This window comes from Leptidea sinapis, chromosome 29 (genome assembly GCF_905404315.1).
Source record: "Leptidea sinapis chromosome 29, ilLepSina1.1, whole genome shotgun sequence".
Taxonomy (NCBI): Eukaryota; Metazoa; Arthropoda; class Insecta; order Lepidoptera; family Pieridae; genus Leptidea; species Leptidea sinapis.
The window spans coordinates 7889587-8133367 of NC_066293.1; the positions used below are offsets into that span (position 1 = coordinate 7889587).

The following is a 243781-nucleotide window of genomic DNA, read 5'->3' on the forward strand; positions in this document are numbered from 1 at the left end:
TTATGAAAATCATATATGTTATAGTATTGTTATTCCAACCACACAAACGTTTTTGAAAAAATCTTTTGAATTTCGTAACACACAAACTTCTGAATAAAATTAATTTTCGTGTCCTTAGTAGGTATCCCCGGAAGCAAATTGTTCCGCTAGTTCCACCGGTTCGAAGATGTATGTTTGGAGCGAACTCTGCTATTCCTAGGCTGTGCAAGATGGTAAACATATATATAGTGATTACATCGATATTAATTTCACATCTTCTGTCCATTGTGAATAAAATGTAGTCATGATAATTATATTTCTTATTCTTTTATGATAATAATTTAACACCAAATCATTTAACCACTATTAATTGTTAGCATAAAAGTTTTTTTTTCTCATAAACTAATATTTACTTTGTGAAAATTATTAAAGCATGTGGTTGATACCTGCAATTGTTCGTTACATTATGTACAATACATTTAGTCTGTATTATAAATATATAATGCATCAATGTAAACAAATGTCGGTATTTCTAAATAAAAAAATAAAAAAAATAAACACATTTGGTTAGTACATTTTCTGGAATCTTGTTGTAAAAGCATATACATCGTCCCAAAAAACAGTTACTAACTTGATTTTGAATGTTTTTATGTATATTGTATTAGATATATCATTGTCGTGTACCCATAGTACAGGCTATGCTTAGTTTGGGACAAGATAATTTGTGTAAAAGTGTGTCAATATTATTATTATTATATTTATCCTGTAGTAGGTATAACAATTTTATGTTTCTTTATAGTGTTACCCTTGTGATTATCATAGTTTCTAGTAAATTTACTAATGTGCTTATGAACATAAGATTATTAAGAACGTATTGAGGTGCTACCGAAATACCACAGTGCTTCTAGACAGAAAATGGTGCCGCTGTGGTATACAAATCACCCGTTTTTGTTATTTCCAAAGAAGCCTGGTCAGTTAGGTAAAGTATTGGTATTGGTAAAGGGGTTCCTGTTTCGGAATTTAACTAAGCCAAAGTCAAATAAACTTTATCCAATTAGACTTAAGCCACTCTTTTCAATCAACAGAGTATTTTGCAATGGCTGTAAAATACATAACAAATTAGTTTGTAATGTGCTACATCCAATATATGGATTGTTTGTGATTAAAAGCATTTTAAATATCAAATTTTCATAAAAAGCACTAAATATTTTATGTATAAGTATATAAATTATCGTATATCGGATACATCAACATTTACAGTTTGAATTGATTGTTTTTATTCACCTCTGGGGTATTCGCATACTGCTCGGAGCAATTTTTAGACCGATGGTTGCCCATTCCTGCACATTCCAAGATAAAATGAGTGAGAGGCTGCCTAGCCGAAAACGAAACGGTCTTTCATATTCGGCTAAACAGCCTCTGTACTTAGGACTGTCCGTTACGCCGATTGTCAAAAGATGCTTTTTTAGTGATGTGTGACACGTAAGGCATAGTATTAACATCTAGTATTTTAAATCAAAGAAATCAAGAAATATATTCTGGACAACCTTTTAAAGTGTGTGCAGGTTAAAACATAAAATTTACGACATTCCAAATGTATAAGTAGTTTGATTTAATAACATCCAGTATCCATAAGTAATCCAATTCTGAACAAGAAAATAGTCATCCAAGAATCGGCCCATATCTTATCATTACGTTGGATCATCACAGGAAGTAATAATATTACTACGAATTCAATGTTGAAATTCTGTTTGATTACTACAAAATTTGTAAGGAAGTATATTGAGTCACGGATATAATATCCGATATCGTACGTCATTGATTCATTAGATCACTGATTCAGTTCCGTGGTCACTTGGAAGATAAGGCCAAATTGGCCTCAAAAAAGCTTGGTGTACTCAGTAAGGCGAGACAGTATGCGTCCACCTTAATAAGGCGCAAATTCGGCCTCACATGGAGTACTGTTCTCACCTCTGGGCGGGTGCTCCCCAGTACCAGCTTCTTCCATTTGACCGCATACAACGATAGCGGCTCGAATCATCGACGATCAAGTCGATGTATTAAGTAATAATTATTATTTGCCCCTGGAAGTTACGGTTGCAACCGCTATGTGCCTGCATTTTAAATCTGTAACATATTCGAATATATTATTTCCTTTTTTAGCTGTCAGGAGCCAATTGATCATATATTAAATGCACAATGTACCTAGGTAACACTGAAAATGTTGCTGCCAATACTTTTATTGTTTTCCGAAGTAATCTTCCTTACTCTCTCTCTATACATCGTCGCATTCAATGGAACCACTGAGAAAAGCAGTGGGCCCATTATTCCTTAGAGGTCTCTTCTATGACATTTTCGTACGCTTTCACCGCATCTTCAGGGCTCGTAAAGCGAATAACTCGAATTTTATATTTAGTTCTTGGTAATAAATAAAAGTAGCAGGGCGCCAGGCCAGGACTATATGGTGGATGACTCATTATCTCGAAACATTTTCAGTGTTACCCATGTATCAATACCTAAGTTCTAAAAGTTTAAAATTCAGAAAAGGATTTCAAAAGAAAACAACTTGAGTTGTTACTTCTTGAAACGAAAATATTCTAAGCTTAAATTGGAAGTAACAACCAAACTCTATTCTTACTTATCGACTTGTTTATCTTTAATAATGGTTGGTTATCGTTTAAGGAACAATTTCTCATACTTATATCAAGCTTACTGAATTTCAGACTTGTTACATATTGAAACTGAGATATCAATGTGGTCATGATTATTTATAGTAATAATTGTGAACATAAAATCTATGGTTAGTATGTTAAGCGTTGGGGCTGTTATCATATTATCAGCCGCTATCGTTGATAAGATGACCGTTGCTCGAAGTCATATTCATAGTATTGGAAGTTTTATTTGATATCAAAAATTATATTCATTTCATGGCAACAAATTTATGGTTAGTTAAATTTATTTACTAAGTACGACAGAAAATTTAAAATCATAGCGTTCAATATAAACGAACATACATTTTTAGGCGAAGTCTTAGAAAAATAAGCTAAAATTTATAATAAAAGATTTGTTACAAGTAACAATAAGCCTGATTATGAATATATTATAAAATGCACTCAATCAAGTCTAATGAAATCAAAATTCATGTATTAATTTATTCAAAAAATTACTCTTATGAATGTAAAAAGTTGCAACTTCGGAAAAGTTGAGCTTTAACCAAAACTGAATACTTCGGTAATTTAGAACAAAGCGGAAATAAATCATTATAAAATATCAAGAGATATTACATATATTATTACATAGATAAATTATTATAACCATATTGTACGTTAGTAAATAAATGTAATTATTTAATTTTTCACTGTCAAAATATTTTCAAGAAAAGTTTAAACTTATTAACACAAGCAGATTTCACCATGACAAAAACTGGATGCAAAAGGCAGGTAAGAATGACGCTCACTCTAATGATATCGTTTCCGTTTCATAGTAACCGTCATAAACATTTATCATGATCGCATAATGTATAAAGTATATAATAGAAGACCCAATATTGACCCTTGCAGGACACCAAGCGCTAAACATAATCAGAATCGCTCTTATCATCTTATCAGTGCGTATTATCACCTACCTTTACAGTGAATTTCGAAACGCTGATAGCATTAGCATGACAAGACTTGTAGCCAGCCCACTTTATATATTATAAGTAGTTGTTAAAGTATTTGCGAAGGTGTCAAACGCTTGTGTAAATACGAGCGTGATTGAAGACTGACTTAATTTAGTTTTTGTTGTGTTGTGAAAATGGAGTTTAAATTATTATTTTTTGTTTCTGTGATTGCTGCTGTGTCGGCGCAAAGTACATGTAAGTTATATAATCAAATTATTATAGCATTATCTGTTTATATCCAGCTTAAGATTCCATAGAAATAAAAATAGTTGTATGGAAATGGGAAACCTACTAAATTTTTTACATTTTTTATCATTGTCTATATTTTAAGACAAACCCTTTTGGATGGATTATGAAGACACCTCAAAGTTTAATGCTTATCCACTTAATCCACTTATTACATTAGATTTGAGTAAATAAAATTCAAAAAGTAACTGCAATAAAATGATAACAAGATTTCTTATCTTAAAGTCACCTATTGAAGTAGAATGATAAATCGATATCGGACCAGCCCAATCCATGTCGACCAACATTAGTAGACACTTTAAAAATTACTTCAAATACAGAGAAGACGTGGGATGGGGATCTAAGGCAAATACTAAATATACAGCATAGTCATTATGATATCTTATTTATGTCACTATAATTTGGTATTTAGTATTAGGGAGATGAATATATTACATCTTTATAAATAAATTATTTTAGTAGAATATTATCACAATTAACATAAATTTTAATTTTTTTTGTTTCTTATTTCTTTAGTTCCACGAACGCTAAACAGTATAGTTCATAATTGTATATTATTACAATTGTTTATTTGAAATGTAATTCTAAAGAATTATTCTATGACTATTGCTAACTTAGCCTAGAAGTTTCTTGGGACATTTCTCTGAAAGGGGTTACAAACACATTTATTCGTATGACAACGAATGCACTGCAAGCCGCTTATGGCTAAAAAGTGGCCACGCCCAAAGATTGGCATACACCCGCAAAATAATATACCTGTAACGGTTATTTATTTTAAGCCTGTACATTCACCATACAAATAATGCAAAAAACTTTATGGATACCTAAGAGGAAAGAAGAATAAGGAAGCATAAACATATCTATGAAAAATTGTGTAATCTAAGTTTGAATGAATTCTTTATGTTTAAAGAAAACAGTTAATACGTTACAATTAAGTACAGATTAAATCTTTTTACTCAATTACTTCAGAACACTTTATGATTTCAAATATAAAGTGTTTTATTTGCTTTTATTTCAGTTTGTCGATTTTCCGTTACTATATATGGCATTCGATACAAATCCTCGTGACTTGATAAGAATACTTTAATATTATCAGTCTATTACTATCTAACCATTTAAAGGACTGCATTGGCTACCGATTACAGCAAGCGCCTTTTGTGCCGTTTGTTGTCGAGACACTTGGCCCGTGAGACCCAGAGTCATGTAGAAAGTACCTACTATATAAATATCTGGCGGTGTGCTGTCAAAACTTGAATCGCTCATTTTTTGTAAACAAAACAGTAAAAATATCGAAGAAACAAAAAGAAATGAGTGTTGTTTCTGAAATTCGGTACAACATTACAACACTCGTTTGGATGATGTAATGGTTATAAGGACATTGGGTGTTTTAATGTTGGCAATAAGCTAACTGTTTCAGAATCATTAATAGAGGACTTAAAGCATGGGTGTAGATAAATAATGTTATAAGATTTGTGTTGTTTGAATAAATTATTACCTATATAAAGGATTATAAACTTAAATTGATTTGTAACTAAAAATATTTAATCTTTAAACACTAACCTAATCTTTAGCAAGTTTGTAAGATTCTATTTCATTAATACAAATGAACAAGACTGTAAAAATGTTATCTTTTCTATCGCTTTGTGATTTTTTTACAAACACGCTGATCTATCATACATTTTACTATGTCTTTTTATAAAAATATCTATAAGTTGTGATAAATATTCACACTGCCGCTCCCTTACCCAGAAATCATATAATCAATGCGTCATTCGCTATCAATATTGATAATGTTGTTGGAATACTTACAGTACGTCTATTATAAGTCCGTGAGTTAAAAACATAGCATGGTTATAGTACATAGAGAACACACCCTACTATTTTTTCGGTATGTTTCACAGACCTGTATAAATACCGCTGTTCCATATTATGTTTGACAGCAATTTTTTTGTGCCTATTTGAAGCGCCACTCGCGAGCGTCCAGAGAACTAATTTTGACGTATAAATATAATAGAAATGACTGCGAAGGAACGTACAATACTGCAAAGTATTTTTAAATTTTGAATTAATTTCGTTCGCTTTCCGTTTTATTTATACTTCAAAAAATAAAGGTTCAAGATGTGATCCCTGAGGAACTCCAGTGGTAACTTTTATTGTCTCCGATTTCAAACCTTGGTTGAAACTAGTTGACTAGATATGTAGAGATAAACCTAAGCAAATTGCCATGAACTCCGAGGTATTCTAAGCTTCAGTAACAATAATTCATGGACAAACTGTCGAAGGCCTTAGAAAAATCCTATGGAAAAAAATGTATATGGAGTCAACTTGTCCTCCATATGAAATAAGAAACGTAACAATATTTACTACTCAAATACAATATAAAATTGAAAAAATAATGAGTAAAGTGATGCCTAGGAATGTTGTTGTTTCTAGTACATCAGGCGTATTATTATTATAGGTGTTAGTTGGTTCTTTATATTTGCAAGTGTAAACCAAATAAATTTTGTTTTCCCTTTGTGAATATTTTAATCTAAATTTTTATATAAGAAGAGGCAAACGCACAAGAGACTAACACGACAAGAAGTGGTAAGGCATAATGGCGAATATCAAACAGGCACAAAAGCACTTTGCCAGCCGCTAGTCCAGGGGTTTAAAGTACCTATAGTTCAGTGGTGTGTTCACATCTGTCACAGTACTTATTCAGATCAAAAAATGTCGGAGTTATAGAGTTGATACAATTTATCTTTTCTATTTTGACGAGGCCTAAAAATTGTATTTATGGAGGGTAGAGGCAAGGAGAATCATCTGTGTATATGAAAAAGTGTCTGTCAAAATGCATTAAATTAAGATGGCACCACAGTAGCGTAGAGGTAATTCTTAAAAGAAGTGCCAAATTTAAATTAATACTAATCACACTTATTGAAATTTTCACTATTTACCTACTTTAGCGACAATAATATATATCTCGGTATACTTCAATTCGTTTACAATTACTTACTTAATTATTAATTCACCGTACTTCATACCATACCCTTTGCCTACACCAGCGACATTGTGGAAGATTTTTGAACTGTTATTTACTACATAAGGTGGACACTTTTTCAAGTTTTCTCCCTTAAAAGATTATAGTCCTTGCCTCCACCCTCCATAATTATTGTATTTTGTTAATTTCACCTCCGGACATTACGGCAAAATGCGAAATTCAAACTCGCATACGAACTTAATTGAACTTTTAGTTCCCTCTTTAGGCTTTATAAAGCCAATTTATATTTTGCAATATGAGTGATAATTCTGATGTATGACATATCCAATTAAATAATATTCCACCCGCATCATGTTGACTTCTGGCATACTATAACCGCGGGTTTTGCGAGAAACTTCTGCCTCGCACAGATACTTTGTGGAAACAATTACCGAATGCAGTTTTCCTGAACCGATACGAGGTCCGTAAGACCTTCAAGATAAGAGCGTACTCGCATCTCTTGACCTCTGGCGGATGGGCGGTTGTCTCTTCACTTCATCACGTGAGCTTGCACATGTTATTCAAGAATAAATATTAATTTATTTCCCTTGCAGATAAAGTATGTTTCCTGACATCGAATCAAGCAGCCTGCCAGAGTTTGGACAGAGGCGACAGCCAAGTTATATGCGAATTGGTGGAATCCAGGTGAGTCCAATTCACACAAATCTATAAATATATTTATTAAAAGAAAGAGAGGGTTATCACTTTAAAAACATAACAAATTGTGTAGATTTACAAGAGCGACATCTCAAGTCGATTTCCTAATATGCAAATATTGGGGTTGAGCAGGTTATCAACTGTAAAGTTGATTCCTGTAGATGAAGCCACAACCTGAGAGTTGAACAAAGCATACAAGATTTTGTAACGATGCGTCACTCGAACGGTTATCTCAGTTGGTTAGAGCACCGGCACGGAACGCCGCAGGTCGTGGGTTCGAGTCCCATTCCCCATTCTATTTGAGTATTAGAAACATTATAAGTGCTATGTGTCTAAGACCAAGGTTTTCAATCAGTGTAAATGATGACGGTACGCACACGTGGTCGCTTACTATGGGCCTGATGCGAAAGCTCATGGTGGCTCAGAGGACAATGGAGAGGGCCATGCTCGGAATCTAAAATGAAGAGAACCAAAGTCACTGACTAAGCGCAAATGATTGCGAACCGAAAGTGGCAGTAGGCAGGGCACATAGTTTTTTTTTTTCTATATGAGAGGGGGCAAACGGGCAAGAGGCTCACGGGATGGGGAGAGGTGAGGCAACCGCCCATGGACATCCGCAACAACAGGTGTGTCATGAAATGCGTTGCCGGCCTTTAAGGTGGGAGTATACTTTTTTCTTGAAGGTCCCTGAGTCGTATCTGTTCGGGAAGACCGCTGCCGGTAGTTGATTCCACAAAGTGGCTGTGCGAGGCAAGAAATTTCGAACAAAACGCGCGGTTGTGGAATGCCAGACGTCTACGTGATGCGGATGGTACTTTGCACGTAATGTCCGATGGTGGAATTCGGCCGCTGGAATCAACCCGAACAGCTCCTCTGAGCACTCCCCATGATAAATGCGGTAGAAGATGCAGAGAGAACCCACATCTCTACGCAATGCTAGAGAATCAAGCCGATCGGAGATGACTTGATCGTCGATGATTCGAGCCGCTCTTCGTTGTATGCGGTCAAATGGAAGAAGCTGGTACTGGGGAGCACCCGCCCAGAGGTGAGAACAGTACTCCATGTGAGGCCGAATTTGCGCCTTATAAAGTTGCAGGCGGTGGCTTTTAGTGAAGTACTGTCGCGCCTTACTGAGTACACCAAGCTTTTTAGAGGCCAGTTTGGCCTTCTCTTCCAAGTGACCACGGAACTGAACGTCGCTCGATATATCGACGCCAAGTATGCCAATACAGGCTGTGGTAGTTAGAGGAGTGATCTCGAATCGAGGGGATACGACAAAAGGAGACTTTTTAGTGGTGAACGCACAAACTTGTGTCTTCTTGGGGTTGAATTGGACTAAATTATGTCGGCCCCATTCCGAGACTTTGCAAAGCATAGTCTCGATTTCAGACACAAGTTTGTTCCGGTTCTTGTCGACGCTATCCCGGGACATGTTGGCACGGCCGGTGTAGGAAGCATACCCTGTGCTGTCGTCTGCATAGCAATGAATATTGCTGATTTACAGCATATCATTGATATGCAGAAGAAACAGCGTAGGGGATAGCACGCAGCCTTGCGGGACACCAGCGTTTATGGGTTTTAAGTCGGAGCATGCACCGTTGATAACAACCTTGATGCTCTGATCAGCCAAAAAACTAGTGACCCATTTGCACAGCTTCTCGGGAAGCCCATAGGATGGCAGTTTCGCTATAAGCGCTTTATGCCACACCCGATCGAAGGCCTTCGCTATGTCTATACTCACCGCCTCGACTCAACCGCTTGCGCCCATTTATGGGTGAGGTATGCAAGAAGATCACCAGCTGAGCGACCCTGACGGAAATCATACTGGCAGTCACTGATCAGCTGGTGCTCCTCTAGGTATCCCAAGAGCTGGCGGTTGATGATCGACTCCATTACTTTGGAGAAAATGGAGGTAATGGCAATAGGGCGGTAGTTGGACGGATCTGAGCGTACACCTTTCATAGGGATCGGCTGCACTAAAGCCGCCTTCCATAATTTCGGGACTGATGAAGTAGGAGAGCCGGAAAAGACGGGTAAGGACCGGCGCCAGTTCCGGAGCACATGTCCGCAGCACTATCGGGGGAATGCCATCGGGGCCGCTCGATTTGTGAATGTCCAAGGTGAGAAGCGCCTTAAGCACGGCACTATGCCGGATTTTTACCTCCGGCATATATGAATCGCACCGCGGAATATGCGGTGGTGGTGCACCTTGGTCATCCAGAGTCAAGTTGGACGCGAAGAGGGAGCCCAGGAGATCAGCTTTCTCTTTCGCGTCATGGGCCAGCGAGTCATCATCCCTGTGCAGTGGCGGAATGGCTGGCTGGCAGAAGTTTCCTTGGACAGCCTTGGCGAGCGACCAGAACGCACGAGTTCCCGAGGGAAGGCGTGCAAGTCTCTCGCCAATTCTGCCAATGTGCTTCGACTTCGCGTCAGCAATAACTCTTTTCAAGGACCTGGAGGCATGATTGAAGTGTTTTTTAAGTTCGCTGGAATTCACATCCTTAGATACCACCGCATTGACCCAAGCCTGATAGTGAAGGTGTATGATCTTGCACATCTGGGATTCGCGTTGGCGCAATAACCAGTTGCGTCAGACCATATGCTAAGGCGAAGTCGTGAACAGATCTCCCTGCATGATCGGTGGTACGTGAGCCTAGCCATTCAGCGTGGTGGGCGTTAAAATCGCCAAGAAACACGATCTCTGCAGTGGGGATCTGCTCCAACACGGAATCTGTAGCCATTTGGATGTATTCGAGGAGCCGGTCAGTCTCTGCGTTACCGCTATGGGACCTATACAGGCATGCGTAGATTCGCGGATGGTCATCGCAGTCTACACGCAGCCAGATGATGGATAGGTCCTGTCCTTCAAGAAAACTCAGGCGTCAAGAACAGACATCCTCCCTGACGTAAACGCACACGCCAGCCCGTGGTATAAAGGAGTGTTCCAAATTATACCCCGGATAGGAAAGGTAAGATGAATCAGCCAGGGAGGATATCTGTGTCTCGGTTAAAAAGAGCAGGGCCGGCTTCGCCGTCTCCAGGTGAAAGTGGACGGCATTTAAATTTGATCGAAGCCCCCTGATGTTGCAAAAGCCCACAGCGAGTGTGGAGGAGGGTGGTTTGAGCCTCCTGCTCTGCTTGCCCCGAGTCAGCGCAGATTTGCCCCCTCCAGAATACGCGGGGCAGCCTGGGCAACCACTGTTAGGTACAGGCCCTAATTGTGGACGCCCAGGGACGGCTTCTCCAGGGCTGCATAGCCTGGTACCGTCCTGGAGTAGTCTCGTTTTAGTCTGTGCTGCCATTTGTATTTGGGAGGGGTGGTGTAGGCCTCCGGATACCCCACTCACCGGACGAAACACAGCGGCATAGCCGCTATTTCACGCCGGTTTCGAGTGGGGGAGTGGTATTTCTCCGGGCGTGCCAGCCCAATTCGCTTGTGTCCGTGAGGACCCAACATGGCACTTCCACTCCTAACTCGTTCGACGGACAATGGCCAATGGGAGAGTAAAGTTTCTGTGATTATTTTTACTACATTATCTCTTAACATTTCATTAATTATTGTAATTGTATATTGTAGGGTATATTGTATTGTACAGCTTTACGTTGGTCAAATTAAATGTAGCAGTAATAATTGATTGTGTTAGTTTATAACATATATAAAACGAAACTACTGAAATATTTGCAAGTCTGGCAAGACGAAACATGTGCCTAGTCCTAAATTTATAACAACATTACTTGTGAATATTTCTGGCAAATAAAGTACTTTGACTTTTACGTACTGGAAAAAGAATGTGTGTCACCACTACTCGTAGTATAGTCAACAATAAGGAATTTAATTTAATAACCTGCTTTCGAGACTCGAAATGGTCTTACCGAATGCCTACAGGTAAGGTAACAGGTAAAATTCCTAACTCGCTATTATAATGATTATTTTGCCCTGTGCCTTCCCAGGGCATATAAAGAATAGGGAAGTCCCAGGCCTAAGGTGAAAGGTGACTAAAGGCCAGCAGGAGGCTTCTTTACACAGAATGCCACATAGATTATGGGTACCACAACGGCGCCTACTTGTGCGGTGAAGCAGTAATGTGTAAGCATTATTGTGTTTCGATCTGAAGGGCGCCGTAGCTAGTGAAATTACTGGGCAAATGAGACTTAACATCTTATGTCTCAAGGTGACAAGGCAGGGCGTATCGATTACCATCAGCTGAATGTGCTACTGGTCTCGTCCGTTATTGTCATAAAAAATATAATATTTCCTATTGTGTACTTCCAGAATTGACTGCGCTTTGAAGCTAGCGCGAGGTGAGGTTGACTTCGGTACATTCACCGAAGAAGAAATGCTTCTTCTCTCGCAGCAGCAGCCCGAAGCCACTAGAGTAGTAGCTTCCATCAGGGATGTCACAAGAACTGGTAGGATACTCTGATTTCTATTCGATGGGGGTACCCCTAAGGATTCTTGAAAAACCCAAAACTTCTGAGCGGCACTATATGCTCATCCTCATTAGGGTTTCTTCCCTCCAAAGGAAAAAACGTAACCTGTGAAAAAATCTTCTTAGTTGACCGAAAAAAATTAAGAAAAGGGCGTTTATGCCTCAAGAAACGTATACCTACTTCGACACTTTCAAGGGAAACAAAATTGCTAGGGTTCTTCTTTGTTGACCTAGGCTTTAAAAATTTTCAAATAATACCGTCTTATACTACAAGTAAAAAATTACATGTAAAACCACACACTGTAGTTAAATCATAAATAAATTGTACCGAACTCTCGGTGACTGAGTCCGACTCGCATTTATCCTCTTTAATTTCTCTAAATGCTACCGCCAAAACATTATCTTTTTAAATCTGAAATCTGGAGGATACCTAGAGGATTCTTCGCATTCGTAGATATGTCGTCGTACCTAAGTCGCAAAGTGACACAAACCTGCCTAAACTATCGATTCATATCTACGCTCTTGGTATCGTTTTAAAATTCGCACTATTTAAAGTGAAACTTCTTTATCGACGTATGAGAGAAATTTTTTAGAAATGTCGTCACGATTTGGTATAGTAACGTAAAGAATAATAAGTGAGTTTGAAAGTGAAGAAATAAAAAGACTCATTTGCAACCATGTCTATAAATAATAATGAAAAAGCTTTAATTTAACACGTTTTTTTTTTCTTTCTGCCCAATTTCTGCGAAGTTGTAAATATGTAGTAGAAAAATTATATGTCATAAAGAATTTTCACTTTTTACCTGTGTACTCTGGTACACACACATATCTCTTTATTTATGGTTAATTTTCAGAACCGTTCGCGTTTGAAGCAGTAGCAGTAGTACCTTCCAACCACACTGGTGGACTTGAAGGTCTTCGTGGTGGGAGTTACTGCCATCCTGGTCTAGATGAGCCGGATCTACGATGGTCCCCACGAGTTTTGAAAACTTTTGAAAAACTTGTAAGTGTGTTATCAATATTTCCTCAAACAGGATTGATAGATCAAGAATATTAAAGTGAAACTTTTATAACATCGCCACAAATCTTTTCGCCCATCTATCGTGTACCGCATTATTAGGGCTGATGTTGTATAATTAATTTCAACTACTGCTTTCAAGTCAGTGTGGCCGCGTGGTCTAAGGAGCCAGATTTAAGCTCTGTTTCCCAAGCGGGAGAGTAGGTTCAAGCCCCACACCCCTGACCAAGTTTTTTTTTATTATAAACGAGCCTACTCCCATTAATAAGTGATCACTATACGCCACCGCCCATACTCGTTTGCAACATCAGAGGAATCACAGAGGCGTTGCCGGCCGTATACCCATGGCGTACTTATCATCATTCGGTTGCTTTGATTTACGTGGAAGAAAGTACCTAATGAAACATTTCAATTACAAATTCAAATAATTTTATTCAAAATAGGATATGATATCACTTATTGACAATCACAAACTACCCACCCATTCGAAACAGTAAGCCTCAGACCGACCTCCGACCGAGAAGAACGGGCGCAATATAGGTACTAAGAGGGTTTTTTTTTTCATATAAATATGGTCGCGATGTATAAACAGCTATCGTACTATAAAATTTATTACTTAATAGCCTGACGGCGGTCGCTCCATTCCTAATCTGTAGTATCATTAAAAAAGAACCTACATCGCCCCACAAAACTTACTACAACTTATTACTTCACAATTTTATGTTTGTTACCGGTGTCAATATTATGATTATCATTAACAAGAATATATTGAGAGGCGACAGTTAAAATGTTTAATTCTTAAAATTTTGCTCTCAATGATTCCTATTACAGGCTGCTCGTACTGATCGCTGCCCAGACGCTGACACCAACGGCAGAACTGCTGACGAGCTGGAAGTCATGACCCTGAACGACTTCTTCAGCAGCGCCTGCAGACCTGGTCCCTGGAGTTCCAATGCTACAGTTGATCAAAACTTGAGTATGTGTACTTGTATATATGTCGTATGTTGGATATTTACGAATTAAAAAAATTTAACTGGTATGCTATGAATGATGCTGTACTCAAAACCGCGCCTCTCGAGTTCCGTCCGAGCGCTCTTACCACCTGAGTCAACCGTTCCAGTGACGCATCGACTTTAAACATTTCCCAGGACAGCAGAAATCACAAATATTTTGAGCTTAGTCATTAAAGTACAATAAACAACAAGACTCACAATCTCGCTCAAAAATTGTCTAAAGCAAAATTCTGCCTTGGCGTCTATTACACTGAATTTTCGTTCAGAACAGAATTTCGACCGCGCTTTGAATACAGTGCCACGCAATGACGAATTGCGCAGTGAAAAACCAATAACAGCATACCAAAACTTGAAAAGGATTTAGTGTCGTATTTCAGGTAAGTGTCCCTTTAAATAAACAAAATTAAGTAACTAACTTAACGTATTTAATCATGTAGCTAAATAATTACATTCCAATCACTAAAACAAGATAGGTACATCGCCAACGAAATGTGTCGAGAAACTTTGAAAGAAAGAAAGAAAAAACATTAATTTCAACACACACAAATAATAAAATGAAGCAACTTAAAAATATACAAATATAAAAACGTGTGATGTTTCAAAAAGGAGCCACTCAGCATGTGTTTCAACACAAGTGTGTTGCAACGCGGGCGACTCCTCGCCTGAATTAAATATTTACTATACTAACTACACCAGTGGGAGGCCCCTTTGCACAGGATGCGTGAACCTCAAGGGCGACACTTCGCCTGAATTAAAGAGTTAAGCTCGTCTCATGTTTAGAAAAACCTAATAAAAATATTTGTTTTTTTTTTCAGAACGTCAGTTTCCTTCTCTCTGCTCTCTGTGCGGTGGAGAGAATTCTGATTGCTCCCGTTATAACATTGACATGGGAGTGAGTATTTCTGGCGTCAGCAACGACAACAGACACATCCAGGCTCTGGAGTGTCTCCGGCGGGGTAACGGCTCCAGGGTAGCATACGTCGCGTGGCAACATGTTCGAGAGTTCTTTAATGTAAGTATTGTAACGAACAGACACATGACGCTATATTAAGCGATCCTATTCTAGTTATAAAACGAGAATATGATTGAAGCGACCTAATGTCCAATGTATTCCGGTGATCTTGACTTCGGCGTCTTCCGGTACGTGGTAGCCATTCGATGACTTTACTTATCTGTCCGGTCAACTATGTGCCCTGCCCACTGCCACTTCAGTTTCGCAATCATTTGGGCTATATTGTTGACTTTAGTCTCCTCATCTTCTTATGAAGGCAGTGCAATCAATCGTCGTCCAAATCTTTGGGGAGGCCCTTGTCCAGCAGCGGGCGTATTCCGGCTGATGATGAGGATGATGACCTAATGTCATAAAGTTAAATTTCGTATTCTTGTAACACAAACTGAATGTTCATTTCCGATTGTGATGAAATTACGTTCCGATTTAGGGAAATCTTACTTAAAACTTGAAACTTAATAATGCTTACACATCAATGCTTCACGGCAGAGAAAGGCGCCAATGAAAGATTATTTAATATAGATTATATATGCCACTAACATAATTACTATTTACAACTATAATCAATTATGGATATTTATTCAAACAAAACAAATATTATAACTTTATATTTTACAACACTATGATAACATTCAAGTAAAACTATCATTACGTGGAAGCGTACCAAGAATACTGGCAGTATTTCCGCGTTGGATAGCAAGGCTGATCCGTTGATCGAAATCTCTGGAAGCGCTTTGATTGCCCTATTGCCTATTAGCCCTATTGAGGCGAGAGGATAGTACTTTGTACATCCTCAGCGCCTCTGGGCCCCCCGGGCCAAGTGGCCAAATATGCCACGCCACTATAATTGGTACGCTATTATAGATATAACGATAATATTATTTACAAAACAAACTTGAACGTCATAGCTATGAGACATAAAAAAAATCCATTAATTTGTGTTCACTTTTAGAATGTAAAGGCTTGCAATAGGGCGCCGTTGGTGCCTAAGTGTAAGTGCCTAAGTAAACAATTTAATTGAGCTCATAGTTGATAGAAGACTATCAACAGTACAATTGGAAATTGCAACTGTAAGAAATAATTTGTTTTGTTTTTAAAGTGATAACCCTCACTTCTGGGATTAATTACACAAATAAAACTGATAAAATTTCTCCATTATATTGACTCGAACTCACGACCTCTCGCGTTTCGTGCATCCACTTTCCAATTGAGCCAACCGTTCGAGTGACGTATCTTTTATTGAAAATTGTTCAGATTTGCAAGAACGACATCTCAAGTCAAATTCCTAATACGCAAATATTGGGGTTGAGCAGGTTATCAACTGTAAAGTAGATCCTGTAGATGAAGCCACAACCTGAGAGTTGAACAAAGCATACAAGATTTTATAAACGATTCGTCACTCGAATGGTTAGCTCAGTTGGAAAGAGCGCTCGCACGGAACGCGGGTTTGAGTCATGCATCGTTCATAAAATTTTGTTTTCAGTTTTATTTGTGTAGGTAGGAAATATCAGCAGCTTAACTTTTTAGTTGCAAGCGCAATAAAAATTTATAATCTTTATTGCCCTTGCAACTCGTTGTCTTTTAGACTGAGATCTATAAAGAGTACTAAGACTTTGCTGAGATTTTACTTACGTAAAACTTAGCTGAGTGTAAGTTTACCATAATCTTGTATTTCGTTTTTATAGTCAGCTACAATTATTCTGAGCTTAAGCTTAACACAGCCCAGCGAAGCGAAGTTCGCGTTTTATCTCGCTCAACTAAATTTTACATAAGTAAAGTCTGCGCAAAGTCTAAGTAGGCTAAACCTAGTGTGGGGTAAGATAAAGTTAGAAAAAAAACTTCTTGAAAGTTCTGTTTTTTGTATAGATTCGCGCCCCCCAAGATGCGACGTCCTACGCCCTGATGTGTGAGGATGGAACTATTCAGGTTCTGACCAATGAGGTGCTGGCACAGACCACCGCCCCCTGCTCCCTCGTGAAACAACCTTGGAGTGCCATTGTGGCCACACCGTAAGTTGAAATTCTGATTATGTCCAACGTTAAGCCCCGTTTTCACCAATCACACTTCAAACTGAGTCTAATAAAACTGTTTACGTAAACGAGTGCAAATGCTAGTCTAGATCTCGATTAAACACAAAGCTATTTCATCTATACCTTTAGAGCTTGTTGTCGTAAACTGAGTTTACATGTCATAAACAATAGAATGTATCAAATACCTGTCAAAACTGCCATCGATAAGTATGAACAAAATCAAAATTGTTTTATGTCAAACTTTCTATTACAATAACGACAGTGACAGCTTAGAACGCGATCAAACATGTTGAACGTCCCAAATTCGGTGGTCAACATTTAAACGCGTTTAGGTTAAAACTACGTTTAGTTTGTGTTGGTGCAATCCGAATTGAATCTGAAATAGTTATTTATGCAACTGTTGTGTAATAGGGGGTATAAAAACACGAATGTGGCTTTAACACACGAGTCGAAGCCGAGTGTGATAATAGTATCACGTGGCTATTTTAAAACCTAATTATCAACAGTTGCATACAAGACTTTATCTACACCCATAATGTGAATCCTTTAAAGATTCTAAACCACTTAGCTTACTGCTGAAAAAGCCAGTCCTAGTACGTCGTCAAAATCGACGAGCAGCTTTCCAGTTACCCGACCGGAACACGCAAGTTCTGGTCGTTGTCGAAAGCTGCTCTGGGTAACTTCAGCCAGCCGTGCATACCGCCGTTGCACATGGGGAATGACACCCTGGCCCATACGGCAAAAGAGAAAGCCGATCTTTTCGCCTCCAACTCGACTCTTGACGACAACGGAAAAACACCGCCGACCATCCCGCGGTGTCAGAGCTCTATGCCTGAAGTACAGTTCAGACAGAAAACTGTTAGGCGAGCTCTGTTTTCGTTGGACGTCAGGAAGTCGAGCGGGCCGGATGGCATTTCTCCAATCGTGCTTAGAACGTGTGCCCCTGAGTTGACACCGGTGCTAACGCGTTTATTCCGGCACTCTTATTCCAAAGGCGTAGTCCCTGACTCATGGAAGTCAGCCCTTGTCCATTCGATCCAAAAAAAAGGAGACAGTTCGGATCCGGCAAACTACAGGCCTATTGCTATTACCTCCCTGCTCTCCAAAATCATGGAGAGCATAATTAGCCGTCAGCTCTTGGTATACCTAGAGCGTCACCAGTTTATCAACGACCGACAATACGGGTTTCGCCATGGTCGGTCGGCAGGTGATCTTCTGGTATACCTAACACATAGATGGGCTGCGGCTATTGAAAGCAAGGGGGAAGGCCTGGCAGTTAGCCTGGATATAGCGAAGGCCTTTGATCGTGTATGGCACAAGGCGCTCCTCTCAAAACTTCCATCATTTGGGCTTCCCGAGAGCTTGTGCAAGTGGACCTCCAGCTTCTTCACTGGGCGCAGCATACAGGTCGTTGTCGACGGACATTGCTCGAACCCGAAGCCCGTGAATGCTGGAGTGCCCCAAGGCTGTGTGCTATCTCCTACGCTGTTTCTTCTGCATATCAATGATATGTTGGACACCTCCAACATTCATTGCTATGCAGACGACAGCACCGGTGATGCCGTATACACGGGCCATGCAGGTCTCTCTCGGGAAATCGTCGACCAGTGCCGGGAGAAACTTGTGCCTTCTATCGAGTCCTCTCTTGAGAAGGTCGCGGAATGGGGTAAATTGAACCTTGTCCAATTTAACCCCCAGAAGACTCAAGTTTGCGCGTTTACCACTAAAAAAACCCCATTTGTCGTATCACCGCTCTTTGACAACACCTCCCTAAAAGCCTCGCCTAGTATCGGAATACTGGGTCTCGAAATCTCGAGCGATTGCCAATTTCGTGGCCATCTGGAGGGCAAAGCCAAATTGGCTTCAAAGAAACTGGGCGTCATTAATAGAGCACGGCAATACTTCAAGCCGGCCCACATTCTAGCGCTGTACAAAGCGCAGGTCCGGCCACACATGGAGTATTGCTGTCATCTCTGGTCTGGCGCACCCCAGTATCAGCTCGATCCATTTGACCGCGTGCAACGCAGAGCAGCTCGAATTGTCGCGGACCCAGTGCTCTGTAAATGGCTGAATAACTTGGCGTTGCGTAGAGACGTCGCTTCATTGAGTGTCTTCTACCGCATTTATCACGGGGAGTGTTCCGAAGAGCTGTTTAACCTGATTCCTGCCGCCGAATTCCACCTTCGCACGACACGCCACAAGTTAGGATATCATCCCCACCATCTGGATGTGTGGCGGTCCTCCACAGTGCGGTTTACAAGGAGCTTTCTTCCACGTAATACAAAGCTGTGGAATGAACTTCCTTGTGCGGTGTTTCCGGGACGATACGACATGGGTACCTTCAAAAAAAGCGCGTACACCTTCCTTAAAGGCCGGCAACGCTCGTGTGTTTCCTCTGGTGTTGCAAGAGATTGTGGGCGGCGGTGATCACTTAACAACAGGTCCTCCTATTCCATAAAAAAAATAGTAACCATTACATCATCCAAACGAGTGTTGTAATGTTGTACCAAATTTCATTACAACACTCGTTTGGATGATGTAATGGTTATCAGGACATTGGGTGTTTTAATGTTGACAATAAGCTAAATCTGAAAAAACTGTCTTAGAATCTTTAATAGAGGATTTAAAGCATGGATGTAGATAAACTTGTTTACAGGTGTAAGCAAGTGTTCAAAGGCTTTTATCCTCATATCATCATTATGTGTCTCATTGTATTTCTTTTTGTGATATATGAGGACATAACATTTGCATTCTGATAGCGGAACGGCAAAAGTGTACTAAAGACAATTTCAGCACACTTTCCTCCTTAGTCGTGTGTCAACTGTCACTGTCACAGAAGTGAATTCTCCAGAAACTGTGATAATCATGCCTAATGTTGACACCAGGAACAAACATAAACTTATTATACCTACTAATCGGCCAAGTCGAGTTAGTAAGTCTTTTGTAGTGCGATGTATAATATGATCCCAGAAAATATTCAAAACGAATGTGTTAAGATATACAAAAGAATTGTTCAAAAACGTTTGTGTGGTAAATTAAATTTCGGTAGCATCTCAATTCGTTCATAATAATCTTATGTTCATAAGCACATTAGCAAAAATAGAGACTATGATAATCACAAGGTTAACATTATAAACAAACGTAAAATTGTAATGTCTACTACACGGCTAAATCGAGTTAGTAACTCTTTTTTGGGACGATGTAATGATATATATGCTTTTACAACTAGAATCCAGAAAATGTACAAAATAAATGTGTAACGAAATTCAAGAGAATTGTTACAAAACGTATGTATAGTAAAGGTTACTATAACATTATGACTTTCTTAAAAGTACTACAGATTGGGAATGGAGCGACCGCCGTCAAGCTATTCACAGATATCGGGCGAGTTGAATGCAGAGTTAAGGAATGCGATAGTGCTGTGATTATAATTTAATTATAATTTTAACCAAAGTTTAAAGTTAACCATTTTACCAACTAATAATTAAATCTCCAATTTTTGTTCTGCCTTTCCTATACAAATGTCTAATACACTTTTCCGCCATTTCTGAAGCATGATGATGAATAAAAACCTTTTTTTTTTTATATAGAGGACCCTCCTCTAGATATAGAAAATCTAATATATAAAATTCTCGTGTCATGGTGTTAAAATTTGAACTCCTTCGGCGGCGGACCGCGGCTTGACCGATTCTCATGAAATTTTGAGTTTGGTAGGTTGATATTGGGTAGGTCTGAGAATCGGACAACATCTATTTTTCATCCCCCTAAATGTTAAGGGTGGTCCACACGATTTTTTTTTAATTTTTTTGACATTTTTTTTAAATTTGTTTGATTATGAGTCAGCATTAAAAAATACATACAACTTCAAATTTTCACCCATCTACGATCAACAGTTACTTTTGTATCGCGATTTTAATATCGGCAATACAACGTTTGCTGGGTCAGCTAGTACTATATAAAATACATGTTTCTATACGCTAATAGTTGTAATGAATGTTTATATTTTTGAACAGATCAAAGGCAGAAGAGCTCCAGTTAAGTCTTCGTACTTGGTGGCCGAACGGCGCTAACCCCGGAGGCAACACATGGCAAGCCGTGCTCTTCCAGAACGCTGCTGGCGGTAGTAACGCTCGGGTCGCCTTTGAGGAGAACATATCCACGCCTCTTGCATATTTGGCCAACAGTACGTATCAAATTTATTCAATCAAGTAAAATATCAATAGTTAAACATTGTACCAGTTGAACAATTTATTGTAACACATATCAGACACGTTAGTCGTTACTAGTTAAGATTATCTGTAGTCGTTACCCTTTGAATATATAAAACCAGTTTGTAAGGATTATTTTATGAAGCCAGCTACGCTCCTGTAATTCCTCTGGTGTTAAACAATGCAAAAAAACCTTGATAATGTTATGCATATACAAACATAAACTTATAATACCTACTACTCGGCTAAGTTGAGTTAGTAAGTCTTTTGTGGGGCGATGTATATGCTTTTACGAGATCCTAGAAAATGTTCAAAACAAATGTGTTTCGAAATTCAAAAGAATTGTTAAAAAACGTTTGTATGGTAAAGGTTACTATAACATAAATGACTTTCTACCGCCGGCCGTCAGGCTATTTAATAACAAATTTTACTGTACGATACGAGGGTAACACTGAAAATGTTTAGAACTGGCCAGTTAGAAACATTGCTAATGAAAACTTTTTTTGAATTTCAATTTTAGAACTCTTTGGTAACCTAATTTAGTATATTGCATTCATTTGTCATTTGTTTTTGTGAATTGGCGTCAAATCTTAAACTCTTGCTACAAGTGAAAATGAACCTAACGCGAGAAAATTTTCGGTCAATGATTTACTATGACTTTCGTTGCGGGCTTACTCAACAACAAAGCTATGATAGGCTGCGATGAGCGTGGACGTAGCAACCTCAATGATGATCCACGTGAGGGACGTCCTTTAACAGCGACTACTGAAGATAACATCATTGCTATGCGACGCATGATAGAGGAAGATAAGAGAGTGACCTATCAGCAGATACGGGCAAGCCTAGGCATTGGTATAAGTCAAGTTCAAAAAATATTACACGAACATTTAGGCGTCAGGAAGTTTTGTACCAGATGGATTCCCCATACTTTAACCGACGACCAGAAACACCTTCGCATGGTTTCGCCAAATTTTAGATATGTTCAACCGCGGTGACTCAAATGCTGTATTTGACATCGTCACAGGTGATGAAAGTTGGATATATTGCTGCGAACAATCAGCTCAGTAGGTGTTTCCTTTCGAGGATCGGCCAACTAAGGTAAAGGAAGGACGAAGTCAAGGAAAAAAGATGATTGCCTCATTCTTTGGTCGGAAAGGTCATTTCGCGACAGTTGTGCTAGAACATGGAAGGACAGTTACTGGTATGTCAATCGCTGTTTGCCTGTTGTCTTGGAAAAAATTCGACAGTAGCGCCCTCGAAGCAGGGTCCTCCTTCACCACGACAATGCTTCAGCGCACTCCACAAAACGGACTGTTGAATATTTGACTATAGCAGGTGTCGAGATAATGAGTCATCCGCCATACAGTCCTGACCTGGCGCCCTGCGACTTTTATCTATTCCCAAGAACTAAAGATAAAATTCGAGGTATTCGCTTTACGAGCCCTGAAGATGCGGTGAAAGCGTACCAAAAAGCCATAGAAGTAGGAATGGGCCCACTGCTTTTCTCAGTGGTTCCATTGAATGCGACGATGTGTAGAGAGGAACGGAGATTACATCGAAAAACAATAAAAGTATTGGCAACTTTCTACATTAAGCCGTTTTTCATTTTCTAATAATTCTCAGTATTACCTAGGTATTACATTACAACCATATTTTATGAAAAAAAAAACTAACCCGCTGAGTTTGATGCGCCGTTTCTTCTCAGATATAAGTACTTTTTCGAATGGGTGGTGAGAGTCTTTGATGTTCAATTAGTGATATCATATACCATTTTGAATTAAAATGTTTGAATTTGAATTAATAATTAGCAAACTGATTTTTAATTTGTTTGGTTTTCAGTACGGAACATAACATCTATCGACGCCGCACCTTCATGTATACCCGCCAGACGTTGGTGCACCATTTCGTCTCAAGAGCATACCAAGTGCACGTGGGTGCGAACGGCTGCGTACTCACTGGGCATCGAACCGGCGATATCTTGCCAGCAACGCAGCAATATCTTCGAGTGTCTGAGGGATATCAGAGACAATAATGCTGACTTCATAGCAGCACCATCTAACTACGGTTATATTGCAAGACAGTAAGCTTCTTAAAAATATTTCATTTGTTTAAGAATTGTTGAATCCTTGACATGGCAATACAAAATGCAATTTCGTTTCATATAGATGAGAGCAATAAGTTATATTGTGAATTTTGAACAATATAACAAAATATAAAAATTAATTAGTTAAGTCACTTGACTCCAACTTAGTAGATGTAACAAAAGTGTTAATATTGCAGATAGCTAAAAAGCATATAAGATTTTTCATTTATTTTACCTATTGTTGTCTTAATATATATAAATTACGTGACACGTTGTTTGTCGCGATGAACTCCTAAACTAATGAACGGATTTAAATGGGGATTACTTCATGGAGTGCAGTTTGGTCCAACTTGAGAGATAGGATAGTTTTTATTTTGATTTGGCACCCATAATTATTTTTATTTCCAATATTTGTTTTGTATGGATATATTTTCTATGAGAGAATTTAGTGACGCACGGTTTGACAGTTCCGCTGTGAAACAATTTCATAATCTTCAAATTAGGATATCAGCCCCATCATCTGGATGTGTGGGGTTCCTCTACATTGCGGCTTTCAAGGAACTTTCTTCCACGTAGGGCAAATCTGTGGAATGAGCTTTCTTGTGCGGTGTTTCCACGACGATACGATATGGGTACCTTCAAAATAAAGGGCTTACTCTTTTTTATAGGGCATCCACGCTTTTGTGATTCCTCTGGAGTTGCAAGAGAATATGAGCGGCGGTGATCACTTAACATCAGGTGACCCGTACGCTCGTGTGTCTTCTCTTCTATAGATAAAAATGGCAGTTGTAGAGACTGCCGATAGAAGTGAAAAATTATAACTTTTACTGTTAAATTTTGTAATTTCATAATGTTTAAAAACAATTAAATTATTAAATTCAATTAATTTTTAAAACTTATTTTCAATAATATATTAAAACACTATTTCAACAATGCACAGTATATACACATTGAACTTTTCACTAAATCCATTCAGTTTCAGTTATAAGACATACACAGCAGTAATGTTGCATAATACGTCAGCTGTATAGCTACAGATAAAAAGGCATAAAAGGCATTTATTTTCTCAAAATTTATTCCTCTAGAATTCTTTTTGATGTCATTTCTAATATACTACATACTACTACCGCTTCGGAAACAAATTGCGCTCTTTTCAATAAAAATATACAATATTGTACAGTCATTTCTATGGCTATTAAATAATCATAATCTAGTAACGGACTGTCCAATCACTTAGATATTCAGCAGTGGAGTAATAGGATTTACGACAGAGCCATTTTTTTTATAAAACATTTAAATTTATTTATAGATAATGCCTGAACAGTGGCTGGGACTTTATTATAAAAGTGTATACATTTACCCTTAAAGCTATTATGTATCTTATGAAGCCTACTAGAATAAGTTACAAGCAATCCCTTATTTCTAGTTTTATAATAATGAAAATCACTATTAAGAGCAAAAAGGTGACGATTTTTATGAACGTATATTAAATTTTCATAAACGTAGTGACAAAGAACAGTCATAATATTTATTTATTTAAATTTTTCTTTGAGAGACTGTCTATAACCAAGCTGATGTAAAGCACGAACAGCTCTCTTTTGCAGTGCAAACACTATATCAATGTCAGCAGCATGACCCCACAGTAAAATACCGTACGTCAATGCTATAAGCATTTCAGTGACGTGAATTCACGAGATTTCACGCATCCAAAAAGTCATGCGCATGTCCGAGACGCGAACCCATAATATTGTCCCCTACCAAAAAGTGCCCAACGTGGCTACAGACGTTTTCACTTCAAAAATGCACAACAGGAGTCAGTGGGAATGTTTTTGTCAGGCACTATAAGCTAACATCAGTGAAGCTGGTCCAAAACTCCGCCCGCAACCCAGCAGCTTTCTCCCGAGTGGCCGCTGTGCTGAAGACCAGTACAGCTGCTAGCGAAATCACCAGGTTCGAGAACCTTCGCGGCAAGAAGGCTTGCTTCCCAGAATTCAGTGGTATTGGTAAGTGTATCTTCAGGAACAAACATAAAATTGGTATGCCTACTACTCGGTTAAGTCTGTTGAGTGTAAAATGCTTTTACAACAAGATCCCATAATATATCCGAAACAATTGTTTTGCGAAATTTAAAAGAAACGGAAGTTACCATAACATAAATGACTTTCTTAATGATACCGCAGATTGAGAATGGAGCGACCGCCCTCGGGCTAATTTAATTAACCTTAATTCGATCTCCGCACTCCTAGATTTTTTGAAAGTATATTCATAATGATACTTTCTCCTCACAATTTTTCCAAACTCATCTATGACTCAAAATTGATTCTTAATATCTCCTTACTAATGGCAATTTCTCGATACAAACGGTCTTGACTCTTTTCTTCGTGGTTTTGCAAACCTAGATCAACATTATTTTCAAATAAGATCATTGTAATCATTATCTGTGTTTATTTATTTTGCGGTTGTTTCTGTAAGTGCAAGAGTACTTCAAAAAGTGCTTAAAACTGCTTAATCATATGGCCACAAACCGAAGCCTTGTACACAAATCTGACAAGTGTAAAATCCAACGAAAAATATTTCTTTCCCATTAAGTTTTTGTCGTTACAAATATATTCTAACTGGGCCTTAACAGGATAAGAACAGGAAACTTTAGTGTGGTCCAAATGAAAAACGAAAAATATGCAGATTATGCCTGGAGTCCGATGAAACGCCTATTCATTTCTGTGATTACGGCCCACAAGTGTATAAGCGTAACACCGTCCTTGGTGACTACACCCTGCTCCCATTTGATGTTTGTAACACTCGCGTTAACAAAATACTGATGCGGAAGGGCTTGTAGACCAGGTATAGGTATGAGTGGCTAGCACAATAATTCAATTCTGGACTTAGTAGTTTTAGGAATAATGAGAACTAGATAAATAGCCACCCTCTCCAATTAAATAAATAAATAAATGCATATACGGAGTCAATCTATTTTGATTGTATGCCTGTAAAAATGATGTAAAATTTTCAGCATACGTGGCGTTTGTAAGTGCTGCACATGAACGGGATGTTATCAGCTCTACGGAGTGTGACTATATGAAGTCTGTCGGGGAGTTCTTCGATGGAGCCTGCGCCCCAGGGGCAGTTGATGCCTCCCACGCCTTGTCTGAATCTGTGAGTAACTTTCAGAACCTGGTATTATTAAACAGACGTAAGGCGTTCCTCTACAGTGCGGTTTTCAAGGTACTTTTTTCCACATACGACCAAGCTGTGGAATGAGCTTCATTGTGCAGTATTTGAAGGACGATACAACATGGGTACCTTCAAAAAAAGCACATACACCTTCCCTAAAGGCCGGCAATGCTCCGGTGATTCCTCAGGTGTTGCAAGAGAATGTAGACGGCGATGATCACCTAACATAAGGTGACCCGCACGCTCGTTAGTCCTCATTTTCCATAAAAAAAATAAGTAAAATGCACCGTCAACACAACCCTAGCACCCTCTAGAAGTGTCGCGGTGATCTGGCGCGTAACGGGTTCTGATTGGACGGCAGCAGCCCCCTTTATATCATAACCAATCATATATCATTCCAAATGGACATTCAACGGGAAAAGCTAAGCTTAAATGTAGCTATTTTCAGATTCAAATTATTTTCAGTTAAAGATTTTTATGGTAAGACGCTGGGCTATACGGCTTCCTGGTGTTAGGTAAGTGATAATCATAGAAAATTTAAAATACGACATTAGAAATGTTTTTTTTTATAAAAATAAGGGACGTTCAGCTGATGGCAATTGTTACCCCCTGCCCATTTCAATGCAGTGCCGCTCAGGGTTCAATGAAAAACCCAAAAATTCTGAGCGGAACAACAACTGCGCTCGTCACCTTGTGAGACAATATGTTTAGTTTTTTGCCCAGTAATTTCACTAGCTACGGCGCCCTTCGAAACAGAGTAATGCTTACAAATTACTGCTTCACGGCAGAAACAGGCAATGTTGTGGGACCCATCTTCTAGCCGGCCTCCGGAGCAAAGGAGTCTCCCACTGGTTAGTGATAATTTCTTGCGGGATCACCTGTCACCTACATCATTAGCAGTCCCTTCGGCAAATCATAATCGTTCATTCTATGAGACCTGTTATTTATTTCCCCCATCCAGAAAGTCTTCCTCCTTTGAACTTACTAGTTTTACTCATGTAACAAAATTATTGTATTTCTAATCAAAATTTTATTTTCAGAGCTTCAATGCATCGGTATTGTGCTCACACTGTCAGCCATCTTCGATCATTATGGGCAACTATTCACAAAACGGTAAACAATTTAAATTACAAAAAACCTTAGGCTTATCTTAGTTATAGTATTACGTTTGAACAATTTAAAAAACCAGATTGGGCATCCCGAATTGTTAAAATTGTTTCAATCAAAGAGTAGGGATGGATGGGAAACAATAAAAGTACCAAAATATTTTGATCCAAATGACTTCTAGATAGTTAATTCTGCTAAGACTTCTCTTTAACCAATCCGACACGTGTTTCGACAACTATACGAGGCAGTAGATGTTGACTCGCAGAATTGAGACTAGTAGAGAGGAGTCCATTGCAGAACTAATTAAGCGGTATTAACACTCAAGAAGTCCCATAACATTTGGATAAAAAAATCTACAATACATTTAGGTGTGGTTGAAACTTGATCAGTAAATCTTGCTTTTTCTGAATCTTAATAATAATTTGTAATTAATATTATTTATAAAAACAGAAGAACCTTATTGAGTATTCTATTCGGTTTAGATTTCACCTGTGCATACGACTACAGTAACTTGTACTACGGAAACAATGGAACCGCTGCCTGCCTAGCCAACCCCAACATGGATGTGGCCTTTGTGGAATTGCAAAACTTTTCCAGTAAGTTGCGTAAATCATTATTAATAATATTGCTTTCCATTTAAAATTGTATTGGGACACCTCAAGGTTTTGTTTTGGGTTCTATATTATTTATTATGCACATTGTCGTTATGAATTATTAAGTTTTTATTTGTTTGTGTGATTGTTTGTTTAATTAATGCTTTGAAGTTGGTTAGTAAAAGTAACACAAAGTTTACTATACATCAAATTAATAATAGTGTTGAACTTAATAAAAAAATTAACTCAGATCAAATTAAAATCCTATTCACATTCACATAGCTATCATAGATAACATAGCTTACCAAGTAAGAAAAAGTAGAAATTAAATTTTATTCGAAAAAGATTGAGGTTGACATTGTTGATAACCTCTATTTTGAGCAATGCACACACACTAACATCAAGTGACATACAAATCGTGAATATAAGACGCAGATTGTCACGCACACTAAAGTAATTAACCTGGCCTGTTTTCATCGATTGTCTAGCAGCAAGAGGCTCTATCTAGACGTATAAATTATATTATATATATGTCGGAGAATAAGAATATAAAACTAAATGGCCTGTATGATTATATTCTAATCTGTGTATTGGGCTGAACTGATGGCGAACGTCATCTTTCAAAGTGTGTTTGAAGTTGTCACTGTGTACGACACTGTCGGTGACGTGATTGAAGTTAGTATTGTCCATCAGTAGAGCGCTCATTGAGAAGTGGCATTCGTCTTCAAGCTAGCGCCCGCACCGGTTGTGCGCACTGATCGACTTAAAACAACATGGAGGATACCGACACCGTGACGCCCGATTTTAAATCCAAATAAATCTCCGAGATATATATATATATAAGTAATTGTATAAGTTTTAATAAAATGTCTAATTAAATATCTAAGAACTTTGATTAGATTTTTAGACCACTCGATGCAAGTTCTGTCTCAACCATAAAATTAATACCCTAAGGGCATTTTCTTAGCGCTTTGACTTCAAAGATAAATATGTCTTATCTGTTTACAGCGCACTTGAGGGCAGCGGGTCTGAATGACTCTACGGATGTAAGAATCCTCTGCAGGAACAATACTCTGGCTGCCTACACCGGTTTGGATGTAGACCACGCCTGCTTGCTAGCTTACGTTGTTGATTCCGAAGTGCTGGCCAGAAGGTAAAGTACCTCGTCAACTGAAAACATCTTTAACACCGTTGTCCACCACCACCACTGCACCATTACTGCTTCACGGCAGAAATAGGTGCCGTTGTTGTACCCATAATCTAGCCGGCATCCGGTGCGAAGGAGCCTACTACTGGTAGATGACCCAATCCCATAGTAACTGTAAATCTAATGGATTCTGTTTCAAAATCTAATATTGTATTAAATTGTTCCAGAGATGACCCTCTTCTAAACAGCCTCAATGTTCTCCTCGACGCATTGGATGAGCATTTCGGCTACAACGCTGCCATTTCTGCCCAACTCGTAAACCTGGAGATCTACTCACCCTTCGACAGTGTTAACGACCTGCTCTTCAAAGATACAGTGGTCGGCCTGGCTGAACCCTCTAGCGACTCCCCTAGCGCGCCAGCTAACAATTACAACAACCTGTTCAGACATCTGGACTCTTGCACTTCGTCAGCTTCTAGAACCTTCTTTTCCTTTGTCACGTTCGCCGTAATGGCGGTTATTACGCGTTTCGTAGTTTACTAGTGTAGTTTTTTGTATTAACATAATTTTATATTGAAATGTGTTTAATAAATATGATAATAAGCGAGAGTTTTATTTTTAAACTAGCTGTGGAAATTAGGAGGCGTTTAATGCTTATTTTTAATATAACCCATACAAAAAAAAATGTTTTTTTCTCCGTGCACCAAATTTGATCCGATACAGCTCCAACTTACGCTGAACGCATTCGTGGAAGTTTCATGAAAGTCTGTTCAGAACTTCCAGAGATTAACGTGTACAAAAAAACGGACAGACATTTGTTACGCCAAAGAAGTAGAACTTCTTGCGTACACAAACTTTTAGTCTTTCGCATAAGAAATTGTATGCGGTGAAATTAAGACTTATATCGTTATTGGATGCAACTTAGTTTGGCAATAACAGTCTTACTACTGACAAGCAACAAAGCGCGTTTCGACCGCGCTTTGAATACAACGCCACGCAATGACAAAGACGTATTCAGTGAATAACTGTTCAAATAACAGCATATGCAAACTTAAAAAGGATGGAGTATTTATTAGGTAATTAAAGGGACACTCCCTTTAATTTGCAAAATTGTGTCACTAAATTGACGTTTTTTATTCATTTCGCTAAATAATTACATTTCAATCGCTAAAACAAAATACATCGCCGACGAAATGCGCGAAAGAGATGTACGTCTCTCTCGCATCACAATCAATGAGCTTCTTATGAGCGTATAGGAGTACAATAGACTTCAAACATTACTGCCACCACATAAGGTCTATTATCTAATTTGAATGTTTTAATGTCATCTGTGTATTTGTTAATGTTAATACGTATATACAACGCCACTGAAAAATTTTTGACGACCGTTTAATAGGCGATTTCGAGTCTAGTTGTTCCCAGCCACTGTTCAGGCATTAATCATTATCTATAAATAAATTTAAATGTTTTATTAAAAAATGGCTCTGTCGTAAATTCTATTACTCCACTGCTGAATATCTAAATGATCGGACAGCCTGGGACTAGATTGTGATTATTTTATAGCGATAGAAATGACTGTAACATATTGTATATTTTTATTGAAAAGAGCGCAAAAAAACAATGCTGGGAGAGTTTCTTACGCCGCTTCTACTCTGTCAGAGCGCCATTTGTTTCCGAAGCGGTAGTAGTATCTAGTAGTTATTAGAAATGACATCAAACCTGTCCGGAACCTCCCACTTCTAAAATTGGTGGTAAAATCCAACAACAAGAGAATGTGGGCGGTGGTGACTTAACGGTGGCACTTAACATCGGGTGAGCCGTAAGTTCGCTTATTTATTTATTTCATAAAATAAATCTATATATATAAAAGAAAATGTATGTTTGTACGTTCCCTAATAACTCCTAAACTATTCGACCGATCTCAATGAAATCTTTTGTAATAGATTCGTTGAAGCTCAAGGAAGGTTTAGATATATAATTTATATGGCAAAACAACGTTTGCCAGGTCAGCTAGTTAATAATAATTACAGAAAATTTATTTTAAGTAAAACAACAAAATACTGTACACAAAAATGTATTAATACATTTTATACATATAAAATAGGAGTTACATGTCACAATAATTTATGAACAATATATAAGTATATATAATACAGGTTTGTTTTAAGGTGCCAGTCCACTACTCCTTCTAAATCGAACCGTTAGACAACAAAAAAATATGGTATTTATCAATCATATAAGAAAAAAAGTAACATAGAAAATAAATAATAATCGACTACTTAGTCAACTTCACCGAAAGTAATTAATTAGATGATCACAGCGTTCTGTCACGGACCTGCTGACGCTTGCGCTTAACTGACGAAAGAGTCGCGCACTCGGCGTCGCAGACTTCATTTATTTGTAGGGATTTTTTTTTCAATTAACAACAAATAACAGCTATTAACAGACGAAAACAACGAAAGGACTTTTTTTTTTCAATAAAACTGATTATTTTAATTTTAATGGAGGTTTGTAATTTGACTATTCATATTCAATCTTCCTTTTATATATGTCACGAAATGTTATGCTTATATAATAAAAAATTACGGTCCCAACTAGGACTTTCGAGTTATGCTGGGCAAGAGCTAGTATCTCCTCCTTTTTATTATACAGAATGATTTTTATATACGCAATCGGAGTAGAAAACTGTGGTGTAACCGTTTCTTATAATATTGTAATAACTAATTTGCATACTAGCAAATACCATTTATTTTAAGTTTACTAAACATTAATAATGAAGTACTGAGACATTGGACAAGAATTTAGAAACAGTTTAAGGTATCATAATTATTATCCAAGACAGCTAAAATGCCACTTATCGATTTAACTTTTTGGTATAAGTAGAAATGAATCTACTGATCTTATAAATCGAAAAGACTCTTACGTAGTTTAGCAGATTGTACTCATTAAATTTGTAAGGCTACCTGAACAAATATATATAAAAAATGGCTATATGGTCAATATTCACGTCACATAGTCGACGTAGGAATCCATATTATCAGATAATTACCGAACTTGAACTATAAAAAAATATAATAAAATGATTATTAGTTGTCCGATTCCGAAACAGTGAACGCGCACCTTAAACTCACATCCGAAAAGTATAACAAAATTACCTACTCAAAATTGTAATTTTACTAAAAAATCTAGGGTTTGGCCGATGCACAAACTACAGTGTAACATTGTTATTCACAGTAGAGAAAGTTAGCAATCCACAAGAGGGCGTACTATGTAGGCACAAGACCAAGCCGAGTGCCTCGATACACACGATTTGTGGAATTGCCCTTTCCCCCGATTGATACATATTTATTTATACTACACCTACGAGAAAAAAAAAGAAAATGTTATAATTTTAAGAAAACAATTCAAGTTTCAAGTATGTACTAAGATCATTTATACGTCTACATAGACTGCGACAGCTGTGAAAATGTCGAAACAAATTAAGGTTAGCAGTTAACCTCTATTTTGAAAATATTTACTCACACTAACACAAAGTGACATTCAAATCGCGTGAAATAAACCTGGCCTGTTTTCATTGGTTGTCTAGCAGCAAGAGGCTTATATCTAGACGTTTAAATGATCAAAGAGTATCTCATATAATATTAATATAACTGTCCACTATCGATTTCCGAAAATATAATCAAATTAACTTTCGAATCACTGATGAATAAGATTATGTGTAACATATTTTAACGAAATAAATGACGTCGTTTCGTCCCAGCTGTCACATCTACACTAAAGTTCTTTCCGGGAAGGTGTAGTATTAAATATTATTACTAAGCTCTCACTATAGCTTTGAGTATATAACCAAAAGGAGACGCAATCAACGAAAACAAAGAGTAATTAACTAAATGTAAGTAAAGTGCAGAATGCACATTTTAGTTTCAGTTGTAAAAAAAAACATTTTCAGAGTATCCGCATGGCAATTTTCGATCAAAGCCATTTCCATTGGTTAAATACTAACCCCCTTATTCATAACGGTCCGCTAACTTTAAACAGCCGCTTAAGAGTGTTTTTTCTCGTTCTGACTTAGGTCAATGGAAGAAGACAGAGTGAGAATTAGCAATGCTTTAAGTTAGCAGACTATTATGAATAAGGGGGTATAAAGTCACATCATTCTGTACAAAATACAACAACAGCACAAATATTTACATAAATAAAACTAATTAACATAATATTCGTTTAACTAATAATTGCTAATAGTTTCAAGTTATTACGACAAAACTAAAATATACATAGTTTCTACTTAAAATCAAACTGTATCACTATTAATAATAGGTGGCGAAAAACAACCGAGTCTCAATAAAATATTTTACCTAAATTTATAAAATTGTCATTTTTTTACGAAGAGATAAGTCATATACAGCGTGGCGCTAAAATTGCGATATTAAATAAACACACGTGGATCCGCCGCAATTATTTCTTTAGTTGTTATTGCTTATGGCAAATTAAAATATATTCAATAATAAAATACATAATTCACCTATATAAATAAATTTTCCAGAATATAATTTCGGAACACCCTGTAAGTAATCTAGTAGCCGCGCGCTTGCGTAGGCATTGACACCTACTTCGTGCCGTCTTACGCGAGCACGAAAGGGTGAAGAGATTTTTTTTCCAAAACATTTAATTTGTTTGTTTGAAAATTTCAATTATTAACCTTAAATTTTGGAATTATTTTTTAACAATGAAGGTTAGATAGCTCTACTTGTGCGTTCATTTAATAGATTGTTTATAATTAGGATGTGTTATCTCAAGGTGTACTATACACGATTTTCTTAATGACACCACAGACTGAGAATTAATCGAACACCCTCAGGCTCTTTTATTATAAATGTTTATTGTACGATATTACATTGTAATCCATATTTTATTTAAAAAAAACCCGCTGAGTTTCTTGCGCCCGTTCTTCTCAGGTGTGAGGCAGTCTCTTTTGAATGGGTGGTAGTTTTTGACGTTCAACAAGTGATTTTGAATCCTATTTTGAATATGAGAGAGTATATATTATCAAAGCTATTGAAATAAGCTATTAGACCATGCAAAATAAACTATCTTATAAACAATATGAGGGTGACAACTTGATTAGGGCGTAGTATGCCGTACGGCACTTTCGAATTTTGTGTATATGAAAAATCTAGTGCCAAAGGGTTTTTCCGGATTTTGGAATGTCGCCATTATAACCCCACACTGAATATCAAATTTATTTTTGAACATCATAGTTTTGTGTCGTAGGGATAGTTTATTAAGACAGATATTAAGATTTGTTCGTACACGCGTCTCGGGCTAAGCCTGTAACGACGAAGTTCTACTTACTGGCGCTGCAAGTAATCTGCATTTAGCTTGCCAGCAAGCAATTCGTAAAGCTGCAAGTAATTCGTAATACCTCCACAGTCCTCGACTAACGAAATCATAAAGTGATTGAATATATAAGTTAATTTAAAGAAAAAGTTAGTTGTAGAAGTTACTTGGTGCAACCCAAGCTAAGTTTTATAAAATTAACTTTTGTGATGAAAAACTTGCAAATCGTATTTTTTGCGATACTTAAAAATTCGCAACTTGTTGCGTTTCCGATGCAGTGTACACGCACCCTAATACATGAATTGAATACGTTTTCAAAATCACTATTTATTGATAATTTCGTCCCTGCCTAAGATCCTAATACTGTTTTTAATCAAAATCTAATCTATACAGATTTTATAAATATATATCGACACGCAATATAAGTTCCTTTTGAATTTATCACATAATATAGCATCAGCTATATTCTGACAAGCGAATATAGATATTTTTTTTTATGGAAAGAGATCACAAACGAGCGAACCTGGTGTTAAGAGATAACCGCCGCTCACATTCTCTTGCAACACCAGAGGAATCACATGAGCGGTGCCGGCCTTTAAGGAAGGTGTACGTGCTATAAACTTGCGATAATGTGGAATTTTTCACAAGTGCTCCCCTTAAATATATGCCTCGAAGGCTCACTGCTTGAGTGTGATCTTTATCTTGAATGATCTTCTGAGGTTTCAACAGGTGACCAGAAAAAAAAATTTAAGAGTGTCACGCTGTCGTGGAATTGATCCATCATTTTAAGTGATCACCTAAAATAATCCGACATCTATTCGTCTATTGAAACTAGTATATGTCACACGGTCACGGCAGCTTTGCTCGTTTCGAAGGTGATAACCTAAACTAACCCGACAATTATTTGTGTGCTGTAACTAGTATATTACTTTCACGCAGTCTCGGTAGCTGAGCTCGTTCCGCAGGTGATCACCTAAAACATCGCGATGTGTCGTAAGTCTTCTGAAGTGATCCCCTACTGGTGTATCGCGTGGTGCGGCGTGAGCACGGCGCCGCCGGGAGGAAGCACCGACGTGATGACGGGCGCTCCGCCCCCCACAGTACCGACACTACCCGGCGCACCGCAGAATATCACCTGCAATCATACAGGTGATAACTGTAAAGTGGAACCTGTAGATGGCGCCACAACCTGAGAGTTGAACATACCAATCCATTATTATTATCAAAATGTTTTAAGTTTTATTAAGAGTTAATTCCGCCAATATTTGTCTTTAAACAATTCGACACGTGTTTCGCCTGTACACCAGGCAACCCCAAGACATGTTGACTCGCCAAAATCTGGCACGAGACTGCAAGAAAACACGTGTCGAATTGTTTAAAGACAAATATTGGCGTAATTAACACATAAGAAAACTTAAAACATTTGGATAATTATGGATTTCCGCAAAGTAATGCCTACTTCAATAAAAAAGACATACCAAGATTAACGATCCATGCGACATTCTAACGGTTGGCTCGGTTGGTAAGAGCGCTCAGACGGAACCCAATAGGTCACGGGTTCGAGTCTCGCCTCGTTCATATATAGTAATAATTAGAATCCTCGATAGTTACCTGAGATACAGGCGTTCCAGTTTGTCCAGGTGTCGCCAACACATACTGCTGCTGTCTTACACCGCCCACCTGAGAATATCATCACAACAGTTATAAAACAAATAAATAAATTATTTATTGGCATACAGAACATTACAGAAATAAAATACAAATTAGGCGATGAAACAGTAGGCAAAAGGAGATGGCTCAGCTTCACCTGACATGGGATCATGGATTTAAGTTTACATGCAGCACTGATTTCCAGCTATCACCTCCTTCCTAAGATGTTGAATGGGAGTGGATGTATTATGGCTCCCCGATTACCTACTTAGGATATCTTTTAAATAAAATTGTTGTTATTACCCTTGCAAGTGTGTGTATTTTTTGTATGGAATAGGAGGACAAACAAGCGTACGGGTCACCTGGTGTTAAGTGATCACCGCCGCCCACATTCTCTTGCAACACCAGAGGAATCACAAGAGCGTTGCCGGCCGTTAAGGAAGGTGCACGCGCTTTATGTTTACGCGAGTATGTTTGAATGTGTGTGTGTGTGTGTGTGTGTGTGTCTGTGTGTGTGTGTGTGTGTGTGTGTGTCTGTGTGTGTATGTGTGTGTGTTTGTGTTATATTGTAACGAATTTTTATTAAAAAGAAGAAGCCCGCTGAATTTCTTCCGCCAGTTCATCTCAGGTCTGAGGCACACTATTTCGAATGAGTAGTTTTATTTACGTTTAATATAGTACATTTTATATTTATACAGGTTATTCTGTATTATATTCATGAAATATTTGATATTTAAAACGCTTTTAAATTTGAACACGATCTATATATTGGTTGCAACACCTTACAAACTAATTTGTTATGTATATTACAGCAATTGTAAGATACTTTATTGTTTGAAAGGAGTGTCGGTTGAGTTTCTTATATGTTCTTCTCACGAGCTCTAGTTTTACCGAACCTGTGGTTAATTCAGTAATTTAAAAGAAATAATATATATAATGATGTTTCAAAAGACTTTGAACAATTTATTTTTGAATAAAAATATTTAATTTTGATGACATCATAATACCTGATGTATCTGTTGAGGCTGTTGTATCGTCTGTCTGTCCGACTCCACCACAACCTGCTCCATATAGCTGCCACTGTTCGCTGCAACAAAATGAAGAAACATTTTAATGACGTTCTATACAATATATATAGATAACTCATGTTTTTTTATATAAGAAGAGGGCAAACAGGCAAGAGGCTCACGAGATAAGGAGTAATGAGGCAACCACAACATAAGCTGGTGTCCAGAGATGCGTTGCCGGCCTTAATGGTGGGATGTTCTTTTCTTGAAGGTCCCAAAGTCGTATCGGTTCCGAAAAACAGCAGCCGGTAATTGATTCCACAAAGTGGCTGTGCGTGGCAAGAAATTTATTGCAAAACACGCGGTTGTGGAAAGCCAGACTTCAACGTGATGCGGGTAGATTTAAAATAATTCTCTATTAAAAAAAAATTAAAAACGCCAAACAAGACGGTTACTATAAACGCCTGCCGTTTAGTATGCACGTACTACATCGTCATAGTTCATTACAACAATAAAACGTTTCGTTGTCGTTTTTACACTGACGTACAGTAAACAACTAGACTCACAAATCACGCTGCAAAATTGTCTGAAGCCAAACTCTGCCTACGCTTCTATTACGCAGAGTTTTCCTTCAGTTGTGTTTCGACCACGCTTTGAATACAACGCCACGCAATAAGAGAGTGTTCAGTGAAAAACTGTCCAAATGGCATAATCCAAACTTAGAATGGAGTGTCGTATGTCGTATTTCAGGTTATCAAATTTATCAAAATTATGTAACTAACTTTTTAATCATTTTGATAAATAATTAAATTTCAACTTCAACATACTCGCACATTTCGCACCACGATCGATGAGCTTCTAATAAGCGTATACAATAGACTTTGAACATTACTGTAGCGAATTAAGGTGTTAATTTATGTGAATGTTTTAATGTTATTTGTATAAGTTAACTAGCTGACCCAGCAAACGTTGTAATGCCATATGAAGTAATAATAAAAAAATTTGGGATATAAAAAATTATTGACGACCGATTCTCAGACCTACCAAATATATGGTACAAAAAATTTATCGTACTACAATAATCATTATATTTGATTACCATCTTGCAACTCTATTGCGTAGGTATTACTGGATTGAATAGAATAATATTAAAATCGCGATACAAACATAAGTGTTGATCGTAGACGGGTGAAAATTTGAAGTTGTGTGTATTTTTTAATGCTAAATCATAATAAAAATAAAAAATAAAATGTAAAAAAAAAAAAATAGGGGCGGGTGGTCCTTATCATTTAGGGGTATTAAAATTAGATGTTGGCCGATTCTCAGACCTAGATATACACACAAATTATCAAAAAACAATGCCTTTTCGGAGGAGTTTGGTAATAAACGCCGGGACAAGAGGTTTTATATATAAGAGATTGGTCATCTTATACGGCCGTTCCCGATATTCTATTCTAGTCTATCTTTTACTTGAGATAAAAATCGTAACTACCGTTGACTTTTCTGTCCCAATAAACTTATCGACGGTAACTGACCTTATCGGTGCACGCCGTCTGTCAATGGGACGACGTTTAGCTTAACAGCGATAGAAGTTTGTATGGAAATTGCAATTCACGCGGCCCATTATAAGGCGATAAAAAGTACTTATTATTGACAGCTAATTACTAACGGTAGAAGGTAGTAATTTATCTCTATCTGTAGATATTATATTGGGAGCGAGCGTTAGTGGGCGATGGTGAGTCTTAGTTGTGTATTACTTAAATGGTGTCAGCTCAGTATCAGCATTAATAATCGAGTCATACTTGTCGCCGTGGTAGTGGTAGTCGCGTTGGTTGTACTCTCGCAGCCGAAGAGACAGTGCTGCACGGTCCATCGAGGCTCGAAAGGAATGTGTGTCTTCACCTGAAAAAAATAGAATCAATTGTACATTGTTCACAAGGGCAGTTTGTGTGATAGATTTGTTTAAAATTGCACCAGAAAGCAAACGGTGCCACAGTGTTCATAAGTCTCTCTAGAATTGTACTTCAATCCGTTATTAGTTATTAATGCAACTGTTGTGTAATAAGGGGTATTAAAACACGAATGTGAATTTATAGTGATAATAGTATCACATGAGTGTTTTAATACCTTATTATCAACAGTTGCATACAAGACTTTATCTACACCCAGAATATGAATCCTCTAAAAGATTCTGGAACAGTTAGCTTACTGCTAACATTAAAACACAAGCCCTAGTAGTAACCTAATATCATTCATTACTGATTATATACAAATAAACTAAGTATTAATGTAACAATTTTAGTAGTAATTTACATTTTGTATTGTGCAATAATTAAAATTCACTCGATTATTCAGCGTTTAAAATGAATCGCTCATTTTTTGTAAATAAAACAATAAAAATATCGAAGAAAAATGGCGGAGATTCGAATAACCTACTTTTTTTTACGGCGCGCGACGTTCTGGTAGTGTGGAACGCGCATAAACGAAAATGTTATTTTTTTGAAATTAATACAGATACCACGCATCGAGCAATAAGAATGTGGCTGTCTGTTGAAACTCTTTGCGCATGAAGGGATCGAAAAAAAAACATAGGAGTGTTGTTATGAAATTCAGTACAACATTACAACACTCGTTTGGATGATGTAATGGTTATTAGAAAATTGGGTGTTTTAATGTTGGCAATAAGCTAACTGTTTCAGAATCTTTAATAGAGGATTTAAAGCATTGGTGTAGATAATATTATTAAAGGCATAAAAGGCATTTATTTTCTCAAAGTTGATTTAGAATTCTTTTTGGTGTAATTTCTAATATACTCGACACTACTACCGCTTCGGAAACAAATGGCGCTTTGAGAGAGAAGAAGAGGCGCAAGAAACTCTCCCAGCATTTTTTTTTGCGCTATATAGATTATAACCATTGCGAGCAAAATTTAAAGAAATAATCATATTAACTCTTGCCTCTCAATGTATTCTTGATAGTGATTTGTAGCACAAAAGTGAATTTGCTAGAAACTGTCATAATCATAATGTTAACACCAGGAACTGGGATAACTAATGCCTACTACTCGGCTAAGTCGAGTTAGGAAGTCTTTGTGGGGCGATGTTTATGCTTTTACAACAAGATCCCAGACACATTAGTTTTTTAAAGTAATCTGCAAGCCAAGTTTCGTAACCATTTTTGTTTTAAAGGCATTACTGAAAAAAAACATTTAGATAATAATATCGCTTCTCGTCTCGTATTTTTAGATTTATAAATCAGAAGAGAAAATGACATTTAAATTGATACTTTTTTTAGTAAATATTTGATGTTGCATTTTGCGTTTCGGTCCAGTCTTGTTTTAAAACATGTGTTTTCGTTTTCGAATGAGCTCATCATGATCTTCAGTTTAAAGCCAAATTTAAGCAAAATTGACTAGCAATTTCTCTGGGCAGTCGTGTCAGTATTCAAGTGATCACCTTGAGCTCCGTGGTCAGCATCAGGATATGCCTGCAGGGCAGCCGGAACACCTTGCTGAAGAGGCAGGAACACTCTTGTGTAGATGTACCGTACTTGATGATGCCGGAGATGTTATGTTTCCTGCAAATTATTTTCTTTTACTTTAATTATTATCAATTTTTTTATTATTGCCGTGACAAAACAGGATGGTTTTTTGAAAAGGGCGGTGATAGCCAATTCGGAAACTACGAGACTTAGAGGAAAGTCCTGAAAAGAGTCATGCCCTCGATTTATAAGAAACACATAACTCCATATTTAATTTCTCTAAATTTCGTGAAGTTTTGGCGGCAATCGACCCGAATAATTTTTCAAAATAATTACAACCTGTATTATTGAACCAATGGACTATGTTGCTGATAAGGATCAAACTTTGCAAAATAATACAGGGTGTAACTTTTTTGGCAAAATCATTCAATTCGAGTTTCCAAAGTTTCAAAAGTTCAAGAATTTTTAAAAACTTGATATGCTTATACATTAGTTTGGTTTCTTATAAGTCGAGGGCTTAACTCCTTTCACGACTTTTCTCTAATTCTCGTAGTTACCGAATTGGATATCACCGCCCTTCTCAAAAAACCACCCTGTAAACAATCCGTCTAAGTGAGAACGAGGCCTTAGTAACGTCATGTATAGACGGCATCCTGCGCTACACCTACCTACCAGTACCGAAGGCCTAAAATCAACTTTTAATTAGCGATTCAATTCCGATGCAGTTCAGTTTAGGTACCTAAACTAAGCTTCGTCTAAGGTACCTAATTGCTAAGATTCGTACCATGAATTGCCTATAACTGAAAGGTGTTTGAATCCCTTATGGAAGAATGAACGAAAGAAATTTGTCTATGGTCCGTGGTGTGACATAGAGATAGATAAATAATTGGATAACTCTAATGACGTCATGGTATGAAATAGCAAAGCATTTCATGTCGTCAATTGAACCGCAATAACAGTTCATCTGCGAATATACCAGTGGGAGGTTCCTTCAGAATGCCGGCTAGAATATGGGTACCACAGCGGCACCTTTTTCTGCCGTGAAGCAGTAATGTGTAAGTATTATTGAGTTTCGGTCTGAAGGTCGCCGTAGCTAGTGAATGTACTGGGCAACGAACCGAGAACAAAAGGCATAAAAAGCATTTATTTTCTAAAAATTGATTCCTTTAGAATTTTTTTGATGTCATTTCTAATGTACTAGATACTACTACCGCTTCGGAAACAAATGACGCTCTGAGAGAGAAGAAGGGACGCAATAAACTCTTCCAGCATTCATTTTAGGCACTCTTTTTAATAAAATATACAATATTTTAGTGCTATTGCTATAAAATAATCATAATCTATATATATCTATATGTCCCAAACTGCCCGATCTCTTAGATATTCAGCTGTAGAGTAATAGGATTTACGACGGAGCCATTTTTTAATAAAACATTTAAATTTATTTATAGATAATGCCTGAACAGTGGCTGGGACTTTATTATAAAAGTGCACACATTTACCCTTAAAGCTATTATGTATCTTATGAAGCCCTTAAAGCTATTATGTATCTCATGAAGAGCAATAAGGTGACGATTTTTCAGAACGTATATTAAATAGGTGGTTAGTTTCGGGCGATGTTGGAGCATTGTCAAGTCATGTTAATGGGTTTTATCAACAACATACCTCCCCGCCCGGTCGTCCAAGCATTTCTGCGCCAGTTTCGTCTGGTGGCTCATCAGGTTGTACGCGTACTGTGTGATGGTGTCTGTGGGCGACTGCTTAAGAGATTCCGTGTCCTAAAAATAACAGTAGTGTTCAACAACGGAAGATGATCGTAGAAAATTTAGGTACAAAACAAATGTATTACGAAATTCAAAAAATTGTAAAAAAATAATGTGGTAAAATATACTATAACATAAATGACTTTCTTAATGATTTGTTATGTCTCAAAGAGATAACCCTCACTTCTGGGATTTATACACAAATAAATTTGAAAAAAAAATTTATGAACGATGCGGCCTACAATAAACGATAAGCCACAACCTGAGAGTTGAACAAAGCCCACAAGATTTTATGACGATACGTCACTCGAACGGTTAGCTCAGTTGGAAGAGCACTCGCACGGAACGCGAGAGGTCATGGGTTCGAGTCTCGCATCGTTCATAAAATTTGGTTTTCAAAATTTTATTTGTTTCTTAATGATACCACAGATTGAGAATGGAGTGACCACCCTCAGGCTATTAAATAATAAGTTTTATTGTACGAACATATATCTGTGGTCTGGTGCTAAAAGGGTAAATACCAAATTTTGAAGCCTCCCCCCACTGGTAAATGTCCTTAGCTGTTACAAAACCCTTGGGCCTGGGACTTTCCTTTTCTTTCTTATCTTCTTCATAAATTCCCCCGGGAAGCATAGGCAAAATTTGTGTTTTGAACTTGAAAAATATGAACATTCCCCATGACATCATTATAACCAGTTCGTTACCACACCCAGCATATTTCTGGCAGAAGTTAAAGCATTGGGAACTTTTTATGAGGCTATTGCATAAAAAATTGTCATGATATAGGATATAGGATTAATATTACACTTTTAACATTACCTGTTTTCCATTACACATAGAAAAGATCATGGGTTCAGACTTTTTTTTATGAAAATACGTGACGAGACGAGAAGGACGTACAGCTGATGGTGATTGATACGTCCTGCCTATTAAATGCAGTACCGCTCAAGATGCTTAAAAAAGCCCAAAATTTTGAGCGACACTACAATTACGCTCGTCACCTTGAGACACAAGATGTCAAGTCTCATTTGCCCAGTAATTTCACTAGCTACGGCGCCCTTCAGACCGAAACACAGTAATATTTACAAATAAATGCTTCACGGCAAAAATAGGCGCCGTCTTAGATTACATTTTACGTTATAGACCTGTGACAGTTGTGGAAACGTCGAAAAGAACTGAGGTTGACTGTTAACCTCTATTTTGAACATACAAATCGCGAGTGTAAGTTGAGATCTTTAGAGCGAACTCAGAATTTACTCAGACTTTACTCACGTAAAACTTTGCCGAGTGTGATAAAACGCGAACTTGGCTTTTGTATTGGGCTGTCTTAGCTTAAGCACAGTATATTTCAGATGTCAATCCTACTAATATTATAAATGTGAAAGTTCGTATGTCTGGATGTATGTTTGAACTTCTTTAACGCAAAATCTACTCAATAGATTTTGATGAAACTTTACAATAATATAGGTTACACACCAGAATAACAAATAGGCTATAATTTATAAAACTATAGTGTGAATTATACAAAATATAAAAGAAGTGTGATTGTTACTAATGAATACAACTAGCGCCATCTCTTATCAACTAGCAAGCACAAGATCAATACAATTTATATGGCAAAACAACGTTTGCCGGGTCAGCTAGTTGTCTATAAAAACGAAATTAAAAGATTACGCTAAGCTTACACTCAGCTAAGATATACGTGAGTAAAGTATATGTACGCTCTATACACCTCAACCTAACATTTGTTACACACACGGACCAGTAAAAAAAGAAGGACTCCGCGCCGTGATATTAGCAAGTGAAGCACCGTTATGCTAGTGTGTGTGCGGTTACGGGGGATACTAGTTACACAATTTTCTCTCCCATAAATAATCATATATGGCCACAAATACTTATATAGTATCGTTTTTACACTTTTTCACAACGCACGACGGCATTTTTAAAATATTTACATTGAGACGCAAACTAACCTGTCAGACGATGAAAATTCTCATAATGGCCGCCTATCGGCCTGTAGTAGTGTAAGTGTGTGCGTAGGGCTATGTATTTACACGTTAATCGGCTTATTTTGGTGACACGGAGCCCTAATTTTTTTACTAGTCCGTGGTAACACACTGTAAAGTATATATCTAGTCGTATAAATTATGTAAGGGTTCAGCCAATCAGACAAAACTCACCCGAAGCTTGCTTAGAGCGAACATTCTCCTCTCCTCTTCAAGCTGGTTCGCCACATTGAAGAAGAGCGACACAAAGTCGTCCGGCTGAGTGTAATTTCTAATTAAGACCTTCAACTTTCCCACCAACCTCTCAAGACCCTGTAACATTAATTTCACACTATTAAAAAATAATAAATATTAAATAAGCCTTTATTACACGGTCATCGTCCATTTCTTTTTTTCCCCTCAGAATTCCACCTTCGCACGACACGCCAAAAGTTAGGATATCATACCCACCATCTGGATGTGTGGCGGTCCTCCACAGTGCGGTTTACAAGGAACTTTCTCCCACGTACTACAAAGCTGAGCTTCCTTGTGCGGTGTTTCCGGGACGATACGACATGGGAACCTTCAAAAAAAGCGCGTACACCTTCCTTAAAGGCAAGAGATTGTGGGCGGCGGTGATCACTTAACAACAGGTGACCCGTACGCACGATTGTCCTCCTATTCCATAAAAAAAAATGTGTCTAATCCATTTCCACTTTAGGTTTTAACACATCTTGTGTGCGTTTTTAAATTTTTCTATGACTTTTAATTTTCTCTAACATTTCATTGTCTCGTCTCCTAACTCCTATTACGTTAAATATAATTGTATGTATAATTGTAAATTTAAAAAAGAACTAATAAACGAATAATTAATATCAAAACTAAAAATATCTCGATGCATTAAATCGATTGAAAGTTCTTCGTAAGTAAAATCGATTATTATTTAAAATCGAATCGGTAAGGTGTGAGGGCGTCACTAGTATCGAACTTTCTTGAACTGTCACAAATAAAATAAACGAATGGAGTTATGACACTTATATTTTTACCTTATGCAATATGTTTGTATAGTTATCAGGTTCCAGGAACGAGTCCAGCCTCGAGATCGCCTCCCCGCTCCTGTTCAGATGTTCCCACAGCCTTAAAGTCCCTGCTCCAGTACCGATGATACCACGCTTCAGAACCTAACCACGCAATCAAAATTCAAAGTCAAATAAACTTTATTCAAATAGGATTAAACTAAGCGGTTGTGAATAGTCACTATATTACGTATAAATTATTGAATCTACCATATGTTCGGAAGAAGTTGAGCTCATGAAAAGAACATACAATAAACTCAATGGCATCTCTTTTCAATCAAACAGAGTATTTTACAATTACTGAAGATTAAACAAATTAGTTTGTGAGGTGCTTGCATCCAATATATGAATCATGTTAAATAATAGAAATGATTTCATAAAAAGTATTAAAGAATAAACTGTATAAATATAAATTATCGTATATTAGATGCATCAACCTTTAGAGCTTGAACACATTGTTTGTGTTAGGATGCTTCGTGAACATGATAGTCATGATTACGCTCATAATTAGTAATCACATCCAACGAATATAACAATCAACCAGGCACCACAAGCAGCACGCGTTCACAAGACTTTAACACTACAGACGTTATTATTATTATAATTTTAAATACTTCTCCCCAAAAGATTATTATTATGCGGACATAAGCACACGCCCACATGAGTGTGTGAGCACACACTGATATGTATACACACTCACACATACGCTTAGGCTGAGATCTATAGAGAAGACTTTACGTATTTAAAACTCGACTTTTGCATTAAGCTGTCTCAGCTTAACCTCAGCATTACTTTTCTTTACGATATAAGAGAGGGAAAACGGGCAATTGGGGGAAGCCGAAAAGTTATACACGACCGCACGGGCACCTGTTACAAACATGGCTGAAGACCCAAGAGCCAAATTAACCCGACAATTTACCGAAGATATCTCAGACGTAAGCCTGTACGAGATTAGTATGGCCCTAAAACAGCTTAAATACAACAAGCCGCCGGGTGATGATGGAATAACAGCTGAGCTTCTGAGAGCTGGTGGTACCCCTGTACTTAAGACCCTCCAGAAACTAATCAATTCCGTTATCCTCGAGGGCAAAACGCCGCAAGCATGGCACAGAAGTATAATGGTGCTGTTCTTCGAAAAGGGCGCTAAAATGCTTTTGAAGAACTATAGGGACATATCAACTTCTGAGCCATGTTTATAAGCTGCTGCAGGTTATACAGAAGACAGAGGAGTATAACCAGCCACTCTGCTTGGCGTTCGTGGACTATGAGAAACCGTTTGATTCGATCGAGACCTGGGCGGTGCTTCAGTCTCTCCAGAGGTGCCACATTGATTACCGATATATCGAAGTGTTAAAGTGTTTGCATAGAAACGCCACCACGTCAGTCCGTCTCCAGGATCAGATCTCGAAGCCTATCCGACTGCAGCGGGGAGTTAGACAAGGCGATGTCATATCGCCCAAGCTATTCACCGCTGCGTTGGAAGATGTCTTCAACTGGACAGGAACGGACTGGGCATCAACATCAACGGCGAATACATCACATCACCTTCGATTCGCAGACGATATCGTAATCATAGCAGAGATCATGCAAGACTTAAGCCATATAAACTCAATGGCCTCAATACAGCTTCCCAAGGACTAGGTCTCAAAATGAACATGGACAAGTCGAAGATCATGTCTAATGTCCATGTCGCACCTACACCCATAACAATTTGGAACTGTATTCTCGAAACTGTAGACGAGTACGTCTACCTCGGACAAACAATCCAGTTAGGCAGGCAGGTCCAATTTCGCGAAAGAGGTCGAATCCAACTCGGATGGGAAGCGTTCGGGAAGATCCGCAAATTTTTCTCGTCCCAAAACCAGTGTTTGAAGGCGAAGGTTTTCAACCAGTGTGTGTTACCAGTGATGGCTTAAGGTACGCAGACGTGGTCGCTAATTATGGGCCTTATGTGAAAGTTCATGGTCGCTCAGAGGGCGACGGAGAGGGCTATACTCGGAGTTTCCCTGCGAGATCGAATCAGAAATGAGGAGATCCATAGGAGAACCAAAGTTACCGACAAAGTCCAAATGATTGCGAAACTGAAGTGGCAGTGCGCAGGGCACATAGTTCGTCGGATAGATGGCCGTTGGGTCAGTAAAGTCATCGAATGGCGACCAGTTAACGGAAGACGCAGTGTTGGTAGGCCTCCCACAAGATATCGCTGGAATAAGTTGGATGAGGGCAGCGCAGGGCCGATCGTCGTGGAAATCTTTGGGGGAGGCCTTTGTCCAGCAGTGGACGTCTTTTGGCTGGTGATGGTGATGATGAAACGGGCAACGTGATTGGGAGTAGCGAGGCAACCACCCGTAGACATTCGCATCAAGAGGTGTCAAGAGATGCGTTGCCGGCATTTAAGGAGGGAAAATGCTCATGTCTTGATAGTCCCCTAAGTCGTATCGGTATAAATGGATTAATGTGAACCTCGTACCTGCAGCTGCGCGGGCGTGTGGTCTCCCCGCAGCAGTGCGAGCGCGTACGTCTTGCAGCGAGCCGCCACGTCGCACGGCGTCACGGCCGACGCGGGGTCGAGCGCGCGGCATGAGTCGCTCACGAGCGAGCCGACCGCGCGGGCCGCCTGCCACACGGAGCACGACACGTGGGCCGTGGGGAACGCGGCGCGGACAGTCTGGGGACCGAGTACAACGTACAGTGAAAAAAAAATCAAACTTCTAAATTTGTTAATAATATATGTACATAACTAGCTGACCCGGCAAACGTTGTCTTGCCATATAAATTAAATTGTATTGATCTTTTGCTTGCTAGTTGATAAGAGATGGCGCTAGTTGTACCCATTAGTAACAATCGCACTTCTTTTATATTTTGTATAATTCACACTATAGTTTTATAAATTATAGCCTATTTATTATTCTGGTGTGTAAGCTATATTATTGTAAAGTTTCATCAAAATCTATTCAGTAGATCTCGCGTTAAAGAAGTTCAAACATACATCCAGACATACAAACTTTCGGATTTATAATATTAGAAGGATTGCTTATAATCTACTTATTAAAGCAGTTTACAATTAAGCCTTATATATGTAGGTAACAGAAAACTTATTTCTACAACCCTATCTACGTGTTGAGGGATAAAACTTTAATATGCTTAAAAAACTAATACATAAGGTTTGTGGGGGAAAATCCAGGAAACTGGTAAAATCTGGCTATTTGCTATCATCCAACGTACACTGAACAACTGGACTCACATACATACAGCAGCACGTTCAAATTAGGGCTTCCAATCCCGCGGCCTGTATTCAATCTCTGCATTTGCGAGACTACAAATTTTCAATCCCGCGGGATCTCGGTATTTGCGGGATTTGCTATAACCTGCAGCACAAAATGCCCTTTCTGCTTCCACACTTGGGGGCGGTATTCCTTTTAAGGGTTTGTACGTGAATGAAAGATTAAAAGGATGTATCAATAAACTTCACGAAAATACGAAACGGTTAATAACTTGATTATTCTTAATCCTATTTTTCATCGCATGCACGCTTTTTTTCAGTCCCGTAATTGCCGCGGATCCCGCGCCCGTAATCCTGCATCCCGCGAAATTGAAGAATGGCGCGGGATCCCGCAATACCGAAATCTCGGTATTGGAAGCCCTAATTCAAATGGTGCAGTGCCCCTGAGACATAAGATGTTATAGTTATTTATGCAACTGTTGTGTAATAAGGGGTATTAAAACACGAATGTGAATTTATGATAATAGTACCACATGAGTGTTTTAATACCTAATTATCAACAGTTGCATACGAGACTTTATCTTCACCCATAATGTGAATCCTCTAAAAGATTCTGAAACAGTTAGCTTACTGCTAACAATAAAACGCCAGTCCTAGTAGTAACCTAATATCATTCATTACTGATTACATACAAATAAACTAAGTATAAATGAAACAATTATTTATTTTAGTATTAATTTTCATTTTCTATAGTGATAATCAATTGATAAATAGTATTTTTATATATTATACTACTTTGCAATCCATACAATTGTAGTCAGTTTTGTAAGTCTAATTTGCCCAGTAATGTCACTAGCTACGGCGCCCTTCAGACCGTAACACATTACTGCTTCACGGGAGAAATATATAAACACTCATCAAAATAACGCAAATGTTATGTGTATTAAGGTCTTGAACCACCTTCCAAATATATTAGGGAGTTGCCTAAAACAATAATGCATAAAAAATAAAAATTATGACCGTTAAAACATAGTATCCCGTAGCACGAGGGAGAGTTGCCCCTTAAACCCTGATACTACTCCCATTATAAAGTAGTGCACGATTCCAGAGAAAAAAGCATTATAACCTAACCTCAAATTATGACCCCCGCCCACCTAATTTGTAAATGGGGAAGAAAGGGAAACGCCCACAATTCGGTTCTGGCACTCGCCGACTGCTCCCGCAGCACGCTACGCTAGCTTCGTGCGTTGTTTTTTTTTATGAAAATAAGGGACGAGACGAACAGGGCGTTTAGCTGCCCTACCCATTACAATGCGGTGCCGTTCAGGATTCTTGAAAAACCCAAAAATTCTGAGCGGCAATACAATTGCGCTCGTCACCTTGAGACATAAGATGTTAAGTCTCATTGCCCAGTAATTTCACTAGCTACGGCGCTCTTCAGACCGAAATACAGTAATGCTTACACATTACTTCTTCACGGCAGAAATAGGCGACGTTGTGGTACCCATAATCTAGCTGGCTTCCTGTGCAAAGGAGCCTCCCACTGGTAAACTAAACTGGTTGTGGTAACTGTTCTAACATAACCATAGCTAGTGAAATTACTGGGCAAATGAGACTTAACGTCTCATGTCTCAAGGTGACGAGCGCAATTGTAGTGCCGCTCAGAATTTTTGGGTTTTTCAAGAATCCTGAGCGACACTGCATCGATTACCATCAGCTGAACGTCCTGCTCGTCTCGTCTCTTATTTTCATTAAAAAAAAAGGTAATGCACAGTTTTCAAGAAAAAACATTCTAACCTTAAACAGGTAAATCATGTAAATTCAACACTACACGAACACTGGCATGGCTGTGGGAGGTTCCATACTGGATAATTATTTTAGATTAATTTAGATAATATTATGTAAGTAATTAAATTTTCTAGACTGTAACGCATTATTCTTTGAACAAGAATAAACAACAACAATTTCTAATAATCACCACTAATATTATAAATGTGAATGTAAGTTTGTTTGTTACGCTTTCACGCCTAAACCACCGAACCGATTTTGATAAAATTTAGTACAGAGATAGACTAGAGTTTGAAAAAGAACATAGGCTATCTAAGGAATATAAATAAATAGAGGGGTTGAAATAGGGGATGGCAGTTTGTATGGAAATTCGTCATTATCGAAGATAAAACCATGAAAAATTTTTAGGCTCTTGATAAGAAATCTATATATATAAAAATCAATTATTGCTGTTCGTTAGTCTCGCTAAAACTCAAGAACAGCTGGACCAATTTGGCTAATTTTGGTATTGAATTATTTGCTAAATTAAATAAAAACAACAAAATTGTTTTTCCTTTGATGTGTCCATACATAATTTCTATGAGAGAATTTATTGACGCACGGTTTGACAGTTCTGCTGTGAAACAATTTCATTACAACAACAGGTAGCATATTTTACGAAATAATTCTTTATGTTATGATATATTATTGACAAATTAATAAAAGACATTATTTTATTTATTATATACAGAACAACGTCTGTCGGGTCAACTAGTAATTTATAAACATTTGTTCGAGCAGTTTTAAAACTTTAACCTACATGGGGATGAAATAGGAGATTAAAGTTCACAGGGAAATACTATTAAAGAAACTGTCCACAATGATAAGGGATATACACTGTATCATAGAAGAGCACTGCTAGCACTGGAAAGAGGAATTTGTATGTGTGTATTATTTGAAAAGTATCCTAAAACATAAAAAAATGGCCATAGTAACTATTCAACGCGGACGAAGTCACGGGTAACAGCTAGTTGTTAATAAAACAAAAACTTCAAAGTTAATTATATGAACCGAATTTTTTTTATAACCATATTATGTAGAACACAAATAGAAATATATTTATTTACCATAGGGAGTGATAACATATAGGGAGGAGAACTGATAAGGAATCTTTTAAATCATATATATGTCAGCTTGATGTGTTTACAAGCGCTACCAACATCATGAACTGTCATAAGATATCCCAATTATTAATAATTACATTAATCTAACTACTGTTAATATTTAAATACTATTTAATATAATTATCACTATAATTGCAAATAACTATAATAGCAAATTATACTCTGATCTTTAGTTAATTTGATTAGTGTTAGTTAGTTGGCACTACTGTAGTGCAACAGTTGGTAGCATGATTACCGTGCCCTTTATATATAAACCAGAGCGCTCAGTTCGACGACAGATTTCATTTCATCTTCATTTTCATTCTCTCTCCTTCCCACAAGCACACAGCCGGTCTGAGGTTCGAGTCTCCTTAGGAGACGCCCCGCGACTGTTGTTGCGTAGTCTTTGAGGCCTCCACGGCCCACGTCCTACTTCGCTGTGAAAGCCAGGGCTGCTAACAGCACAGAGGAGGTTTTAGTCGGTATGGGGACACTCGAGTCCGACATATTACGCCCCGTTCCGGGACGTGAATACGTAACAGTATTTCCTCCTCTCAAAAAAAAAAAAAAAAAAAACAGTTCGACGACACATTATACAATTTGAATTGTAAGTGGAAACTGTAAAATACAGATATTCCAACTTTTAAGTGTGTTTAAATTACCAACCCCTTCTACATACATAACAACTTTTTTTTATGGAATAGTACGGGTCACCTAGTGTTAAGTAATCACCGCCGCCCACATTCTCTTGTAACACCAGAGGAATCACAAGAGCGTTGCCGGCCTTTAAGGAAGGTGTACGCGCTTTTTTTGAAGGTACCCATGTCGTATAGTCCAGGAAACACCGCACAAGAAAGCTCATTCCACAGCTTTATAGGACGTGGAAGAAATCTCCTTCAAAACCGCACTGTGGAGGACCGCCACACATCCAGATGGTGGGGATGATATCGTAACTTGTGGCGTGTCGTGTGAAGGTGGAATTCGGCGGCAGGAATCAGATTAAAAACATACTCTACTAAACTTACTTTACTAAATCAACTTACAACAACACCACATACATCATTATCCTATATATAACCTACTATACTACAGTAAGCCTTCTTCCTTCTATGAACCCTCTTAACATAGTCATGACTTTGAGATGGACCAGCCATCTTTACAATTCAACAAATATTCACCTGCTGACACTTGGTGGGGTCACACACGACGCAGCGCACTTGTCTCCAGGCCGGGTTGCAAGACTTGAAGGTTTCAAGTAGCCAGGTGAGATCATCCGTCATCAGTGTGGAGATACCTTTACAATACAAACTTTCAGTTAGTTCATAATAAGAATAATGATTTATTATTTTTTTTAAACTGTAAAAAACACAAACAGAAATATTTGAAAATATCACTAATTACAACATAATTATCTTCGACTGCTATATCTATACAATGCCGTATTTATTCAAGTTGTTTAAAATAATCTTGGTCAATAAGCAGCAATGTAAAGTATATTTATCTACACCCATTCTTTAAATCCTCTATTAAAGACTCTGAAACAGCTTATTGCCAACATTAAAACACCCAATGTTCTAATAACCATTACATCATCCAAACGAGTGTTGTAATGTTGTACTGAATTTCATAACAACACTCCTATTTTATTTTTCATTCCCTTCATGCTCAAAGAGTTTCAACAGACAGCCACATTCTTATTGCTCGATGCGTGGTATCTGTATTAATTTCAAAAAAATAACATTTTCGTTTATGCGCGTTCCACACTACCAGAACGTCGCGCGCCGTAAAAAAAAGTAGGTTATTCGAATGTCCGCCATTTTTCTTCGATATTTTTATTGTTTTATTTACAAAAAATGAGCGATTCTTTTTAAACGATGAATAATCGAGTGAATTTTAACTATTGCACAATACAAAATGTAAATTACTACTAAAATTGTTTCATTAATACTTAGTTTATTTGTATATAATCAGTAATGAATGATATTAGGTTACTACTAGGGCTTGTGTTTTAATGTTAGCAGTAAGCTAACTGTTCCAGAATCTTTTAGAGGATTCATATTCTGGGTGTAGATAAAGTCTTGTATGCAACTGTTGATAATAAGGTATTAAAACACTCACGTGATACTATTATCACTATAAATCCACATTCGTGTTTTAATACCCCTCATTACACAACAGTTGCATAAATAACTAATTTAGTTCAAATTTGATTTGGTGTGTGCTGACATTGTTTTTAATCATACTTTTACCGTTCCGCTATCAGACTGCGAATGAATGAATATGTATTAAATGTGTTTAGAACGTGATTCCCGATAGTTAGTCTTCTGTTAAGGAATTCTTAAATATTCTCACCTGCACTAACAATAACAGACTTTCCGTTCCCATCTTCGGCAAGGAACAGTGTAACATTATGTTTGATGGTGGGATGCGAGGTACCACCCAGAGTCGGTATTGTATTCGTGAACTCTATACCTGAAAACGAAACATTCAATTGTTGTTAGAAAAAAAAAATTTGACAAAAAAACAACCACCTTCAAAAACACTATTCCAAAACAATAGATAAACCCCCTTATTCGTAATGGTCCGCTAACTTTAAACAGACGCTAAGGAGTGTTTTTTCTCATTCTGACTTAGGTCAATAGAAGAAGACAGAGTGAGAATTAGGAAAGCTTTAAGTTAGCAGACTATTATGAATAAGGGGGATAATGAAGTAAAACGTATACAGGACAGTAAATAGGACAAACGAGCGTACGGGGTCACCTGTTGTTAAGTGATCACCGCCGCCCACAATCTCTTGCAACACCAGAGGAATAACAGGAGCGTTGCCGGCCTTTAAGGAAGGTGTACGCGCTTTTTTTGAAGGTACCCATGTCGTATCGTCCCGGAAACACCGCACAAGGAAGTTCATTCCACAGCTTTGTAGCATGTGGAAAAAAGCTCCTTGAAAACCGCACTGTGAAGGACCGCCACACATCCAGATGGTGGGGATGATATCCTAACTTGTGGCGTGTCGTGCGAAGGTGGAATTCGGCGGCAGGAATCAGGTTAAACAGCTCTTCGGAACACTCCCCGTGATAAATGAAGTGATGTCTTATAGTTATATTATTGGGTTGAGCAGGTTATCAACTGTAAAGTAGATCCTTCAGATGAAACCGCAACCTTGACAGTTGAACGTCACTCGAACGATTGGCTCAGTGGAAGAGCGCCCGAACGGAACGCGAGAGGTCGCGGGTTCGAGTCCCGCATCGTTCATAAATTTTGTTTTCAAATTTTATATGTGTGTATAAGTAGATATTCTCATTGGAGAATACACTTGACCTACTAACAATCATCCGTCGCATCTAAGCATCGAGGGTGGTTAAAGATAAAGAAAAAAAAAAAATCTTAAGTTTGTGTGAAAGATGTTGCACACAAGCATTGACTTGCTTTTCCTGTCACTTTTGCTCATAAAAAAGGTGGATGCTTCCATTCATATAGATTGGCTTTCTTGTTCTCTGTGTGACACACCAGGTAGATTGCCTTTGGGTTACTCCTTGCCCATCACTATTAACTTATCCAGACCAAAGTCAAAACTGTTGTTATTTAGAAAGTCTAAAGTTTTCTGTGTTATCAGCACTTCTTGCTACACAATAACGAACAATTTCGTTTGGAATTATTGTTATAATAACAGTATAACAATAATTACGAGCCTATCGTAAAAACCAAATTCAATTTAAATGTTGAAAGTGTAAATTGTTGTTAAGCTTTGATATCTTCTCAATTAAAGTATAATTAAAAACTACATATCAATCAATTTTCATTAAATTTAATACTAAAATAAATTTCTGCCACTAACAAATAGGACAATGTCTATTGCTAGTAATAATAAATTACTTAGTAAATGACATACCAGTTTCAATACATAAGAACTGTGGCACAGCATTGAACGCTAGCTGCATATTCGGTGTTGTGTAGTAAAGACACTGGAAACAGCCGGACGGGCTATGCAGTAATTTCACACCAGCATCTGTAATTCAAATAATTAGACAAACATAAATAAAATAAATGTGTAAATAAACACTTATATAACCACAAATAAACTCTCAGGTTGTGGCTTCATCTACAGAATCTACTTTACAGTTGATAACCTCCTCAACCCCAATATTTGCATATTTGCAGAGTTGAACAAAGCAAACAGAATTTTATAAAGAGGCGGTACTCGAACAGTTAGCTCAGTTGGTCAGAGCACCGGCACGGAACACCGAAAGTCGTGGGTTCGAATCCCGCATCGTTCATAAAATTTTGTTTTTCAAATTTTATTTGTGTATTAATCCTAGAAGTGAGGGTTATCACTTTAAAAACATAACATATTACTTATATAACCATACCAACATCACATAAACATTCTATGTCGGCTATTTACAGCGTTGTAAATTTACCAATTTAATAAAAGTCTCAAGAGTAGAGAGAAAATGCTGTATAACATACACAAATGTATGCTATACAGCGAAATGGTATGACCGAGGATGTCATAGGAAGGAGGAGCAAACCACATCCAGTCCAAGAGCACTTGAACGATGTTCATGTGTTCAATTGTTCGTTCAAAACAACATGCAGGTATTATTTTCTCAATTGAGTATAATTTTTCTGTATTTTAAGTGGTACTTTTTCCATCTCATCAAAAATTCTCAAGATGTAGACAACCTGATAGTAAATGTCCATTAAATTTTGAGTAAGCATGACTGTTATAACTCTTACTTCAAAGAATAGCCGTGCAACTCATGATCTCAACTATGCAATATGTCGAATGGAGATTTTCATTTCCGTCTAAGGGGGCTCCCTGCCTCTATGTCCTGTCTATATATATATATAAATGAATTGCTGTTCGTTAGTCTCGCTAAAACTCGATAACGGCTGGACCGATTTGGCTAATTTTGGTCTTGAATTATTTGTAGAAGTCCAGGGAAGGTTTAAAAGGTGAATAAATATGAAAGTGTTCGGAATTAAATAAAATCAACAATTTTGTTTTTCCTTTGATGTGTCCCCCGTCGTCCGATATTTGTTTTGCATGGACATATTTTCTGTGAGAGAATTTATTGACGCACGGTTTGACAGTCTGCTGTAAAACAATTTCATTACAACAACAGGGAGCATATTTTACGAAATAATTCTTGATGTTATGAAAATTGACAAATTCATAAAAAATAGTATTTTATTTATTATATACAGAACAACGTCTGTCGGGTCAACTAGTCATAAATAAACAACAGTAATTAATATTACCATAGTTAAGCTGCAATTTTCGAACAACGAAGTCATATTTCTGATTCAGCCAACGGACTGCACCTTGCCCTGTGGCAACCAACTGTGCTTCTGTGCTAATCAACTGCGTATCCAGTCTGAAATAATAAGATTTTTTTTAAATAAACTATTAAACTTCTTAAACCAATTACTGAAATAAAAGCTGTATTAGCCGATTCCTGCCGCCGAATTCTACCTTCGCACGACACGCCACAAATTAGGATATCATCCCCACTATCTATGAATTTTTTTCTTATTTTTATGAAAATAAGGGACGAGACGAGCAGGACGGTCAGCAATTGATGCGCCCTGCTCATGACAATGCAGTGCCGCTCAGGATTCTTGAAAAACCCCAACAGCTCTGTAGTGCTACAACTGCGCTCGTCACCTTGAGACATAAGATGTTAAGTCTCATTTGCCCAGTAATTTCTCTAGCTACGGCGCCCTTCAGACCGAAACACAGTAATGCTTGCACATTACTGTTTCACGGCAGAAATAGGCGCCGTTGTGGTACCCATAATCTAGCCGGCATCCTGTGCAAAGGAGCCTCCCACTGATGTGTGGCGGTCCTCCACAGTGCACAGTTTTCTAGGAACGATACGAATTGGGTAACTTCAAAAAAAAAAAAGCCGCGTGCGCCTTTTTATAAGGCCGGCTATGCTCCTGTCTCGTGTTGCAAGAGAATGTGGGTGACAGTGGTCACTTAACACCAGGTGAGCTGTTTTCGTTTATCCTACTTTTTCAAAAAAAAAAAAAATGATAATAACTTTAAATTTGCCCACAGAAGCAGAGTTCTCAATGTCAATTAGTTAACATACCCCAAACATTTACAAGAGGGATAGCATGAACCAGCCATTGCTTCTCTCATCATCATCACCATATCATGCAAGACATCCACTGCTGGACAAAGCCTGTCCCAGATGGGGGGTTATGCCATAATCGCCAAGCTTAGCAGGGCGGTTGGTTGATGTTAATGCTTTTCGAGAGGATTCCACTCCATCCTCCATTCTTTATATCCCTTATCCCCAAGACACGACGTCTTAGAACACCCATGAGAGAAGACGGGGTGGTGCTATTCTGATACAACACCACATGCGTGTTTGCTTCCGTATCCATATTTAATTACTGCAGTTTAGTTACTTTGACTGATAACACACCTAGCCACTTGATTGTGCCATTGCGCATATCAGTTATTTTCTACTACCAGCCCAGGCGGTCCCAAATTTGATTACTGTACTGACACAATGATAGTTTGAACGGACGGATATTAAATAAGTCAATTACCTCACATTGTTTTCAGAAGTATTATCAATAATAGCAACTTCAAATTCTTGGGTGCCATCCACTTGGGAGCTGCTGTTGATCTCGTACTGCTGATATGTAGTGCCAGATTCATCTACCTGTTGCTGCTGTAATTGAAATTATAATTAATTAAAACATTCACACCTTATACCAAATAATGTGTAATAGTACGAGTAAAGAAGGCTCACTCCACAAAATCAAAGAAATATTTACTCTTAAGGAGATACAATAAGATCCAATTCAGATTGTATAACACTATGAACCTACCTCTCTTTCTATCTCATGACGCTTGCCTCTTCGGACAACATTAGGGTTGTCTTCTTTACCTAAAACTGTTCCTACCTAGTATAAAGTCATCTTTTAAAAATAACTCTTATGTTCATACATATTCTTTGTCAAATAATAGTTTTGCAGTTGGCTCTTGGTCAATCGCTATAAATGACATTGTTTCAGCGTCTTTAGGAAGTTAAAAAAATATATTTGGACTGCAATGACCTTCATATTATTTGCTTTTTTTATGTTTCTCCATTATTAAAACATCACTCGCATGCCTCACTGTTTGATTGTAACACAGGGTGTGAGACAGGCTGTACTGTGAAAGTACCTGTATAGCTATTGAAAGCCTAAATATAGTTTCATATAAAATAGGATGTATATCCACATACACTGACAGTTTTTATCATATACTAGCTGACCCGGCAGACTTCATACTGCCTTAATTGATAAATAAAAAACCTGAACTTTTGTATAGTAAAAATTAAAACAAACTAAAGGAATCCTTTTTATTACAGCAAATATTACTTACAAAACAGAGTTAAGCTTGCTAAAATTAAGTTTATTTCTTACCTCCTGAGAAAGTCAAAAAGATATAAAAATTCTAATTAGTTATTAATTTTAAACTATTATTTTAATTTGATTTCTGCATGATGGAACCGAAACCTTCTCTGGACTTACACAATTAATTTAAGACCATAATCAGCCAAATTGGTACAGCAGTTTTGGATTTATAGTGAGACTAACGAACAGCAATTCATATTTATATATATATATATATTATACAGTCACTAGAACCAGTTTGACTAATCACATATTTATCACAAGATAGTATAACCCATAATGACACATCCCACTCTTTTTCTCGAGTGCCTACAGTATGCAATGTAGACTGTAAAGAAAGAAAAGCCATGGTTGACCCTTCAGACTAAACACCCTGAATCCAGTGTTTTCCTAAACAATAAATAGTGGGGTCCTTCTATGCAGACTCAACAACCCATAGTCTATACCAATATGTAATTCAAATGTTTATTTATTCAACATTAATAAGAACACTTACACTTACATATGTAAATACTACAGGTTCAAAAAAATAAACTATGATTAAAAAAAACGACTTCAAAAACTGAAAATTATCAAATAACTCAAAATTTAATTTAATACACCTCTTATGCAATCCTTTACCTTTAATATTAATAAAATACTTTTATTTGTATGTGCTATATTGATAGCTTTGAAGTCAGTGCCAAGCCCTAAACAAAATTAAACTTAATATTATAAACAGCTTACTTACTGTAGTTAGTAAGGTTGTCTGGCCACGCGTATCTGTCTGCTTGGGTTGTTTTGTTCTAGACGAAGCTTTCCCGCTCAAAGTCACGCGTGGCGAGTGTAGGTACTTACTATTACATTCGGCTTGGCACCAACTTCAAAGCTATCAATATGTAGCACATACAAATAATAGTATTGTGTTAATATTAAAGGTAAACAATTGCATTAGAAGTGTAATAATTTAAATTTTTAATTATTTGATACAGTTTTTGAAGTCTGTTTTTCTAAACGTAGTTTATTTATAATTTTTTACGTTTTAGTGTCGGTTAATCTATCTATATATATATAAAAGAGAATGTATGTTTGTATGTTTCCTAATAACGCCTAAACTATTCAACTGATCTCAATGAAATCTTTTGTAATAGATTCGTTGAAGCTCAAGGAAGGTTTACATATATAATTTATATGGCAAAACAATGTTTGCCAGGTCAGCTAGTAGTAATATATAATCAACCTAATGAAAACTCCGAAAAAAGCTGTACACAGAAACCAATGATGTCATCCAGGTAGATGAAAATTTTCATATAAATGATCATAAAATGAAAACTACTGGGCCAAACTGTGTAAAATTTTTATGGGACCAAATTTAAGAATTATGTAAACCTGATCATAAATCTCAGAGTAATCGGTGTACATACATACAAAAAAAATATGATCGAATTGATAACCTCCTCCTTTTTGAAGTCGGTTAAAAAGGGCCTTTTTCACTCAAAATAGGCACACTGTAGACATCACTTGATCAACAGATTAAGTTTTAATCAAGACGATTCAACTTGGTAAAGGTGATGTTAATGGTTGCTCAATTCTCAAGGGTTTTTTTCAATGTGAGACCAATAACTAGAATATGTTTTATTTATGTAATTGCAGCTAATGAACTATGGTAAACTAAGAATAATTATTATTGAATGATTGACAGTGTTTTGTAGGCCACAAGACCACGGACAATCTGGTCAAGATTGCCAGAATATGTCGGATGAGGGCAGTGCAGGACCAATAGTCATGGAGATCTTTAGGGGAGGCCTTTGTCCAGTGGAATTTCCGCTCGATGATGATGATGATCACAAGGCTCACTGGATGGTAGGATGTCACCACAGCTCATTGTGATTGTAAGAGCCCATTATATAAATCAATGCACACAACACTTCAAAATCTTAAAGGATTGTGGGGAAACTTTGTACAGAGCCAGGTGCTATTACTACCATCTCAGACATAGGTCATACTTGCGAATTTCATTACAAAACTGAGATATTCACATTTTTGTTAGTCTCTTAGAGAATATGGACAATTAATTATATGGATACCAAAATGTCTATGATTTTGCAGGAATAAAAGACGATATTATAATTAAGTATCATAATTACACAAAAAAAAATTATGAATGATGCATCATTCGGACTCGAACTTGAAAAACCAAAATCTGAGAGTTGAACAACACACACAAGATTTGATCAACAATACGTCACTCAAATGGTTAGATCAGTTGGGAGAGCACTCGCATGGAATGCAAGAGGTTGCGGGTTTGAGTACCACATCATTCAAAAAAAATTGTTTTAAAATTTTATCATGACTATGTCACATATATTGTGATATGATATTGTGATACATAGGTATATTCCAAATGAAACATGTTTTCTTTTATTTCTATTAATTCTGGGGTAAATGTAAATATCCCAGATAGTGTAGTGTTTTATACCCATAAACCAAAATGAAGTGAAATTTCACATGGTGCTCAAAGAATGAAATGACATAGATTTAAAACTCCTCTTTAAAATGTTTTTTATAAGAATTTATGTAAATATATGATAAACTATAACTTATCTTACATTGTTTACTTCAGGTGTAGCTTGCACAAAAGATGAATTACCCTCTTCCTCTGGTTCTCCTTTCACATCGTAAATTGTCTCAGCCATCACAATCCTACCAGAAGAATCCATAGTCCACATACCACCGAACGCGAAGTTCGAAGGATTCCCGCTTTGCTCATAAAGGATCACTGTGTTAGGCCCCAATTGAACTGGCTCGCCCTTCATATTTACAAACACGGGCTGCTCAAAATTCCCTTCAACCAACTGCCCTGTATGGACAATTTGCTGGCCCTGTTCCACGGGTACTTCTATAACTTGATTCACAACTTCCACTTTGTTTTTCTCATCCTCGTTTTTGACCATTTTTTTCTTTTCACTCTCAGCCTGCTCGTCACTTTTACGCTTAATCACAGTTTTTTTCTTGGATTTCTTGTCCATTTTCACACTTATACTAATTCACTAGTTTCACACGAAAATACGCTAGGCAATAAATACACATTTCAGTTTCAATGGTTTTGCCTCGCCCAGAAGTCATTGTACGCGCGGTCCACTAATTGTTTCCGACTTAAAAAGTAATAAATACAATTCAAGTTGAAAAAAAAGTAAAAGATGTTTTATATAAACAATGTTCAATTTATTTGTTGATATGATTTGATAACAATTTTACTGAAAACGGCCTGTGCGAAAAGGACAGCTCACGAAACAGAAGACGCCATTTGCAATCGTGTTTCGAAAATCGTCAACATCGTGAAATAGTCGCAAATAGGTCACGAAGTATATAATTGTCTCTTTCTAATTTATCACCAATTATTTTAGTTTGAAAATTGAAAATATATCAGAAATTATAGTAGTGTTACGACGTTTTTTCCGGCACTTATTTCAGGAATCTGCTCAGACAACCAACATTTGACATATTTGGCTGTTGTATTGTGTTGTTCCATATGAGAGCAAATGAACGTGAAAATAAATCAAATGCTTGAATTAAGTATTCTAAATGGAAATAGCAAATCAAAAATCGGTCATAAATGCAGGTTAAGCCTGGAACAGAATACCTACTATTTCTGTTTGATAATATTTTTATGCTTTCTATTGAAGCTATTTTTCTTACTATTTTTAATTGATGATATAAGTCTAATTGAGCGATAACAAAAATATGTAGTTATGCGAAAGCTGGTCATAATATGAAGCTAGAAGCTAACTAATACGTGATTACCTCCCTCGGAAAACACCAGAGTATGTCAACTATATAGTAAGAATAAGATTCAATATTTTCATCTTATTATCCATTCTGTGACCTTAACAATAGAGACATAGGTTGAATATTAGTTTCTCGCATCTATTTACATGTATAATAGATATTTAATTTGTTATTTTTAAAGTGATAACCCTCAAATAAGTGATTAATTACAGAAAATTAAATTTAAAATCAAAATTTATGAACTATGCGAGACTGAACCCACGACCTCTCCCGAACGTTCGGGCCATGCAGGTCTCGCTTGAGAAATAATCGACCAGTGCCTGTCTCTTGAGAAGGTTGCGGAATGGATTACAATGAACCTTATTCAATTTCACACCCATAAGATTTTGGGCGTTTACCACTAAAAAGCCTCATTTGTCGTATTATCGCTCTTAAAGCCTCGTCTAGAATCGGGTCTTTATATCACGAGCGATTGCAAATTCCGCGGCCATCTCGATGGCAAAGCCAAGTTGGCTTCGAAAAGTAAAGCACGAACCATTTGACCGTGTGCATCGAAGAGTTGCTTAAGATAAAGCTGCTCCGAGAGTTGCGTAGAGACGTCACTTCGTTGTATGTCTTCTACCGCTTCTACCTATCTATCACGGGAATAATTCGGAACAGCTGTTTAATCAGCCACCGAATTCCACCTTCACACGGTATTAAAATTTATGCAAGTATACTCTTTTTCATTTTGACAGTCAAAGATTGCATGTGATTTAACGAAACATTAATTTTATATTAAATGCTTTGTGCAGCTGGCGGTAAGGCAGTTAAACTGAGTGTAATAATATTTTACTCAGACAGTATCAGTTAACACAGACTAATATTCTTGGCTGAAAAGTCATAGCTATCAATCAACCAGGTCGTAATATTCCGAACAAAAGAAGGCTAATGTCAAAACTCAAAGGTGATAACAGCTGTGTTTAAATTCTCTTTGACAGCTGATACCTACCGAGGCTGATACTGAAACTGATAACGATTACTAATTTATTTTGCTAGTCAGTGTATAATAAATTCTTTAGTTTCGGGTTTTTGTTACGTGGAGGATCTTAACTTTTAAGTGCTGTATTAACTCTTTGCTAATTAGTTTACATAACAAAGAAACTATTAAAAACTAACTAGGCTTACTGTTTCGTACATAAAGCAAGGTCAGTTATTATAATAATGAAATATAATTGCTCTTGTAGAGTGTGAACTTAATGATTTCATCTACATGCTTGTGCTTAATACGCTCTCAATCCTTGTCCAAATAGTTTTCATTGTGTTTATGTCATTATTGTCCATGAACATAATTCGACATTTCAGTAGTTTTAAGAAGATGGCAATTCTCGCACCAGCAATATTTGTTAATCACGGCGGTGGACCTATGCCTCTATTAGGTGACAAAAGTCACACAGCATTGACAGAATTCCTGCGACACGAAGTAAATAAGTATGTTAATTTCAAGGAATTGAAAGCTATAATACTTGTCACTGCTCATTGGGAGGAAGATGTGGTAACAATATCTTCAAGCAAGCATCATGACTTATACTTTGATTACTATGGCTTTCCTCCAGAGTCGTATAAATATAAATATAGTGCGCCTGGTGATCCTGAATTGGCACAAGATATCCATAAAACGTTAACCGATGCTGGTATAGAGTCCAAATTAGATCCGAAAAGAGGTTGGGACCATGGTGTTTTTGTACCAATGTTGCTTATGAATCCCGGAGCTGATATTCCTATTATACAAATATCTGTGTTAACAAATCAAGATGCTAACAAGCATTACAAACTCGGTGAAGCCTTGTATAAGTACCGTAAGAGTGGAATAGCAATAGTCGGTTCCGGAATGTCATATCATAACATGCGAGAATTTAGATCTGGGGAATATGATAGAACAGTTGTAAATGAAGATTTTGACAATTTCTTAAACAATGCTTGTACTGCAAGTAATGATGAGAGAAGGGAAAAGTTTTCATCCTGGGATAAGCAATCTGGAGCAAGAGAGGCGCATCCGCCGAGAGCAGCTGAACACTTTATGCCATTAGTTGTTGTTGCTGGAGCGGGTGGCGGTGCTGGAGGGGAACGGATATTCAATTGGGACTATATGGGGATTTTTAGATTGAGTGGATTTGTATGGAAAAATGAGTGAATATAGGACATTTCTGACATTGATATTAGATAGTGTAATATTATCGTAATTCATAAAAAAAGCACTACCTAAATGAAGACTTCTCTGAAGACATGGTTTATAATAAGACACAAATTTTTTTTTTGTTAAACTTTACCAAAGGCAACTTTACCCAGAGTGTTAAATAAAGTGCTGTGTGCCTATTGAAGCTTACAAATCGACAATAATTTCCACTTTTATTATTGGAGTGAGAAAAAATTATGCCCATGTTTGTACTACATGTAATTATATTATCGATCCGTACAGATCTGAAAATATATTTTAATATTGTGTGATAAGTTTTATTACTTATTAGGTGACCTGACAGATGTTGTCATGCCGTCATGAAAACACTTACTTTTAGCATGAGCGGATGTAAGTGGCATTCTTAGATCACCTCTACTCGGGGAAATGAATATTCCTACCAAAAATCAAGTCTACACTTTATGGTTCCAGAGATATCATCATGAGTCAATATATAGGTGGAAATCTTTTCTAGATTTATACTATGCATGTCTTAAGGAAGCACAAATTGAAAAAAATGTTTTAATATAGTTAGCATTTTTGCAGAATGGTTGTATCCTTTGGTATTCTTTAATTTCATACCAAAGCCATATATATGGCAATAAGTTTGCTGGGTCAGTTACTATAGTTACAAGATTTGTTTAGTTTAAATAAATAATATATTTAAATTCCATTTAATCAGCAATAAACTTGGAAAATAGAGGATGTTATGATTGTATTGCTAAGACTCGAGAGAAAAACAATTATTTGTTTTATTATTATTAAATTGATGATTAATTTATTGGGAAGTTGGGAAAATAACAACTCGATATATTACAGATAATATGATTTTCGTAAAGAACCCGACAAATTCATTGGAAATCTACATCAAATTGTAATTTCAGTAGGAGATAATAATGTGCATGATAGATAAATTTGTGTTCATTGCTGCATAAACTTGACTTGTTAAGATGATTTATATGTCTATATAACCCTCTTGCTGCTAACAGCCAGAGAATTCTAACAGTCTAAGTAACGGATGAAATCACAAAATTGTAGGACGACACATCACTCTATTTTAAATGTCAAAATTTGATTAATTGCGACAAAATTATGTATGCGATAAAATTGTATGCAAGCAAAGTAAGCATGCAACCATGTTAGTGTCCATCGACATAATATCTAGATAAGACGAGAAAATGCGTAGAGATAATTTACTCGTGGTGCAAATGCAAGCCCGGCAGGTCAATTATTTTAGTGTGCACGACAGCCACGTCTTACACTCTCGATACGTTGGTCACTTTGTTTTACTGTTTGTGCGTTGCTGAAAATAGAGGCTAACCGTTCGCCGCTATTTTTTTTGGCGTGTTCACAGCTGTCACAGTCTATCTAGACGTATAAATTATCTAAGCGCAACTGTATTAGTAAGTAGTAGAAATATAATATATAAATAAAATTAAATGCATTAACTCTCGGAATATATTTATTGTAATACTAACATATAGATTGTAAGGTTTCGGTGCTATAGACTATAGTGTCAAAAATTATTAGATATTTATGTAGCTATACAATGGGACCAAATAAATATTTTATTCACTTGAAACTGTTTAATTATTTACTAGCCACTGCCAGTGACTTCGTCCAAAGCTAGGCTGCTGTCTTTAATGTGTAAGTTCATTTAAAAATGCATTAAAAAAATCCATAATAATTTCTGTTTAGAGGGTAGAAAAAAAATGTTTAAATTTAACTCTGCCTTGTCCTAAAATGATGTCGATAGAGTTGCGTTATGCTACAGTATGTGTCAATATAATTCTAAGATTGCCCATCACACATATTGCCCAACTAGCAGATAGACTCAGCTCTGTGGCATATGCCATTAGAAAGATTAGAGAAGTACACGAATGTTGCGACCGCTAGATTAGTGTACAAGTAAGAAATAAATATTTTGACTGTTCATTGTCAGTACATTTATGAAAATTTAATATACGTTCACAAAAATCGTCACCTTTTTGCTCTTAATGATTTTTTTTTTATGGAATAGGAGGACAAACGAGCGTACAGGTCACCTGTTGTTAAGTGATCACCGCCGCCCACAATCTCTTGTAACACCAGAGGAATCACAGGAGCGATATTCATTATTATAACACTAGAAATGAGGGATTGCTTGTAACTAATTCTAGTAGGCTTCATAAGATAGGTACATAAAATAGCTTGAAGGCGACACTAAATGCCAGCGACCCTGAGCGATATGAGTTCACGGCTGCCGGCCCGCCATCTATGTAACAAAGCCAATATTTTCAAAATTCTTGGGTGGAAAACAGTTTATATGCTTACAATCCTCGTTATTCACTACTAATCTGAATAAATGAACCTACACAAAAAAGTACAAGCTATAAGAGCTTTTCTGAGAGAAGTACCAAAATAATGCGTCACGTCATGCCAAAAAACTTGTATAACTTGAAAGAAATGTGGTAGTTCAAAAAGGCTCGGCAGTGTTAACTATAACCAACAGCAAGCATTAGCAACCTACAAATAAGACTTAAGGATATGTGTAACATGATTAAGTATTGTTCATAGCTCGAAATGCTATACTTTCACCACAAAACTTGACTAAAAACACCATGTTTGCGTGTTTTCTGCTTACTCTTCGCCTTAAGGGTAAATGTATACACATTTATAATAAAGTCCCAGGCACTGTTCAGGCATTATCTAAAAATAAATTTAAAAGTTTTATTAAAAAATGGCTCTGTCGTAAATCCTACTACTCCACATCTGAATATCTCAGTGATCCGACAGCCTGGGACTAGGTTATAATTATTTTATAGCAAAAGCAATATATATAAAATAATCATAATCTAGTCCTAGATTGCATTGCATTGACAGTACAATATTGTATATTTGATTAAAAAGAGCGCCAAAAATAATGCTGGTAGAGTTTCTTGCGCCGCTTCTCTGTCAGAGCGCCATTTGTTTTCGAAGCGGTAGTAGTGTCTAGTGTATTAGAAATGACATCAAGAAGAATTCTAAAGGAATCAATTTTGAGAAGATAAATGCCCTGTATGCCTTTTTATGAAGGAAGAATGGCTCGATCAAGACATCTCCGATCGGCTTGATTTTTTGGCGTTGCGTAGAGATATCGTGCACCTGCATCTTCTACCGCATATATCACGGGGAATATGCTCGGAGCAGTTGTTCGGTTTAAGACCATAGTCGAATTCCACAGCGGACATCACGTCAAAATGAGGAATTCCACCCGCAAATTGCTCGCGTCTGGCATTCTACAACCGAGCGTTTTGCGAGGAATTTCTTAACTCGCACAGCCACTTTATGGAACCAATAACCGGCTGCAGTTTTCCCGAACCGATACGAGTTAGGGACCTTCAAGCAAAGAGCATACTCCCAACTTAAGGCGAAGGGTAAACAGAAAACCCGCAAAACAAGGTGTTTTTAGACAAGTTTTGTGGTGAAAATATAGCATTTGGAGCTATGAGTACAACTTTATCCTGTTACACATACCCTTAAGTCTTACTTGTAGGTTGCTAATGCTTGCTGTTGGTTAAAGTTAACACTCCAGAGCTATTACGAACTACCAGTTTTCTTTGCAGGTATACAAGTTATTTCTCGGCATGATGCATTTGTTTAGTATACTACTCTCATAAAAGTTGTTCTTATAGCTTTTACTTTTTTTGTGTAGGTACATTTATTCAGATTAGTAAACAATAATGAGAATTGTAAGCAATTAAACTGTTTGGGCCTGTTAAAATGTTACATTTTCGATGCAAGAATTTTGAAAATATTGGCTTTGTTACATAGGAGCCGTGAACTCATATCGCTCTAGGTCGCCGGCATTTAGTGTCGCCTTAAGGGCTGGCAACGCATCTGTTAACCCCTGGTGTTTGCGGATGTCCATGGTCGGCTGCCTCACCCCTTCCCATCACGTGAGCCTCTTGCCCGCTTGCCCCATCTTATATTATAAAAAATAATTTACAAGATCCATAAATCTCGCGTCATCACGCGAGATTTATGGATATAGATCGACACATCTGTCGTGTTTGTTGCTGACAACTAAAACAGTTAAATATTTTTACATGCTTTTTATTAGCGTCACCTGTTTGTTTGTAACCGACTCATTTGGGCGCGATTTTGACCAACTTTAAACGGCCAGAAATCGTTCAATCTTTCGGACCGATGAACCGTTTTTCAATTTGCAAAATAAGATTTTTATTACTATATATATATTTATTTCGTTTATCGTCGATAAGGCTGATAATTGATGTTCATTTTATTATATAAAAAAAGAAAGACGGCTCAAGTATGATGTATTAAAACAACAAGTAAAAGACCACAATATATTACTATAAAACATCACAGACAATTTATATATGTAGAAAGCAGACGCACACCAAAACATCTGAAAGCAAAAAGAAGGTAAATTTTATTTGTCAAGCTACAAAAAACTGCAATACTATTCTTAAGGGCGCCCTATCTTAAATTACTTAGCAGGATATTTGACTGTACCAACAATTCTATCATCTTGACCCAAACTAGGCATAGTCGGTACTATGGGTACAAGACAATGATATATTTAATAAAATATACTAACTTAAACACAGGGTCACTAACCACTGGGCTACATGGGTCGCCCATGTGTGTGTAAGTAATGTCACCCAGTGATGTGGACGTTTAAAACGAAAAGTAATATTTATTTGGATTATTATCTAGCGCCGTATGGAAACAAAAAAGAAAAAAAAAAGTGTTAAAAGTTATAGGCGTCGAAACTTCTATATTACAACAAGAATCTTAACAACTTTGAGCGTAAATAAATAACTTATGCTGTGTTCTAAATAAAGCTCGCACCAATTGGTCCGGCGTCGTACTCGATACGGTCCAGACGTTAATAATAATAATTTCGTTTGTAGGACAATGCGAAATACCATTGAATATGGACCGGACCGCGTCTGATGGGTTGGTCCGATCAAATACAACCATCTTTTTAGGCTATAAGATAAACACATTGTTTTTTACTTAGTGTTAAGAAGAAATTTCAAGACATTATTGTCAATCGAACCTTATAGACGTTTAAAAATTGATGGCGAAATGTGAGTATCATGGCCGCCGGAAGAAATAATTTCCAGGTGGTGCAGATTTTATTTTTCTTACAATCTTCGCCGTATATGATTGTTAACAAGAAATTTTATTCGGAATCAAACATCTGTAGCCCGGTTTATTTTATGTTCGAGACATTTACAAATTTCTGATACATCTGTACAAGTCGTCACGGCCCACACCCATTTGTTCGCGACGGTCGAAAATGGTTGAAAAATTCTAAGTTGGTGGACCAGATAGCACCAGCATAAATGGGATGAACTTAACAGAGAAAGCGCAATACAGTTTCTAAGCAGTGCGAAAGAGACCGACTCTTGTCAAAGTCAATCATAGTTCATAAATGTGAAAGAGACATAGATTATAAAAAAAATGCAAAAGACATTGAAAAATTGTATGGCGATCTTTTACCTAATTTTATTTCAGAAATCACAACTTGGTTTGAAATGTGGAAATATCCACAGCCAGCGGCAAATAATATCTGTGGAGTTAATCGATATGAAAAACATGTTATAGACTACATCGACGAGGCAAAAGTTTTCTTTCCTTCGGTAGCATAAGCGATCAAGATTGTCTTAGTCTAACCGTCACAACGTGCACAGTAGAAAGATCTTTTTGCACACTGAGAAGAGTAAAAACTTGGAATAGGTCCACAACAGGCGACGAGCGACTGTCTGGATTATGCTGGTTAAGTGTCCACCGAGGCAAGATAACCAAGGACAAAAAGATAACTTTATAGAAAACGTCATTAATAAGATCGGTCAAAAACCCCGCCGGCTGCAGTTGCTTTTTAAATGACAATTGTGTAATTCTTGTCTACTAATTATTGTGAATAAAAAAATAATTTCCAACAGACGGCTTTTTATTTCAATAATTCCTCGAGATTCCCAAGTGGTGCAAGTGCACCCCCTGGCACCCAATTGCCGGCACCCATGGTGATTATGCTAAATAGTCAAAGACAAAAAACATACATAGTCATACTAACCACAATTTAGGACCCCGAACGTTTCCGTAGTTTGTACCTCCGGTCGCAGTAGCGGCATATTTTGAATTTACCGCTTCGCGAACGGCAGCGCCACGTATATTTTGGTCTAAAAAACACATCAAATATACAGTTTGAGTCACATCACTCATGTCATGATAATCTTATGTATCAGTCATGTATTGAATGATCATATATGTATTTAAAAAGGCATCAATAATACTTTATAATGTCATTTAATTAAATCCTTGTTTCGCCCGAATACAGCATACACTAGTTTATGGCCACTGTCCCAGAACTACATTATAGTTTTCAATCAAATATTTGTATTTCATTCATCTATTGCTAGAATTAAAAAACTTACCACAGAAAGTTGCCTAAATGGCTAATTGACAAAAAAAACAGTGTTCATATTTAAGTACAATAAACAAGAAGACTAATAATCACGCTCAAAAATTGTCTGAAGCAATACTCTGCCTACGCATCTATTAGGCAGAGTTTTCGTTCAGTTGTGTTTCGACCGCGCTTTGAATACAACGCCGCGCAATGACAAAGTGTTCAGTAAAAAAATTATCCAAATCTCTGTTAGAACTCTGTCGATTGCGATATATTACCTCCTTGAGCGTCTACGACGAGATCTAGACCTCCTACGGCAGGCTCGTTTACGTCGGCAGCACCGCTGTCGCACCCTGTACCTCCTGTCACCAGAGCTGCACCGCTTGAATCGTCCACTGCGGGATCTGCAGCGACTATACAAACACACAACCATGTTATATGTGACCACAGAATAAATAGTACAAGGCTTCACACAGTCAACACTAAAGAAATAAATTTAACGAAATAGCTACTTTAATGTCCTGACAATAAGATTTATTTCAAATCGTACTTAGTTTGCAGCTGCGGTGGACTCCATAATACATTGATATTTTTGCGTATACTACGACCTAATCGTACTTACTGCTCGTAACTATTGAGTTTCCTCAGGGTTGAAGCGCGCGAAAAAGACGATACGCGATATATCGTGGACGAATCGTCGATAACCCATCTGACTAGGACGATGACGGAAGAATTTCCTACTTTTTAAAGAAGGTGTACGCGCTTTTTTGAAGGTACTCACGTCGTATCGTCCCGGAAACATCGCACAAGGAGCTGATTTCACAGCTTTGTTGTACGTGGAAAGAAAGTTCCTTGAGCCTTACTGTGAAGGACCGCCACACCACACTTCCAGATGGTGGAGATCATATCCGTATTTGTGGTGTCTCGTCCTAAGGTGGAAGTCAGCGGCATAAAACAGGTGAAACAGCTCTTCGGAACGCTCTCCGAGATATTATTATATTATATGATATATTGAAGTATTTTCGTGCACTATTAATGAATAATGACGCCCAGCTTCCTCAAAGCCCATTTGATTTTTCGAGACCCAGTATTCCGATTCTAGGTGACGCTTTAAGAGAGGTGTCGAAGAGCGGTGACACAACAAGTGGAGTTTAAAGTTGTAAACGCGCAAACTTGAGTCTTGTGGGGGCTAAATTGAACAAGGTTAGTTTTTTTTCCATTCCTCGACCTTTTCGAGAGAGGACTCGATAGAAGACAAGTTTCTTCCGGCACTGGTCGACGATTTCCCGAGAGAGACGTATACGGCATCACCAGTGCAGTCGTCTGCATAGCAATATATGTAGGAGCTGTCCAACATATCTTACTGGAAGTAACCCCTTTTTAAGGAAAAGGAGGACGTGATGCGAACGTACGGATCACACACGGACCAGCAACCCGTAAGCCTTAATGGTGAGTGTACGTGCTGTTTTTAAAAGTCGCATCGATCCAGAAGCACCGCGCAAGTAAGCTCAATCCACAGATTACCATTGTCTATTCCTTAAAATAGCACTATTAAGGAACGCCTGACGCACATGCAAAAATAATTAGCAAGATATCTTAGTTTATGGCGAATAGTGCAATGGTGAAATTCGGCGACAGAAATCAGGTCCAACAGCTCTTTGTAACACTCTCCGTGATGAAATCCTAGAAGACGCACAACACAGAGTGATCTACTTGTTCACAGACTACTGGGTCCCCGTCTATTGCATCAGGTCTGCGTTCTACGCGGTCTAATGGTTCTGAGCTGAAACTGGGGTGCACCTGGCCAGAGAAGAGAATAATTAGCTGTACCTGCGCCGTATAGAGCACCAGAATATCGACTTGAAGCTATTGTCGCGCGTATTTTTGGTCCCCAATTTGGCTTTGCCTTTCAGATGATAGCGGAATCGGCAATCACCCAACATTCCGATATTAAACAAGGCATCAAGGTACATGTATAGGTAAGATATATGCAGACAACGTAATCTTTCATAATTTGACAAAGACAAAAAACCAAAATTCCTAATTCTCCACGGTTGTAAGAGACGCTGGACAGAAACAGGTGGAGACAGAATATCCGCTGCAGGTGCAGACCTAATGCTGACCACGATCCTTAGATATGAAGGACCCACCCCAGAAAGAGGGTCATAGAATCAGAAAGTTTTAGTTGTCCGTGTTGTCCAATAAAGGTGATATGAAAACTTTAATTTGTATCAAAATTCATGGACAATGCGGTACTGGCATGTCTTATTCTACACTCAGGTTTATGATTTGTTGGTTTGCAAGAACGACATCTTATGTCAATTTCCTAATATAAAATTATTGGTGTTGAAAAAGTTATCAACTGTAAAGTAATTTTAATTTTAGATTAAGATCGATGCGTTACTCGTACGATTGGGTCAGTTGGTAAGAGCGCTCGGACGGAACCCGAGAGGAGCAGGTTCTAGTGCCGCATCGTCCATGAATTTTGGTACAAATTAAAATTGTATATTTAATATCAGAAGTGAGGGATATTACTTAAAATTACAAATTTTTTTCAAATGATTTCTGAGACATCTTACACCTTAGAACAGGTGACAAGTCCAATCGAGGTATCGCTTGCAGTTTTGGATTGAAACAAACACCTTGAAAGCCTTAAGCAATGTATTGTGTACTTACGTTCTGCACATTCTGAAACAACCCAAAAACAAATCATTATAACATACAATTAGGGCTACCATTTTGATTTGATTTTTTTGATTTATTACTTGGCAAAGTAAAAGATAAAAAGTGAAATATCAAGTCAGTATCGAATATTTATTTGAAACTTTTGACAGGTCGCTATTTAACATTAACAATAGCTTTAACCGGCGAAGATTGGACGGTTACGGTTAACAGTTAAAATTATGACGGCATCTACAAATTATCAAATGGTGCAACCTTAGATTAAAGATTGGTCTCCGCTGCGCTCCAACTAGGTACCGCAGGCGTAGTCACAAAGTGCGGCATCTAATACTACGCCCAAGTGGGCGTACTCGAGCCAGTCTCGAAAGTTTGAAACTGAAATGCTGGGTTGCGTAATAAAACTTTGTAAAAATGACTTGTAGTAACAAGAAATAAGAAAGACAACACATAGACATAGGGTGCAACACATTTTCTGCTTGAACTGTACTTTAACATGTTTGTTATTGCTAAAGTTAGTTGGTGCGACCCAGCATAAGTAAGTACGCTCTAAAGATAGATCACAGCCTTAGGATACCTATAGGGTATTGCCGATCGGACAGACCGATAATATATAACCAAATCTATTATGTTGATATGTGCCTTAAGCTTGTGGTTTTCATATTCAAAATACTAAGGAACTAATGCCAAGAGTGGCTGACTGTTTACAACTTGTCAATCAAAATCAGTTACAATAACAAAAGATTCGTTTTTCTTTTTTCTTGCTGTATCTCCGATAGAGATGTTCTTCTCTTGCACGTTTTTTTTGTTTAGACAAAGGCTAAGTTTAAGATCCCAACCATCTGGATGTGTAGCATACACCCACAACCTTTCTCTGAAGAAAGCTGTAGAATGAGCTTCCTTGTACGGTGTTTCCAGGATGATACGACATGGGCACCTTGTGATTCCTCTGGTGTTGCAAGAGAACGTGGGCGGCGCTGATCACTTAACACCTGGTGACCCGTACGCTCATTAGTCCTCATCCATAACAATAAAATTAAAAACTATTGTCTACAACTACCATAACTTTGGTTTTATAGTTTTTCATTCGTTTCGTACGGAGACTTTTCTTCTACGCGTTACTACGCACACAAACTTGTTATAAATTTATGTTAAACTTACTTCCTTCTGCAACATCGGCCCATTGTTAAAAAAAATGCAAAAAATTTCCTTAGAATCTAAACGTATAAAGACATAATTTTGAATTTTATTATTGAATTCAATATAAAAAATCACATAAAAAAATAACGCATTAAAATCAATGGATCTGACATCGCGTTTTAATATCGTTCTGTGATATTTTAGAATATTATAATATTGACAATTCACTTTTTTTATTTATTTATAAGTACGAGTTTCAATGCATTCGAGGTTGTATATTTTTTCTTCTACCATCATCTAAGATTAGGCCGCACTACGGCTGAATTGATCACCAAGAAACACGATATTCTGCGGATTGGTTTTAAAATAGAATCTGTAGCCATTTGAATATGCCCAAGCAGCAATATAACATCCATGATGCTAGTAATGGTCTATTTCACAAAATGGCCAGAGGTATTTCCAATCAGGAGGCAGTTACAGTAGCTGAGGTACTTGTAAATGAAGTATTTTCTAGGGGTAACTTTAGAGATACACAGTGATCAAGGAAGAAATTTTGAGTCACTACTATTTCAAGAAATGTCCCGATTAATGGGAATCCTTACGACGCGAAGTAAACATTTTAACCCACAGTCAGACGGTATGGTGGAATAATTTAATTCAATCCAACTTTATAAAGACACTTGGCAAATCTCGTGGATAGTCATCAAAAAGATTGGGACAATAAATACCCCTATACCTTAATACTCCTATTTTAACTCTCATATCGTTCTGCAGTTCATGAAAGTTCCAATGCAACACCTATACGATAATTTGAATGGACTGTATAACTAGATAGTTAATAATAAAAAAATGGTGATTCGAGTGAGAACCTGTCGGTAAATACTAGGCACTGGTAAAATAGAATTTTTCATCCACTTGAACTCCCGCTTAATTGCTCTGCTTTCCTCGGAGGTGCACGGCACACAATTGTCACGGACAGGAGTAACACAAAGTCTTGGCGCGGATATCCAGAATGTCTGGTTAACAAGCTTCTCGAATCACGGTCTAACTTAGACTAAGTACTATGGGTGGGGCCTCGGTCGCCTTTACTAGTAAAAAAGGATGAGGGTAGTCAGAAGGATGAATTTAAAACTACCCACCAAACCTTGCTATGACCAAACACCATCTGCTCTGAACATATTCGACAGGCACTTCAGAGTACCGGCGGATGTTGTTAATGGTAGACCGTCAGTCGCCGAAATATATCACAGAATATGCTGCAGACTTGCGTAACAAACCACATGAAATCTATGATCGAGTTAGAGCCACAGGAAACAAAGTGAGATCATGAAAATTCGGTAAACAGGATGGCGCATCATTATCTATATACCTGCAATATATCTATACTAATATTATAAAGCTGCAGTGTTTGTTTGTTTGTTTGAACGCACTAATCTCTGGTACTACTGGTCCGAATTGAATGAATCTTTCAGTGTTGGGTAGTCCATTTATCGAGGAAGGCTATAGGCTATGTTTTTTTTTCAAAATTAGGGATCCGTAATAAAATTGCAATTTTGTAACACAAGGTGTAAAATCGAAAACCTATTTTTGCGTGCGCTGCAAAAACTATTGACAATAGAACAAAATGACAATTTTATTACTTATAAAACTATCGCGTGAATTATACTTTATATGGCAAAACAACGTTTGCCGGGTCAGCTAGTCATGTATATGCGCGGATAGGATCTGTCAGTCAAGGATAGGTAGGTACTAATGCGACGGAAACAGGCATCCTTCTCCATAGTATTGGATTTAAAAACAATTGATGGCAGTACAAAAGGAAAATATAATTGAAGCTCATTGTTTGACGCACTACATTTGCAATGCCACCTACGACACTACAAATTAGGATATCGTCCCCACCATCTGGATGTGTGACATGGGTTCAAAAAAATTGCGTACACCTTTAAAGGTGGGCAACGCTCCTGTGATATCTCTGGTTAATGGAGGCGGGTGTCCTCTTTTCCATAGAAAAAACGTGTAACCTTTATTACCAAAGTTTCACCAAAAACCCAAAAGGGTATTTTTCTAGTATTAATCGCTTAAATTGAATAATTAATATTATACTTGTTTGATTGTGTTTATTAGCAAAAAAGTTTTCTTCGCTTTGTTACGGTGTGAAAAACAAGCGTCACTAGGATATTATTATTAACAACGGTTTATTTAATTTGTATTACAGATTGATGTAAAGGTGTTGTGTTATGATAATAATAATAATAAGCCATTTATTCCATAACCCATAATATACAAACAAATGTTAGTAATATAAAGTTCTTAAAATCTAGTGTTAATTTTATTTATTCTATATAACTTTGGTTATGGACCCCATTTTGGGTATAGGCCTCCCCCAACTTTTTCCATTTTTCCCTATCCTTGGCCTGATCGATCCAGTTTCTCCCCACCGACTGCACGATGTCATCTGCCCATCTCTGCTTTGGTCTACCAGTGCATCTTTTACCTGGTGGTCCTTTCCATTTGGTGGTCTCTATTGTCCACCTTCTATCTGTGAAGCGTGCAATGTGGCCAGCCCATTGCCATTTCAATGTCAGCGCGTGTCTTAGTGCATCGGTAAGCTTGGTTTTCTTTCTAATGTCCTCACTACGTACTTTTTGTAGTTTTCTGATCCGCAATATGCTTCTCTCCATTGCTTTTTGTATCTTTTCTATTTTTTGTTCTATTTCTTTTCTTCGCTTTGTTACGGTGTGCAAAACTATGTCACTAGGATATTATTATCAACAAATAAACAACGGTTTATTTAATCTGTATTACAGATTGATGTAAAGGTGTTGTGTTATGATGTTAATTATTATTATTATAATGATGAAAAATCAATAAAAGAATCTGGGTTATGTATAAAAGGATTTATTTTCTGGCAGAACTATTATAGCGACACAGAACAACAGAAACTACAGAACTAACAACAAAAGTCAAAACGCAACAATAAAAAATTCAAAAACAAATGGACGCAGTGATAGCACGAAAATATCACAACATGTATCTAACGGTAATGAGATTGCAAACCGTACAGACGCAACAGGACGAGCGCGAGGGAGTGAAAGGGGAGCGGGAGGGGGCTTCACGTTCCAGCGAGGTTCAGAGATAATGTAGCCGTTTAATACTAATAATTTATATTATCATCTCAATTGCCGTGATTATATAATATACTAGCTAACCCAGCAAACGTTGTATTGCCGATATTAGAATCGCGATACAAAAGTGACTGTTGATCGTAGATGGGTGAAAATTTGAGGTTGTATGCATTTTTTAATGCTGACTCATAATCAAATTAAAAAAAAATCAAATATATTAAAAAAAAAAGTTGGCGTGGACCACCATTAACATTTAGGGGGATGAAAAATAGATGTTGTGAGATTCTCAGACCTACCCAATATGCACTCAAAATTTCATGAGAATCAGTCAAGCCGTTTCGAAGGAGTTTAAATACAAACACCGCGACATGAGAATTTTATATATTAGATTTGACTAATTTTATACACAGAAACTCGGATGTAATTGAATATAGAATTTAAGGTACAACACTTCATGAAGCTTGGAGCTTCCAAAATATACTATACAAAAATATATATTATGAAAATAGGGGACGAGACGATCAAGACGTTCAGCTGGTGGTTATTGATACGCCCTGCCCATTACAATGAAGTGCCGCTCAGGACTCTATAAAAACCCAATAATTTTGAGCGGCACCACAATTGCGTTCGTCACCTTGACACATATGATGTCTCATTTGACCAGTAATTTCACTAGCTATGGCACCCTTCAGACCGAAACAGTAATGTTAACACATTACTGCTTCACGGCAGAAATAGGCACTGTTGTGGTACCCATCATCTAGCCCACATCCTGTGCAAAGAAGCCAATTGTAAATACATACCGGTAAGTACAATAATGTATATGTAAAATCTAAAATATTATTCAAAGTTATACGACTACCCAAAGCCTATAATCACCTAGAACTTCTCAATTTATTCATAAGTCCAAAGACAATAAGAAAACAAAGAGCAAATCATATGTCTTTATTGCTTAAAATTAATTTTATAACCTTTACTATCTGGGTCTTGTTCAAGTTGAAAATTATTTGTGGACAAACCGAAAGGCTTCAAAATCATATTTCCCAAATCTTTTAATTTCCCTAACATTTCTGTTTTCAATTTCTCATTTCTCTCCTCTATCAGCGGCGGTAGTCTATGGACTGCGATGTTAGCTTCTCTGTGGCCCGGATCTAGCTCTAAAACCTTTTTATAATCTGCTAAGCTTTCGTCTAACTTCTCTGTGGCTTCATAGGAATGTGCTCTCCTGAAAATAATTAATATATACAGGATTACTATATTAGTAAGTAATCTATGAGAAACTTACATAAAGAAATCATTGACGTACAATAAACACACTCACAATCCCGCTACCCCTAGGCAAAGTTTTCGTTCAGTTGTGTTTCGACCGCGCTTTGAATACAACACCACGCAATGACAAAGTGTTCAGTGAAAAACTGTCCAAATAACAGCATATTCAAACTTAAAAAGGATGGAGTGTCGTATTTCAGGTAAGTGCCCCTTTAAGTTGTGTAACTAACTTGACATTTTTAATAATTTTGTTAAATAATTACATTTTAATTGCAAAAACAAAATGTTCTTGCCTCGTGTTCGCGTCCGCGCTTCTGATGGTCGTATACAATAGCACGAAATAAGGTGTTAATTTGAATGTATGTTTTAATGTTATCTATGTAATTAAAATAATCACTTATTCTTAAAAATTAAAAGACAATTAGGGCATAGTGCCAATTCACAATAAGAAATCCAAACCAAATATATCGTATGCATACCAAATATATCGTAGATACATAAAATTTATCGTACTACAATTATTGTATTCGATTGCCATCTTGCAACCCTATTGCGGATCTGTGGATGGAATATAACCATAACACTTAGGGGGATGAAAAATAGATGTTGTTCGATTCTCAGACCTCAGACCCACTATGCACACAAAATTTCATGAGAATCGGTCAAGCCGTTTCGGAGGAGTTTAACTACAAACACCGCGACATGAGAATTTTATATATTCGATTAGTTATTTCTAATCAGTGATAATTATGTCGATGCATAAGAAGTCGAAAATAATAGATGTTTTTCTATTATAACTGTTAATGCAGTGATAACTATTTTTACATAAGAGAGGGACAAAGGGCAAGAGGCTCACGTAATGGGAAATGGTAAAACAGCATACGGTATACTCTAACCTCCTAATAATGGTCCGCTAACATTAAACAGCCGCTTAGGAGTGTTTTTTCTCATTCTGACTTAGGTCAATAGAAGACAGAGTGAGAATTAGCAATGCTTTAAGTTAGCAGACTATTATGAATAAGGGGGTAAGCTTAATGTCAATGAACAAAAAAATGTCGCAATCCACATATTATTTCTTATGCATTACAATATAGTATTTTAAACAAAGCTTGCATTTACTAATTGAGAATCAAAAAATCATGTACCGCGACAAAAATATATTCAATTTCTCGCTTTTTACTGACTTCATAAATTTCCAAATACTGAATAAGAACTTATTTTTAAAATGGGTGTTATATTTTTCTAATGAAAAGTAATTTTATAAATACCCACCTTAAATATGCTTTAATATATTTGTCATCTAGCTCAATTGCCTTGTTACAATCTCTGATGGCGGACTTATGTTTCGCCAGCTTTATCTTAGCGGCACTTCTGTTGCAATATAAAACGGATCTCTGTTGGGTGAATTGTAACGGACATATTTTTAAACCTACAAAGAAAAAATACAGTTAATTGATAAATAATAATTTGTTACTCAAGTTACATCCCTCACTACTGGGTTGTTTATATAGACGATATGCGATCCCGTACAGCCAACGCGGGAAATACTATACTATACATTGCAGCATCAATGATATTAACAAGTTTTGTTTCTAAAGTTGACATTATAATGTTTAGTTTAATGTAATGTACCATACCGAACCTAGATTAAGTTGTCTGTGCCACCAAAAAAACATTTTTAGGCCATAGAGTATAGACTTTTTTAAAGACTCAATAAAGTATGTACTTATAATAATAATAATATTGACACACTTTTTCCACTAATTATCTTGCCTCAAATTAAGCATATATAGCCTGTGTTATGGGTTGCAAGGCAACGATATATTTAATATAATATACTTACTTAAACAGACACAAATACATATAAACATACATAAATACATTTAAACGTCCATGACTCGGAAACAAACATCCATATTCATCATTAAATGCTTGCATCTACCGGGATGCGAACCCGGGACCTCTAGCTTAGTAGACTTATATCAGTGTTTGTGGCTGAATAAATAACAGATGAAAGTAGAGGAGTAGAAAAACATAAAAATTACGTACGTAAGGTAATAAAATTCTAAGAATATAGGAATCCTATCAGAGGCGGGAAGGGTGTACGAGGGTGCGCAGGTCCAACAACGGGCAGGGGGCGCGAAGGCAAATTTGTCTTGCAATTTATTAATAAAATTGTAAATTGTATGATTGCATCACTGACCTATTTAAATACCACTGGACAGGCTATTCCATATATTTGACAGCCAATTTTTGTGCCTATTTGAAGTGCCACTAGCGAGCGTCCAGAGAACTAATTTTGACGTATAATACAAATGGCTGCGAAGGAACGTACAATACTCTGAAGTATTTTTGCATTTTGAATTAATTTCGTTCGTTTTCCATGTGATTTATACTTCAAGAATCAATGTAATAAAGTACACATTTTTTTTTTGAAAATACTTTCCCACCATCTATCGATGTTTGCTGAAATTGTCATCACTAGTTTTAGTACCGCAGACTCTCGCTACATGCCCAACAGCGCCAAAATGGCGAATATCACACAGGCACTTTGACAGCCGCAAGTCCAGTGGTATATTAGTAGAGGTCAGTGGATTGCACACAATAAATGAATGAAACATGAAATTTTCCAATAATAAAAAGAATTATACGTACAACCTCACACAAATTCAATTCGATTATTTAGTAGATCACTGATGGGTGGATAACAAACAGTGCGAATTGCGAGTACCAGAAACAAGTAAAGACTGGAGATGGCATTTTCTTCAGAGGAGCGAACTCACATACTGATTAGCTTCCGCCTGTGACTTCGTCTGCGTTTACGGTAACTTAACACAAAAAACAATACATACAACTCTTGGATAATAATAAGTATGATAGGCATAAAAATATATACACGATATTTTAGTTCATTGGTCAGAATGCAAAAATATTCTTTAGTACTACACAAAATATCTAAATCTACTTAAATAAATTGGTCCATACCCTCTGTATATTTCTCTATACTCCTCTCATATTCTGAAACTTTAAACGCATCATTCCCGGCAACTTTTAACCCCTCAGCTATTGTTCTCCTTTCTTCCTTTTCGTCATCTGTTAAATCTAACTCGGCATCTTTCAATGATACTTCGTCTATTGAATCTGTATCACTCTCATATTTTTCCTCATCATCATGTTTCTCTGTTGTCTCCTGATCATCTTCTACAGGAATGTCTGAAGTTTAAATAATCATATTATTATAATGAGAAGCAAATACTACGAATCCCTATTTAGGAAGGGGTTTACAGAAAGTATGATTTGACATGTTTATATCAATGTTTTCATTCAAAGTTGTGATTTTAAATCACTTATTGTAAGTTAGAATCTACCAAAATACCAAGTTACCAATAATTATAGAGGTTGGGCTAAAATAGAGGCGTTATCTCCAGAAACACGTAGGTAGTAGGTATTTAATCCCCTTAGTAAGGAAAATTGCTTGAAAAAACATTGACTAACAGTCATGTCATGAAATATAGCCGATTTCACAGGTTTGAGCTCCCCTTCAACATTGAGTGCAGTTTTTTTTTTATCTGACTCTAAATCTGATTCTCAAACTCTGATTCAATCCTCTCAAATTATAAAACGTAACTATCTAAATTACACTTACAGAAAGTGTTGCATGCTTATTAATAAATCAATACAAATGTACTTTAAAGTACTGTCAAGTCACAATGTAATCAAGCAACAATCACAATTCTAACGATTTGTTTTGTTTTGACTTTGAATGTCCGACCACATTTTTTCTACAATAAATGTGGTCGGACATTCCTAATTATTTGTTTAGGTTTTGTCTATCGTTTACTCACACGAGAGTATTTCTCGCGACTTTAGTAATGGATACGACACCTGAGAAAGCAGTAAGCTGTAGGACTACATAAGCAGGCGTTGCAACCTAAAGTCGTACGTAGACTCTAAATTAGCAAAATTACGATGCAACGAGTTTAGACAAGATACCTAGAGATTGGAGCACTCAATCGCCATCCAGGTACATGCAGATACACGGCTACATCACCAGGAGATGAGCGTTATACCTATCTTACTGTTATGCGAAAGTCCAACATTCAGCGTGACGAGCGTCAAGTGGTCATAAGGACGAATACCGTCAGAAGGGGACTTACTGAACGGAACCTAAGACAAAAAGGGTCTGAAAGAGGTGGACCTCTGTAGTGGTCTACCGCATTACCGTCGCACACGACTTAAATTTGTTGGAAACGATTGATGGCTGGAACAGTGGGGAACTCTTCACTTTTGAGACCCTGGTGAGTCTAAGTCGTCGAGTAAGTTCATGGAAGTGATCAGCGTCAGCGAGTTAATTTCAGTGTTGTATCTCCTTAACCGCACATACAAAGTTTGTTTCATTGAACATTGCTAAATTACTGAAATTGCCGAAGACCAGTTACGCAGTATATATCTGGCAGGATATGCAGTTGATGCATGATATGCTTATGTGGTGACCCAGTAGTTACTCGACTTGTATCCGTTAGAACATAATGGGGTAAGCTGAAACATGAAGCTCCTCCGTCAAGGCCAGTTCCAGAGATGTAGATCGTAATTGAAGAAGAATGGAATGCAATTCGTCAATGAATGCCAGGCTCTTGAGATTCATAGACTTAAAGTTACTGGCAATTTCAATAAGGAGATGGAATATTCAATATTAATAAAATCTTTTCTTTTCTTTGTTTCTGGCTTAATTTTTATTTTATTACTAGCTGACCCAGCAAACGTTTTATTACCATATGAAGTAATAAAAATAATGTTATAATTAAATTTTTGGGGTATAAGATGACGACCCATTCTCAGTCAAATTTATCGTACTACAATAATTGTATTCGATCTTGCACCCAAACACCGGGACACGAGAATTTTAAATATTATATTACAAACAATTAACACACCTAGCACGACTCTTCTTTGTGAGTTGATGTTCCCAATGAGTTTCTATTCATTTTAATCATATCTTATACACTTTCACAGAGCACTACTTCCCGAAAATTCTAGTAGCTCTGCGTTGCACGCGGTCAAATGGGTTCAGCTGATACTGGGGATGGCACACCACAGTATACACTCCATTATCCAGCCCAGAGATGACAGAAATACTAAGCACGCGGCCGGACCTGCTCTTTATAGAGCGTAAGAATGTTGGCCGGCTTGAAGTATTGCCGTGCTCTATTTATGATGCCCAGCTTCTCCGACGATAATTTGGCTTTGCTTTCCAGATGACCGCGGACTTGTCAATCGCTCGAGATTTGAAACCCAGTATTCCGATACAAAGCGAAAATTAAAAGAAGTGTTATCGAAGAGCGGTGATTCGACACATTGGGTTTTTAGTAGTAAACGCGCAAACTTGAGCCTTCTAGGGGTTAAATTGTACAAGTTTCATTTTACTCCAGTTCGCAACAATCCCAAAAGAGGACTCAAGTATTTTCCGGCACTGGTCGATGATTTCTCGAAAGAGAGAAAGAGGTGTATGGCCCGTGTATACGGCATCTCCAGTACTGTCATCCGCATAGCAATCATCATGCATGTTGGAGACTTACAACATATCTTCGATAGGAATCATTGAAACAGCATCAGGGAAGTCCAGCGTTCACCGGTTTTGTTTGAGCAATAAGCATCTAGTAAGACCTGTATGCTGCACCCGGTGAGGAAGCTGGTGGGGCACTTGCATACACTCTCGGAGAGCCCAAATTATAGAAGTTTTGAGATGTGAAGTGAAGTGCTTGTGCCATAACCACTCCAAGGCCTTTGCTATATTATATAGACTAACTGCCAGGCCCTCTCTCTTGCTTTCAATAACCGCTACCCATCTACGTTAGGCCTATCAGAAGATCTCCCATCATTGTTGTTGAGCAACTGGTGCAACTCTATGTATATGAAGAGGCGGTTAATTATTAAGTATGCCTTCCATAATTTTGAAGAGTAGGGAGGTAAGCCTTTTGAATATGAGTGCTGGAATAAATATGTTAGCACCGGTGTCAACTCAGGGGTTCACATTCGAAACATGGTGGGATAAATGCCACCTGAAAACAGAGCTTGCCACACTCTTTTATACTATTTGAGAGATAGTCAAATTAGAGTTCCAAAGTAGTATAACCCAGTGGTTACAGACCCTGCCCACTTAGCTAGAGCTGCTAGATTTTAATACCAGTAGGTGTAAATATTAATTATATGATGGTTATCTACGTTTGTTATAATATTATTAAAAAACTCATTTATTTAATTACATATTTGTTTGGAAATCATGCCTAGTTGTTTCTTGGTGTATATTGTCAATATTATTATTATAAAGTATCTGGTGTTTAGTTTTCTTGCTACTAAAAAAATATTTGCACTAAACTAGTATCTTTTCTCTTTGAATATGAATGAAGTGTCATCTGCAAAAAATAGTGCCTCAACTAAATTTTTTGAGTTTTCTTAAGTGTAAATTCTGCTAATAATTCACCTCTACACAAGGCATCCTCAGGAGATGTTTACTTGCCACTATTTTATATTGTTTTATTCTAGCATGTGACTAAATTGAATGTGCTACAGTTTGGCGAGTCAACATCACCTGAGGATGTGTTGTGTAGAGTTCAAATGTCGAATTAATTGAACATAATTATTAGTGGAATTTACACTAAAAAATGTGATTATTATGGATTTTCGCAAATTAACACCTTATTCAATTAATCAACAATTTATTACGGGTCATTAATCTATATGTATAAAAATGAATTGCTGTTCATTAGTCTCGCTAAAACTCGATAACAACTGGACCGATTTGGCTAATTTTGGTCTTGAATTATTTGTGGAAGTCCAGAGAAGGTTTAAAAGGTGAATAAATATGAAAATATTTTGAATTAAATAAAAACAATAATTTTGTTTTTTCTTTAAAGTGTCCCCTGTCATTCAGTTATCAAATTGAAAAATAGTTTAAAATTAATAACTAATTAGAATCTTTTTATCTTTATAACTTTCTCAGGAGGTAAAAAACAAACTTAATTTTAGCTACCTAGTTATTTAACTTTGTTACTTAACTAATTTACTACAATTTTTAACTATGACGGCAATACAATGTTTGCTGGGTCACCTAGTATAAAATAAGAATAGATGCTTGTATTACCCCAATACTGATTGGATCAAGGAGTCTTTTTTATGGTACAGTGGCAAAACTTCCTGACCATGTTTTACTTTGTACACAATCTAGAGCTTCATAAAAAATAAAAATAAAATAACCAACAAAACACCGAATGACCAATCAAACACAGAATAGATAGATATCTATTCTGTGATTTATCTGTTGTGTGATGTATCACACATATTTTTGAATAGCTCTTAACACATACACTTGAACATCCCTCAGTAAAGTAAAACTTAGCCTATATATATATATATAGTATGTTAAATAAATGTACGAAAGTGATGTATCTATTATTTACAAATGTTTCTAAAAGAAAAATATTCAGTAAGCAATAAAAGTAAACAGGGTTTTTCTTATCCCATATATTTTAAAAGAATAGTTGAACCATAACTTTTTTATTACCTATTGAATTAAAAATAATATAACAGACCTACAAATCACACAATTATAGCTGTATCAAAATACTGTTAAAAAAATACCTACTAAATACTCCTAATTATTTGTTCAATAACAGGTATTACTCAACTATCAGTTGCTACTAAAATACTAGCTGTTATTAAATACTTGTTCAGTAACAGTTGTTACTAAAATACTAGTTGTTATCAAATACTTGTTCAGTAACAGGTGTTACTCAAATAACAGTTGTTACTAAAATACTAGTTGTTACAAAATACTAGTTGTTACAAAATACTCCTAATACTTGTCACTGTTATTTTTGATATCCTGTCACAGTGACAATCGGTGATATTTTAATACCTGCTACAAATACCTGTGACGATAAATACGTCTCACCCCCAGTGTGTAAAATAAGTTATGAATCTCATAGTGAAATATATTTTATACCAGTTGACCCGACAGACATTGTTCTGTATATAATAAATAAAATAATGTTTTTTATTAATTTGTCATGATATAATAATATATCATAACATCAAGAATTATTTCGTAAAATATGCTACCTGTTGTTGTAATGAAATTGTTTCACAGCAGAACTGTCATTAAATTCTCTCACAGAAAATATGTCCATACAAAACAAATATCGGATGACGGGGGACACATCAAAGGAAAAACAAAATCATTGTTCAAAACCAAAATTAGCCAAATCCGTCCAGCTGTTCTCGAGTTTTAGCGAGACTAACGAACAGTGGAAGGACTTCCACAGTTAGATATTCTGACATTCATCATATTTTTGTGTTGATTCATTTCTGAAATTCTATTTAATACTAAATGACTACTTGATGACCTATAAGTTAGTCTGTGAGGCAACATGTTTAACACAGAGATGTCACTTCTAGTAGATTTGTTTGGCATAAAAAGGCATTTATTTTCTCAAAATTGATTCCTTTCGAATTCTTTTTGATGTCATTTTTTTTACTACTAGATACTACTACCGCTTCGGAAACAAATGGCGCTCTGAGAGAGAAGAAGCGGCGTAAGAAACTCTCCCAGCATTCTTTTTTTGCGCTCTTTTCAATAAAAATATACAATATTGTACAGTCACTATAAAATAATCACAATCTAGTCCCAGGCTGTCCGATCATTTAGATATTCAGCAGTGGAGTAATAGGATTAACGACAGAGCCATTTTTTTATAAAACATTTAAATTTATTTATAGATAATGCCTGAACAGTGGCTGGGACTTTATTGTAGAAGTGTATACATTTACCCTTAAAGCTATTATGTATCTTATGAAGCCTACTAGAATTAGTTACAAGCAATCCCTTATTTCTAGTGTTATAATAATGAAAATCACTATTAAGAGCAAAAAGGTGACGATTTTTGTGAACATATATTAAATTTTCATAAATGTACTGACAATAAACAGTCATAATATTTATTTCTTTAAATTTTTCTTTGAGAGACTGTCTATAACCAAGCTGATATATAGCACGAACAGCTCTCTTTTGCAGTGCAAACACTATATCAATGTCAGCAGCATGACCCCGTAGTAATATACCGTATGTCATGATGCTGTGAAAATAACTAAAGTACACTAATATAGCGGTCGCAACATTCGTGTATCTTCCATCTTTCTAACTGCATATGCCGCAGAGCTGAGTCTATCTGCTAGATGGGTAATATGTGGACCCCACTGAAGCTTTTTATCTAACGTGATACCCAAGAAGACCGTAGTGTCCACAAGTTCCAATCTCTGGTCATTTATAAGTACGTTGGTTTGTACCTCCGCTGTGTTTGGTGTAATGAACCGTAAACACTTTGTTTTTTTACTGTTTAAGTGCAGATTATTCGTCTCAAACCAACGCACTATCTTTGAGAGTGCATTGCTTACCTCGTCATCAATATCCGCACGTCGCTTCACTTTAAAAATAAGTGAAGTATCATCAGCAAACAATACAATCTCATGGCTATCATCTACCACAAACGGTAGATCGTTAATATATATAAGAAACAAGAAAGGACCGAGAATAGAACCCTGTGGAACACCTATTCCCACAGGTTTACCCGAAGACCGTTTGCCATTTACATCGACTATCTGAACTCTTTCGCTTAAATATAATTTTAACAGATTTAGGGCTCTATTTTTCACTCCATAATGCTTTAGTTTTGGGAGTAAAGTTTCATGGTGGCCGCAGTCAAATGCTTTTGACAAATCACAAAAAATGCCCAATGCATCCTGTGACTCTTCCCAGGCGTCAAAGATGTGCTCAATCAGTCTAGTACCCGCATTAATAATTAACTAAGCCCCTAGTGAAACCAAACTGATTTTTGTTCATTAATTTACAAAAATGCATTTGTAGCTGTTGAAGGAAAAGTTTTTCAAAAATTTTACTAAAACCAGGCAGCACTGAAATAGGTCTGAAATTAGCAGGGTCAAAAGAACTGCCCGATTTAAACAAAGGTATAACTTTGCTGTATTTCATGAGGTCAGGGAACACACCCTCATCTATGTATTCATTAAATATTATTGCTAATTCAGGTGCTATAATGTCAAGTATGTATTTAACAATATTAGTCGAATGGCCCCATAGGTCTTTTGTATTTTTTAGGTTAATTAATTTGAAGATTTTTATTATATTGCTACCTGTAACATACTTAAATTTCAAGTCAGTAGAAGATACTGGTACGTGTAATTTAAGCATATCATATGCTGCTTTTGGCGAAGAGTTAAGGTATTTGGTCGTGACAATCGGGATTTCGGAGAAGTATTTATCAAATTCATTTGCAATTTCTATTTCCGAATTTATAACGCGATTATTAATATTTAAACAGATAGAGGTTTCATTGTTAATTACACTCCAAGTCGCTTTTACTTTATTATTACTGTTTTTAATTTTATCTGCAATGAAATGTGTTTTTGCTTCATGACAAACTATTTTAAAGAGCTTGGAGTATTTTTTTACATATATTTTAAATTCTTCACTATTATTGTAATGTTTCTCATAATAAAGGTCATATAAGCGTTTACGACTTTTGTGGATGCCCATTGTTGCCCAATCATTAAAACAATGTTTGTTGTTTACTGTCACCGTTACTGGAGTAAAAATCCTGTCAAATTCCTCACAGAAGGAATTGAAGACTAAGTTGTAGTGAAAATTAGCAGTTTCGCCACAGTGTAAAAATGGTATTGTATTTACCAAATTATTTCGAAACCTCTCAAGACCCGTAACTGGTATAATCGTCACCTTTTTTGGTCTGACATTGTCCAATCTTGCATTTACTTTTATAAGTTGCCCACTATGGTCGGACTGAAGATTATTAATTATGAGTTTACTAGTAATAGTAACATCTGTAAAAATATTATCTAAACAGGTTGCTGTTGTAGAAGTGATTCTAGTAGGTTCCCAAAATACATTGAACAAATTAAAACTTTGAAATAAATTTTTAAGGCTTGTACAATTGGCCGAAGGTTCAAGCAAGTTTATATTAAAATCTCCACACACTATAATTGACTTGCTAGTTTTGCTAAATTTTGATAGTACCTCCTCCATTCTATGTTGGAATTGTTCATATGATGCAGTGGGGGGGCGGTATACACTTACAATAATAAATTGCTCTAGTTCTATACAATATGTTTGGATATAATATAACCATTCATTTTTGTTGTTTTTGAAAACAAAATTATTAAAACTACATGCTATAATATATATAGTAAATTTCTAATGGAAGACCCTGTCCCTGATATCATTTTTCGTAATCATATTTATTCACAGTTATATTATGCCTACGAGCAGGAAAATACGGCTCACCTCTTCGAAAGAAAAAACCTATATTGGTAATTGATAGTACCTACTGAATAATATATTTTTATGATGTTTATTTCTACTTTATTGTTGAATTATTGGTATGATAAGGGCACATTTTTATTGTGTACTAGGTAAGGATCACTATTTAAGCATAGGTAGTATTGAAACATAATGAATACGAAATTATAATGATTATTTTTATTACATCAAAACTATAAGAATAATTAATAGGTATGTACAGCTTTACCTAAACAGAACTTTTAAAATTTGAAGTTACCACAAGAGAAAGTACTATGTAATACATATAGATGGCGCTAACAAGTAACACCAAACAACGAAAAATATACGCCTCACTACAGTAGCTAGTATAATATTATCACAGATAGTATTAAAATAACAGCTAGTATTTTGTAACAGGTATTTGTCGCTGTTACTTTTGAGTCACAGTCACCGTCATACCTAGTATTGCATTTTGCCTAGTACGTCTCAACTCTATTACACACCTCTGCTGCACAAGACCCTCAATATCTGGAGTGCTGGAAGCTTACACAGAAATGCAATCAATGTATAAAAATCCTTATGTTAAGCTGACTTTGAAGATTGTAAACATAAATTTTACTTAGAATAGACTTATACTAAAACTAATTTTGTGCTTTACTTAAGTCATAAGTTAAGAACAGCGGTTATAGATAATTAACATTATCTATTGTGATTTATAATGCAACAAATATTACTACTAAAGTTGTGTGGTTCTCATACTATGGTACAGTGCCTACCTTGAAAAGTATTATCCGAAGAGTGTGAGGTGTTCGCTTTGTTGTCTGGTTCAATAACATTATCCTTGTCTTCGGTTTTTAAAGCAAACTGCAAGTCTTTAGTGAGGTCATCGATCACCTCCTCATTTGAAATGTTCGTATTCTTCAGCCTTTCCGACATATTCGTTGCTTATTTAAATTAAATGAATATGCGTAAAATACGAGATGTAGACGGTACCATAGGATATGTGGAAAGGATGATAAATCGATCTCTGCTTTTTACTTTACAAAATTAAAATATATAATTTACCTATTATTAATAAATATTGATATAATAATATTCTTTGGAAAATTTTAAATTATGTCAAAACATAGATTTCTCAATCGTTTTTTTTTTCACTGTAAGTAGTTTTTGGCTCGCACATTCCGGACATCCGCCGATTGACGTTTATCGCGGTATTTATAACCTTGGTCCTAACTACCTAGTTTTTCTGTTCCATGATCTTAGCTTTTTACTTTACAAAATTAAAATATATGATTTACCTATTATTAATAAATATTGATATAATAATATTCTTTGGAAAATTTTAAATTATGTCAAAACATAGATTTCTCACTCGTTTTTTTTTCACTTTAAGTAGTTTTTGGCTCGCACATTCCGGACATCCGCCGATTGACGTTTTTCGCGGTATTTATAACCTTGATCCTAACTCCCTAGTTTTTCTGTTCCATGTTAACTCATAAGAGCAAAATTTGGTATCAAAAAGCTCCATAGATGTGAAACTGATCCTGGCGTTGTACATAGACGATGGGATGATCGCCTCAGCGACCCAGAAAGAGGCTGAGAGTTTTTTATGTCAATTTAAACAGCGATTTAAGATAACGACAAAATCTGGCTCATATTATTCGGATAGAAATTTAAAGAAAACATGATGGATCAATAAAATTTAACAAAAGAGCTATGCGAAGCGAGACGCTAGAGAGGTTTAACAAGCAGAACTGTAAATCTGCTGTGACACCGATAGAAATCAAAGACGCTACTTTACAAAAGAATTAGAAAGAAGCAGCTCCATTCCCTTATAGAGAAGCAGTTGGGGCACTTTCTTATTTATCTGTTGGGACAAGACCAGACGTAGCTTAGTGTTTCTCAAGAAAATTAGACAATAGTAATCCCGAAGATGTAGTGAGAGTGAAGAAGATCTTTCGTTACATAAAAGGGACCATTAATTATGGTATGACATACCGATATTTCACTGCAACAAATATATAGATGCATCAAAAGCTATAGTGATGCAGACCACAGAGGAGATCTTACCACAGGGAAATCTACTTCTGAAATGGTCTGTATAAATTCAAAAGGAGCAATCGCCTGGCAAAGTGAGCGGCAAACTACAGATCCGAGGAGATAGTGGCAGCTAGCGAAACGACCTGAGATATCGTATGGCTAAAGATAATTCTGAAGTTTATCGTGACTGGGATGTTCATGCAGCGCTTCATCTAGACAGTGAGCCTGCGATATGTTTAGCTCATGACCCACCACATGAAAGGCACCAGAGGACGAAGCACATTCAGATACGACATTTCTTTGTATGCGAGTGTGTGACCACAGGAAGCCTTAAGGTCCTTAAAGTAGATGCAGCGAGATAGCTCGCCGACTTCCTAACTAAGCTTCTATTCAAGCCCTCTTATAGGCTGAGCACTCTTATAGGCTTAGTCTAGACTCTAGCCAAAAACGAGATGGGATGTTAAGAAGGAAGTAACCTTTAGCCTTCGCACCTTCTTGGTAAACGAACGATGTAATTGTCAAAATGTTTTGTGTGACATCTGTCTGAAATAATAATGATTCGATCCTGTATTTGTTTCATATTATATTTATACAATGCAATACACTAGCGCGCCGAAATTGAATCGCCTAAATGGAGACAATTGGTCCCTTTGGTCGTAGTCGCTCTGTTGATATGAAAACGGTACGCATGCGTTTGTTGTTGACAGAATTGCTTACAATTTGATATAGGTACAACCAATGGTACAACATTAAAATGCCGTCTTGTGTTATGGGAAGATGCACTTATTACGAAAGTAAAAAAAGAATCATAGAATTACGTACCACAATTAAGAAATCATTAACTATAAAATTTTATTTGATTTCATTATTTATTTAACAAAATAAATATGCATCATAAATATATGTCACCATGGCAACGAGACTCGAGTCTCGAGTGCGGACATAGATACAGAAACGACGAAATATTGATGCTGTCTGTTGAGGGTTGATGGAGGTAGTATATTTTAGTAAATGATGTAAAAAAGGCGTTGATGCAGTGAATGTAATATGAAATGTAATAATTTTGAATAAACAAGCGCGTATGTAGCTGAACTATCAAACTACAAAAACAAGTTTAAGTGTAGGTAGCGGACGCAAACAGTGAGTGCTATTTGCTTACGTAGGAGATTTTTCAGTAACACTGTCCCTCTCGGTATATCCCTTGCTAACTGCAGAAGAATCAATGGATCATTTTCTTCTTCTCCTATTGTCTTATTGTAATAAACCCTCAACAAAAAGACATCATTCAATTCATCAATAATATATGATACAAAAAATAATAATTGTAAACTTAAAACTTTTTGGTAGCCGCCGTTAGTAAAATTGGTACCCTTACTGTAAATACATTTCGGTTTTGTTTTGTTATGTCTATTTTTCATTATTTCATGTACAAATAATTGATATCATCAATATGGCTATGTACGTTACTCGTACACTGGAGTACTTATTTAAAATGAAAATACCGAATAAATTGTAGAAACGGTTTAATTACAAGTACTCATTAATAACAATCGAAGCTTGATATAAAGAATGATGCGAGCAACCTCCATTTCGTGTATATAAAATCAATGTCACAGATCCAACCACAACATTGTGGGTAAAGTTAGAAAAATATTGACGCGTTGTGAAGTACCGCCGTGCACGTTTTTATACGCCTGAACAGGCTATATACAGTATGTATTTAACATCTTTTTTTTTTTTGAGAGGAGGAAATACGGTTACGTATTTACGCCCCGGAACGGAGCGTAATATGTCGGACTCGAGTGTCCGCGTAAGCGGACACCCCATACCGACTAAAACCTCCTCTGTGCTGTTAGCAGCCCTGGCTTTCACAGCGAAGTAGGACGTGGGCCGTGGAGGCCGCAAAGACTACGCAACAACAGTCGCGGGGCGTCTCCTAAGGATACTCGAAACTCAGACCGGCTGTGTGCTTGTGGGAGGAGAGAGAATGAAAATGAAGATGAAATGAAATGAAATGAAGATGAAAGATGAAAAGGTGATAAGAACACACTCGCCGGCGAGTGTGGTGATGTTTTCTGTAATGTATGTAAGTGTGTATGTATGTGTTTATGATTGTATGTATGTGTGTTTGTATGTATGTACGTAGTGTAAATGTTTGTGTGCATGTATGTTTGTGTTTGTGTCTGTTTGTGGAGTGTGTTTGTGATTGTGTAAGTGGTGTATGTCAGTCCGTCAGTCAGTCCGTGTGTGAGTGAGTGTAGTGAAGCGATTACAGGGCGAGGACTAACGTCTCGTCGGGTATCAAAACAATGTGTGGTGTATCTAGGGTGCGGGCCGCTGGCCATCGTCAGAGCGACGAGTACCAGTGGTTTGCGGTGGTTGACCGCGCCTACGCCTGCGAAGGCGGTGTGTGCGTGTCTGTGTCGGTGTTTGTGTGGGTGTCGCGTTCGCGATGGTGATGTCGTCATCCGGGTCTACCGTTACGTGTCTGGGACGTCTTATTGGGTTGAGACTATGGTGAAGGGTGGTGTACCCGCATGCCTTCCTAACCAAGATGTTGGGATGGTTAGGCGCCTTGTCAAAGAAGCGTCGCGAGATCTCTTTAAAGTGTTGAGCTATCGTAGGAAGCTCTAGGTCGCGGTGATGGTCAACGTTTCGGATGAACCACGGGGATCCGGTTGCCATGCGCGTGAATTTATTTTGAACTACTTGCAAACGACGTAAGTAGCTTGGTCGGGTGTGCGCGAAAACGACGCTTGCGTATGACAGTATGGGCCGTACGATGGTTTTGTACAGCGTCACTTTGTGTTTGAGCGGAAGTTTGCTTCGCCCACACACAAGTGGATAAAGGCGACTGAGGACAAATCGGGCTCTATTGCATACCGTATCAATATGTTTCTTGAAGTTCATATTGCTGTTGAACGTGACTCCTAAGTATTTGTAATCCTTCACCCACGGTATGGGTGTTTCATACAATTTAATGACGTCGGTCGGTCGTTTTTAAGCGCGGATGCTATTCGCGTTACCGAAGAGTACCGCTGCACTTACCGTTCACTTCAATCCGCCATTTTCTGAACCAGTTGCTTAGTTCATCGACGGCGGCTTGAAGCACTTTAATGTTCCTGCTCAAGGTTGAGCGGTTCAATAGAGCGGAGCCAAAGTAGAGTGCCGTATCGTCAGCGTACTGAGCGAGCTGGACACTCGGAAACTTGGTAATGTCGCTCGTGAAGAGCGAGAAAAGAGTGGGAGAGAGGACTGAACCCTGTGGCACGCCAGACATGATGGGCCTGGGTGAGGATAGGGTGCCCTCTACTCGATATCGGAAGGAGCGATCAGTAAGGTAGGCTCGTATGATGCGCACGAGCCTGTCTGGCACTCCCAATTGATACAGCTTGAATACTAAGCCGTTGTGCCATACCTTCTCGAATGCCTTCGCGACATCGAAAATCACGGCTGCCGTGGTAGCGTGAAGTTGACGCCGTACGAGAATGTACTCGGTGAGTCGGTGAGCCTGCTGGGGACACGAGTGAGCGGTTCTGAATTCGAACTGTATGTCGGGTATCAGGTTGAGCTCCGCGATGTAATGATTAAGACGCGCGAGAATTAATCTTTCGTAAAGTTTCCCGATCGAGTTAATTAAGCTAATAGGCCTATAGCTACTCGGATTAGCTTTAGGTTTATTGGGTTTTGGGATACCGATAGCAATGGAATCCTTCCATTGTTCGGGGAACGCGCTGTTAGACAATAGAATATTAAAAATGGTAACCAATAAAGTAATTAGAGTCTAGGGTAGGATTTTAAGAACCCTATTGTTTATAGTGTCGGGCCCTGGGGCCTTCTTGTAGTTAAGCTCCTTAATGATTAGCTTCACCTCTTCGTAAGAGGTGGGTTTTATTACATCGCCTGAAGGGCTCAGAGCGGAGCGACGTTCAACTTCACGATCAACTTCGTCAACGTGTGTCGGGTCGGCTGCTGTATTTGGAGAGCACTGACTCTCGAGACTATCGGCGAGGCATTCAGCCTTCTCATCGTCATCGAGCGCCGGCTGCAGTCCCGGTCTGTCCAAAGGAGGCATGACAGTGGGCGGCTTCTGTTTGAACGCGCGAGGCAGCTTCCAGAAAGCCACATGTGATGGCTTAAGGTTGCCGAGCAAGCGGTCCCAACGTTCGCCGCGGAGTTCCGCGATACGTTCTCATACCACCCGCTTTAGGTAGCGGAGGTGGCGCCTATTCTCGACCGACGGATACCTATCGTAAAGTCTAGTGGCTCTGTGCTTCTGTGTGAGTAAGTTCCTGACCTCTGGAGGCAGGTTTAGGCGATGCGGTTGCATCGTCGGAACCTGCCTGGAGCAGGCCTTGATCCTATTCTGTATATGTGACGTCACATGAGAGATAGCACTGTGAGCCATGTCGACCGAGTCGATGACGTCCGGTATAAGGTCAAGGTCGTCGGACTTGATAGACTCGAGATCCTTTTCCAGCCGTTGCCAGTCGATCACTGTTTTCGTCGGTGGTTGAAAGTTAACCAGTGGGCCTAGATTTAGGACGACGGGCCGGTGGTTTGACTCTAATTCGTGAAAAACCTCGATTGAATTTACATTGAGCGTTACGTTCTTAAGTAATGCAACGTCTAGAATGTCGGGTCGGTGCGCGACGTTATCCGGATAATGTGTTGGTTCGTCGGGTGCTATTACTGAAAAGTTCAGTGTGTCTGTCAGCGAATCTAATAAGATTCCGTTTCTATTTGTAGCTCTACTCTTCCAGCTGGAGTGTTTGGCGTTAAGATCGCCGCCCACTATGACTGTGGCCCCGTGGCCGAGTAATGCTTCTATATCTGTGTATAATACTTGTTTGTTGGGCGGAAGATAAGCTGAAATAACAGTGATCGCCATACTGACCCGGATGGCAGAGGCCTCGATGTTAGTGAGGACCGGAGGATCTATAAGTCTTCATTGTAGAGACCTTTTAAAATAAATGAGGGTGCCGCCCATACGGGTGGTGCGATCATTCCTGACTAAGTTATAATTAGCGATACGCGGATCGCGTATACGTGGTTTTTAGAAATGTCTCTTGCACTAAGAATAGGTCTAATTGATGTTCGTGAGCGAACTCCTTCACCAAGTCTAGTTGAGGCTTAAGGCCTTGGGCGTTAAAATACGCTATACGGAGCGTATGTGGTTTAACCCGTCCGCTTACGTAATTAGGCATCGCGAATGTTTTTATACTTTCGCCCTATATCGGTATGGCACGGAATATTTTGCCGTTGTCTGCCATAACTTGCAGGAGCGACGGCGGGTCGTCCCGGACAGCCTCGAGCCTGCTGGCCAGGGCTATGATTTCATCTATGTCGAACAGCTCTGACAGTTCGAACATGAAGGCAAAGGTGCTGCCGCCTTGGTTACCTGTTGCCGCGGACGCGGGCGCCGGTGGCCTCGGTCGCGGGACCGACGCCGCCGGGCGGGACGCTACCGGTGGCCGGAGGGGCGCGGGGGCAGCGAAAGTGGCCTCTGTGGCAGCGTTGGCAGCCGGAGGAGACCTTGCCCAGGCGATAGCTCGCGGGGTGCCCCTTCTCCCCGCATAAGACGCAGGCCGGGGGCTCCGCGCATTGCGCTGGTCGAGGGCACTCCGGCGTGCCGTGTTTGCCGAGGCACTTCACACACCTCGGGGTGTGTTCGCAGTTGCGTGCCGAGTGCCCGTATAACTGGCATCTGTGACACTGACCAGGCCCCCCGCGGTTGCGAGGAGCTTCGGCCCGGATGCCCTGAAGGGAGCAAACCGATTTTATGTTAAAAATTTCCTTTCCCTCTTGCGTGAGGTCGAGGACGACGAGAACCATGTTAAATGGTTGTTTGTTGGTGGTTCCGCGCATACGGTGCACCTTGTGTGCAGGGTAACCCTGCTCTTTGAGGTCCGACAGAATGTCGGTCTCGTCTAACTCTCTGGGGACGTTCCTAATAACGACCCTCAGACGCTTCTCCTCAGGCAGGGCGTACGTGTGGAAACCCACACTCAGCTCTCTAAGAAGGGATGTCAAGGCGCGGTGGTCCGCTACTTCTTTGGTCTCTAATTTGATGAGAGATTGGTACGCCCTCGCCTGGGAGAAGAGCGTCTTCGGGATCCTATTTTTGATAACCAACCAGCGGCCTCGGTCTCCTATAAAAATAGGAGGCGGGCGCTTGGTCGGAGCCGGTACGCGGGCTTTAGCAGGCGCGGGCGCGGGCGCGGGAGTGGAGCCAGTCGTGGCCGCGGCTTTCTTGGCGGGTGTGCCATCAAGAGAAGGCGATTCGCGACCGCGCTTCTTCTTGCGACTGACGGTGATGAAGCCGTCAGCATCTGATGCGACACTCTCCGCTCTCGACGGTAGAGCGGTTTCCGGCTGGGCTGGTGAAGCACTGGAAGCCTGAGGGGCTTCCGTGCGGTCAGGACTGACCGCGGGGACTTTAGGGGTCGCCTGCGCATCAAAGTACGCCTGAAGGACAGGCGGACGGGCTGATCAGGTGATCACTTTCCTTGGTTTGACCGAAGCTACGGAGCTTGCGTCGGAGTCATTACCTAGTTCCATTTCGGATTCCCCGTCGGAACCCGAAACGTCAGACGATGAGCTATATTAGTTGGTTGTTACTTTCATTAGCGGAGCGATCTTCTCCGAAAATAACCTATCTAAGAGAGCGCTGAAGAAGCCCTCGTTGGGAACCATTAGTGAAGCCATGGTTGTCATATTTATTAACTAGGTTGGGCGGGCAACAACCCCCGCTGCCCGGGTCAGGCAGAGGGGGAATATAATAATTAAGTGGACAACTATAGTTAAGTTGTACACTTGCACATTAATAAATAATATTAATAATAATAAAATATGCAAAAATGCTGCTAACTAACACGATCGTAAAACCGGGTAATTAACACAGATAATAACTAAGCTACGTTCCGCGAAGGAACGTAACAGGTGCGAGACTCAAAGAGTCCCGAACAATAGCGCGCGATAACAGCCCAGGTGGCCTGAGCAGATAGTGCGATAACGCAGGTAATAAAAATATTCGATGGAGGACAGATAACGCGGCACGTGTGCTCGCGTTGCCTGCCTGAATCGAACTATTTTACATCTATGAATTAAATGTAGCCACATACTTGTTATAACTGTTATAATGTTCTAGATCGTGTGAATGTGATAAGGGACTTGGGCGTCATCTTTGACTCGGATTTATCCTTCAAAAGCCATTATGATGATATTTGTTCAAAGGAATATAGGACGTTAAGCTTTGTTATCAGAATCGCCAGAATACTCTGAGCGCTTACGTAAATTCAACTTGTATAGTCTTGATAAGCGAAGATGGGTATCTGATATGTGCGTTATACATAACATGGTAATGGCGAATGGTGTTATGGATAGTCCTCTATTAAGTTTGATAAACTTTAAAGTGCCAACACGATCTGTGCGTATTCCATGTCTATTTTCGATCAATTCTCCAAATAATAATGTATCGCATAACAACCCAATTATGAGAATTTGCAGAGAATTTAATGAGGTGTGTGCTGATTTTGATATATTCATTACAAATATAAACTTGTTTAAAAATAATCTTTATAGAACTTGCTAGTTTAAGTAAAATAATTTAATGTTTAACTTAAATTTCGTCATAATGTAATTTCTGTTGTGTCCACTTATTATTTTTTACTGTATTTGGTGAATGATGTGTACAATTTTAATTGGATCTCAGGATCATAAAAATATGCTGTAATTGTTATTAGATGATAGTTTTATCTTGTTATCTGTTATTGTACCTACTTGTAAATAAAAAATAAATAACATTTGCTGACGATATACAAAACATGAAAAAAATCGGTGCACTAGTTAGGTCAAAAAGTAGAATTTTAATTTTGAGCGAATATTAACATGCACATTGTACAATTGGGTCACGAGGTCACTGGGTCAACACTCAATGATTCAATGAACTTGAATCTTTGCACATCAAAATGCGATGTTGCCATCCCGCGTGCTACAAGTTCAAAGACGCTGGTCGTTTGTCGGATAGAACACAAGCGATGTTGCCTGTTCGCTGTTCGTGTCGGACCGTCCTAAAGTGGAAGAACGCGGACGGGCTTAGGGTAGGGCGCAACCTATCGATAAATAGCTTCTTTTAAAAGAAATAATACCCGATTCAAAAAGCTATTTAACTTTAAATACTTAGCGCACAGTGTTTCTAGAAATATCGTAAAAAACCTTAAAACACTACGCTTACTAAATTACTTAAACTTAAATACTTAGTGTATTTAATGAAAAGAAATGAAAATGAATTTACTTAAATTATTTTTTTAAGTAGTAAACAGATAATAATTATAAACAAAGGAGAAATAAACAATAACGTTTTTTAATGTCTTACATGTTATGTAATAGAAAGCAATCTAATTTTTAAAAACCGTATCAACTTACCCGTTGCTAGGTAGGTTTTATTAAACGGTCAAATGAGCGTACAGGACACCTGATGTTAATTGATCATTCTCTTACAACACCAAAGGAATCACAGGAGCATTGCCGGGCTTTTAGAAAGGTGTACAGGCTGATTTTAAAGATATCTATTTCAACGCCTGACATCCTGATGGTGGAGATGATATCGTAATTTGTGGCGAGTCATGCGAAAGTGGAATTCGGCGGCAGGAATCAGGTCAAGTAGTTGTTCGGAAACTCCCAGCGACGCAAATGATCTAGCCGTTCACAGAGCACTGGATCCCCGAAAATTCGGGCAGCTATGCGTTGCACGCGGGCAATAGGTTCTAGCTGATACTGGGGTACGTCCGACCAGAGGTGACAACAATACAGGCAGTGTCTGGTGTTCCAGTGGTTTTGGAGAGCTCTAGAATCTAGGTCAGCTTGAAGTATTACCGTGATCTATTAATGACCCCTAGCTTCATTGAAGCCAATTTGGCTTCCTTGACACCTTCCAGATGACCTGTAGACATGACTGGACGTGGTCTTCATAATCTACTCGCAGCCAGAGAGTACTCCCTACCCTTGAAATTGCCGAAACGTTGACAGCAGATATCCTCCCCAACAAACACACCTACCCATATTATTATTCTTTCATTATTCTGTGCGAGTAAGAAACTTAATCCGATCGAGTCTGGTCCGATCGTAATGTAGTCATAGGACGACAGCATGACTCTGTCACATCAAAAAACCCTTTTAGTCACCCACAACTCACAAAACAGTAGTTTCGTAAGTTAAATCGTAAAATGATGCTTGCTGGAAGTTCATTAAATTTATAATTTGTTAAGATTATAATAACATTCGAATAACACAAAAATAGTTGTATCCTATTGTATCCTATCCTTGGGTAGGTATTTCGTAATGGATGCTAAATAATGGTAAAAAAGTATCGATAAACTATAATTGTGACGTATTCCCTAATAAAGACTTATTTTTTTCGTTATTTGAATGTTCACCACTTCAATCATCACTCATCAGTGACCAGTGTATCGCGAGTCTTCTGGGCGAATAGATTATGAGTTTGCCTTTCGAAGGAATCAAGCTGAAATGGACACTTTCTACTACTGTATGTGTGTACATGTGTAAATTGTGTTTTTAAGTTTGTTAATTGTTAATGCTTTTACGGTGAATTTGACATTTATTTTTTCTTTGACGTTTGCGAATACGGGTGAGTTTTTTTGAATATAAAACAAGATGCACAATATTGAATTTACAGTTCAGTTCAGTTATACCGAAATAAAAAAGTGTTCGTAAGAATGAACATAGAGAATTTTTATTTCGTCGCAAATAATCAAACAAATCAAAGGTGAAGCCGACGATCCAGAGGTCAGTTTACGTTGTCTAAACAGTACTGCTAATTCTTAGTGTATTTATTTGAATATTTATTTTGTTTGAAATTTCACTTTTTCAATTTAAAGTTTTTAATTAAATAATTAATTTTGCGATAGTTCTGTGGACTAGTATTACTTATATTTTTATTTATTTCATAGGTATGCAGACCATACTGTATTATAATTAATATTAAATTATTTTTTTATAACATCAATGACACTTTATTTACCTAATTTCAATGCAGTTTTACTACTTTAAAACATTTACTACTTCATGAATGAATCGTATTTTAGGCATAAATCATGGTGTACGGTAAAAAATTATATCTGATGAATTATTCTATATTTTTCTGTTCAAATACGAAGCAATTAGCACATTAGATTTATCTCTTTTTCGCTTGCGATAATTGCATTTACTATCCTTCATTGACGTGTAATCGTAATGTAGTGTGCTATTGCAATGTTAAATTATTCATGTGCGAAAATGTATCATTTACAAACACCGAATGTTGTCTAGGTAACCTATCTTTACGTTTAAATATCATTGTATTTATGTTGTAAATAATAATATACTCGTTTACTTTCAATCAGTTCTTTATTCCTTTAAAATAAATATTGCTGAATTTTTGCCATCGATATTGCAGTGATGTAGATTTCACTTCACTGACACATTAACGTAGTGTCTTTGTCTCTCCTTCTTGTTTGTTCTTTGGCTCTCTAATTGTTGAAAATCGCTTATTTTCCGCTCGATTTAAACACGCGCGAGCTCGTATCTATGCGTTTTATTTTACGTGCAGCAAAAGATTTCTGAACATTTTAAATTTAGTCTCGCCGCAACATGAGTCACACGCCGTATTGTCTATCACGGTACAAATATCCCAAGAAATAGTTCAGCATGCTTTATCAATTTCCCCAAAACAAACACGATCTCATAAAGTTTCTGTCGATTTTCGGCCTCTCTCTGTTTATTAAGACTTTCTGACTCTATGGCACGTGTTGACATTTGGGACACGTAACCTTTCCTTCGAGATTTTGACAATTGACATTTGTTTTGAGTTGTGAATGTGAAGTTCTCAATAATTCTCATCTCACTTGTCAGTTGTCACTGGACAGGCTTGAGCATAAAATTTAAATTCAAAATTGAATATATATCGCTGACAAACTTGAGCTGTTTTTCCTTTTCATAGAGCTTCTTTCTGCTTGCTTTGCTCTAAATATTCAAACCTTCAAAGGTCGTCGGCCGTCGAGTTATATCAATACAGAATTGTAGATTATTGTAATTCATAAAATAATGTGCTAACGGTCTAGAGTTGAAATCGTTAATATTGACTGAATAAGTTACTATTTTGTTAGTGATTTGTTAGTTGAGTGTGTTATATTAATTTAACAATGTTTTTTAAATTAGTGAAATCTATTGTGAGACCTCAAATTTTAAGTATAAACAAAAAAGTTACTACATTTGGAAACTATAGGAGCGTCGAAAATTTAACAACTGGTCGCCTTGCTCTTGCTGAGGAGAAGTAAGTTTTTAAGTTAAGAAAATGAAGATTATCATAACTTTTCTTTTGGTAAACCAAATTATAACTATCTTATTTAGATACTTTTACTATACCCATTAAATATATATAAATGATTAGATAATAATAAGTCCACAATGCCGCCCGCGTAAACGCTATTCTAAGTTGGAAAAATTATATGTCTGCATATAGATAGATAAAATGTTTTCTATAGTCTGTCCCAATTACTTGTTAACATTCATGCTAAATTAGAATAAAATCTTTAAAGTAATTCAGTGGTTTGCCAACACAAACAAACTAAAATTCTATAAAGTACTATTTCGATTTGGCTAGGATTATTTGTAGAAATACACAGAAAGTATTCTTTTAAAAATGAACAATTTTTAATTTGTGGCCATGTCATTATATTATGTAATAGATATAAGTATATAATAATTATCATTAAATATCTTGCAAAAATTTTAAGACAATGCATTCAATTCCTTACCATGTGTATATTATTAATTTTCAATGAAATTATAACTATATAAAGTGATGAGACTCATTTATAATATATATAGTAACACAGCTATTAGCTATAGGTTATTTATTAAGTATAGTAAAATTGGTTCCTGTGAATTGGACATAGTTCCTGAAAAACGTTCCAAGCCACAAACTTCTAAAGGAATTAGTGTTTAAAGTTTTATAAATACAGTGTAAACTCTTTATAACGAAACTCAAGGGACTGAGCATTTTTTGTTGTTATAGAGAGTTGTCATTAAATGGAGTGAACAAAAAAACAACCAAATTAACAAGAATTTTTAATATGTATGTCTTAGATAATAAATGCTTATAAATTATTGTTTACACATATAGTCTGATAACTTTGTCTGACGTTTTTTGCTATGCTAGTACTTGTTTTGTATTATTTTATGTATTCTGTTCATATCTAGTTATGTGGTGGAATCGTCTTGATTAAACAACAAAAATTTTTCTACCAACTTAGCGGCATCTAGGGCTTGTTGAATTGTTGGTGGTGATTCAGCTTTGTCCACTTGATTATCTTCTTCATCTTGATTATTGGGTGATTCCTGACTTTTTGACACTACATCAACAATTTGTTCATCTATAAGTGTACCAATTGTGGCTACATCCTCATCTATATTTTCATACGATTGTAGATCTTCGTTAAAATTGTTTGGTATGTTGAACTGGCTTATCCATTCACTCAGTGGTAGATTGTATTCACTGTCAAATTGGTTTGTTTCTTGGCTACTACATAATCCAACATGTCGTAAATAATGTTAGATAGTGGCTGCTGTTACCTCTTGCCAGGCTTTTGGTAAGAAGTTCACTGCTTGCAGCATGTTGATCGAGACCTTGCCGTCAGTTTCGATCATATCCATCAACATTTTCCATCTATAGTGACACTTTAGGCTTTAAAAGGCAAAAGGCATCAATTTTTATTACACTCTGATCCATTGGTTGTAAAATACTGGTTTTATTAGTTCGGAAAAATGCTAACTCTATGTTTCGAAGATTAGATATGATTGGGTGAGCAGGACAATTGTCTACTAGAAGCAAGATTTCCCGTGATTTTAATTCAGCATCCCATTTTCTCATTTCCTCTTCAAAAATCTGCGATGTCATCCAAGCTGACCTCTTTGCTTGTGGGGGAATTTTACATATTTCACTTTTATTTCGTCTCAGAATAGGTCCGGATGTTAAATATTTGGCTCATGTGAACTCAATAAAAAATGTTTCATTAGAAGTAGTATTAGCAACTAGATTTTATAACTATTGAATCACACACTTGTTGGGTAAAATTTTCTTTTCCTAAAATTGCATTTTTAAAATAGTTAAGCATTAAAGAGAAAATTACAATTAAGTAGCTGTTTCGGGTGTTACACGAAATTGCCTCTACCTTCTGACCATCTGTCTTAAGATGCATAATTCAGCGAATTTTCCCAGTAATCTCCAGTTTAATTTATAACAAGTCAAACTATATAAATTAGCCGATCTAAACAAGCAATAAAAAGTGAGTTATCAATTTTCCATTAATAAAATTAACTGTTTTGGGTGTTACAGATGCTTCGTTTCAGGTGTTACGAGTATGAAATGAATATACATATAAGGAAATTATGGGCTTTATTAATAAAATATTATGCTTTCTTTTAAAATCATAACAATTATAAAACACTAATACAGATTAATATTTAATAATGAAAACATAAATTTTTCAAAGACATCAATTTCAATTTCTATTTGTAGTTTATACAATCACCTTTAGTTTTGAAAATAGGAGTAGGCGTATTATATTCTCGTATCACATATCACAGATATCTTCATCACGTTTGAATGTGGTTGCGTTATCTCCAACTACTTTCAAAAACGTGAAAATTTCTGGCTGAAATCTGACAAGAATGAATGTGCCAGGTTTATTTTTCTGCACTGATCCCTCTTCATGGTTCATCCTCTTCTGAATTAGTGTAAATATCACTGTATTTATGCTGTTTTTTACTGTTTGAACAGCCTGCAGTTTACCTGAGGAACTAGGTACAGCTCCCAAGTCAGGATTGAAGTCACTTCTAACTGCTTTTTAAAATGTATGAAAGCACATCAAGATCCTACGGGGAGTGAATGCAAAATACCATCCGTATTACGTTGACGTCTGTTATTCCACAACCGCGCGTTTTTCATGAAACTTCTTAAAACCTTTTGGACATTATTCCTTCTTCTTTTTCCTTCTTATAACGTCCCTATTCCCTCTGCGTAAATGTTCAGCATACTTCTTTGGATCTTTCTTCCTGATTTCTCTCAGCTTAGGTAACCATTCTTTATTTGTTGATGGCATGATAATATACCTAAAGGAAATACCAACACCAATTTAACACACCCATGCATTAATAATTAGATGCTGCGGCGAAGAGCAAGTACGTAAAAGCAGTATAAGCTTGTCTTTGAAATTGTGTAACACCCGAAACGTTTCGGGTGTTACACTATATACAGGCCTTACTAGTGCTTTTTTAAATGCTCTCGGTAAGAAAATATGAGTCATTGGAGGTACTAGAGCATCTTTGCATGTTTTAACGACTAGCGTCGGAATGTTATCAATGCCAGCGGCTGAGTCATTCTTCAAGCCCAGTATTTGACTCTCTACTTCTTCGAAGTCAGTATCAAATAGTGCCATTGATTCATTTGGTGCAAACTTAGAAGATGAGGTGGTACTGGAGTTGGAACCGTTCGAAGTGGGTATATTTTGGCACAAATAAAAACAAATACAAACCAAAAAAAACAAATCATAATGTTAATAGCAGGAACAAACAAACTTGTTATGCCTAATACTCGGAGTAGTCGAGTTTCTCGTTTAAATCTTTTGTTGGCCAATGTGTATGCTTTTACAACATGATCCCAAAAAATGTACAAAACAAATGTGTTACGAAATTTTAAAGAATTGTTACAAAACGTTTACGTTGTAGAGGTTACTATAACATGAATGACCTTCTTAATCCTCATTTGTATAATAATAAGTCTTTGTTTTCGTTATTTAATCTAAGTAGTAATGTCTAATGACTTTTAAAAGTACATCCGTGCAAAGATAAAGCAACACATTGATAAACAAAAATTGAAGATAAGTTCTTATAAATTAATTGTCATATTGTTCTGAAGTATTTTATTAATACTTCAAGTGGCTCTTCAGTCAAGAAAGTCATTCATAAATTACAGTACTTATTTTTTTTAAACTTGAATGTTGTAAACATTTGTTTTTGTTGAACTTTATCAAGTGTCATTTTTATTAATTATATTATGCTACTAACAGGTTTTTGTTATCTTTGAATTTTTTAAAGTTAATATTTACCTACCTATTAGGTTTAATACTTACTTATAATTAAATTACAGAGTGTGTAAGTACTATCTATATTTTGGATACTTCTCGTTTGATTCTTAAAAAGTTATCGATGTCATTCTACTGATTAGGTTACGTACTGTCGTTATCAGTTTAAGGCCTATCGTAGACGACGCACTTTTTGTGCTATCTAGTCTGCGGCACACAAAAAATCTGCATTGCGTGCAGATATTTCACAGACTCGACGCATACGATGGTCCTTTTGTCGGCAGAACTGTAGAGATGTACTCGCAGTGGAAGTACAGAGATTGTGGTGTATTATTTCGTACTTGAGATACAAAAAAGAAGAAGAAATAGAGAATATTGGGTCCATCCTATGCTTTCAGAAATATTATAAACGGGGCCGTTTCATAAACGTCTGATACTAAATTTAGCGAGCTGCTAATGATTATAAAGCATTGGTAAATTTAACTTTTTCGTGAAATAAATACATTATGAAAATACATATTATCGAATTATAATTGAGAGATCATTTATTACCGTATGTTTTCATAAAATGGATTTATATTTATTTACATTATAATAAATGCAAACTTGGAAATTAAATCGATTCTTTAGATGTTGATCTTTTATACATTAGATTTATTTGTGAATCGATTCATCAGCTAACTATTCGAATCGATTTAAAAATCAATCGTTTTCGGAAACAATCGCCACCCGTAATTAAGTGAGCGTCATCTCCGTTAGCGCGTGTTGACGCGAACGTTATATTTTATGTCGCACTTTTTATACGGCGCGGTTATATATATATATTTTGTGTTGCAGACTCTTTGCGCGTCGTATGCGGTACTGCTTATAATTCTATATGTTTTATTATCGCAGACTAAAAAGTGCGTTACGGATAGTCTGCCGTCTGTGATAGGCCTAAAGTTTTTTGATAATATGTTGTGTCTGTGGTGTGATAAAGTGAAGGATGTCCTGCAGAATATCAAGGTTCCCTAGAATAATTACTGCATTGTGCTAATTGGTGTTACAAGAAGACGAAAGAAATGATCTTTAAGAGTAGCCATCGCGACCAGTTACAGAATTATCGACTGGTCATACATTATTTATTATTACGTCCTGTTTATATATATATATTATATAGCACATATGAATTATTATAGTATTGTTGATAAATTAATTTTGTTTCGTAATTACTAGACGACACCTGAACAAATACAAAAGAACGTTTAAACTTATATTGTTCAGAATTTTTTTGTGGAGTATTTAAACAATTGATTTAATCATAAAAATACATTGGCCTTCTACTATCAACTAGATTTACAATCGTAGGCGATTTTAATATGTGAAAAAGTAAATGCTAAAAGTTAATACTGTACATCGCCACTTGGCCCAGCCAGGTCCCTCCGCTCATGCATAACTTTTGAACAATCGTCAAAGAATATGTAATAGTACAAGTATGAAGTTTCACTCTGCAAAATTATTTAAAGAAATAGGGACTCTTGCGGCCATACAATAAGGTGTAATTCAGATCACACTGCGCTATTACCTACATTTTTATTCACCTAGTAGTTGCTTCTCTTTCTATCGCATGACTTACCTCTTCTGACGACATTAGGGTTGTCTTCTGTACCTTAAACTGTACCTATCTAGTATAAGGTCAACTTATAAAAATAGCCCAGTTTTTTATATAATATAAATAGGTATTAAATACCTATTACGTAATTTTAAATCGAAGTTGAAGATATATATAAGCTATAGTACTGTGTGCATTGGAAAACCACGACATAGTCAAACCTACTTAGTAGGAAATAAATAGGTTTCTATCATGAATTGTAATCTTATATATAAAATTGTCGTGTCATGGTGTTAAACTTTGAACTCCTCCGAAACGGCTTGACCGATTCTCAAGAAATTTTGAGTGCATATTGGGTAGGTCTGAGAATCGGACAACATCTATTTTTCATCCCCCCTAAATATTAAGTATTAGTTTTATAGCAAACTTCCTCGAAATAAGATTCATATAATATGTTGGGAATGGGAGCGAAAACGTGAACCGGAACTAGAATAGGACATGAGATAATCTTCTGTCGATAATAGTAGATGTAGTAAAAATGGCATTTGTTAACAGAGTGAAGGTCACCTTTCTGATGTACGACGGGCGGCGGATAGAAACCGAGGGTAAAGTTGGTGACTCGCTGTTGGACGTGGTGGTAAACAACGACCTGGACATCGATGGCTACGGTGCCTGCGAGGGGACCGTCACCTGCTCCACGTGTCATGTGGTGCTCAAACAGGAAGACTTTGATCGGTTTGTGACTCGCGACTGCCATTTTCTCCATTTCTCCAGACGGAAGACGTCCACTGCTCGACTAAGGCCTCTCCCAAAGATCTCCACGACGATCTGTCCTACGCTGCCCTCATCCAACCTATTCCGGCGATCTTGACCAGATTGTCGGTCCATCTTTTGGGGCCTACCAATACTGCGTCTTCCGGTATCGATATCATTGTGATACAATTTCCAATCCAACAGATTGCCAGAACAAGCTGGTGATGAAGAGAGGGACATGTTAGACCTGGCCTATGGTCTCACGGACACTTCCCGGCTTGGCTGCCAAGTGACGCTTACCAAGGATCTGGATGGTTTGGTGGTGAAAGTGCCAGAGACTGTCAACGACGCGAGAAGCTGATGTTTGACGAAACACTTCTGGAAACTTGTCTATTTTTGTGTACAAAGCCTTGAAAATATAGTATTTTTTGTATTTGTGAAAAATCTCGGTGGTGCTATTCAATTACCCAAGAGTTCTTCTAGCTGGGCACATCATCATTCATCATCATTTCAGCTGGAAGAAGTCCACTAATGGACAAAGGCCTCCCCCAAAGATCGCCATGACGATCGATCCTGCGCTGCCCTCATCCAATCCATCCTGCCCACTACCGCTTCAGTTTCGCTATCATCTGTGCTATGTCGGTGTCATTGGTTCTCCTACGGATCTCCTTATTTTTGATTAGATCTCTCAGGGAAATTCCATTCCGAGCATAGCGCTCTCCATTGCCCTCTGAGCGACCATGATCTTCCTTATAAGGCCCATAGTTGGTGATCACGTCTGCGTTCCGTATGTCATCACTGGCAATACACACTGGTTAACAACCTTCGTCTTCAGACACTGTGGTAATTGGGCCGAGAAGATTTTACAGAGCTTTCCAAAGGTGGGCACATAGTTGCAACTTTTTGTCTCTAAGTCAATACCATGCGTGTAAATCTCCACGCTATCGGTAGTAAAACATACCTAACAGGCGCGTTGGAATCTCGAGGTAGACATCCAGTCAGTTATTTATCGCTACGCCGCTTAAATTATAATCATAGATACATATTACCTTCTCTTTTTTTATTTAATCGAATTCTTCTCAAGCCTAAAAAAGATTTATGTAGACGAAATACACGAAAACATATCTCGATACCTATTTATGCAACGTAAAAAGGGAATTCTGCAACAAGTAAATAGCTAAGTAGCGTGAAAATGCCGCCTGTTGTTTTTATCGCGCGTGTCAGCCCTGAGTAACCAATAAGTACGTGTAGATCGTAGTGTGCGTAAACTAATTTATAGATAAACAGTACGTCAAAAAATGAATGTTCTTAACTAGTTAAAACTAGACAAAAGTACTGATCTATAATTACTGTATTGTACATATTACTCTATTAACCAAACGAAAGGTAATTTTACAGACTATGAAAGTAGAAATAGTTTATATAAAACTTTATCTGTGTAAAATACGACAAGCCGTCAAAATGCGGTCAGCCGTAAAAATTGTCTATAGCAGTCGATTTAAAAATTCTTTTTAAAATGATCTATGGTGCTGTAGTAACTATTCTATTACTAATTAGTAACTTTTAAATATGTTTTAGTCATAAAAATTACTACATTAATTAGTAATTATCGAAATGTAATCTCTAGGTAAAGCTAAAAAAATCATAACAAATGTGTGACTAAATTACTTTAACTAAATACTTTAGACTAAATTAGTTAAAATTATGCAGAATCTATTGTGTATGTTATTTAACAAAGCGCTAGCTTGTTTAAAAACAAAAGCGTCGACGTACGTTTTTATAAACTTTAACACCCAAACACTTGTAGAGCAATAAATTATAATATTGTAACCCGGGCCGTTGCGTCATGCGGTGACCTTGAAGTCGCAAGGCACACGCAATGTTAAACGGCTTGCCATTATAGTCTGTGATCATACTTTTTGGTTGACAATTTGATGGGCTGCAGAGACTTAAAATATTATTATGTCTCAACGAGCGGTTTTCTGATTCTATTTTTCAGAATGGATGGCAACCCTATGTGCCTATGTTATTATTTTTATTCAATACTAGCTGGTGACCCCTTCGCTTCGCTACACCTGAACAAATACATATTATTCTACAGCATTTAGTAGAATATAGACACATTATTCATACAGAAATAAATTGTGAATGTAATGGCCACGAATCGCAAAAAGAATCTATCCTCACACTCAAGTTGGATCAAACTACACAGTGTGCAAAATTTTATTAAAATCGTTTCCGTAGTTCATAGGAGTTCAGTGGATCACCGACGCGGAGAAACAATATGACATTTATCTTTTTTTATATAAAGATTATTTCATATTTATATGTTGTACGGTTACGAAAACTGAAACGGCCACGGATCAATCGATAACATTGACATAGATGGCGGTAGCAATCGCTTTCATCGCGCTGAAAATATTTGTACGAGTTTTGTTAGATTAATTTATTGGTAAAGTTTAATATGAGTTATGATAATAACAACATTTCAATACACCGTACAAGTATTTTTGGTATGTGATTGATTACTTGATCGTAATTAGAATCACTTTTATTAAATTGTACTTTAGTTACATAAATACATTATGAACTTGATGTTTTGTATTGTATACAATAGTAGACAAGTGTTTTAATTTCATAGAAAATTGAAGACAGTTTTTATAGTAACAATGTTGCGCTAAAGATGGCGCTAAATTAATTATTTTCTAAGTGTAATAGAATGTTTATAATTTATATGAATTATCATGAGTATGTATATTTTGTTATTATGATATTATTAAAGATGTTTCCATTACATAATTATTTTTTTATTTACTTTATTCTTTTCAATCTTATTCTAAGGTAAGAATTTTATAGGGAGATAATGAGATACATGTAGGGATGTGAGATTAATGAAAAGAATCGATTAAATAAAGATCGATTTTTCTCTATTCAAAATTAATCGATTTGTCAAAAATCGATTTTAATAACAATAAATAACTTTATATATAATTTACTGTTAATAAAATGTTTCTATTCTATTCTATTCGATTTCAGCGAAAAAAATAGTTTTTGCTTGTATTATATAAAAGTATATGCTTCTCATATTCCAATCGATTATAAGAAAATAAAAATAGATTATTTTTTAGCACCCCTAGATACATGATAATGTCATTTGCTGTTTGGGAAATGTGTATGTCAGCGTACCGGTCACTTGATGGTAAGTGATCACTTGTTTTATAGGAGAAGAGGACAAACGATCGTAAGGGTCAGCTGATGTTAAGTGATCACCACATTCTCTTACAACACCAGAGGAATCACAAGAGCGTTGCCGGTCTCATAGAAGGGTGTACGCGGTTTTTCTTGAGGTACCCATGTCGTATCGTCCTGGAAACACCGCACAAGGAAGCTCATTGCATAGCTAGTATGGGGAAGAAAGTTCTTTGAAAAGCGACCTGTGGAGGAACGCCAGACAACCAGATTGTGGGAATCTCATCATCTTTATTTGTCGTGTCGTGCGAAGGGGAATCCTGCGGCAGGTACCAGATTAATAAACAGCTCTTCGAAACACACCCCGTGATAAATGCGGTAAGACGGAAGACATACAGATGAAGCGACGCCTCAACGCAACGCCAACTGATCCAGTCGTTCATAGAGAACTGGATCTCCACAATTTGAGCTGGTCTGCGTTGCACACGGTCAAATGGATCGAGCTGACACCGGGGTGCGCCAGATCAGAGATGATAGCAATTCCCCATATGTGGCCAGTCCTGCGCCTTGTAGAGCACGAGAATGTGGGCAGGCTTGAAGTTTTGCCGCGCTCTATTTATGACGCACAGACTCTTCGAAGCCAATTTGGCTTTGACCTCCAGATGGCCGCAGAATTAGCAATCGCTCGAGATTTCGAGACTCAGTATTCCGATACTAGGCGAGGCTTTAAAGGAAGTGATGTCGAAGTGCGGTAATAAGACAAATGGTTTTTTTTTAGTTGTAAACGCGCAAACTTCTCTGTCTTCTGGAGGTTAAATTGGACAAGGTTCAATTTAACCTAAAGAAGAAATGTAATCTGTTGTAAGGAGTTGCTTAGAAGATTCCGAAAAAAAAAAGTGTGTGCGTGTTATCTTTACGAGCGATTGAAGTAAAACTTAATAATAACTAACTTGAGGAATAAATAACAAATACATTATTATTATTATATACATTAGTTAAAGCCGTGTTACCAACTAAGCACTCACGTATTGCTGAAGAGCTAGGAGCATTGTTAGAAAATTTTGATATTTTTTTTCTCGGAAACGATATAACCTCATCTTTTGAGCAAAGTTGGCATTTCATTTCCTACCTCGAATAAAAAAAATCTTTATAATTATGTTATTGTTAACAAGTGAGGTTTTATTTATTTTACAAAGAATGATATAGAGTTATATTGATATTATTAATTAGAAAATAAACACACTTTTATACTTCAAGTCATTATCAGGTTCTTGATTTTGTCCGTTATTCCTATTTATTGATGAAAGAGTAAAATGTTGCTGGAATTCCGCCATTTCATTTACCTAACTGATATTATTTTCATTTTATATTCTATTTATTATCCATTAATACCATTTGACTTTTTAAAATTTTCACTCATTAAATAAAATAATTTAAAACGATGAATATGGATGTTTATATGTATTTATGTATGTTTAAGTAAGTATATTGTATTAAATATATCATTGTCTTGCAACCCATAACACAGGCTATATGCATAATTTGGGGCAAGATAATTTGTGTAAGTGTTTCAATTTTTTTATAAAAAAAAATGAAATTGAAGGTTAGATTATTAGTTACCACATATCAATATGACGTCGTTATTGAATATTAACGAAAATAGCTGTAATAGCTCGAACCTATCCTATTAAGATAGGTTCGGTAGGTTCTATGGGACGAAGAAACCGGACGGTACAGAAATATGACGCCTTCTTGCCGTAGCGGACTTCCGTTTAAAATTCTTTTTTAAAAATTCAAACTTGTTTTAAGCTTGTAGCGCTAATGAAAGAGGTAAAAAGTTAAATGTAAAAAAACTTGTTTGGTATTTTTTTTTATTATTAGAACTACGGATAATACTTGAATCCACACAGATATCACGAATTTTAATCAAAGTTCTATAATAAGAAACAATGGTTTATTCATATTAATTGGTCAGTCACGCCGTGTGAACAAGAGATAAACATAGAAATGTTGTTGAGATTATTAATTATTTGCATTGCTATATTATATGGTAAGCGTGTTTTTATATGTCTGGTTTAAATAAATTTATTTAAGGTATTTTTTTACGCGACTTCGCCAGAACGAGGGTCTAGTCAGTAGACTGCTACAATTTATCTTATGTTTAAAACTATTGTTAACAAAACTACAATGAGCTCCTGTACTATAATTTACCTACCCCTAGTCGAGTGCAAGTTTGCCGTAACTTCTTAAAGTGGCTAAATACTATAATTTATGTAAGGCTAAATTGACATGTTTTTTATGGATTTGATGTTTATAAGTAGAGACCGGATTATAGTACCTTTTCAGTAGTAGTTGCATATTTTAGAAAAAAAAAATATGCATATTTACGCTCGATCTCGCTCATCGTTCGATGCTTTTCATAGTATGCCCAAACATTGCTCTCAAATTTAAATTCTGCCCAGTAACCTCAGTAGAACACTCTTTTTCCACTTACAAAAATTTATTAAGCGATCGTAGACACAATTGTTCTACAGAACATTTGGAACAGTACTTAGTAGTACATATTTTGAAGGTAAATTTTAAATTTCATTGTTACCAAAGTAGGTATATCTTGTAATAGTGTCTATCACAATTACGTTTGACAGTACAAGCCCTTATAGAAGAAAAAAAATATTTAAAAATATGACTTTTTATTTTTTCCTGTTTAATTGTATGCATATTTTGGCCCTTTTTGTGGATTTTCGTGCATATTTTACTTGCATATTTGCATGCATATTTTGGGCATTTTTTGTAGCATATGATCCGGTCTTTACAATTATAAGTATCGTCTTAGCAACTGCGGCGATTATTATGCTAAGTGCAATCGGGTTTGAGGACTTTCTTGTTTTTGAGTTTTTTCGTTTCCAAATTAAACAGAAGTGTAGTCGTGTTAGTTTTTTAAATTTCCGTTTTTGAAGTGACAACTTCTTTAGACGCGTTGGCCACCTTTTGGTAGGAGAAATACTTTGGGTTCGCGTCACCTACGTGCTTTCATAAGCATGGCACATGAGATAAATAAATGCAAATACTTAAGACACATTTTGGATGGGTGATTTCGCGTCACCGAATTGCTTATAGCCCTAGAATAATAACGCTCAGAACGTGAGTAGGCCCAAGCGAAATGAAGCAATTTCAATGTGGTCGTTTAAGGCTACATATGTTTCCCGCCGCCTCAGTGTCAGTCTGTCAAGTTCCATGACAATCAGCGCGCGAAATTGAAAAATAACTTGCAGTGAAAGGGTGTCACAACGTATCTCATAATAATAATATCTATAACAAAATCACATTTCACACCTAAGTACTATTTCACAACTTATAATTTAAGCTAATACATTCGTCATAACACCAAAATATTTTGTAAACAAAACAAATTTAAATTTATTTTCTATTTTTTGTTCGGATTTCGATAAAAAGCGTTTTTTTTAGTATTTTTTTTAACTCTTTTTTATTTGATTAATATATTATTGATAATAAGTTTAAAAAAAAATCATCAATTAATTTCACCACTACGTTCAGCAGTCTGCCAATTTTTTAGTGTTCCTAACCACAGACCAATGCAACCTATTGCTACTATAGAGCCACCCTACTGTCGCGGACAGGTTTGGATACACGATAGTTCTAAATCCTACTCTTCACCTTCTTAATCTCAGCCAAGACATTTATGCATAACGATTTCAGTTCCAAACACAAATGGACGTAGATTGCCACACAGCTATAGAAAGAGAAGTCTAAATATGCTGAGTCGCGCGCTACAACTGCATAATCATTACTACCACGTGGATTCCTACGAGAACCATCAGGTTCGAAGGAAATATGAGCATGAAAACGAGGATTTAATCAACAATATATTCGACAATGATGGCGCTGCATACATTACCAAGCCTAAGTTGGACGCAGAAAGAGTTATTAATAATCTGTTGAACGATATCATAGAGTTAAAGGTTAATCAAATTGACAGACAAAATGGCGGCTATATAAGTGACGATTAAACAATTATTTACAATTGAATTTTAAATTACTGCACCGCCACATTATCTCTGGGCCTCGCTGGAACGTGAAACCCCATCCCTCCCTTCTCCTTTCACCCCCTCGAGCTCGTCCTGTTGCGTCAGTACGGTTTGCAGTTTCATTACCGCACAGAGTACCTTATATTAAAACTGAAACACAGAGTACCTTAAATTAAAAATTTAAGTTGACAGTTACTAAGTACCTAGTTAGGTACCTATTAAAACTTTCATGACTTGACATTACCCACAGAGTAAAAATATTGAATGTAATATAAATGAAATATTTTTTATGAGAGAACTTTCGTTGCACTAATTTAATAAATTGTTTATTTTTCAAATCAGATTTCATAAAATTGTAAATATATTTTCAAACAGAGAACGTGGCGCCATCTTACATGCCGTAGTAAAGTTACGTGGTCATCGAATGCATATTACCGCCATCTCTCGAAGGGTTTTTAAATTACGATACAGATTAATGCAACCAAAATGTAATGTTATATAAATGTATGGAACAATTGTAGAGTTGCTATCCATCTTAATTTTTTTAAATTATATTACATCCATTACTCGGTTGCCAATGACAAGATTGTCAACCCTGCATTACCGTTAGGTACATGTCGTGATATTTTCACGCTATCACTGCTTTGTATTTGGCGTAGTCATTGTTAAATTTTAACTTTTGTTGTTAATAGTTCTGTAGTTTCTGTTATTCGGACAGGACACATCCTTTACTTACTGCCAGAAAATAAATACTTTTTTACTCAACACAAATGCTTTCCTTGAATTTTCAACATTATAATAATAATAATCCTCATAACACAATATCCTTCCATCATTCTATAATACTGAAAAAATTAATCGTAGTTTATTTATTTATAATAATATTCTAGTGTTGCTTGTTTTGTCGATTTATCGCTAGATTGAGATATCTGCGTCTCCATAAGGAAACACAAGGCTTGGTGGTGGATTAAGTATCAGTATGTTTTAATTTTCCGGGATTGTTGCAGAATTCTTATAAGTACTATGTCTCTAATAACATGATCTCTGAAGGTCCCTCCCATGCTCCGTTCACCCCCTAGCGCTCGTCCTGTTGCGTCAGTACGGTTTGCAGTTTCATTACCGTTAAGTACATGTCGTGATTGAAGCACGAAATGATATCACTGCTCTGTTTTTGGAGTGATCATTGTTACGTTTTGACTTTTGGTCTGAATAAGTCTGTAGTTTCTGTTGTTATATGTTCGAACAATCAGACAACTAACTAACGAATCGACGGCTAGACTTGTGTACTTTACCTGCTTTCATAGTGTTATGACGTATGGCATTCTGCTATGGGGTAACTCAGCAATTCGTGGCATATATAATATGAAACCTCGCGACTCATTGCGTGACCGATTTAAAGATATAAATATTTTAACAGTAACTTCCCAATATATTTATGAGAATTTATTGTACCCGCTTAGAAACAAAGATAATCTGCTGAAAAGAAATGATATACATAACATTCATACAAGATAAGAGAATAAATTATTGATTCCAAGATACCGATTACAAAAACTTAACGATTCTTTAATGGGAAACTCTGTGCGTGTCTATAAGAAACTCCCATCAAAAGTGACAGAGCTATCAATTCGTCATTTCAAATCTTATATTAAAAAACAATTAATTAAGGAAGCCTATTACAGAATAGATGATATTATAAATGCCAAGATAGCCTGGCCAGATGTCGCTCCATCTCGCAATGACAGCTTGACGATACCTTAGGTTCTTGTAAACCGGTGTAGAGCTATGTCTAGTTTTTGTATAATATAGTGCCATAGTATAATAATGGATACAACTTTGATTCAATGTGATCCTCGAGATTTTATTGAATAAAGATATTCTGATTCGGTGTCCCTATAATAGTACTGCCAGTAAAATAAATACTCTATTACTTAACACAAATGCTTTCATTGAATTTTCAACATTTTAATAGTACTATAAAACTGATAAAATAAATAGTTGTTTTTTTATTAATAATAATATTCTAGTGATGCTTGTTTTGCACACCGTAACAAAGCGACGATGTGACGTCTTGGTCTAACGGCCGTTCCCAATATACTATCTACAGATAGAGATAAATTACTACCCTCTACTGTCAATAATCTGAAGCTGTCCCAATATACCCCATAAGTCATTCTTATCGCCTTATATTGGGACGCGTGAATTTCCATACAAACTTCTTTCGTTGGTAAGCTATATGTCGTCCCATTTACGATTTTATCTCAAGTAAGAGATAGACTGAATATTGGGAACGGCCGGTAGAGGCTTAAGATTCTCGCCCGATAGTAAATATCCAAGCATCTTACAACGTCATCAAATGTTTTTGTCATAAATATCTACGCATATAGAAAAAGTTTACCCGTATTACAACTACGCCGTAGTCTCGCTGACATCAGCTTTTTAATGACAATAATTGCTCAAGCATTTGTCGACAGCCCTCAATTGTTAAATTTAATTCACCTCAGAGTCCCACTCCGCACGTCTACGTCACCAAACGCAGTATCGATCAAATAGCTTCTTATCAAAGAGTATAATAATATATAGGGTAAAGAGAGCCAATGCAATACGCAATATGAGCCGTCTATTTGATAACTAGCGCCATCTGGAGATTGGCCCCGAAAATAACTATGTATATGCTCGAAATTATAAAATTCATTTTTAATGTTGTGACGCAATTAAATAACTAGCTCTACTTTTTAATGTAGGTATTGCAATTTTTTACCATGTTGAAATTGCGCGTAGAGTTAGTTATTTAATTTTGTCACAACATAGAACATAAAGGATAGATTTAGTAGTGTAAATATGCAAAATGGAACACGGGAGCTACATACATGCGCTAACGCTACAAGTAGCCGCCATTTTATGACCAGTGGGCAGTGACACAAATAAAGAAAAGTTGAAAGGTTTCAAAGCGAGTGACAGCTGACAAAGCTTTCCTTTTCGGGCCAACTAACAGATGGCACTACAGTCTTCTGAAAACGTCACTTTAAGGCGTCTGTCCCACTCCTGCTTCTTATTTAGAAGCTCCAATTAGATTAAACTTTATTGTAAATTTTAAAAAAAATCTTTACATATAATTTTGTATACTTAGTTAGAAATAATTTTTGTTTTTCTATATATAATAGCATTTAATTGGCCTTATGTTTATTCACATGTTTTAACTGTATTGTGTTTGTGCTGTAAGCTTCCCTAATAAAATAAAATATAAATCTAGATATCATTTTAGTAGGACTACTACAGAACGGTTCGTTATGGTTAACCAATGACAATATCTTAGATAATTTATACAGGTAGATAGAGCCTCTTGCTGTTAGACACCCGATGAAAACAGGCCAGGTTGATAACATCAATTCGTATTTCATAGAAAGAAATTGATACCTTATGCGTAGCTAACCGCGATACATCTTAAAAATGTCTCATGTGTCTGTAATTGTTACCTCCAAAGCTAAAATAAAACAAATTCTTGTCTTTCATGCAATATATATTACACATATGAAAATATAAAATTAACAAAAATGAATACAAAACAAACATACACGTAAATAATACACAACCATATTTTTTTGTTATTTCTTCATTTTTTTTTCATTATATATTTACAATAACAATTCATCACTTACAACACTAAAGTTGGTAGTTGCGCTTTACAACAGCTGCGTTCCAATACCAGAAAACGACGTAGCGTGCGGGGCTTATAAGTAATACAGATAGCAATAATGAATATAATGACAGAATAGAAGAATAAAGTATAAATGGTTTTAAAAAATATAATGAGGGTATTTCGAAAAAATTACCCATTTTCGATGGTGTTTCACTTGTTAAGTGGCGTTTCATGGTCAGGCGTTTTCGCTTTTCACACGAAATATTGGATATGTCACTGTTTCTCTCGTCAAAAATCATACATATTATTATAGCTTTCTTAACTAATAAGAGTCTCTCAAACATGGAAGATCATGAATAGAACAAATATAATTATCCATTTAACTCCTTACCCCCTTATTCATAATAGTCTGCTAACTTAAAGCATTGCTAATTCTCACTCTGTCTTCTTCTATTGACCTGAGTCAGAATGAGAAAAAACACTCCTTAGCGGCTGTTTAAAGTTAGCGGACCATTATCAATAAGGGGGTTAAACTCAAACCGTAATGCAAGAGTATCCATCTATTTTCATCTTTAGAATGTCTATGTTTAATTTCAAACTATTTATCAAATCTATATATATAAAGCACAGTGGTGGAATTTTTATTTCTCAGCATCCACAATAGGTATAGACCCCTCCATACCTTTACCTTTGGAATGAAAATCGTTATTTTGCGTTTTTAGGTGGTCGGGATCAAAAATAGAGTTATGTACAGTTGAAATGTGACTCTATGGTAAATTTTACCATAGAACCTCTTTGACCTGATTAGTAAAAAATAAAGCGATTGCATGAAACATGCAGTCATTGATAGATTGACAGATGACGGTTATAATCTTGTAAAAAACTGAGTTAGCCGAAATCCACTACGTTTCAAGCAACTGTTCCCTTTCAAACTTAACCGGATTATACTTATTGTAATTACTATTTCAAACTTATGTCAAATCACTGCACTGCAAATCAATTTCAATTTTCACTAAGCAGTTCCGCCTAAAATTTTCGAAATTGTCATCATGCAAAGTTGAATATGGTGTTCCCTATTTATAACATACTAGCTGACCCGACAGACGTTGTTCTGTATATAATAAATAAAAGAATGTTTTTATATGAATTTGTCAATAATATATCATAACATCAAAAATTACTTCGTAAAATATGCACCCTGCTGTCGTAATGAAATTGTTTCACAGCAGAACTGTCAAACCGTGCGTCAATAAATTCTCTGCTGGACAAAGGCCTCCTCCAAAGATCGCCGCGACGATCGGTTCTGCACTACCCTCATATCATGTATTCCGGCGATCTAGACCAGACCATCGGTCTATCTTGTGGGGGGCCTACCAACACTACGTCTTCCAGTACGTGGTCATTATACCAGGACTGTTCAGCCCCACGGGCCACCACCGGTGCTTCCAGCTATGTGCCCTGCCCACTGCCACTTCAGTTTCGCAATCATCTGTGCTATGTCGGCGACTTTGGTTCTACTACGGATCTCCTCATTTCTGATTCGATCTCGCAGAGAAACTCCGAGCATAGTACTCTCCATTACCCTCTGAGCGACCCTGAGCATCCTCAAAAGGCCCATAGTTAGCGACCACGTCTGCGTACCGTAAGTCATCATTGGAAACACACACCAATAAGGTTCCAAATAAACATTTTTTTATGACACTAAGGCACGAGACGAGCAGGACGTTCGGCTGATGGTAATTGATACGCCTTACCCATTAGAATGAAGAACCGCTCAGGTATCTTGAAAAAGCTGAAAACTCTGAGCGGCACTTCAATTACGCTCGTCACTTTGAGACATAACATGTTAAGTCTCATTTGCCCAATAATTTCACTAGCTACGGCACCTTTCAGACCGCAACACAATAATGTTTCTACATAACTGCTTCACGGTATAAATAGGCGCCGTTGTGGTACCCATACTCTAGCCGGCATCCTGTGCAAAGGAGAGGCTCCTTCAAATGTTCAAATGTTTATCATATAGCATCTCAGTTACAAGCGAGAGGTTTCTATCGCTATGTTTTCATTACAATTTATGAGAATGTTATAAACGGACAAAGTGCAGGTAAATTTGTGAAAAGCGTGTTTCGATCTGAAGGGCGCCGTAGCTAGTGAAATTATTGGGCAAATGAGACCTAACATCCTATGTCTTTAAATTTTTTTCTTAATTTTTTACTTTTTCAAAATCCTGACTGGCACCGCATTTTAATGGGCACGGCGTACCAATTACCATCACCTGACCGTCCTGCTCATTTCATCCCTTATTGTCATAAAAAAAATATTTCGCAAATTTGTAAGTTTCGTAAATTATTCAAAAACACGTATTTCCTAGAAATTGGTGCCTCCGAATGATACAGTGGAAGAAATGATGATCACGTCTTGGGCTTATGCCTACTGAAGATAATATTATAAATACCTGTGGGCTCACAATACCACTGCATAGCCCATCATGAAAGTATACGTTAAAAATCTTAACAATTTGTTATTTTTAAAGTGATAGCCCTTGTAGTGTACTGACATCTAGTCTGAACTGAGTATGTGTTAACAATCATTGTCACTTGCATGACATCGACAGTGACATTAACCGTGTGACGTTGAGCGCTATATAAGGAAAGCAAATTAAAGCGGAAGGCACTATCCCAGCGGAAACTCCACAGGGAGTGCCGCTTCCGCCTCTCTCTCCCCAAGACAAGGTCGCCTTGGATGAAGGCTTCGAGGGCACCTGCCCAAAGCCAACTGCAGGTGATCTTTAGTGGGTAGGCACCTAGGTTTTCACCTCCCTCCGTCTTTATCCCGGAGGTTAGCTCTTTCCCTTTGTTTGGGCGCAAAAAAAAAAGCGGAAGGAAAGGACATCCCCGGATGTAGTGCTACATAGTGAAGAATAGTTGTTTCACACGTCACGTTTGGTCACGACCAAATATGGGACATTACAACCCTGACATCTGGGATTAATTAAATTAAATTTGCAACCAAACTTAATGAACGATGCGGGACTCGAACCCGCGACTTCACGGACTCCGTCCGAGCGCTTGTACCCACTGAGCCAACCGTCCGAGTGACGTATGGGTCGTAAATCTTAGTATGTCTAGTTTATGGTTATATATCTTAACAATATTAAAATAACCGACGAATCGCTATTAATATTCACATAGCCTTTGAGTCTTATTCTAACTAAGACACATTTTTTTACGAATTTCACAACTTTTTCGTACAAAAATTACACAATAGGTACTATTAGTCTTATAGCAGACTTAATGAAATATTGTCCAGCGTATAGACGAGCAAAAAGTGCGAGAGAGAAGTACACCTCTAACGAAGATGATAGCAGGATAGAAAAGGTAAGCGGACATATTGTTACTGTAACCCATTTTGATTGACAAGTCGTAAAAAGTCAGCCACCTTTGGACATTAACTTAGTATTTTGAATATTATTATTCAATTATTTTTATTCAAAATAGGATAGTATATCACTTATTGAACGTCGAAGCAAGAAACTCAGCGGGCGACTTGTTTTTCATAACAATTTGGTAACAATGTAATATTGTTCAATTAAATTTACTATTTAGTAGTCCGAGGGCGGTCGCTACATTCCCAATCTGTGGTATCATTAAGAAAGAAATTTATATTATAGTAACCTTTACCGCACAAACGTTTTGAACATTTTCTAGGATCTTGTTGTAAAAGTAAATCGCCCCACAAAACACTTCCTAACTCGAGTTAGCCGAGTAGTAGGCATTAAAAGTTTATATCTGTTCCAGGCAAATTCAAGAATATATTGAGAGTTATTCCACCGTTAAGATGTTTATATATTTAACCCTCCGTGTACAAGTTGGGGTATGTCATAATACCCCAGCGATTGAAAATTTAAATTTTTATTTTAACAAAAAAGACTATCGAGTTAGTTTACTCAATAGTTGCAAATGCGACGTTGCCACTCCGATTAGTGCGAAGCATTTAATCGGGCGTCAGCTTCCAAGCGCGTAACACGAGCGTAAAGTATGCTAGGATACAGGGGCGTGCATTGGTTTTCCAGTGCGATAGGCACTTGAAGTCCAACTAGTCGTATTTGCCATTAATATCACAAGTGTATTTTTCGTAATACTTAGTCAATACCAAGAAGATATTTCAATAAATATCTCATAACTAGCTGACCCGGCAAACGTTGTTTTGCCATATAAAGTATAATTCACGCGATAGTTTTAAAAGTAATAAAATATTGCCTATATTATAGCCTGTACATCATTTTGTTCTATTGTCAATAGTTTTTGCAGCGCACGCAAAAATAGGTTTTCGATTTTACACCTTGTGTTACAAAATAGCAATTTATTACGGATCCCTAATTTTGAAAAAAAAAACATAGCCTTCCTCGATAAATGGACTACCCAACACTGATAGAATCATTCAAATCGGACCAGTAGTACCAGAGATTAGCGCGTTCAAACAAACAAACAAACAAACACTGCAGCTTTATAATATTAGTATAGATTTTACCTTTTTGTTGAGTTAAACTCATATATTTTTGCATTGGTCTATAAAGAGAAACAATTTTTATTTTATCTACGAACGAAAATTGTGCAAAAGGATACATACCTAATTTATGTAAACAAATCGTATTTTCGCCACAATCCAATATAAACACTAAATATAATTAACAATAAACAAATCAACACAAAAGAAATAACTAATGTTATTAGCTTAATTATTCACGCCCGTATAAGTACACGAATGACGAAAACACGACAAATAAAAAAATGGCGCTGTCAGTGTTGGTTAGTGAACAATATATTTTATATTTCCGGAAATGTCATATTTTATATCTCAAAATAATGAATCACGTCATGTGCGATGTCAACACTCTTATGGGAACGCAATAAGGTTGAAACTCGGACACTAAGCGAACGAGACACGCCATAATAATTACTCATAAATCTTAATGTAGGTATCATTTCTTTCGTCGGTTTAATCCGCTCGGTTGTCATTTCAAAGTGCCATAAACTTGCTTACCCCGGATGTGTTAAAGATGTCAAATTGCGTTGGTCATATATAAGAACGATATACAAAGTAATTGTATATTTTTTTGCTGTGGTCGTATTACCTTGACAAATAAATTTTGTTATAGAAATTGAACGTATTCTACTAGGCTTCAGTAAGCATTATCGGAACTGATTACTGTGAGTATTTAGTATATCGCGTAACGAAAAACTGATTGGGTGTTCAATAGAAGTTCGATTATAGAATAAAAGAACTAAATTTATCTGTATTATCTTGGAATCTAGTGTAGGTATTATAGTTAGACTCTAAATATGGTAGGTAGGCTTTGCCTATTGGCATATATGGAATGCACGCCCCTGCTTGGGTATCGCACACCCCACCTTGTATCGCGCATGGTTAAGAGGTATGTGTAACTACTTTTGTTTTTTATTTATTTATGAGTTACTTTATGATTTTTAACATGAAAAAATATTGTTAGCAGGTAATAATATTAATAAAAAATGTCTAATGTATCGGAAGACGAAATATTACGAAAATTGACCGAAGAAAACGATGATTTTGATTTGGAATATATGAATGAAGAAGAAGAGTCGCATAATGATGCAGCGGAAAACCAAAGCCCCCTTGAAAACATACAGGAACCACCGGCGAAAAGGTCCAATACAATACAAAGATATTCAATTTGTCCTAGTCTAAAGGACAGAAAGGCTAGGCACATTTATTAAAAATGTTACAGGCCTATATGTATGGAGCATGCAGATTTTTACTGTCTGAAAAATGACTGTGGTACCTTAAATGAAGATAATCTGAATTAATATTGATTGAATTAAAATTAATTGTTATTAGGTTAGAAGTATTTATAATTATTTTTTTAATTGAAAAACTGCGATTGTTAAAAAGGCATAAAAGGCATTTATTTTCTCAAAATTGTTTCCTTTAGAATTCTTTTTGATTCTAATAACTACTAGATACTAATACCGCTTCGGAAACAAATGGCGCTCCGAGAGAGAAGAAGCGGCCGCGGCGCAAGAAACTCTCCCAGCATTCTTTTTTTGCGCTCTTTTTAATAAAAATATACGATATTGTACAGTCATTTCTATCGCTATAAAAATAATCACAATCTAGTCCCTGGCCGTCCGATCATTTAGATATTCAGCAGTGGAGTAATAGGATTTACGACAGTGCCATTTTTTTTTATAAAACATTTAAATTTATTTATAGATAATGCCTGAACAGTGGCTGGGACTTTACATGTGCCATTTGAATTTAGCCATTAAGAAAAAGCTTGATTTGTTTTTTATTTGAAGAAAATGTAAGTTTTAGGGATTATTAATAAGTCTATTGTAATATATACATAAACGTGTTTTACATAAACCCAATTTTTATTAATTAATAAAATTGAATTCCTATTATTTAATTCTCAAAATATTTTTTTATCGAATTATTACGTTTTATATCTGGGGTATAACAAACCCTACCTAGTAAGGCATTTGAGTTTTAGTCACCTTGTATGCGGAGGGTTAAATATTTAACTACTTGCTAACACACAGATTGACAATTAATCATTATTGGTCATTTATTACCGGGCTGTCAATCGTCTATACGCTGCTAAATCTATGGTCTAATGACACATTCGATATAAAACTATTCCCAACATCAAGACGAAATTTAATGCGTCAGGCACAGTTTTACATCCAACGACTTCTTAACATAGTGACTAAATATATACAGAATATAAATTTTTTTTTGGATTTTTACCAAATTTTCTTTAAGCTTATCAACAAAATACATCTAGTTATAATAGAGCATTATTCGTATTCGGAAATGACGTTCTATAAACATATAAGGACATATCATTCGCAGTCTGATAGCGGAACGGCAAAAGTGTGCTTGAAGACAATATAAGCACACTTTTCTTATTAGTCATATGTCAACTGTCACTGTCCGAATCAAACTTGAACTTCATAAATATAAGACGACCTGTATAGCCGAGTGGTTAGCGATCCTACCCACTAAGCTAGAGGTCCCGGGTTCGAATCCCGGTTGGTGCAAGCATTTATATGATGAATATGGATGTTTGTTTCCGAGTCATGGATGTTTAAATGTATTTATGTATGTGCATTAAAAATATCATTGTCTTGTAACCCATAACACAGGCTATATATGCTTAACTTAACTTAATTTGTGTAAAAAGTGTGTCAACATTATTTTTATTATATATGTTTTACATTGCTGTTTATTGACCAAGAATATTTTAAACAACTGGAGTAAATGCGGCAATGTACAGACATAGCAGTCGAATATTAAAATGGTGTGATTTATGACATGTGAATTGTCTTTATGTATAGAACGTCATTGGTAAGTCCCATTATTATTACAAAAAGAATCATTTGTATATATTTACACAATATCACAATACTTTCAAAAAAAATAATATAATAATTCAATCAATTTTGAGACGACACAACAGATTTACAAAACCTATATCTATAATTAATTACTAGCTAACATATTAATAACATTAATTTCATTTTCTTCGTCGGTTTTGACTTTAATTTATTCATAAATTTGATCAATTGAGTGTCTCCGATAGTAGTTCTAACTTAATCGATCGCGAACCATAAAATTTCGGTCATTGAACTTTTCTTAGCTGTTGTCTAATAGGGAATGTAGGTACATTTTATAATTATATTCTGTAATTAAAATTATGGTTAAAACATGACACAAAATGCTTGCAATTGCAACGGGCGTTGTTATCATGTACTATGACGTCACAACTCATTGACATTTCTCGCCATTTTATGCATTACCAATTCGCTCCGACCAATAGGCCTAGTACCTTTTCCAATATTTGAATTTGTCAGAAATTATTAATATTTTAAATTAGTTTCTTGCTCAAAGAATTCTAACGTAATAGGCTATTCTTCGATTTTGTAAAATATATTCTAATATTATCGTTAAGATTCGAAAGCCAACTGGTATTTTCACAATTTCACTTTCACAAGAAAAATTGTTTAAATTTAATTGATCGACGCGCCAAAAAGGGAGTCGCCATGATCGTGACGTCATAATAACATAAACAATGAAATGTCAAATTTGCAGTTCAACCCTTGGATATTGATATTTATGAAAATAAAGGTGTTGCTAAAACCAAATTGTTTTTTCTATAGTGACGTCACAAAATGGTGGTCGGTGTTTTCGGTCACGTGACATACATATAATAAATATATGATTTTAATTTAGAAAATATAAATAATTCTCATGTTTTTATATCACAATTTAATTTTGATGGATGAAACTGACCAATGAATGTTTTATTTATTTTTATTAGGCATTATTTTGCGGGAACCCGGATAATTATCCAAATTTTTTGAGTTATCTTGAGAGTGAATTCCGCCAATATTTGTCTTCAATCAATTCGATACATGTTATGCCTCTACACGAGGCATCCTCAGGAGATATTGGCTCGCAAAATTCTGGCACGAGTTTATTTTATTTGACTTTTACATAAATCATATGCATATTCCCAATTGTAGCCTTGAGAAGAAGAAAATATTTTCAGTTTGCCTTCAAAGAAGCCCAATGACCTTCATTTGATAGATTTTGATATTAATCCTTTTCAATCCCTACGAAATATGGCAGCATGTTTATTATATACAGTTTTATATACAGGTTAGTATTATAAATTGAAACCTCTCAGATTGCTCAGTCTCCTCTGAAGATCTTCGACATGGTCTTCGACGTGGTCTTCATCTTTCGGGCGGGGGGGATGTTTCCTCTCTCCCCCTGGAGCCATTTGGAAGTTGCTGCCCAGTTTCCCTGGACTTTCCGAGCTGAAATAGCAAATTGTAAATTTTCAATGGGGATGTGTCTGTTTATGCAAGGCATTTGAAGTTACTGTCCAGTTTTACTTGACATTCCAACTGAAATAGTTATTCTAGACTTTAAAAGTCGAAAAAATGAACGTAGTTTCTTTTTTATGCAAACCATTTGGAAGTCACTGCTCAGTTTTCCAAAGTGAAATAGTTATTGCAGGTTTTTTTTATATATGAACATAGTTTTCCTACATCGAAGGTTTATAATAATAATATTGACACACTTTTTACACAAATTATCTTTCCCCAAGTGAAGCATATATAGCCTGTGTTATGGGTTACAAGACAACGATGTATTTAATACAATATACTTACTTAAACATACATAAATTCATATAAACATACATAAATACATTTAAACATCCATTACTCGGAAACAAACATCCATATTCATCATATAAATGCTTGCACCAACGGGGATTCGAACCCGGGACCTCTAGCTTAGTAGGTAGGATCGCTAACCACTCGGCTATACAGGTCGTCAGGTTTATGACACGTGGAAAATCTTAAATACTCCGTACACCATAAAAAAGAAGCGATTATTCTAAAATGTAAATAAGTTCATTGAAAAACGTTATTGTGAAAAAATTATTCGAATAGGATTTAACTAAGCGCCTTTGAATCGTCACTATTAATATTTAATTTAAATTGCTGAATATAGCATATGTTTGGGAAACAAAGAACGTATAAGAAACTCAAGGGCCACTCTTTTAAGCCATCTATTTTACAATGGCTGTAATATACAAAACAATATGTCAATATTTCAAGTTAAAAAGCATTTTAAATATCAAATATTTAATTTCAAAAATTTTATTCTTGGCATGGTTGGGTATAATAAACTAGAAACTAGGAGGGACGTACTCCTGGTTACATATTTATGGAAAATTTTGCGTGGCATGGTGAGTCATCCATCCTTACTGGAGCGAATAGGTCTGTGGGTACCGGATGGACGCGCTACAAGGCGAAGGCGACAGCAGCTGCCCGTAATTCCGCGAGCGAGAACCAATCTTATGCGAGACACGCCTTTTACAGTCGCTTTACGAAATTTAAATGAACTTTCGCATAGGATTGACTTGTTTGCTTGCTCACTGAACGAGTTTAAAATTATAGTAGTTGTTGTATGTTCTAGTAATAGTAATTAGTATAGTAATAATCTAGTATAGTAGGTATAGATTATTAGTAGTAGCTCTAAGATTTATATTTATATTAATTTAAATACTTAAATTTAAGTCAAGCCTCGATCGCAATAGGTCACTCTGTAAGCATAGGGGCTTTATTGGTTAAATAAATAAATAAAAAGTAATAAAAAATAAACTGTATAAATATATATTATCGTATATTGGATGCATCAACCTTTAGAGCTTCAATTCATTGTTTAAGTAAGGATGCTTCGTGATCATGATGGTCGTGATTACTGTCATAATTAGTAATCGCATTCAACAAATACAAAAGTTTATCATACCGCTTTTGGCGGGAATCGATGTGATTGGTTAATTTTGATAGCGTCATGCTCACCACGCCCATATCCCTCGCAAATATTAGATTCACGCATTCTTCATAGTAATAGTTTTTATTGTCGGTTTAATCTGTTCAAATGTCTTCGAAGAAAACAATCGGAGAAGAGATTATATTATATAACTCTAACTGACCCAGCAAACGTAGTATTGCCGATATTAAAATCACCATACAAAAGTAACTGTTGATCGTAGATGGGTGAAAATTGAAAAAAAAAAACAAATATCAAAAAACATTTCAAAAAAATTCAAAAAAAAATTTCTTGTGGACCACCCTTAACATTTAGGGGGATGAAAAATAGATGTTGTCCGATTCTCAGACCTACCCAATATGCACTCAAAACTTCATGAGAATCGGTCAAGCCGTTTCGGAGGAGTTCAAAGTTTAACACCATGACACGAGAATTTTATATATTAGAGATAAAAAACAATAAATAAAACAAAGTCGCTTTCTCTGTGCCTATATCCCTAAGTATGCTTAAATCTTTAAAACTAGGCAATGGATTTTGATGCCGTTTTTTTTAATAGATAGAGTGATTGAAGAGGAAGGTTTATATGTACAATAACATCCATTAAATAGTGGAGAAATACTGTTATTTATGAGGTTTCTAATGTGATGTCGTGAATAATTACATTTTTTCAAATTATCAAATTAATGTAGTAAGTATTGTACACATTGAAAAGGTCTACAGAAAACTCCGCAATGGTATATGTCTATCTCTTATGGATATCCCACAATAACATTTTTTTTATTTACTTTTCACGACAAATAATGGCTAATTTTCGAAGCGATTTTAACCAATACAGCATTAATCCTTATCTAATTAAATACCTTAAATACATTATTGATTTAATATAGATCTATATGGCCCCTAACAGCATATGATTTAAATAAATATTTTCGAAGATATTACAGATTTAAAAATTGCGAGACGTAGCATTTGCGGCGGTTCCGGCCGGCCGGGTCAGCGGGAGCGTGCCTCGGAGGCCGCGGTTCTCCCTACAGCACTTTGAATTTAGCACTACGAAGTCTGCCGGGTCAGCTTGTAATATATATAGAAGTAATATGTATATGCAACTGAATAAACCACAGACTGAAGAGGTTTATATTTTATTATTCTACAATCCCACATGTAATAGAAGGGTTCAAACATTACAAAACTTTTCCATATCGAGGCTTTCCATCAAGCGAAATTATAGACAAATGCGCTACAGTCTCATATAAAACTGTTAAATTGGATACATTGACATACAATAAACAGTGGGAGGCTCCTTTGCACAGGATGCCAGCTAGATTATGGGTACCACAACGGCGCCTGTTTCTGCCGTGAATCAGTAATGTGTAAACATTACTGTGTTTCGGTCTGAAGGGCGCCGTAGCTAGTGAAATTACTCGGCAAATGAGACTTAACATCTTATGTCTCAAGGTGACGAGCGCAATTGTGGTGCCGTTCAGAATTTTTGGGTTTTTCAAGAATTCTGAGCGGCATTGCATTGTTATGGGCAGGGCGTATCAATTACCATCAGCTGAACGTCCTGCTCGTCTCGTCCCTTGTTATCATAAAAAAAAACTAGACTCCCAATCACCTACTAAAAGGTAGTCAAAAAATCTCCAAGCGGCATTGTATATGCGAGAATAATAAAATATTCATTCAAATTAACACCTTTATTCGTGGCAGTGATGTTCAAAGTCTATTGTATACGCTCATTAGAATCTCGGACGCGAACACGAGGCAAGAACATTTTATTTTAGCAATTGAAAAATAATTATTTAGCAAAATGATTAAAAATGTCAAGTTAGTTAAACAATTTTGTTAAATGAAATACGACACTCCATCTTTTTTATGTTTGAATATGCTATAATTTGGACAGTTTTTCACTGAACACTTTATCATTGCGTGGCCTTGTATTCAAAGCGCGGTCGAAACACAACTGAACGAAAACTCTGTGTAGTAGACGCGTAGGCAGAGTGTTGCTTCAAGCAGATTTTGAGCGTGATTATGAGTCTAGTTTACATTTAATTTTTTGACTTACTCGTGTAAGGCATTGACTATTTGACGTTTGAGTATGTTTGTTGCATCACTTTACATATTGCAATTGAAATGACTTGTAAAACGATGAAAGTGTAAATCTTGATTAAAAAAAGAGTGGCAATGAGTTCCTTGCTACTTCTTCTCATTAGCTCAACCCTTTACAGAGTAGCAGTAGATTCAATAAGAAAAATTACTGGATAACCTACCTTGTATAGGCGGTACTTGCTGCAAATCTATCATCAGTATTAAACAGCCACACCCCATGGTCATCAGATTTGTGGTCTCTGACCTGGAACTCTGCGCCGTACAGCCGGGATGGTGATGAGTAATCCACCTTCAGGGTTTGACCTGAAGCAATTTATGAGTAATTTAATAATCATCGCTTCGGAAACAGACGGCGCTCTTAGAGAGAAGAAACGTCACATGAACTTGTCCACAATAAATTAAATTTCGTAATTTGGCTAATTGTTATCATCATGCCCTCTGTATGTGTGGCGTTCCTCCGCGGTTTTCCAGGAATTTTCTTCCACGTACTACAAAGCTGTGGAATGAGCTTCCTTGTGCGGTGTTTCCAGGATAATACGACACGGGTACCTTAAAAAAAAGAGCGTACAACTTTCTAAAACGCCGGAAAGGCTCCTGTGATTCCTCTGGTGTTGAAAGAGAATGTGGGCGGCGGTGATCACTTAACACAAGGTAACCCTAACGCTCATGTGTTCTCCTCTTCCATTAATAGTAGATTGTTATCCAAGGGTCGAAAGAATCAATTTCCGAGGTATTTAGACTAGTAGGAGACTCTGCTATTTCATCAGACGATGGATTCCATGGCGGATACTCCCTGGAAGTTGTCGGCTGAGGCGAATTGGGGCGTATTTTTATAGTTTCAGTTAATTTGGTTGAAATTTTAGTTTTATTTTGGACTGAATCCTCAATGTAGTCTTCTGTGACTGTGCTGGATTTCCAGCCTCCAGTTTTCTTAACATAATACTCTTCACAACTGACAGCAGTTCTATTTTTAAACTTCATTCCGGCCCTTGGGTGGCAAGTAATTTGTATGAGTTTTTCCCTCTCTACGGAGGGAAGCAGCATTTTCCACCCACTAATCAGATCAAAATAACATCGAGTATGAGAAATGAAAATGATCTTGCTTTATCAATGAAGTGTATATTATATTATAGATGTATTCTTTCGCACTGTTCTTTTGAACAACACTCGTATATTGTAAGTGTATGATATGCCCTGCCCCTGCTCATTACAATGCAGTGCCGCCCAGGAGCCTTAATTAATAATAATATTGACAAACTTTTACACATATTATCTTGCCCCAAACTAGGCATAGCCTGTACTATGGGTACAAGACAACGATATATTTAATATAATATACTTACTTAAACATACATATAAACATTCATGACTCGGAAACAAACATCCATATTCATCATATAAATGATTGCTCCTACCGGGATTCAAACCCAGGACCTCTGACCAGGGTCATTAACCATTCGGCTATATGGGTCGTCAATTGAACCCAAAGCTCGGTGCAACATCACTTTGAGACTGCAGGAGACACAATTCTCACTGGCCCAGCCCCATACTGGTGTAAAGATGAATTTTAAACAGTATTTCCTTAGATCATATTTTATATGTGTAGATAGACTGTGACAGCTGTGAAAACGTCGAAAAAAATTGAGGTTGGCAGTTTACCTCTATTTTGAAAACAGCGACACACAAATCGCGAGTGTAAGACGGAGCTTGTCACGCACACTAAAGTAATATAACTGGCCTGTTTTCATCGGTTGAATTGCCTCTATGTAGACATATATATCTCATACATATCTCACATAATGAGAGTATTTCATACCCGGATGTAGTCTTTCGTCCTGTCTCAGTTCAACGTAGTCCTTGCTGAGCGTTTCAATACTTGAGTCCAAGGTTCGAGTCCACGAGGTCGGCTTGAGACTATCGCTAGGAGGGGAATTCCATGGTTTCGAGTCGGTGTTTTTTGATTGTTTTGAAGTAAATTCTGCAAAAAAAACTACATTAACCGACTTAACACAAAATACTGGCTAAATTATGGGTGCCACAACGGCGCCTATTTCGGTCGTGACGCAGTAATGTGTACTGTGTTTCGGTCTGAAGCGGCGTAAAAAAGCGTTGTTTTCCCGATGGATACCGCATTTGCTCTGTGAAGATCAAAAAGCGGCTCGCGTTACTTGGTGCGTCAGAACTCTCGAAAGATTCCACGCAGGATCCTCAAATGCTGCATACAACATCGTATCAGGTGACGAATCCTGGATATACGTGTACGAACCCGAAACGAAGAACCAGTCACGAGTTTGGGTGTTCGAAAATGAGTTAAAGCCAAAATTGTTCGTTCACGGAGTGTTGCAAAAAAAAATGGTGGCCACGTTTGTCTCCAAAACCGGCCATGTTGCGACTATTCCTCTTGACGGACATAGAACGGTTAATGCAGAATGGTATGCTAGCATTTGTTTGCCACAGGTAGTTTCTGAACTCCGTAAAGAGAACTGCAACCGCCGCATCATCCTTCATCAGGACAATGCGAGTTCTCACACCGCGCACAGAACAAAAGAGTTTTGAGAGCAAGAAACATAGAATTATTAGACCATCCGCCGTACAGCCCCGACCTAAGCCCTAATGATTTCTATACTTTCCCTAAAATAAATAATAAATTGCGTGATCAGAGATTTTCATCACATGAAGAAGCTGTGGACACCTACAAAACGGCTATTTTGGAGACCCCAACTTCCGAATGGAATGGTTGCTTCAATGATTGGTTCCATCGTATGGAAAAATGAGTCATATTGCGCGGAGAATACTTCGAAAAGCAATAAGTACATTTTTAAATAGTAATGTTGTGCCACTTCCTTGATTCCCGAAAATTTCAGTGCCGCCCTCGTAGGAATACATCTGTTATTTTATGCTAGTATTATTACATACGTTAATAATAATAGTATTTAAGGTGTGTGTATGTGTGTGTGTGTGCTTGCTTTTGTGTGTGTGTGTAGAAGTGTACGGGAGTGAGGGTGTGGGTGATTGAGACTTATTCACTATTATATGTTATACGTTTTAAATACGTTCAAATACTCAAAGACTATTATTATACAGGGTGTAATTATTAAGTGGGACCTGACTATTATATCGTAACTATTACAGATATCAAAAAACTCTAATATCGAAAGAACGTTCCTTATCAGTAAATCAATAACTTATTAAAAATCAAACGACATATATCCACAATTTTTACACTTACAACACTCCCATACATTTAGCATGAGATTATACAATTTTTTTTAATACGAGGGGGCAAACGGGCAAGAGGCTCACGGGATGTGGTGATGTGAAGTATAAGCCATAGGCATCCGCAACAACAGATGTCAAGAGATGCGTTGTATTTATATATATATATATATATATATATATATATATATATATATATATACATACAAGAATTGCTCATTTAAAGATATAATATATATTGTAAAGACCGGCAATGCATCTCTTGACAACTGTTGTTTAATCTGAACCTCGGAAACGGCTCCAACGATTTTGTTGAAATTTGTTATGTTTAAATTAGTATAGAGAGGAATCACAGGAGTGTTGCCGTTCTTTAAGGAAGGTGTACGCGCTTTTTTGAAGGTATCCATGTCGTATCGTCCCGGAAACACTGCACAAGGAAGTTCATTCCACAGCTTTGTAGAACGTGGAAGAAAGCTCCTTGAAAACCGCACTGTGGAGGACCGCCACACAACCAGATGGTGGGGATGATATCCTAACTTGTGGCGTGTCGTGCGAAGGTGGAATTCGGCGGCAGGAATCAGGTGAAACAGCTCTTCGGAACACTCACCGGACAAACCTCTGTGGTTTTTGGCCTGTTATATAATAATAAATTGTAATTATATTTTTCATAATAAAAACAAAAAAAAAAAAAAATGCGGTAGAGGACACACAATGAAGCGATGTCTCTACGCAACGCCAAGTGATCCAGCCGTTCACAGAGCACTGGGTCCCCGACAATTCGAGCTGCTCTGCGTTGCAGTTGCCGCGCCAGACCAGAGATGATTACAGTTTGGCTTTGCCCTCCAAATGGCCACGGAATTGGCAACAGCTCGAGAATTCGAGACCCAGTATTCCGATACTAGGCGAGGCTGTAAGGGAAGTGTTGTCGAAGAGCGGTGATACGATAAATGGGATCTATCTAGGTATCAATTTTAAAAAATGTAGTTTTCTCCGTGTTTTAATGAGAAACAGCTACAATTACATTAGAATACAAAGGTGACTTTCGCCACTATATACAAGACTAACAGCTCAGATGGGACATTGGGTGATCCGGAAAGCAAAAGACCCCGGTTCGAATTCCCGGTTCCAGGTGTCCTATTACTTTTATTTTGTTCAAGTTTTGTACCTTCTTAAAAATAGATAGATAATATGTAAAATATTTTCACGGCTGTAAAATATTCTGACATTTTACAGCCGTGAGTTTATAAACAAAAAATAAGATTACCTTCGGCAGTCAGGGCCACCTTCTCCTTAGGACTTGCGTCATCAAAGCCCAGCTTGTTCAGTTCAGCTAACATTTGCTCCTCGCCATCGAACACGAATTCGCGGTCTGAGACTTTCCGTTCGGGATGCTCTTTCGGAGGTGACGGCAACATATCACCTGCAACTAAAATAGAAAACCTTAGATAATTTCTACGTGTTGTTAGAGTCTCTTCCAGGCTCCAGGCTTATTACTACCAGTGGGAGGCTCCTTTGCACAGGAAGCGAGCTAGATTATGTGTACCACAACGGCGCCTATTTCTGCCGTGAAGCAGTAATGTGTAAACATTACTGTGTTTCGGTCTGAAGGGCGCCGTAGCTAGTGCAATTACTGGGCAAATGAGACTTAACATCTTGTCTCCAGGTGACGAGCGCTATTGTAGTGCCGCTCAGAATTTTTGGATTTTTTAAGAATCCTGAGCGGCACTCCATTGCAATGGGCAGGACGTATCAATCACCATCAGCTGAGCGTCCTGCACGTCTTGTCCCTTATTTTCATGAAAAAAATGAACAAAATTGTATAACTAACTTGACTTTTATAATGATTTTACTAAATAATTACATTTCAATTGCTGTTTAGAAGCCTCGTGTTCGAGTCAGAGCTTCTAATGAGCGTATACAATAGACTTTGAACACTACTGCCACGACATAAGGTGTTAATTTGAATTAATATTTTAATGTTATCTGTATAAATTTATGTATATGTAGTACATACAACCCCGTCGGACATTTTTTGACTAACTTTTAATAGGTGGTTGGGAGTCTAATTTTTTATAGTACGTCAAAGCTTACAGTGTATTATTATTATTCAAGTGTTAAATTTTATTTCTTGCCTTTAGTTGAAAGAAAGAAAAAATTTTTTTTATTTTTCAACGTATAAGTAAGTAGTTTTGTACAAAGACATAACATAAAAAATAAATAGAAACTTAAGATTGATAAACTAGCAAAAAACAAAAAGACTGAAACATTTCTATTATATTATGATTCAAAAAAAAATGGTCCCAACTCAACATGTTGCTGGTTTGAAAACCAACGCTGGTCTTCCGTTGGGCCATTTTGTGACGTCACGAAAAATATTTTGATATAAAATAAAAGCAAAACTTTTTACTGGTAGGAAACTAAAAGTAAAGTGGTATAAAAACTAAATCTTATAAACTTACATAAGGTTACCTAATTTAAAATTAATTTCTTAAATGTTTCGATCTCAAATCTTAATTAACGATTTTTTTTTAATGGAATAGGAGGACAAACGAGCGTACGGGTCACCTGATGTTAAGTGATCACCGCCGCCCACATTCTCTTGCAACACCAGAGGAATCACAAGAGCTTTGCCGGCCTTTAAGGAAGGTGTACGCGCTTTTTTTGAAGGTACCCATGTCGTATCGTCCCGGAAACACCGCACAAGGAAGCTCATTCCACAGCTTTGTAGTACGTGGAAGAAAGCTCCTTGAAAACCGCACTGTGGAGGACCGCCACACATCCAGATGGTGGGGATGATATCCTAACTTGGGCAAAGTTAGAAAGTTCTACTTGTATACTCAGTGGCCGCATGTAAATAAATAGATAATTTCTGTTGTTGCAATAGTTCTAGTAATTTATGCCTATAAACTGACCTGTGGTGTCACTCCTGGCTGGTGTTCCACCACCCCCAGGCCCCGACATCAGTTCACTGAGCTCCTTCTCCAGATCGGCCAAGTCAAAGTCGTCGAGGTTACCTCCGAGTGCCTTCTCTACTTCATTGTAACTCTCCATAACCTGCATTGTATGATTTATAAGTATTCTCGAAAGTTCGAAATTAGTGACGCCCTCCCACCTTACCCATTCGATTTGAAATAATAAACGATTTTTTATGACAATAAGGGACGAGATGAGCGGCTTCAGCTGATGGCCCTGCCCATTACAATGCAGCGCTGCTCAGGATAATTAAAAAACCAAAAAATAATCATAAAATTGATTATATCGACATTTTATAAATTAAAAAGAAGCCCATGGTGGGCGGCGGTGATCACTTAACACCAGGTGACCCGTACACTCGTTTGTCCTCCTTTTCCATAAAAAAAGCCCGCTGAGTTCTTGCGCCTCTTCTTCTCTTTTTGTAGTTTTTTTTTTTATTATTTTGTAAAGAACTTTCAATCGATTTAATAGATCTAAATATTTTTAGTGTGAATATAAATTTTTCGTTAGTAAAGATTTTTTAATTTTTATGATGAGTTTATGTGATCGATTTATCGTAACTCAAGATCTGTTTTGTGTAGTTGTTTGTTATACACAGGGTACTTTACTAAGTGGGCGTTCAATTTCAGCCAGAAGACGTCCGCTACTTGACAAAGGCCTCCCCCAAAGATCTCCACGACTATCGGTCCTGTGTTGCCCTCATCCGACATATTCCGGCGATATTGACCAGATCATCGTACCACCCTGTAGGAGGCCTAGTAATACTGCGTTTCCGGTACGTGGTCGCCATTCGAGGACTTTACTGCCCCAACGGCCATCTAAACGTCGAGTTATGTGCCCTGTCCACTGCCACTTCAGTTTCGCAACCATCTGGCCTATATCGGTGACTTTAATTCTCCTAGGAATCTCTTATTCGATATTGCAGAGAAACTACGAGCATAGCCCTTTCCATTGCCCTCTGAGCGACCATGAGCTTCCTCAAAGTGGGCGTTACCACACAAAGCACTACATTGAAATTTTTTGACGTACACCATAACAAATGTAACAGGGGTTCGATATGGGGATTTCTTACTACATATTTGTTCCGATCCAGGAAGAAAAGCAACTTCTCCTCCATGGGACTCCGTGGGACACCTGTATATTGTGTTAGGTAAGACTAATAAATACCTCTTTCAGGTCGTCCATTGTATCATGTACCAAGTCCTCTTCCAGTCCGCCATCTTTCATTGTCTGTTTCATGGCTTGGGCGCTAGTTCTGTAGAGGTCATAAAAAAAAACCAATATTAAATTTACTAAAATATAGAATTTATAGCTACTTCATTGGCCATCAATCGGAGAGTATTAGAGATTTCTAAGTGGGTGTCACTGCTTGTGGCGGCGACGTGGGACGGCTCGTTCCCTTCCCTACAATACTTACTTGTGGTAGTAGAATGGATCGGTAATAAAATGATCGAATAATACCTTTATTTATTTGAAATGAAATGAAAATGAATTTATTTTGGAAGAAAAACTGACACATTCACACAAAAATGTTAATGAGAACAAAACATATGCTTAATCTAATACTTAACTTACTTAATACAAAAGAAATAAAGGCAAAACTTGATGTAGCACTGGTTTTCCAAAACTGGAGTCCACTCAGTTACAGTTGTGTCCATACATTATGAGCACAACACTGATTTTCAGTGACCCCATTGTGTGAAGTTTGGAGCTGAACTGACATATTTACAGTGTGTGTGGATTGATGCATCTACTGTACTCAATAACTCTAGTTTTTACATATTAATTTAGATTTACTTTTTTGATTTACTCATGTAAGACATTGACTATTTGATGTTTATGTGAGTATATCTGTTGTGTCACTTTACATAATATATTAAAATTTAAATGATTTGTAAAACGATGAAGCTGTAAATATTGATTTAAAAAAGTGGCAATGTACTTCTTGCCACTTCTTCTTATTAAAGCTTTTTAGTTATACTCTTCACCACCGATTCTGTGTAATCTTTATATTCATAAGTGTCATTGTTCTACATGAATAAAGTGATTTTGATTTGATTTGATTAGGGTGTATTTTGTAGAAACAAGGCGAAGAGAAAGATTTAAATACGCTTGATACATGAAAAAACAATAATATTCATTTGAGTAGATCAGTCGGTGAGTTCAGGGAGTGCTCAGAAAGGCTGTTCGGGTTGATTCCAGAGGCCGAAATCCCACCATCATACTTTATGTATAAAGTACCACCCGCATCACGTTGATGTCGGGCATTACACAAACGCACGTTTTGCAAGAAATTTCTTGCCTCACACAGCCACTTTGTGGAATCAATTACCGGCTGCTGTTTCCCGGAACCATTGCGACTTACGGCTGTTCCCAATATACTACCTACAGATAAAGATCCATTACTACCTTCTACTGTCAGTAATTAGCTGTCAATAATCTGAAGCTGTCCCAATATACCCGATAAGTCATTCTTATCGCCTTATATTGGGACGCGTGAATAGAAATTTCCATACAAACTTCTATCGCTGTTAAACTCCCATTGACAGACAGCGTGTACGTATAAGGTGAGTTACAGTCGATAAGTTTATTGGAACAGAAAAATCAACGATAGTTACGATTCATTCTTTCTCAAGCAAGCCACAACCGCAGATAGACTGAATATTTTTTTTTCTTTCTTTTTTTAATGGAATAGGAGGTCAAACGAGAGTACGGGTCACCTGGTGTTAAGTGATCACCGCCGCCCACATTCTCTTGCAACACCAGAGGAATCACAAGAGCGTTGCCGGCCGTTAAGGAAGGTGTACGCGCTTTTTTTGAAGGTACCCATGTCGTATCGTCCCGGAAACACCGAACAAGGAAGCTCATTCCACAGCTTTGCAGCACGTGGAAGAAAGCTACTTGAAAACCGCACTGTGGAGGACCGCCAGACATCCAGATGGTGGGGATGACATCCTAACTTGTGGCGTGTCGTGCGAAGGTGGAATTCGGCGGCAGGAACCAGGTTAAAAAAACGTTATTGGGAACGGCCGTTAGGTACCTTCAAGAAAAGAGCATACTCCCACCTTAAAGGCCGGCAACGCAGCTCTTGACACCTGTTGTTGCGGATGTCCATGGGCGGTTGCCTCACCTCTCCCCAATCCCGTGAGCCTCTTGCCCGTTTGCCTCCTCTTATAAAAAAAAAAACAACCACTGACTTGTATGAGTCAACAACAGTTGCGTTGACGTCCACATCTCTGGCCTGCTGCAGCAGGTGTCTCACATTCTCCAGAGCGGATTCACATCTCTCAACTCTTGTCTGAGCCTTGTGCTTCCTACGGAGATGGTTCTTGGCCTGAAAATTACAATGTCTCTATTACTATTTCCTGTTAGTCGTTTGCGTTTCAATCCTCTCATACATACACCATTAGTTAAATCCAAATACAGCCAAAATTCCTACTTGTGGCGAGTGAGCAGTATATACATACATATAATCACGCCTCTTTCCCATAGGGGTAGGCAGAGACCACTTCTTTCCACTTGCTACGATCCTTACATACTTGTTTCGCTTCGTCCACTTTCATACATGCTCTCCGGTTTAGGGTACTCTTGACCTGGCCTTTTTTCAAGACGTCCCTGATTTGTTCTCGAAACGTCCGCCTAGGTCTACCCCTTCCAACACTTTCATTCACACTGGCCTTATACACTTTCTTCGTCAATCGTTCTTCATTGATTCTCTCGATATGTCCAAACCAGCTCAGCATACCTTTCTAAATTTTTTGTCACAACATATTCTTTCAGACCACAACGTTTCACGTTGTCAGACACAACCGAGTAGGCTTAGATCTATTCAGCACAAGGGTAGCATCGGCCAGGCACATGTTGAGTAACGAATTCTTTCATTTAATTGTTAGAGCATAAGCATAAGTATGTAATTACTAGCTGACACAGCAAACGTTGTATTGCCGATATTAAAATCGCGATACAAAAGTAACTGTTGATCGTAGATGGGTGAAAATTTGAAGTTGTATGTATTTTTTAATGCTGACTCATAATCAAACAAATTTAAAAAAAAAAATCGTGTGGACCACCCTTAACATTTAGGGGGATGAAAAAAAAATGTTGTCCGATTCTCAGACCTACCCAATATGCACTCAAAATTTCATGAGAATCGGTCAAGCCGTTTCGGAAGAGTTCAATGTTTAACACTATGACACGAGATATTTATATATTAGATATATCTATCACTATCGTTGACAGTATTAACTTAAGTGTTCGTAACTATTCTAAACTAATATGTATCCGTGAGGATCTTTAATTGGCTTTTTGTCACCATTAGATTTTATTTAAAACTATTGTACGCTGTTGGTCTTCCAATATGATATAAATAAAATATAAAAATAAATGAATTACCAGGCCTGTCTCACTCCCTGTGCAGGTATCGAAATCGTAAGTATGGACAGCGTCCACATAAATGAGGCTATCCAGTAGGGAGTCACGAGCGAGCCACAGCGCTCTCACATTTTTTTTATGGACCTACATCACCAGAGAAATCGCAGGAAAGTTGCCAGCCTTTAAGGAAGGTGTACGCGCTTATTTTGAAGGTACCCATGTAGTATCCTCCCGGCAACACCGCACAAGGAAGCTGTATAATGACACAGCATTGTTGTACGTGGAAGAAAGCTCCTTGAAAAGCGCACTGTGGAGGACTGCCATACATCCAGATCGTGGGGATGATATCCTAATTTGTGGCGTGCCGTGCGAAGGTGGAATTCGGCGGGAATCTAACCAATTGTTATTTGTATAGGATTAATTAATGACACTAATAATGTATATACCATATATTCCACCTTCGCACGACACACCACAAGTTAGGATATCATTCCCACCATCTGGATGTGTGGCGGTCCTCCACAGTGCTGTTTTCAAGGAGCTTTCTTCCACGTACTACAAAGCTGAGCTTCCTTGTGCGGTGTTTCCGGGACGACACGACATGGGTACCTTCAAAAAAAGCGCGTACACCTTCCTTAAAGGCCGGCAACGCTCTTGTGATTCCTCTGGTGTTGCAAAAGAATGTGGGCGGCGGTGATCACTTAACACCAGGTGACCCGTACACTCGCTTGTCCTCCTATTCCATTAAAAAAAAAATCCTTAATTTTTTTTAGTCCTCGTGCTATTTTACATTTGTAGAAAAAAAAACTAAGAATAAATTAATGAAAGAATTATGCAAAAATGTTAAACATTAAACAAATCATTCATAATTATATTAATAAGAAAATAATAACACTCACAAGTAATTTATTCCCCAATTTCAATGCAGCCCGAACATCGTTGTCTGTAGTAATGACGTCACGGGACAACCTAGCCAGGTCTATCTCCAGCTTTCTCTCCGCAGACATAAGCTTTACGAGGGCTTCGTCCATTTCATTCACCGGTGTAGCCTTTTTATTGGGTTCCGCTGAAAATAAAACTTTACTTATGAAGATTTCATCATCAACATTAATTATTAATATTGTTGCTGTTTTTGAATCGATTTTAATAAAAATAATAATAATAATTATGAGTTATATAAATTGAAACAAAATTGTAAGTAGAGGCATTTAGTAAGTATTTCATAATATGTAGATGAACATTGTTTTGTTATTCGGTAGATTTCTCATGACAGGCATCGTCATGCTCGCTTAAATGCCTCTGCTTGTGGCGGCGACGTGGGGCGGGTCGTTCCCTTCCCTAAAATATGGTCAAGGGAGGCGATGGCTGGTTCATGCGTCATGCTCGTGAACGGGCGCTACTCGTGGTGGCTGGATGATCTTGTTACCGGGAGGTCTGCTTGATGTGTTTTCTTTATTATTATTTCCTTTATTTAGTATCTTAAAGTTAAAGTTATTATATATGCCTCTATTTATTTACGGTATGCGTGGATTGATGCATCTACTATACTCAAGAACTCTTGTGTTTATAAGTATTAATTTACATTTTTTTCTTTTTTGACTTACTCATGTAAGCCTTTCAGTTTTTGACATTTGAGTATTTTTGTTGCGTCGCCTTGCATATATTGTAATTGAAATGATTTGTAAAACAATTAAAATGTAAATCTTCACTTAAAAGAGTGGCAATGAGTTTCTTGCTACTTCTTCTCATTAGCTCAACCCTTTACGAAGTAGCGGTAAATTCAATAAGAAAAAATATTTTTATTTTTTGACATTCATAAGTGTCATATCAGTGACCTACATGAATAAAGTGAATTTGAATCATTATATCAGCCGAAAGACGTCCACTGCTGGACAATCGCCTCAAAAAATGTTCATGACGACTGATCCTGTGCTGCTCTCATCAAACCTATTCCGGCGATCTTGGCCAGATCATCGGTCCATCTTATGGGGGCTTACCAATACTTGGTCTTCCAGTACATGGTCGCCATTCGAGGACTTTAATACCCAACGGAAATCTTTCCTTCGAACTATGTTCCCTGCCCACTGTCACTTTAGTTTCATCTGGGCAATGTCGTAACTAAATTATTATCTGTCAATATTATACATATATGTCTAAATTAAGTGATTGTCTGTCAATATTATAAGTTAATGAAGTGTCGTTCTCGAAAAGAACAATATAACTTTCTATCGAATCTACAAATGGCAAGTCATTAATATATATGAGGAATAAGAAAGGTCCCAGGCTTGAACCTTGAGGCACGCTCATCCGCCTTACTGCTCCTAATGAATGTTAATAACTAATAACAATTTCTTTATATTTATCATGGTATCTATTCCGAAGAGCTTCTTGATGTGATACCGGCTGCCCAGTTCCAAGACCACCACACCAATGTCACACACAAACACCACACAAATGAGTGTGAAAAATGAAGAAAATTGATTATACATCAAGAAGTTTTCCATAAATAAGGTTGCTGTTGAAATAATTGGTCAATAAATACATACCAATTTTGACAACATCGCCTCTCTTGACAGCCGCACCTTGTGACACCAGGTAGCCAAGGATTATTTCAAATGTTTCTCTATTTGTGACCTTATTTATGAGCATCAGGTCTTCAATGGTACCAATTCTCTCAACGCCAGCGGGAAAATTGTTTAGAAAATTCATGGCTTGTTCCTGAAATGTAAAGGAAAATAAAATTACCGAAACACTTAGATGAGATTGTGTAAAAACAAAATTCTTTCTTTGCAAAAATGCAGCTTTGATTTGTCGATTGACGAGGCAGTCAATGTCTGAACTATTGTCGTCGTCAAAAGAATATGGCGTAAAAGTACAGAAGGATAGTCAGATAACACAGCGCTATTAACCTACATTTTTATTCACCTAGAAGTTGCCTCTCTTCTTATCGAGTGACTGTTACCACTTCTGATGACGTTAGGGTTGTCTTCCTACCTAAAACTGTGCCTATCTAGTATAAGGTCATCTTATAAAAATATCTCAGCTTTTTCTATAATATAAATAGGTGTGTAGTCGTAATTTAAAATCAATATTCTTTCGTTGTCAAACCTATATTTATTAGAAACCTTCATTATTCCTTCAAAAAGGAATGCACTATCTAAATCTTAACCATGTCACGACCTTCATACACCTCTTAGGTATTATATTAACAATTACAAACAACTTTTTTTGAAGTCGGCTCATGGTCTTTCTCTCTTTTGTTTTGGTTCTCTTTTTTGTTTTTGCGTATCTGCAATCAGTCTCAGACTTTAACCAGATGTGTTCCCATTTCTCACGTGCAGAGTGTGCCTACCCGCGGAAGCATCTACTCATTCTGCTTACTTACTCTCTGAAGCCAAGTGTTTGCAAATCATAGCGATTCAAGCATTTCCTATAGCTAATATCTAAAAGAGGTATTACTTCATAATTGCGGCGGCAAGACAGTCTACTTTAATATATTTCTGAGGCTAGCCTTATTTCATGCATGATTGTGGTTATGCCTAGGTGTTGGTGTATTTCAGCATTAGTGACAAACCACAGTGCACTTGAAATATTTCTCAATATAATATTGTTGGATGTGCTTGCAGTTCCCCACAGTTGTATACCGTATGTCCACACTGGCTCATGGTATAAGTACAAAAAACGAAACACAACTCTGGTATAGGTAATAAGTAGCTAGCTATCATTAATGATAATTTCATAATAATAGTAATCTCTTTAAATTAGATTGGTTCAGCTAAAACAAAAATTAATATGCATCGCATTAACCTTTAATTTGCATTGCTTTTTGTATGTTCCTTCATTTTTAAAAGATCGGTCGGATCGGACGCCGAGTGAGACACGCCTCTTTTCTGTGTCACTCACTGACACACAAATCAAAGCTGCATATTTACAAGCACACGCAAACCTAGCGCCGCGTCAAATCTTCTTGAAGTATGCAAAATATATTTTTAGATCACCTAAAGCAAAACATTACTTACTTTAACAGCACACTCGAGAACGAATCTCTGTGTAGATTCAATACTGGCTTTCGGTAAGCCCATGTCGTCAAGTGCCTGCCTTGTCGGAAGTAACGAGCTTACTGCTGTGAGGGCAATCGCGGCTGGTTTAAATGCCAGCTTAGCCCCCCACCAGACCCAGCCTTCCGGTCCGTTGTGGAGTATTTGTTGATATTTCGATATTGGGGAAAGATCGCCATTGCTGGAACATCAATTATTGTAATTAGTGGCGTTTTTGAGACCTTATTTAGTTAATTCGTCCTGTGCATCCCATGGACACGATAAGAATAGGGAAGTCCTACGCGCAAGGGTTTCGTAAAAGGCGACTTAGGGCATTATTCTTTCATTTGTTTCCACATAAGCTTTATTTGACCCTCCATAGTCATTTTTAGTAATATATAATCAATATTATTATTACATTAGGCAGGTCCAATAAGGGCGAAAGAGGTCACTCGTCGAATCAAACTCGGATGGGCAGTGTTCGGGTAGCTCCGTAATATCTTCTCGTCCCGAATACCACAGTGTCTGAAGACGAAGGTTTTAACCAGTGTGTGTTGCCAGTGATGACTTACGGTACGCAGACGTGGTCGCTAACTAGGGGCCTTATGAGAAACCTCATAGTCACTCTGATGGCAATGAAGAGGGCTATGCTCGGAGTTTCCCTGCGAGATCGAATCAGAAATGAGGAGATCCGTAGGAGAACCAAAGTAACCGACGTAGTCCAAATGATTGCGGACAGATGGCCGTTGGGGTAGTAAAGTCCCCCCACAAGATGGACCGACGATCTGGTCAAGATCGCCGGAATACGTTGGATGAGGGCAGCGCAGGACCGATTGTTGTGGAAATCTTTGGGGGAGGCCTTTGTCCAGCAGTGAACGTATTGCGGCTGATGATGTTTATGAAAACAGATATGCTATTTGAACTTATAATTTCAAACACAGATGTTTATTGTGGTTATATGAATTCTACTAAATTATACTAGATTATTCTTCTAAAAAATATTTGATTTTTAAATTCTATGAGGAAAAACTTTTTTCCTTTATTTTTTGTGTTGACAATACTGCATTCGAATTTTGACAGATACATGTCAGTTAATGAAATGTGAATATCTTCAAGATTGACATTAAAACTTGTTTCAATCTTAAGCACCGACCACTACCATTAAAGTTGGTAAAAAAATACTCTAAGCTTGGTGGTATACCTTAACGTGACATTGGCAAACTTGTGGTATACCTTCCACAGGAGCCATAGTAGGAAGAATAGAATAGATTGACATTTTATGTTAACCTTCAATTATGTAATTTTTTTCACTGCACTTAATTATTTTATAGCTTCGAGAAACTTTCACAATATCACTTGTAACTTGTTATATTACTTTTGTCTTAAAGTCAAACCGCTTCTTGCTGTTTTTGTTACACTTTGGAATGTTATTTTTAATTAAAGTTATTTAGTCACAATTCAACATTGTTACTTAATTGATAGCCAGAATCTTAAACCTTTCTGATACATTCACGCAAATCATCCTAATTATAAGCAATCTATTGCTAAAAGTAAAATAATATGCATTGGGCGAGCGCCAAAATCCCACCGATCAGAGTTTCCTAGATCGGAAACATTAATGAGTCATTGTTGATGTTGGCAGTGAGCTTTTGGCTGTTGTAATAGCTATAAGGTTAATATAATAAGTACAAAGAAGAGAGTCTGATAAGTTGGTACTTAATTTAAAATAATATATCTTTGTCAGTTACTTTGTTCTACCATTTATTAATTACTTATTTATAGGCCTTGAGACTGCAGGGTTGAGAGTACTCATATATTATTTCATAAGTAAACAACTGATGTTATTATAAGACCTAGTTATTATGATTTACTGTGACGGCTATAGCATTCCTGATAACAATTAAATGAGAAACTTTACTTACTTTACTTTATATGATTACTAGCTGACCTGGTAAATTTTGATTTGCCATATAAATTATGTATGTAAACCTTCCTTGAGCTTCAACGAATCTATTACAAAAGATTTCATTGAGATCGGTCGAATAGTTTAGGAGTTATCAGGGAACATACAAACATACATTCCCTCTTATATATATAGATTTTTCTACTATACTTAGCATTACCATCAGTCACACTCATAAAATAATGTATTAAGTGACAGGCACTTTTAATTATGGTACAATTATTTAAATATCTAATATAACTAGCAATTGGCCATCAAATTTTTTAATTGTGTCTTAACGAGTGTACAGGTAATCTGGTATTAAGAGATCACCACCAACCACATTCTCTTGCAACACCAAAGGATCACAGGAGCTTCACTGGCCTTTAAGGAAGGTGTATGCGCTTTTTTTGAAGGTACCCATGTTGAATCATCTCGGAAACACTACAACACTCATTCCACAGCTTTGTAGTATATGAAAGAAAGTTCCTTAAAAACCGCACTATGAGGAATGCCACACATCCATATTGAGGGTTTGATATCCTAATTTGTGGTGTGTCTTTATTACTATATTGGGATTTAATTGTCATTATGACATCTTAAGTCCTTTTCAATTCTTTATATTGTGGCTTTTGTGGAAAGGTCACCCACAATTGAGCCAATATCAGGTTGAAATAGGATACCAAGTTATGAGTAAGGGTATGGTGTTGACAAGGGCATGCATAGGTTTTCTAGCAAGGTAGGCACTCTTACTTGTAGTAGTTGGTATTTAGCCCAACTTAGTACTTAGGTATTTATTATGTAGTGTATGGAAAATTTTTACAATACTATTGTATTGAATCAATAGAAGTTTGGTTATAAAGTAATGGAACCAATTCAAACTTCATCAACTTTAACACTAGTGCTATAAAATTTATTGAAGTAGACATTCTTTGCGGAAATCCATAATTATACAAATGATTTAAGTTTTTCCAATTCCGCCAATATTTGTTTTTAAACAATTCGACATGTGTTTTGCCTCTACACGAGGCATCCTCAGGACGTGTTGTCTCGCCAAATTCTGGCACAAGACTACCTGACTGGCACTTGAGTAAAGAAAACTTAAATTATTTGTATACTATTGCTATATTCATTTAGGTTCAAAATGAGGTAGGCACTTCCTAATTGCCTATACAGTATGCACACCCCTGGGTGTTGAAGAGCATTGCAGTTTTAACAGTAATCAGTGTTTATAAACAACAAAGTTCATAAATCACCCTATTTTTATGGAAGTGCCCATTTAGCTCAAAGAGTTGAAAGAATTTGTGTGTAGTTAGAACATGTGAATGGTAATAAACTGAAAACATTACATAACCTTTGTGATTACAACGACCTTGAGATGTATGTATAAATGACAACTAAGTATTTGAAAGTTTGAAGAACTGATTATTGTTTCTCTTCTGATGAATTAGTATAGTTAAATAATAAATATAAAAAAAAGTAAACAGCTCATTAAATAGATGTTGAATATATATTGTCATGGAGGATGTATAGAAAACTACACTTACAAATTATTTTCTACAGATTTCAGGATAATAAGGAAGTATTTACCGGAACATTTCTTCAATAACTATATCAATACACGCAGAAGTACGACCCTTGCGTTGAAATGCGCATTTAATATCCGCAGCACTAACAATTGGATCCCTGCGATGTCGACACCATTGCCTCACTAGATCAGACCAAAACTTCATCTTCATGTCCCATGATTCAGGGTTTGCAGATTTCAATCTGAATGGTGCAAATAAAGCATTCATACGAACATCATCTTGCCAGCATTGTGGCAATTTCTCTGGAGGAAAGGAATTATCCTGAAGTCCCATTACGACGTTGTACTGTAACAAATTTTATGGAGTTCACTGCTTCGAAAACGTAAATTTACTTCACAACAATTAGTATTTACTGACTATTCTTAATGTCATAAAATAAAATTATAGAAGTCACAAAATCACAATTACGATTTACAAGTGCCGTCACCGTAAACAATAAACACACTAAACACAGTTCTTTTTTTTTATTCGTCCTTGCGAACAGGCTATAGCCAAGGGCCTTACTGCCTTTTCTTTAGTATTTTCATTTAAATACGCGCTCTCCAGACTTTATTGCTTCTTTTAACACGCGCGGCCTGCGGTCCAACCTTCCAGAGATTAAGGAATTTGTTTGCAATAAGGACACGGACCTATTGCTTATCCAAGAAACATTCCTTAAACCCGACGCTTCTAAGGGCTTTTCGATCCCTTTCTAATCTTTTGTACACAATGGCAGAGACAACAAGACGACAAAAGACCCCTTCACTGCTCGCATATCACTACTCCAGCGCTTACCAATATGGAACCGTTTGTAAGTTGGGCATGTTAGGACATCCGTCTCTGATCATACCCTCAATCTATCTCCCTAATAACAAGATCCCGCTCAATCGTCCAGTCTCCCTCTCACCCGGGCATTACCCCCCTCAACACTCTTGTCCCCAACAAGTCCACCGTATTGTAGAGTACATCTACAACAGGTTCTATCCGTAACGTAAGAAGACAATCGCTGTCTTCTTCGACGTCGCCAAGGCTTTTGACAAAGTCTGGTACGAAGGTCTAATCTACAAACTCCACTCTCTAGGCCTCCCAATCCATCCGATCCGCTTCTATTCATATCGTATAACTCCATTGAGTTCAACTCTCTTCGCCGATGATACCGCCCTCTATGTCCAGTCCCAACAGACATTTTCAGTCCTCTCCGGGCTCCAACGGACAACCCGGATAAAAACTCCATATTTCGTTTCGATCTAAAGCGCAGACGCTTCTGCTAGGATCGACCCATTTATATATAGGCTCCCCTATCCTTTTCAGGTCCACAGTCAAGTACTTGGGTGTGACCCTCGACTCCCAGCTCACCTTTAGGCCTCACGTCCGGAAGGTGACCGGTACCGCCCGCTTCTATCTGTACCGCCTAAACAGAGTGTTAGGTAGGCACAGGAAAATGTTTTTTAGAAACAAGCGAACACTCTTCAAGGTTTGCATTCGACCGGTTATGACTTACGGCGTTCCAGTCTACTCTCATGCGAAACCCAACATTATAGATTAACTCCAAACGGTCCAATCCATTTTCTGCCGTAAGGCTGTCAATGCTCACTGGTGCGTCAGGACTACAGATCTTCACCGGGACTTAGAGCTCCCCACCACCCAACAACAGTTAAAGTGCTTGTCTGAAACTTTCTTTAAGTCCTCAGACAATCACCCCAATACCCTGATTATGATTAACGTGGCAGCGGATTATACTGCCCCCCTCCTTTACGTCAAAAAATCAGGAGGCCCAGAAACGCCCTTACCGATCTCCCTAACCAACTCTAGTCTGTCTGGATCGCCTCTTGGCATGCGGGGATAATCAGACACATTTAGATTCACCTCTAGTTTGTAATCATCCTTCTGATGTCACTATTCCCAATTAGATAGCACCTTCGGTGCTATATCCCAGCGGATACTCCATTGGGAGTGCCACTTGCGCCTCTATTTCCCCAAGAGAAGGTCGTTTCGATGAAGGCTTAGAGGGTACTTGCCCAAAGCCTCAGTTGGTGTTTAGTGGGTTAGGCACATAGGTCTTACGCGAATCCCACATAACCAACGCAGACTTAGGCTGCGTTGGTATGCATGAGCATTCACCACCTCTCTCCCGTCGTTATCCCAGAGGTTAGCCCTTTCCCTTTGTCTGGGCGCCAAAAAAAGCTTTATTGCTTCGAGTGTTTGACTTTGAGCCTTCAGTCTTGTGATGAGTCAGTACTCAGTTGTCACTCACTTCACACTTGTCATTTATCAAATGTCAATAGTTGAGATAAATATCAACTTGGTTACCTACGCTTTCCACTTTCCAGTTTTAAATTTTCACTTTTGGACCGTATTAACGTGTAAAGTATGATCAGCAATTAGTAATTCTGAATTATATTTATATGAGACCCTTAAATATTCGTTGAATTTATTACCTGTGAAACCTCATGACTGATATGCCTAGAATGCATGGTAAGTAACAAGTTAGTCTTGCCTTGCAATATACTTTGACATAACCAAGTTCCTTGACTTCTAAGTAATTTGGTTTATTTTGTAAGTTTACTTAAGATACCGTTACTTGCTGATATTAAAGCTACCAGGAAAGAACTACATACCAAGTTCATTACAAGATACATAATAGATTAATGTTAGTTTATTTTACAGTTAACAATAATTATGTTGGCTATAGTTTTTATTTTTCTTAAGTGTTTAAGAGACAGACCAGAAATTTAACTTCCAGGTTTATTTTAGTTTTTTATTATTAATATAATAATGTGTTGTGTTTCCATTTTGCGCAGAGATAGTGATTTGGAGTAAAAGAGATTTACACTTGATGTTTACACATTGTTGACAGGATGTTTTTACATGTAGAGGGGCTGAATGAAAGTAGATTGACCACACTAGTGTATAGAGCTAATATGGATGGAAATGTTGCTAAAGGTAGGTCTACCTACCTACCTAGAGACATACATTTCACAATCAGGTAGGGGATGTATTGAATTGGTCACGGCAACCATACCAATAACAATAAATCCAGAAATACTATATTAGGTCTAAAAAATCTTGGCAGCCCTAGTAACCAGGCAAGTCTAACAGGACTGTGGGAATTGGAAGTTCATAAAGTCTTAGCTCTGAGCCTCTTACTTCTGTTTGCCCTTCTTATATAAAAAACTAGCTGACCCGACAGACATTGCTCTCTTCATAGTAAAAAAAACTCTTGTAGATGAAATTTTGGAAAATCCGTTCTTAGCTGACCTCTACTCGGTGAAAAGAATATTCTTACCAAATTTCAAGTCTTTAGCTCTAATGGTTCCAGAGGTATTGTGATGAGTGACTATATATTTGGACAACTCTTGCAATATCATACAAAATAGGCAACATTCACAAAATATAAATGTTACTGCTAGGGATAATCATAATATAAAGCTCATAAATATTGTTCACCAGAATATACAAGGTATCTCAAGTAAGGAATTACAAATTTAACTGTTTTTGAGCTGCTGTAATATAGATATATTATGTATTACAGAACATTGGCATAAGAGTCATCAGCTCCAGTTTAGTTTTAGAGAACATAAAGTAGTCAGTTTGTTTTGTAGAAGTAGGGCAATACATGGAGGTTCCCTAATTATTATTAATAATAGATTAAAATGTAAAAATAGAAGAGATATTGTTAATCTCTCTATAGAACAACGATTATACCAGTTAGGGGTAGCCGTCTTGAGAGATTTAGAAATAATTTGGTAAATACGATATCATTTTTACACTGTGGTGAAACTGCTAAGTTTCACTATAACTTAGTCTTCAATTCCTTCTGTGAGGAATTTGACAGGATTTTTACTCCAGTAACGGTGACAGTAAACAACAAACATCGTTTTAATGATTGGGCAACAATGGGTATCCACAAAAGTCGTAAACGCTTATATGACCTTTATTATGAGAAACATTACAATAATAGTGAAGAATTTAAAATATATGTAAAAAAATACTCCAAGCTCTTTAAAGTAGTTTGTCATGAAGCGAAAACTTGTTTCATTGCAGATAAAATTAAAAACAGTAATAATAAAGTAAAAGCGACTTTAACAATGAAACTGGTAGATTGAATTGCCGGAGCACCTCTATCTGTTTAAATATTAATAATCGCGTTATAAATTCGGAAATAGAAATTGCAAATGAATTTGATAAATACTTCTCCAAAATCCCGATTGTCACGACCAAAGACCATAACTCTTCGCCAAAAGCAGCACATGATATGCTTAAATTACATGTACTAGTATCTTCCACTGATTTGAAATTTAAGTATGTTACAGGTAGCGATATAATAAAAATAATCAAATTAATTAACCTAAACATACAAAAGACCTATGGGGCCATTCGACTAATATTGTAAAATACATACTTGACATTATAGCACCTGAATTAGCAATAATATTTAATGAATGCATAGATGAGGGTGTGTTCCCTGACCTCATGAAATACAGCAAAGTTATACCTTTGTTTAAATCGGGCAGTTCTTTTGACCCTGCTAATTTCAGACCTATTTCAGTGCTGCCTGTTTTTAGTAAAATTTTTGAAAAACTTTTGCTTCAACAGCTACAAATGCATTTTTGTAAATTAATGAACAAAAATCAGTTTGGTTTCACTTATCGGGCTTATCAACAATTAATGCATTACTAGACTCATTGAGCACATCTTTGACGCCTGGGAAGAGTCACAGGATGCATTGGGCATTTTTTGTGATTTGTCAAAAGCATTTGACTGCGTCCACCATGAAACTTTACTCCTAAAACTAAAGCATTATGGAGTGAAAAATAGAGCCCTAAATCTGTTAAAATCATATTTAAGCGAAAGAGTTCAGATAGTCGATGTAAATGGCAAACGGTCTTTGGGTAAACCTGTGGGAATAGGTGTTCCACAGGGTTCTATTCTCGGTCTTTTCTTGTTTCTTATATATATTAACGATCTACCATTTGTGGTAGATGATAGCCATGAGATTGTATTGTTTGCTGATGATACTTCACTTATTTTTAAAGTGAAGTGACGTGCGGATATTGATGACGAGGTAAGCAATGAACTCTCAAGGATAGTGCGTTGGTTTGAGACGAATAATCTGCACTTAAACAGTAAAAAAAAAAACGTACTTATAAATGACCAGAGATTGGAACTTGTGGACACTATGATCTTGGGTATCACGTTAGATAAAAAGCTTCAGTGGGGTCCACATATTACCCATCTAGCAGATAGACTCAGCTCTACGGCATATGCAGTTAGAAAGATTAGAGAGTACACGAATGTTGCGACCGCTAGATTAGTGTACTTTAGTTATTTTCACAGCATCATGACGTACGGTATATTACTATGGGTCATGCTGCTGACATTGATATAGTGTTTGCACTGCAAAAGAGAGCTGTTCGTGCTATATATCAACTTGGTTATAGACACTCTCTCAAAGAAAAATTTAAAGAAATAAATATTATGACTGTTCATTGTCAGTACATTTATGAAAATTTAATATATGTTCACAAAAATCGTCACCTTTTTGCTCTAAATAGAGATTTTCATTATTATAACACTAGAAATAAGGGATTGCTTGTAACTAATTCTAGTAGGCTTCATAAGATACATAATAGCTTTAAGGGTAAATGTATACACTTCTACAATAAAGTCCCAGCCACTGTTCAGGCATTATCTATAAATAAATTTAAATGTTTTATAAAAAAAATGGCTCTGTCGTAAATCCTATTACTCCACTGCTGAATATCTAAATGATCGGACAGCCTGGGACTAGATTGTGGTTATTTTATAGCGATAGAAATTACTACAATATTGTATATTTTTATTGAAAAGAGCGCAAAAAAAAAGAATGCTGGGACAGTTTCTTGCGCCGCTTCTTCTCTCTCAGAGCGCCATTTGTTTCCGAAGCGGTAGTAGTATCTAGTAGTATAAGAAATGACATCAAAAAGAATTCTAAAGGAATCAATTTTGAGAAAATAAATGCCTTTTATGCCTTTATGCCTTTTATACGTGGAAATCTCTTATATATATATTGATTATTTGAATAATGTTGAATATAAAATGTCTATGTCTAAATGTCATATAGAATTAAATTTCTCTATTGAATTTTGGTGTTTCATAGTAGAAATAAATTCCCTAAGAAACATAATCAAATGTGGCAAGTACAATAGTCTTGTTTTGTATTTACAGTGATTTTTGATCTGTCTCATGTTACAATATGTAAATAAAATTTGAAAAACAAAATTTTATGAACGATACGGGATTCGAACCCACGACCTCCGGCGTTTCGTGCCGGTGCTCTAACCAACTGAGCTAACCGTTTGAGTACCGCCTCGTTATTAAATTCTGTTCAACTCTCAGGTTGTGGCTTACAATATGTAATTTTATGTACATGACAACTCTGTTCTTATATATTTATCTCTTAATTACTAAAACATTAAACATTATAAATTTTTTTTTTTTTTTTTTTTTTTTTTTTTTTTTTTTTTTTTTTTAACCATTTATTTCTGATACAACATTATAAAACGATGTATACATATTATTCTGCCAAACTGCGCAGCAGTTTGTCGGCAGTAATTCTCGTGTTTCGCAAATTATCAAATCAATATTATGTTTTTGTGTGGGACAATTTAAAAGTCCCTACCAGTATTTCTTAAGTCTATTTATTATGGACATTGTGCTAAGTAGAACTTTCGCAATAAGTTTTTCACCTGATTTTTTGTTTTACAATTCGACAATTGTGACGCTATATGGGTAGTTAATTCATTTATTAATGTAGGTATTACCCATTGCATGCTACGCATACCGTAATAATTACATATTTTAGGTACCACTAGCTTGTTTTTGTTAGATAGCCGAGTTGAGTAGGTATGCACTCTCTGTACTACAAATTTATTTATATCTCGATATTGTTCGATTAACGTTAATAATTTTACCTTTTTATCAATTGGAATAATACTACATATTTTAAACAAGCGTTCATAGTTCCCGTTAAGTTTGTTTTTTACATTTCTGTTCACTAAGAGCTTTAATGTTCTTATTTGCAAAGTTTTGATTTTATTTTTATTCGTAGTAAAAGTTAGTCCATAGCTACTCAATCCGTAACTAATTGTTGCCTTTGTTAGGTTAAGTTCACATGAATTTTTTTTTATGGAAAAGGAGGACAAACGTGGTCCCCAAGTACTCTTTTTGAAGGTACCCAAGTTGTATCGTCCGGGAAACACCACACAAGGAAGCTAATTCCACAGCTTTCTAGTACGTGGGAGAAAGCTTTTTCAAAACCGCATTTTGGATGAACACTACATATCCAAAAGGTGAAAGATGAGTTCGTGTTCAAGTCCCACATCATCCATAAATATTGGTAGTAAAAAAAATTGTATAGAGTATTTATTGAACTCCCAATGCAAACACCAGTATAGACAGGCAAGACTCTCTCAACGAAATTGATGTTTTGTAAAAGTCTTGTTTTTGTGTTTAGTGAAAACAGTGCTAGATTTATGAAGGTGAACACTTTTTTTTGAAGAATCTTGTGTCATATTATCAATTACATAAAAATGTCCTCCCCTAAACTATGTTTGTCACTGAAAGACAGGAAAGGAGCAGGAGAAAAACGGTGTAAAATTAAAGTGGAAGGCATATTAAGGAAAAACATTCAGGTTCCACTCCGGGACAAATGCAGGCAGAAATGAAAACTTGAACATTATGCATTTTTGGCTATTTTGGATTGGATAGGGAATAATTTTGCACGAATTGCTTTATTTACCAGAATTAACGTACTAAAATAAATGAATATTGTATTGAACCACATTCAATATTGATATTCAATTCACGTTATTCATATTTTATTGCGGTATTGTACACAAAAAAATGACAATTTATATTACATAAAAAATTTTGCAATTGAGAACTACCTATTACAATTATTTTACATAAACAGCTTTCATCCTTAATTTCAGAACACCAACAATGGGGTCAGCACTTTTATAATTTTAAGATGTGCATTGTGCATAAACCTATAACTGCATAAGAATTATGAAGTCCTGGTACATGTTGCTAGGATGACACATGATTTCAACTGCTATGAAAGACATTACCACAGCATAGTGATGGATCCTTACATACATTACCATCACCCGTAGATTCGCTGTCAGCATATGTAAATGAGATAGCAATAGTGTGTGACGTTTTCATGTTTTCTTTCTGGACGATTTGTACAACATAATAGACAACAACATCCCATATTTTTATGCCGATGAACTGGGTCCAAACAAAAAAATCGCATACGCGAAAGGCATAGTAGATATTGTAGTGTATCTCGCTTACTCTCAATACCAATCTAATTGATGTGGTATATTCTTTGATTAACGCGAGTGTTACACATTTAAAGGATTAAAACGCGTGTAATTGTAACGGTTTCACATAAGGTGTTTGCGTAAAATTTGCGTTACGTTTTTATTTTAGTGGGGGTTAACTAAAATAAAAATGTAATTATGTAATGTAAAATAAAAATGTAATGTAACACCCAGGGTTAACTAAAATAAAAGTGTAACTTTTACGCAAACACCTAATGTAAAACCGTTACAATTACACGCGTTTTAACCCTTTAAAAGTGTTTTATCTAATTTATGTGTCTCTGTCAAGTTATTATTGTTATTTTAGTGATGAATCTGTTGTTCATCTTCTATCTATATATCACCGCTACCAATTTTTATGTTCTGGTGTCTATTAATAATACTTCGTGCGAATGATATCAGAATATCTTAATATATATATATTTCGTGACACGTTGTTTGTCCGTGATGGACTCCTAAACTAATGAACGGATTTAAATGGGGATTACTTCATGCAGTGCAGTTTAGTTCAACTTGAGAGATATTATTTTATTTCGTTTTGGGTCCCATAATTATTTTTATTTTCAATATTTGTTTTGAATGGACATATATTTTCTATGAGAGAATTTAGTGACGCGCGGTTTGACAGTTCCTACTGTGAAACAATTTCATTATAACAACCGGAGTATTTTTTACGAAATAATTCTTGATGTTTTGAAATATTATTGGAAAATTCCTATAAAACAGTATTTTTTTTATTATCTACAGAACAACGTCTGTCGCGTCAGCTAGTATTATATGAGAAAAATCTCTTCTTCAACTATGTTTGTCTAGAACTAAAACACTATAAAATTGTGTAGAAGGGGTTGGTAATTTAAACGCACTTAAAATTTAAATATCTGTATTTTACACTTTCTAGTAATAACTATTATATTTTATACAATTTGGGCAGCGTTACCCCTTACAATTCACAATGTATAATGTGTCCTCGAACTGAGTGCTCTGGCTTATACATAGAGGGCACGACCATCTACTGTAATCATGCTACCAACTGTTGCACTACAGTAGTGCCAACTAACTTACACTAATCAATTTACTAAAGATCTGAATGTAATATGCTATTATAGTTATTTCTAATTAAAGTGTTAATTATACTAAATAGTATTTAAATTTTAACAGTAGTTAGATGAATGCTATTATTAATCAGGATATCTTATAAGTTCATGAAGTTGGTAGAGCTTGTAAACACATCAAGCTGACAATTGATTTACAAATTTTCGATAAGGACACGTGCCATGACGCGAGTTTAACATTTTATACCCATTCCAAGAAAAGTGCTCAAAACCGCAATAGAAGTTTTCACTTCAAAAATTGTTTCAGGTAAGATGGACCGGTGACAATCTCGTAGCAGCTTACCGCTGTTGTTTACTATTGCCGATGGCTCCAGCATGCTGTTAGGTAAGTTGCATATACATTTTATGCCGAAATTCCTGTAGTTTAATTATGTGTACTAAAATAACCCTCATTAGGGATTGGTTTCAAAGTTAAAGCGATTTTCTTGCAATAAGGCAACATTTAATTGCAAAAAATTTTGATAGATAATTATTTCTTACCAAAAGTTTTAAAAAATTCCATGAAAACTGGATATTGATGTAATAGAACATGTTATTAACTATCAATTGATAAAAAAAACACAGATATATGGTGATTTTTGTCGGAGATTCATTAAATTTATTGAGTCTATCACGAAAAAGATATATACTTATTCGTTTAAAAAAAAAATACAACAGACAGACCATTTAAACGAATTTGAAATTCGAACGTGGAATTCAGTGGAAGATCGCTCGGACGGATTCCGAGAGGTCGCGGGTTGGAGTGAGGAGAGGGCGAAGTTACCAAAAGAAATGAACGACGTGGGGTCGTTCATTAATTTTGGTTACAAATTTAATTAATCCCAGACGTAAGGGATATCACCTTAAAAATAACAGATGGCTTGTATCGCTTTAAACTAGGCTCGAAACAGGTTCTTAATAGATCGGTTATTATCGGTTGAAATCGGTTCGTACTTCGTATCTATTATGGATGGGTTTTATAACCTTTATTAACTGGTTAATTCCCCATGAGTAGAACTCAGAGACAAGCAACCCTACAAAATCAGTTATTTAATTTAACCTGCTATAGCAAGAGAGTCGGCGATGGAAAAAACCGTTTTAGGTCGGTTAATTAAAAAAAAATACACAATCACCTAAGTTTAAATTCTTTGGTTTTGGTAATTTTTTGGTACACAAGTAAAATTTGTAAGCAAAATTTTATGAACGATGCGGGACTCGAACCCTGAGCAAACCGTTCAAGTGACGTATAAAATCTTGTAGGCTTGGTTCAACTCTCAGGTTGTTGCTTCATCTTCAGGATCTACTTCACAGTTGATAACCTGCTCAACCCCAATATTTGCATACTAGAAAATTGACTTGAGATATCGCTCATGCAAATCTAAATAATTTGTTATGTTTATTTTATGTATGTATGAAGCCACAACCTGCGAGTTGAACAAAGCATACAATATTTTATGACGATACATCAGTAGAACGATTAGCTCAGTTGGAAGAGCACTCGCACGGAACGCAAGAGGTCGTGTGTTCGAGTCCCGCATCGTTCCTACAATTTTGTTTTCAAATTTTATTTGTATATTAATCCTAGAAGTGAGTACCGAAATAAAATATTTACGTTTACGTTAAGTACCGTAATAAAATATTTAAAAAAATATGCATATATTGCTGCCGTATAACATTTCCTTTCCTGAAGACTCCTGTATTTTCAGATGTCCTGAGAACACTTTCATACAGTCAAAAGCTATCAACGTGGACACCTATATTCTTCGTGTTTAAATTAGTAAGGCTGATTCATTTCTTGTGTAATAGTAGTAGTAGATGTCTATAGGCCGTGTCGTGGGGCGGGTCGCTCCGTTCACAGCGAGGGGACAGGGCTGGTACATGCGTCATGACATTTGTTTGTCACCCCGCGTTTTAGGTACGAAAATATACGATAATTATGGTACATGTGGGATAATTTCATAACGATGTACGATCGTACGCACATTATACGATAATTTTTAGTATGATGCACAATTTGATAATTACACTGAATCAGCCAATAGCCCAATAACAAATGTTTTTTCTGTCAGCGCCATCTATTGGCTCATCTTGTCTTGAGAACCCAATTCTTTCATTGGTTGCTACTCTCTGCCAATCAGGCGCCTAACACACACTAGTCAACTAACCATTAGGCGCTACGTGGCCAGATTGATGTACTATTAGTGTGAAGTGTCAATTTGACAAGAGCTTCCCGCCGCTTCCGCAGTCCGGCCCATAGATAAAACACTATATACTAGAGATAGATGTGCAACTCATGTTTTTATTTTGTAAAATCAGTGTACCCAGGCCAAGAGATGGCGCTGCGTTATTTTTACGCTCTTAGCGTACCGTCGCTAGATGGCGCTAATTATTTTTATAGTTTATATTATTGTTGTAGACCGTATTGAATGCATATTGATGTTTGTTTTGTGTGGGTGGAAATTATTATTCGTTTATTAAGTTCAGCAGTCACCTTTAAATAAGGAGAGCCATTCAATGATTAAAATACGATAGTCAAGTCTTGTTTTAATAAGTAAGTTAAGTGAGTTTTTTGCTATCACTAGCTCCATCTATCCATCTATCATGTATGTTAAATTATTGCCATCGTGGTGAAGTTGCAGCGTATCTAATAGAATAGGTGGCAGCACTTTCAATGCAAATTTTTTTCATGTGCCAATGTAGGGAAGTTGCACCCCCCTGGTCTTGCCATGACTACGATTCATGCGATTGGATCAAAGTTTAAATAAATAAAATATAATACTACCGTTATATTAATAACTTTGTTAAAATTCCAGATTGATAAAAGTTTAAAACATAATATTATAACCTCTCTTTGTTTATTTGATCGAAGTAAAAGTAAGCTTAGACATAATATAATATTATTCATTATAGTTGTTCAAATGGTTGATCGAATTAAATGAAGAAAAACTATTCTGGAGACATTTTATTTAACTCTTAAGGCTGGGGACCGAGCCAATGGCCTTGAGATATAGACCGGAGCTGGGTTACCTCTCTCGCACAAGATCGCTGTAGTTTCAATTCAGAATTAGAAGCATTTGTAATGTATTACAAACATAATAAATTTTTCTGTACAAAACAAACAAAACCATGTCATGTTAAATAGTATTGGTGTACAATTAATACATGTTCGTACAATTTTTATCAAGATTTAATTATTAGCATGGCTCCAACTGTAAAAGGTAGGCGTACTTTGGTAGTTACTGTCTATAAAAAATAGAAATGTTAAGAAAAAATGAATCTTCATCTCATGTTGTGTAGAATTATAATTATTTTTTTGTAAAAATATAAGACGTCGAGGATTAGTTTCAACAGCGCATGACATGAATATATTCAAAAACAAGCAAACAATTATCTGGTAATTTTGCGAACGAAGATAAAAGCGACAAATCACGTCTTGTGTTTTTTCTTAGGAAACTAGATGGCGCTACTTGTACCATTGAGATAATAATATTTTCAACACACTTGCTCATAAAGTGAGCCTTATTACATAGTTATTAGAGCCATAAACGGAACTATAACACACACGTGTATAATAATATTACACACTAGTGCATAATAGAAATATCCCTACAAAGTTAGTAGGTACCTAACTGCAAATAATACAGGAGTAAACAGAGCCCTTTCAGTTTAACCGGGTAATACAGTTTTTTTTTAACTACAAAATAAATCTTTTTACATTTTTGAAATAAATAAATGTGTCCCTAATAAAGACGAAGAAACATTATTATCAAATTGTTTATAATTCACAATTATTTCTTATAAAATACTAGCTGACCCAGCAAACGTTGTATTGCCGATATTAAAATCGCGATACAGAAGTAACTGTTGATCGTAGATGGGTGAAAATTTGAAGTTGTATGTATTTTTTAATGCCACATTATAAAAAAATAAAAAAAAAAATAACGTCCGAAAATTAAAAAAAAAATTAAGGGTGAACAACCCTTATTACTTAGGGGTATGAAAAATAGATGTTGGCCGATTCTCAGACCTACTCAATATGTTAACAAAATTTCATGAGAATCGGTCAAGCCGTTTCGGAGGAGTACGGGAACGAACATTGTGACACGAGAATTTTATATATAAGATATACATTCAACACTAGAATTATAATTTTGAATTAGGCTGTATATTAAAATCAATCACCTTACGTGAAAAAAAAACTTGCGCGCCATTTCCCATAATTTTGTTTGTATCTCATTTGTTGATTTATGCAATACATGTTTGTTTTTTCCTGGCAAGTGTGTTCAAAAAGTTCGAATGAAACTCGTGAGCAACTTGCTCACTAGACACTCGGCTGATTTACGATTACTGCAACCCACACCCTCGTGTATAATGAACTACTTGCTCACTAGACACTCGGCTTATTTACGATTACTGCAACCCACACCCTCGTGTATAATGAACTACTTGCTCACTAGACACTCGGCTGATTTACGATTACTGCAACCCACACCCTCGTGTATAATGAACTACTTGCTCACTAGACACTCGGCTGATTTACGATTACTGCAACCCACACCCTCGTGTATAATGAACTACTTGCTCACTAGACACTCGGCTTATTTACGATTACTGCAACCCACACCCTCGTGTATAATGAACTACTTGCTCACTAGACACTCGGCTGATTTACGATTACTGCAACCCACACCCTCGTGTATAATGAACTACTTGCTCACTAGACACTCGGCTTATTTACGATTACTGCAACCCACACCCTCGTGTATAATGAACTAATGGTCACTAGACACTCGGCTGATTTACGATTACTGCAACCCACACCCTCGTGTATAATGAACTACTTGCTCACTAGACACTCGGCTGATTTACGATTACTGCAACCCACACCCTCGTGTATAATGAACTACTTGCTCACTAGACACTCGGCTTATTTACGATTACTGCAACCCACACCCTCGTGTATAATGAACTAATGGTCACTAGACACTCGGCTGATTTACGATTACTGCAACCCACACCCTCGTGTATAATGAACTAATGGTCACTAGACACTCGGCTGATTTACGATTACTGCAACCCACACCCTCGTGTATAATGAACTACTTGCTCACTAGACACTCGGCTGATTTACGATTACTGCAACCCACACCCTCGTGTATAATGAACTACTTGCTCACTAGACACTCGGCTGATTTACGATTACTGCAACCCACACCCTCGTGTATAATGAACTACTTGCTCACTAGACACTCGGCTGATTTACGATTACTGCAACCCACACCCTCGTGTATAATGAACTACTTGCTCACTAGACACTCGGCTGATTTACGATTACTGCAACCCACACCCTCGTGTATAATGAACTACTTGATCACTAGACACTCGGCTGATTTACGATTACTGCAACCCACAGGCTCGTGTATAATGAACTAATGGTCACTAGACACTCGGCTGATTTACGATTACTGCAGCCCACACCCTCGTGTATAATGAACTAATGGTCACTAGACACTCGGCTGATTTACGATTACTGCAACCCACAGCCTCGTGTATAATGAACTAATGGTCACTAGACACTCGGCTGATTTACGATTACTGCAACCCACACCCTCGTGTATAATGAACTAATGGTCACTAGACACTCGGCTGATTTACGATTACTGCAACCCACACCCTCGTGTATAATGAACTACTTGCTCACTAGACACTCGGCTGATTTACGATTACTGCAACCCACAGCCTCGTGTATAATGAACTACTTGCTCACTAGACACTGGGCTGATTTTCGATTACTGCAACCCACACCCTCGTGTATAATGAACTAATGGTCACTAGACACTCGGCTGATTTTCGATTACTGCAACCCACAGCCTCGTGTAAAATGAACTACTTAGCTCACTTGTATCATAATATATGTACTACTAGCTGGCTAGCTGTTTTTGGGGTAAAAAAAAGATGACTTCCGATTCTCACTCCTACCAAATACGTCGTACATAAAATTTGTCGTACTTCAATAATAAGTACATTCGATTGCCATCTTGCAACCCTATTGCGAATCTGTGGAGGGAACAGAATAATATAAAAAAACGCGATACAAAAATAGGTGTTGATCGTAGACGGGTGAAAATTTTAAGTTATATATGTATTTAAATGCTGAATCATAAACAATATATATATATAGGGTGGGTTACCCTTATCGTTTTGTGGTATGAACAATAGATGTTGGTCTATTCTCAGACCTACCCGATATGCACACAAATCGGTTAAACAAGTAACATGCACAGGGTCACGAGAGTTTTATATAAGTATAAGATTTTCACATATTACACCAATAGTCTTATGTAAACAAAACAAACATAAACAACTAGGTACCTAATCAGAAAAAATGTTTCTTCTGTAGCTTCAGCTAAGTGGCTGTTTCTTTAAAAAAAATCTATGCTGCAGATAGCGACAAAAACTCGGAGTGACGATAAATGTACAAAAAAGAACTTGAATAATATAATAACATTGAAATAATTGAAACTTTTTGTGGAAATAATTATTATACTCAAGTGATTATCATAATTATTTAAATATTTAATAATATTAATATTACTGAAACAATAGATGTGCTTGCAAATTTATCTGGCGTTTATCTTTGCTTGTGACGGATAATAAATATATTTTTTCGTCCAGCTGTAATTCCCTCTCTTAAACCACACAATAAAAAGTGATAATATAGAAGTGTAGAAATAGATGCTTATTAAATTCATTTTAAATAGTATTAATTTCGTAGCTGCGGTGGAATTATGACGAACAGTGATGCTTAGGCCTCTTAAGAACAAAATTCTTAGTTGCATCGCATTTGCGTTCGTTACTTTGGTCATGGAATATGTGATAGTACGAGTACAGAAGGCTCACTCTGCAAAATCAATTAAAGAAATAGGGGCCATACAATAAGGTGCAATTCAGATCCCACAGTGTTATTAACCTACATTTTTATTCACCTAGAACGTGCCTCTCTTTCTATCGCGTGACTCTTCTGACTACGTAAGTGTTGTCTTCTTGACCTAAAACTGTTCCTACCTAGTATAAGGTCATCTTATAAAGACAGGTCAGTTTTTTCTATAATAAAAATAGGTATGAAATCGTCATTTTAAATCAATATTCTTATGTTATCGAACCTATATTAGTAGCAGATAGTATCCATGCTTTGGAAGATCACGACAAGTCAACATAGTATTTTTTTTCCTTGATAAAGTAGGAACTGTTTAAATAGACAAAAGATGTGAAGTCTCATTATCTAGTACCTAATTACACTAAATAACACACAGCCACGGCTCCCTTCAGACCTAAACGATGCAGCACCATACAATTTTTTTTAATGTATATTAAAGCCATTGTTAATTCCTCATTGATATTTTTATGTATATTATTTGATTGAAAAGAGTGGCCTTTGAGTTTCTTTTATGTTCTTCTCACGAGCTCTAATTTTTCCGAACGTATGGTACATGCAGTAACTTAAATTACTTAAATATTTTAAGTGACGTTTCAGCATCAAGCGCTTCGTTTAAGCCTGTTTAAATAAAGTTTATTTGACTTTAACTTTGAAACCGTAACACTTGGTTGCACTTGACTACTTTACGGTATCCTTTGCAAAGAGCCCGCCACTGGGTAATGCTATTTACTTTAAATTACTATATACACTAGTTTTCATAATTTCTCAAAACGAAAACATTTTTCGTGTCTTTATTTGTAAGTACTTGATATTTTTGCACAAAGGAGGTTGTTGCCTTTGTTTATTATACCATCATTTGGGGAAAGACACCTTGCGGGAGAGGAGTAGTTTTTTATGTTTTCTATTCTGAATTAAAAAGTCCCAAAATACTGTTTAGTATACTGGGTCTTACTCCTGACGAGCATGTCTATTTCGGACTTGTACTAGTTGTCCAGAAATACTTCTGTATCGATTTTAGTCGTGGTATTTTTTTTTATGACAATAACGGACGAGAGGATCACGACGTACAGCTGATGGTAATTGATATGCCATCGTCATCTTGAGACATAAGATGTTAAATCTCATTTGCTCAGTGATTTCACTGGCTACGGCGCCCTTCAGACCCAAACACAATAATGATTACACATTACTGTTTCACGGAAAAAAAAGGCGCCGTTGTGGTACTCATAATCTAACCGGTATCCTGTGCAAAGCAGCCACCCATATCAGAATCTGTCATACTACGACCACATTAACTTACCATAGCTCCTACCTTACACTCTGTTACCTCAATAATCATGGCAATATATACTGCTTTATTTCCCCGGGAAGTGATATGGTTACCTTCACTGGGGTTCTTTGGTGTGCGAAAGAAGTACGCCGCCGAAGTGATCGCTTGCCCCCTATGCTATACTTATTGCTACCACCTAGTTAATACTTCAATTATTGCTATATAACAGTAGTGTGGAGCACGGTAATAATAAATTGTAAAATCACGGCGTTACAAACCGGGTGATTCACATTCTGCCTACATCTAATGTTACTCAGCAACATAAGAATTGTTTTCATTTTCTTTCCGCATACGGATTAAATTATAATATTTTATATTTAAAATGTTGTCATTTTGTTTCTGCGATTATATCTTATCGCAGTTTATTGCCGTTTTCAAAGTCCAGATGTCATAAATAATTTGACTTTTAAGGTAATACTTTAACTTTTGAAATGTCTTAATATCGATCACAATTATGGCAATAATTAATGCTAGTTATTTCCCCGGAAAGTGATATGGTTGAACCTTTGATTTTTTTTAATGGAATAGGAGGACAAACGAGCGTACGGGTCACCTGGTGTTAAGTGATCACCGCCGCCCACATTCTCTTGCAACACCAGAGGAATCACAAGAGCGTTGCCGGCCTTAAAGGGAGGTGTACGCGCTTTTTTTGAAGGTACCCATGTCGTATCGTCCCGGAAACACCGCACAAGGAAGCTCATTCCACAGCTTTGTAGTACGTGGAAGAAAGCTCCTTGAAAACCGCACTGTGAAGGACCGCCACACATCCAGATGGTGGGGATGATATCCTAACTTGTGGCGTGTCGTGCGAAGGTGGATGTGCGAAAGAAAACCGCCGTTGAAGCAATTAGTAATCCCCATATGCCACACTGATTGGTATTGCTAAATAGCGCCTAGCTAATGCTCCAATTATTGCCATATCACGGTAGTGTGTAGCGTACGGTTACAATTATTTGTAAAATCAAGCGAGTGCGGCGCGGCGTTAGAAACCAGGCGATACGTATTCTGCCTAAGGGACTACGCGCACTTATTCAGCTCTTTTCAGCTTTTGCTTTTGTCCATAGAAAACAACAATTTTGTATGGAGACGTGTACACGTCGATTCAGCTTTCCGCGTCCATTCTGCTTTCGCAGGAAACCAGCATAAAATGAGGATAAATGTGTTTTTATTATGCGAATGCTATAGAGAGCGTTCGGCGCTGTTCGCCGTCGAATGCGGCGGAACAGCTCTTTACAGGGATGGTTCGCGACTCCCTGTCGACAAGTTGCGACCTGTATTATTCCTGCATTGATTTGACGTAATCATTATGCACGCAAATATTAAAGAGTGCAGACGTGATTTAAAGTTCCGTACGCGGCTGATAGAAGCAGAGCTGTATAAGTGTGACCAAAATCGTTCAGCGAAACGCGAATGGAGCTGAATAAGTGCGCGTAGTCCCTAAATCTTATGTCGCTCAGCAACGAAGAATTATTTTCATTTTCTTTCCGTATACGGATTAAATTATAATATTTTATATTATAATGTTGTTATTTTGTTTCTGCGATTATATCTTATCGCAGTATATTGCCGTTTTCAAAGTCCAGATGTCATAAATAATTTGAATTAAAGTTTCAATGTTTTATGCGAGTTAGGCTGTCGAAACACGAGTCGACGGTGTCGGGACGGGCGGTTTTTTTTACCTTTAATAGCAATAAATGAGTAACACTAGTTTTATAAGCGGTGCCATTAAAATTATAACATGATCCATGTACTTTCACAAGACTTATGTCGCACGAATTACAACTATATATTTGATACAAAATACAGAAAGAATAAACATGCATAAATACCAAAAAAAAATTATCAAAAAGCTGGTTTATCAGTCATCATTATTGAATGAGAAAATCAAACAACGTCCTAACTTAGATAATTTATGCGTTTAGATAGACTATGATAGATATAGATAGCTGTGGACACGTCGAAAAAAATAGCGGCTAACTATTAACCTCTATTTTCAGCAAGGCCACACTAAAACAAAGTGACTGACGTGACTGTAAGACGTTGCTTCAGCAATATTACTTCTTTGTATCATATTACCTCTGAGCAAACAATCGGAAAGAAATAGAGGTATATATATTTTAATTTCATGCCTTAAGCCCGGAATGCACTATGGTACAAAAATAAATGTCCCTCAACATGACCCGCAAAACTGAATCTACGTGGCGCTGCAACGTTGGTTAGTGTCCCGCAACATGTTGCGAGCCACGTGACGTGGGAACTGTTGCTACTGCTAGCTCCCTCCATAGATAATACACTATATACTCGAGATAGATGTGCATCTCATATTTCTATTTTGTAAAATCAGTGTACTCAGGCCAAGAGATGGCGCTGCGTTATTTTTACGCTCTTAGCGTACCGTCGCTAGATGGCGCTAATTATGTTTATAGTTTTTACTATTGTTGTAGACCGTATTGAATGCATATTGATGTTTGTTTTGTGTGGGTGGAAATTATTATAAGTTTATTAAGTTCAGCAGTCACCTTTAAATAAGGAGAGCCATTCAATGATTACAACACGATAGTCAAATCTTTAATAAGTAAGTTAAGTGAGTTTTTTGCTATCACTAGCTCCATCTATCCATCTATCATGTATGTTAAATTATCGCCATCGTGGTGAAGTGCAGCGTACCTAATAGAATACGTAGCAGCACTTTCAATACAAATTTTTTTCATGTGCCAATGTAGGGAAGTTGCACCCCCCTGGTCCCTGGCTCCCTCCTTGAGACGTGACGAATTGACGTACGTGTCGCGCCATAGATAATACTCCTTATACCAGAGATAGATGTGCCGCTGAATAAATATTTTAATTTTGTAAAATCAGTGTACCCAGGCTAAGAGATGGCGCTGCGTTCTTTTTATACCCGTAGCGTACCGTCGCTAGATGGCGCTCATTTTGTCTTTACTAATGTTGTAGACCGTATTGATTGCATAATATTGATTTAATATTGTAGTTTGTTATTTATATGTGAATAGAAATACTTATTCATAATATATGTATTCATAATATATGTTCACAAAAATCGTCACCTTTTTGCTCTTAATAGTGATTTTCATTATTATAACACTAGAAATAAGGGATTGCTTGTAACTAATTCTAGTAGGCTTCATAAGATACATAATAGCTTTAAGGGTAAATGTATACACTTCTACAATAAAGTCCCAGCCACTGTTCAGGCATTGTCTATAAATAAATTTAAATGTTTTATAAAAAAATGGCTCTGTCGTAAATCCTATTACTCCACTGCTGAATATCTAAATGATCGGACAGCCTGGGACTAGATTGTGATTATTTTATAGCAACTGTACAATATTGTATATTTTTATTGAAAAGAGCGCAAAAAAAAAGAATGCTGGGAGAGTTTCTTGCGCCGCTTCTTCTCTCTCAGAGCGCCATATGTTTCCGAAGCGGTAGTAGTATCTAGTAGTATAAGAAATGACATCAAAAAGAATTCTAAAGGAATCAATTTTGAGAAAATAAATGCCTTTTATGCCTTCATGTGTTATTGTTCGAAGGGGTTACCTTTAAAATGAGACTAGGCATAGTATGATTACAACACGAAAGTCGAGTCTTGTTTTGCAAAAGTTACTGTAAGTTTTTCGCTATCACTAACTCAATCTTTTAATTATTGGTTGTATTTTATTGTTTTTTTCAACAAACGTAAAATAGCACAAGGAATAATTTTCTTCAAGTATTTTTGTTTTATTACGCCAAAGAAGAACTTAATTCTTACTAATTCTTGCGTGCGTACAAAAGTAAACACACACTTTTTGTTTTGTTTTGACGTTGGCGGGAAACCGTGCCGTTTTAATGTCAAAAACCCGTTGACGTAGGCAGGACAATACAAGTTCTAAAGCTGCGTAAATGCATCTGGCTCACCTTGACATTCTAGAAAGCAAATCCGATTTAGCATTGAATTTATATAATTTTGCAGACGACTTAGACCCATATTTTTATTATAATATAACATTGACACACTTTTTACACAAATTATCTTGCCCCAAGTTAAGCATATATAGCCTGTGTTATGGGTTACAAGATAATGATATATTTAATACAATATACTTACTTAAACATACATATATTCATATAAACATACATTTAAACATCCATGACTCGGAAGCAAACATCTATATTCATCATATAAATGCTTGCACCTACCGGGATTCGAACCAGGGACCTCTAGCTTAGTAGGTAGGATCGCTAACCACTCGGCTATACAGGTTGTACTATATTATAGTTATGCGTAGATAATTTATACGTTAGATAGAGTCTCTTGCTGTTAGACATGTGATTAAAACAGGCCAGGAATATTAGTTTAGTGTGCGTGGGAAGCTACGTCTTAATGACACTTACGAAGTTCAAAATTTTTTTTTTCTTATGGGTTGAGCTAATGAGAAGTTGTAGCAAGAAACTCATTGCCACTCTTTTAAATCAAGAGATTTACACTCGCGATATGTGTTAGTGTGCGGGAATTGCTCATAATAGAGGCTAGTTTCTAGAGTGTAATTTTTTTCGACGTTTTCACAGCTGTCATAGTCTATCTAGACGTATAAATGACTAGCTGACCCGGCAAACGTTGTTTTGCCATATAAAGTATAATTCACGCGATAGTTTTATAAGTAATAAAATATTGCCTATATTATAGCCTGTACATCATTTTGTTCTATTGTCAATAGTTTTTGCAGCGCACGCAAAAATAGGTTTTCGATTTTACACCTTGTGTTACAAAATAGCAATTTTATTACGGATCCCTAATTTTGAAAAAAAAACATAGCCTATAGCCTTCCTCGATAAATGGACTACCCAACACTGAAAGAATCATTCAAATCGGACCAGTAGTACCAGAGATTAGCGCGTTCAAACAAACAAACACTGCAGCTTTATAATATTAGTATAGATATAAGTAGTTATGATAGGTCGGGACGAGCAAGACATTTAAGTACCTGGAGGTCTACTCGCAAAATCGACAACGATACATTCGGAACGATATGTTAAGTGTCAAAAGTCAAAACATAGTTTAGGCGCTAAGGACCATGCCAGACTCTGCACCACCTATTTGGTATCATTAACACATAATGTAAATGTTAAAAAAATATGTAATGAATATAATATGACCATTTAAAATTGAATAAATAATACAAAACTTGCGGATAGTAAAATTTTCATATAGATAATAAAATTTCTCAGGCGGCTATTTGCATTATTTCTACGCATAAACGATCAACAAAATCACTTAAATGACTTAGTAGTAAAAAATCCTGTTGAATAGTAAATCACATATAGTTATTTCAATAATATTTATTAAGTATGTATATTGTATGGCAAATATATCTATACAACTTGAAACGATAACATCATCGACAGCCAAGAAGGTGTCGTTGAGATTATCGTAAAAGTGACGTTTGATTTTTTGTGAAATTCGAATATTCGTGTCTGGAGGTCTATTACGAAAATCGAAAGCCGAAGTTTCGGTCCGAAACGAAAGAACGACGAACTTCGAATTAAATACTATTACCAAAGTACTTCGGTTCCGAATAGTGCGGACGGATTTCGTATTGGAACCATAGACATAACCATATAACGCGCAGTTGTAGTTACGATCATAATAATGTCAAGTGAATTTGGGAATTAGGTAAACGAAAGACAAAATGTCTAATCGCGAACTTCGTATCGATATTCGGATTCTAAATACTTTCGTAATAGGAAAATATACGATCCGTCAACCGAAACTTCGTATTTCGATTTTGGTAATAGGGCTGCTGACATTTTCAACTAAGAGTAGGGTTAGGACCGATAATATCGAATAATGTTTCGTTCGTTCAATCATCGTTTCGACATTGAATACGATGTAACTAAGAGTAGGATTCGACACGACTAATGCCACGATTTATCGAATATCGATTTTAGGAGTAGGCCCCCTGACTTTGCAGTGTCGTATCTTGAGAAAAACCCAATTATCGTCACTTTACGACATATTAACAAAATGCTTTATAAGTACCTACTTAAGTTTGTTTACTAATGATGTTAGAAAAATATACATTTTTACTAATTTTGTAATGAACAAATGATACAACTCAATGGGCAGCATTATATAATCAGGATTGAGGAAAACTTCTTTTTTATGACAATAAGGGACGAGACGAGCAGGACGTTCAGCTGATGCTAATTGATACGCCCTACCCATTACAATGCAGTGCCGCTCAGGATTCTTGAAAAGTCCAAAAATTCTGAGCGGCACTACGATTACGCACGACACCTTGAGTCATAAGATTTTAAGTCTCATTTTCCCAGTAATTAGCTACTAGCTACAACGCCCTTCAGACCGTAACACAGTAATGTTGACATATTACTGGTTCACGGCAGAAATAGGCGCTGTTGTGGTACCCATAATCTAGCGGCTTCCTGTGCAAAGGAGCCTCCCACTGGTAACTACTACTACTGGTACTACGAACTAATTTATTACGTAAAAATATATTACAGCCATTGTAAAATACTCCATTTGATTGAACAGAAAGGCCGTTGAGTTTACTGTATGTTCTTCTCACTAGCTCTACTTTTTCCGTATATAATGTAGATTAAGTGATTCAAATTACTTAAATTACTTTAATGAATAATCGAATGCGCTTAAGCCAAATTGAATAAAGTTTGAATTTGACTGAACTTTTGGGTCTCAAACTGATCAGCGTAATAGTTTCGAAGCCTATTTACGGGCTAGTACTTAGATGACTTACGGCTGTTCCCAATATACTATCTACAGATAGAGATAAATTACTACCTTCTACTGTCAATAATCTGAAGCTGTCAATGTACCCGATAAGTCATAGATTTTTTGTCTCGAAAAGATTATAGACTTATTTGATATAAGTTAATATTAAGTTTTATTACTATATTCCATCTCATTACAAATCAGGACAAAATGTTATTTTTTTTAAAGTGATAACCCTCACTTCTAGGATTAATACACAAATAAAATTTGAAAAACAAAATTTTATAACGTGGCGGTACTCGAACGGTTAGCTCAGTTGGTTAGAGCACGTGGAGGTCGTGGGTTAGAATCCCGCATCGTTCATAAAGTTTTGTTTTTCAAATTTTATTTGTGTATTAATACTAGAAGTGAGGGTTATCACTTTAAAAAAAATAAAATTTTGTCCGGATTTGTAATTAGATGGAATATAGTAATAAAACTAAATATTAACTTATATCAAATGAGTCTATAATCTTTACGAGACAAAAAATCTAAACGAGATCAAAAAAAAATTCCGTGCTTTTATCGAAATGTCAGGGTTTACCTCCGCGTCATAGAAGGAATAGAGAAGTCCCAGTCCCCTGCGTGAAGAGGCGACTTAGAGCATTTGCACCAGTGGGAAGCTAATTTGCACGGCGGCTTTTTCTGCCGTGAATCAGTAATGTGTAAGCATTATATTATAAGTTTCAAAATTGTAATACTCCTCAATTTAATTACCTATCTTTACAACAGCGTGGAGAATACAGAGATCAAGTTTTCCTTTTCAAAATATTACATGACTTAATTGATTCCAATCGTATTTTAAGTAACATTAAACTTAACTCTCCTAAACATTATACACGTTCTATAGATACATTCTTTATCCCTGTTCGTAGAACTAATTATACTAGCAATTGTTTTATTATAAGAGCATGCAACACTTATGATAATAATTATAGTCACTTAGACATTTTTCATAGCAGCTATCGTACTTTTACTAAAAAAATTAAAGAATATCTTAAACATTCTTAAAATATGTCCAACCGACAAATTTGATAAATTTTGTTTCATTTGTATTTTTGTATACTTTTTTCGCCTTATCTATACTAATATTATAAAGCTGCAGTGTTTGTTTGTTTGTTTGTTTGTTTGAACGCGCTAATCTCTGGTACTACTGGTCCGATTTGAATGATTCTTTCAGTGTTGGGTAGTCCATTTATCGAGGAAGGCTATATGTTTTTTTTTTTCAAAATTAGGGATCCGTAATAAAATTGCTATTTTGTAACACAAGGTGTAAAATCGAAAACCTATTTTTGCGTGCTCTGCAAAAACTATTGACAATAGAGCAAAATGATGTACAGGCTATAATATAGGCAATATTTTATTACTTATAAAACTATCGCGTGAATTATACTTTATATGGCAAAACAACGTTTGCCGGGTCAGCTAGTTGTATATAAAATCGTTATATTTTGTGTTATATTCATTCCTACTTTGTTTATATTTAAGTGAAGACTTTATTGGCTTGTGTAATATAAATTATGTGTTAAGTGTGTGTATGTGTTAAGCTGTTTGTTTTCCAATAAATAAATGAATAAATAAATAAGTTATTGTGTTTTGGTCTGAATGGCGCCGTAGCTAGTGAAATTACTGGGCAAATGAGACTTAATATTATGTCTAAAGTGACGAGCGGAAATGTAGTGCAGCTCAGAATTTGTGGGTTTTTCAAGAATCCTGAACATCCTGCTCGTGTCGTTCCTTTTTCCCTTAAAAAAAGGCTCACTGTCAGGACTTTTTAAATAACTAAATGGTAACCCTATACTAAGCAACGGAATATTTTAACCTAATTTTCCCATTCACTTTTAGACGTCTGATTTATCAGAAAATTTGGACGCGTATTAAAGACCGACTGCGAGAACAAACTTTCATTAGTTTGTCATTGATGGTAACAAATGGCCGATACTAAAGAAAATACAACACACATACGATACAAGAACGGTCCCGGGTTCGGATTCCGGTAGGTGCAAGCATTTATATAATGAATATGGATGTTTGTTTCCGAGTAATGGATGTTTAAATGTATTTATGTGTGTTTATATGAATTTATGTATGTTTAAGTAAGTATATTGTATTAAATATATCATTGTCTTGTAACCCATAACACAGGCTATATATGCTTAACTTGGGGCAAGATAATTTGTGTAAAAAGTGTGTCAATATTATATATTACTAGCTGACCCAGCAAACGTTGTACTGCCGATATTAAAATCGCGATACAAAAGTAACTGTTGATCGTAGATGGGTGATAATTTTCAAATTGTATGTATTTTTTAATGCCACATTATAAAAAAATAAAAACAAAAAATTTCGTCCAAAAATTAAAAAAAAAATTTAAGGGTGAACAACTTTTATTACATAGGAGTATGAAAAATAGATGTTGGCCGATTCTCAGACCTACTTAATATGCTCACAAAATTTCATGAGAATCGGTCAAGCCGTTTCGGAGGAGTACGGGAACGAACATTGTAACACGAAAATTTAATATATAAGATAAGAAGAAATTAACAAGAGTAATTTATACACAATCATGTATACGTAGTTATATTGTACAATTATAATTACAATATTATCATACAGTAAGCTTAATGAAGGTAGACCAAAAAATTATTGAATATTTTTAAAGAAAAAAATATGATGATTCATTGTCTAGCCCTTAGATAATTTATACGTCTAGGTAGAGTTTCTTGCTGTTATTAGACAACCGATAAAAACAGGCCAAGAATATTAGTGTAGTGGGAGTGACAAGCTACGTCTTACACTCCCGATTTGTATGACACTTTCTGTTAGTGTGCTTGAATTGTTAAAAATAGAGGTTAGTTCTAAAGTCGATTTATTTCGACGTTTTCACAGCTGTCATAGTGTATCTAGAGTCTAGACGTATAATGGCCGTTCCCAATATTCAGTCTATCTATTACTTGAAATAAAAATCGTAACTATCGTTGACTTTTCTGTCCCAATAAACTTTTCGACGGTAACTCACCTTATCCGTACACGCTGTCTGTCAACGTCCCAATATACCCGATAAGTCATTCTTATCGCCTTATATTCTAGCCAATGTGACATGGGTACTTTCAAAAAAAAAACGCCAGCCTAAGAGGACGGCAACACTCCTGTGATTTCTTTGGTGTTCCAGGGGAACTAGGCGGTGATGACTTAAACACCAGGTCCCGAACGCTCGAGTTAAGTGTGCCTTCTATAACCTATTCTATAAAAAAGCTTGTTAAAGCGGAAAAATTTAAATACTTTACAGACTAAAGGATTATCTATTACAAAAATTATAGCAGCTAAGAGAATTTGAACCTGCCAAGTCATATTTATTCGTTTTTATGTCTTTTAAAATATTTTCACTGTTGTTCATTGAGTTGTGATGTATTATTAAGTGTTATTAGCGTTAGTTGTTAACCTTTGTGTTCTTTTAGATGCTAAGTTGACCTAGTTTTATATCGGTATATGTAATATGATAAATAAATAAAAAAAATGTTTACTTGTTTGGAATAATACAGGAAAGGGCATACGATAATTATTATAATTCACAAACCCGTCACAAAACAAATATATAAACATTACACGTAATATTATTTCCTGATACAGATTACATTATAGATGCATATCGTTGCCGCGAAAACAAGGCATCGTTTGCGGCCCGCTTAACAACTTTCCTTATCAGCGGCGCGCGCGCATGCCGATTCCGAATTCGAAATTGGAATGTTTTCACCGCATTCGTACCGCGACAACTGGCGCGCGCGGACGTCTCGCGACTATTCAAATGCTGACAAGTGACGCGCGCGTTTTGATCGAAGTGTGGTTCATATTAATTTATTATAATTTGTTCGTTTATACAATTGTAGATTACGCGTTGGTTACGTTACTGGAACGCGTCGGAAGGAGTGTGACATTTGACAGCGATGAGGAATAACTGAGAAGTGTTTTAGTTTAATAATTTATTATTTATTCAACCTGTGATACAAGGTAGTGTAGTTTTAAATATGAAGGAACAGAGTGGTATTATAACAATCCATCAGGTATGTTAAAGTTTTAAAACTATTAGATAATCTTTCAACTTTTCTGGGTTTCCTGTTTGATTTTTTTATGTGAAAAAGTCTTTCGGAGCGGTGTGCTTTGTGGGTATTGACACTGAGCTGTCACACCCGGCTACGAAACGCTAGTTCGGGTAAAGTGGCCTAAGTCGAGCGCGATATATCGAAGCAAAATTAATTTGTTGACCAGTGCCCCACAGATGATTTATAAATATGCTTTTGTATTTAATATTAAGGTAATATTTGTTTTCATTTACTTATATTATATGATTGTGTTCTAAGTTTTTCTTGTAAAATAAATTCATTTTCATTTCATTCAATTTTGATTATAATTGGAGGCACGGAATTGTAGACTGTATTGGCTGGTTCAAGTTTATAAGTAGGTAATATAAATACTCAAATACAGGATATTATGTTCAAAATAAAAGAATTACGTTATTCAAAAGGATTGTTAAAAAACGTTTGTGTGGTAAAGGTTACTATAACATAAGTGACTTTCTTAATGATACCACAGAATGGGAATGGAGTGACATTACTTTGTAAACATTTTTTTTTTCGATGAAAACAAAAGCCCGCTGAGTTTGTTGCGCCCGTTCTTCTCAGGTCTGAGGCATTCATTTTGGAATGGGTGGTAGTTTTTGACTTTCAATAAGTGATGTCACATCCTATTTTGAATAAAAATATTTGAATTTGAATATGGTGGAAGGAAGGCAACGTACCTGGTGTGAAGAGCTCGTTCTCTCTCTAGCTGATCTCCAACTAACACTATGACTCTTGATACACATAGAGGTTAATTTATTAATTAATTTTAAGTTTATGCGGTGATTGCGCAATTGAATTACATGCGGCCGCGCCGATGGTACTCAAGCAACCACTGAAAGCAATGTCCGTCCTTCGATTCACCTTCAGTTATTAGCGGATTTGAAGGCTTCGTGCGAACCGCTAGCGCCATCTCTGTGGCCTTGTACGCTGCCATTGGGGAGAGGAATAATAAATAATAATAAACTTTATTAGCAACATAATTACACTGCTCTACATATTAGGAATTTGTTTACGCGTACTTCGGATCTGGAGTCCTATTACCATAATCGAAACACAATTTTTTTCGGAAACGAACGTGTTTCGGATCCGAAGATCGATGCGAAATTCGCGATTAGACATTTTGTCTTTCGTTTACCTTATTCCCAAATTCACTTGCCATTTACTTTTTCGTTGTTTGACATTATTATTATCATAACTTAAGTACAATGTCACTTTTTATGTCTGTGGTTCCGGAACGAAATCCGTCCGCACTATTCGGATCCGAAGTACTTTGGTAATAGGATTTAAGTCAAAGTTCGTCTTACTTTCGTTTCGGACCGAAACTTCGGCTTTCGATTTTGGTAATAGACCTCCTGGAGTCCTATTATCATAATCGAAACACGAAGTTTCGGTTGACGGATCGTACATTTTCCTATTACGAAAGTGTTTCGGATCCGAAGATCGATACGAAATTCGCGATTAGATATTTTGTCTTTCGTTTACCTTATTCCCAAATTCACTAGACATTTACTTCTTCGCTGTTTAAGATTCATAAGATCGTAACTAGAACTTCACTTTTATAGGCTGTGTGTATGGTTCCGAAACGAAATCCGTCCGCACTATTCGGATCCGAAGTACTTTGGTAAAAGGAATTTAATTCTAAATGGTAATTTATATCGAAAATAGCTGTTTTTAATAATGTTTCTGGTGCGTGCGTCGATCGGCATTGTCGTAGAGATGTTCGCTCTACATCTTCTACGGTATCTTCACGGAGAGTGCTCAGAGGAGTTGTTCGGGTTCCAGCAGACGAATTCCACCACCGGAGATAACGTCACGATGCGAAATTCCACCCGCATCATGTTGACGGCTGTGGAATTAATACCCGCTGCAGTCTTCCCGAACCGACGACTTAGAAACCTTGAACTAACTAACTTAAATGTCTCCAACGCATTTCACGTAATGGACATCCGCAACACCCCTGGTGTTGCGGATGTCCATTACGTGAGCCACTTAACACAAGAAAGTAAGATATGTACCTATGACTGGTATAAAAACAGCACGAGCGATTGACAACCGACGGTCATACCTACCTCGAGGCACCCACGCAGACTTCCAGATAACGCACGAGTTGAATGCAGAGTGAACTCTGCATTCTTCATTCCTGAAGGAATGCAATAGTGCTGTGACCTAATTATAATTGACTAGCTGACCCGGCAAACGTTGTTTTGCCATATAAAGTATAATTCATGCGATAGTTTTATAAGTGATAAAATATTGCCTATATTATAGCCTGTATATCATTTTGTTCTATTGTCAATAGTTTTTGCAGCGCACGCAAAAATAGGTTTTCGATTTTACACCTTGTGTTACAAAATAGCAATTTTATTACGGATCCCTAATTTTGAGATATAAACATAGGCTATAGCCTTCCTCGATAAATGGACTACCCAACACTAAAAGAATCATTCAAATCGGACCAGTAGTACCAGAGATTAGCGCGTTCAAACAAACAAACAAACAAACAAACACTGCAGCTTTATATATTAGTATAGATGACGATAATCATGGGTGTGTCGATAAATTTAAACAATACTTTGTTTACCATCTAACTAACAAAGTTGAAATATTGGTGATTTCACAGTTTAACCTAATAATTAAACAAGTAAAACATAAAACAAAACGGGCTTCGAAGCCGCCACCTCTCGCGTTCCGTGCGGACGCTCTTTCGACTCTCAACTGAACCAACCGTTCGAGTGACGTATCGTTGATAAAATCGGCCTTCTATCCAATAAAAAACATATTAAATCTCGTGATCTATGTATTGTCTATGACGTGATCGTACATAATATCGCGTTGTTGATTGTATTTCATTGTTTGATAAACGATAATTGAATAGTCTTGGTTGGACGTCAATAATGAGCTTGTTTTTCTATGCCTGCGACTATACAGGGTGCTATTTATTTATTTAATTATTTATTAGCATCGCCAACACAATAATCACTAACTAATTACATTAAATATAATTCTAAATAAGTCTAAGTGTTATTGCACTTACAGGCAACGACCACATGCAAGTAAAACATGCATAATTTTTGAATTTTAACAATATAAGAACTAATACTAAGATACAATATAATACAATTATAAACAAAAATGAACGAAACTTATTTTATTTAAATACGGCAGAACTAAAATATTACATTACATGAATAATTATACCTATCAAAGTGAAGCATTCAGAATATTTTTATCAATAAACTAGCTGATGCCCGCGACTTCGTCCGCGTAGATAAAGGGTTTTTTTTATTTAAATAATAAGTAAGTATGGTATTGAAGGTTATCTCATGTCCTATTCCAGTTCCGGTTCCCGTTTTCGCTACAGTTTCCAACATATTATGTGAATCTTATTTCGAGGAAGATTACTATGGCAAAACAAACCTATGATTAGAATAGTTATAGTTCATCGACGTGAATTTCTGTTTTTCACAAATCCCGAGGGAACCATGGAATTGTCACCACTGCATCTCAAGTATTACCTAATTACATAAGAATTATTCCGATCGGTTTAAATATTAATAAATGGAGAGCCGTTTTTTTTCTTTCAGTTATACTGCGAAAAAACTAAACATTTATATTCAACATCATGTGATTGCCACCAGCCAATTTTAGGAGGTCCTTATTTAACAGCCTGTATAAAGTGCGCTACTTATGTTAAAATTTTCCAAGTACTGTTGATATTAATACAAAACGCGTCTATATCCAACCAAAGGAGGCTTTTCTGCCATACAAGCTGGACAAAAATTTTATTTTGAATGTCCACTTAAGCAGATAAAGTGACGACACGAATTTAATTTAAATTTAATAGGATGTGATATTACTTATTGAAAGTCAAAAACTACCGCCCATTTCGAAAAAATATGCCTGAGACCTGAGAAGAACGGATGCAAGAAACTCAGCGGGCTTCTTTTTTTTCATAAAAAATATTGTTACAAAGTAATATTGTACAATTAAACTTATTATTTAATAGCCTGAGGGCGGTCGCTCCATTCCCAACCTTTACCACACAAACTTTTTTAAACAATTCTTTTGAATTTTGTTATACTATTGTTTTGAACATTATCTGGGATTTTGTTGTAGAAGCATATACATCGCCCCGCAAAAGACTTAGTACTCGACTTAGCAGAGTAATAGGCATTATAAGTTTGTGTGTTCCTCGTGCTATCATTATGGTTATGACAGTTTCTAGCAAATTCACTTATGTGCGTATGTACAAACATTAGATTATCAGGAATATATTGAGAAGTAACAGTCAAGATGTTAATTTCTTTAAATTTTGCTCTCAACGATTCCTAATGTGTGTTAACAAGAGCAACCAACGTCACTAAGCCATAAGATATGCCAATTTATAATTACATTTACATAACTACTGCTGTTTATTACTTTGTTAGTAATGTTATATAATTATCGCTTAAGTTTAAAGAACTTGTTAATAAGCTGCAACAGAGTATCAACATTAAATTAAGATCAAATCGTCATCAGCCTGAAGACGTCCAATGCTGGACAAAAGCCTACCCCAAATATCTCCACGACGATTGGTCCTTCGCTGCCCTCATCCAACCTATTCCGGCGATCTTGATCGTCGATTCATCTTGTGGGGGCCTACCAACAATACGTCTTACGGTACGTGGTCGCTATTCGAGGATTTTATTGTCCCAACGGCCATCTATCCGTTGAGCTATGTGCCCTGCCCACTTGAATTTCGCAACTAATCGGTTCGGGACTTTGGTTCTCCTACGGATCTCCTCATTTTTAGAGAGAGTATTGCGCTCTCCGTTGGCTTCTGAGCGACCATGAGCTTCCTCATAAGGCTCATAGTTTGCGACTACGTCTGTGTTCCGTATTATAAAACAACTACTAATAATTTCTGTTTATTCCGCTAATAATCTGATTGTATTTATATGAAAATAATATAATTATTACTGCGGTGCTATTCACGTAATGCCAAAATCGTTGACGTCAATAGCCTGAACACATGATCGGATTTCGTACGGCCGAACTATACGACTCGGTCCGGTAGTGGATCTTATTCGATGGCATTGTCCTTTGCACACAATTATTATTATTATTACGGTTTGGACCGTACCGAGTACGACGCCGGACCAATTGGTGCGAGGCGGCCACCGGACCATCCGATGCTCCGGCCATACCAAATCCGAGCATGTGTTTAGAATATAACATTTGTTAACATTAACACAAGTGGTCGTATCGTATATCGCTCATTACTTATTGTGAATTATTCTAACTGGAAATCTGCCGAAATACAGCGATAACAAGCAGGGTAACCGGGGCTACAACCCGGGCCTTCATTAATGAGGGGCCCATAATAGAGACTTCAGATAAATAAACAATATTATGTTATGTCTCGCGTTTGGGCGCAGGTGAAACAACTGTTGTTCAGAAAATAGCACACGCTACTACGAAGACACTACATGGGGATGTCCGCTCCCGACCAAGGACCGATTGGAACTGGCGCTCTGGCTTGTTTTATTTGCGCCCAGTCAATGGAAAAGGGCTACCCTCCGGGATAACGCAGCCGTCTGCGTTGGTTATGTGGAACTCACGTTAGACCCTAAATGCCTACACCCACTAAACACCACCTGAGGTTGGCTTTGGGCAAGTGCCCTCTAAGCCTACATTAAAGCCTTTCCCTTGTTCATTCCTTATATATTTAGACTAGATGTCAATACACTACACAACTGATTACCACTTCGCCTGCAGTCCATGGTTTATCAGATAGCTGACCATTCCATGTCTATGCTGAATAGGCAACTGACATAGTATCGGTAATTTATGTTGTTGATATAAATTAATTTCGTTATAATATATACTAGCACTAGGACTTTATAAAATAATCTTAAAATATATTAAAATCCGGTGTCCTGATGTTTGTTTTCAGTGAACTCCTAAACTAATGAACGGATTTTAATGGGGTGCTCCATGAAGTGGGAGTTTAGTCCAACTTGAGAGATAGAATAGTTTTTATTTCGATTTAGGACCCATAATAATTTTTATTTCCAATATTTGTTTTGTATGGACATATTTTCTATGAGAGAATTTTTTTTTTCACGCACGGTTTGACAGTTCTGCTGTGAAACAATTGAATTATAACAACAGGGAGCATATTGTACGAAATAATTCTTGATGTTATGAAATATTATTGAAAAATTCATTAAAACAGTATTTTATATATTACTAGCTGACCCGACAGACGTTGTTCTGTAGATAATAAAAAAATACTGTTTTATAGGAATGCGCCAATAATATTTCAAAACATCAAGAATTATTTCGTAAAAAATGATCCCTGCTGTTATAATGAAATTGTTTCACAGCGGAACTGTCAAACCGTGCTTCACTAAATCCTCTCATTGGAAATATGTTAATACAAAACAAATATTGAAAATAAAAATAATTATGGGTCCCAAATCGAAATAAAAACTATCCTATCTCTCCAGTTGGACCAAACTGCACTCCATGAAGTAATTCTCATTAAAATTGAGAATTACTTCATGGAGTGCAGTTTGGTCTGAATAGAGTCCATTGCGGACAAACAACGTGTCACGTAATTTATATATATATATAGACATATATATATATATTAAGAAGATGTACAGAAGAACGTCTGTCGGGTCAGCTAGTAATATTATAATCTTGATCACACGGATTAGTAAAAAAAAGAAGTACTCCGCGCCGTGATATTATCAAGTGAAGCCCCTTTATGCTAGTGTGTGTGCGGTTACGGGGTATACCAGATACACAATTTTTTCTCACTTAAATAATCATATATCCACAAATACTTTTATAGTATTGTTTGTACACTTTAACACAACGCACGACGGCATTTTTAAAATATTTTATTGCGACGCAAACTGATCTGTCACAGACGATGGCAATTCTCATAATGGCGACCGATCGGCTTGTATTAGTGTATGTGTATGCGTGGGGCTATGTATTTACACGTTTACCGGCTTGTTTGGTGACACGGAGTCCTTATTCTTTTACTCGTCCGTGCTTGATCAATAAAATAATCAAAATTGTTTCTATAAACAATTAAAAACCAAATTGATAACAATTATTATCATAAAACACTATTTTAATTTCGTTTCTTATCTATGTTTTTATGCGTATCGATTTTGTGACCTCGATTTGGTATAATTTTAGCATTTATAGAAATTTATAAAAATACCAGGTTTTTAAAAATAATAAGCAAGTTTGCAATTGAAGATTATCTTATGACTTAATCTATTTCCGGTTCCCGACATATTCTATGAATCTTTTTTCGACTAAGATTGATATGGGACACTAAACCTACTATTGTTATAGTTACAGCTCATCGACGTGAATTTTCACGGGTTAAAATGTATAAAATTTATGTCTCTTCTCAAGCTCTAATCTACCGCTGTACCAAATTTTATCAAAATCGGTTCAGTAGCTCCGGTGTAAAAGCGTAACAAACAAACTTATATTCACATTTCTATTGGTAGGGATTTAGGATGGTATAACAGCTGATACTTCAGCCTACAAGTGTATTTCTCTATGTCGTTCCTACCAGCTTCTGTGCACAGGAAGCCGGCTAGATTATGGGTATCACAACGGCCCCTATTTCTGCTGTGCAGCAGTAATGTATAAACATTACTTTGTTTAGGTCTGAAGAGCTCCGTAGCTAGTGAAATTACTGGGAAAATGAGACTTAACATCTTATGTCTCAAGGTGACGAGCGCAATTGTAGTGTCGCTCAGAATTTTTGGGTCTTTTCATTACCATCAGCTGAACGTCCTGCTCGTCTCGTCCCTTATTTTCATTAAAAAAATACCTATGTCAGTGCAATACCTAGTTTTTATCGCTTCGTAAATTAAGATTACTTTAATTGGTGTAATTAATCCTAGAGGTGGGGTATATCACTTTAAAAATAACAAATTGTTTAGATTTGAAAGAGCGCCATCTCGAGTCGATTTCCTAATATGCTAATATTGGGGTTGAGCAGGTTATCAACTGTAAAGTAGATCCTGTAGATGGAGCCACAAACTAAGAGTTGAACAAGACATCTGCAGCTATTGAGTGACACAAAATAAAACCTATTTATTTAAAGAGCTAGGTTAGTTTAGCAACATTATTGTATCGCTTGACGTTACCCATTCAATTCAAATTAAGAGGTCAGGAATTTGGTGACCGCTAGTATTCCAAGTAGAGCATGGTTTTCAAATATCAAACGATAGATTTATTTATTATATTACTAGCTGATCCGACAAACGTTGTTCTGTTCATAATAAAAAAAATCTTGCGGGTGGATTATCGTAAAATCCGGCTGACCTCTACTCGGCGAAAGGAATATTCCTACCAAATTTCAAGTCTCTGCGCCTTATGGTACCAGAGATATCGTGATGAGTGACTATATACGTGGAAATCTATTATATATATACTAGCGGACCCGACAGACGTTGTTCTGTTATAAAAAAAAACTCTTGCGGATGGAATTTCTTTAAATCCGTTCTTAGCTGATCTCTACTCGGCGAAAGGAATATTTCTACCAGATTTCAAGTCTACGCCTAATAGTTCCAGATATATCGTGATGAGTGACTATACACGTGGAAATCTCTTATATATATATATATATATATTCTAGCGGACCCGACAGACGTTGTTCTGTTATAAAAAAAAACTCTTGCGGATGGATTTTCTTTAAATCCGTTCTTAGCTGATCTCTAATCGGCGAAGGGAATATTTCTACCAAATTTCAAGTCTCTACGGCTTATGGTTCCAGAGATATCGTGATGAGTGACTATATACGTGGAAATCTCTTATATATATAGATAAACTAGCTGACCCAGCAAACGTTGTTTTGCCAAATTATAAATTAGTTTTAGAGTTAAACCGTTTCTTGGACATTGCAACATTACCTACTGTATTTTTTTAAAATAAAAGATTTTATTCTGAAATAAACGGAGCCAAAGTTACTCCTTATTATATCAGCTACCTGCCAGTAAAAGTCCCGTCAAAATCAGTCAAGCCATTTTAGAGATTAGCCGGAACAAACAGACAGACAAAAATTGTAAAACATGTTATTTTGGTGTATGTACCGTATTCATATACATGTAGTAAAAAACGGTTATATCAATATTACAAACAGACAATTTTATTTATATGTAGGTATAGAAGAAAACAGTTTGTATAAGCCGAGTCTTTTAAGAAAGTAATCTAAAATGGTTTGTATGATCGGTACAGTGTTAGACTAGAGCTTGGGAAAGGACAAAGACTGCGTTTAATTTCTCGGCCATAATTAATTACTCTTTAAATATCTTTTTTGAATAGTCTGGATGGTTAGAATCATACAAAATCATAGAAGTAAAGAAAAAAAAATACTAATATGAGGGTCATATGATATGAGGGACAATATGAGGGACATGCACGCGTCGCACAGAAATCTGTTCCGGCGCTACCACGAGACGCAGAGCGGGACAGATGTATGTCTGCGACATACGAGGGCTGCACTAAAAGTATCGGGAATGGAATATTTCCACTGTTCCTGTCATATTAAAATCTTTTTAATTGAAAACTCCTTGGTTTTAAAAATCGAATACCATTTATTTATTTAAAAAAAGATTCTCGGTCTTGTCACAAGGTCTTTTCTAACTTGTTTAGCCGTTGAGAAAATGGAATTGACTCGAGAAAATTCTAGAGCGATGATTTATTATGACTTTCGAAGCGGTATAACACAAAAACAGTGTGTTGACCGGATGATTTCTGCATTTGGTGATGAAGCCCCATCCAAAACCACAATTAATCGCTGGTTTGCTGAATTTCAACGTGGATGTGTCAAGCTCAGTGATGATCCCCGTCAAGGTCGTCCAAAATCTGCAGTCACTAAAGAAAATATTGATGCTGTGCGTAAGCTCATTGAGGAAGATCGACATGTGACATACCGCGAAATTCAGGCAACTTTAGACATTGGCAGGAGTCAAATACAAATAATCTTGCATGAACAATAAGGTATAAAAAAGTTGTTTTCCCGATGGATTCCGCATTTGCTCTGTGAAGAGCAAAAAGCGGCTCGCGTTACTTGGCGCATCAGAACTCTCGAAAGATTCCACGCAGGATCCTCAAATGCTGTATACAACATCGTATCAGGTGACGAATCCTGGATATACGCGTACGAACCCGACACAAAAAACCAGTCACGAGTTTGGGTGTTCGAAAATGAGTTAAAACCAACCGCAACAGCCGCATCATCCTCCATTGCGCCGCAGCGTACGTAGCCCTTAGGCCTATCGCAGACGACAAACTATCCGTGACGCACTTGTTTTTATTCTGAAAGAATAGGATGAATCCAAAATTATCTATTTCTAATTCTTTTTTATATCTCAAGTACGAAATAACACACCGCAATCTCTGTACATCCTTACCGTTCCGCCGACAAAATGACCGAAAGTGTGCGTCGTGTGCTTTTAGTGTGTGTAATATCTACCAAAGACATTTTGCGCGCAATGCAGACTTTTTGTGTGCCGCAGACACGAAAAGTGTGCCATCTACGATAGGCCTTAGGTCGTACATATGTTACAAAATCTGCTCTGCCTTGCTGCCTTCCTGCGAGGACCTGTGTCGTCTGCGGCTAAGCATATTACATATAGTTAAGCCTTAAGGCCAAGAGTAAGCAGAAAACACGCAAACATGGTGTTTTTAGACAAGTTTTGTGGTGAAAGTATAGCATTTCGAGCTATGAACACTACTTAATCCTGTTACACATATCCTTGTCTTATTTGTAGGTTGCTAATGCTTGCTGTTGGTTATAGTGAACACTGCCGAGCCTTTTTGAACTACCACTTTTCTTTGAAGTTAAATAAGTTTTTTGGCATGGCGTGACGCATTTTTTTGGTACTTCTCTCAGAAAAGTTATTCTTATAGCTTGTACTGTTTTGTGTAGGTTCATTTATTCTGATTAGTAGTGAATAACGAGGATTGTAAGCATATAAACTGTTTTCCACGCAAGAATTTTGAAAGTATTGGCTTTGTTACATAGATGGCGGGCCGGCAGCCGTGAACTCATATCGCTCAAGGTCGCTGGCATTTAGTGTCGCCTTAAGTTTGCTCTAACCTTGAAGGTTTCTAACGGCCGTTCCCAATATTCAGTCTATCACCGGTTGTGGTCTACTTGAGATAAAAATCGTAACTATCATTGACTTTTCTATCCCATAAACTCACCTTATTCGTACACTCTGTCTGTCAATGGGAGGACATAAAGCTCACCAACGGTAGAAGTTTGTATGGAAATTGCAATTCACGCGTCCCAATATAAGGCGATAAGAATGACTTATTATTGACAGCTAATTACTGACAGTAGAAGGTAGTAATTTATCTCTATCTGTAGATAGTATATTGGGAACGGCCGTAAGTCGTATAGGTTCGGGAAAACTGTAGCCAGTAATTGATTCCGTAAAGTTAATTATAGAAGTTTATTATTTGGTTTTATTCTAATTAATTATAACAACAATACCATTACGTCCGCGAAATTTTATTAGTGGCCATTAACGGACATTATAATATTGTTGCGTGAATTAATTAAAAACACATAAGCCGATGAAGCCATTATGTAAACTTTGATCAAGGCTAAGACTCCTTATCGCCTATTTATTTAAATAAGTATGCTGAATTTAAGATTATATTATTTTAAATTTTGAAGTATAGCTTGCTTGCTGCGAGAGCGTTACGAACTAGCGCCGCGCTGGCGTTACGCGAACGGTGATTTCTTGACTTGGGGATTACGCTGGTGAATGCGTGAAAAGAGCGTTACGAACTAACACCGCGCTGGCGTTACGCTAACGGTGATTTCTTGACTTGGGGATTACGCTGGTGAATGCGTGTTGAGAGCGTTACGAACTAACGCCGCGCTGGCGTTACGCGAACGGTGATTTCTTGACTTGGGGATTAAGCTGGTGCATGCGTGACGAGAGCGTTACGAACTAACGCCGCGCTGGCGTTACGCGTACGGTGATTTCTTGACTTGGGGATTAAGCTGGTGAATGCGTGTTGAGAGCGTTACGAACTAACGCTAGCGTTACGCGAACGGTGATTTCTCGATTTGGGGATTAAGCTGGTGAATGCGTGACGAGAGCGTTACGAACTAACGCCGCGCTGGCGTTATGCGAACGGTGATTTCTTTACTTGGGGATTACGCTGGAGAATGCGTGACGAGAGCGTTACGAACTAACGCCGCGCTGGCGTTACGCGAACGGTGATTTCTTGACTTGGGGATTAAGCTGGTGCATGCGCGACGAGAGCGTTACGAACTAACGCCGCGCTGGCGTTACGCGTACGGTGATTTCTTGACTTGGGGATTAAGCTGGTGAATGCGTGTTGAGAGCGTTACGAACTAACGCCGCGCTGGCGTTACGCGAACGGTGATTTCTTGACTTGGGGATTAAGCTGGTGAATGCGTGACGAGAGCGTTACGAACTAACGCCGCGCTGGCGTTACGCGAACGGTGATTTCTTGACTTGGGGATTAAGCTGGTGAATGCGTGACGAGAGCGTTACGAACTAACGCCGCGCTGGCGTTACGCGAACGGTGATTTCTTGACTTGGGGATTAAGCTGGTGCATGCGTGACGAGAGCGTTACGAACTAACGCCGCGCTGGCGTTACGCGTACGGTGATTTCTTGACTTGGGGATTAAGCTGGTGAATGCGTGTTGAGAGCGTTACGAACTAACGCCGCGCTGGCGTTACGCGAACGGTGATTTCTTGACTTGGGGATTAAGCTGGTGAATGCGTGACGAGAGCGTTACGAACTAACGCCGCGCTGGCGTTACGCGAACGGTGATTTCTTGACTTGGGTATTAAGCTGGTGAATGCGTGACGAGAGCGTTACGAACTAACGCCGCGCTGGCGTTATGCGAACGGTGATTTCTTGACTTGGGAATTACGCTGGTGAATGCGTGACGAGAGCGTTACGAACTAACGCCGCGCTGGCGTTACGCGAACGGTGATTTCTTGACTTGGGAATTACGCTGGTGAATGCGTGACGAGAGCGTTACGAACTAACGCCGCGCTGGCGTTACGCGAACGGTGATTTCTTGACTTGGGGATTACGCTGGTGAATGCGTGACGAGAGCGTTACGAACGAACGCTAGCGTTACGCGAACGGTGATTTCTTGACTTGGAGAGTAAGCTGGTGAATACTTGACGAGAGCGTTACGAACTAACGCAAGCGTTACGCGAACGGTGATTTCTTGACTTGGGGAGTAAGCTGATGAATACTTGACGAGAGCGTTACGAACTAACGCTAGCGTTACGAACGAACGCTAGCGTTACACGAACGGTGATTTCTTGACTTGGGGAGTAAGCTGGTGAATACTTGACGAGAGCGTTACGAACTAACGCTAGCGTTACGAACGAACGCTAGCGTTACGCGAACGGTGATTTCTTGACTTGGGGAGTAAGCTGATGAATACTTGACGAGAGCGTTACGAACTAACGCTAGCGTTACGAACGAACGCTAGCGTTACGCGAACGGTGATTTCTTGACTTGGGGAGTAAGCTGGTGAATACTTGACGAGAGCGTTACGCGAACGGTGATTTCTTGACTTGGGGAGTAAGCTGGTGAATACTTGACGAGAGCGTTACGCGAACGGTGATTTCTTGACTTGGGGAGTAAGCTGGTGAATACTTGACGAGAGCGTTACGTGAATGGTGATTTCTTAACTTGGGGAGTAAGCTGGTGAATACTTGACGAGAGCGTTACGAATTAATAAATCAAGTTTGAGTCTCGTGCCAGATTTTGGCGAGATAAGTTTGTTTGTTTAAAGACAAATATTGGCGTAATTAACACTAAAGAAAACTTAAATCATTTGTATAATCAAATTCTGTATACCATGACTTAAATTTTATTCCCTTTATAAATAATTATCCAGCATACAGCTAGCTCGACATGCGATATTATAATATAGATTATAGAATCACATTTTGACGTTGACGTTCTAATAACTGAAACTAAAATGCCGGGTCGCGGAGTAAAACTTTGTAAAAATAATACTACAATTAATCTTATATCTTTAAACAAGCAATTCTTGTTTATTTATATATAATTTGAAACTCGGAAACTGTCCCAATGATTTTCTTAAAATTTAATGTACAGGAGATTTCGCGGACGATAAATCGATCTAGCTAGATGATATATAAATGAGAAACAGCTACAATAACATTAGAATACAAAGGTGACTTTCGCCACTATATACAAGACTAACAGCTCAGATGGGACATTGGGTGATCCGGAAAGCAGAAGACCCCGGTTCGAATCAAGATGTCCTAGTAGTTTTTTTTTTTCAAGTCTTATTTATGACACTAAGAGACGAGTCGAGCAGGACGTTCAACTGATGGTAATTGATACGCCCTGCCCATTACAATGGAGTGCCGCTCAGGATTCTTGAAAGCCCAATAATTCTGAGCGGCACTACAGCTTGAGACATTAGATATTGTCTCATTTGCCCAGTAATTTCACTAGCTACGGCGGCCTTCAGACCGAAACATAGTAATGCTTACATTACTGTTTCACGGTAGAAATAGGCGCCGTTGTGGTACCCATAATCTAGCCGGCATCCTGTGCAAAGGTGCCTCCCACTGGTTCAAGTTTTGTACATTCTTAAAAATCCGAGCAAGGTTCGGTCGTCCATTAATGCCTCATACGGTATGCCAGATACGGCAAAATCAAAGTTTATTTATTTATTTATTAGAAAAGGCTTACCAACTAGACCTACAATTAATATTATGACTACTTATAATGAAACATTTCTTATATTTAATATTTGTATATCTAACTTATAGGTATGCACAGCGTTGCCTTCATTTATTATTGTAAGTTAACTAATACTACTTCAATATGTGTTTACTATTACTAAAAACTATAATTTTATACATGCAAAATACAAGGGTTCAAAAGCGTTTTTTTTTAAATGACCTCACGTTCCTCACGCATTAAAGTCTAAAGGCTAATTCCGTGTTTGTTGCTGATAACAGAACTGTCACCTTCGTGTGACATTGACAATGTATCTGAGATAATAGGACTTCTGGTTCTAATAGAACGAATGAACGATTTCTGGAGTAACTAACGTCTATACATATTAGAATAGCATTTTTAGGGTTCTGTAGCCAAATGGCAAAAAACGGAACCGTTATAGATTCGTCATGTCTGTCTGTCCTTCCGTATGTCACAGCCACTTTATTCCGAAACTATAAGAACTATACTGTTGAAATTTGGTAAGTAGATGTATTCTGTAAGCCTCATTAAGGTTTTTACACATAGAAAAAAAAAAAAAAATTTTGAGAGTTACCCATACTTAGAACTGAAACTCAGAAATTTTTTTTTCATCAAAACCATATCTATGGATGGGTCTTCAAAAATAATATTGAGGTTTCTAATATAATTTTTTGTTTCTAAACTTAATGGTTTGCGCGATAGACACATCCAAAGTGGTAAAATGTGTAATATGCAATATATTCATTTAAACTAGACTTAGTAAAGTTTTAAGAAAAGTCGCAGATAATAGCAAGTGTTTTACATAAATACTTATCTGTATTTTAATAGAGACTCAACCTTGATAATTGCAAGAAATAAGAACAACAGAGAAATTAAATTTTTAATTTAAAACAACATGAAGTAATCAAAATTTTTCAATAAATAATCGATTATAAAATATACCGATGCAAAAATCCAGTTTACATACTTTATTCTTGGTAGATTTTTGTTTACAAAACAAAAGTTTCTCTGATTACTATAGCTGAAAATCTGTTGTTAGTGAATACTAATATTTTGCAATTGAAAAAAAAAAGTTCTGAGGCAACTAAGCTCAGTTAGTAAATAAGTATTTGCAAGTGTTTGTAATAAGTATTTACGTCGCTTCATTGTGTGTCTTCTACCGCATTTATCACGGGGAGAGTTCCGTAGAGCTGTTTAACCTGATTTCTGCCGCCGAATTCCACCTTCACACGACACGCCACTAGTTAGGATATCATCCCCACCATCTGGATGTGTGGCGGTCCTCCACAGTGCGGTTTTCAAAGAGCTTTCTTCCACGTGCTACAAAGCTGTTTAATGAGCTTCCTTGTGCTGTGTTTCCGGGACGATACGACATGGGTACCATCAAAAAAAGCGCGTACACCTTCCTTAAATGCCGGCAATGCTCTTGTGATTCCTCTGGTGTTGCAAGAGAATGTGGGCGACGGTGATCAGTTAACACCAGGTGACCCGTATTCCATAAAAAAAGTGTGTTTCTTATGTTTAGCGCGCTTTTCAACCTGATTGGTATCGGTCGTATTGTTATCATCAATGCCGATGTATCGATATCAGTATCGATATCGCCACATCCTTATCTTTAAGGTTATCTTTGCAGCTATTTTCGAAAACTAAATATTTTAAACTTATTGGTTATTAGTACAATCAACTAATGTACAAAATTGTTAATTCACGACTACGAACAGATGATTTTAGGATGTGCCATCTATTATCGGTTTGTGAGATTACTGTTTTATCTAAGTAGTTATAACTTGAAACATGTTTTAACTCACGGACGAGTAAAAAAAGAAGGGCTCCGCGCCGTGATATTAGCAAGTGAAGCACCGTTATGCTAGTGTGTGTGCGGTTACGAGGGATACTAGTTACACAATTTAATTTCTCCTAGTTACACAATTTAATTTCTCCCTTAAATAATCATATATGGCCACAAATACTTATATAGTATCGTTTTTACACTTTTTCACAACATACGACGGCATTTTTAAAATATTTTATTGAGACGCAAACTGATCTGACAAAGACGATGACAATTCTAATAATGGCCGCCTATCGGCCTGTAGTAGTGTAAGTGTGTGCGTGGGGCTATGTATTTACACGTTAATCGGCTTGTTTTGGTGCTACACTGTTATGTAAGGTGACACGGAGTCCTTATTTTTTTACTAGTCCGTGTGACAAATAATGGCTATAATCTTGCGAAAAAAAGGAGATAACCGAAATGGCCTACTGTATTATAAATACTATTTAAAACTTATGTCAAATGAGTGCACGTTTCATACTAAACTAAATTTCAATTTTTAATTCTAATTCAATTTTTTTCGCTTTATATTAGCTTCACCTGTATGTTTGTGACCGACTTCTTTGGGCGCGATTTTGACCCACTTTAAACGGTTAGATTTCGTTCAAACTTTGTAGATTTATCGAGGACTGATGACATTTTGATAAAATTATTCAATTTTTCAATTTGCAAAATATGATTTTTGTTATTTTATATAATTTTCATCTATTAAAGGCAGGAATTGATGTTAAAGTACTTAATAGTTTTAAAAATACGCTTTTAATAATTCTTCTACACCCCACGCTTTTTTTTACAATAAAATATATTTTTTTACACTATTTTCAATTTAAATTTATTTTCTATTTTTTAGTTGAATTTTATATAAAGCGTGCTTTTTAGTTTTTTTTAACTATTATTTATTACTTAGGCAGTCCCGCTTCTTATCACGTAGTATTTACATCCTCTTTGTCCTGTTTTATGTTCATTTATTGTCTTATGTAATATATGTATATATAAAAAAATCTCCTAAACCTTTTGACTATCTGGAAGAGATCGCTGAATACCGATAAGGTCGCCTAATTGTGCTACCATAACTATTATTAACCGACTTCAAAAAAGGAGGACGTTCTCAATTCGCCTGTTTTTTTTATGTTTGTTACCTCAGATCTTTCGAACCTTTGAACTTTCTTTTTTTGAAAGCTGGTGATGATAGGTTTGTAACTATATATATATATAGTTATGGTGAGATGTGCTTGAGTCGTGAGGAGGCGAGAGGGGGTCGCGGCGAAAGGACACCGATTCCATAAATAACAATAATCGTAACTAGAATTAGATTATTTAATTAGATTGTATATAAATTTACGCAATTATTTTTATACTGTTTAGTGCACATTATAAATCTATTGTTTTGGAATAGTGTATTTGAAGTCGGTTGTTTTATAGTTAAAATTTTTTTTCTTACATGCAAACTTCATAATGGTCCGCTAACTTAAAACAGCCGCTAAGGAGTGTTTTTTCTCATTCTGACTTAGGTCAATAGATGAAGACAGAGTGAGAATAAGCAATGCTTTAAGTTAGCAGACTATTATGAATAAGGGGGTTTATGTTTAGTGAAACAAACATTTTTTCGTTCATTTCATTCATTCTAGGGCATCAATTTCTATAATCTATGCATTCAGCCAATTCAATGACAATAATTAATGAATAATTTAATTAAATTCAAAATAACTTGAATGGCCTCAATACTTAGTTGAAATAAAAATTAAACGTATTTTAAGTTAATTTAATGCATTGACGCTGTATTTCTTACAGAAATTTTGCACAGAATACTATTTGATTAAATACCTTTATGCTTTTTGACGTTACATGTCCCTGGGTATACATGTGCACAAGTGCGGAAAGTAATAAATTTCCGCACTTGGGAAACTTTTTGAGCAAGTGTATTAAAAAGTAATACTTATGTTTTAAGATTGATTATGGATTCGTCTCCGCTGCGCTCCAACTAGATACCGCACTACCTGAGAACAATAGCTTTTTTATTACGGCAACTATTAGATGCTTGTGTGCGTGGCATCTTGACACTCAATGGAATCTTTCAAATTTTGCAACATACGCTTCGTGTTATTTTAAATTGAAATTAATAAAATACAAAATACTTACTGATGATATTATATGATCGCAGTGTCTTTCCTATTTCTTGTAGTATTATTTTTACAAAGTCTTACTACGCAACCCGGCATTTTAGTTCCAATTATTAGCAAAGTTTAACAGACAGGGGCGTGCATATCATAAAATAGGCAATTAGGCAGTGCCTACCTATTTATGAAGCTAAATAAATATAGTGTTAAAGTTAATTTAGTTTAATTTGGTTCCGTTATTTTATATCCAAAATTCTTTTGAACACCTACTTATAAAATGTTTCCTTACACTAGATACTAAATACTAGATTTAGTAGGTAATTAGGAATCTCTAGATTTCCTATTCCAAAAAGCTCAACTACGACTATTTCGGTCTACAGTGCCTACCTTGCTAGTAAACCAATGCACGCCACTGTTAACAGAAGAAAGAGTATCTAGTTGGAGCGCAACGGAGACCCATCCTTAATCCAAGGTTTTCGTAAACTTTTCATACATTAATTATATTATGTCATACAAAATACATCAATTTCAACGTACAGGAAAATGTATTGTATATTTTACGCTTGAAATGTTCAAGGTGTTATTCTTTATATTAATTTATCTTATTCTTAATGTCTCCTCATTAAAACTCCAATTACAATAAATTTTATTTGATTTAAATCACGTGTACTGGCTTTATGGCTTTATTATTTGGTTTAAACCAACAATTAACAAACATTATTGTGTTTCGGTGTGAAGGGCGCCGTAGCTAGTGAGATTACTGGGCAAATGAGACTTTATTATCTTATGTCTCAAGGTGACTCCTATCTCTTCTGAGATCAATAGGGTTGACTTCTTTACATAAAAGTGTTTGTTATAAATGAAAGTAAGGGACGAGACGAGCAGGACGTTCGGCTAATGTTAATTGATGCGCCCAAAAATTCTGAGCGGCACTACAACTGCGCTCGTCACCTTGAGACATAAGATGTTAAGTCTCATTTGCCCGGTAATTTCACTAGCTACGACGCCCTTCAGACCGAAACACAGTAACGCTTATCACACGTAACTTTACGTGTGAGCGTTGCTGTGGATGGAGGAAACGTCCGCCTAGGTCTACCCCTTCCAACACTTTCATTCACACTGGCCTTATACACTTTCTTCTAAATGTATACACTTTTATAATAAAGTCCCAGCTCCTGTTCAGGCATTATCTATAAATAAATTTTAATGTTTTACTAAAAAATTTCTGTGTCGTAAATCCTACTACTCCACAGCTGAAGATATAAGTGATCGGGTAGCATTATGATTATTTTATAGCAATGACAGTACAATATTGTACATTTTATTAAAAAGAGCGCAAAAAAAATACTGGGAGAGTTTCTTGCGCCGCTTCTTCACAGTCAAACATCAAAACTATGTCTAAAGGAATCAATTTTGAGAAAATAAATGCCTTTACATTCAAGCAGTTGCTTCACGGCAGAAATAGTCGCCGTGGTGGTACCTACCCATAATCTAGCCGGCTTTCTGTGCAAAGGAGCCTCCCACTGGTAAATGATTCATTTACTGTGTGAAAAAGTGTTACGATGTAAGTAAATTAGCAGGCTTCCCCTTAATGAGGCGCTTGGTGACTAACTTCATAATGTAACGAACTTATCAGTTTCCAATCATTGTAATGATAAAATATGTCGCTAACAGTAAAGACATTGGTTTCAAGATGTATCACTTAGATAATAATATTATTAGATTAAAAGGCATTTATTTTCTCAAAATTGATTCCTTTAGAATTCTTTCTGATGTCATTTCTAATAACCACTAGATACTACTACCGCTTCGGAAACAAATGGCGCTCTGAGAGATAAGAAGCGGCGCAAGAAACTCTCCCAGCATTCTTTTTTTTGCGCTCTTTTCAATAAAAATATACAATATTGTACAGTCATTTCTATAAAATAATCACAATCTAGTCCCAGGCTGTCCAAAAAAATTAAAATTGCCTTCGCTTTAAATTAGAATTAACTTTTATTACCCAAATATTACAATAAATAATAGTATTTTAAGTTAAATATATGTTTCCAAATTATATTATTAATTATTTACATACAATACAGTCAGCAAAGACAGCTAACAGCTGAGACTTAACATCTTAAATATGTCTCAAGGTGACGAGCGCAGTTGTAGTGCCACTCAGAATTTTTGGGGTTTTCAAGAATCCTGAGCGGCACTGCATTGTAATGGGCAGAGCGTATCAGTTACCATTAGCCGAACGTCCTGCTCGTCTCGTCCCTTATTTTCATAAAAACAAAATAACTTGACTCCCAATAGCCTATTAAAAGGTCGTCACAAAATGTCCGAGCGGCGTTATATATATATGTATACATACATTAACTTATACAGATAACATTAAAACATACATAATGATTTTCATTATTATAACACTAGAAATAAGGGATTGCTTGTATCTAATTCTAGTTTGCTTTATAAGATACATAATAGCTTTAATATTAAATGTATACATACATACATAAAATCACGCCTCTTTCCCGTAGGGGTAGGCAGAGACCACTTCTTTCCACTTGCTACGATCCTTACATACTTGTTTCGCTTCGTCCACTTAAAAATATCAAAACTAAGTCTAAAGGAATCAATTTTGACAAAATAAATGCACTCAAAAAAAAAATACATTCAAATTAACACTTTATTTCATGGCAGTTATGTTCAAAGTCTATTGTGTATGCTCATTAGAAGAAGTAAGACTACGTCGGATCCGTATATAATTTGTACCTACCCTCAAATAAAGATTACCTTGTGATATTCTAATTAGTAATTTTGATTGCTAATAAACAATACAGCGATGTTAATTGACAGTTACCCCATTTGATATGAGGCCGTTTAGTTATCACGGGCATCGAGGTCCTCTAGTTACCTAACCAGTGGGAGGCTCCTTTGCGCAGAATGTCGGCTAGATTATGGGTACCACAACGGCGCCTTTATCTGCCGTGAAGCAGTAATTACTGTGTTTAGGTCTGTAGCTAGTGAAATTACTGGGAAAATGAGACTTAACATCTTTGTCTCAATGTGACGAGCGCAATTGTAGTGCCGCTCAGAATTTTGGGGTTTTCCAAGAATCTTGAGCGGCACTGCATTGTAATGGGCAGAGCGTATCAGTTACCATCAGCTGAACGTCTTGATCGTCCCTTATTTTCATAAAAAAACCTTCTTCAGTCCTTTTTAACCGATTTAAAAAAGGAAGAGGTTCTCAATTCGATTGGTATTTTTTTTTATGTATGTACACCGATCACGCTGAGATTTATGATCCGATTTACGTGATTCTTTTTTAGTTTGATGCGGAATGTTTGCCATTTGGTCCCATAAAAATTTGACATAGCTTGGCCCAGTAGTTTTCAAATTATGAACATTTTTTATGAATGTCTTCATTTACGTGGATGATATAGTTTGTGTACGGCTTTTTAGGAGTTTTTTATTTAGGTTTATTATATAGTATTAATCGGTTCAAATTCAAAACTAACAAACTGAAATTTGAAGTTAAATTTATTCCTAAAATGCATTTAATATTAACATGGTTAATACTTAATACACGTTAGTGTGTTAAAAGTTAATATTTACTGTAACTAAGAAAAAACATTAACCATGTTAATAATTTGTTATGTTTTTAAAGTGATAACCCTCACTTCTAGGATTAATACACAAATAAAATTTGAAAACAAAATTTTATGAACGATGCGGGACTCGAATCTATGACCTCTCGCGTTCCGTGCCAGTGCTCTGCCAACTGAGCCAACCGTTCGAGTGACGTATCGTCATAAAATCTTGTACTTATGCTAGTTATTTGTGTGTTAATCCTAGACGTGAGGGTTATCACTTTAAAAACATAACAAATTGTTTAGATTTACAAGAGCGACATCTCGAGTCAATTTCCTAATATGCAAATATTTGAGAAGGTTATCAATTGTAAAGTTGATCCTGTAGATGAGTCACAATATTGTTTTTATACCCTTAGTGGAATATTATTCCAAAAATGTTTGAGTTAAATGTCTATAATATGAAAAAAGTTTCACTTTTACTGTGTTCTCGTAAAACCACACCAACCTTTTTTTTTTGAAACAATTTTTTAAAACCATTTATATTTAACGGTTTTTAAAAACGGCATTGTTTCTGTCATTATTCAAAATATTTGTCCACTTATCAAACACATTATCATAACCATTATCACCTTGAGCACTACGGTCAACGGGTCAACCGGTGACGTATTCATTGATTTATTCCGCTTGGTACTCTTGTTTTTGCGATACTATATAATTTGAATATTTATTTGAGGTTTTATTTAATTTTAACGAAATACGCCTCTTCGATGTAGAAAATAACATACTTTTTACATAAAATACTTAATAATAATAATAATATAATAATAATTTTTTTATTTGCGAAAAACTGCCACCAAATTTTTTACAAGTACAATAGATATGACAATTAACATTGTATAAAGAAAAGAAAAATAACAATACAAATGTTTAAAAAACAATAAAGAAAGAGATATTAATGCTTTAAAACTAACTATGTAGAATGATAACAAACCAGGCAGCAGCGCGATTCGCAAAAAGGAAAGTTCTCAGCAAACGTTAGGACGTATTTTCCTAACACTGATATTATGAACTTCCTATATTTTTTTTTCCGTGAAAGCTATTTTGGCAGTAATGAGTGAAACAAATAATTATAATATTTAAATATTTATCGTATCCTCTATCTAATAAACAAAGCTCAGAATTTAATAAATTTATAAATCTGAAAAGAAAATATTTATATCAAGTAGTACTTATGCCTATATTTTACAAAAAAAAAGTAATTGACTAAAAATTAAATAAGTAGCAGTTAAAATGAAACTCAAAAACACGATTTCTATAGAAAACCGAACTATTATTTGCATTGTTAAATTAAAAAGTTCTCTTTGGTATTCGAAAATTTCCTTATATTAGATAAATCGGTTAAAGATAATGATTTAAGTTTAAAATAAACTTCAATTCCTGCCTTATAGACGAAAGATGAAAATTATAAAAATTAGCAAAAATCTTATTTTGCAAATTAAAAAATTTAATATTTGTCATCGGTCCTCGATAAATCTACGAAGTTTGAAAGAAATCTGGCCTTTTATTTTATTATTGCATTGCGCCACTACAATTACGCTCGTCACCGTGAGACATTTGATGTTTAGTCTCATTTGCCCAGTAATATTACTAGCTACGGCGACCATCAGACCGAAACAGCAATGCTTACACATTACTGCTTCATGGCAGTAAAAGGCGTCGTTGTGGTACCCATAATCTAGCCGGCATGCTGTGCAAAGGAACCCCCCTCTGGTATACGTCTACGCATGTTCTCCCACTGGATGTGTGGCGATCCTCCACAGTGCTGTTTTCAAGGAGCTTTCTCCCTCGTACTACAAAGCTGTGGAATGAGCTACCTTGTGCGGTGTTTCCGGGACGATACGACATGGGTACCTTCAAGAAAAGCGCGTACACCTTCCTTTAAGGCCGGCAACGCTCTTGTGATTCCTCTGGTGTTGCAAGAGAATGTGGGTGGCGGTGATCACTTAACACCAGGTGACCCGTACGCTCGTATGTCCTCCTATTCCATAAAAAAAAACGCATCTAAAAGGCAAAGTTTTTGTTCAGTTGTATCATGTCCGTCTCTTTCGCACCATAAATCATATTCAATGAGCGTATATAATAGACTTTAAACACTACCGCCACGAAATAAGGTGTTAATTTGAATGAATGTTTTAATGTTACCTGTATATGTAAGCCGGAACGGAACCTTGACGTATATCTATGTTACCGAATGCTGTCGAAGCGACACCAGGTGCTGATGTTCTGAATGCTTGTCACCAGATGCGCCTGCACCGGTGTGAGGGGTGTCTTGCAGCGTGCGGTCCGGAGCGCCGGACTGCGCCCCCGCCTTCTAAGACCAGGTGAGACCATTGCGAAATTAAAATAATTAACATAGGTCTTTTCAACGTCAAAGAAACTTTATTTATAAATTATACTTAGATGATTTATACGTCCAGATAGACCCTCTTGCTGCTAGAAATGCCTATTACTAATAAGCATAGCCTGGGTGACTCATTCCGTCATTATTTCTATTGTTTTTATTTTGCTTTGTCTCTCCTTTGCTATTTAATTCAGTCATGAGAGAAATTTTCTAGCAAATCGTCACGATTTTCCGTTACGCGCCATCTTGTTTAAATCCAAAATGGCCGCCGCTCAAAATTATGATTTCAAAAATATGGATATATCGTATCTTGATTATTGTTACAATCAGTATCTCAACACAACACCTTTACATCAATCTATAATACTGATAAAATTAATCCTAGTTTATTTATTTATAATAATATCCTAGTGATGCTTGTTTTGCACACCGTAACATAGCGCCGATGTGACGTCATCGACGTCAGTTCCGGAGATAATGTAACCGGGTAGTAGATACCTAAAGTTCATGACGCCTGCTATATTTTTTTTTAATGAAAATAAGGGTCGAGACGAGCCGCTGATGGTGATTGATACGCCCTGCCCATTACAATGCAGTGCTGCTCATGATTCTTGAAATACCGATAAATTCGTGTAGAGGCGAAACACGTGTCAAATTGTTGGAAGACAAATATTGGCGGTATTAACACTAAAGAAAACTCAAAACATTTGGATAAGTCTTGTTTGCCCAATAGTTTCACTAGCTGCGGCTAAATTATTGAAATTAGTTCCGGTTTTTAATAATTTATAGTCTCTGTTGCAGGCACACGTTAATAAAGCGATCAAGACGGCCACCGTACTCCGTGCCGCTGATAAAGAAGGAATCATTCACAAGCATGGCGGAGCAGACGCCTCCCAACCCCCCTGACACTATGGCACCACGTAAGTGTTACCTTATCTTCTATCTTCTTCTTCTATATATATAAAAATGAATTGCTGTTCGTTAGTCTCGCTAAAACTCAAGAACGGCTGGACCGATTTGGCTAATTTTGGTCTTGAATTTTTTTTTTTTTTTTTTTTATGGAATAGGAGGACAAACGAGCGTACGGGTCACCTGGTGTTAAGTGATCACCGCCGCCCACATTCTCTTGCAACACCAGAGGAATCACAAGAGCGTTGCCGGCCTTTAAGGAAGGTGTACGCGCTTTTTTTGAAGGTACCCATGTCGTATCGTCCCGGAAACACCGCACAAGGAAGCTCATTCCACAGCTTTGTAGTACGTGGGAGAAAGCTTCTTGAAAACCGCACTGTGGAGGACCACCACACATCCAGATGGTGGGGATGATATCCTAACTTGTGGCGTGTCGTGCGATGGTGATATTTGTGGAAGTCCATAGAAGGTTTAAAAGGTGAATAAATAGGAAAATGCTGCTAAATTAAATAAAAACAACAAATTTGTTTATCCTCCTTTTTTTGCTACGTGTTCTCTGTCGCAGTCTATCTTATTTATAAATTATTTAAGCTTCCTCCCTTGCAACAAGGAACTAAATTAACACACTGGGCATTTCGTTTTGGTCGGTTTAATGTGTCCATACATAATTTCTACGAGAGAATTTATTGACGCACGGTTTGACAGTTCTGCTGTGAAACAATTTCATTACGACAGCAGGGTGCATATTTTACGAAGTAATTTTTGATGTTATGATATATTATTGACAAATTCATATAAAAACATTATTTTATTTATTATATACAGAACAACGTCTGTCGGGTCAGCTAGTCTTTAATATATATAAATTACGTGACACGTTGTTTGTCAGCGATGGACTCCTAAATTAATGAAGGGATATAAATGGGGAAAACTTCATGGAGTGCACTTTGGTCCAACTTGAAAGATAGGATAGTTTTTATTTCGATTTGGGACCCTTAATTATTTTTATTTTCAATATTTGTTTTGTAGTGACATATTATCAATGAGAGGATTTAGTGAAGCACGGTTTGTCAGTTCCGCTGTAAAACAATTTCATTATAACAACAGGGAGCATTCTTGATGTTTTGAAATATTATTGGCGCATTCCTATAAAACAGTATTTTTTTATTATCTACAGAACAACGTCTGTCGGGTCAGCTAGTTAATTATATATTATACTACACACGCCTTAAATTTGAATTATCTGTCCATACATACACATGGGCAGGAGAATTATGTATGGACTAAATTGGGAATCTAAACCATTCTCAAATTCACTGGAACACACAAAAAATCATCAAAATATAGCCGTTTAGTAGGTACTTGAATTGTAAATATAAACCATCCTCGAATCCACTTGAACTCACACAAAAAATTCATTCAAATCGCTCCAGCGGTTTAGGTGGAGTTTCCTGTCAACACACGTACAGAAGAATTTTATATAAATACTAGCTGACCCAGCAAACGTTATATTGCCGATATTAAAATCGCGATACAAAAGTAACTGTTGATTGTAGATGGGTGAATATTTGAAGTTGTATGTATTTTTAATGCTGACTCATAATCAAACAAATTTAAAAAAAAATGGCATAAATATAAATAAAAAAATTAACCACCCTTAACATTAAGGGAGGTGAAAAATAGATGTTGTCCGATTCCCAAACCTACCCAATATGCACTCAAAATTTCATGAGAATCGGTCAAGCCGTTTCGAAGGAGTTTAACTACAAACACCGCGATATGAGAATTTTATATATTAGATGACTAGTCACATGGTCAGGATCCTCGTGGTTGGTGTTTAACGATACAGCAAGTAAAACACAGTTTCACAAACATTACAATAGTAAAAGTAGGAACACTTCACAATTACGTAATAAGAGAGTGGTGTTCCCGGCATGCGCGTGCGACACAACCGCCTCGATCGATCGTTCTTCCCAGACTGTCTGCTCGGCGCTCGCGCGGCGCCCGCTCTCGTCCACACTCGCTCCGCAGGCCGATTACACCCGAGCTAAGATGAATACCGAATCATCTTCGTATTCGCTTCTTGGTTCGATGTTCTTGACTACGACATGTATTATATGTTTTGTTATAAGATGAAAAGACATCATCGCCTGGGTATTGATGCTCCCTCCCATACATAAATTATACATCTAGATAGGATTATTACTTTAGTGTACGTGATAGCTACGTCTCACACTCGCGATACCTCACTTTGTTTTAGTGTGCGGGCGTTGCTCAGAATAGAGTCTAACAGTGCCCCGTTTTTTTTCTACGTGTTCTCTGTCGCAGTCTATCTAGACGTATAAGTTAATTAAGCTTCCTCCCTTGCAACAAGGAACTAAATTAACACACTGGGCATTTCGTTTTGGTCGGTTTAATGTGACTGAGCTATTGACATTCGATAAACAACTAGACTCTCAATCACGCGCAAGGCAGAGTTTTCGTTCAGTTGTGTTTCGACCGCGCTTTGAATACAACGCCACGCAATAACAAAGTGTTTGCCCTTTAAAATAACAAAATTGTGTAACTAACTTGACGTTTTTAATAATTTTAGTTAATAATAACATTTCGAATTCAATCTGAGGTTGCGGAAAAAATTTGCTTGGTCTGGGGAGCTTTAAAAAAACGCTCTCTAAACCCTTTGAGATATTACAAAATAATGTATGTGTATATGATGAATATGAATGTTTGTTTCCGAGTCATGGATGTTTTTTTTGTATTCATGTATGTTTAAGTAAGTATGTTGTATTAAATATATCGTAGTCTTCTACCCAAACTACAGGCTATGCCTAGTTTGGGGTAAGAGAATTTGTGTAAAAGTGTGTCAATATTATTATTATTACTAGCTGACCTAGCAAACGTTGTATTGCCGATATTAAAATCGCGATACAAAAGTAACTGTTGATCGTTGATGGGTGAAAATTTTAAGTTGTATGTATTTTTTAATACTGACTCATAATCAAACAAATTTCAAAAAAAATTAAAAAACAAAAATTCGTGTGACCACCCTTCACATTTAGGGGGATGAAATATAGATGTCCGATTCTCAGACCTACCCAATATGCAATCAAAATTTCATGAGAATCGGCCAAGCCGTTTCGGAGAAGTTCAAAGTTTAACACCATGATACGAGAATTTTATATATTAGATATAGATCTACAGAACAGTCCGCGATGGCATATTATGTCTCTCAAAAATTGTCAATTATAATGCGGTAATGTAAAAGCTGTTTACAAAAATACGGTATTAATTCTTATCATTTTATTACTACATAATCAACTTTGGTGACACATATCCGATGGCTTTAGACTATTCCCAAAAACTTACATCGTTTTCTTCTTTTTTTATGAAAATAAGGGACGAGACGAGCAGGACTTTCAGCTGATGGTAATTGATACGCCCTGCCCATTACAATGCAGTGCCGCTCAGGATTCTTGAAAAATCCCAAAAATTCTGAGCGGCACTACACCTGCGCTCGTCACTTTGAGACATATGTTATGGCTCATCAATATATGAAGTAAGAAATTTAGGGCTGATAATGGACACTGATTTGCGATTTGAGAAGCAGGTTGCACAATCAGTTCAGAACTGCTTCTATAGGCTGAAAATTTTGTACCGATTAAGACCCTATGTAACTGAGAGACTGCGTGTACAATTAGCTGAGTCACTAATACTCTCAAAACTCAACTACATGGACACAGTAGTTGGACCCCGTCTATTAGGAAAAACCCAAAATCTTATCCAACGTGTTCAAAATGCGTGTGCTCGTTTTTGCTTTAACATTCCATTAAGGGCCCATGTGACACCATACCTTAATAAGCACTGTACCCTAAAATTGAGACACAGGCGTAAGCTTCACTTAGCTTGCCTGCTCTTTGTTGTAATAAAGTACAAGGTTCCTACTTATTTATATAAAAAGCTCTCCTGGTTTTCCAGTAATAGGTCCTGTGATACTCGAAAGGCTGTGATGCAAATCACAATACCACAACACAGATCAGTAGCCTTTCGAGGAAGTTTTAGCTATGCTGCTTCCAAGTGTTGGAACAATATTCCACCGCCACTGAGGAGCCTGAAATGCAAGAAATACAGTTTTAAATTAAAAATCAAACAATTTATGCTAGATCATCAACCAGGAATCAAGCAGGAAACACTGAGACATGAAACCAGTATTTTATAAAAGTATATTGATTAGTATTTTCTATCTAATAATATAATACAAGGTGCAAGCATACTCACCAAGAGTGTCTTCTCCATTATCTATGTCAGGTAAAGTTTTATTTTATATCTCTGTCCATCAACATTAACCAATATTTAAGTAGTGCAATTATGAGTAGGTACCGTACTTTAGTAGTTTTTACTTATATATACCTATCAGGTTACTTTTAATTCAAAAACAAACAATAATGAATAAATAATGTAAATTGTAAACTGATCTGTGATCACATATTATTACTTAATACTTTAATATTTCGAACTCAGATTGACATTTGACAGAGTTGTCAACTTGTCAGTCAGAACGTTAGAAACTGACAAGCAAAACAATACATTATCTTGTTTACTCAATCTACGCATTAGTTACTATATAATTATCTTTAAGGCGACGTCACCAAACGGCCCAACGGAAGACCAGCGCTGGTTTTCAAAACCAGCAAATATGCTGAGTTGGGACCACTTTGTGACGAATAGAAAATAATATTTCTCAATTTTGTTTTATGTTTTATTGTACTATATCGTCATGAATAAACTTTTTTTTCTTTTCTTTATCTCTTTCATTTGCCCAGTAATTTCACTAGCTACGGCGCCCTTCAGACCGAAACACAGAAGAAATAGGCGCTGTTGTGGTACCCATAATCTAGCCGGCATCCTGTGCAAAGGAGCCTTCCACTGGTATTGACTATTATTATTGGTATTTTCAATTGACAGAACAGCGTCTGTCGGGTCAGCTATTTATAGATAAACTGCAAGTTATTCAAACGGTACATTAATAATAATAATAATACTTTATTTCAGACCCTTGATCCATAGTACAGACACAGTATAAAATATGTTATTAAAATAAAGTCAAAAATATAAATTACAAATAGGTCGCGGAATGGGGTAAATTGAACCTTGTCCAATTTAACCCCCAGAAGACTCAAGTTTGCGCGTTTACCACTAAAAAACCCCATTTGTCGTATCTCTTCGAGAACACTTCACTTAATGCCGCGCCTAGTATCGGAATACTGGGTCTCGAAATCTCGAGCGAGTGCCAATTCCGTGGCCATCTGGAGGGCAAAGCCAAATTGGCTTCGAAGAAGCTGGGCGTCATCAATAGAGCACGGCAATACTTCAAGCCGGCCCACATTCTAGCGCTGTACAAAGAGTATTGCTGTCATCTCTGGTCTGGCGCACCCCAGTATCTGCTCGATCTATTTGACCGCGTGCAACGTAGAGCAGCTCGAATTGTCGGGGACTCAGTGCTCTGTGAACGGCAGAATCTCTTGGCGTTGCGTAGAGACGTCGCCTCATTGTGTGTCTTCTACCGCATTTATCACGGGGAGTGTTCCGAAGAGCTGTTTAACCAGATTCCTGCCGCCGAATTCCACCTTCGCACCACACGCCACAAGTTAGGATATCATCCCCACCATCTGGATGTGTGGCGGTCCTCCACAGTGCGGTTTTCAAGGAGCTTTCTCCCTCGTACTACAAAGCTGTGGGATGAGCTTCCTTGTGCGGTGTTTCCGGGACGATACGACATGGGTACCTTCAAAAAAAGCGGGTACACCTTCCTTAAAGGCCGGCAACGCTCTTGTGATTCCTCTGGTGTTGCAAGAGAATGTGGGCGGCGGTGATCACTTAACACCAGGTGACCCGTACGCTCGTTATGCTTCGTCGTGACGCTATTCCATAAAAAAAAAAACTAGGTTGCAATATTTACCCAGCGTCGATACATTGCTGAAAGCATCAGCCTGTGAGACAGACTTCTGATAATGCCTTTATTACACGTCTCAACCCTGGACATGAACGATGCAATTCTTTTACGCTGGATAGAATTAAACGAATCAATTCTTCGCGTACATTTCTGAAGCACTACAGCAACGTTTCAGGCCCATGAGGAACCTAAAAATGTTATTGTAGGCGACTCGTATGCCATCATCAACTGACACGTGTAAAACGACTGGCAGAATGACTTAAAGAGAGTAATTCTCACGTCAGGCGCTGAACGGTTAAACTTTCTCGCAATCATATTGCCCACCACACAAAGAGCCCTACGTTGACGCTCCATATCCGCGTCATCCTTGAGACAGGATAATTGATGAAAACAAAATTATATTAAAAACTAGCTGACCCGACAGACGTTGTTCTGTATATAATAAATAAAATAATGTTTTTATATGAATTTGACAATAATATATCATAACATCAAAAATTACTTCGTAAAATATGCTGCTGTCGTAATGAAATTGTTTCACAGCAGAACTGTCAAACTGTGCGTCAATAAATTCTCTCATAGAAATTATGTATGGACACATCAAAGGAAAAAAAAATTAAAGGTATGTAAAAGTATGTAAAAAAAATTTAAATGTATGGACACATCAAAGGAAAAAAAAGTTGTTTTTATTTAATTTAGCAGCATTTTCCTATTTATTCACCTTTTAAACCTTCTCTGGACTTCCTCAAATATTTCAAGACCTAAATTAGCCAAATCGGTCCAGCCGATCTCGAGTTTTAGCGAGACTAGCGAACAGCAATTCATTTTTATATATATATAGATATAATTTTGTTTTTTTATCGAGATAAGCTTTAAGAATATTTCAATGACAATAAGCGTGGTAATATAATGACGTCATGCCGGTTTCCTCAGCTTTTGTCTGCCTTAACAGTCTGTAGTTATCTTTTCGCGATAAAAATAACTCCCAAATAATGGCACCTTGTCGTATTAACGTCACAGAGTAACGAGATGTGAATACAGAAGATTAACATAGGTGAACTTTTAAATATGTAAATAAATGTTTTTTTTTCGAAGAGGTGGACGATCGAGTGTACGGGTGTACCTGGTGTTAAGTGATCACCGCCGCCCACAACACAAAAAAAAAAAGAAAAAAGAAGTCCGCTGAGTTTGTTGCGCCCGTTCTTCTCAGGTCTGAGGCAAACTTTTTGGGATGCGTGGTAATTTTTGACTTTCAATAAATCACGTCCTATTTTGAATTAAAATATTTCAATTTGAACTCTCCTGTAATGTAACACCAGAGGAATCACAGGAGTGTTGTTGACCTTATAGTAATGTATTTATTTATTAGCATCGCCAACACAATAATCACTAACTAATTACATTAAATATCTAATATATAAAATTCTCGTGTCATGGTGTTAAACTTTGAACTTCTCCGAAACGGCTTGACCGATTCTCATGAAATTTTGAGTGCGATTTTAATATCGGTAATAAACGTTTGCTGGGTCAGCTAGTATACAGGATGTCCCAAAGTTATGGAACATGAAAGGAAAGTACCTTAAATATCGAAGATAGGCTATTTTACTGAAATAAGACTTTGTTATTTTTAAAAGTTAGTACTTCTGTATTCAAAGATTTTCTAAAAATTACTTGCCTCGTCTGGGAATCGAACCGATTGAAATGTAAAAAAAACCCCTACTTTTATAATGCCAATCGAAAGAATGGCCAAAAACTAATAACTCTTACATTTATTTAAATATTTACAATTTCTTTAAAAGTTCACTTATGTTAATCTTCTGTACTCACATCTCGTTACTCTGTGACGTTAATACGACAAGGTGCCATTATTTGGGAGTTATTTTTATCGCCAAAAGATAACTACAGACTGTTAAGGCAGACAAAAGCTGAGGAAACCGGCATGACGTCATTATATTACCACGCTTATTGTCATTGAAATATTCTTAAGGCTTATCTCAATAAAAAACAAAATTATATAAAATTCTGTTTGCTTTGTTCAACTCTCAGGTTGTGGCTAGTAGATCTACAGGATCTACTTTACAGTTGATAACCTGCTCAACCCCAATATTTGCATATTAGGAAATTGACTTGAGATAATCTTGAGTAAATCTAAACAAAATGTTGATATACGAAGCCACAACCTGAGAGTTGAACAAAGCAAACAGAATTTTATAACGAGGCGGTACTCGAACGGTTGGCTCAGTTGGTTAGAGCACCGGCACGGAACGCCGGAGGTCGTGGGTTCGAATCCCGCATCGTTAATAAAATTTTGTTTTTCAAATTTTACTTGTGTATTAACCTAGAAGTGAGGGTTATCACTTTAAAAAAAACATAACATATTCTCCTGTATCTAGTTGAGCGCAGCGGAGACCAATCCTTAATATATGTATTAAACTATTAATGTGATTTATTAATAGACTCGTTTGACAAAACAGTGTTGGTAAAACCTTTGTATTTGTATCAATTGTCCTCGTGGATTTCCTCAATATGTGATGTAGTTGGCTATTTGCAGCGTCATAACGCGGACCGGAATTCGATTCTGTTCAGTTTCATCACAGTTATAGTGATATTAAAAGAAAGCGGTGAGTTTTTGTAGTTATACTTCTTTGGGCGCGTTATGAAAAAATTATAAGAGTGAAATATTAACAAGTGGGAGGCTCCTTTGCACAGGATGCCGGCTAGATTATGGATACCACAACGGCGCCTATTTCTGCCGTGAAGCAGTAATGTGTTGGCATTACTGTGTTTCGGTCTGAAGGGCGATGTAGCTAGTGAAATTATTGGGCAAATGAGACCTAACATCTTATGTGTCAAGGTGACGACCGCAGTTGTAGTGCCGCTCGGAATTTTTGGTGTTTTTCAAGAATCCTGAGCAGCACTGCATTTTAATGGGCAGGGCGTATCCATTACCATCAGCTGTGCGTCCTGCTCGTCTCGTCCCTTATTTTCATGAAATAAAAAAAAAGATGCGCGCGTCACTGTAACACAAAAGTAACAGGGTGAAGTTGGTTCCAAACATTTTCTGACGTTTGCGACGTTTATACACAGACACATATATATTTTTTTGTTTCTTCGTCCATTATTAGGATAGGGAAACGGTTCTCGCTCGTACAGCCGTATTCGTTATTTAATAATTAATTGTCAAAGCCATCTTTGAAGATTTTTACAAAATCGTTCTTTCTAAAAACGTAGAATAGCACGATGAATAAATATTTTTAATTATTTTTGCTTTGTTAGGCCAAAGAAGTATAACTTCAAATCAAATCAAATCAAAATCAGTTTATTCACGTAGGTCACGGAAATGACACTTATGAACGTCAAAAAAAAAATTCTTATTGAATCTACCGCTACTTCGTAAAGGGTTGAGCTAATGAGAAGAAGTAGCAAGAAACTCATTGCCACTGTTTTATATCAAGATTTACATTTAAGTACATCGATTTACAAATCATTTCAAATTACAATATAATATGTAAAATGATGCAACAGACACACTGAAACGTCAAATAGTCAAAATGCGTGCATACATAAGTACACACAAACACACATTCTTTTCGAGTTAATCAGTTAATCACTACGGCTTAAAAAAAATGGCTCTGTCGTAAATCCTATTACTCCACTGCTGAATATCTAAATGATCGGACAGCCTGGGACTAGATTGTGATTATTTTATAGCGATAGAAGTGACTGTACAATATTGTATATTTTTATTGAAAAGAGCGCAAAAAAAAAGAATGCTGGGAGAGTTTCTTGCGCCGCTTCTTCTCTCTCAGAGCGCCAGTAGGTAGGTTGCTAATGCTTGCTGCTGGTTATAGTTTTCACTCCAGAGCGTTTTTGAACTACCACTTTTCCTTGCAGTTAAACAAGTATTTTGGCATGGCATGACGCATTTTTTTAGTACAACTCTCAGAAAAGTTATTCTTATAGCTTTACTTTTTTGTGTAGGTATATTTATTCAGATTAGTACTGAATAACGAGGAATGTAAGCATATAAACTGTTTTCCACCCAAGAATTTTGAAAATATTGGCTTTGTTACATAGATGGCGGGCCGGCAGCCGTGAACTCATATCGCTCAAGGTCACTGGCATTTAGTGTCGCCTTAAGCGAATGATCTTACCATGGAAGATTTAGAATATATCTTCGCATCTCAGTATATTCTTGATATTGTTCTGTTATTTACACATTAAGGAATTTGCTAGAAACTGTGACAATCATAATGTTAGAAGGAGACACAAACTTAAACTTGTTATGCCTACTACTCGGTTAAGTCGAGCTAGTCTTTTATTGGACGCTGTATGTTTCCAGTGTGATCCCAGAAAATGTGCAAAAAAATGTGTTACGAAATTTCAAAGAATTGTTAGAAAGCGTTTAGCATGAGGGCGGTCGCTACATTCCCAATCTGTGATATTACGAAAGTCATCTATGTTGTAGTAGCCTTTACCACCACCACATAAACTAACAATGGGTCAGTAAATTATAATAGTATGTTATTTATAGACATTTTATCAAAAAAAAAATTAAATATTTGTCATAAATAACATATTGAGAATTATTTATATTTTCAAAATTAAAATCATAGTTTATTATCTGTATGTCACGTGACCGAAAACGCCGGCCACTATTTTGTGACGTTAATATAGAAAAAACAATTTGGTATTAGCAATACACAAATAAAATTTGAAAAACAAAATTTTATGAACGATGACGGATTCGAATCCACGACCTCCGGCGTCCCGTGCCGGTGCTCTAACCAACCGAGCTAACCGTTCGAGTACCCACTCTTTATACAATGCTGTTTGCTTTGTTCAACTCTCAGGTTGTCGCTTCATCTACAGTATCTACTTTAGGGAATTGACTCGAGATGTCGCTCTTGTAAATCTAAACAATATGTTATGTTTTTTTTAAGTGATAACCCTCACTTCTAGGATTAATACACAAGTAAAATTTGAAAAACAAAATTTTATGAACGATGCGGGATTCGAACCCACGACCTCCTTTATTTTATATTAGCAACACCTTTATTTTCATAAATATCAATATCCAAGGGTTGAACTGCAAATTTGACATTTCTTTGTTTATGTTATTATGACGTCACAATCATGGCGGCTCCCTTTTTTGGTGCGACTATTTATCATTTAAATCTAAATCAATTTGTCCTAGCGTAAAGTGGAATTATTTTGAGGCCTGAAAATATAAGCTGGCTATTGAAACTTACTATCATTTAAAAAAAATAAACTACGTTTAAAAACCGAGTTCAAAAACTGAAAATATCAAATAACTAAAAATTTAATTTAATACACCTCTTATGCAACCCTTTACCTTTAATATGATTAAAATACTATTATTTATATGTGCTACATATTGATAGGTTTTAAGTCAGTGCCGTTTGTAGTGTTTGTTCCAGGTGATTTAAGGCGACACTAAATGCAAGCGTCCTTGAGCGATATGAGTTCACGGCTCCCGAGATCTATGTAACAAAGCCAACATTTTCAAAATTCTTGCGTGGAAATCGTTATATTTTAACAGGCGCAAACAGTTTATATGCTTACAATTCTCATTATTGATTACTAATCTGAATAGATGTACCTACACAAAAAAAAGGACAAGCTATATAAATACCTTTTCTGAGAATAGTACTAAACAAATGCGTCATGCCGAGAAAAAACTTGTTTAACTGCAATGAAAAGTGGTAGTTCAAAATAGCTCTGGAGTGTTAACTTATAACCAACAGTAAACATTAGAAACCTACAAATAAGCCTTAAGGGTATGTGTTATGTGATAAAATAGTGTTCATAGCTCCAAATGGTGTAATTTCACTAATAAACTTGTCTAAAAATGCCTTGTTTGCGTGTTTTCTTCTCACCCTTCGCCTTAAGTGTTTCTTACGATTATGATTATCACAGTTTTTTTGTTTATAAGTGATAATAATAAAGATAGTACTATCATTCGGGTGTGTCTGTAGGATTAAGGACAAAGCGAAAATATTTGATTAAATATCTTTGTTATCAAGTGTTTAAAACCATTTTTGTATCTTATCTGCGTGTTTGTGTTTGTGATGCACACCGTCACGCACATTCAACACCCTGACGTTAGCTGGTCAACTCAGGGGGCGTTCATTCAATATATTGTTACGTGTTAGGCCCAGAACACACGGTGAAACGCTAATGCAACAAAACCCATTTGAAATTATTGATTTGAAACCAGTTTCAACCATTTTCCACACACGCTGCAACCACAATCATTTCGGGTTTCGTTGAGAAATACGTGTGCATAATGAGTTCTTCAAGTGACGAAGAAATTGTGGTTATGTATTTGTATCTTAGACAAAGAAGAAGGCGCAAAAAGAGAACTATGTGGATACATACCTACATTGAGAAGAACTGTCGTATGTTTGTGGCTGCCAAATAATTACAAGAAACTGATAGAATGCTTCATCAGTCTCAGTCTTGCGAGAGTAGCTTTATTGTGTGATATTATACAAGCACGGATATTTTTGCACTTCTAACACAAGTTTAATGTTGTTTTGTTCGCCGTCAGCCATTTTGTAAAAAATACGCTAAGACAAAAAATGAATGAAACGCAACGCGAGTTTCCTGCACTGGTCGCGTCATATGTGGTCTCTTTAAGGAATCTATGGCAGAAACTTAAATGCAACTCAAAAGTAACTACTTAGTAGTTGCAGTTTCGTTGCATTTGCGTTTCACCGTGTGTTCTGGGCCTTAGGGTTCGAAGGATCTGGACAGAAAGATCTGCTGACTCTTTTGAAGACTTTATTCACTAGCACTAGGTCCAAACACTAAGCACTAACGATGTCCTAGATCGTAGCCAAGTCGTAGGTTTCGCTGGTATCACTCTTGATCACTAGTTTTCACTTCGAAGTCGCCAAGGTAGCTCAAACTGAAGTGAACTGGCAACTGGAACAGGGAGGCAATCCCTGCGGCTATTTATATGGGCCGAGACTAGTCCCAGACCATTCCAGAAAGTTTCTTTCTAGAACGTACCTGAGTCGCGTGAACGTGATCGACCGGCTGGAATGATTCTAGAAAGTTCGTGCATGTACCCGATTTTCGAGTTCCTTTCGGTTTCCTTTAACGGCATCTAGTATTGAGTAGGGGGGTTTCATGTTGTCTTTGATCTTTGAGTGGATCTTTTACTGGTTAACGCTAGATGGCGCTAGTTTGTGCTTTGTGTATTCGTAACAATATTGAATTAGTAGGAATTGCCTTATTGCCTATATAGGCAATTTAATTCCTACAAATAAACCAAGCTAACCAAGTTGGAAAAAAGTTGACAAAAATGACAAAGTTGTAGGTAATAAAAAGATGTCTTACAGCTTTTATTTTTGCAAATTTTTGTTTTGTGAAAAAATTCAAAAAACAAATTTTTTTGTTTTTTTATTTTTATCTACAACTTTTCCATTTTTTATTTTTATCTACAACTTTTCCATTTTTTCCATAGGACTTGCAGTTTTGCCAGAAATCGAGATAAAAGAAGGGAGATTTTTCGCCAGATTTCATTAAAAATTGTCGATACGTGGTCGCCAGTCGAGGGCTTACCGGCCCCCAACGGCCATCTGTCCGTCGAGCTATGTGTCCTGCCCACTGCCACTTCAGTTGCGCAAATCATCGGGACTATGTCGGTGACTTTGGTTCTCCTACGGATCTCTTCATTTCTGATTTAATCTTGCAGGGAAACTGCGAGCCCTCTCCATTGGAAAACCTTAACCTTTTAACCCCTAACTGCACTGTTTAATGTAAAGTAATAATTATTTTGCCAGCGATGCCCTGGTTCGGCATGGACATCGGCGGGACCCTCACGAAGCTGGTGTACTTTGAGCCGCGCGAGAACAACAGACGCGAGCTGGACAAGGAGACAGAGGTTCTCAAGAGCATCCGGCGGTACCTCACCAGGAACTCCGCGTACGGCAAGACCGGGAGGAGGGATGTGCACTTACAGGTACATCTTCACTTTATTTTTCAGTTTTATTGCTATAAACAACTCTAGTCTCATAATCGCCTTTTAAAAGAAAATTTATAGAATTAGGCGTTACTTTGCGGAAATCCATAATTATACAAATGATTTAAGTTTTCTTTAGTGTTTGTTTTTAATTCCGCCAATATTTGTTTTTAAAACAATTCGACGCGTGTTTCGCCTCTACATCGAGGCATCTTCAGGACGTGTTGTCTCGCCGTCAGTCTCGTGCCAGATTTTGGTCGTGGGTTCGAATCCCGCATCGTTCATAAAATTTTGTTTTTCAAATTTTATTTGTGTATTAATCCTAGCAGTGAGGGTTATCACTTTAAAAACATGACATATTGTTTTCAATATACATACTTAAACATACATAAATACATATAAAAAAATACATAAATACATTTAAACATCCATGACTCGGAAACAAACATCCATATTCATCATATGAATTGCTTGCACCTACCGGGATTCGAGCCCGGGACCTCTAGCTTAGTAGTCAGGGTCACTAACCATTCGGCTATATGGGTCGTCTGAATTATTTATGAATCTTTATTTATTATATTTACTTATGTCACAGATGGAGAATGTAACAATTCGAGGTCGTCGAGGAACTCTGCATTTTATCCGCTTCCCGACGAGCGAAGTCGGGGCGTTCCTACAGCTAGCTCGATCCAAGGGCATGGCAGCTCTGGTCAACACAATCTATGCGACCGGCGGAGGGGCATACAAATTCGAACAGGACTTTATAAAGGTAAGAGTTATTCTATGAATATAAGGAACGAGACGTGCAGGACGTTCAGTTGAAGGTTATTGATACGCCCTGCCCATTACAGTGCAGTGTCGCTTAGGAGTCTTGAAAAACCGACAAGTTCTGAGCGGCACTACAATTGCGCTCGTCCCCTTGAGACATAAGATGTTAAGTCTCATTTGCCCAGTAGATTCACTAGCTACGGCGCACTTCTGACCGAAAGACAATAATGTTTACACATTACTGCTTCACGGCAGAAAAAGGCGCCGTTATCGTACCCATAATCTAGCTGGCATCTTCCAAAGAAGCCTCCCACTGGTAAATGCCTTTAGTTGTCTCTTACGACACTCTTGGGCCTGGGACTTCCCTATTATTTTAATGCCCCGGCGAAGCACAGGGCTAAAACGAGTCGGGACTGGAGCATGGGAGTCGTGATAGGTACTTCCAAGCTTAGATAATTTCTACTTCTAAATAGCGGTGAACTGCTAGCCTATATTTTCAACAACGCGTGCACACTAAAACACTTGCATCGAAATGAAAAAAGAAGAAATCGATGGAAGATTATTTTTGAAGAAGTGTTTTTTTTTTTTTTTTTTCAAAAATATGGTAGTCAATCTGAGTAACCATTTTTTGTTTTTTTTTTTTTAATTATTGATGTAAATTTGATGATTTTCCTCCAGGAGGTGAATATGAGGCTGTCGAAGCTAGACGAGCTGGACTCTCTAATAGCTGGTCTGCTGTTCGTCGACGGGATGAACCCCCACGAGTGCTACTACTGGGCCCCAGACGATAACAACGCCACCGACGATGCGGTGAGTCCCGCGATACTAACACACGCGTACAAGCAGATCGGAGGAATCGATTAAGGTTTCAAAGTCAAAGTACTTTGCCAGAAACATTCACAAGTAAAGTTGTTACAATTCCGAGTGAGTGACCGGTATCAATTAAATTAAATTAACTCGGAAACAATAATAATTTTAATATTTTACATACATGTGAAAAAGGATTTCGCTTAAATGTGTTAGAGCAATTAGAAATAATAAAACACAAAAATAACATGTTCACATTGTTGAATGAACAAACAAATTTAGTCCCATCACCTTTGTTACGTGTCTCTACTACGTCACAACAGCCGACCAATCACAGCGCTTCATTTCATGGGACGAGGGTATAAAAAAGCGGCTTCCGGCGGCGGCTCATCATTTGATTCTGTCTCGTGCCAGATTTTGGCAAGACGACACGTCCTGAGGATGCCTCGTGTAGAGGCGAAAGACGTGTCGAATTGTTTAAAGACAAATATTGGCGGAATTAACACTAAAGAAAACTCAAATCATTTGTATAATTATGGATTTCCGCAAAGTAACGCCAACTTCGATAAATTTTCTTAGACATGCAAATGTTTTTGTCACGATATTATAAACCTAACACGACCTACAAGACCCTACAATACACATTTACAATAATAAATGAAATGCTAAGAGATAATGTAATAAAAATAATCACAAAAAAATATAATATTACTAGCTGACCCGACAGACGTTGTTCTGTAGATAATAAATAAAATACTGTTTTATAGGAATTTGCCAATAATATTTCAAAACATCAAGAATTATTTCGTAAAAAATGCTCCCTGTTGTTATAATGAAATTGTTTCACAGCGGAACTGTCAAACCGTGCGTCACTAGATTCACTCATAGAAAAATATTCCATACAAAACAAATATTAAAAATAAAAGTAATTATGGGTCCCAAATCGAAATAAAACTATCCTATCTCTCAAGTTGGACCAAACTGCACACCATGAAGTGATCCCCATTAAAATCCGTTCATTAGTTTAGGAGTCCATCGCGAACAAACAACGTGTCACGTAATTTATATGCATACTAGCTGACTAGACAGACGTTGTTCTGTACATAATAAATAAAATACCGTTTTTGATGAATTTGTCAATAATTTTTCATTGTAACATAATAATATGCTCCTTGTTGTTATAATGAAATTGTTTCACAGCAGAACTGTCAAACCGCGCGTCAAAAATACTCTCACAGAAAATATGTCCAAACAAAACAAATATTGGAAATAAAAATAATTATGGCTCCCAAATCGAAATAAAAACTATCCTATCTCTTAAGTTGGACTAAACTGCACTCCATGAAGTAATCCCCATTGAAATCCGTTCATTAGTTTAGGAGTCCATTGAGGACAAACATTGTGACACGAGATTTATATATATTAATATTAAGATTGGTAAAGATAGTATTGGTGACAGTTACCACTTCGATAATATTACTTTATTGAGTATAAACAATATTCTTTCAATAGTGTTAATAATTTAAATTGAAATCTATTTAACACTGTCTCCTCTCTTATTTCTTTTGATAATTTATTAAATATTTCTACACACATAGCATGACAGTTTTTTTTTTGTACAAAGTGGTTCTAATGTGGGGTACTCGAAGTCTCATAGGATCACGCGATGGACTGCGGTTTTCAAGGAGCTATCTTCCAGGTACTACAAAGCTGAGGAATGAACTTCCTTTTGTGGTGTTTCCGGGACGATACGACATGGGTACCTTCAAAAAAACACCTTCCTTAACGGCCGGCAACGCTCTTGTGATTCCTCCGGTGTTGCAAGAGAATGTGTGCGGCGGTGATCACTTAACACCAGGTGACCCGTACGCTCGTTTGTCCTCCTATTCCATAAAAAAAAAACTAAGAACAGTCGCCCAGCCGAGTGAAAAGATTTGAATTATTCTTAACAAATAAGCTAGCCTCTAGTACGTAAATTTCGGTAGCAGTCACAGTATATTTAAATTTAAAAATAGAGGTCTGCAGCTATCGAAGGGCACTATGCCAGCCACAGCTCTTATACATCTCTTTTGGGCCAGTAATATTTAAACAATATGTTATGTTTTTAAACAAATAAAATTTGTTTAGAATTACGAGAAGCGACATTTCACGTCAATTTCCTAATATGCAAATATTGGGGTTGAGCAGGTTATCAACTGTAAAGTAGATCCTGTAGATGAAGCCACAACCTGAGAGTCGAACAAAGCAAACAAGATTTTATAACGAGGCGGTACTCGAACGGTTAGCTCAGTTGGTTAGTGCACCGGCACGGAACGCCGGAGGTCGTGGGTTCGAGTCCCGCGTCGTTCATAAAATGTTGTTTTTCAAATTTTATCCAGTAATATTTTAATTATCTTTGTGGTTGTGCCTTTAAAAAAAAATATTTATTTTATTTTGGCAGCAAATGGCCTTAAGTGCAAAACCTTGAGTCCCACAAATTATAATGAATGTAAATATTCAGAAAGTATTAGGGTATTAACAATATCACAACGCAAATACAAAAAGTAAACAATAAAGAGAAAAAAATAAACATTAATGCTTTTTGTAGACAAATCGTTAATTAATGATTTTTAAAGGTTCTTATATAAGTTGCATATAGACATATGTTGTACACAATTAATGTGGAATTTCTGCGCCGCGTCAATCAAAAACGGGAACTCATGCAAACTGTCAAGCTGAGGAAAGTCGCATATTTGGGGCACGTGCTTAGGCACGAGAGGTACAAACTCCTACAACTCATCATGATGGGAAAAGTTGCCGGAAGAAGAGGCGTAAGGTCCCAGAAAAAAGTCTTGGCTGCGCAACATCCGAGAATGGACTGGCATCGCGAGTGCGGCAGAACTATTTCGCCTCGCGAAGGACAAACAATTGAAACTATTATAACACTAGAAATAAGGGATTGCTTGTAACTAATTCTAATAGGCTTCATAAGATACATAATAGCTTTAAGGGTAAATGTATACACTTCTATAATAAACTAATAAGGTTATTGGGTTCTTATAAATCGATGGCATGACTCCTTTCACGACTTCTCTAAGTCTCATAGTTTCCGACTTGGCCATCACCGCCCTTCTCAAAAAACCACACTGTATACTGTGTTTACCAAACCCTGTAGTAGTGACACGTAAAAATTATATTTAAAATATTACGATAGCTGAAATACGATAAAAAATACTACATTTCCACAGCCGCCATATTTGGAAGCGTCACTGAGCCAGTACGTGCGGAAGCCCTACGATTTCTCCAACCCGTATCCCTTCCTGCTGGTGAACATCGGCAGTGGAGTCTCCATGTTGGTGGTCAGTGGACCCAGCCACTACTACCGAGTCAGCGGTACCAGGTGATTAACCAGATTTGACACTTTTACACACAATTTTTTTTTATGACAATACTAGCCGCTCCTGCCCGCTTCGCTGGGCGAATTTTAAAAGAAAATATTTTTTTTTTCATCATGTTACAAATACAATAAAAATATAAGTAGCCATAAACCATCTAGGATAAATTTCGCATCGAATGGTGGCAGTTTCATGTCGACACGATCAGTGGTTTAGCCTTGATTGAGCCTCAAACAAAGACCCTTTTTCAATATTTAAATGTAGAGATAGAAGGGACGAGACGAGCAGGACCTTCAGCTGATGGTTATTGATACGCCCTGCCCATTATTACAATGCAGTGCCGCTCTGGATTCTTGATTAAGCAAAAAATTCTGAGCGGCACTAAAACTGCGCTCGTCTCCTTGAGACATAAGATGTTAAGTCTCGTTTGCAGTAATTTCACTAACTATGGCGCCCTTTTGATCGAAATACAATAATGCTTAATCATAACGGCTTCACGGCAGAAAAAATACTCTGGCATCCTGTACAAAGGAGCCTCCTACTGGTAAAGCTGCTTTGTATTTTGGAAACGTTACGTTTTTTGTAAAATATTTTATATTTTAGTTATAATTATTGTGTATATTTTCTGAAATATTTTTGTACCTTTACGATGTTTTATGTGTGACAAATAAAATATATTATTATGATTAAAAAATTCCACCTTCGACACGCCACAAGTTAGGATATCATCCCCACCATCTGGATGTGTGGCGGTCCTCCACAGTGCGGTTTTCAAGGAGCTTTCTTCCACGTACTATAAAGCTGTGGAATGAGCTTCCTTGTGCGGTGTTTCCGGGACGATACGACATACCTTCAAAAAAAGCGCGTACACCTTCCTTAACGGCCGGCAACGCTCTTGTGATTCCTCTGGTGTTGCAAGAGAATGTGATCACTTAACACCAGGTGACCCGTACGCTCGTTTGTCCTCCTATTCCATAAAAAATATATATATATATTAAAAATTAGATTGCTCATGTGCCTGTAATTATTTAAATATCAAAATAAAATAAATAATTGAACAATTATCACTTATGTCTGTTGTAAATATTTTTCAGTTTGGGCGGTGGCACTTTCCTAGGGTTGTGCTGCCTTCTAACGGGCTGCAGTAGCTTCGAGGAGGCGATAGCGTTGGCAGCTAGCGGGGACAACACTAGTGTCGATAAACTAGTGAAGGACATATACGGTGGGGACTACGAGCGATTCAGACTACCCGGGGATTTGGTGGCGAGCAGGTGACAACCCTACCGTCATTCATACGTAAAATAATCAGATTAGGGCTGCTTAAAAATAATTTTGATTATATTATTTTGTTTCAGTCTTTATCGAAATTTTAATGAAATGAAATAATATGTAAGACACTTATTTCGTCTGTATGTATCATCTATCTACATACATAAAAATGAATTGCTGTTCGTTAGTCTCGCTAAAACTCAAGAACGGCTGGACCGATTTGGCAAATTTAGTTCTTGAATTATTTGTGGAAGTCCAGAGAAGGTTTGAAAGGTGAATAAATATGAAAATGCTCGGAATTAAATAAAAACAACAATTTTCTTTTTTCCTTTGATGTGTCCATACATAATTTCTATGAGAGAATTTATTGACGCACGGTTTGACAGTTCTGCTGTGAAACAATTTCATTACGACAGCAGGGTGCATATTATACGAAGTAATTTTTGATGTTATGATATATTATTGACAAATTCATATAATTTAATAACATTATTTGATTTACTATATACAGAACAACGTCTGTCGGGTCAGCTAGTATACTATATAAAATTCTCGTGTCCCGGTGTTTGTTACCAAACTCCTCCGAAACGGCTAAACCAATTTTTGTTTGACAATTTGTGTGTATATCGGGTAGGTCGGAGAATCGGCCAACATGTATTTTTCATACTCCTAAACGATAAGGGGGTGAACCTCTAAATACTTTTTTTGACAATTTTTGTTATTTTATTATGATTCAGCATTGAAAAACAACGTACAATTTAAAATTTTCACTCGTCTACAATCAACACCTATTTTGTATCGCGATTTTAATATTATTCTATTCAATCCACAGATACGCAAAAGAGTTGCAAGATGGCAATCGAATATAATGATTATTGTAGTACGATAAATTTTATGTGCTAAAAAAAAGGGGCCGCACAGCCGTACCATCCTTATCTCGAATTAGTTCAGGTCATTTTCGACCTCCTATAGCTTCTTTATGGATAAAATTAGAACAGTAATTCGAACGGTTGGTCGCGGGTTAGAGTCCCGCATCGTTGATAAATTTTGGTTATAAATCTAATTTGTATATTATTACTAGCTGATGCAGTAAACGTTGTATTGCCATATAAACAATTTAAAAAAAAACTAAATATATCGTACTACAATTATTGTATTCGATTGCCGTCTTGCAACCTATAGGGTTTGTGGATGGAACAAAAATAGTTGTAGATTGTAGAAGAGCGAAAATTTGAAGTTGAAGTATTTTTCAATTCTGAATCGTAATAAAATAAAATAAAACTCAAAAAACTAAAATAAATATTAAGGGGTGGGTCACTATTATCATTTAAGGTTATGAAAAATAGATTATGGCCGATTCTCAGTCCTATCCGATATGCACCAATATGCGGTGAAACTACTGGGCAAATGAGACTTAAAATCTTATGACTCAAGGTGTCGTGCGTAATCGTAGTGCCGCGCAGAATTTTTCAAGAATCTTGAGCGGCACTGCATTGTAATGGGTAGGGCGTATCAATTACCATCAGCTCAACATCCTGCTCGTCTCGTCGATTATTTTCATAAAAAAGAAAATGCACACAAATTTCATACAAATCGGTTCAGCCGTTTCGGAGGGGTTTGGTAAATACTACCGGGACACAATAATTTTATATATTCGATTATTGTTTACAGTTTTGGGCACATGTGCTCGGCTGAGCGGCGCGCGAAGGTGTCTCGCGAGGATCTGGCGCGAGCGACTCTGGTCACCATCACAAACAACATCGGCTCCATTGCGCGACTGTGTGCTCTCAACGAGAGGATAGGACGGGTCTGTCAACACTTGTATTAAATATTTTTATTCAAAATAGGATTCAAAATCACTTAGCGTACGTCACACCACACCAACATCAGAGGAACCACAGGAGCGTTGCCGGCCATTAAGGAAGGTGTACGCGCTTTTATTGAAGCTACCCATGTCGTATCGTCCCGGAAACACCGCACAAGGTTATTATAACTCTAGAAATAAGGGATGGCTTGTAACTAGTTCTAGTAGGCTTCATAAGATACATATAGCTTTAAGGGTAAATGTATAGACTAAATAAAGTCCCAGCCACTGTTCAGGCATTATCTATAAATAAATTTAAATGTTTTATTAAAAAATAGCTCCGTCGTAAATCCTATTACTCCACTGCTGAATATCTAAATGATCGGACAGCCTGGGACTAGATTGTGATTATTTTATAGCGATAGAAATGACTGTACAATATTGTATATTTTTATTGAAAAGAGCGAATAAAAAAGAATGCTGGGAGAGTTTCTTGCGCCGCTTCTTCTCTCTCAGAGCGCCATTTGTTTCCGAAGCGGTAGTTGTATCTAGTAGTGACATGACACACACAAGAAATGACATCAAAAAGAATTCTAAAGGAATCAATTTTGAGAAAATAAATGCCTTTTTATGCCTTTATGCCAAGGAAGCTCATTCCACAGCTTTGTATACACTGGTGTTCTCAGACCTGAGAAGAATGGGCGCAAGAAACTCAGCGTTTTTTGTTATAAAAATCTTACAATAAACATTTATAATTTAAGAGCCTGAGGGTGTTAAATTGTCGTATTTAATGTAAAAGTCATCTTGTATACGTCTACAGCAGCAATGTAAAACTTTTATTTTAAATCTATATATATAAAAATGAATTGCTGTTCGTTAGTCTCGCTAAAACTCGAGAACGGCTGGACCGATTTGGCTAATTTTGGTCTTGAATTATTTGTGGAAGTCCAGTGAAGGTTTAAAAGGTGAATAAATAGGAAAATGCTGCTAAATTAAATAAAAACAACAAATTTGTTTTTCCTTTGATGTGTCCATACATAATATCTATGAGAGAATTTATTGACGCACGGTTTGACAGTTCTGCTGTGAAACAATTTCATTACGACAGCAGGGTGCATATTTTACGAAGTAATTTTTGATGTTATGATATATTATTGACAAATTCATATAAAAACATTATTTTATTCATTATATACAGAACAACGTCTGTCGGGTCAGCTAGTATTTAATAACTTTCTAAATGGCTTCCTGATCTTACATACGACGATGTTGAAGATTGAAAACCCACATATACTCACACATCACACACTCTTACACACACCCACGCTTTGTTTTAATTTTTTTTTGGTATTACATTTATAACAGCACTAGCTGACCCGGCAAACGTTGTTTAGCCATATAAATTGTATTGATCTTTTGCTTGCTAGTTGATAAGAGATGGCGCTAGTTGTATTCATTAGTAACAATCACACTTCTTTTATATTTTGTATAATTCACACTATAGTTTTATAAATTATAGCCTATTTGTTATTCTGGTGTGTAAGCTATATTATTGTAAAGTTTCATCAAAATCTATTCAGTAGATTTTGCGTTAAAAAAGTTCAAACATACATCCAGACATACAAACTTTCACATTTATAATATTAGTAGGATAGGCATAATCAAAATTGTCAGGAGTCTGGGCGCTGATAACTGCAACACAGTCCAAAGACTAACGGCCGTTCCCAATATACTATCTACAGATAGAGATAAATTACTACCTTCTACTGTCAGTAATTAGCTGTCAATAATAAGTCATTCTTATCGCCTTATATTGGGAATTGCAAATTTCTCTACAAACTTCTATCGCTGGTAAGCTATACGTCGCCCCTATTGACCAGACGGTGTGTACGGATAAGGTGAGTTGCCGTCGATAAGTTTATTGGGACAGAAAAGTCAACGATAGTAACTATTTTTATCTTAAGTAAGAGATAGACTGAATATTGGGAACGGCCGGTATGCGGCTGTCAACGTAAAAATGTAAATCATGTATGCTTGTGACCTTAAATAAAAAAACATTTATTCAGTTCAGAATTTTGTAACAAATTAGTTTGTACATTAATTGGTATCATGTTGTAGAAGCATATACAGTCGTCCAATACTAACTCGACTTAACCGAGTAGTAGGCATGACAAGTTTATGTATGTTCCCGGTATGATTATCAAGTTTTCTAGAAAAATTCGCTTATGTGCTTATGCAGGTACCTACATAACATTTTAAAGATTAAATTGAGAGATAAAATTTGTAGAATAATTATTAAAATAGCGCGAATAGCCCTCATCTGCACGAAAATGGTATTTATAATATCATAGGGCATAATACTATGGAAATAACTAAAGTATTTAATAAGTAAGTATTAAGTAGTTAATTATTGTCTAATATTTTAACCGCGTATGCTGTAGAACAGGCCAATCCTTCAATATATTCAATATCCAATATACTCGTACTTCGAGTCTAATTTGGTAGCTTACGAATTAATTGAAAACTAATAAGTGAATTTGCCAGAAACAGTCATAACCATAATGTTAACACCAGGAACAGACATGCACTTATGATGCCTACTACTCGGCTAAGTCAAGTTAGTAAGTCTTTTGTGGGGCGATTTATATGATTTTACAACAAGATCCCAGAAAATGTTTAAAACAAAAGTATTACGTTATTCAAAAGAATTGTTAAAAACGTGTGTGTGGTAAAGTTTACTATAACATAAATGACTTTCTTAATGATACCACAGATTGGGAATGCAGTGACCGCCCTCAGGCTATTAAATAATAAGTTTAATTGTACAATATTACTTTGTAATCATATTTTTTGATGAAAAAAAAAAGCCCGCTGTGTTTGTTGCGCCCATTCTTCTCAGGTCTGAGGCATTCATTTTGGAATGGGTGGTAGTTTTTGACTCAATAAGTGATGTCACATCCTATTTTGAATAAAAATATTTGAATTTGAATCCTTATTGATTTTTATAATAATAAAAATTATCTTTCACAGTCCCTATCGTTGGTGTGTTGCTAAAAACAAATTGTTTCCGCTATAGTGACGTCACAAAATGGTGGTCGCGTGAAATACAGATAATAAAACTATGATTTTAATTTTGAAAATATAAATAATTATCATGTATTTATAACAAATTAGTATTGAATTCGTATTTATTATGATAAAAACACTATAAACAATACTTTCATTACATAATTTTTATTTGGCTTCAATTATTAATTACAGGTGGTGTTTTGTGGTAACTTCCTGCGCGTCAACCCGCTGTCTATGAAGCTGCTCTCTTACGCCATGTCATATTGGTCTAAGGGTGCTTTGAAGGCGTTATTCTTGGAACACGAAGGGTGAGTAAATTGCCTCACGTAAAGATATCGCATTTATTACGGGGAGTGTTCCGAAGAGCTGTTTGGCTCGACACGCCACAAAATATATATATTTCACAATTATTTTAATAACATTGTAAATCCTCCGATCACGTGGAAGACTCATCACATCACATTAAGACACAAGAGGAAAATCATGTCAGATGTCCATGTCGCGCCTATTCCTATAACAATTGGGAACTGTACTCTCGAAATTGTCGACGAGTACGTCTACCTCGGGCAAACAATCCAGTAAGTTATTCTATTCGGATAAGCAGCGTTCGGGAAGCTCTGTAAAATCTTCTCGTCCCAAATACCACAGTGTCCGAAGACGAAGGTTTCAACCAGTGTGTGTTGCCAGTGATGACTTACGGTACGCAGACGTGGTCGCTAACTATGGGCCTTATGAGAATGCTCATGGTCGCTCAGAGAGCAATCGAGAGGGCTATGCTCGGAGTTTCCTTGCGAGATCGAATCAGAAATGAGGAGATCCGTAGGAGAACCAAAGTCACCCATAGCAGTCCAAGTGATGGCGAAACTGAAGTGTCAGTGCGCAGGGCACATAGTTCGACGGACAGATGACCCTTGGGGCAGTAAATTTTGAATGGCGACCACGTACCGAAAGACGTGGTGTTGGTTGGCCCACATGATGGACCGACGACCTGGTCAAGACTGACGGAATACTTTGGATGAGGGCAGCGCAGGACCGATCGTCGTGGAAATCTTTGGGGGAGGCCTTTGTCCAGCAGTGAACGTCTGATGATGATGAAATCCTCCGATCAGTTTGTGCCGGGCTCTCCCAGCGACAGGACGTATTACTTTTTCCCGCCGCTTGCTTGTAAACCATCGACAGCTCGAGCGACTGAGGACGGATTCGACCAAACACGATGATAACTATACAGGAATAATTTATCCCTTGGATATTTTTGTTTCCGTTTTTCCAACGTATGCATGCTAACAAGTTATAATGGTTTTATTATTTGGTAATAAACTATTATTATAAGACTAAGAAATATAATTATTATGATTAATTCACTAAACTTACATACAAATAATTTACGTACTGTATGAACAGAAGACGTGAAATTAATATCGATGTATACATGATGTAATATATATGTATGATGACCGAAGAGTGAACGTATGTATTATGTGTAAACCGACAGAATTCCATGTTCTATTGTTACTTACATGAAATGCCATAAAAATTCAATTTTGTAGGATAATAGAGTGAAGTGTCAAATTTTGACAGTTGTTTTAGTCGTCTTCTAGATGACAAGTGACATCTCTGCTCTGACAACTGTTATTCTCAGATTAACCTTAATGCTCTTCAACACCGTACTATTATGCATTACTTGGTAGTTTCCACAAAGGCCACAATATAAAGAATAGAATAGCAACTTTTATAGACCCAAAATCATCTGTGTAAATATTTAATCGCGAATAGTTACATTATTCTTAGGTAGTGGTTGGTAAAATGCAAATTTAGCATTTAACTGTAGTTAGTTAGTCGCGAGTTAAAACTTACTCCAGTCTGGTTGAGCCCGCCCTTAAACATTCAATTTTATAGCAACGCAAAATCGAATACGCACTCGCAGTTCTGACTTTTTTTTATATATTTGCAGGTACTTTGGTGCGGTGGGTTGCCTTCTACACTACGATATTAAAAACCACAAGCAAAATAATTGTGTCTCAAACAATACCGACAGATGAGCTTTATATGTTACGTTACTTATATATAATATATATTTTGCATTTTTTGTACACAGGGATATAGTGTAGGGTTTTGTTAAAAAAAAAATAACCTCTTTGGTTTTTTATTAGTTCACACATAATAACTGACACAAAATTGTTATTTGAGTTTCTCTCGATACTGGGATAGTTAAAAATTTTATTTATACCAAAATTTATGGACATTCATAGTTCGATGCCCGCGCGGAACATAAATTTTAGTAGAAATAAACATTCAACAAAATATTATATTGAAATTGAACGCTCTAAGGCTTAGGCCACACTATAGCTAAAACCGCCGCGGTTTTTAACCGCGAGATTTTGTGAGTGGAATAAACTAATATATAATTTGTTACAAAATGGCGGATACTGTGTCGTCAATACATTGACTTTCAAATAAGAATAAAGTCACAATCACGCCAACAATACAACACAATATACCACTTGACAGCCCGATTAATCAATGTGTGCGCTAACTTAGACTCACGTTCCTTTTCTATCTTGCTCCATTGTTTTTATGAAAATAAGGGACAAGATGAGCAGGACGTTCAGGTGGCAACTGTTACGCCCTGCAAATTACAATGCAGCAATGAAGTGCCGCTCAAGATTCTTAAAAAACACAGAAGTTCTGAGCGGCAATACAATTGCGCTCGTCACCTTGAGACATAAGATGTTAAGTCTCATTTGCCCAGTAATTTCACTAGCTACGGCGCCCTTCAGACCGAAACACAGTAATGCTTACACATTACTGCTTCGTGGCAGAAATAGGCGCCGTTGTGGTAGCCATAATCTAGCCGGCATCCTGTGCAAAGAAGCCTTCCACTGGTACATATCCGTTAGAGATTTTCTTCTCTCTAGCACGATTTGTTCGTCTATATCATAGTTTCTCAACCTTATTTTGCTCACCGCCCACTTTGAGAATATGTTTTTTCTAGAGTATTTTCGTGTATTTTTTTGCCTTTTTAGACTATATTTTTCAATCTACCCACGCCCCATCAATGCCCCCTAATTTTCTCTGGGTCTTCTACTGCCATATATTGTCAGTCTATATTTCATACCACAAGCGACTTAGCAGCAACTAAAATCGCTTCATTTGAACAAGTAATAACCGCGCGCGGTTAAAACAGCAGTGTGGCCTAAGCATAATAATGTAAGTGATAACAGATAACAATATAAAGTGATAACCTTCACTTCTAGGATTAATACACAAATAAAATTTGAAAAACAAAATTTTATGAACGATGCGGGATTCGAACACACGACCTCCGGCGTTCCGTGCCGGTGCTCTAACCAACTGAGCTAACCGTTCGAGTACCGCCTCGTTATAAAATTCTGTTTGCTTTGTTCAACTCTCATAATGTACCGGCGAAGTTATTTTTTATTGATTAAAATGAACTTTTGTGTGAGTAAAATAGCCAGAGCTTTATTGATATAGTTGTCTTACAATAGTTATTGTTGTATTTCACTACTTAATGTGTCCAGTTGATATTTACTAAATAAATTCCGACGAAGTGAACTGCATATTATTATGGAAAATCATTGTCCTTTGCGACCCTACTTATGACTATAATTGCGCACTTAATGACACCGCACGTCGTAGTCGTGTAGTCTTATCATGATGTCATGACAACAGGCCAGGCTTATTGCGTTAGTGTGCATGACAAGCTACGACTTATACTCGCGATACGTTATTCACTCTGTTTTAGTGTGCGTGTGCTGCTGAAAATAGAGGCTAACAGTCCGCCGCTATTGTTTTCGCCGTGTTCACAGCTGTCACAGTCAATCTAGACGTATAAATTATCTATAATGCTAGTTAACAAAACGCCGTTGATCTGAACTGAAGCCAAACGTGCACTTCGTCTATCAATTAGTGGTCACTCGTTTGCTCTACGGAATTTATTTATTAAGCATTCCAACGATGTATACCTGGATCTGGATATTGCCCTGCCATCAAGTGAACCTTAAGCAGTTCTGATCATGCCCACACCTAGAATTATGATTTGTGTATGTTGGCATCGAGCAATAAGAATGTGGCTGTTTGTTGAAACTCTTTGTGCATGAAGGGATCGAAAAAAAAACCAAGGAGTGTTGTTATGAAATTCATTACAACATTACAACACTCGTTTGGATAATGTAATGGTTATTACGACATTGGGTGTTTTAATGTTGGTAAAGCTAACTGTTTCAGAATCTTTTATAGAGGATTTAAAGCATGGGTAAAGATAAATAAATATATATTTATATGAGGGGTTATAAAAGGTGTTAGTGTGATTTAATTTTGATTCACCAGATAATAACTCTCGGGATTATAATTCCATACTGTTTAAACGATAAAATTGCCAACACAATCAAAAAGTGAATATTTGGAAGCACAGTGTGACTACTGACCCAAGAGTAAGTTCCGTATTAAGAGGCTTTATATTATTTTTTTTAAACTGAAATTGTGTGCACGACTTAAAACAAGTGAATTTATTATAACATATTAACATTAATTGCAGGCTTTTTAAACATTTTAAAAGTGGTGCAGAAATTTTACAAATATGGAATGGGATTTATTGAGCATCTGAAAGTAGTGATTACAGATTGCTTCTTTAATTTTGACTATTTTTATTTATTTAATTTTATTCACCCTTTCCGTTGACCGTTGGTTCGCCAGCCAGTCTGTGTCTGGAGAGTGTTTTTATAATTTATAGATATTTTACGTGGTGATAGGGACTTCCAAGTTTTATAGGTAACAGTAATTATTTGTAAATATCTTTTACGCAATTTTATATTACGTAGAATAGTTGAAAGTTGGTAGGGTAAATGTGCTAATTTCCGACTTCTTGAGATTTTTGTTTTAATCAATATTTTCCTAATATTTTTTCCTGGTATCCTACGGGGCTATAAATTATGGTGTTGTTTATAAAGTCGTATAATTATAACTGTAAGAGTTCTTCTAGTGACGCTACACTAAATGAAATATACAGATATATAGATTTTATTTTGATATAGCATAAAGTAGCTTAACTTTGTTCAAATGATCAAAATAAGTTTTAATATGATGTCATTAACTTAAATTAAGAAGAATACTGTATTTTTACAACTCTTATGTGTTGTTTTCTACTAGACGTCTTTTTGGGTTCAAATTAAGAATTTTATTTGAATTATTTTTATTTGTTTATGCTACTCGAACCTAGTTTTTTATTTTTGCAATTGCAACTTTCAATTTTATTTTGTTATTAAAGTTATTGTTGCTAGAGATCGGAAATAAGTCGCTTAACTTATATTAAAAGACAATATCAATCATATTATCATAATTCCCTAGCTAGTTTTACTCTAACAGAATAAACGAAGGTAGAAAAGTGAATGCTAAATTATTTCGTAAATTTAAATGTATGTGGTCACGAAAAAATAAGAATTCTAGATTTACTAAACTATTGTTTTTATGACCTTTGAATATGATAAATTGCATAATAATGTTTGACGCTGGCTGCTGAATTATTATGAATGTATGCATTTTTTTTTAAATTTGTATAACTTCTGTAATACTTAACTCAAAAATGTATTTAATGTTTCGTAAATTCAGTTGATACTAATTTAATAACATTTCTTTCAAAAATATATTAATTGAAACATGATTTTTGAAACATTTTGACTTATCCCACTTAATATGCTTTTATCTGTGGTACTCTGTGAATGTAAAGTTTAGCCAAAAATATATCAATGAGAAGCTTTGTCATTTTAGCGCCCGGCAAAAGCGAGAGTCTGCTAAATGTACATAATAAATTGTATAATATTATTTCATAATTCTATGATCGATTCTGCTTCGTGGTATTTAACCGATTATTAATTGTTTTATGATATATTTTATCGCACAAAGTTGTTGTTTCGCACTTAAATTATGAGGTCGGGTGGTTGGTTTCATACGTGCATTTTGTTAAACGAACATATGGAATTCTTAACCGTATAAAATTCACTCTAGTGCCTAATGTTATTCCCATAAAAAATTAAAAGAAGATTAGAATAGTTTAGCCATAGCAAAAATGTTACTTAACAGAATGTTCGTAAAAGGGCTAAGTGTACTAATTAAAGATCCCTTGCTTGTTTGTAACTCTGGATATGATATCTGTGATTAAATTGTTAAAAGTATAGATATTCGTGATTGATTGTAATAAATATCAAGGTGGTCCGCGATTGGTCGCTTTACCCTATCGGCGTGGTGGGTCTGTATTCGCATAATTTCCTATTTGAGCTGCGTATTGTATATTATTATATGAATGATGTTGATATACTTAGGTAATTTTTAATATTTTATAACGTGATTAAATAAATCTATTATTATTTGCTGTTTCAATACCTATTTCCAGATATCTGAGGGGGAGGATTGGTACTTTAAACATTTTCTACCACTGTGATGCTGTATTTTAGAATTCCGTTTATTTCTCTGTGCGTGTTGCTGTTTTTACTGTTGTTACCTTTTAACATTAGCCTTCACTGTAACAAAACTTACGGCCACTTTCTATATTTTAATTCATTTCCAGCTATTGCTATTTCAATAACCGCTTAATGAAGCATTTTTCAATTTATCTAATCGATGACTGATATCAATGTAACTAAGTTCCTATGCTGTAGAAATTTAGAAGTATCAGTTTGGAATGCAGATTCAGTGTAGTTGACGTATTTTTATGTATAACTATGCAACAACCTGTGTCATAGTTTGGGACATTTAATAGTTGTTGAATGACTCATCTGGATCAAATGTTGGGTGCTGCAATATGTGCTTTTTTAAAGGATTTGGTGGAGCAGTTCGTTAAGTACGCACCATGAGACGTGAGTTCTCTTTGTGAATAATGTTTCTGTAAGTCTTTATCCAGTTGCAAAACAAGATGTTTTAGATGATCAGCATTTGGGAATTATATGCTGTTAGGTGTCGCTTAATGAGAAGTTTTTAGTGTGAATACGATATTTATTGATATTGTTTCGTTCACGACGCAGACGACGCAGGTTTATTCAACTCAAGGCAGAGCAGTTTTTATAATAATCTATGTACTTAGTAAGAGCTACGTACGCTGCGGCACAAACACGTGTGGCGCAGCATGCAAAGAGGATATAAATACTACGTAATAAGAGGCGGAACTACCTAAGTAAAAATTAAAATTTAGTTTGAAACGTGCAGTGAGATTTAACATTAGTTTGACATACCTAGTAGTAATTACAGGATGGCGATTGGCGTCGAAGTATTATGCGGCTACGTTTGAAAGCAAACAATTGCTTAAAACGTTAGGCTAGTCTGTCTCCGTTTTTAACAACATTAGGTATAACCGTCATCTGTCAATCTATCAATGACTGCACGTTTCATACAATCGAGTGAATCGCTTTATTCTTACGGCCTTAAATTGGCATACAGTTATAAAGCAAGCAAAACAAGCATAAACCAAGAATATGTTAAATGTTTACAAATAGACATTTTGCTTACGAATGGTTTGTTCGGACGTAAAACGTTTCCCGCGTTTATTTGCAAGGCTGCTTGTCATTCGGAAAACTTCAGAATTATCATTGTATTGACAGTGTTGTCAACGATATTGTAAACATTTTGCATATTCTTTGTTTATGCTTAGTTATAACTTTATACCAAGTTTATTTGTAAGGCCGTAAGAGTTTCACTAGGCTGCAGACATGCGTCTGTCCTGCTCTACGCCTCGTATTGCCGGCGCAGATTTCTGAGTGAAGCGTGCATTGTTTTTTACAGCTAATTCAATTTTGTACACATGTTTTTTCCAACTAATTTTTAATTCTGTTGCAATGATAGATCATTTAATTCATTAAGTGCGTTGTGAACCTTGTCTGTATGCTACTTATTATCAAGACTTTTAAAAAAGACATTTAGGGTTTTAATATTATTGCCAAGAAATTAATTGTTTTTCATATTATGTATGTTGAAAATAATCCTAGAAGTCTTGCTGCGTCGCAGCATATGCTTAGTTTTATTCCTCCCTGCGTCGTAATCCTCAGTACTGAGGGTCGTGACCACCCCTCTGTATCACTTTCTCACGTATGATCGCTCTCCATCTATTCCTGGCTCTGGCGGTGTGAAAGGCATTGTGAACCGTAGAGTCGAAGGCGGAGCGGATCTGATCGGACCATCGTGTTGGACTGCGTCCACGAGGCCTCTTCCCATCTTTTTTGCCGACCACAATGAGCCTCTCAAGGTTTCCATCGTCCTTCCTTGCGATGTGACCGAAGTATTCTAAAACTCTGCGCAGACATTCGGAAAACAATCGCGAGGAGATCCCGAGTTCACGCAGTATGGAGAGATTAGATCGAAATGCTGTCCAGGGGATACGGAGCATCTTTCTCCAGCACCACATCTCAAAGGCGTCAATGCGTTTGCGGTCTGCAGCTTTCAGTGTCCAAGTCTCAGCGCCGTACGAAAATATTGAGAAGACTAGGGTCCGTACCAGTTTGGTCTAAGTTTTTACGGAAATGTTGCGATCTCTCCAGATTCTTCCAAGCTGAGACATAGCGCTCTTAGCCATGCCAATTCTCCTGCGTACTTCCCTCTCGCACGAAACATCGTTACTTATGTTGGAACCCAGGTAGATAAAGTTGTCCACCATTTCTAGGCCCAGCGCACCAGTTAGTTCCAACTTCCCAGATCTATCCACCACCATGACTTTGGTCTTGGACCTGTTTATGGGAAGTCCCTTAGTTTTAGTCCCTTAGCTTAGTTTTATTAAGCCAGTGACAAATTTAAATTAGGCTTTTTTGTAGTATTTGTGAAGCTGCTTTAGGATCGCTAAGACTTGCTAAGATTGTGGTGTCATCAATGAAACGAACAGACAGTTACTATTTGTATACGAAATATAAAATCGAATGAAGAAGAAAAAGAAAGGAAATCGAATGAAGAAAGTAGGTCCACACCGGCAGAATTCCCCAGCAGTGCTCGTTGAAAAATAAAACAAATATATAATGTGCCATATATTTATTTACACATTTAAAATATCACAATTTGTTCGATATTCGCCGATTAAAAACAAAGCTCACAATTCTGTATAATAGTGTTAATTAAATCTATTTTGAGGATGACTATTAGCATTTAAAAATTCTCACTTTACTTTCGTTAACTCACACAGTCTCGCCGCTAGTTGCAGAAAGCATCCCTAATGTGAAGTGAATGTTTCATTAAATATAATACCGTCACTTTCTTTTTCATATTGACAGTCAAAGAGTATGTGATATAATGAAACATTAATTTTAAGAATGCTTTCTGCAACTATCGGTGAGTGTACATTTGAAACAAATGTTAACATAGAAACTAATGTATGATTCGCTAAGTTACTGAATGGAAATCTTTCTTCCTCCTGTTATTAAAAAAGCTTTCTACTCAGACTATAGACCGCGGTATGTCGCAGCGTCTCTGCAGCTTTTATAATTATAATTATATTTGAAGAGAAAAGATCGACAATACATAATTATTACTAAACATACGGCACGCTATGATGGCCGTTTTGACGTTTGTCCACTCATGAAGTTTCGTATTAATTAATAATTACATTGAAGGAGCAAATTACTGTTCTTTATTGTCAATTTTCGAGAATAAATTAACATTTCACATCACTATTATAATATGTCAAAACGGCCATCATAGCGTGCCGCTACTTTAATAAGTCTGCGTCAACCAATTTTTGCGGGGTATATGGTCGTGGCGATAATGACGCGATCTAAATTAACCAATCACATCGCTTCCGGCCAAATGCGGTATGATAGAACTGTCTATTATACGACAAAGTCTTGATAATTGAGTTGTACGTAAATGAGCAGATTGAGCAACTCATAGTTTGGTAGTTTGTACAGAATAATATACATTTAAATATTTATTAAGTAAACTTACCGCCAGTTGCAGAAAGCATCCTTAAAGTTGTTTCAATAAATATAATACCGTCACTTTATTTTTCATTTTGACAGTCAAAGATTTTTTTTCTTTAAATATGTTTTCTGGAACTGGCAGTAAGTCAATTGTATTCATCGGTATCAGATACTGTTACAGGGTGGTAGATAGGTGATTTTTACACCACAAACCGGAACAGTTCGGCGTTTTGACACAATTTTTGGGACACGGTAGGTATATCTATCAAATCTTAAGAGTTAATTCTCACAAAATTAAAATCCGTATAATTAAAAAGAAATCTATTATCAACGTTCATCAGTGAACTACTTAAAACTCTTTACAAAATATCTTAATAGCAAGTCCATTAAAAATTAAAGAAATAGGAAAAACTTTTGCAATTATCTATTATTTCACAATTTTATCTGTGGATTTCCATAGAAGTGTAAGCGAGGCGGGTACAAAATTGTATGAGAGCAACAGAGATAGAAGAACATCTCTAACGGAGATACAGCGAGTTATTGTTACTATAACCGATTTTACCAGACCAGCTTATGCACACATTACAAATAAAAATTGGTAAATTAATTACACATTATTTATCAAATTTTAATAATTTTAATGGATTATGGATACTTAAAAAGTTTTTCCTATTTCGTATCTTATACCTACGGTTAATAAAAGACTAGACTACCAAATATAGAATACAATAAATATAATTTAGATACAATAATTTATTTACAAAATAGGGATTATTATCGATATAATACTGCGGATTCGGCAACTAAAATATAATCATAATTTTTATTTATATCAAAGCAAGTCTTAAAGGATTGTTTTATAATATTATTAAAGATTAAAGTATACCATAGAGCGTGCAACACGCACAAAATATTTCATTCAACTGAGCTATTGCAATTTGAAAATTTGACAGTTGACAGTGACTTAACACAAATAATACGCAGTGACATGTGCCGCCATGGCATTAGAATTATTATACAAAAGTTTGCAACTAAATTCTCTACGTATATATTATAATATAGATATGATAAAATATATATACAAGTCTCACAAACAACCGAAAATAATGTTCGGCGCGGCACATTGAAATGATATAAAACGGAGAGACAGCGGGATTAAAATAAGAACGCAGCTTTTGTTTGTCTTTGGGGCGTATTTTATGTCAAAATGCGTCCCAAACAGGACGCTTTTGAGTTCTTTTATTATAATTGGATAAAAACATAATTGTTTCACCACAACCTACAGGTAAGTACAGTGTAAATTTAATTTTTTCCAACATAGTTTACCTACTTATAGTTTTTCAGCTCATGTCAAAAATATTTCCAACTTATTATATTAATTGAAGAAACATTTATTTTATGGTTATTTTATTGAGTTCTTTTCGGCAGCCTTTTTAAAAACACATAGGTAAGTAGTTTGTATAATTAACTTATACATTGAAAGTGGCCAGCTATGATAAATTAACCTCTATATAGCCTCTTGCTTACAGGCCAGGATTATTACTAAATAGCGTGCCCGACAAGCTATGTCTTACACTCGCGGTAACTCAATCAGTTTTAATTTGGGTGCGCCGCTATCATTTCGCACTGTTCACAACTGTCACAGTCCATCTAGGCGTGTAATCTAAGTTAGCCAGTTTGGTTCTCCGAAAAAAAAATATTCAATAGCCGAAAAAATGTACAAACAAAAACATATTGTCAGAAATGAATTTTCATACAAAAGTACCGCCCGCATATTTTTACGAAATTTTAGAAGCATTTTTAGAACCAATCTTAGCACTCTTTCAAAACACATTCTTAAAACGATTCATAATGTTGATACTATCGAAATATATTATGAAGTGGCCATTTGTATTTAACAGCGGTATTTTACATTATCCACAGTCTGAGTGGTTTTCAAGGAGATTTTTTCCGTGATACCTTCGAAACAATTTCGCCCTCTTTTTGGCCGATTAGAAATAAAAATTTGAACGCTTAATTTTAAGTTTGTTTTTATTAACAATGTCTAAATTAGTACCTATTGAATAACATTTTTAAATTTTATTATATTGTTTTAGCATATGAAATAAGTATAAATGCTAAAGCATTTCTAAGTAATTACTATAGATATATATACATCTAACTATTATACAATCTATCTATTATTGTCTATGTTTGATATTTTGGCACTTTTACCCTATTATGCAATGATATATTGTACTACGCAATAAAGTTCGCGATCCGAACATTCACTATTCGATTGAACTGTACTGCAATTCGTTCACCTCACTCAGTGTGGCTTCGACCATAGATAATACACTGCTTCGACATTCACGCGGAGTGGTCGCGTCGGGAACAGCTCTAG

The 243781-nt window shown here is 36.7% G+C and overlaps 7 protein-coding genes, 2 long non-coding RNA genes and 1 other non-coding gene across 19 annotated transcripts; 5 read left to right on the forward strand and 5 right to left on the reverse strand.

Moving 5' to 3' along the window:
* Positions 1 to 3646: 3646 nt before the first annotated feature.
* Positions 3647 to 29977, forward strand: LOC126973381 (transferrin-like). The gene is made up of 15 exons (XM_050820626.1): positions 3647 to 3835; positions 7463 to 7553; positions 11839 to 11975; positions 12850 to 12998; positions 13845 to 13989; positions 14842 to 15038; positions 16902 to 17044; positions 21079 to 21248; positions 23113 to 23353; positions 25193 to 25359; positions 26367 to 26509; positions 27568 to 27640; positions 28117 to 28230; positions 29236 to 29380; positions 29602 to 29977. Exons 1-15 carry the CDS (start codon positions 3775 to 3777, stop codon positions 29915 to 29917), a joined length of 2292 nt encoding a protein of 763 aa, XP_050676583.1. The 5' UTR covers positions 3647 to 3774; the 3' UTR covers positions 29918 to 29977.
* Positions 29978 to 31432: 1455 nt separating this feature from the next.
* LOC126973383 (uncharacterized) lies at positions 31433 to 62704 on the reverse strand. The gene is made up of 15 exons (XM_050820628.1): positions 61833 to 62704; positions 58390 to 58514; positions 57088 to 57203; positions 55715 to 55831; positions 54178 to 54297; positions 53004 to 53119; positions 48143 to 48340; positions 45643 to 45777; positions 44792 to 44929; positions 42514 to 42626; positions 40824 to 40944; positions 39171 to 39270; positions 37369 to 37448; positions 36323 to 36391; positions 31433 to 35846 (listed from the first exon to the last, which is right to left on the reverse strand). The coding sequence occupies exons 1-15, from the start codon at positions 62250 to 62252 to the stop codon at positions 35727 to 35729; spliced, it is 2088 nt and encodes a 695-aa protein (XP_050676585.1). The 5' UTR covers positions 62253 to 62704; the 3' UTR covers positions 31433 to 35726.
* Positions 62705 to 63997: 1293 nt separating this feature from the next.
* LOC126973409 (uncharacterized) lies at positions 63998 to 66809 on the forward strand. Its single transcript, XM_050820671.1, has 2 exons — positions 63998 to 64199; positions 64357 to 66809. Exon 2 carries the CDS (start codon positions 64370 to 64372, stop codon positions 65183 to 65185), a length of 816 nt encoding a protein of 271 aa, XP_050676628.1. The 5' UTR covers positions 63998 to 64199; positions 64357 to 64369; the 3' UTR covers positions 65186 to 66809.
* Positions 66810 to 69541: 2732 nt separating this feature from the next.
* Positions 69542 to 75635, reverse strand: LOC126973423 (uncharacterized). Of its 2 annotated transcripts, XR_007731343.1 has the most exons (5): positions 75468 to 75635; positions 74304 to 74315; positions 71906 to 72040; positions 71295 to 71400; positions 69542 to 69617 (listed from the first exon to the last, which is right to left on the reverse strand). It is a non-coding gene; the product is annotated as an uncharacterized LOC126973423 (long non-coding RNA). The 2 variants fall into 2 exon arrangements; XR_007731344.1 differs by lacking the exon at positions 74304 to 74315.
* Positions 75636 to 79504: 3869 nt separating this feature from the next.
* LOC126973410 (tetratricopeptide repeat protein 1-like) lies at positions 79505 to 92356 on the reverse strand. 2 transcript variants are annotated; one of them, XM_050820673.1, is made up of 4 exons: positions 91985 to 92356; positions 82829 to 83044; positions 81116 to 81272; positions 79505 to 79799 (listed from the first exon to the last, which is right to left on the reverse strand). In XM_050820673.1, the coding sequence occupies exons 1-4, from the start codon at positions 92142 to 92144 to the stop codon at positions 79520 to 79522; spliced, it is 813 nt and encodes a 270-aa protein (XP_050676630.1). In that variant the 5' UTR covers positions 92145 to 92356; the 3' UTR covers positions 79505 to 79519. The 2 variants fall into 2 exon arrangements, with proteins under 2 accessions (XP_050676630.1, XP_050676629.1); XM_050820672.1 differs by having other exon boundaries at positions 82829 to 83056; positions 91985 to 92351.
* An 11822-nt stretch (positions 92357 to 104178) lies between these two features.
* On the forward strand, positions 104179 to 113534 carry LOC126973417 (adrenodoxin). The gene is made up of 3 exons (XM_050820681.1): positions 104179 to 104580; positions 110538 to 110717; positions 110940 to 113534. Exons 1-3 carry the CDS (start codon positions 104450 to 104452, stop codon positions 111094 to 111096), a joined length of 468 nt encoding a protein of 155 aa, XP_050676638.1. The 5' UTR covers positions 104179 to 104449; the 3' UTR covers positions 111097 to 113534.
* A 2305-nt stretch (positions 113535 to 115839) lies between these two features.
* On the forward strand, positions 115840 to 117986 carry LOC126973427 (uncharacterized). The gene is made up of 2 exons (XR_007731347.1): positions 115840 to 115974; positions 117642 to 117986. It is a non-coding gene; the product is annotated as an uncharacterized LOC126973427 (long non-coding RNA).
* Positions 117987 to 121469: 3483 nt separating this feature from the next.
* LOC126973384 (charged multivesicular body protein 7) lies at positions 121470 to 152658 on the reverse strand. Of its 3 annotated transcripts, none has more exons than XM_050820630.1 (12): positions 152594 to 152658; positions 152238 to 152521; positions 148688 to 148907; positions 147215 to 147386; positions 145568 to 145734; positions 143495 to 143631; positions 141465 to 141552; positions 140237 to 140378; positions 138589 to 138744; positions 135925 to 136086; positions 134270 to 134411; positions 121470 to 130474 (listed from the first exon to the last, which is right to left on the reverse strand). In XM_050820630.1, exons 1-12 carry the CDS (start codon positions 152606 to 152608, stop codon positions 130321 to 130323), a joined length of 1839 nt encoding a protein of 612 aa, XP_050676587.1. In that variant the 5' UTR covers positions 152609 to 152658; the 3' UTR covers positions 121470 to 130320. The 3 variants fall into 3 exon arrangements, with proteins under 3 accessions (XP_050676587.1, XP_050676586.1, XP_050676588.1); XM_050820629.1 differs by having other exon boundaries at positions 138589 to 138750; XM_050820631.1 differs by having other exon boundaries at positions 138589 to 138750; positions 152238 to 152650.
* A 1854-nt stretch (positions 152659 to 154512) lies between these two features.
* On the forward strand, positions 154513 to 237873 carry LOC126973392 (pantothenate kinase 3). 6 transcript variants are annotated; one of them, XM_050820640.1, is made up of 13 exons: positions 154513 to 154690; positions 161944 to 162021; positions 163382 to 163452; positions 205451 to 205530; positions 206340 to 206470; positions 220224 to 220402; positions 220998 to 221171; positions 221849 to 221980; positions 225205 to 225356; positions 226446 to 226622; positions 228292 to 228427; positions 231686 to 231801; positions 233445 to 237873. In XM_050820640.1, the coding sequence occupies exons 2-13, from the start codon at positions 162012 to 162014 to the stop codon at positions 233530 to 233532; spliced, it is 1446 nt and encodes a 481-aa protein (XP_050676597.1). In that variant the 5' UTR covers positions 154513 to 154690; positions 161944 to 162011; the 3' UTR covers positions 233533 to 237873. The 6 variants fall into 6 exon arrangements, with proteins under 6 accessions (XP_050676597.1, XP_050676598.1, XP_050676601.1 ...); XM_050820641.1 differs by having other exon boundaries at positions 206352 to 206470; XM_050820644.1 differs by lacking the exon at positions 163382 to 163452.
* Positions 158482 to 158555, reverse strand: Trnaf-gaa (transfer RNA phenylalanine (anticodon GAA)). The gene has a single exon. It is a non-coding gene; the product is annotated as a tRNA-Phe (tRNA).
* Positions 237874 to 243781: the final 5908 nt, after the last annotated feature.

Bases quoted from the DNA above. Each gene is read 5' to 3' on its own strand.
- LOC126973383 (XM_050820628.1), bottom strand. From the start codon at position 62,252: ATGGACAAGAAATCCAAGAAAAAAACTGTGATTAAGCGTAAAAGTGAC. The intron at 57,204-58,389 runs GTAATTGACTTA...TTATTATTTCAG, and splicing joins ACTTCTGAAAACAATGTGAG to ACTGGATACGCAGTTGATTA. The intron at 39,271-40,823 runs GTGATCACTTGA...TATTTTTTTCAG, and splicing joins TGCTGACCACGGAGCTCAAG to GTGAAGACACACATTCCTTT.
- LOC126973381 (XM_050820626.1), top strand. From the start codon at position 3,775: ATGGAGTTTAAATTATTATTTTTTGTTTCTGTGATTGCTGCTGTGTCG. The intron at 15,039-16,901 runs GTAAGTATTGTA...TTTTTTGTATAG, and splicing joins ATGTTCGAGAGTTCTTTAAT to ATTCGCGCCCCCCAAGATGC. The intron at 26,510-27,567 runs GTGAGTAACTTT...TTTTATTTTCAG, and splicing joins CCCACGCCTTGTCTGAATCT to AGCTTCAATGCATCGGTATT.
- LOC126973409 (XM_050820671.1), top strand. From the start codon at position 64,370: ATGGCAATTCTCGCACCAGCAATATTTGTTAATCACGGCGGTGGACCT.
- LOC126973392 (XM_050820640.1), top strand. The intron at 226,623-228,291 runs GTGACAACCCTA...TATTGTTTACAG, and splicing joins GGGGATTTGGTGGCGAGCAG to TTTTGGGCACATGTGCTCGG. The intron at 231,802-233,444 runs GTGAGTAAATTG...ATATATTTGCAG, and splicing joins TTATTCTTGGAACACGAAGG to GTACTTTGGTGCGGTGGGTT.
- LOC126973384 (XM_050820629.1), bottom strand. The intron at 147,387-148,687 runs GTAAGTAATGTT...TTTACATTTCAG, and splicing joins TTCTCGAGTGTGCTGTTAAA to GAACAAGCCATGAATTTTCT. The intron at 140,379-141,464 runs GTATTTATTAGT...CATACAATGCAG, and splicing joins CAATGGACGACCTGAAAGAG to GTTATGGAGAGTTACAATGA.
- LOC126973410 (XM_050820672.1), bottom strand. From the start codon at position 92,144: ATGTCGGAAAGGCTGAAGAATACGAACATTTCAAATGAGGAGGTGATC. The intron at 81,273-82,828 runs GTATGGACCAAT...TTTTCTTTGTAG, and splicing joins TATAGAGAAATATACAGAGG to GTTTAAAAATATGTCCGTTA. The intron at 79,800-81,115 runs GTGGGTATTTAT...AATTATTTTCAG, and splicing joins TATATTAAAGCATATTTAAG to GAGAGCACATTCCTATGAAG.
- LOC126973417 (XM_050820681.1), top strand. From the start codon at position 104,450: ATGTTTTTTAAATTAGTGAAATCTATTGTGAGACCTCAAATTTTAAGT. The intron at 104,581-110,537 runs GTAAGTTTTTAA...ATTTGTTAACAG, and splicing joins CTTGCTCTTGCTGAGGAGAA to AGTGAAGGTCACCTTTCTGA. The intron at 110,718-110,939 runs GTTTGTGACTCG...CCAATCCAACAG, and splicing joins AAACAGGAAGACTTTGATCG to ATTGCCAGAACAAGCTGGTG.